At 38.2% G+C, this 278,941-nt stretch overlaps 2 protein-coding genes and 1 pseudogene across 5 annotated transcripts; 2 read left to right on the forward strand and 1 right to left on the reverse strand.

The window, feature by feature from the left end:
• Nucleotides 1-30,490: 30,490 nt before the first annotated feature.
• Nucleotides 30,491-31,190, forward strand: LOC122907507 (annotated as a pseudogene).
• Nucleotides 31,191-42,089: 10,899 nt separating this feature from the next.
• REV3L (REV3 like, DNA directed polymerase zeta catalytic subunit) lies at nt 42,090-224,697 on the forward strand. Of its 4 annotated transcripts, none has more exons than XM_044244365.1 (32): nt 42,090-42,257; nt 94,522-94,711; nt 99,884-99,958; nt 106,582-106,742; nt 112,752-112,848; nt 117,172-117,266; nt 117,835-117,939; nt 119,052-119,136; nt 119,223-119,374; nt 129,721-129,840; nt 133,110-133,347; nt 138,134-138,276; nt 139,351-143,509; nt 147,473-148,389; nt 154,946-155,025; nt 156,351-156,476; nt 160,778-160,970; nt 162,472-162,583; nt 168,084-168,199; nt 171,158-171,276; nt 178,690-178,808; nt 188,430-188,571; nt 190,264-190,508; nt 191,460-191,568; nt 193,416-193,622; nt 201,550-201,659; nt 208,625-208,739; nt 212,979-213,116; nt 214,441-214,631; nt 215,876-216,122; nt 217,746-217,955; nt 223,541-224,697. In XM_044244365.1, exons 1-32 carry the CDS (start codon nt 42,119-42,121, stop codon nt 223,679-223,681), a joined length of 9,396 nt encoding a protein of 3,131 aa, XP_044100300.1. In that variant the 5' UTR covers nt 42,090-42,118; the 3' UTR covers nt 223,682-224,697. The 4 variants fall into 4 exon arrangements, with proteins under 4 accessions (XP_044100300.1, XP_044100304.1, XP_044100309.1 ...); XM_044244369.1 differs by having other exon boundaries at nt 119,226-119,374; XM_044244372.1 differs by lacking the exon at nt 42,090-42,257 and adding an exon at nt 51,471-51,595.
• A 28,971-nt stretch (nt 224,698-253,668) lies between these two features.
• On the reverse strand, nt 253,669-264,522 carry MFSD4B (major facilitator superfamily domain containing 4B). Its single transcript, XM_044251657.1, has 5 exons — nt 264,214-264,522; nt 263,746-263,967; nt 261,309-261,477; nt 259,860-259,976; nt 253,669-258,578 (listed from the first exon to the last, which is right to left on the reverse strand). Exons 1-5 carry the CDS (start codon nt 264,520-264,522, stop codon nt 257,362-257,364), a joined length of 2,034 nt encoding a protein of 677 aa, XP_044107592.1. The 3' UTR covers nt 253,669-257,361.
• Between the last annotated feature and the right edge of the window lie 14,419 nt (nt 264,523-278,941).

The raw sequence follows: 278,941 nt of genomic DNA on the forward strand, positions 1-278,941 counted from the left end.
AACCCAACACCTCAGGATCTCAAAATGTGACTGTATCTGGAGATAGGACCTTTAAAGTTAAAAAGTTAGAATGGGGTCATTAATCCAAAATGACTAGAGTCCTCACAAGAAGTGGAGATTAGGACACATACAACAGAGAGAGAGAGGGATGACCAGGTGAGGACACAGAAAGAAGGCAGCCGTCTGCAAGCCAAGGAGAGAGGCCTCAGGAGAAACCCAACCAGCTGACACCCTTGGTTTTGGACTTCCAGTCTCCAGAACTGTGGGAAAATAATCTTCTGTTGTTGAAGCCACTCAGGCTGTGGTAATTTGTTATGGTAGACCTAACAAAGTAATACATGCTTCAAAAGTAAATGTATTTTTTTTTTTTAAAGATTTTATTTATTTATTTGACAGAGCGAGATCACAAGCAGGCAGAGAGGCAGGCAGAGAGAGAGGAGGAAGCAGGCTCCCTGCCGAGCAGAGAGCCCGATGTGGGACTCGATCCCAGGACCCTGAGATCATGACCTGAGCCGAAGGCAGTGGCTTAACCCACTGAGCCACCCAGGCGCCCAAAAGTAAATGTATTTTAAAAAATTAAATATGGTGAGAAACTAATGATCTGTTATTACAATTGAAACTGGTAGGATATGTCTAGTCCTGGTTCTGCCACTTTCTGGCCACGTACCTGTAGGCTAGCAACCTAGAGACATGTGTAAGGACTACGTGAGCTCCACGACTTCATGGGCACATAAGAGTAAACGAGAGAACATGTAGCCCAATGCCGGGCACATATGAAATGCTAAGCTAATAAAATTCTATCTATCTATTTAAATTCTCTTAATAGGGGCGCCTGGGTGGCTCAGTGGGTTAAAGCCTCTGCCTTCGCTTCAGGTCATGATCCCAGGGTCTTGGGATCGAGCCCCACATCGGGCTCTCTGCGCAGCGGGAGCCTGCTTCCTCCTCTCTCTCTGCCTGCCTCTCTGCCTACTTGTGATCTCTGTCTGTCAAATAAATAAAATCTTAAATTCTCTTAATAGTGGGGGTAGCAGAACAGGGGAGACATTTTCTCAGGATCTGGCATTTTCTGCTTTGGGTGTGTGTGTGTTTAAATCCGGATAAGAAAGCTGAGAGGCCCTTAGAAATTAGTGATTTCTCCAAGGTTATAAAGAGTGTGGTGGAGACAGCATTCATAGGAAGGTATATCTGACTCTAAGACCCATTCTCTCCCCACTCTATCAATTATCTTTCCCATTAATTTTCTAAACCTTTAGGTTCTAGTATGCTGTCCGCAGTACTCACCTAATACATGCTTCCCAGAATTTATATTTATATATATTTCTATTATAATTATAACATTAATTATTATATATAATATATATAGTTAAAATTATAAATATATACATATATATATTTTATTTGTGAGGGGTCATGAGGCCAGAGCAATAGGAAATTAAATATCATTCTCAAAGGATCTTCTCATATATAAAAGAAAAACAAAAAAGAAAAAAATAAATAAAACCCAACCTCCAGGTAGAAGTAATTCTAGCTTTGGTAACTCTGCTGTAATGGAGACTGCCGGGGTATAATGGCCTCATAAGAACATGGCATAAATGATTATATTCTCACGTTGCAGTGTCCTGATTTGAACCAACAGACTATGATTTCTAAAGGATTATAACTTGTGCTGCTATTGGATCAACCCCAATGTCTACTTTTAGCCCTGAACTTGCTCCAGCAGTACTTAGTCCTCGTTAAATAAGCAAAGTGTGTTCTTAGTCGCTAAATGATAGCTCTTCATTTCATTTTGTAACTTGTCCATACTGCCAGTCAGGAATCACACACCAGCTACCTATGGAGACATTTTTAAATGTCCCAACAAGGTGTTTTTCTAACTAGTTTCTTTAACAAAGAAATAAACCAATAAAACAATAAGGTAGTAATTTCATGAATCATTTAGTTTTTACTAAATTACCTCCCAGAAAATGTTTCATTCCATCATGTGAGCAGGTGTTCACTGATTTAGTTGTATGTGAGCATGTATTTACTTTGCTTTTGTTAAAAAATAGACTGGTTCTTAAAGAAGGTGTTACATAAGCAGGGGGAGTGGGAGAGGAAGAAGCAGGCTTCCGGCAGAGCAGAGAGCCCGATGTGGGGCTTGATCCCAGCACCCTGGGATCATGACCTGAGCTGAACGCAGATGCTTAACGACTGAGCCACCCAGGTGCCCTATACTTCAAATTAAAAAAAAAAAAAAAGAAAAAACCTTATTAGGGGTGAAAAAGACCCTTCATTTTCAAAGAGGTTGGCAACCATTGCCCTAGCCTCCCTTTGATTTCTTCCTCTGCCTCTTCAGGAATGGAGCAACAACAACAACAAAAAAAGAGAGTAGCTAGACGTGATGGCAAAGCACTGCCTGACAGCACTTTTATCAAGCAGGAGATGTGCGACGGAGCAGCTGGAACACGATTCCTTTTTTGTTCTATTTGAACTCAAAGGCTGAGTCACGATCCCTCAAAAAGAATAGAACCACTATCTGGACATTGACTGCATTTCACTTGAATTTCTGTGACTCGGGATCCCTCAAAAAGACTGAAAGTGCAGCGAGGGCTTCTAGATAAAGCAGGCTGTTAAATTACATAATTTCGTAAACTAAGACAATAACAAATTAAAAAAGAAAATCAGCAGGATTTCCAGTCAAGGTGGCACAGTAAATTCGTGCTTCGATTCATCCTGTATGCGCTAATGCACAATAATGACGGAGGCAATAGAAAAAGAGAAAAACCAAAAGGTCATTGCTGGGCTCAAAAAAAACAAAAAAAAAAAACAAAACAAAAAAACACCACCAAGATAAACATCTTTGTGGACCAGAAATGCAAAGCACTGAGCTGGGCGAATGCTGCAGCCTATCAGGCTCTGAGTGTTAAAGCAGCTGGTGGCAAATGGAAATTCAGCTCTGGTTTAATACTGGGGCTAAAATGCTCCATTCAAGATGGAGACAAAACCCAGCAATGTTACTGAAAGCTGGGAGGAGGATCTGGAGCAGACCAACCATCCTGGTTTTCCCAGGACTCTCCCTGTTCTAGCCCAGAACATCCCAAATCCCAGGAAATCCCTTGGTTCTGGGCACACGGTGGTGACTGGTCACCTGACTTTCCCTAGCCCCATGAAAGAAGTGGAATAAAATTAGTGCCAATACACTGCCCAGACTTGTGGATTTATGGGAAGCAGTGGACCCGGGAACAGGAAAGCAAAGCTCAAAAGACAAACAACACTACAGCAAATGAACTGAGATACCAGCTGGTTTACATACTAGATTAGCCATATTCCTAATATGGATCAGGAACATTAATGGCCTGGAAAGTCATTTCACGATCTTGTTCTAGACTGCGGTGTGCCGTGGGGATAAGGACAGGTGGAAATACTCATCAAGCTGGAGACGGGATAGGAAAGGATGACAGAAATAGCTCCTACTCAAAGTGATTGTGCAAATCAAAATTCCAAAACATGTATGGTTCATGCTAAAAAAGACAGTTGGGCAATGAGGGAGTAAGTGGCACGGGACCAATGTTCCTGCTATAAAAAAATTATAAAAATAGATAAAATATATAAAACCACCATTTGCAGAAATTGAGCAACAAGCACTAAGAGGCTGTGATTCCTAGGAGAAACAAAACAAACGAGTTCCCCCAATGCCCCAGTTTTCTGTCTGGAGGCTCTCTGTGGATTGACACACAGAGAGGCAAAATTCAAGCATAGCACAATGGTTTTGCTGTGTTTAAGAGCAAATGGCTTGGGTCATGAAATGGGGGTCATGGGGTAGGGCCCTGCCTCAGTCTCCCTGCCCTGCTGGGAGTGTGCATGAGATTCTCTCTATCTCCCTCTCCCCTCCCCTCCCCTGCATGGGTGTGCTCTCTCTCGCTCTCTTGCGAGACAAATCTTTAAAAAAACAAATCTTAAAAAAAAAAGTGAGTGGAACTCAGGAAGGTAACCACAATTTGAGTAACAGGGTATCCGAGAAGGGGAAGATGTGCAGAGACAGAGTTCCAGAAATCTGTAGAAGGGTCATCTTGAGTGTTTGTTTGAATATTAAGATGCATAAGCATGAGGGAGGACCCCATAAAGCCAGGCAAAACAACTACTAGGAGAAGAACCACTCTCAGGGAAAGAATTACTGGGGATCTGAGACGTAGACAAGACTTTCACAAATGGAAGCTTTGAGCTCTAACCAGGGAGGAGTCCTCTTAAACATGGGGGATGCTAGGAGACAATCTTCTAGGATGTGTCTCCATGTCTTGTGACAACTTTTGTCCTTTTTGTCCTTTTGTCCTTTTTGACTATCTTTCCAAGGATGTTTGTATAGTCAATAGCCTTTAGAAGGTATGTACAGTGTTGCTTTCCAGGAGAAAGGGCAAATTTGTTTCCTGACCATGATAATTAAAAATGCCTCCTTCTGGGGCAAAGTTGGGGGCGGATTTGATAGCAGCTATCTTATAAAATGAGAGGTTTTCTAGGTTCAAGATTTCTCAGCTATGATTCAGACTCACTGCGCGTAACACCTACTTGGATCCACTCTGCATTTGCCTCCATGAGGTCTGGGGGACAAGAGAAACCCATGAGAACATGGAGTTCATGCTACCTGCTGTAAGTCATCAAGTACTTTGTCCTCTGACCTTGGAATCTTGTGTCTTCTGTTAGCATGTACGCAACCATTACAGGTTTGCAAAGTAGGGAAAAGTCTCAGACACTGAGTAGCCGCTGACCTGACAGCAGGCGTTTAATAGAGACATCAGAAAGGTCATCCAGCCCACAAGCTAAATCCAACCCATAGCCCGGTTCTGTGTAGCTTTTGAGCAAAGAATAGGGTTTTTTTGTTTTGGGTTGTTTTTCTTCTTTCTTCTTCTTCTTCTTTGTGTGTGTGTGTGTGTGTGTGTGTGTGTGTGTGTGTGTTTTTGTTTTACATTTTTAAAGGTACATTAAAAACAAAAACGAAAGCAAAAACAAAAAACCCCAAGAATTTGCAAGAGAGTGTATATAGCCTGTAGAGCCTAAAATACCTACTATTTGGCCCTTTAAAGAGAAAAGTCATCCACCTCTACTCTAGAACCATCTTAACAAAACTTTAAAACATGACTTGAAAGGATCAAGCTGATGTGCAAGTAGATTTACTGCCTGCTGAAACAACATACTTTGGAAAAGAAGACCAAAAAATCTAGAAATTCAATAGCATGGTAAACACGGTGTCCAGCACCAATAAAAAAATTATTAGACAGGCAAAGAAGCAAGGAAATGTAACTCATAACCAGGATAAAATGAGTCAATAGAAACAGACTCAGAGTTGACAGAGATGGTAGAATTAATAGAAAAGGGCTTTAAAACAGTTCTTATAAATATGGTTAAGGATGTAATGGAAAGCATGAAATAATTTAGAGACAAATAAGGTATCTCAATAGAGACAGCAAAAGAATTTTTTTAAAAAGTACTATATATAACTTCTAGAGCTGAAAATTCAGTATCTAAAATCAAAATTTTAAATTTCATTGGATGGGCTTAACAGCAGCAGATGATACACTACAGAAGATCAGTGAACCTGAAAAATGGGAATTTTACAACCTGAAGCACCGGGGGGTCCGAGTCTCGGTGAGGAACCATACCAAGCAGTATGAGTCGGAAGAAGAGCAAAAGAGTATATGGCGGAAAAAAATATACGAGGAAATAAAGGTTGAAATGTTCCAAAATGAGGTGAGAACTTTAATCTCCTAGATCCAAGAAATTTCACTTCTCTGGAAATGCGAGAAAAAGAAAGGTTAATGATTAGAACAGGTGGTAATCCCAGTTTCTGAGTTCTGAGGGCAGCGGGTTGAGATTCCGAGATGTCAGGCTTGAAGCATCTTCCAGTGGAGCCCGGGCCAACAGTGGTGACCTGATAGACGGTCCTGTTTACAGTTTGCTTTGCAGGTGATCTGTCTGAGTGGCCCACACAGCAATAAGCACAAAGATGGTACATGCATCAGCTGTTGTGATTTCTCTTATGTTTATAAATTTGTCCCACATTAATTCGCATGGCTTTGGGGGAAAGGGCAGTTTTAGTTCGCAATGATTCCAAGCAGAAGGGCTGGGGGGGGGGGGAAATGAGAATGTAACTTTGAAGAGGGGTAGCCAAGTATTGGAGGAAATGAGGAGAATTCAGGATCCAATAGAGAACAAAACCTCAAACACAATGAACAGAACTAGAATAGAACCTAATATTCACGAATATGTATTTTTCCACTGAAACATGATTTTTCTCTCTATAACCACCTCCATTTCTATCAAAGAAAATCATAGTAAGGCCAATTTGTTTGCAAATTAAGTCTGGTTTCAACAAACTTGGCCTGATTATTTACATAAGTGCGACAAAAACAGTGATTGACCAATCAGGTCCTAAGTCTGCTTTGCTGGAACTTTTTATAAGGAATCTCAAATTGAACTTTCAAAAGTCTCTCAAGGGTAGGAAGCCAAACTAAAGATTCATTACCAAATTATTGCTGCAATGCCTATTGATTAGGGTGAATTCCTCTCTTTTTGATGGCCCCCCCCAAGTATCTTGAGGTTCCTGCACCTACTAGGGGCCCCTTCTGGGGCGCCTGGGTGGCTCAGTGGATTAAGCAGCTTCCTTCAGCTCAGGTCATGATCTCAGGATCCTGGGATCAAGTCCCACATCGGGCTCTCTGCTCAGCAGGGAGCCTGCTTCCCTCTCTCTCTCCCTGCCTGCCTCTCTGTTTACTTGGGATCTCTCTCTGTCAAATAAATAAATAAAATCTTTTTAAAAACAATTTAAAAAAATTATTTCATTTAGAATTTGAATTTTATAAGATTTGTCAAAATATCAAAAAAGCTTGGATACAATAGTTATTATCCATTTCAAGAGACAAAAAAGATTTCAAAAACAAATATAGAGGGGCGCCTGGGTGGCTCAGTGGATTAAGCCACTGCCTTCAGCTCAGGTCATGATCTCAGGGTCCTGGGATCGAGTCCCGCGTCGGGCTCTCTGCTCGGCGGGGAGCCTGCTTCCCTCGCTCTCTGCCTGCCTCTCTGTCTACTTGTGATCTCTCTCTGTCAAATAAATAAATAAAAGCTTAAAAAAAAAAAGACAAATATAGAAGGTTACATTGTACTGGGCAAAACTTAGCTCTTTTAACAGAGAAGACTTGGTTTGCATCATCAAAGACCTGAGGAAGACAGACTGAAGCACAGTAGGTAGGACACAAAATCTTTGCTTTCCAAGCTGATGAATTAAAAGGTAAAGAAAAGCCTTTGTTCAGATTTTTTGTTAATAGCAGACTAATCTAAGAAAACTGTCTTTTTGGCAGATGAAATAAAAATTAGGTTTACATGAGCACATTATTGGTATTAAAGCTTAATTTTAAAAATCCTCATAATAGGAATTCAATTTTTAGCCAACTTGACTACACTAGATTCCTTCTCTCTCTCTCCCTCCCCAACCCCTCCCTCTAACCTTCTAGGTCTATAGTTTGTCTTTCATTTTCTTCTTTCCCATTCTGAAATAACCAGCTTTATTTTATTTTAAAGATTTTATTTATTTATGTGACAGACAGAGATCACAAACACGCGGAGAGGCAGGCAGAGAGAGAGGAGGAAGCAGGCTCCCTGCCGAGTAGAGAGCCTGACTCGGGTCTTGATCCCAAGACCCTGGGATCATGACCTGAGCTGAAGGCAGAGGCTTTAACCCACTGAGCCACCCAGGCGCCCCACCAGCTTTATTTAGAACAAAATCACTTTCATTTCCCCCAGCAAAAATGCATCTCCATATCTCATGCCTTTTCAAACCAAAACAAGGAAAACAAAACAAAACACTACACATACTATTTTTCTCACATACGGAATTGTTTTTTGTATAATTTCTAGTAGTTTTGATTACATATATTAGAATTCTTTTTTTTTTTTAAAGATTTTATTTATTTATTTGACAGAGAGAAATCACAAGTAGACGGAGAGGCAGGCAGAGAGAGAGAGAGGGAAGCAGGCTCCCTGCTGAGCTGAGAGCCCGATGTGGGACTCGATCCCAGGACCCTGAGATCATGACCTGAGCCGAAGGCAGCGGCTTAACCCACTGAGCCACCCAGGCGCCCCTAGAATTCTTTTTTTTTAAGATTTTATTTATTTATATGACAGACAGAAATCACAAGTAGGCAGAGAGGCAGGCAGAGAGAGGGGGAAGCAGGCTCCTGAGTCACCCAGGCACCCCATATATTAGAATTCTTAACCTTTAGGAAACTTAATTTCTAGTGAAAGCTAAGAGGTAGAAATTGTGAACTGTTACACCATCATTGTTTAGATTGGAAATGACTACATTTCCTGATTTCTAGAAACCTACATTTCCTCATAGTATTTTTTTTAATGTGGCACAACACATGTTTAGTAAGAGGCCCAAATATCTATATTTCCTCTGCAATAAGAGGTCAAACGTAGGTAAACTTAGATTTGTTTAGTAATTAATGTTCCAGTATTTTTATTTTATTTGGAAATGATGAAGACATTCAATGAATTTCCATCATTTAATTTAACTTAGCAAAATTCTAAGGATGGAAGTGACCAAAGGTCTGGGAAACTATTTTTGGTGGGGGGTTGGGAGGGACAGACAATTTTTAAGGAGACGTAACATAATGATTGCTGCAAAGCTCACTTATCCTACTTATATCTATCGAAGTTATTTGCTCCCAATAATTCGGTTTAGAATGCCCCTGAAAACTTCATTAGACTCTAGACAAAGTCAGTCATCACACCAAGCTACTTTTCTTGCTGACAAATGTTGTAATAGAGATAACATGAAGTTATTTGACTAGTAAACCCAGGTAGGATAAAAGCTGTTATCTGCACATTTAATGCTGACAACCCTGAAGACATACCTACTTCAATTAAAGCAAACTGAAAGCAGTTTTTATTTACCCAAGATTATGCCAGATAGCATGAATTTGAAAAATATTTGGGTTAGTTTCCATATTTCTGAGCTTTAAAAGTAGTTTGCAAGTGCTCATTTTTAAGCCAATTCAATAGGGTTCTTCTACTAATTTTGGCAATTCCATCCAGAGTTAGAAGGCAAAAGAAAATCACATGCATAACTTATATCCGCAGACATTTGTAAACATGCTGATACAGACAGAGACCCTGTCAGTTTCCATTTCAAAATTTTAGCCATGGATCAGGTACAATAAAAAATTCACTAGTTTACAAATAACAGTTGAATCCAAACTGCTTCTAACAGAGGAACAAGTTAAGGTTACCTGCTCCATGGCTAAAGTTTTTTACTATTTGTGGAGAAGACCTTTAAGATTTGTATTTTATCCTTGACAGTCTTCGGGAGGCTGTGAACTAGAGTTTGGATAGTAATTTCTATTTTAAAAGGCCTCTTACAGGGGCACCTGGGTGGCTCAGTGGGTTAAAGCCTCTGCCTTCAGCTCAGGTCATGATCTCAGGGTCCTGGGATGGAGCCCCGCATCTGGGCTCTCTGCTCGGCGGGGAGCCTGCTTCCTCATCTCTCTGCCTCTCTGCCTACCTGTGATCTCTGTCTGTCAAGTAAATTAAAAAAAAAAAAAGGCCTCTTACATCTGTCCCCCTTTTTTCCTTTGGTCTCAGGCACAGTTTTAGTTACCTCCAGGAGTGTTGACATTACAAAGACTTGATAAGACTTACATCCTCAAGGAACAGAGAAAGAATGTAAGTTTTCTCCTAGGAGTTCCAGTGCCTTTTGGATGGCTTCAGCCCTCCCCACTAAATGTAGTAACACCACCCTGTAATTATGGGGGTGCCTTGTAAAAACAATTCTCAGGGTCAAGAGGAGCCTCTTCAGGTTAGAAATGAAGAAGGGGTCATTTGGGTTACTAGGGTCATGGAAATGATGAACCCATTGGACCATGATAATTTTGTGAAGCAGGAGATCAGCTTCCTCCAGGAGCCTTAGTGATCACTGATGGAAAGATGGGTACAGCGCCAGGCAGCATATATTTAGGTGAGGAGGAGGGCTCAGGTATGAGTATCAGTGGCTGTAGGGGCCTTTGTCTTCCCACTTCCTTCTTCCTCCTCAGGAGAGGCCTCGATAACCCCATCAGTTCATCCCATGGTGGCAGGGACACCTCGAGAGGCATGTTGGTATTGGAAAGCCATTTGGCAGAAAGCCAAAGGGGCTCAGAATCTGTGGTATCTCAGAAGGAAAGAGCATGCAGCCCAGATGGATCTCTGAGAAAGTTATGGATTTTAGGGTCTTTCAATACTGGCCCTAGTTAATGAATTTTGGCCACTGTGAGGAATTTAGAGCCTGTTCCAAACAAACAAGAAAACCCAAAATAGCCAATTAGCTCTTTTCTCTCCTTCCTACTGTATAAAATCTTTAAGAAAGATTTGAATCTCATTAAGGTTTTTTTTGTTTTGTTTTTGTTTTTAAATCTCAGTTTCTACTTGTTTTTCTCCTGTTACCTTAATCTCATGGGCTGTTGCCAGAAAATTTGGGATGACGTTACTGTCAGCCCTCTTTATAGGTGGCTGCTTTCTTTTCCAGGGTGTCCCAAGAGACCTCTCCAGGATCAGAGTCTGCCTTTAAGAGTGTGATATGCGCAGGGTGGTCGGGACAAGCCTGTAGGCCTCTGGAGCATGAACCAGAATCTTGGCACGTTGGTGCCTGACATTGAATAATAGCCAAGAAGCACCCATGAGGCCGTGCATTTATCAAGGAGCTGGTGTGCCTCCTCAAGGTTCTTTGGAGGTGCTGGCCCCAGATGTTTAGGACATTTATATTTGTTCATTAATTTTTTAACAACACCACACCAAACAATTGAACCCACAATATCTCACTGGGTCAGGGGACAAAGAGCAGCAGTATGAATGAAGTGGTGACACGGAGATTGTGGGCCCCTGTTGTATTTTCCCTCTTGCTTTGACGCTGGCTTCCAGTTGCGAGGCTATTTCACTTTTCTGGGTTAGGACATGTAGTCTGGGCACAAGCCACCAACTCAGTGGTGACAGGCAGATGTCTCCCATGCTCATTATGGGAATCTTTTTCTGTGCCTTTAGCCCAGAGCCCTCCTTGGGCGGTGACAATAGCCTTGCGATCTCATCCAACCTCCTCAACTCTCCTTAGTGTGGAGGAACCTTTTGCATGTTAATAGTCAATTCCAGTCTTTGTACGAGTGGTCTTGTCATCTTGTTAGACCATACGGCCTTCATCACACTGCTCTGGGGAGAAGGGGAGAGGATTGCAGCAGGCCTGACCTTTTGCATTGGATACTGTGGGCAGCAGGTGAAAGCATTAAGCAGCACAACAGACCCCCCGGTTAGCGTGCTTCTTTCTCAGACGGTGTTACTCCCCTGAGTGTGGCGGTTGGTAAGCAAGGTAAAGGCGTTTCCCTGGGTTGATTGCGAGGGCAATCATGCAATCTTACCAACCATGCCAGTGGGTCGGTCTTAGCCCGTCAACCACTAGTGTGGCTGGAGTGGTACCTGTGGTTCTGATCATCACGAGATGCCCTTCAGCAGTAATTATCAGGAAACTTGGAAAGTAAATAAATAAATAATGGTTTATTACTTAGAGGACAAACTACACAGCATCCTGGGGGCCACACAGCAAGGTCATGGGTAGAAAGAGAAAGCGAGCACAGTGCATGCGGGGACCTGGGGTTCTGCTTTTATTGGGAGTGAAGGTGGGAGTCTAAGATTTCACCTCACGCTTTCTTGGTGAGTTTAAGATGTAAAAGATGGAATTTAAAGCCTGGGAAGAGGGAAAACAACAACAACAACAACCAACAAGTGGCCCAAATGATCAGTTATCAAGATCCAACCAAGATCTCTAAAGCAAGGGAAGGTCAATGGGGGGAGTTGGCCTGGCTCTGTAGCTAGTGGCTGGCAATGTGTGTTGGAAATAGCCATCTTTGAAGTGGTTGCCTCTTTGAAGTGGATGCTATCAAATTTTAAATCAGGCATTTGCATGATAAAAAACAACAACCCCTCCCCAAAACAATGGTCAGGGCTTACATTACACCCACATTATTTTCCAGTTATACTTTCATAAAGCCGGATTGATTCTTCTGACAGATATTTATTGAGCATTTACTATGTGCAGGGAATATACCCATAATACGGGAAGGAGGGAAAAAGGGGGAGAAAATCCCAGCACTCATGGATCCACTCGGGGATCTTCCCTAGCTAGGGAGTTAGGAGCAAACAGACTATACACAACAATTAAATGAAAACATAGTATCTCACCACATGAAGAGAAGCGAAGAAGAGAGCAGGGTTGGTAGGGGAGTTACCATTTTCAAGAGTGGGCAGGAAAGACCTTATTAAGAAGGTGATGTTGGAGGAAAGATCAAAAGAAAGAAAGGGAACAATCTATGTGAGCATCTGGTGCAGGTGGTAGCATCAGTGTGGCTGGTGCAGGAAGAGCCCAAGGGAAGGAGCAGGGGGAGTGCAACTGACAAAGGGAGGAGGAGGGCGGGGAGGACCAAAAAGGGCCTTACACACCTTTGCAGGGACTCCAGCTTTTATACTCAATGAGATGTGAAGCCTCCGGAGGGAGGGTTTTGAGCAAGGGAGTGACACGATCTCCTTGGATTTCCGCAGAAGCATGCTGGCTGTTGAAATGAGTACAGTAGGAACCGGAGCAGAGGCTAAAAGAAGGTGGCCAGTTAGGAGGCTCCTACAGGAATCCAGGAGAGCTGATGACTGTTTCCACCAAGGTGGTAGTGGTTTAGACAAAAGGGAATGATCTAGTAGAGAGGGTGGGAATGATGACAAGGGGGAGAGGACAGAGTGGTTGATTCACTATCACTGACAGGCGTTGGGGGTGGGGGGTGGGGAGGATAGAAGGCAGGTGGCAATATGGGCCCGGATGCCGGTAGGCGACCGTGGGGTCCGTGGAAGTTCTTTTCCGGTTACTCCTATTTCGCAGGGAAGGAGGAAGCAAGGGCTGATCAGGATGCTGGGGCAGGAGGTATTGGTGGCTTGATAAGGAAAAGGTATAAAACAGTGGATTAGGAGAGGAAAGCACATGAAGTTTAAGATTTGCCGTTGTTGCTCTTTTCAACCCAACAGACATTTGAAACAGTTCTCTAAACACCTTGCTCCTAACTCTATGGACATGAAGAAAGCATCATTTTGAAGCCAAGTAATTATCAATGGCTATCCATCTTTATTATGCCTACTCTCTGGAGAGAGAGGGAAAGTTCTGCCCTCTAGTCAGAGGGGATGTGCCGCAGAAATGCAGAGCTCAGTGTGATCGGAATGCTGGCTGATTTGTAGCCTTCTTGTACTTCTGCAGAAACTAGATTGCGTTTGTTTGAATTCCTTATTACAAGACTCCTTTCAAAAGAGAATCAGCACATTATGAACGTAAATGCACTCATCATTATCTTTCCCATTTCCCCTAAAATTGCAACTGAAGTAAACCCTTTAAGGAGAAATTAATGTCATAGAGGGGGAAATGCTTGTTTAAAGGGTTGGATGATTAGGAATTTTTTCATGAAAAGGCCATGAAACTCTCTAATGACGATATCGGGCTTGGATGTCGAAAGCTTAGAAAGAAATGAGTGGCCGTTTTTTCACAGCCTGCAAATAGCATCTAATAATTCATCTCAAATAAATAAGGGTGTAAGTTGTGTCATAAATATGCTAAGCATCAAAATTATAAATCTAGAAAACCTAGGATGAGGTGACAAGAAGACTAATTATCATTTTGCATTTTTTCTATCGATGCAACTCAGGGAAAGAGAAAAGCAATCTTGGTGTTTTATGAGACATGAGCAGTGTGTTGATTCTCCTAAAACATCTTATTTTCCTAAAACTCTGCATTTGAAGGGGGAAAATCCTACTTAAGTTACATTATTGGATGACACTAACATGCACATATTTTTCTAGAATCTAAACCTTTTGTAACTGTCTCCTCACCCCAGTCCCTCCATTAGGGGATCTTCCAAGACATATCTTGGAAGTTTACCACAACATGGGGACCCAAAGGACACGTATCTTTATAACAGACATATTTTTAACAGGGAAATAATGAGTTTTCCTTTTGTGTGTGGAGGGGATGGCAGGTTATTATTTTAAAAAATTAGGCCACTTCCTATAAATAAGTACTGCTCGTGTTGGGGAATGAAATGTTTAAATAATCATTGGGAATAGGGGCACCTGGGTGGCTCAGTCAGTTAAGTCCCTGACTCCTGGTTTCAGCGAAGGTCAGGATATCAGGATCATAAGACTGAGTCCCCAGTTCAGCCCCATGTTGAGTCTGTGTGGGACCCACAATGAGTCCCATGCTCAGCAGGGAGTCTGTTTGAGTTGCTCTCCCTCCGCCCCTCCCCACACCCCCCTTAAATAAATAAATAAATCTTTAAAAAAAATCATTAAGAATATTAAAAGCCAACTGAAGAGTCAATATATTTTACTTTTTGGTATGAATGAAGCGAAATCAATGAAACAAACTCACTGCTTGCTAGCAAACACTTAAGGTCCTAGAACTGCTGCTCCAATTGCTCTTAAAGACAGAGGAAAGCAGTTATAATTCTTACGCAGAACTATTTATTCTGCTTAGCTCAAGTTTTAGTTTTGAATGGCTTTAGGCAGTTTTTCACTCTTGGGCAAGGCCCATCCGGCCATTCTCAGGTAGGTTTGACTTTTTCCAGATGGGCAATTTAAAAAATACTGGTTGAAAATGAATAATACAAATGTTCAGATTAGATCCAACCGGTGATCACATGGGCCACTGGCCTCTGCATGTAACGAGGCACAGGTTAAGAATGCATACCAAAGCAATCTGGATTCCTTTAATACTATATTATACATGGTTGAAACATTATGGCAGGAGGGCAGGAGAGAGGCCCAGATTTTAACTAAAAAAAAAAAAAACTGTAAAGGGTTATTTATATTTTCAGCTGTTACTTCCTCTGGAAGTAACAAGAATTTTCACAATTCACTGCAAAACTATATTATTTATCCTAAATTTGTCTTTTCATTCCCTCACAAAAAGGAAATGTAACTCCAATAAGAACAAATTCCAGTCACAATGTCTCTGGTGTAAGATATGATTGATAAATAAGTTTAAAAAATAACCACTAACATGAGCTTTTTGCTTTATTCATCGCTTTGAATCGCCTCAGCACTTCTTGCCCCTCATTTGCGCACGTAATTGATGGTGGTGCTGCCACACTCCAAATTTCATTCTGCTGCTATCTACCATGTTCTAAGTTTCAAGAGTTTCTCAGGCCCAAACGTCTTGGCTTTCTGTCCAATTTTAGTACGTGCGTTGCCGAAGCGAGCACTGAACGTCTTGGGTTTCTGATAATAGTGTCTTTGTGTGAAAGAGGAGAGGGGACAGCATGCCTTGCATTGATTATTTAAGTGACAGCTAACCCTAAAGCCTTATGTGCGCCATTAATACCAAATGCAAGCTATAAAACCTGGGGAAACAGAAAGCCGGCCTAATAAGCCCTCAGGTGTGGAGCTCATCTGATTCTTCCTCAGGAAGATGGAGTCTGTGTTGGCCTCTGCCAACTCCTCCTGGGGTCCCCTGAGAGACCACGGCTATCATTCTTAGCTTCTTCAAGGGAGGCTCTCCATGGCAGTCACTAACCTATCGTGTAAGTACCTCTTCAGCATTTACAAATACGAAGTATCGAATCCATCTTTGTCAGATTGATAAATAATTCTGTAAGACAAGGGGTTTCCACTTGATGTCCTCAAAGTTTCCTACCTGGTCTAAAATTTTGTGATTTTTATTTGTCTCAACCTTTACCTATAGATTTTCGGAACTCCTATGAATGTTTATGTGAATATACAAAAATTGCCAGTTTGGTCATTAATGGGGTGTTAATCCTTTCCCTGCATTACGTTGGTGATTTAGACCTAGTGTGAAGTAAAATCCTATTAATAGTTTTTTCTAGATCAGTGCTATCCAATAAAAATATAATATAAGCCAAAAATGCAAACCATAAATATGATTTAAAATATTCTAGTAGCCACATTAAAATGGTAAAAAGAAACACATGAAATTGATTTTAATGATATAGTTTATTTAACACCATACGTCCAAAAAATAATTTCAACATATACTTAATACAAAATAATTGTTAAGATGTTTTACATTCTTCGTGTGTGTGTGTGTTAAGTCTTCAAAACCAGTGGGTACTTTACGTTGGTACATCTCAATTCTGACTGGCCACATTTCAAATACTTAAGGGCTGCATGTGGCTAATTAGTGGATGCTTTCTTGACATGGAGTAGTTTTAGAGCCCTGATACTCAAAGTCCTCTGTGGACCAGGAGCTCTGGGATCATGTGGGAGCTTGTTAGAAATACAGATTCTTGGAATGAGAATCTGCATCTCAATGAGCACGGCAGAGGATTTGTATGGACTTTAAGAAGGACTATTCTGGAGGGTGTATCCAAATTCTTCTCTTCAGTGAAACCTAGTTTTGAATATTCTTATAGCTTAACACATTTCTACTTTGTGTACATTTTTTTAATGAGTCTACATGCTTTCAGGTCTCCCCATTTTAAAAAATGTAACTTATTTTTTTCTAGGTGTAAAAGCACAACTTGTTTATACTGAAAAATTAGAAGCTAGAAATAAGAACAAAGAAAACAGAAAACACTCATCATCCCATCAATTGGAGATAACTACTATTAACTTTTGGGTGTTCAGCTTTCCAGTATCTAAAATGTTGCCTATTTCTTAATAACATAAACATAATACATAAATAAATTCTTTAAAAAAATCATACAGTGGGCGCCTGGGTGGCTCAGTGGGTTAAGCCGCTGCCTTCGGCTCAGGTCATGATCTCAGGGTTCTGGGATCGAGGCCCGCATCAGGCTCTCTGCTCAGCAGGGAGCCTGCTTCCTCCTCTCTCTCTCTGCCTGCCTCTCTGCCTACTTGTGATCTCTCTCTGTCAAATAAATAAATAAAATCTTAAAAAAAAAATCATACAGTAATGTATAAAATAATGGAAATTCAGTTCCTGCCTGATCCACTCATCAGGTGAAGAACATTTGGGTTATTTCCAGCTTTAGGCAATTATGAATAGAGTTGCTCTAAACATTGACTTCCAGGTTTTTGGGTAAGCACACAGGAGTGGGAATGCTATTAGAAAACATCTTTTTTTTTTTTTTTAATGCTGCATTGTATTCAGGACTTGAATATATATGAAGAGGTATGTATTCACTCAATCAACAAATATTAAATATTTATATTGTATTAGGCAATAAGAATCAGTGAAGGTAGTAGTTGGACCCAATCTTCATAGACTTTTTTTTTAGTCTAATCCCTATTAATAGACATTGAAGTTATTTCCGACCTTCCTATCATAAACAATATGTTTTAAAATTTCAGTTCAGTCATTATTGATCATCTGCTATTTGCCCAAAATTTTCCTAGGCATTTTCAAGGAAAATAATGAGCAACTAGGCAGTAGTCTTGGTCAGGAGAGTCCCCTAACTCTAACCACTGAGCTTTAGCACTGGTTAAAGTGGGCGTGGGGGAGGGGAGGGGAGCCTCTAGCCCCAGGCGGGTGTTGCAGGTTAATTCTAGGTTAATGTAGAGCACCTGGGGTTACCCTTCATTTTCCAAGGCCAGTGGTTTTCAAGCTTTGGTGTACACCAGGATCACCTGGACAGTTTGTGAAAACACAGAGTCCTGGATCCCACTTCTGATTCAGTAAGTCTGGGATGGGGCTCAACGATTTGCATCTTTAACAAGTTCCCAGGTGAGGCTAACCCTGCTGGCCAGAGGAACATACCTTGAGAACAGCCGTCTGCTATTTCTGGGAAGTTTCTGATTCTGATATCTTAAGTTTGGACTTTCCTTCGTCAGCAGTTAGGAACTCAGGGCTCTAGAAGTAGCCATCCTCGAAGTTACTGGAGAAGTTATTGATGCTGAAGAAACTTCCTTGCGCCTCGAGGCTCCATGGTGGGATCGCCAGACAACTCCTGTTCCTTGCGGTTTATTTCCAGTCCTCTTGAGCTACTACCTTCATGCAGGCTCTTCCCTGAGTTGCACTTGTGTACATGGGAATTTGGCCTCTGGCACCCTGCACCACTGGTAGACAGGGAGGGGCTTCACACTTGAAGAGTTCTTCTGGAACAGTGTCTTAATATCAAGCCCAGAATTTCCTCATCTGCGTTAGAGAGGACTGGGTTTCTAACTGCAGGGGCCTTGGGAAAGCTGCAGGCCTTTCTCCTGAGACTCAGAAGGGCTGGGAGGGGACAGGCTTACCCTGGACTTGTATGTGTGTACGGGGGTGGGGAGGGCACAGTTAGTGGATCTTGAGAAAATGCACTAACTCTGAGAGTTGCAAGGGTCCAGGTCCCATAGGCAGAGGAGCCAGAGTTCTTAGAGGTCCTGGTGAGTGTAAGGCTAAGTGCAGAGAAGTCTTGGTTTTCTCTCCTTAGCTAGTTTAGTGGGCAGGTTTAAATAAGGAATCTGCAGTTCATTCTCCTCCTAGCAGGGTTGAAGGTGGTTTCACCGTTCACTAGCTCCATCAGTAAGGTTCCTAGGGAATTTCCTCATCTGTAAAATGAGGACAATAACCCCATTCTTGGGGTTACTGTGGGGATTAATACAGTAACATGTAAAGCACCTCATTACTACAGTACTTAACACACAGGCGGCCCCTCTTTATCTGACGGGAGCAGGGGTCAGGAGTGAAACTATGGTATATGCCACCGGGGGACCTTTGGTGGACTCATCACAAAGCATGCCCAGTTCTTTTTGTACTTTGGAGTCTTGGCATGACTCCCTCTGGAAAATGAGGCCAGCTCGCTTTGGGGACCTGCCGTTAAGCATTCACGAGCATACCCACGGACCCCAATGTAGCTGGCAGGGTAACCGTCATGCCGCACTAGCATTGAAAGACTCCATAGGATCTAGGGTGACTATTAACAGATGGGACTTTTAGACCTAGAAGAAATCATTCATTTTACTACCTTGGGAGGTTAAGTGACTACCTCAGGCTCAAAGAGCATTATAATTGTTTGGAGTTCCTAAGTCTGAGCTGGCCTTGTTATCAGCCGTTTCAGGCTTTCTGGACCTTGACCCTGTTGCTCTACCCATAAAGCACTTGCCCTAGTTCCCTTTTTATTTCAGATTGCATACAAGATGAAAAGGAGAAGTTGATGAGCACAGTTCTGTGGCTCTAATTCTTCATTGGAGAAGGGTTTTAGGAGAATAAGAATTTAAGGTCAATTTGGAACAGTCCGAGTATAGGTTATCAGAACCCATCTTTCTGCTTTGTCATTCCCAGATACTCTTAGAGCTTAATACTACTTATAGGCTCACTATAAACATTACTGCAATGTCTAATTTTAGCTTATTGGCCACTTAATACTTATGTTTATATTCTAATTTTCTGTTTTAGTAGTCAGGAATGTTTTCTTGTTGTCTCAGGCATATCTCAGCAGTGAAAATCATTTTCCCCTATGTCAGAAACTTAAGAAAGCCAGAAGCCTACTTTTAAAAGTCTGTAAAATGTAAGCTTTAGACATGACACAGAGTATTTGTTATAAAGGAAGTTTCTTTTTCATTTTTTTTTAAGCAAGATTATTTATTTATGTATTTTTTAGAGCATATGTGCTGGGGTGGTGGGGGCACAGGAGGAGAGAGAGAATCCCAGGCAAACTCCCCACTGAGGGCAGAGCCCAATACGGGGCTTGGTCTTCACAACCCTGAGATCATGACCCAAGCTAGAATCAAGAGTTGGACGTTAACCAACTGAGCCACCCAGGCAACCCTCTTTTTTTTTTTTTAATAGGCCTTAAAAAAAAAAAACCTACAGAAACAAACTCCACTAGCTAAAGAAAAGGTAAATAATTTCAGAATGGTGTGTACAGTGTGCATGCCCCTCCCCACACCCTCCTACTCTCTTCTCAGAGTTCCCACTGGTTTTGCTGAGACAATCAAAAACCCATCACGGAAATAAATCTCCATCACAGGAGCTTGACTCCCCATTTTCCTATCCCCTATACTTAGTAGAAGGCAAGATGGGTGGCAGTTCCATAGTATTCCAATTGCAAAGGAAGCATTTTCTCATTGAAATGATGTTAAAAGAGATGCATGGGTTTCCCTTAATGTGAATTAGATAAATTTCTGATATTTGGCCTGAAAAGCAAATAGCCATTTTAAGATTATTTCTATGAGAATCATATTTGTAGGTCCACAAATTGGCTAACCATCAACAAACATTTGAAATACAATCTGTCATAGGTTGGGAAATGGTTGGGTATTTTTAAAAATTTGATTTATACAAATTCTTACAAGTGTGCATTAAGCCACAACCATTCCCGGAGTTCCTGAACATCTGTTGTATTAATAAGTGCAGTACCTATACTAATATATCACAAATAACTTGGGGGCTCATCATACTATTTGTTCTATTTTTGCATATGTTCAAGATTTTTATTATAAGAAAGATTTTTTAAAAAACCCCTTTAGATGTAAATTTCAAAATTCCCAAAGGATTAACCTAGGGGACAACTGGGAAGCAATATAAAAACCCCTAATAAGAAGTGAAAACTTGAATTTTAAAAAAAAATTATTTTTTTAAAAGAGTTCAATTTATAATTGCAACCATTATATAAATAGCAAAACAGCTATCAAAATGTTGGGAACATTTCAAATAATGGACCTATTTTAAAGCCTCCAAAATTTCACATCACTGTTGTTTAAAAATTAGGAATATCTTTTAAATGCTTATGTAGGATATTTAAAAAAATCCATTGTGATTAATATAAAAAAGATCTTCAGCATCTTTTTAAATCACACTTCTTTTGAAAATGTAGCTTAATACAAATCTATTAGACTTCCTAAGATATAATTGTATTAAATTCAGAGTTAAAACATTCACTCTTTAGATATCTATAGTCAACTAATAAATTTTGTTAATATCCTTACATATCTTTTATAAACAAAATATTTTAAAGACCTACAATGGTGTGGTATAAAAGAGCAATAATTATAGTAGACAAAATAATAAATGAAATATGATATGCCTTCTGCTATATACCTGTGAGTTTTACAGAATAATCATTACAACAGATGTCCTTAGAGAACAAAAGAGAATGAGAGCGTAGACAGGTTGAGGAAGGCACGGAAGATATTTTCTGTTCTCTTCTACTGTGTGGTCTCTCGCTGCACTATTCTTTAAACAAAAAAAGGTCTCTGCAAGGGCAGGTCGTGTTTCAAATGTCCCCTTACCCTTCTGACTAGAGAATAATGTGTTTGTGTAGGATATGATTACACCAGACAAGGCTGTGAACACATGTGACTTACTCAATGATCCTATTCTGCTTCCTTTTAAAGATAAAGAATGCATTTAAGTCGACAGTGTATGAGACTCTAGTAATTCCTTAGAAGGCTCCATTTGAACACAGAATGTTACCTTATTTTCAAATATTAAGAGCATGGCCATTTCCTGGGCTTTTGCTTTCTTTCCAGAAACTATGAATTAATATTTTCAAAGAGAAAAATAGGACACATGTAATTACTTCAAGATAGTTTTAATTTTTCTTTGTATAAGCAAAACATCCCCGTAAAACATTTACTTTGCAAAAATGTTTATATACAAATAACTATGTAAGGCAGAAAAAAACAACTAAGAACAACACGACAGCTCCTAACAGTAGGCCAGGTCAGGGTGCAGATCTCCTGAAAACAAGCTGCTCACATTCCCAGAACCACAGTCCTCTGGGAGGAATCTTGTCCTGTTTAACTTGTTGGGTGGCGGAGCCCAGAGGAATTAACTCAAACTATGAAAATCCCAAAGCATGGTCACCTATGGGGAAATGAGGAGACAGATACGACTTGAGCATGGTAATTATTTTCTGGTAGTAATAGTAAAGAAAACAACCTCACATGGTAAAGGTTTTGTGGGCTTGATCTTCAACAGGTAGCTGATCGTACATGTATTTACCGGATATAGCATTTGCTGGCTACGGTGGAAAACACGTATGTGTGCTTGTCATTTGTCTTTAAGATAGTACTCTCCAGAGCAATCCCGTTTATTGATTAGAGATGCATGTAAGTGGCATTTAAAATAATAAAACAGAGCTAAAATTTGAGGGTTTACTGTGTATCAGACATACTGTTCTAAGTACTTCATGTTGTTTCTTTCACCTAATCCCCCCAATAGTCCTATCAGGTAAGAACTATTATTATTCCTACTTAACAAAGAGCTGAGGCATAGGGAGGTTAAAGGTCCCACGAGTAGCACACAGAACCAGGCACCTAGTGTGCAGAGCTCTTGCTTTTAATTTAGCTCCAGTGTTGTAATGTGAAATTGGATTGTAAACCCCATCGTCACACAGAACTCTTCTGAGATTGCAGATTCCATTTCGTTGTGAACTTCTACCTCTTCACAGCACTCTGACGCACTGTTCACCTTCTGCCTCCCAATTCACCTTCTGGATTCACCTGCCTCCCTATACAACCTGGACCCCCAGGGATTTCAATTAGACCCCAGACTCCTGCCCTGACCTCTCCTCTTGAAGAGGTGTTCCCCTGCACCAGCAATCTCTGTTACTGCTTCTGGGCAGGGAAACTCACAGCTGATTTAATCCAAGAAAAAGTCAAGTTTCCTGTTGCTAAGTGGCCTTCACTGCTGCACAGTAATCCTTTCTTTGACTTCGAAGCATCCATAGCAGCTGTTTCCAACTTCTTCCAGGAATAAATCCCCAAGCGCACCCACCTATCCCTCTGTAGATTATTTTATTATGGATTTACTTGAAATTCATCCAAAGTAGGGCTGCCAGACAAAATACAGGGTACCTGGTTAAATTTGAATTTCAAATAAACAAAGGATCATATTTTAGTATAAGTACGTCCCTCCCAAAAAAGTATGTCCCAAATATTGCATTATAGAAATATCTAAATGCCATTTAAAATAATAAAAAACCCCAGCAAACTATGTGCTGAGATCCTAACAAATATTGTTTAGACCATACTTAATACTAAAAATGTATTCATTGTTTACCTGAAGTTCAAATTTTACTGGGCATCTTGCATTTGAATTTGCTAAATCTAATCCAATCAAATTCCCTTACTTTCCATTCCCAGAAGCATCCTTCCTTTTTTCAAAGGTTAACTCTCTGAGCTATGGTACTGGCCTTTCTCCTTGGTTCACTTTCTTCTTCATTCTATATATTCCTTCCCCTCTACTTCCAAGCATGCTCAGGTTATCCCTCCTACAGTATGAATGATCCCAGTTCTATACCCCTCCATGAGCCCACCCATGCCCTTTGCCATGTCACTGTGTGATTTCTCTACAAAGGTAAATTCTATTTCTCCACCCCTTGTATCTGAACTTAGCCACATAACTTGATCTGGTCACCAGAATGAAGCAGAATGTCAGTGTGTCAGTTTGGAGTCAAGGATGCATGGGGCCTTGTGTGTTTCTGCCTGTCCTCTTAAAATTCTCCCATCTCCATGAGAAGGGTGTGCCGAGGTAAGCCAGACAGGAGGAGGATGACGTGTGGAGTAGAGTCCAGCATGGAGTGAAGTTCCCCGGTAGGCTTGTAGATGCACAAGCAGTCTCCACTGACATCAGCCAACCCTCAGACATGAACTGGAATAATAAGTGCAGTCTTTTTTTTTTTTTTTTTTAGACATTTTATTTATTTGAGAGAAAGAGAGAGAGCACAAGCGGGGGGAGCAGCAGAGGGAGAGGGAGAAGCAGACTCCCCGCTGAGCAGGGAGCCCGACGTGGGGCTCGATCCCAGGAGCCCAGGATAGTGACCTGAGCCCCAGGCAGATGTTTAACTGACTGAGCACCCAGGCACCTGGACAATTACTGCAGTCTTGAGCCACTGAGTTTTCAAATGTTTGTTATGCAGCAAAAGCTAATTGAAATACCTACCTTGAAAAAACTCTTGACTTTATTATCCTTACTTTCTTGTACCCCCGAATTGCTGTGAAAAATATCCTTTATTTTTTGCCTGTGTTCTCTTACCACTTGTTCTTGTTATCTGTATCACTTCTCTTAACTGATGCCAAAAATGGGCCCTAATGGGCACTCCTACAGCTGTAACTCTGTCCTTACCAACCTTGGCCTCTGCATAGCACTTGATTCTATAGATCACCTAATAGCTGTTAAATTTCCCCCTCCCCGATTGTACTGCACTGGTCTCAATTTATTTGATTGTTTCATCTATTTCAGGCGCTCATCTTCTCTCTTCTACTCTTGGGAGTTTATTCATTCCCCCAATAGCAATTATCATATATTTGATTCACACATCTTTATCTCCACCCCAAATCTCCTTTCTGAGCTCTAGTTGAGTTGGTTCTCAAACTACCATGTGCATTAGAATCACCCAGAGGGCATTCAAATGTTCAGATTGTTAGGGTCCCACTGCTTGAGTTTCAGATTCAGTAAGTCTGGAGTGAAGCCAGAGAATTTACATTATTAACAAGTTCTCAGGTGATGCTGATGTGTAACTTTGAGAACCACTATTGTAGTTTCATATTTCCTACTACCTAATGGTCTCCCCTGGTTATCAAACATTGTACAGGTGATTCAAACATTGCATAGTAGCAGTTAGGGTGGGTTTTGTTGTTGTTGTTGTTGTTTGTTTGTTTATTTTGTTTTTAACTGTAAGCCCCTTTAACTGTAAGCTAGACTTTTTAAAACATAACTTTTGGGCTAGCTAAAGCAAAATCAAGAATTTATTAGGGGGCTCACAGATTCAGAGTGAAGACTGGTGTGATCCATGCTCCAAATAAGGAAACCAGAAAACAGACTACTTGACAATAGGAGTATTACCTCTATATCTGAAAAAGTAAACAGTATTTCTTGTGTTCTTGAGTCCCTCTGTTCAAGATTCAATTCCAAGGACATCTGGGTGGCTCTGTCGGTTGAACGTCCCACTCCTGATTTTGGCTGGGGTCACGATTTCACGGTCCTGGCATCAAGCCGGGTGTCTAGCTCCACACTCAGCAAGGAGTCTGCTTGAGGACTCTCTTGCCTTCTCCTTCTGTCCCTCCCCTCTTCCTCCCCAACCAAAAAAAAAAAAAAAAAAAAAAAAATTAATTCCAAATGAGAGTCCCCTACCCATCCTTTAGTTGAACCAGGGCAGGGATGGAGGAAAGGATTACTGCGGAAGTAACCACCACTAATTGCTCTTCTTTCATTCTGTCTTTGTTTAGGCCCTCACAATCAAGTGGGTGGATTACTACAACAATCTCTTGGGTTTTCTTGCCCCTAATCTAACCTCTAATTCATTCTCCACATCGCCTTCAGTTATCTCTTTAAAACACATGTCATTTTTTTCTTTGCGTTGTCTGGTAGTGTTCCTGTCTTATCTTGTTTTAAGTAATAAATTGCTTTTCTTCACGTGCAAGTGGATAGGATACTTTTTCCTTAACAGACTCATAAAATGTAAAGTAGTTTTAGAAGGTAGGAAATACATCTCGTTGTTAAATGAGAACCTATTGCTTAGTAACCAGGCAAAGGTCGGAAGTGGTTGCAAAATAGAGACCCCTCTAGGAGCCTTTAAGAGATCAATGTCTCACTAGATTGAAAAGCCCCACCTGACAAGGACCTAGCCCTCACTGCATCACCAGCAGCTCTGTCATAGCAGGAGCTTAATGAATTTTTTTTTTTTTAGATTTTATTTATTTATTTGACATAGATCACAAGTAGGCAGAGCAGTGGTAGGGGGGAGGGCAGGGAGCAGACTCCCCGCTGAGCGGATAGCCTGATGCAGGGCTCAATCCCAGGATCCTGAGATCTTGACCTGAGCCGAGGGTGGAGGCTTAACCCACTGAGCTACCCGGGTGCCGCAGGAGCTTAATGAAATTAATAAAGTCTTCATCTCTAGGCCCTCCCTACTTTAGATTACTGTTAAAGTCTCCTAATTGATTTCCTGGTCTGCAGTCTTTGCCTACCTTTAAAAAACAAAACAAAAAAAAAAACTTGATGCAAAACAAAAAAAAATCTTCACTACCAACCACTTCCCGCATACCACTGTTAAATCAAGCCAGTTATCGTTTCCTGCTAAAAACCTTCTGACTCCTCAGTATATGTTTGCCAATTCTAAATTCTCTGTACTCAAAGCCTTCCATACTCTGGTTCCAACCAGGTACTTTAGGCTTTCTTCCATTTCTACTTATACTGTCAACCAATCTAGATAAGACTTTTTAAAACATAACTTACTTTTTCTGTTCCTATTGCTTTGGTTCTACTTTTTGGAATGCCTTTCTCCCATGGTGTTTATCCTACTCTACCTTCAAGTCTGTTAACTTAACCTGTCAGTATTCTCAGTCTTTTTAAGTCCATGACCCACCACCTCAAGTTCTTTTTATAATGTTCCCTTGAACCCTGTATCCCTAACTCCCTGGTTAGAAATCTATTTGAAGCTTTTGAGTGCCGGATTCGCTCAGTCAGTTAAGGGTCTGACTCTTGATCTCAGCTCAGTCTTGAGCTCAGGGTTGTGAATTCAAGCCTTCATTGGGTTCCATGCTGGGCATGAATACTACTGAAAGAAGAAAAGAAATCTATTTGAAGTTTTTGCTAATTGATGTCTTGAATTTAATAATACTTCGTAAAAGTTGAACACATACTATCTTAAATTATCACTATATACTTGTTTATTTGTCCTACCAGATTTTAAGAGCCTTCTATCACTTAATCTTCTATATTCCTCCAGAAACTACTCTGGTGGCTTACACATAGTACTGATGAATGAAATCTGTTAAACAGATGAATAAATGGATGCTTATAATATGAGGCTAGTATTTGGGACTGGTCTCCTTGAGGCAGCAGCCAGTGGGTGTGCTAGGAATTCCAACTGCTAGAATCAAAGGGTATAAATCTTGGTAGCTTGGAAGTACAAGGTGAGTTTAAACCAAAGATGATCAGATTGAGCACAGAGGCCACTGCCAGGAGGCCAAAAATAAGCATCAAATAAAAAGATCCAAAGGCCAAACCTGAGATAAAGTGTAGAAGAAAGGGTTTGGAATCAGGCAAAGACACAGTAGAATAAACAGTAGCTTAATAATAGGTTGATAGGGATCTGGAATGATGCACTTGTTTTAGGGGCTTGTGCATAGCATTTACAGGATCAAAACAAACAGTTTATTAGTAAAACAGAGTTGCCTAAGAGTCAGAAGTTGGTGGGCAGCCATTTATCATTTCTAGTAAAGAAATAGATGGAAATAAATTTATAATAGCAAATACAGTGAAATATAAACAGGATTGCTTTGAGAGGTAGGTTTCATTTCAGCTCCATTTTCTTCTGCTCTGCCATCTTAATTTGTTTCACATGTTTGCAGAAGTTCACATCCAAGTTTTAATGAATTTTTTTGATTCCTCCATATTATGGATAAAGAAAAATATATTTTAAGAGAGATAATATCATAGCATTCGACCCCAAACACAAAAACTCAGAATTAGATTTTTCTCTATTTTTTAGACTTTCAAACTACCAATCAATAAAGCTACAATAAGAAAACTGTACCTAATAACCACTGATTTTTTTTTCTACATTAACCATTTATAGACTGGAAAATTCTAAGAATATTTTACAAAGGTTTTGTTTGTTTATTTGCTTTTTTTTTAAATAACTTAAAACAGGGCACCTGGGTGGCTTAGGTGGTTAAGCATCCAACTCTTTTTTTTTTTTAAAGATTTTATTTATTTATTTGAAAGAGAGAGAGATCACAAGTAGGCAGAGAGGCAAGAAGAGAGAGAAGAGGAAGCAGGCTCCCCGCTGAGCAGAGAGCCCGACGCAGGACTCGATCCCAGGACCCTGAGATCATGACCTGAGCCGAAGGCAGCGGCTTAACCCACTGAGCCACCCAGGTGCCCAAGCATCCAACTCTTGATTTCAACTCAGATCATAATCTCAGGGTCGTGAGATTGACCCATGTCAGACCCCAAATGCAGAGTTTGCTTGTACCTCTTCCTCTGCTCCTCCCCTAGCTTGCATATGTGCACACTATACGCATGATCTCTCACTCATTCTTCTCAAATGAATAAATAATATCTTTTTAAAAAATAAAAAACTTAAGATGTAAAACAAAAAAAAAATCCTATTTATATGAAATGCATATTTTATTATTGAGAGCTCTACAAAGCTTAATTCCTACAGCTACTTTTCCTTATAAAGCATTTGTTTGCTTTCAGTCTGTGAGGTTGGGTTGAGCAGCTCTCTGCCACACACTGTGTTTCCTTGTACTAATTAGCAGCATTGTGGCAAAGACTAATGTCCACATGAAAAGCACAGCAAAACTCACTTTAAATCCTATTGTAAATGTGCAGTAGTCCTTTGCATGAATTGTACAATAAATTTTTGCTATTTTGAATTATGTGATGAATAAAGTACACTTTTTAAGCCTATGTTATTCTTCCTGATGTTACTGAAAGGAGGATAAATTCCCATATTAGTTCCTTGGAAACTTAATATACTTGGCAGGCAACATAGAATAGGAAGATCACTTATCAAGGAGCGAGGTGACGTTGATCCTACCTATTCTATGGGGTCTTACTCAAGTCATTCATTCTTTCTAAGTTTTACTATCCTTATCATCAAATATGAAGACTTGAATTATTTCAGTGGTTCTTGTAAGGAAGACTGCATCGGGATTGCCTGTGGACATTTTATTTTGACTTGGTAGATGTGAGAAGGGAGGCCTGGGTAACTGCAGCTTTACAACACTTCATAAGTGATTCTGATGCATAGTACTGGTTAAAAACCAATAGCCTAAATAATTTCTTGAGCCTTTTGCAATTCTAAAAGTCTACTTTTTATACCCAATCAATGGAATTTTAATAGCTCCTAGCTTTCATCATTGTAATGATGAAAAGTCTCTTCTAATGAATAAATGTATTTTAGGAAATAAGGAAGCTGCCTCTAAATTACGAATAGCTTACAGTTACTGAGCGCTCACCAGTTCTAAGGTATTAACTCATTTAATATATGTAGTTCAATCTTCACAACAATAGTGAGGTAGATACTAATATTGTCATCTATATAACACAGAGCGGGGAAACAGAGGCATAGAGAGTAATTTTCCCTAAGCTACAGAGCAGATAAGTAGGGAAACTGGGCGTAGAGCCTCGACTCTTCACCAGTATGCTACTGCCATCCACTATAAGGGAACTACACCTACAAAGAGCACCTGCACCGCTCCCCTCCCAAGTAGCACTGCTTTCTCTGTTACTTAGGAAAAAAGAAGGGTCTGTTTTTATTTATTTTTTATTTTTTTAAAGATTTATTTATTTATTTGACAGAGAGAGAGAGAGATCACAAGTAGGCAGAGAGGCAGGCAGAGAGAGAGGGGAAAGCAGGCTCCCCACTGAGCAGAAAGCCCAGTGCTGGACTCGATCCCAGGACCCTGAGATCTTGACCTGAGCCGAAGGCAGAGGCTTAACCCACTGAGCCACCCAGGCGCCCCAGAAGGGTTTGTTTTTAGAAAAAATAGTGGAATCTGAAATGATGGAAGGGGGAATCTGGGAAAAGCAAGAATGAAATGACTCAAGGGAGCTAAGCCCAAGTCCCCAGACCCTGAGTTGCAACAACTAGAGACTACTTAGACTCACAAAAGCCTTGCTGAAAAGATAATCATCCCTATGAGTGATTTGCTTTCAGTTCTTACTTCATTCCATAATGTTTGAGACATGTTTTTTTTGACTGATCAAATATTAATTTTTTAAAAATTAGAAATTTACCTTATTGGGTGAACTAGCCCCCAAACTATAAAGTTAAAACAGGAAATAAGCACAAAAGCTATGTTTGAGACTCAGAGAGAGGGTAACGACATTTGAAATAATTCAGTCTATTACTAATTTGGCATATACAAAGGAGAACTTATAACAAGTTACCTTGGCATATGGAGTAGAGTCTAGTGCATTACAAGGATAACCGTCCCTTCTCAACAGCACGGACAGAGTGACCTTACTGCTCTGTGGTTCTGAAAGTACAATGTGAAATGCCAACCTGCACAGGAGTGCTATTTTTTTTCTAACTGGGTGCACTCAGCAATCCGGGCGCGGGCACCCAGCTGGAGCTAGTGTTTTGCCAGGTTAGTGGCAGCAGGGCAAGCAGGGCAAAGGTGAGTGGTAAAGTAATTTTAAAAAGAATGCAGCAAAAGATCAGAGGAAATGAAGGCAGGAGAAGGCTGAGAGGGAGAAAAAAGAGAAGTCTGGATTGGAGGTCCCACGTCAGAGAAACAAGAGGACGACGACACACTGACGTGGAGAGAGAAGAGCCCTGGAGACATCAGGGACCTGAGAACGATGTCCTGGGAGGAAGTGAGGGACAGAGCTGGGATGCGTGTCATGGCCAGAGACTGTGAAGTCTGCAGTTAGAGGTGAAACAGATCAGGTCTATGACAAGATCCAGGGTGCGGCAACAGAATCGATCCCCTGAAGATAACTGGAGTTGAGATGTCAATGAACCTTGAGGACGGTATTCTGTCTACTTTGGTGACAGATTCTCTCAGGATGAGGGTAGCAGTTAAGGAAAACAGGAAGACTGTAAGCCACATGTCAGTCTTTAATAATTTAAGTCTTAAAAGACTTTGGATATGCTTACTATAAGGGACTGGATATTCTAGAAAGATGCTACCCACCATTATCTATGAGTTTTCAGTCTAAAACAGTTCATACTAAGGCAGAAGCAAGCAGCAGCTTAAGAAAAATGAGTAACTTTTCCCTTCATTCTTACGACTAATTTTCTTTTCCACTTTTTTTGACTTTTCACCTTTTCAACTTAGGGCTAGGTTAGTATTTTCCTGAAGTTGAATAGAGAATGAAATTATTGCTAATTCAGGCAAGAAAAATCTCAGCTTCCCACTCCCATAAGTTGGTAAAAATAAATGTTTAAAAAATAAATTACAATTCAGTTGTCCCAGTTCTGATTTGAAAACATCTGGTGAGACCCTGGGTACAGATTCCCACTACTTTTTTTTAAGTGTAAAAAAATACACATACAAAGGTTTCTTATAATCTTGAAAGTACAGGGTAGCATGCTATTTATGGACAGGCTGACCTTTACACAAAGAACCTCCACCTTCAACAAGCTGAAATTACTGTTACTGATGCCTTCAGAATATCATTGCCACGGAAAGCAGCATGTTTTGTCCAAGTCATACAGAAGTAGCTAGATAGACACCATTTGGTCACCAAATGGTGCAACATAGAGGGCAAGGGAAAATTATTTCTACAGTACCAACCATATGTCTGATACTGTGCAAGAAAGAAAAGGAAATGTCAAATCTGACTCCTAATGTCAAGAAGCTTATAATTTATTGGTCAATTACATAATACTTAACTCCAGAGCCATGTCTTACATTTAAAAAAAAACGACTCACAGCATCTAACATAAGACTTTATAGTTATGAGAAGTTAATAACAAATTAAAACAATACAAAATGTTAAAGTAATAAAACACACATAGGTGACTGAGAGAAGAGATAACAGTTGAACTAGTGTCATTGTAATCAATGAAAAAATCTTGTTCCTATTCTGTTTTGAGCAGGTACTGACACAGGAAGGTCCCTATTCCTACTTATTGAAATCTTTAGGAAGCAAAAAAGAAAAAACCAGGTCAGCCTTTCCTACAGGTAAAGATTGGAAGGACAGGTTTATCCTGCGCTGGGGCATCAGGAGTGGCCAAGCCCTTACCTGTATCTTTTCCCAGATGGCCAAGGTAACTAGCCTTGAGCAATAGTTCTTTTAAGTATGCAACCAACCTGTTATTGAAACACTTTTCCTCTTGATTATTTGATCTTATATTATTATCCTTTCATTCACTTATCAAAAAATTACTGAGCATCTACTAGATACCAACAATCTGTTCCTCTCTCTTTTACTTCTTATTTCTTTACTACTCTTCATTCTCTGCCCTATCACTCCCAGGCACCCTTACTCAGACCCAGCACTACTCTTCTCTCTCTCTCTCTACACACACATACACACACACACACAGAGGTTATATATATATATATATATATATATATATATATATATATATATAAAATCTTATTCTTCAAAAAAGTATATCAGTTTATGAGGTTCATGTAGCCTTTAGGCTAATATCTCCCAACCAGTATATCCTACACATAGAGATGGAAGAGGGGGTTAGAGGGTCTGTAAGGTCTTAAACTTCTGTCACTGCTATGCCTCATTGATCATCCCTTCTCACTCTTTCCTGCTGGCACCTCTTCCTCTAGGGAGTATTAGGTTTTGAAAATTTGTCTTTCCTGAATTTGTCTTTTTTACTCTATATTCTTAAAATTTCAGCTCCCTCTCTCTATCAGTCTCAAGCTTAAGTTGGATTTCTTTCTATTCTTGCTCCTTCTATACTTTAGGTGTTCATGGAGTCTGTCACTCTAACTTTAGATAACTCCTCTTCTTCCTTAAAGTTCTATTCCTTAAGAAGTCTTTGTTCTTTTCCCTAAACTAGGTTAGACAGCTCTGCCATGTGACTTCATTGCACCCTGTCCTTTCTTTTGAAAAAGAAAAGTAGTCATCATCTCATGATCTGTTCAACAGCTGTCTTGTCCAACAGACCAGGGATAAACAATAGCCCATGGGTCACACCTAGCCCCGCTGCATCTCCTATCGGAACCTAAACACACTCTCTTATTTATGATTATTGATGACTGCTTTCGCATTTCAATGGCAAAGTTGAGTCGTTGTGAGAGGCCATATAGTGTGAAACCGCAAATATTTATTATCTGTCCCCCTAGTTTGCCAAATGCTGCATTAGACTATAAGCACAATGAAAACTGAAATCATGCCTGTTGTTCTCATTTCTATATTCCCAGCACCTAGAGTAATGCCAGGCACATAAGTATTTCTGGACTAACTGTATTTCAGTCTCGAGCTTTAACCTATCTTGTCAGGGATACAAAAGAGATCACGTTAATTGGCCTGTGTTTATAACATTATAATCACTGCTTATCCAGACAATGATTGTACTGTTCTAGTCCAAGGGGGGGGGAACAGAAATTAACCAAATAATTAACAAATGAATAGATTATTACAACCAGAGTTAAGTGATATGGAGAAAAGGAACACTGTGCAATTAGAATATATAACGGAAAACAATAACCACATATGAAGTTTGGGAAGACTTCCTGGAGGAAGTGATTTTAGACCTGAAATCTAGAGTGAACTAACTGGGCAAAAACAGGTGGAGAGAAGGAACAGGACATGTCACAGGAATTGATATTCTTGTCCAATAATAAATTATAAAGTAAGTTCCTTGAAAAGTTAAGGGTAGGATCCAAAATGGAGCAAATACTCAGTGGGATACTTATAATAATGTAAAATTTGAAACACTCTGTTGTTGGCCTACTGTGGGAAAGTGGTCAACTGTCGTTATGCCCATAGCACAGTATATTCTGCATCCATTAAAGTAATGGATATGAAGAATTTTAATTTGTATGGAAAATGCTTCCCTATAATGTAAAGTAAAAAAAGTGGAACATTGTTTCCACTAAGAAATATATTCACAGAAAAATGTTCTAGAAGAAAAATGGACTAAAATGTTAATTATAACTGCCTCTGGGTGGGATTGAGTATCCTATATTTTCTTTATGGTTTTCTGTATTTCCTATGCTTTGCATTTAAAACCTTTAAGGTTGGAAAAATACATTTTATTGAGGAAATAAATGTAAGTGTTGATCTGTATCTACACCTTTGAGGGTAGTCTTTCCTCAACTCTGGAATGAGGATATAAAATGAGGATCAAACCGCAGGAGAGTTCAATGTTGGTAACAAAAATTATCAGTGGAAGTTCTCCTAGAATGTGATTTAACCTGTAGTTATAAAAGGGCAGTGGGGACATTGGAACCAGAGAAAACTAACCGATGTGCTGCTCTATACAGACACCTTGCCTCTGAGACTCTGTACCTTATTTAAATAGAGAACTTAATCTAACCTTACTCCACGTGCATCTGGTCTCTTCCTGGCTAGCCATAATACATCAGAAATGCTTTGGTTTCAATTCTGGGTATGTCATTTAAATGAGGGTCTTGGAGACCTCATGCATGAGCTCTAATATTACTCTCTTCTGCAAGCTGCTTTTATTTTTTGTTCCTCAAACATCATCTTTAATTTATAGGTCTATTGGTCTCTCTCTTAAAACAATCACTGCTAATTTATGGAAGTGGGTGAATTGAGAGTTGTTTTTAAAAAGTTTTGCTTCTTCCTGTAACTGCAATAAGAAGATAAGAACAGAAATTCTTCCCACAATGATTAATTTGACTTCCCTTTAGTTAAAAAAAAAAAAATAAAACCCCACTATTTTGGTTAAAATATACTTTATTAACCATTCAGGCAATACACATTTGTGTGTTTATCTTACACTCAGGCAGGCACTATGAATCCATTGGGGGAAACCTGCATGAAGCCTTTGGAGAGTCTGTAGTTGATAGCAATTGCCTCCAGAGTTTGCCATTCAGGGCTTCCAAATCCCTTGGGGTGGTGGTTGGTGGGGGGGTTGAGTTTCTTTTCCAACATGGTTTCACAGGCAATGCAGTACATGACGGGCTGAGTAAAAATTTCCTTTTGACTAGATCAGGGTTTTTCAGCTTGGCACTATTGACATTTTGGGTCAGATAATTCTCTCCGTTACGGGGGCTGTCCTATGCATTGTAAGATATGTAGCAGCATCCTTGGTCTCTTACCTACTTCATACAGGCAGCAGTCCTTCAGATGTGATAACCAAAAATGTCTCCAGACATTTTACCAAATGTCCCCCGTGGGTAGAAGGAATAAATAATTTACCTTGACTTTCACTAAATTTACTAGAAAACAAACAAAAACAAACAAATAATTGAATAAGAAAATACAAATTATACCAGATCACTATGCCCTCCTGACTCATGGGATATTCTCTAGATTAGTAATGAATGGAAAGACACTGACTAGACAATCCACTTCCAACAACAGAAATGACTAGCAAATGACCCTACTCAGAAGATTCTCTACAGTAAAGGAGTAAAAGTAATAGATCTGGAGTTAGAAGGCTTGGGTTCTCGCTAAATAGCTTCATTTCTTTGGGCCTCGGTTTCCTATAAAATGGAAGTGTAGCAGGAAAGCAGTAGAGAGAGTTGTAAAGAGATCTTCTAATTTTTAAATTCAATATATGCTGAAGATCTAGTCTAGCCACTATACATGGGGCTAGTATAGAAAAGATAAAAAGACAGGGTCCTTTCTTTCAAGGAGATTATATTCCAGTATAATGGCAGACTAATAAACAAGTACAATAATCTAACAGAAGCATGAACCAAAAAAAGTGGAAGCCTAGAAAGAACACCTAAATTTGTTTGGGGAAATCAGGGAGACCTTTACAAGGGAAGTGGCAATTTAACTAAAACTTGGAAGATGAATAAAAATTTTGATAGAGACAAGAAGAGGGAAGATATTCCAGTTAGAAAGGCAAAGGCAGAGAAATATGATGCTTTAAAAAATGTATATTTAAGGAACTATAAGTACTCTAGTGGTGCTAAAGGATATACAAAAAAGGTGAAATGACTCTTATAATGTAGCTGACAATTTAAAATTTAAAATATGTGATAGGCCACCCTTGCTTTAGTGTAGTAAGTTTAGAGGGGAATGAGCCAAGAGTGACTACTTTTGAGCCAATCAAGTGACAACTGCTATAGTCCACCTATAGGTAGTGAAAGCCTACAGAAGGTCAATTATGTGCGCAGGAGTGGGGAATATTCAGAAAATATTGAATATTCAAGACTTCCCAAGTCTTGAAGTCAGAATGTTGGAGGGATTCTAGAATAAGACAGAGCACTTTTTGTATGTGCAATAGTTCATTTGATCCCTATAATAAGCCTAATAGTGACAGAAAACAGTCCAATATGCTAAAAATTGATTTGCCACAGAATCAGGCAGTTAAATTTACCAAATACTTGTTTTACAGAAAATTCACTTTAATTTTATTTAACAAACACATTCTTTGGTAAAATTACTTCTTTAGTGAATTGGCTTTGGAAAAATGACTTACAACATAAGGTAATGCACAACTGTCCTCATTTTGTTGTGGAGGAAACAGGTTCAGCATTAGCAAAGGCAAGGCCAGGTCTAGAGAGCCGGAGCTTTTAATCTCTACACAGCCAATAATAGTATAGGGGTAAAGAAAACAAATGATTTAGAACATCTTGTTTCAGCTCTAATTTGTTATGATGTTAATATACTTAAATCAAGAACCAAAACTTAAAAAAAAAAATTAGAGACACAATGAAACTAAAAAATCTATTATTAACATATATTATTAACATATAATTATTAGCCCCAGGGGTACAGGTCTGTGAATCGCCAGGTTTACCACTTCATAGCACATACCTTCCCCAGTGTCCATAACCCCACCACCCTCTCCCTACTCCCCTCCCCCTGGCAATCCTCAGTTTATTTTGTGATATTAAGAGTCTCTTATGGTTTGTCTTCAAAATCTATTCGAGTACCACAGCTTTTTATGGCAACTTCCTTAATTTTTCTTGAGAGCTTTTTAAATTTTTCTCCCTTCAGCCAATTGATGAAGATAATGACAGTGGGACAGTTCTCTTTACTTTTCTGTAGTTCTCTACTCTTTTTCTTAACTACCAGAAATTGCCATCTATCTGGAGTCAGCTGCTATTTATATCCATGTGACACATAAAACCCACTGATCACTTTTAAACTTTCATCCCAAATATTTGTTTCATCACCAGTGCAGATAGTATTATTTTCCTGACAAGGGGGAAAAAGTCACCATAATTCTGTTCTCTCAGGTATGAGAGTTCTGAAATCTTTTAAACTGAACTCTGTATTTTTTTCCCTGCTTGAGAATCACTAGCAAAAACTGCACATGACCTTTCTTGGATCTGTAATGACCACGGTTCCCAGCCGCAGACAGTGGAGTGCACTCCAGGAGTTCAGTGGAGAGTAGTAACTCCTCTTGGGGGGCATTTTTGTCAAGACTAGCATGTAGTGCCCAGGGGCCAGGGATGTTAAATATGCAGTACAATGAAGAATTGTTTCACCTAACATATCAGGAGAAGCCCCTTGAGAAACACTGAGCTCAAGGTCAACACCAGGGGCATGCAAACTGTGCAGTTCTACAGGGTACAGCGCTTGGTTTAGAGTTCTGCAGTCACCATTTTGAAAACCTTCATACATTTATGTTTGAACATCTGTTTTATAAATGAAGTCCAGGGTACAGTGGATCATACATTCAAGCAGATCATACATTCTTTCTTGCACCCCTGTTTGCCTATAGTCTTCATGGTATGTCATAAACACAGGATTCTGATGGACTTATGAGGTGTAGGAATTCAGGGAGTCACAATGATGACAAGGCAAGTGTATTACATCTATGGCTGACTTAGTGGACAGTTCCTAAATGCTATGCTCTCCATTCGAACCAGAGCTTGCTTCAGATGCAAAAAGAAGTCAATGGCATCCTAAAAAATACAAGTGACAGAAGAACCCCAACATACCTTTCTTACTAGTGTGTGTTACTTACCCATATTACCATTTATACTAAAAATGATGACAGAGAAGGAAGGGGGAAGGTAAGGTAATCCATGGTTCTCTTTCCTTTTGGCCCTTCCATACTCAAATCGGTAGGTAGAATGTGTGCATATCAAGAAGGGAAATAAAAACAGTCGAGTTGGTTCTGTGCAGCATTTACACTGTTCTGATAAGCACAGAATGCATAAGCATGTATAAACTAGGAAATATGAATTGTGTAATTTTGGTGATTCTATGTATGAGTTAAATGCTTTTATATTTGCATTTATAAATGGCATTACACAAAATAAAGATGAATGGTAAAATTCATTCTAATAATTTAAAATTCTAATTTTTCTTTACTTAGAATGACATTAAAAAGCAAATAAAAAAATCATTACAAGTCAAGGAAGAGATGACAGAAGAAAGAAAAAGCTTTATATCTTAGTAAGGATAATGGCAATTTTTTCTTGCTTTTTGAACAAGGGGCTCTACATTTTTCATTTTGCTCTGGGCTGAGCAAATTCGTACCTGGCCGTGACTGAGCTAGTTTAAGCAGAAACGGATGAAAGGACAGCGTTTAGCTTACAGTTCTCTGACAGAAGCAGGCTTGGATAATACTTAGCTAGAAACAACATCCAGGAAAAATCAAACCAGGAAGAACACTCATCCCACAACACAGGGTTATTCTACGGAAAACTCATCCCAACACCGCCAGCCAGGCAGCACCTATCACCCTAAAAATGGATGTGAGAACTCTTCCCCAGCTACTCAGAAGAACCAAGTATCTCCACCATGGTGTTTGTCAGAAAATCCCACCTCCCTGAGTGTAGTTGGGGCATCACGTTGCTCACCTTCATCTAAGACTTGAATGGGTGCATCTGATGTTGGAAATTAGGTCAAAGGTACTGATATGCTGAAGCCGGCTGTTGATTGTTAGCATCTTTTCCAACTAATTCCACATTTGGTGACGTCATTTTGGTAGCTTGGGAGTAGTCATGCCATGAAGATTGGCCAATGCTACGAATCAGTTTTTCCCTCCCCCAGCCCTTAGTAAACATTGACCAGCACACTGTCATCGAGCTGCAAGCAGCACTCCAGTTGCAAGGGAGTCTAGAAATTGTAGTTTTTAATTTTCTAGCTTCTAAAGTGCAGGAAAGCAAGCTAGAAGGGGATTGGATGAGTGTTGGGTAAGCCATCCTATAACCTGATTATGCAGCCATTGCCTTCTGTTCTAGATTATAAATTTATATATATAAAATTTATATATAGCTATATATATGTTTATATATAAACATTTATAAATTTTAAAATTGCTAATAGGCAAATACTAATAGACATTCAACAGTAGTACAGTAGTACAGAAGTTTGGAGAGGTTTTTACTAAAACCATGACATGATGAGTATAGGTCACTGGACTTAAAGAGATAAAATGTCAATTGAGATAACTAAAATACATTTTTATGATGCTAGACTATATACTCTGTAAGAGTAGGGCCCATGTCTGTTTTGTCTCACTATATCTCAAATCAACCAGGAAACAGAAGCCATTCAACGGTAACAACAACAAATACCTAAGGATATAGAGTATTCAATTTTGGCATTTCTATTATTCTGTGTAGATAAGAAAACCGCAAATGATTTTACTGACTCCTTTTAGAGGGGCTAAACCTCTGGATGTCAACAGTTTATGATGACACATTTACATATTTTATCTCATTTGATCCTGTACCATTCTGAGAAGTTAAAACAGAAATTACTATCCATTTCATAGATGAGGAAACAAACTCCAAAAAGTAAAGTGATCTTTCCAAATTCATTTAGCTAGTAAATGACAGTTTAAAATTTTCATTTCCTGACTCAAAATTACAGAACTCTTTCTTACTTATACATTTGATAGTGATTAATTAGGGAAGTATTGTCAGATTTTCAATTCGAGCATCAGCTTAAACTCAATTACATGCAGTGGACAAAATATCCTAATTTTATGCTGCAAATGTTTTTCTTCAAGAGTGAACATTCTTTCCTCGAGCGTTTTGGAAAGATTTGAATTGTGGTTGCAACTGTCTTTTCTTAGTCAATGATGTTGATTCAAGAGGGAGGGGGAAGGAAACCCTTTTCGAGAAATAGCTAATCCATGAAATTTGATGGTTTTATCTTTTTCTAGTTAGGAATAGTATAATTTAAATATTATGGGTGTATTTGGATTATAATATAGTACAGGGACACTCAATTTTATATTACTTTAGAATCATGAATGGTGGGTGAGGTTGCTAATACAGATTTCCAGGCCTCATCCCTAAAAATGTGACTAAGAGCCAAAATATTAAAATTCAAAACTCCAGTGCCATACAATAAGAATCACTGGAGTCATGCATCTGATATTCAGCTTGTACAAAAAATTTTACGAGAAAATGCATTTTAGCACAGTAATGCTATTTTAAAATCACTTCCATAGCCTTCTAAAACAAATCAATTTAAGAGATTCGCCTCTTAAAAATATTATGTAATTTCCTGTATATTACAAATCTCGCTACCTATGTTTATTAGAAGCACGCTCTGAGGTTGAAAACTGCAGGCTAATTTACTGTGGTAATCAGCCTCAAATCCCTTGGAGCATAAATTCTTATTAGCATTATATGTTATGGAATTTATAGACAGCTTCTTACCAGCGATCTGTCCCTTTGAGCCTTCTGATTTTCCTATTTGAAGAACCACAACGGTTCCAAACGGATCACACCACTTAAAATACGTGGCAACGTACCAAACATTAAAATACACCTGTATCATAAATAAGTGTGAATGATCTCTATTAGGGTAGGTTGGAAATTACCGTCAGAAGTTCTTTATTCAGTGTCATATTTCGAACTGGAAACCATGGTTTCTGCTTCCTACTGCTTAAAATCTTTTTGTTGGGAAGCAACCCTTCTGGTTTTGTTAAGTGAAACTCTCGTTCCACGAGGAGGAAACAGAGGTCCGAAGAAACCAAATTATTCGGCCAAGGTCACACCCTATATTAGTGACCAAAGTCAGACAAAAAACCGCCTTGGTTCCAATACGATGGCCAACCCAGCTGCTCTGTTAATACCACCCCCCTTTTTACAACTGCACCCCTATCTACCCTCCCCACTTTTTGGCTAAAGTTTTTTTTTAACAGTCTTTCCCCACCTCCTTTTGCTTATATGCCTTTGGGTAAAACCTCACACAAACAGTTAATGAGTAACACTGGGTATCCACATCTAACGCGGTGACTTTCACGGACCTTTTTTTTTTTTTTGGCGGAACATTTCTCTGAAAGGCTCTTAATCCTGGATTCTGCCGGGGGAGGGAGAAAGGGAGGGAGGTCACCCAGGGAGGACAAGTCCTAACGTGTACACGCGCGCGGTCGGGACGCAGCCTGCAGAGCCAAAGAGGAAACCAAGGAAGGATCTATTAGGGCGGGAGAAAAACATCGTGCTGGGAAATCCCTGAGCACGGATCCGCCAAGCCCTAGCAACGCTAAGCAGAGCCGAGCGCGAATAAATCCCTTTTGGTGGCCAAGCGCAGACACTGCAGCACCGCGTAGTGGGAGGGGCTCGGCGGCTCGAGCCTCACGATCGGAAGGGAGCGCCCGGGCCGCCCTTTTATAGGCCGGAGCCCGCGCTCGCGCGCCCCCGCCCCTCGCACCGCCCCCGGGCCACGCGCGGAGCCGCGGCGATACCTGAGAAGGACCGGCTGCGTCCGCGCCCCGCCCCGCCCGTTCCGCCGCCCGCCCGCCCTCCCGCGAGGCCGCGGCGGCACGAGATCTGCGCCTCGCCTCCCTCCCGCCGCGGGCGGGTTTTCTTACCTTGTAAAAAGCCGTCTCCGCGACTGCCCCCGCCTCCACCGCAGGATGTGAAATGGCGGTCGGCTAGGCGAGCGCAAGCACCGCAGCTCCGGCCAATCCGGCCTAGCCGCCAAAACGGCCCCGAACACTGGCGGCCCCACTCCCCCAAGCCGCTGGGAGCCTATCCATGACATCGGCGCTCCGCCGCCCCCCCGCCCCACTGCCCCCACCTAGGTGGCCGTGCCCACGGGCCGAGTCATCGATTCTCCGCGCCAGGCGCGGACCCCGCTTTCCACGAGCCTCCTCCCTTGCTGCGAGCCTGGGGGAAGGGGAGAAAACACCTTCTCGGCCCCCACCCGGGTGTCCCGCTCGGGTGCCCGCCCCGCTCCCTCCCTTTCCCGCCGCGTCCCCTCCCCCAACTACTCGCCGCCCTCCGCCACACACACAACCCCCTTCTCCCCTCCCCCAGTGGTTGCGTCCGTGACATCATCATCATGGCAACAAGAACTGCAGCCTGGGACCGAGGAGCCCGTGTGATTCCCGGCGGCGGCGGCAGTGGCGGCAGCACCAGCACCGACGAAAGCGCCAGGGCTTCTCTCCTGTTGCCCCTCGCCGGGTGCTCCTGAGGAGGCGGCGGCAGCAGTGCCAACACCGCCCCGCCCGCCGCCGCCGCTCACGGTTTCAGTGTGTGCGAGGGGAGGGGGCCGAGCCGAAGCAGGGAGGGGGCGCCGCCGCCGCCGCCGCCGCCGCTGCTGTGGGGCCGTCGCTGCGGAAGAAGCCGCCGCCGCCGCCGCTGCTGCTGCTGCTGCTGCCAGATCGCTCGTGAAGAGGAGGCGGTGGCGGCGGCGGCGAACATGTTTTCAGTGAGGATAGTGACTGCCGACTACTACATGGCCAGCCCGCTGCAGGGCCTGGATATCTGCCAATCCCCCCTCACCCAGGCCCCTGTCAAGAAGGTGCCCGTGGTGCGAGTCTTCGGAGCGACCCCGGCAGGTAAGCGGGCGCGGGGCGCGGGCGGGAGCCGGCGGGAGCCGGCGGGGCGCCGGGGCTGCCCTCCCGGCCGCGCACACGCGCGCACGCCGCCGGCCTTCGGTGTATCGCTGCCGCCGCTTTCCTCCCCTCCGCCCTCGTCGCCTTTTCCCGGGTGCGTGACAAGAGGCGCAAAAATGTGGGTCCGCGCGAGCGTCGCGCCCCCTCCTCCCCGGACAGGGAGGCGGCGGGCGCCGAGTGTTTACAGTGCGTGCGGCGGTCGGGGGCCGGATCGGGACTCCCGGTCTCGGGCCGGGGGGGAAGCGAGCGCCCGCGAACCGCGCTCTGACCCAGGACGATGGGCCAGGTGGCCGCGCCATGTCCCCCCTGAACCGGTTCACAGAGCCCCTCTCTGAGCTCTGACGCTGGTGGGACTGCGGACACCCCCCTCTCCCCCCCCCTACCCCCACCCCCCCCGCGTCTCCCAAATGTCCTTTCTGGAAATGGCTTTAAGAGGAAGGAGTAAGTGTCAGCTCTCTGTGTTCAGTCTCTCCTCCTCGCGCCAGCGCTCTCCTCTGCCCCTTCCGGAGATGCCGCGGGCTGAAGAGTGGCGCCTGGGGCCAAATAAGCTTTCTCATTGAATGACCATGTGGTTCCGCTGTGAGTGCGGGTCGTGACTCCTTGGAGTCTGAGCCTCAGTGTCGGGGGACGGGGCAGCATCCTCAGGTGCACTGGCTGTGAGGGGAACGTGGATCCATGGAAGTAGGAAATGTGCGTTTGTTGCCCACGTAAAACCTCTCACTCAGTAGCGTGAATTTCTTAAGAGGCGCAGCTAAACTCAGCAACGCAAACATTTAGAAATGCCCCTATGCTGAGTTGTGGTACTGCATTTTACGTTCACGTATCTTTAAAATAAAAACTGTTTTGATGAACGAGTGGGGTGGGGAGACAGCAGTGACAAGCTGCCTTCTCAAAAGTTCCTAGGGATTTGTGATAATATGAATAGGTAGTGGCCACATTTACAAGGTTTTGAATTGTGGTTTTCTACATGTCTTGAACTGCCTACGTGAAATAATGGAGCTGCCTCGTAGAAGGGGATGCTCTTACTTCTAGTTGTGTGTTGCCCTATGGGATTTTAGATAGCCATTTCCCACTTGATGCTCCTTGCCCTAATCACTCTTCATCTTACGACTACTGTTTCTGTTCACTACCAAGATAATAACCCTTTCTCAGACACAAGCACTCATTTTCAGGCAGTTATCTTTTAATGTAAATTCCCTTTGTTAAAAATTTCTGTGTTGTTAGTGAGATTTGATACAGTATTCCTTTTTAAAATAATGAGAACGATTTTGATGGCAGGGACCTGGTGAAATGGGAAATTTGAGTGCTATTAATTTTATGAAAGTATAACACCTGAAACTTTAGAGGCTGGAAAATAGAGGCAATAAAGTTCTGAAGGATAGATTTTCTGCCCTTTTAAATATATTGGTGCTGTCTTTTGTTTCTAATTGGAATTTCAGTGTTATATATACAGTTTGTGCTCACTTCAAGTACAGAGGAAGAATAAGAGTGACGTTGATATAGCTCTGTTCAGACAGATTTCCGAATTATAAAGGGACATGCTAATAGGATATTCTGTGGTATTTCTAGGTATTAAAGTTTGCATGGTTTGGATTACTTCTCTAACACATAGTCCCCCCTCCCCCCGCCAAGTCACTGAGTTTGTATCCCTGGATGATTTCCAGGCTGTGTTATAGAAAAGTTTTGTTTGTGGAATAGGTGAATTTCACTGTGAACTAGCAGTAATTCTATAAAGTGAGAAAATATTTTTAAAATGATAAAGATGATGAGGTACTTTTGTGTTTTTCAGTATAAAAAAAACAGACACGGGGACTATTCTCTGATAAATATTCATTTTTTCCCTTCTCTTACATTAGATTACAAGCCCCCTCCTTTAAAAAAAACTTCAAAAAGTATATTTTGAAATGTAGAATGTAAATGAATATGGATGACTTTTTTTGTACATACATTGAAGGATCGAAGCTTGATACAAAGAAACTGAAACTTAAGATTGTTAAGTATCAGATTGAGTTTACTCTAAGTATAGTTCTCAGTGTCACACATAAAAATTTCCTGTTTCTTCAACATGTGAAAAAATTTGCAGTCCCTGGCATACATTTAGAGTTTATAGCCTTCAGCAATCAAGCCAGCATTTTTAACGTGTTAGAAACTCCCAGTAAATTTAGTATTAATTAAATGTAAACAAAAACTGTATAATTATCTGCTCCTGGATTCTCTCCCCAAAGACAACAAGTCCACTTCACCCATTAAAATAAAACTTGAAAATAATTAAAAAGTCAATCTGACTTGGTAAAAATCTGAATGATAGAATTTTTAATGAAGACAGTTCTATTGTTTGGAAGTACAAACTATGTTTATATACTTACTAATTAGTAAAACAAATTAATGAAAAATAATAACATGATAAAACTATGTTACATAAAGTACCATAAATGTAAGCCTTTCATATTATTAGTTGATTTTGGAAGTCCTCAATTCTTGATTTGGAGAAAAGCTGTTTTTAAACTGAGTTTGTTTTGTAAATGAGTCCTGAAAAATAGCAGAAAAAATTATCTCCCAAATAAACAGGGCACTTCATATTTGTATTATAAATTCTGAACTGATTGGTTTCTTATGTTTTTACTAGTTCAGTTTTTCTATTCATAAAAAATATTTTTCTGCTTTAGAAAACAGTCCGGTTGACTTCTGATTGTCCTGTGTTTTGAGGGCATAGCCTGAATAATTTAAGAAATAAACTGTCTTAGGTTTAAAAGCTCTCATATCTTGAGTTGGTGAAATTGGAAAAGGTTTTAAGAAAGTGACATATTCAAATTTGAATGGTAAATCCTGACTGATTTAATCTGTTGTTGACAGGATATTGATTCCTGAGAGAATCACTTAAATTTTCTTCATGTGAGTGATGGAATTATTTAAAAAAAAAAAAACAACAAAAAACAGAAAAACCTCTTCTGCTTTTCTAAACGCATTTAAAAATGTCTTGAACATTATTTTGATATAACAATGTATTAGCAATGTAACAACGTTTCCGTAACTTGTTTTAATGGAAAGAAGCAGGGCTATAAATAATAAGCAAGTTATGTTTTTCACTTAGATTTGAATACAGGTGTGACTGCTCTGGGAATTCACTTCAAATAAAATCCTAAGGCTTCGTCGTGAAGACCTGACTCCAGTGGGTCTGAGAGGCTGTCAGGTTTCCACATCCCAACTTTTGCTTAGTTGCTTGATGTAACTCACTTCATGTTGAGTTTAGAAAGCGCTCGGTTTTCTCAGCACCGGGTTATACAGAATCATCCTTTCAAAAAGCTTTCCTGCTGAGATGCAGAGTAGGAGTAAATAGAAGAAGAGTGAGAGTGAGATGTTCACACAGCAAGTAATTAAACAAAGTAGGCCAAACAGACTATAGAGGGAGCTGCTTGTCTTTAAGATCACTGTAAGGAACTCTGCCACTCCCCCCTCTAGTCTTCCCTCAGGTAGTAAAAATTTTAGTAGATTGTTCTAGTTGCTAACTGTTAAACATGAAATCAAGTTTTTCAACATGAGAAATTGATCATTCTGAAATGCTGTATAAATTTATGTAGTTGCTTAATAACATCACCTTTTTGGTAAATTGGATTTTTAACTAAGTTTGAGACTAATACAGTTTTGAAAACCATAGCATTTACGAACAATTCAAATTATAACTAATTTCAACTGATTTCTCTAATAAAACTCTTATTTGTTCATAGTCTTTTTTTTTGTTAAGTCATTTAAAAATATTTTAGGATCACATAATATTTATTTATGTAATTACTAAAAAGGTTTTTCAGGAGCATTACTGAGATTTAGTGATTTACTACAAACAAAATTAATGACTTTTTTAGTAGGCATTTGTAGCCCTGAGTGGCATATTTTGTTAGCTTTCTGTATTATATTTGATTTAAAATCACAATTAGTGGATCAGAGGATGAAGCGCAGGACCCTCTTAAATCTAGATGCAGTAGAATCTGGTAATAGTGATTGGGTTCATTCAGTGAACACTTAATGAGAACCTACTATGTATATTGAGCTATTTTTGGTGTCGTTATGAACAACTTTTACTCTCTAGACTCTCACAATATAGCAGAGATGACTCTAAAACGTAAGTCATAGTTTGATTGGAGTATGACAGAAATGTGTGTAAGAAAGCAAGGACTCCAAGGAGGATATGTCAGTGATCAACTAGCAGGCAAAAAGGGGAGTCAGGGAAGGCTTCATGAAGGAAGTATGGATTAAGTCATTTTTAAGGAATTTCAAAATTCTGATAGAGGAACAGATACAAGGTAATTCACAAAGAGAAAACTGCTCTTGGCAGGGCAGCTTGGCAATACATATCATAATCCTTGAAATGTTTTTTGACCCAATAATTCTAGTTTTAGGGATTTTAATCTATGAGTGTAAATCTTTTGGCAAATCTGATTATCTTTTGAATCCATCTACTTCTTTTCATTATCCATCACCACCCTAGTCTAAACTACTAGCATTTTTTGATGCATTTACAGTAGCCTCCTAATCTTGGCCTACCCCAATCCACTCTGTTCCCTTCTAATCTGTTTTCTACACTGTAATCAGAGGGATCTTTTCAAAATGCAAACCTGATTATATCACCCTACTACTTGATATGCTTCAGTAGCTTTCCATTGCATTTAGATAAGGACAAAGCTACATGTCTTATGTGGTGGCGTCTACAAGTCTTACAGGGTCTTTCATATAGTCTGGCCCCTACCTTTCTATCCAGTCATGGCTTGAGCCATGTTCTTCTTGCCTTGCTCTTTGTGTTCCAGCCATATTGGCCTTATTTCAGTCCCTGTTCTTGCCATGCTCCCTTCCACAATAAGGCCTTTATACCTGCTGTTCCCTCTGCCTAGAATGTTTTTCTTTTTCCGTCACCTAAACTCTGATTTATCTTTCCTCAGGGAAGCCTTCCCTATCATAGACTCTCAAAACTCCATAAACTCTCCTTCATAACACTTGCTGTAATTGTAATTTTATATATGTTGGAGATTAATGTCTGTTTTTCCCAATAACCTCCATAAATGCTGGTAATGTGTTCATTTTTGCTCACCATTATACAGTCAGTACTTAACCACAGTGCTTGAAAATCAAGCATTTTTGCAAGAATTAATCAGTAGATGATAGTCATCAACAGGGCACAACCTCAGATATTCAACAGTTGGGAAATGGTTACATAAACTGGACATATTCATGTGGTAGAATTTATGTCATTAACATTTTAGAAGGATAAATAATATAGGAGTGCTCAGTATGTTATGTGAAAAAATGAGTTTGCACAATAGTCATTTATTAAAATACAGAAAAAGTACATAAATATGTAAAGGTTGATTATCTATGAGAGGTGTGTTTTTAATTTTTTAGATTTTCTTACAGAGAGAATGTACTGATTTTGTAATTTGAGAGAAAACTGTGTACAAAATTAATGAAAAACTGGCTTTCTAGGTATATTTTAGAAATACAACAAAAGAGACTTAAAGTTCATACTGGGCTCCAAAATAAGTATCTGCCCAAATGCATGACTATGTGATGATAGCATTGAACTTGATTATGTAAAATCAATTTAGTAACTGCAGAATGATTCTTACATTAAAGCAAGCCAGTAATTTCTGGCATTTTAAAAAATTACTATTATACCCATTCATATGTAACAGATTTTAATTTTAAAATGTTTTGAAAAGTAGTTCCATTTTGGCATATAGCAATAATGAAACAGAGTGGAGGCCAGAAATTGACTTAAATATAAATAAAATTTACCTTGTGAAAATGGATGCTACCCTTACCTATTAGTATGGAAAAAATTATTTAATACTGGAAAAATAAAAGTTGGCTTCCAGATGAATCAGAAGATTTAAATGTATAAACAAAACAACATAAGAATTATTTTTAATATAATCTAGGAATGACAAAGCCTTTTCAAAGTATAAAACAGAACTGGAACCTGGTTGGTTATCTTTACAACATAAAAAATAAATTCTGTATAGAGAAAAAAATCAAAGTTAAAAGAAACAGACTAGTAAAACTTACTTGTACTCTCTTCACAAAGGCTAATGTCCTCTTAATATACAAAGAGCTCCTAGAAAATGATCTAGTAGACAAAATGAGTGAAGAGAATTCATATGAAAAGGTGTGTAATTTTATTTATAAAGGACATGTAAATTAAAGCTACAACATACTGTTTATCATCTATCAAATTAGGAACAATTGATTACATAGTATAACGGGGAGAATGACAGGAAGGGGAAATGGGCATTCTCATATTGCTGGTGGGAATATAAAATGTTCCATTTTCTATGGAAAGCAATTTGGAAATCATTTACAAAATTAAAGATATACATATGTTTTGATCTAGCAATTTCATTCAAGGATTTTATCCTCAAATATTTTATATATGTGTTAAATGAACATGTAAGAATATTTGTGGCAGCATTGTTTGTCATTGCAAAAAATTGGAAACAACCTAAACATAAATCAGTTAGGGAAGTGGTTAAGTAAATAATGGTGTATCTATTCAATAGAATACTAGGCAGCCCTTAAAGTAAAGAAGCAACATGTGTACTACAGTGATGCCCTGTCTAAGATATATTAAGAGAAAAAAAAGCAACATGTAAGACTCCATGTATGGTATGCTGCCATTTGTGTGGTTTAAAAAGTTATATATATAAAATATATATGTACATGTGTGTATGTCTGTAAATATCAAAGGATATGTGAGAGTTTGGTAACAGTGGTTGCCTCCATTGAAGGGAACTGGTGGCCTAGAGGACAAAGGTGAGAGACTGAATTTTTTTTTTTTTAGTATAATGTTTTGTTATTTTGGAATTTTTTTTTTTTTTTTTTTTTTTTTTTACCATGTACATGTGATACCTATTCAGAGTTAGTGGTGTGTGTTTGTTTGTTTTTTAAGTTGTGTTTGAAGGAATTGGTAAAGAGGAGCAAAAACCAAAGGCTGTAATAGTTGTGAGCAGTTATCAAATGATTACTGCAATACTGTTTAATTTTAGATTTTGCTAGAGGTCTTCTAATTCAGAGTTTCGTAGTGGTACATGGTTCACTGGAGGGAGGCTCTCGCGGAGTGGCGTCTAAAGGAAGGCTGTGGGGTTCTTTTAAGCAAGTAACATCATGAGCAGTAACCTGAAGTTACTGCTCCTTTGGATATTTTTAGTGCATTAAAGGAGGTGCTTTATTACTTGGAATCTACTTCAGCTCGCCACAGAGTATGCAGCTACCTCTTGTGGAGAAGGGATCATGGAGCTACCGTTGGAGTTTATATTCTGGGTGCCTGAGGAGCATGTTACACAGCGCAAGGTGTAGCCCAATGACAATGAAAGCACAGGGTAGCAGGGATGTTGGTTGCCCTGGGGAGCCCAGCTCTAGGCCTGAATTTCTGTATTCACTGTATTGGATCTCCTAGTCACATGCATCTGATGTGTTATTTAGCTTCCTGCAAGGTGGCTACCTAATAGTGCATGTATGTTCTGCAAAAATAAGCATCACTGTTATTTTAAAATATTATTCCTGATGTGAAAAAGGTTGATTTTGAAATTCATTCATATTATTACAAACCTCATTTAAATTTTAATTTTCTTCTATAATTATATAAAGAAAATATGATGAATTTTTTTCACCAAGCACCATGTTGATGCTTCCAAATGACCTTCTTGTGCTGAACAAATACTATTTACAATGTGAAAAAGGTTGGGAAACACTGTTCTGGTCAAATCATTTTCATTTTATATAAAGAGAACTGAAATCTAGATAGGTGAGCTCAGGGATTGGTCCATTGTCCTATAAGTTGATTATGTGGGGTAGGGGTGAAAACTAATGATCTTGACTCTTAACTCTCACTACTTCACACTGTCCCCCCAGACATGAGGGAAAATTGGAAGAAGGCATTGATAATAGAAAGGTGAATATACTGACCCTTGGAAGAATTGTTAGAAGACCTGCATGTACACAGTTTAGAAATCCTTAAGGCCTACTGTGTGTAATAGTGCTTAGAATCTTCCTGTAGAATAGGTTGTAGTGGGATTTGTTTTATGATGAGGTTTAAGGAGGTCAGGGTTAAACAGATTTCAAAGGATGTTATCAGTAGCCCTAGACATTTCAAAGAAATACTCAGCAACTTACTGAGATATGGGATATGGTATGTTGTATGTTACTTTGGTACCTGGCTGCCATTTTAATACCGCGGTGATACTAAATAAGAGAGGAAGGAGTGGGAGTTAAGGTACAGTGAACTTTGGGTAAAATGTGTATAACTTACAGTTTCCAGGAAAGATATAGATAGGGCAGGAGTAGGTGTTTTAGGCAATTAAAACAATTCCACTGTTTAAACATAAAGTAGGTACATTTTTGAGACTAAAATTATAAGTTAAAATAAAATCTTCTTAATATTAGGTCTAGTTAACCTTTTGGTGTGTTGGTGGTTTTTTTTTTTGTTGTTTTTTGTTCTTGTTTTTTTTTTTGTCATTTAAGTTTTTCAGATGACCTTCTGTGTTTCTTCCAGTTCTCTAGCTTTTTAAATATTTCATTTTTTTTTTCAGTGAAAAATATTTTGTTGCTTAATTAGTATTGGCAAACTGGACTGTTTTCTGCAGCAGAAATTGAATGTATGCCTAGCAAAGTAAATTCTGAGAAAAAAGGGTAGTAATTGTCATTGTAAATGTTAGGGTTTTTTTTTTTTGGTCCAATTCTATTTTCTTTTTAGACAATAGTTGTGGGAAAAACTAAGAATTTGAGGCCAATTTCCTTGGAGAGTTATTTAATTTTCTTTGGGCTGAGAGAGCATTTACTATATAAACGATTCAAATAATACAAGAAAGCGTGTTACCTCAAAAGTGCTTGTGTAATAAATAACAATATAACAAGAATTTTCTATTTTTCTTCCATTTATTACAATTACCAAGGAAGTATAACCATAATTTAAAAAATATCTTATTTTGCGTATATATTTACACTTCAAAGTAATTTATATATTAAATTAGTTTTTGTTTGAGATGGTGAAATGAAAGGTTTTGTAAGTAAGAATACATGTTGATATGTGAAAAAATGTGAAGTTAAAACATGTTGGCATACTCCTAGTTTCTCAGAACAAGAAAATGACTAATCTAAATTTCATTTCAGAATAAAAACCAAGACAAGCCACATAAAAGCAACCTAAAAATTAAACTGTCATCATATTATTTGTTTTAAAACTATGGAATAATATATCTGAGGAAGATTTCTCTCAAAATTGTTTTTCTCAATTTCAAGTAAGTAATTTATTTTGGTTAATATATTGGGGATGAGGGGGGTTGGGGGTAAGCCTTGGCATTGAAGTTGAAAAATCCTACTCATCCTTAAAGTAACAACTCAAATATTAACCTCTTTAAAGCCTTTTGTGACTCCTTTGCCCATTCCCAAAAGGTTATCTCTTTGGATTCCCATAGTCTTAGCCCCCTTTTGTATTGCTGATAAAGGACTTAACGCAGGTAGTGTTGTATTTGTTTGTAGGGATAGTCACATGGCACCCTAGTGTGCCTCCCTTGCCCACCCCCCCCAGCCCTTCTGCTGAGGGACCTTGGTCAAGCTATTTTACGTCTATGAGCCCTAATTTCCTCCTCTGTAAAATGAGTTCTAATAATTTTCACCTCATTGAATTATTGTGATTAAACAGTAATAAGCAAATGTGTGGCATGATAACAATATAAGTGTTACTTTCTTTACTCTTCTAACCCAGAATCTGCCACATTATTTCATGTATACTAAGCACTCTTTAATTGAATTGAAATGAAAAGTGGAATTCTTGTAGCATTTATTAATTTAGGGCAAACTAAAATTACCTGCACTTGTGGTGTAAAGCTTTTTGTAGTTGGTCACTACCTCTTATATCTTCAGGCTAGGTAATTACCTTTTAAAATACTTTTTAAAGAATTGACTTTTTAATAAATACCCATTAGGCCTGATTTTTCTTTTTTAACTATTGATGTATTTAGAGAAAGAAAAGTGTCCAGGCCTGATCTTGCCTTGAAAAAGGCCAATGTCAAGCCATCGATTCAAGGAGTAACTATAATTTTCCAATGCTGCAGATTAGGTTAAGTTTATTTCTTCTGAAAGAGCCTTATTTTCCAAAGCCTTCAGTAGTGTCTTCTTTATTATAAAGATGGTGTAGAAAGTATTGAAAGTATGTGTGCCACAGATCACAAATTCGATAATTGGATTTATTGCTCTCTTGTTTTTGCCATTTGTGAATTCATAAAACACAAAAACTGAAGCCTTTGGTTTTTAAACCTATTTAGGATTGTGGAATGTGGACCAAGTGAATTCATTATTGCCTGGAGTTTTGATTTCTTCACCATATTTTCCCTATGTGTTTTCCCAGGTTTGGTTTGTTTTTTTTTTTTTTTTTTTTTAAATAACATTGTTTTTTAAATTTTTTCATGAAGTCATTAGAAAGATTTTCAAATTAATTTTGATAAATCACTGGTTGATGATGCTTAATGATTTTAAAATAGAAGCCAGGTTAGTCAAGACATTACTTTTGAGTCATTTTACTAACAGAGATTATAGGCCATTTATTGACCCTGTACTTATGTGTCCACTTCTAGAGTGAGTGTTTTAATCTTTATAACAACTCTATAAAATGGGTAGTACTATCCCCATTTTACAGTTGAGGAAATGAGGCTTGGAGAGGTTAATTTACTTTTGCCTAAAGTTATTCGGCATATATTTACCTCTTAGCATGTGAGGATTAAAATGAGGGAATGTGTATTAGCCTAAACCGAAGAAGCAGAGAAGCAAAATCTGAGATTTTGGAATTTGATAATCATTATTGAGACATGACTGTGACCATGAATTTATTCTTATTCACTTTTTTTGTGTGTATGATAATATACCCTGCTACTCTGTACTGAGCCTTTTTTTCCTGAGCAATATTAAGTCTCCTCTCAAATTCATGTTCCCATTTGGACTAGATTGTTTCGTTTTATGTATATGTGCTTATAAGATGATAATGGGACTTGACTATAATATCAGTCTGATACAAAATATCTTTCTTTATAAGTTTAGTTTGATTAAACAAGTAGTGTATGAATATATTCTCATTGTGAAATTTAACAAACAAATGAAACATAAATTTTCCTTAATCACCACCAATTCTATTTCCCTATCCACTTGTATTGGTTTTTGCATAACCTCCCCAAAACATAGTAGTATAAAATAAGCTATTTGTTAACATATGATTCTGGGATAGGCTCAGTTAAGGAGTTTTGCCCCTGCTAGTGGCTGGGCTTCTTATGGGGCGTAGTCAGCTAAGAGGTCAGCTAGAAGGTGGTTGGTCTAGGATTGCTTCATTCATATGTCTGGATATTGGTGTGAACTGTTGGCTAGGGTCTCAGCCTACTGGAGCTAGGGTCTCCAGTAGGCTAGCCTTCAGTTGGAGGCAGTACTAGTCCATATATTTTACTTGTTCCATGGGCCAAAGCAAAACATGGTCAAGCTCAGAGCAGTGTGGAAAGGGTTTCCTAAGAGTGTGTGACTCATTAGGGGACCATTATTGCAATAATCTATACCACTATTGCTGTCTGACTCATTTTTCAGGAAACATTTGTCAGTGTGTCGGTGGTATACTCTTGAAAAAGTATAGTGTTTAAAAATGTATTCAGCAATTCAGATAAATTCCTCATTCTTGTTTTATTTCATTCTCATCATTGCTCAGCATCATCCTGGTCCCATTTAATCAACAAATATCTACTGAGCCCCCACTAAGTGCACAGTAAGGTATTAGGTGGGCAGAAGATCACTGGAGCAAGATCACTGTGTTCATCATCCAAGTTTCTTAAACTTCCCTACCTATCTCCTCTATTATATGAACAGAATTCTATAAAAGCAGGCAATTTCAAGTTTTCTGAAAATGACCAACAGCCCACACAAGACAGAATATATCTTGTATACTCTATTTTTTAAATGTCTTACAAGAATATCTTCAATAGAAGAAAAAGTGTAACACCGAGGTTGTTTTGTTTTGATCTGTACTCCCACCAGCAATATGAGACTTTTTCCATCTCTTCACCAAGTTTATGTTCTCAAGTGTTTTGATCTTTGTGAATCTAATAGATAAAAACATGGATCTCAGTGGTTTTAATTTGCAGTTCTTTTATTACAAGTGAGACTGAGTATCTTTCCATATGATTGAGAGCCATTTGTATTTCCTTTTCAATGTACTACATGTTTATCTTCTGTCCACTTTTCTTTTTTGGGTCTTGGTCTTTGGTTTATTGGTTCCAAAGAGCTCTTCATATAATAGGAAAACTGGTCTCTGAATTGACTTTCAAGTATTTTTCCCAGTTTGTTTATTCATGGGTAAATACATTTTAATTTTTTCATTTTATAAAGAACTTTTATATCTTAAATGAGGCTTTAGATCACATTTAGTTGAAGTTACCTTTAAATATTAGTCACAGGAGTAGAAGAAAATGATCCTGACTTTATCACTTCTTATTTAGAGAACTTACCTTTAAAATGCCGTAACTTAAAATGAACAGTTTCAGAAGGATCCTGTTTTTTATTCACTTTTTTTCCCTCAGTTTAGTTCTGTCCTGAGACCACCCGTTTTGGGGCTATTTTTAGATGATTAGACTGTGTAGCATAGGTGGAAAAAATTCTGTGTTACTTAGAATAACTTGTTAATAATGTTGCTTTGAGTCTTGTTCAGCTTGTCCGTGTGTGTACACACGTGTGCACTTATAATGTGTACAACACATACATATATAGTAGTAGTGGTTCAAGCTGGGCTCTAACTCATAACCTATTTAGCAAGCCTTTACCTAATCAGTCAGATAGCTGTATTAGGGTGGCTAGATTGGGCTAGACTTTACCCAATGGGCCAAATAGAGGAAAGACAATGGACTCCGGTCTTTTTTGAGAAGACAGTAAACCTGCCCACAATCCAAACAATATCCTACATTTTAATAAATAAGGAGCTAGAAGAGGGTAGCAGAGGCATTTGTGACCTCATCTGCAGCATCTGACATTGTGAAATACTAAAAGTTTTCCCCCTTGACTTCTGCATAAAAGGGGATTAGAAAATCATGAGGCTTTGGAGATGAGTGTGTTTTGAGTCATTTAAGGTAGTTTTCAAAAGTTTTTAAAGTTGGCAAACCCTTCACAAATAATTTTACCCAGCAGCATTCAAAAACAAAAAAGAATCCTTTTGTGATTTATAGTGGACAGTGGTGGGCAATGGTAGAAAACCAGTTTTTGCCATGCCTTAAATTTTAATTTTTCAGAGTTGTTGAAATGTTCTTTAGGATCTGTTATATCATTGTTATCTTTATAAATGTCTCATTGACAATTAAGAAGTTTTCTGGGTGGTAACTATAATTCAATTATAGTCAGCATTTCATAATGTATAAAATTGTCCAGTCACTGTTGTATACCTGAAACTAGTATAATACCGTATGTCAGTTATACTTTAATTAATGCTTTCCATTTATTTGATACAAAATTGTGTGGACATACTATTTCCTTGACTGAAAGAAATGTTAACATTTCTGAGGTTGTAATACATCTTACAATATGTGCATTTAATATAGTAGTTTTCCCTTTTGAGAAGTTGATATTAAACTGATGGGATATCTTCTAAGATAAGAGTTCCTAAAAAAAATATAGCATTTCATAATTTGTTTTCATCCTCTGTACATGTATTTCTTTATGTAATATGTCATGGAATTGAAATTGCTTCCTACTTCATTTTGTTCTTCATTTTTGCCTTGCATCTTTAATGGTTTTAACTTTGTATATTTTGATGTTGTTATTTGGCACTTAAAACTTCATAACTAATAGATCTTTTGTGGCAGTGCTTTTCAGACTATTTGTAGTAAAGAATCAGTTTTTTCCTGATACTTCTTTAAAATACATTGGAAATGAGTTAGAAAAATTAAAAAGAGTGAAAAACCAAGAAGCAAAAACAAGCTTCCTTTTTTTTTTTTTAAGATTTTATTTATTTATTTGACAGAGATCACAAGTAGGCAGAGAAGCAGGCAGAGAGAGAGGAAGGGAAGCAGGCTCCCTGCTGAGCAGAGAACCCAACTCCCGGCTCTGATCCCAGAACCCTGGGATCTTGACCTGAGCAGAAGGCAGAGGCTTTAACCCACTGAGCCACCCAGGCACCCCCCTTTTTTTTTATTATTAAACAGGTACACAGTTTCCCTGTCATATTGCTGTAACAGTTTCTAAGTGCTTGCTTTCAAGTTTTATACTTGTCTTGTTCCAGACCTATAACAGCTAGTTAATGGACCATGTTTGAGTAGTTCTGTAAACATCCTTTTTTCGATTTAAAGAGACCCTTTAATTCCTTTCTTCTTGAATCCTTTTTCTTGACCCATATCAAAATTGTTATTCCTATGTCCATGATACTATCATTGCCTGTCATTATTTTTAATCTTTTTTATGTCATTTCATTTTTTCAATCCCATCTAAGGATCTTTCTGATTGGCTTTTAAACAATAAAAATTTGTTATAATTGATTTTTTCTTCTGTAATTTTATATTTTAATAATTTTGTTCTTTCCTTTGCTCTTTGCAATATTAGACTGTTTTGTGTGTTTTTTAAATAGGTGCAGAAATCATTTTAGAAGCTTATATATAGAAATATAGTTGTAATTACAAAATTTAAGAACAATTCAAAAATATTTTCTTTAATGTAATAAAAGGAATTTAGCTTATTTTGTTTTACGCTCTCAGCTTCTCAAGTTAATCTTTAAAACTAACCTATAAATGTTGCATAAACTGTGTATCTCCTCTTTCAAAAAATTTTAAGCTTCTGTATTAAATTTCAACAGAATAATTTGGACTCTACATACTAATTTGGTATAGAGTACAACGACTAATCTGTTTATACCATACCTTTTATACCCGTGCTTGAGTTCCAATTTTAATTTCCCTCTTTTGGTTGCCACAGATATGTTTTTAGGAATATTTTTCAGGAGATATTCATGTGGATTACTTTTTCTGAACCCTTGAATATCTGAAAATGGCTCTTGTTGCATGCATGTGTTAATGACAGCACGACTCAATGTGGTATTCAGTGTCCCAGACTTTTCCTTTATAATTCTCTAGCCATTATTCTGGTCTCTTTTACTTTTGACTGGGACAAGAAAGACCTTTTGATGTAGAAGTGCTGGTGCTTTTCATTTTGGGAATAGTTCTTCTGTTATACCTTTGAATATTGCTTACATTCCATTTAAGTGTTTTTTTTTTTCTTTTATTAAATAACTGTTATTGGTGGACTGGTTCATATTTCTTTCTTTCTTTTTTTTTTTTTTTAAAGATTTTATTTATTTATTTGACAGAGAGAGATCACAAGCAGGCAGAAAGGCAGGCAGAGAGAGAGGAGGAAGCAGGCTCCCTGCTGAGCAGAGAGCCGGATGCGGGCCTCGATCCCAGGATCCTGAGATCATGACCTGAGCCGAAGGCAGGGGCTTAACCCACTGAGCCACCCAGGCGCCCTCATATTTCTTTTTTATACTGGTCTTTTTCCTTATTTTTAACTTTGTCTTTTTGCATTCTTGGTGAACATTTTTATTTTCATCATCTACTTTACTGATAGGTTTTTTTGCGATATTGATTCTTTCTCGTCTCCAGTGTGGAATTTAATTTTGTTGTTTATTCCTTTCTTTTTTCTTATCGGTTAGAGTTCCATAGGTTTATATCTTACTCTGCATATGTCTTTTGTGTCTTTAGTCCTTCCTGGTCTTTTTAATTAATCATCTTTCCTTATAAAATATGTTTTACAAGAACTTAATTTTCTTGTCTTTTACTGAGACACACAGCAGATACTTTCTATATTTCTTCTGTTTCCTAATGTAAATTATTACAGATTCTTTTCATTGACAATTTAAGGATGTTTTATCCATGCTGCTGAATATTTATATAGGTCCCATGCTATCCATCAATGAACAAGAGGCTATTTATCCATTCCTGGTGTTTGCCAGGAGGCAGAGTATGGAAAGTCCACTTAGTTGTCTTTGTTTTCTTCTAACTGATAGAATTGCTCTTCCAGATACATAGAATTAATAATTGTGCACAACCCACTGAGATCAAAGCATTCATCCCATGTACCTCTTCTGGGTTGAGGTTTCGTTTTTCCCTGCACATCTTACTGCACATCCTCTCTGTTACGTGGAAGAGAACTTACTCCTAGATAACATGAAATAGGTTTTTTTTTTTTCCATTTATTTTTGTTTGTTGTTTTTTGTTTTTAGAAAGTACACGTGCAGGCAAGGGGGAGGGGCAGAGGGAGAGAGAGAATCTTAAGCAGGCTGATTATCTCATGAGCCTGAGATCATGACCTGAGCTGAAATCAAGAGTCAGACATTTAACTGACTGAGCCAACCACATACCCCTCCCCCGCTTTTTTTTAAACCAGAGCATTAATTACTTGAAATTCTCCAAGTTATAAAGGCCCTTAGGACTTTTGGTGATTTCAGCAGGGATGGAAGCTAATGTAACATCCAGAATGGAGAGAGGTGTGCTCCATCAGTTAATGTTTTTAGGTGTGAAACATTCATTCCCTGGGTGTGATAATTCTTGAGCAAGTCTGTTTTGAAGCTTGTCTATGGGACTGGAGATAGTGGTTGCTATTTGGTATTCCTAAGTTAGGGTAGTTATGGCACCAATCCCCATGATTTCATCCTCTGGTGCTTTATTGCTACGTGGGGAGAACCAAAGAATATTCCTTGAATTGCTGTGAAGACTCCTGATGAAGAGAAACTAGTTCACATTGCTTTCCTCCAATGTTGTTTCATATTTTATATTTTATTAAGTATAACCAAGTGATCTTTTTGAGTCATGTGAGTCTCAATGTCCAGTTGGACCTAATGTATTTGTATTTCATGATTTTATTATTTTGGCTTTTAATATTTGCTGAGTGAATCTGTATTTATTGCTTGTTCTTTATAAGCATTTCAAATTTTAAATACGTAATGCAGATACTCTCTATAATATAGATTAATATACATAAAGAATATAACAAATATCTGTTTTAATATCTACAGTAAGACATAGAATGTTATAGATATCTTTGAAATATTTGCCTCCTTCTTTCCTGTCTAATAATTTTGGTTTTTAATTTTGGTTAATCATTTCCTTGCTTTTCTTCATAGTTTCACCTCAGATGTATATATCCCTAAACAATAGATTGCGTAGTTTTGTCTTTTTGGAGCTATTTATGTGTGCTTGTTCTTTTGTGATCCCCCCCCCATGTTTTGGACATCATCCATGTTGAATTGTATAGATATAGTTCATTCACTTTCACTGTTGTATAATATTGGCATTATAGGACTATACCATAATTTAATTTTTCCATTCTTCTGTCTTTAGACATTTGAGTTGTTTCCTTTTTTTATCCCCAATTACAAACAATGCTGTTAAGAAAACTGTTGTGCATGTCTTGTCGTGCATATGTGTAAGAATTTATGTGTTTATACTAGGGTAGTAGAATTGCTGAGCTTGAGTGTGCACATGTCTCCTTTACTAGGTAATGCCAATTGTTTTCTAAAGTGGTTCTACCAAACTGTATTCCCACCAGCAGTGTGTGAGAGACTGATGTTCTGCATCATCACCAACATTTAGAATTGTCAGACTTAAGTTCCAAATTAATTCTTATAGATATAAATGATAGCTTATTGTGATTTTGTATGTTTTCTTTCACTAGTAAAGTTGAATTTTTCCATATGCTTATTATCTGCTTGTTTCAGCAAATATTGAGAGAGCTGTGTTGAAGTCTCCAACTTGTGGATTTGTCTTTTTTTCTTTTAGTTATGTTTGTTGTTGCTTCATGTATTTTGAAGCGTTGTTAGGACCTTATAAATTTAGGATTATTATGTCTTCTTGGTTAGGTGGTCTCTTTATCCCAGGCAGTATTCCTTGTTATGAAATCTTCTTGTCTGTTGTTAATATAGCCATTCTAACTTTTTTCGATTAGTGTTTACAGGATATGTCAAGAATTTGAAGGGCCTGGAATTTTACCTTCTTGAAAGCTAACAAGTTAAGTTACCACAAATTTCATAGATACTGGCAGTAGACAAGAGATTCCTGGATCTCCATTTTATTGACTATTAATTAGGAGGAACTGCAGATGGGAGATGGTTGTGGGTAAAGCACTGAGAAGTCTGTTCAAAAAATGCTACCACAGTAGAGACCCATGGGAAGTTGTCTCCCAACATATCTTTTTTCATCCTTTTACTTTCAACATATTTATACTTTTGTATGGGTTTCTTGTAGAAAACATATACCATATAGTTGGACTTATTCATTTAGTCTAATAATCTTTTCATTGGTGTGTTAAGATTGTTTATATTTAATGTAATTAGTAATATGGTTAGACTAAAAATCTACCACTGTGCTTGCTGTTTTCTGTTATTGTCCGTTCTTTGCTTTGTTTTTCCTCTTTTGGATTACTTGGATATTTTTTTATTTTCTTTCTCTCCACTATTTGCTTATTTATTTATACCTTTTGAAATTAATTTAGTGGCAGCCCTAGGGTTTGAAATATACATTTGTAGCTAACCAAAGTCTCCATCATATAATAGTACATAATCTCATATGTACAATAAGGATTCCTGATTCTTCCTGCTTATCTTTTGTGCTTCTGTTAATACATTTTACTTTCATAAAAGTTGTTGCTACTATTTTTGCTTTTTATCTTTTAAGAGCAATTACAAATAAGGATGCCTGGGTGGCTCAGTTGGTTAAGTATCTGCCTTTGGCCCAGGTCATGATCCCGGCTCCTAGGATTGAGTCCCACAGCAGGCTCCAGAAGCAGGGAGCCTACTTCTCCCTCTGCCTGCTGCTCCCCTTGCTTGTGTGTTCTCTCTCTCACTGAAAAATAAATAAATAAAATATTTTCTTAAAAAAAAAAAAGAGCAGTTACAGATAAGAAATAAATGAAGTTTTGTATTTACTTTCATTTATGTCACTTCTAGTGTTGTTGATTTCCTTGTGTGGATCCAGGTTTCTGTCTGTTACTATATTCCATCTGTGTGAAGAACTTCTTTAACATTTATTTTATTGTAGGGCAAAAATGGTGGTAATGAATTATCTCAGTTTTTGTTTTTCTGAAAGAAATTTTATCTTTCATTTTTACAAAGTATTTTTGCCTAGGGGTCTCCTGGGTGGTTCTGTCAATTGAGCATCTGCCTTTAGCTCAGGTCATAATCCCAGGGTCCTAAGATCAAGTCTCATGTTGGGCTCCTTGCTCCCTTTGCAGGGAGCCTGCTTCTCCCTCTTCCTGCTGCTCCCCTGCTTGTGTGCTCAATCTCTCTCTCTCTCTCTGACAGATAAATAAATAAAATCTTCAAAAATTATTTTTGCTGAGTATAGGATTGTGGATTGCCATTTTTTTTTCCCACTTTACCACTCTGTTGTCTCACTCATGTAGTTTTGCTATAATTCTTACCTTTGATTCTTTTTTTCTCTTTGTCTTTGGATATGATTTGCCTTTGCTTTTTTTCCCCTGAAGATTATTAATTTGAGAGAGAGAGAGAATGAGCAGGTAGAGGGAGCGGGAGACCCAGACTCCGCGCTGAGTAGAGTACGTGACATGGGGCTCAGCCCCAGGACAGTGGGATCACAACCTGAGCTTAAGGCAGACATTTAACTGACTGAACCACCTAGGTGCCCCAATTTGCCTTTATTTTTGAACATGATGTGTCTATTTGCTTTTGCTTGGTATTCTCTAAACTGCTTGGTTCTGTGGTTTGGTATCTTTTATTTAATGAAAACTCTCAGGCATTATCTCTTCAGCTATTATCTCTTCATGTATTTCTTTTGAACTGTTCTCTCTTCTCTGTGTGATTTCAGTTAAATGAATATTAGACCGTAAGATACTGTCTCATAGCTCTTAATATGATTCATTATGGGTTGGTTTTTTTTTTAGGATTTTATTTGTTCATTTGACAGAGAGAGAGAGATCACAAGTAGGCAGAGGCAGGCAGAGATGGGGGGGAAGCAGGCTCCCCCTGAGCAGAGAGCCTGATGCGGTCCCAGGACTGGGACCACGACCTGAGCTGAAGGCAGAGGCCCCAACCCACTGAGCCACCCAGGTACCCCTCATTATGGGTTTTGTCTTATTTTCACCTACACTTTTTTTTCTGATGTGAGATTTATCTTCTAGAAAGATTACCTTGATGATAATAGCTATTGCTGTTCCTGAAGTATTAATATTTCAGAAGGTGAAGCTATAGTATAAAGGCATTTTTTTTTTTTTTGGCATGTCCTGAGATCGTTCAGATTATTAGTAAAATAAAGGTAAATAATAAATTGTGTCCCAACTAAAGAACAGCCTGATTAGATTTAAGGACCATGAGATATGGCCCAGGATTATGGCTATTGTTGTGGAGATAGAATTTAATGTAATAATTAGATCCTAAAGTACGTTTTAATTTTATATGTTTTATATGTATTATTTTTCTACCTATGTTAATCACTTGAAATTCACTGGATTTTCATTCTGAATTATGCCTCAGTTATTATAATAGTACAAATTTAATTTGGAATAAAAAATACTACAAATTACCAAGTAGCTAGACCCAGATATGCTTATTTTACTCACCTAGGACTATGTAGAATTAAATAGACATGAGAAGGACAAGTAAGAAATTAATATTAGTATTTTTTTTTTGTGGTCTGTTAATTGAGAAAGTGTTTTTGGAAGTGAAGATGGGATGCCTTTTATTTTGTTTGTTTTGTTTTTTAAAGATTTTAGTTCTTTATTTGTCAGGGAGAGAGAGAGCACAAGCAGAGGGAGTGGTAGGCAGAGGGAGAAGCAAGTTCCCCACAGAGCAAGGAACCTGATGCAGGACTCAATCCCAGGACTCTGGGATTATGACCTGACCCTAAGGCAGATACTTAACAACTGAGCCACCCAGGCATTCCAATGGGATGCCTTTTAAAAGAGCGCTTTTTTTATGCATGGAAGCTTCAAGATCACTAAAAATTAATAAACCAACTAATATAAATAAAACTTGGAAATTTCTAAGTGTGGGAAAGTTTTTTGAGTATGTATACTTTGAATTATCAAAAGTGATAAATGAGATCTCTCTAGTTTTGAAAAAATTACATGGTAGATGAATACAAAGGAATGTTATCTCAAAAGGAAGATATGCTTCTAATTTTTTCATTTACATCACTTGAGGTATGTCAGATTTACTAAAGAATCTTTGGATATGTGTGATTCAAGAATCTAACGTTTAATTATGAAATCTGAAGTTTAATGGGCATTAGTATAAAAAAAAGATGTTGGGGGAACTGGTTCACTATAAGCATTTTTTATGCGAGCTCAGCTTTACCTAATAAGATTCCTTGTCATGATACATTGTACTTTTTCATAGAAAGGAAAAATGTTTTTTGTTTGACCCATGTTTCAGTAGCTGGCAGATTTTGAAATGGGGACATCTCCAAGTTGATATTGGACACTAGCCACATAAAGGGACAAGGAGCCAAATGCATGAAACATTTGCTTTTTTGGCAGAAAGCCCCGGTATATGCAGATTCATTTAAAAAGTGACGTAAACCTGATCATGGGCAGTTTCTTGTTTAGTGCGTTAAATGCCCACCCCAGCCCCAGCATATAACTTGAGAACAGAAGGTCAAGCTTTTGTTGACAACTATGACATTTTCTGGCTCTACTTCTGCAATTACAGAATCAGAATAGGGAATTGTTTTTCTTCTGATAAGAAGGAAGACTCTGAATTACTTAGATGCAGCTGGAACCCTGATCCTACACTTATACACAGACATAAAAGTGCAGATGTGTTGTGTTCTTTTATCCTGGTATGTTTCTCTAATTATTCTTGGATACATTGTAGGGCTCTGATAAATATTTATTGAAAAAGAGGAATTATTTCTATACATATAGTCTTAAACAGATAACAGAACTTTACATGTAGATTGTGGACTTTCAGATCCATTCTCTGTCCATTTCCATTATTACAACTTTAATTGAGGTCTCATTATTTTTGTCTGGACCATCCTAGGCTCTCAGCTTGTCTCTGAATTCACCTCTTTTCAAATTCAGCCCTTACAGTGTCAATAGAGTGATTGTTCTAAAACCCAGATTTTATCCAAATGATGACATATTGACAGTGGTACAGGAGAAACTGTGAAAAATTGTTAATAACCTCAGTGTTAAAAAAATGAAGGATAGGGACGCCTGAGTGCCTCAGTCTGTTAACTGTCTGCCTTCAGCTCAGGTCATGATCCCAGGGTTCTGGGATGCAGTCCCACATCGGGCTTCTTACTCAGTGGGAAGCCTGCTTCTCCCTCTCCCTGCTTCTCCTCCTGCTTGTGTTCTCACTCTCTGACAAATAAATAAAATCTTAAAAAAAAATATAAAGAAGGATAATTACATTTATATTGTTAGGTCCGTGGTCAAAGGAATGAGACTGATACAAAGCGAAGGTCAAGCAAAGCTTTATTTCGTGCCAAGCATCGAGAATCAAACAGACCGTTCGGGGCGCCTTTTACAGAGAGGGCGACCACCCCCAGCCTTACAGACTAAGTTTTATAGAGCAAAGGCCATGTGGTTGAGCCTCGCCACACACAGGTGGCCACTGAGATTGTAACACACAGAGAAAGCTGCACAGTCATGCTAGGTCACACACGGGTGGCCAATTGAGTTACAGTTCACTCCATAGTAGCTATTTGAACTAGCCTATCACCTTGGTCAGAATTGGCGCCCAAAAGGCGCCCAAAAGGTGGGACCCACACTCCTCGGTAACTAGGGAGACAGTATGCGCTCTGCACTGATTGGATGTCTCCATCTGGCCCGACTCATCCCCGCATTCTGGCTCGGTTGTCTCCATCTGACCTGACCCGCCCTTGTATTTGGGCTCTGTTTTCAGGGACTGGTTGACCACATTCTACTGGTTTCCCGGACTTGCTTTTAAGTAAGTTCCCCTGGGTGGGGGGCGTGCAGGGTCAGTTTAAGTTTTACTGCATAAACAACAAAATCACTGTTTAACCCAATGGAATCGCTCTGGCTAAATAGGCCCTTACAATATGATATATATAGTCTGCCATATAGTCATCAAAAATCTGACTAAGAGATAATATAAAGGGGAAGTGTTCACTTGCATGGCTAAGTGAAGAAAATATGCTTCAAAATAGTACAGTATGATCCTTCTGTTTAAGAGTGTATATAATATAAACATTAGAGAAATAATAAAACAAAATGTGAAGGTCGTAGATTTAAGTAATTCTTTCTTGTGCTTTTTTATATCTTATAAAAGCATGTATTACTTTGTAACTAGGGGGAAAATTAATAAACCAAAACATATAATCTATTCATATAATTCTTCTCTTTGAAGCCATCATGAACTATATGATGTGTAGTTCACATCATGAAGTAGAGATGTTTCCCAAAAGTAATCCATGGATATGTCTGTTTTAGAATCACCTGGGGCACTTATTAAAAATAAGGATTCCTGAGATCCATCCCAGACATATGAAATTAAGACCTCTGGGGTTGTCTAGGAATGTGTACTTCTAGCAAGTGCCATCAATGATTCTTACATACTCTAAAGTTTTGAAACTGGCCTCCAGTATAGAGTAAAACTCTGGATGACTTTTCCATAATCTGATACCTGAATGCCTTCCCAGCCTCATCTTATTCTTCCCCAGGCACTTTGCTTTTTAGTCTGAACTGCTTGCTCTTCCTCGGATGCATATCTTATGTCTCTGCATTTACTTTTAGTTTAAGGAAAGTGGGGACTCTGACTGTCCTAGGTGTGGCATGCTGGGGATAGTGTTGCCCCTCCTTAAATGTTTGATGAATGAATGTATGCCATTCCTCTGGATGAAATGACATGTCCATTCAGTGAATTCTTCCTGTTTTAAAATGTCCTGAGACATTACCTCCATTGTGAAGTGCTCTTAACTTTCCTTATAGTTAATTAATCCTTTGTGCCATCATTGTACTTTGTACCTCTGTTAGAGCTGTTATCACACTGACATGCAAGTTGTTGTTATTGACTTGTCTGACTTCCCTACTAGAGTATAAATTTCATGAGGGCAGATTTGTATGTTGCCATTCTTTGTGTCCTCAGTGCGTGGTGCCTATATATGCAATAAAAAGTGGTAGAAAAAAAGCTGATGATGGAAGGACAAATAGTATATGATTCCACTTAGATGAGATGTGTAATATAGTCAAATTCATAGAGAAAGAAAGTAAATTAGTGGTTACCAGGGGCTTGGGAGGGTATAAATAGGGATTTATTGTTAAATGGGTGCAGAGTTTCAGTTTGGGATGATGAAAATGTTCTAGAGATGGATGTGATAATGGTTATACAATAGTGTGAGCTCATTAGTACCACTGACTTGTGCACTCAAAAAATTAAAATGGTAAGTTTTATGTATATTGTGACACACATAAACAAACCACCTCAGACCCTGGCTATTCATTCAGCTTTGTTCTCTACAGTTCCTAACATTGTTTTGTTTCATTGTTTGTGTTTTCTTTTGATTTTAAAGATGTTTGAAAATAAGTCAAATGTATAGAGAAAGCCCATAGGAAGTTCTGTAACAAGTCAACAAAATTTATAAAGAGGAAAACCTAGCATATTGCTTTTTTAAAAATCGCATATTTTTTTAAAAAGTCATGATATTATAAATTGTAATTAAAATTGAAGTGGTTTCACCTACTACGGGCCAGTAGATAGTGGTGAAACAGAAGCACTATGGCTTCATGGAACTTCAAACTTGGTATGGTCAAAGGATCTTTCTTTTCTTTGTTTGAATTATCTTCTTAACTTAAGTCCAGGGTGATTGGCAAGGAATACATTGAGTACCTTGGCAGTATCCTAAGTGGGTTTTGTAGATGAGCTCCTTTGAGCTGCTTACGTCTCCATGAAGTAATGATGATTCTGTGTTTTTATAAAGAAATCATATATGCTATTTAATACTATTCACTCGGAGCTATTGTAAACATAGTTCACATATGTGTGTGTATACATGTATACATTCCTTCTAGAACAGTGCCTCTTTCTGATTTAGTTTGTAAAATAATTTTTTTAAGAGGGGGGAACAGAGGGAGAGGGAGAAAGAGAATCTTAAGCAGCCTCCACACCCAACACCGAGCCCAGTGTGAGGTTTGATCTCACAACCCTGAAATCAGGACCTGAGCTGAAACCAAGAGTCAGTTGCTTAACTGAATGTGCCACCTAGGTGCCCCTAAAGAATTTTAATTTTTATGTAATATCTGCATCCACTGTGGGGCTTGACCTCACAATCCCAAGATCAAGAGTCACATACTCAACCAGCTGAGCCAATTAGGCACTCCACAAAGTAATTTCTTTGGGAGAAATTTAAATGGAGATTTAGGGACTTTGCACACAGAGTTTTTGGTAGAGAAGGTCTGGGATGCTTCTGGTTTAGGTAGTTCTTAGAACATAATGAAAGAAATACTATTACAATGAAACCTATTTTGGACTGGTCAAGGTCTCTTTTAGAAGCAAATTGTTTTCTTGGGGCGCCTCGGTGGCTCAGTTGGTTAAGCTGCTGCCTTCAGCTCAGGTCATGATCCCAGGGTCCTGGGATCAAGCCCTGTTTTGGGCTCATCCTCAGTGGGGAGTCTGCTTCTCCCTCTTACCAGCCCCCCAACTTGTGATCTCTCCCTCCCTCCCTCTCTCTCTCAAATAAAATCTTTAAAAAATAAATATTGTCATTTTTGGAATCTCATAAAAATGACACATTTCTTCTTATGACTGCATCATTTCTATCAACTCCCTGTTCTTTCTTGTCAATGATTTCTGCATCTGTACTTTCCTACCTAGTGCCATTTTCTGTCAGACATTAAGAAATCCTGGTGAGTGACAGGTAAGATGAAGATATGTCTGTTGTTCTTTTTCCTTAATCAGTTTTATTGAGGTATAACTTACATACAACAAAATTTACCAGTTTTAAGTATACAGATGGATGAATTTTGGCAAATGTATCCATCCTGTAACCACTATCACCACAATTATGATAATATAGAACACTTCTATTACTCGTAAAAGGTTTCCTTGTGTTCCTTTCAATCAAAGCTTCCTCCCCACCTCCAGCAACTACTGATCTGTTTTATCACTGTAATTACTATATAATTACAATATATAATATAATTACTACAGTTTTACCTTTTACAGAATTTCATGTTAATGGAATATACAATATGTAGTTATTTGTGCCTTCATCCATATTCTTGCATGGATGAGTAGTGTGTTCCTTTATGTTGCTAAGTCATATTCCATTATATGGTTATACTGTTCACTGGAATCTGGACATTTGGATAGTTTCCAGTTTGGACTGTTATGAATAAAGCTGCTCTGAACAGTCATGTGCAAGTCTTTATGTGAATATATATTTTCATTTCTCTTACAGATACTTAGAGATAGGATTGCTGGGTCATATAGTTAGTTTACTTTATAAGAAACTACCAAACTCCTTTCCAAAAGAGCTATACCGTTTTGCATTACCTCCAGCAGTGTATGGGAAGTCCAATTTCTCCATATTCTCAACATTTCGTTCTGGCTTAGTCTTTTTAAAATTGTATCCTTTCTAGTGGGAATGTAATGATACCTCATTGTTTTAATTTTCGTTTCTAAGGACTACGGTTACTGGACATCTTTTCATGTGCTTATTTGCCATTCACATATCTACTCTAGTGAAGTTTTTCTATTTAATAATCTTTTACCCACACACACAAAAAAGATTTCAGTTGTTTTCCTTCTGTCTAGCACCCCCCTGGCCTCCCTGCCTCAGATTCCATTCCTTGGCCCTGTTCTCTTTTTCTCTGTGTTCTTTGGAAATCTGGCTTCTTATGCTTAAACTTTCTAAACTCTCAGCTCAGGCCCAGGCATTTCCTTACTGTTTATGTAGAACTATGAATCTCTCTTATCTTATATGGGAATTCTTTGTGGTTCCATCCTTTCTACAGTTCTCCTTATATCCCATGTGGGATAAATATAAGTTTCAATGGCTCTCTCTTGTGAGCTGACTAGAGTAGTTTATAGTTAATCCCTTATTCTCCTCTTAAGCGCTCTTAAGATTTACAGAACGAATAGTATGCTGTCCCCCTTTTTAAACTTCATCGTTCTACCCAGAAGATGCTATCTTAGCTTTCTTGGGTGTGTAAGCTTCTACAGGACACAGATTGGTTGGTTGTCTTTCCCAGCCAAAACAACATAAGCAACAGATTGAGCAGAGGCAGATATGAGAACCCAGCTTTCTCTTAGTAAGCCAGACGTCAGAGAGATTTACAAAAATGTAAAACAGTTTCTATCTTTGTACCAGTTTTTTTCTTTGGAAAAACGAAATGTTACTCATGTTAACATGTAATAGGTTTACTATTTTTAATGAATGAAAATGTTAGTACTTTATTTCTCAGTTTTAATTTCTAATATGGTAAATATTGATCAACATTACACAGATAAGCAAAATTCTTTGGGGTCCTCCATAACTTTTAAGAGGGAAAAATCGTCCTGAGACCAAAAGTTTTGAGAACTGCAATAGCCAGTGTTTATTAAGCACTTATTACAGGCCAAAGTACTTCACATGTTTTAACTAACTTAATTCTCAAAACAGCCCTGTTACATAGGTGCTGCTATTATCTCTACTAATGAGGAAAGTAAGCCAGAGAGATATTGAATAATCTCTCCAAGTTCAAATAGTAAATAGAGAAGCTGGGACTCAGCTAGTCTGGTCCTTTTCAAAATTTCAACCTCTTAACATTCTTCTTTTCAGTACAAAGTTAGTCATGAATTCCTATGATTTCTTCCTTTAAAATATTCTCAATTCTCTTTTTCCTTACCGTCACATCCTAATCCTGGTCCTCCTCCTTTCTTAGAGGTAATAGCTTCTAGCTATGTTATTTGTCAGCCCTTGTCAGATTTATAGCCAAATGTACAGTTTTTCTCATTTCTTTCCCCTCTCCATAATCTGTATAGCTTGCCCTTTGTACTACTTGAAGTCCATACTGTCCTTTCCTCTTTTTTTTTAAATATAATTTTATATAGCACTTATCCTCCACCTTGAAGACTCAAATTACATATGTATGAGTCTGCTTAAAGTTGTTGCATGGGTTACTAAATGTTTTGATCTCCCCCCCCCCCCCCAGGATTATTTTGTGCCTCATTTTGGGTAGTTTCTGTTGCTGCTCTCAAATTCTTAATCCTTCATTCTGGCATTTTTTTTTTTTTAAGACTTTTTTTTTTTTTTTTAAGATTGTATTTATTTATTTGACAGACAGAGATCACAAGTAGGCAGAGAGGCAGGCAGAGAGAGAGGAGGAAGCAGGCTCCCTGCTGAGCAGAGAGACAGATGCGGTGTTCGATCCCAGGACCCTGAGATCATGACCTAAGCCGAAGGCAGAGGCTTTAACCCACTGAGCCACCCAGGCGCTCCCATTCTGGCATTAAAAAAAAAAAAAAGAAAAGATTTTATTTATTTATTTGAGAGAGAGAAAGTGAGCAAGCAGAGAGAGAGAGAGAAGGAGCATGGGGTGGGGCAGAGGGAGAGGGAGAAGCAGACTCCCTGCTGAGCAGGGAGGGAGCCCTATATGGGCCTTGATCCTGGGACTCCAGAATCAAGAACTGAGCCACCCCAAGCCACCCAGGCACCCAAGGCATTTCTAATGTACTTTTAATCCCATCTATTGTATTTTTCATCTCAAACATTTATTTCTCATCTCTAGTAAGATGAAAATTTTTATTCACCTTTTTTTTATATTGTCCACATCTCTGCTTAACATCTCCAAGCATTCCTCCACTTTTTTCAACATACAGATTATAAGAATTATCTTGATATTTTTGCTGACTCCAGTATTTATCAGTTGTTGGCTTGTTTCTGTTGCTGCTTTTTCTTCTCATTATGGGCTATATTTTTCTATTTCTTTTCATGTCTGATAATTTTTTTTATCAGATGCCAGACGTGAATTTAACCTTGCGTTTAGGATATTTTGTATTTCTAGAAATATTCTATTTTATTCTGGGACACTTACTTGGAAATTGTTTTGACACTTACTTGAAAATTGTTTGACACTTTCAGTGCTATTCTTATGCCTGTCCAGGCGGAAACAGAATGAACTTTATCCAGGGCGCATTTTGCTCCATTACTGAGGCAATAACCTTATGATTATTCTGCCTGGTGTCCTGTGAAGTGTGAGATTTTTTTTCCATTCTGGATGAAACAAATTCTTCCTGCCATGTCTGACCCCTGCAATTGGTCCCTCTGCTCCTTTTAGTTCTCCTGCTTCAGGTAGATTACTGACAAGTTTCTGCTGATGTTACTCAGTAGAGTCTTCAGGGGCCCTCTGCAGATCTACTCGACTATCTTTCTACAACTGTCTCCTTGGTGGTACTCTACTGGACATATTCTAGCAAGCTTGGACTCCTGCTTCCTCAACTCAAGAAGATAGCTGAGCTCTACCTGACTTCTTCCCCTCTCTGCTCCCTGGAAGCGCTCTCTAAGCAGGGAGCTATTAGAAGAGGGCTCATTTTGTTTCCTTCTGTCAGGGATTACTCTCCTATACTAGCCAATGTCTAATGTCTGTTTCTTTCTTTCTTTCTTTCTTTCTTTCTTTTTTTCTGTTTTTGTTGTTGTTTCAGGCAGGAGGGTAAATCTGTTCCCTCTTAATCCATGTAGACTGGAATCCCTGTCTATTCATTTTTTTAAAATTCAGCTCAAATATTAACTCCTCTCCAAATGTCTCATAATCCATTTTCTAGGCAGGAATCATTTAACTGCAAAGAACAGAAGCCCTTTCACAGAAGCTCTAATAAAAAGGAGATTTATTATTATAATACAGAGAAATCTCTCAGATCTTCACCGCATGGTACAGACAGTTCTGTCTTCTCTTCCATTCTCTCTCTGCACACCAGTCTTCTCCTCAGGCTTCTTTCCACCTGCCTTTCACTCTCACTTGCCATGGTATTAACTCTAGCTTAACTCAACATGACCTTTCAGCTCTGGTCCTTATACTATGTAATTAGATTATCTATTTATGTAAATGGCCAAGGAGCCAGAAAATTAGTATTAATCTTGGGTAAACAGAGTTCAGTAGTGACATGACCGTGATTAATATTACAATTACAGTTTTTTAAATGAAAAGAAATTTTGAAGTATTTTTGTGAGAAATACCAACTTACAAATTCTAACTAGGAAGTTAATGTCAAATAACATTCAGTAAACACAATGTAACAAGATAGCTCAGACATTTTGCTTATGTTTTTGATTAAATAATAGGATTCATCTACAGACATTTTCGGATCATATATTATGTACCAGACACTGTCCAAGACGAGGGATACAAAGGCACTTATACTTTTATAAAGCCCAGAGAACCAAATCCAGCCCCACCACCTGTTTTTCTAAATAAAGTTTTATTGGATCACAGCTCCTTCCATTCATTTCTGTATTATCAACAAGAGACTCTGTGGCCCACAAAACCTAAAAATTTGCTATTTGTCCTGTTAGGGAAAAAGTTGGCCAACCTGTGGTATTAGGTGATTGTAAATATTTTCTAATAAAAAAAGTTTGATTTCTTTTTGCAGTGTCAAGACCTTCTTTATCAGGTCTTAGACTTTACTAGAATGAATATTTAGAAAGAAGTTAAATTATTTTCCCAAAGTGCTAACATTACACATTAGAAGTTCTTGGTTTCTCCTCCCCTTCCCCCCCCCCTTTTTTTTTAAAAGATTTTATTTATTTGACAGAGGTCACAAGTAGGCAGAGAGGCAAGCAGAGAGAGGAGGAAGCAGGCTCCCTGCCGGGCAGAGAGCCCGATGGGGACTCGATCTTAGAACCCCGAGATCATGACCTGAGCTGAAGGCAGAGGCTTAACTCACTGAGCCACCCAGGTGCCCCCTCCCTTCCCTTTTTAAAAGAAGCTCTTGTTTTCATTCATGAGGACCATAGGATTGTTTTGTCTCAATTAATTTCTGGTTGGATTTGAAATATCTCACATCTGGGTTTACTGGTAATTCAGAACACCTGTGGTACGGTATTTGGCAAAAGGTTAAAGGCCAAGTTGCAACCATCCACATAACAATCTTTTGCCAAGCCATAGTGTTTTCTGTAATTTTAGCAATAAAACCAGATATTTTTCCTCTCTCTTGTATTAAAAGAAAAAGTAATATGCTTTGAGATGGTTGGTGTAGTTGAAAATTAACTTGTTTTCAAATATGAAAAACAGAAACTTAGGGAATACTATCTAAGTCTAAATGTGCTTGTGAGGTTAGTAATCAATATGTAGTTGCTTTGTGTTCATGGTTGTCATTAGTTAAGATAAAGAAGTCTTATACAGATTTGCATGAAGTTATTCACCCTTCATGTCTCTGCTACTATAGAATAGATCTGTTACTCATTTTTAGTATCTGCTTCTTTAAAATGCTATAGCCATTGATCTCAATATCTAAGACTGGATTCTCCTGCTCCACAGTTGGAAATTCCCACTGAAGAGAATCTAAGAGTCCCTTTGATTTGGGGAGTTTTTAAACTAGGTTAACCACTCATCCCAGTTTGCTTGGGATGTTCTGAATTTATACTAGTGTAATTATTAATAGTGTCCCCCCCCACACTTTATTCTGAAAAATCCCAGTTTAGATGATAAATTAAGTGGGCAACCTGTTTATAATCATGTTGACCATTGAGCAGCTGGATATCTTTTAACATTTAGCATTTGGTGCCCCAACCTTATCCCCAGTTAAAGATGGGGCAAGAGACTATATTTAATTCATTTAAAAATCACATTACCAGGGTGCTTGGGTGGTTCGGTTGGTTAATCGAGTAAGCCTCTGCCTTAGGCTTGGGTTATGATCCTGGGATCCTGGGATCTAGCCCCTGAGTTGGGCTCCCTGCTAAGTGAGGAGTCTGTTTCTCCCTCTCCTTCTGTCCCTCCCCACCACTCATGTTCTCTTTTTCTCTCTCTCAAATAAATAAAATCTTTTTAAAAATAAATAAAATCACATTACCTATGCAAAACCATTTATTTACTAGGTGTTCAGTAAAAATGTATGTTTGATTGTTGGCTTATTTTCCTTATTACTTTGGAACAACTAGGCCAGAAAATATTTTTAAAAGATACTTTCTCTGTAAGCTTTGTAAGGGTACTTTTAGTAATCCAGTTTCTAAATTTATTTACTACCTTTAATTGTCTTTATTTTATCTGCATTCCTGTTAACATTTTTTTTTCTTCAGATAGAAGTATATTCTCATTGACACTTTAACTGGAACCAAAAGTTTCTATTTTTCCTTCATTTCCAAGGCATTTTGCCGTGTTCCAAGGGCTTCTTATGTTCTTTTCCCATTGCCATCTTATTATCGTCAGTTAATACTTGAAGATGATGAATTGATCAGTTGCCTGACTACCTACATTAGTTCTCTGGATTAATCATTGCTTTCCACAGATCTTTATTTTGGCCACTATATTTTTAGAGAAGAAGTAGGATGAAAAGTATTGAGGAGTTCAGGAAAGTATATCTTAAACATTAACCTACTTTGTACAGTTTTTCTAATGGTGCACAAGAAGAGTGAGCAGGTGACATCACATCCCTGTCATTTCTTTTTCTTTCAAATAAGTCGAATTTCATTAGACTTGTGGTCTAGCTCTTCAGGCATGAAATCTTGGCTATATCAAAAATTTTTATTTTGTTTGGATGAAAAAAGAAGTTCACAGGAATTTTTGGAACCTAAAACCAAAAGGTGAAACCAGGTACTAAATAGCTTTCTTTGCCATAGCTGTTAATCAAACCATCATTTGTCCTTGGTGTAGTGACTGGGAATGGGGAAGTTTTGTTATAGAATTGTATTCAGTGCTCTGATCCATCTTAAACCTTTCATTTTCTTCACTCCAAATCATAATTAGCATTTTATTTCACATAAATGAAATCATTCATTTACATTTCATTTTTACATTTCATTTCATGAAGGGCCTTCATTCACATAAATTATGAGCTAAGGATTGTGACTTGTAAATGAAATACGATAAGTCAGTTGGTCTCATCTACCTTATTTTTGTTATAGACTAAGTTCTCAGATCATCATAGGTATGATAGATTGATTAAGTCTGAAGTTAATCTGTTTTTCACCTTAGAAAAATTAGGATAATAACTTCTAACTTGTAGGAGCATTTCAAATTAATACAGTATCTACAGATGCTCAGTACTTCAAGGTACGCTTTATATTTCACCATGTTCTTGTGAGATGGATGTTGTTTTAGAATACATGAGAATTCTAGAAACCTATTAGAGGGGAACCTCACATTGGGACCTACATTTAATAAAAGAGATCCATAGATTTGTTTATACTTTTGAAGAAGAGAACTCAAATTCTCTGTTACTTCCTCCACTACTTCATCTTCAGGAAGTTCATCCAGATTGGGCCAAGACACAGGGTATGCATGTTTGGGCAGTAGGGGAGGTGGTGGGACAACCCATTCTAATGGCAGTCTCACTCTCGGTGTTCTACTTTTTAGCCCTTCAGTCTATGGCAGTGACTTCAGGTCACCTTGAATGGTGCTACCATAAACTTTCACCGTGAAATGAAATTCATGAAATGAAATGTAGTAGCATTTCATAGTACAGGAAAATTACAGAAAAGTACAGAATTACTAAATTGTGGTTTGAGGAGGAGTTTAAAGATTATGGGTTGAAGAAAAACTTGTTTTTTATGTTATGTTTTAAAGAGAGAGAGATTGATACATTTTCTAAGTAGGGAATTAGAATTGGATGATTTGACAGACCTGAGGAGAAACTCAAAAGGGTAAAAATTGCCCAGAAAGGCTAGAATAAGGAGAGTACTCTCCTTGGTAGTTTATAAGTTTAATAAACTAAGGAAATTAATGAATAATGTATAAATTACTTTCATTGAAAACTGGTTATAATGTTTAATTATGTAGATGTTTAAGAGATATTTAAGAAATGCCAGGTAAATTTGAAATCAGCATTGGCAGAAGTAAGGATTAGGAGGGAATATGAATTTACAGATTATGGAAGAAATGTCAATGTTAACTATAGATACTCTTAAAGATTTAAAAATATTTTCATTTGATTTAATAACATTTTAATTTTAGATATTTTTCATTTCCTACTAAGAACTCATTGGAAAGTATCATAGTGGTGATTTTGAAAAATACTATTACACCTGTGATATGATTATATGTAGGTAGTTCTTATACATCTCTAAATTTATATGGTTAAAATATATCCTTGGAGTTTTTGTTATTTTTATTATTTATTTGTTTATTTTTAAAGATTTATTTTAGAGAGTTCTTATGAATGAGTGGAAGGGGAGAGGAAAAGGGTGAGGGAGAGAATCTCAGATTCCCTGGGCTCCATCTCACAATCCTGATACCATGACCTAGCTGAAATCAAAAGTCAGGGGCTTAACCAGCTGAAACACCCAGGTGCCCCAGTTGTTATTTTTAAAATTTGGTGCTTTGGTAAAGTGAAAATAACACCAAACTAAGAATCAAGAGTTTATAATACTTCTGGCTCAGAGGCCCTTGGAATTTTTCTCATCCAGTTAACTCTATGACTTTAGGCACTCTGAATCTCTTATCTCATATATAAAGTGGGCAAACAAACTGATTATCCATACAAGGAGTTACTATGGGACAACAAAAGGAATGAACTACTGATACATGTGACATCCTGGATGAACATTAAAATCGCAGTGCTGGGCAAAAGAATTCGGGCACAAAAAAGTATGCCATTTTTATGAAGTGCTAGACAAAACTATTGTAAAAAATCGGAACAGTGACTGCTTTACAGGAGGTGGGGAATGACTGGAAAGCAGCACAAGGGAATTTTGGAGGTGATGAAAATGGAAAATGTTCCAAAACCCAATAAAGATATATTTGTCAAAATTAATAAAGTATAGTTAGTATTTGTGCATTTTGTTATCTGAAAAATTTACCACTCCTCTCTGTGCCCACCCTATTCCCCCCACCCCGGAAAAGAACAGTAAACAAATACTGGGTGTCATTCTTGTACAGGGGCCATGCTGATCTTTGTATCACTCCAGTTTTAGGATATGTGCTTTTCTCAATGGTAGTGGGTAGGAGTTCTGAAAGTAAGTACTTAGTTTTTTAGGATTTTGCAAACAAATAAATACATTAAGGAAAATGGGAGCCAGGTTTCTCACTGTTGGCCAAAGAGAAAGAAGCATGGACATAGGGACAGTTAGAATGTCTCTAGGGTGTTGGGTTGGAATTGGGGGTTTGAGAATAATTTTCATTACATACAGAGAAGGAGGGATGGATAGATAGAGAAATATGTGGTGTGTGTATATGTTTATAAATATATAAATTTCCTAGTATGTGCTTAGAGGCTCTAGGAGTAATGATACCTCCATAGCAATGAGCATACTTTGCATCCAATTCTTGATTTCTAAACAGTATTCTTCACTAAAAGTAATTAAGAGTCCCTTGAGAAAACTCAGAAATGAACCTAGAACATCTCGTTGTTCCAGAAAATTAAAAAAAAAAAGTGTTTAAGGAATGATGGGAATACATAAAAAAGACATTGAATTCTGGTTTCCACTCAGACATGAAAGAAGTTGGAAGTCACCACTCTTGAGGTCCTTCTATCAGGAACAAAGTTGAACAAACTAAAAAGCAACAGTTCTTCTTAGATCCGTCAGAGAACTAAGATCACAGAGTAAACCGGTGCCTCCAAAACTGGAGAGACAGGCGAATACAAAGGATCACAGCTTGGTGGGAGCATAAACTAATGAAGCCAAGAACTGGTAGGAAAACTTATCTGTAACTGATTACCTGCCAGAAGCTGAGTGTGGATTAGCTTGATAGTTAAAAACTTTTGTGGATCTAGTTTTAGGAGGGCTCCCACGCTCTTGTGAGTTTTTCTTCCACAGGCTCCACTGGGTTTCAGTTAAGATTGGGAGGCAGGAGGATTTCCTATGTTTTAGTAAGAGGGGAATGGTAACCATTTTGAAATCAGCTCATAGCATTCTGTCCTCTCCCTCCCTAAAAGGAAAACTACCAGAGCCTAACCAATTTGGGGACACCCAACTTCCTCTCTAGCCTTGCTGTGTCATCTGTGGATTGGGAAAAAAAAAAAAAAAAAAAGTCCAGGAGCACTTTCAAAAGCCATAGCCAGGAATACAGATCCACTGAAAGACTCAGACCTCATTGTTGGATTATGGAGTACTTCCCCTCCTCCCACATTTTACCGCTACATCAGCAGGACTCCTGTGTAATAATAAAGGATTAAAGATGAAAGAACTACAAGGTTTGCACTTTGTTAAAGGAGTTTCTAGGGAGACCCAAGGACAACAAGGGTGTTGGAGGAAATTTTAGTTTTTGATATCCAAAGCTACAGTAAAGATAGTTTAACTTCTAGTCAGATATGGCAGAGATTTTGGAACTGTCAGATGGGAAATCAGTATGCTAAAGGCTCTAATGGAAAAAGTGTAAGAACAGATAGGTAATGTAAGCAGAGATTGAAATTCTAAGAATCAAAAGAAAATAATAGAAATCAAAAACACTGTAACAAGTAAAGAATGCCTTTGATAGGCACATCAGGGGAAGAGAGGAGGGAGCAAAAGAAATATTTAAAGTAATAATGGCTAAGAATTTTCCAAAATTAATGACAGACTCCAGACCACCAACCCAGGAAGCGCAGAGGACACTGAATATGACAAACACCAAATCTACACCTGGACCTATCATTTCCAAACTGCAGGAAACCAGAAACAAAGAGAAAATCTTGAAGGGAGCTAAGGAGAAAAAAACACCTTACTTATACAGAAAGAAGGCTAGGAATTACATTGGACTTCCCTTCACAAACCATATAAGCATAGAGAGTAGAAAGAAATGTTTAGTGTTGAAAGAAAAAAAATCACTAACCTAGAATTCTGTATACATTGGACTTATCTTTCAAAAGTATAAGAACTATTAACTTGCCTTGCAAGAAATGTTAAAATAAGTTCTTCAGAAAAAAAGGAGAGTTAGTGAAGGAATAAATGAAGGTAAAATAAAACCTTTTATCTTTTTCTAAATTTTATTTTTTAAATTTTTAAAAAATATTCATTTGAGAAAGAGAACATGAGCAGGGGAGAGAGACAGGGTAGAAAGCAGACTCTCCGCTGAGCAGGGAGCCCAATGCGGGGCTTGATCCCAGGACTCTGGGATCATGACCTGAGCTGATAGCAGACACTTTGCCATCTGTGCCATCCAGGTGCCCCCCCCACCCCCCCCTTTTTAAAAGATTTTATTTATTTGACAGAGAGTAAGAGAGGGAATATGAGCAGGGGGAGTGGAAGAGGGAGAAATGGGCTTCCCACTGAGCAGGGAGTCTGATGCAGGGCTTGATCCCAGGACCCTGGGATCATGACCTGAAGACTGAGCCACCTCCCAGGTGCCCCCAAAACCTTTTATTTTCTGTCTTTAATGGATATAACAGATAATTTCAAAATAATAGGAACAATGTATTGAGTGATTCTAGCTTATAGAGAAGTGAAATTTATTTATTTATTTTTTAAAGATAAGTGAAATTTGATAGCCATGTCACAAAGGGTAGGAGAGAGGAATTTGGAATACTGTTTTAAGGTATTACCCATGAAGTGCAGTATAATGTTATTTGACAGTGGATATAGATTAAATGTATATAGCAAACTCAAAAGCAACAACTAAAAAAAATTCAGTTTTCTCTTTTAATACTTTAAAGATGGTGTTCCATTGACTTCTGGTTTGCATTATTTTTGATAGGTTTGGCAGTATGTTTTTGTCAAATATTTTGGAGTTCTGATTTTCATGATTTATACCTGCTTTATTCAGGCTCCCATATACCCAACTTGATGCTTAGTAGAACTAAATGGCCATAGCAGTCTGATACTATTGAGTAACTGAATGTAAGAATTTTCATAAGAAAATTTCCATTTAATTCATATACAAAAGTTATACAGCATTTTTGGAGGGGATGGTTTGAGGGGTAGGAGGAGGGTATGCCGCTTCTACTTTTGACAGAGCAAATATTAAGTGCTTGTGGTAGGTCAGTTTTAGTTTATTGTCTTAATGTTTTATTGTCTGAAGAAACTTTCTTACATTGACAGTTCTTAATGGTTACCTGTTTTTAGTAATGATCACTATAAGTGGAGCATCTCTCTGTAATTTGACAATATATCTTAATGTGATTAAATGCCTAAAATAATATACTTAGTGCATCATTGAGTGGAAATAGAGATATATAAAGTGGTTTTAGGGACTAATGGTTATATTTCTCTCAATTTAGTCAGAATTTATGTGATGCAAATCAAATAATTCATTTTAATGAATGCATTAACACTAATGGTATATTCAAAATTAGGTCTTCTCATTAGAGACCTCCAAAATAAAACAATGAGTATGTATGGGTTAAAAAATTATGTAAGAGGTTTATTCAGATACAGTTTACAATTTGCCTATCCATCCAAGTTGTTATCAGTACTTCATTCCTTTTAATGGCTGAATTAATATCCCATTGTATGGATATTCCACATTATATTTATTTATCAGTTGATGGACCTTTATTACCACCTTTTGGCTATTATGACAAATGCTACTGTGAGCATTCATGTACAAGTTTTTGTGTGGGTGTAAATTTTCATTTATCTTGGGCATATAACTAGGAATGGAATTGCTGATCATATAACTCCATGTTTAATCTTTTGAGGAACTACCAACCTATTTTCCAAAGCAGCTATACCATTTAACATTCCTACTTACCAGCAGTATATGAGGTTTCCAGTTTATCCACAACACTTGTTACTGTCTCACTTTTTCATTATAGCAGATTAGTGAGTGTGAAGTATATTTCATTGTGGTTTTAATTTGCATTGGTGGCTACTAATGTTGAGCATCTTTTACATGTACTTGCCATTTTTAGATCTTTTTGGACAAATGTCTGTTCAGATCCTTTGCCCATTTTAAAATTGGGTTATTTGTCTTTTTATTACTGAGTTATAAGCGTTCCTCTAGACACAAATCCATTATCAAACATTTCTAAATAGTTTCTCTTATTCTGTGTTATCTTTTTACTTTCTTGTAGATAGTTTATTTTAAACTATCATAAAGAACGGTTGCATTGAACGGTTTACTAGATTTGCATTAATTTAATTTCCGGTATTGTTTTATTTTATTTATGTGTCTTTGAAAGAATAGTAACTTTATCTTGATTAGCTATTAATACTGTTTTACATCATTACATAGGATGTGACTCTTCAGATACTAATCAGATTATTAATTTTACTTTTAAGACCTTCGATTACTTACCTTTGAATTGAAATGCCACATAGATTAGGATTAAGATGACCATTCTGACTATAAGGCATCTGAAACTAAAACAACATTTAGGGTTTGGTTTTGTTTTTTTAAGTAGGCTCCACACCCAGTATTGGGGCTTGAACTTACGAACCTGAGACTGAGCCAGTCAGGTGCCCCAAAACAGTATTTGTTTTATAAGCCAGAATTTTATTTTTAGCAAAGGTTAATAACTAGTTATTTTTATGACATTTAGTCTGAGAGGTATACATTTTCTTGGAGATTCTGGCTTGAAAACACTGTTAGCAGTTTAATTTTTTAAGGCTAGCCTTTTTAGAAAAATGCGATGGTATACCGTACTGTGCAAGCCTTTAAATAGTACCCAAACTGATGTTCCCAGTCACTCTGAAAGTCCAATTAATTACTGTTTTCCTTTCTGTAGTAATAACTGCAAACTAAATTACACATGAATTTTGGACATGTCATTTCATCACATTCTTGACATATTAATCATAAAAATATTTGTTAATGTTATATTTTGCTGTTTATTAGTTTAATTAATTAGTCTAATATAGAAAGTTGATCCTTAATTTAGTGCTTTCTTGTTCCCTTGCAAATAGGGAAGATAGGAGGGAATTATAAATATCTTTGTTAGCTTTTGAGTAGAAATTATAAGGAGGAAAAAATAAAGGCAGTCAAATTTTCTACGAGACTCAGTTGAAAGACCTCTTAAGGAGTTAACCAATATGAAAAAGATGTCCTGTTGGTTCTCCAACAATAAATTCTCAGTAATCTGACATCAGCTATAGATGTTCTGTAATTCAACTCAATTATGACACTACCTGAAATTAATCAGACCCCCACAGGGTCTGATCCCTGATCAGTTCCACAAGATCACCCCCACTTCAGACACCAGCCCCAAAAGGATACCCAGGCTGCCTGTACTTCTGCCTAGCCAATTGCAAATTGAGGGATTCTCTCAACCCTCCCTACCCTCAGTTCAATAAATTGCTAGAACAACTTACAGAACTCAGAAAAACGCTATATTTATATAGTTTATTATAAAGAATACAAGTAAACAGCCAGGTGAAAACATACATAGGGCAAGGTTCAGAAGGGTCCTGAGCTCAGATATTTCTGTGGAGTCAGGATGTACCACCAACCAGGAAGGTTTCCCAAACCTCATTGTTCCAGAGTTTCTGTTGAAGTTTCATTACAAAGTCAGGATTGATTAAATCATTGGCCATTGGTGATTGAACTAAACTTTTAAGTCTTCTCGCCTCTCTGGAGGTGAGGTGGCAGGTTGGGAGTGGGGTTGTGGAATGAGACATAAAGACCAAGTGCATATATTATGTTGCATATGCTTAGCCAGTGTGGATCAAACACCCCCTGTATTCTAGGTATTGAGGATAGGAAGAATAAGAAGACATGCATGTGTTCATGGAACTCACACTGTAGGTGTGGAGACAGAAACAGTGAGGTTGCATAAGTGGGAATTAGGTTCTGAGGCAAAGGTATGAGGTTAAAACCTTTTTTTAGAATTAGGCAGAATTTCCCTTGACACTCTCTTAAACTGCATGAATTCTATCACACTATCTTAATAAGTCCAGCAGCTGAATTTTCCTTATTTACAGACACAGACACTAATCACTTTCCCTCAGCTGAGCTCTAGTTGAAATAGTTGGCCCATAAGCAGGGACATGTTTAATGAAAATCTATGAACTGTATCATTTAAACAGAATCACACTTAGTTGGCACTTTCAGTAGGAGGTGCTTCCACTTTAGAAATACAAAGGTACTGAAACTAAGGAATAACATTTTTATACCCTATCTCATGATACTAGGTCGTAAATTTATTGACTGGGCATACTGACACAATTTAATTACATTCTCATTGTCATTCTCTTGATCTGCCTCTCTACCTGAGTCTCTTTCCATCCCCCTTGATTCCTTCCTACCAGTAAATGCACATATGATGTGATTCCACTGTACGTAAACAGTGTAAATTCACAAATATAATAGATTTATATAAGTGCTCTGAAGACATAAATGAGGAAACAAGTTGTGCACTTAACTTATGTAGGTAAAGGAAGGTGTATATAGTTGAACTAAACAAGGGAGCTTGTCTTTAAAGAATGAGAATAGGAGTTATGGTATTTTCCATCTAAATACTAATCATATTTTTTTATTGTCTTCAAACAATTCTTCACATCAGCCGTTTTCCTCTTTCTTCAGTGATGATTCTTCTGGTAATAGAGTATATTAATTCAAGGAAATAAAGTGAGCATGTTTGACATGACTGAGGCAAAGGATTCTAGTCCTCCTAATCTTTCTTTGGTTTATGATGCTTCTGTAAGTTCTCATTTTCATAGTACCCCAAATTGTACTTGCAAATGTGAAATGGGAAAATTGATACTCCCCATTTAGTTGAGGGCTATAGGGCAAGATACTGTATGTCTTCGGCTACCTACCAGTTCTGGGTAGTTTTATATCTGCCATTTTGTTACTGTTTTCTCTGTGTCTTACGCTCTTGTTGTTTTATTCCTTTACTGTAGTCTTCTTTTATGCCAGATAGGTATTTTCTGGTATACTGTTTTAATTCCATTTTTCCTCCTCCCTCCCTCCCTTCTCTCTCTACCTCTCTCTTTCTCTTTTAGTTTTCTTCATGGTTACTCTGGGTATTACATTTAACATGTTAATTTAAGACAGTTTGGATTAATCCCGGTTTAATTTTCATACAGGCATACTTCATTATGCTTTACTTTGCTGTGCTTTGCAGGTACTCTTTTTTTACAAGTTAAAGGTGTGTGGCAAGCCTGCATCAGGCAATTCTGTCAGCACGACTTTTCCAACAGCACTTGATAACATAGTGTCTGTGTTACATTTTGGTAACTTGCTGTGTTTTGAACTTTCATTATTATATTTGCTATGGTTACCTGTGATCAATGATTATGACTTGCTGAAATCTCAGATGATGGTTAGCATTTTTTAGGAAGAAAATGTTTTTTAATGTGTGTATATCATTTTTTTAAACAATGTTATTGCACAACTAGTAGACAATTATAGTGTGAACATAACTTTTTTTTTTTTTAAGATTTTATTTATTTATTTGACAGAGAGAGATCACAGTAGGCAGAGAGGCAGGCAGAGAGAGGGGAAGGGAAGCAGGCCCCCTGCTGAGCAGAGAGCCCGACGTGGGACTCGATCCCAGGACCCTGAGATCATGACCTGAGCCGAAGGCAGCGGCTTAACCCACTGAGCCACCCAGGCGCCCCTGAACATAACTTTTATATGTACCAGGAAACCAAAAAAGTTCATTTGACTCACTTTATTGCAATATTTGTTTTATTGCAGTGGTCTGGAACTGAACCCACAATATCGGTATGCCTGTAGTACATAAAAACTTTGCTCCATTATAACATTATTTATATAAATTACATCATTACACGTTATAAGCCTATCAACACAATTATATAATTATTACTTTATGCAACTGTCTTAAATGACATAGGAGAAGGAATTACAAAATACATGTTTATTATCTTTTGTATTTACCTATGTAGTTGTCTTTATTGATACTCTTTATTGCTTAGTGTGGATTTAAGCTACTCTCTATTGTCCTTTCATTTTAGCCTGGAATGAGAGTCCCGTTAGTATTTCTTGTAGCTCAGCCCTGCTAGTGACAAATTCTCTCAATTTTCATTTAGCTGAGAGCATCTTAATTTCTTCTTCCTTCCTGCCTTACCCAAAGGGAGAGGAAAGGAAAGAGAATCTCAAACAGACCCCTCAGTGCAGAGCCCAGTGCAGGGCTCCATCTCACAACCCTGAGATCACAACCTAAGCTGAAGCCAAGAGTGAACTGTTTTACCCACTGAGCCAGCAGGTACCCCTCTTCTTTGAAGTATTTTTAATAGCTGGTTTAAAGTCTTTGTCTAATAAATTGAATGTCTGGGCTTCTTCAGAGACAGTTTTATTGACTCCTTTTTTCCATGCTTCTCTTTTTCTTTATCTTACCATTTTTATGGAAAACTAGACATTTAAAATAATTTGACAGGACAATCCTATTCTTCCCTATCCCCAAGATTTATTATTGTTTTGTTTTTAGTTATGTTGTTTGTTTCTTTAGTGACTTGCATGGATTAGTCCTGTACAATCTCTATTCTTTGAAGTCTCTGCTCAGGTAGCTTATTGGTCATTTAATGATTGACCAGGGATTTCTTTAAATGCATTGAGCTAATAGGTCTCTTTCCACCTTTTGTTCAGGGCCTCTGTGTATTTGCGTTTTGGTGCAGAGCCTCAAGGTCAACCATAGTGAATGATTAGGGCCTTCTCATCACTTCCTGAGAATGCACGCAGCTCCATACATGTGCATAACCTTCTAAATTTCAAGAACTATGTCAGAGCCTTTCAAGTTCTTATGGACATTTAAGTCCTCAGCTTTTCCTTTTAAGGTTTTTGTTCAGCCTCTTATTAGCGACAACTGGTAAAACTCCCTCAAGCAACTGTGATGTTAAACAGTTGCTGCTGATTGTTTTCCATAAAGATGCTACAGATAGTACTATACACAGAGAGTGAGCTCAGAGTCTGATCAGATACAGTACTGAGAATGGAGCTTTTCACTTTTGACCAGGCAGGTCAAATAGTGACAGTTTTCTGGTGATCAGGCTTTTTGGGAAACTGCAAATCTGTTTTGGTCCCTCCAGTGCCTGCTTGGCTATCTGTTTTCACAGCTGCTTTGGAGTTGGGGCCGGGGTTGCTGGGGGTGAGGAGATTGGATTAGGGCAACTTAGAATACCACAAAGCTTGCTGTTCTTGCTAAGATTCAACTGGTTTTCTTGAATAAACATGTGTTGGATTGTCACAGGCCTTTTAATTTCTTTACCAAAGGCTGAAAAAGGTGACAGAATTTCCTAGTGTTCTTTTTGCTATTACTGAGGAGCAGGCTTTTAAAGGTTCTACCTCTGCCATTCTGAAATGTTTCTTGCCATTTCTGTATACATTTATGCACATCCTTCTCCCAGTTTCTGATCCAGCCTTTCATTGCTTGTGTTTCTCTTACACATTTCTCATGGACCCTTGGAGCTTTGTTTCCATGGCTAACATACTTATATTTTCAAGTATTTGCTGTTACTACTCTTTCTTGGCTGGCAGCCCTTTCAGGGAGTCATTCTTTCATATCCCACACAAATCAAAATCCTTTATTCCCCCCCTAAATACTACTATTCCTCAAGTTTCTGACCTATGCCCCTTCTTTTGTCTGTGTATTCTCTTGAGCATTTTTACCCATCTGTTATTCAGACTCCCAAATCTGTCTTCTTCTCTACCCAGATCTTGCTCTTAAGCTCAACATCTGTGTACCTCTCTCTCTTAAGCTCAACATCTGTGCTTAATATAAATCTCCATTTGGAAATTCTATAAACATCTGAAATTCCACAAGTTCAAAATAGAAATCAGCCTATTCTTCTTTCTCAGTTTTCTCTGAATGACATTTACATCTATCCAGTTGCCTAAACCAAAAATTTGCATCATCCTTGATTCTTTCTCTTTTACCGTACTCCCAAGTTCTAGTCAGTTACCTCTAAATTTTTTGTGCCCTCAGTCCTTCTTGATGCTTTCTTCATCTCTGCTGACTCTCTCTTCTGAATTACTCTAGCAGCCTCCTAAACTTAATTTCCTATTAAAACTCAGTCCCAGGGAGGTGCCTGGGTGGCTCAGTGGGTTAAGGCCTCTGCCTTCGGCTCAGGTCGTAATCACAGGGTTCTGGGATCGAGCCCCGCGTTGGGCTCTCTGCTCAGCAGTGAGCCTGCTTCCCCCCTCTCTCTTTCTGTCTGCCTCTGCCTACTTGTGATCTCTGTCAAATAAAAAAACAAAAACAAAAACAAAAAAACTCTGTCCCTAGCTTCTCTCACAATGTGCCCACAAGGGAACTTTATAAAATGCAAATCTACACAGATCACAGAATATACACACACTCTCACACTTATATATGCATACTTGGCCTTTTCTCCATTGCACTCTTTGCTCCTTTCTAACTACATTTTTCCTGTTCCCAGACCATGCGTATTCTCATTTGCTTTCAGATTTTTTTGTATATACCACAACATTCTGTCTTTGCTCTTCCGTTGCTTCCTCTGGAAAGCCTATCAGTAGTTTTATAAATCTGAGTCTTTTGGATATAGAATTGCTGTACTGTAATTGCCTATTTACCCATCTTTATCTCTGTGTAGAACACAAATAGTTCATGAATTCGGAGACTGTGATTATGAGCAGCCTATGGTCTAATACCTAATGGTGGACTTTGACAAAGTATTTGAAGACTAAAGAATTTATGTCTACATTTATGAATGAAAAAAACCAATCATGTTTAACACTGGAAATACAAAAATAAATTAGACAAATGCATAAATAGGCCTTTGAGACATCTGGTTCTTGGGGAATATAGTTCTGTTAGTAATGTGGGATTGTAACTTTAAACCAATGATTTTTTTTTTTTTTTTTAAGATTCTATTTATTTATTTATTTATTTGGGGCAAGGAGCAGAGGGAGAGGAACAAGCAGACTTCATGCTGAGCATGGAGCCCGATGCAAGGCTCAGTCCCATGATCTGAGCCAATATCAAGAGTCCAGCTGCTCAACCAACTGAGCCACCCCAGTGCCCCAAAGCCAGTGATTCTAATAAAACCATGTATACTTCAGTCGAAGAAATAAAATAGCATGAATAAATGTGAAGCCCCAAAGCATTATTTACAATGGAGAATATGAAGAGAAACTATTTAACAGTTATATACATATGCCCTTTGTAAAGTTAATTATCATACTTAGTTTTTTGTTGTTCTTGGTGGTCTTTTTTTCTTTAAAGTTTTTATTTATTCATGAGAAAGAGAAGGAGAAGCAGGCTCCCCACAGGGAAGGGAACCTGATGGATCCAGAACCCTGGGATCACAACCTGAGCCAAAGACCGATGCTTAACCAACTGAGCCACCCAGGCACCTAGTGGTGGTTTTTTGTTTGTTTGTTTTAATTTCTGGGTCATTTGAAAGCAGATGACTTCTTCCTACCTTTTTCTTAAAGAAATTGGAAATTCGAAATTTCCAAAATATATATAAGCAAAAAAAAATAATCAAATTATTATCTTGTTTACTATGGTAAAGATATGTTTATAATTGAAATAAACCCTGAAATAAATATATCATAAACATCTCTTCACACCAGGAAATATACTTCAACACCATCTGTTGCTGAGGTTGGCGGACTTTCTATAAAGGGCATATAGGGGGCACCTGGGTGGCTCAGTGGGTTAAAGCCTCTGCCTTCAGCTCAGGCCAGGATCCCAGGGTCCTGGGATCAAGCCCCGAATTGGGGGGCGGGAGGTTTCTGCTCAGCGGGGAGCCTGCTTCCCTCTTTCTCTCTGTCCCTGCTGGCCTCTGCCTACTTGTGATCTCTGTCTGTCAAATAAATAAAATCTTTAAAAATAAAAATAAAGGGCCATATAGTATATATTTTAGGCTCTGGGGGCTAGAAGGTCTCTGTTGTAACTACTCAACTTGGCCGGTAGCAAAGCAGCAATAGACCATTCCAGATGTGTGTTACGATAACTTTGTATTTATAAAAACAAACAGTACGTGGAATTGGTATGAGAGCCATAGACATGATACAAATTTATCATAATTTAATTTATCTCCTATTTTTGGAAATTTGTAATGTCTTCATTTTATTTTTTTTTGACTGTTGGTAATACTGTCTTAACATCCTAATATCTAAATCTTCATGTACATTCTTGTTTTTTTCTTAGAGGATAATAGATAATAGAACACTTAGTGTTGCTTGGTTCATTTTGTGGGAATGTGAGAATGGGGAAAGAAAGAATAAAACTTTAAAGAGAAGCAAAGAAAGACTTTGCTTAGAGGGACACAGATTGAGGTAATGACAATGATATAAAACTTTAAAAATAACAAAAATTCCATAAATACACATTTTCCTTTTCATATACCAAGCTTTTCTATTTAATAGCTCTGTAGAGTTTTTAAAAAAATCTTATGTGTATTGAGTTTGAGATTTGGGAGATGGGTTGCAAGTTACAAAATAAGCATTTCTTATTCACTCTCCTAGTATCCTCTTAGGCCAGCATGGTTTGTTTGTTTGTTTGTTTGTTTTAAGATTATTTATTTATTTATTTGACAGAGAGAAAGAGAGAGAGATCACAAGTAGGCAGAGAGGCAGACAGAGAGAGGGGAAGGGAAGCAGGCCCCCTGCTGAGCAGAGAGCCCGATGTGGGACTCGATTCCAGGACCCTGAGATCGTGACCTGAGCCGAAGGCAGTGGCTTAACCCACTGAGCCACCCAGGTGCCCGGCCAGCATGATTTTGATTGTGGTGACCAGTCAGCTTATTTTAAAAAGAAAAAAAAGATGTTAAGCTTTTCTGTTCTAGGTGATGAAGTCTCATCAGTTAGAGCGGGGATTGGCAAACTACTATCCATGGACCAAATCCTTCTCACTACCTGTTTTCATAAATGGATTCTTATTGGAATAGCACATCCATGCCTGTTCACTTATGTATTTCTGTGGCTGTTTTCAGACTACAGTAGCAGAGTTAAGTAGTTGTATCAGACACGGTATAGTCCATAACATCTAAAATATTTACTATCTGCTACTTTACAGAAAAAAAATTTGCAGACCTCAGAATTAGAGGAATGGTACTTGTTAGTCTTTCTGCTTATCAAAAGTGTATGTACAAAAAAATACAGGTAATGTTTCTGTGGGTAAACTAATAAGAATTTAGATGCACAATTTAACAGACCAAATATAGGCACTTAAAATGAAGGAGAAAATGTGGGGAAATGACATAAGAAATGTTGGAATACAGAGGTCTTAATGTGTACTGTATATCTAAATTCCTAAAAGATGAGATTCACAGTACCCGAGTACTGGCTGTTACAGAGGCATCCACCTTAGTTATAGAAGCCCTCCTTACGCAGAATTGCAAAGTAGCCACCTTCACACAGTTTTGCCATGGTGTCTTTAAAAACCAGCAGTTATGCTATGACAGGTTTCTGTGGAGCTTTCCTGGAACAACTTTATTGCAGTTTCTGAATTAGACAACATCAGTCAAATTGGAAAACCCAAATTCTAAAAATTTTTGAAACCTTTGTGTGTAGACTTATTCTCCCAACAACAGTCTTTATCCTAAGTTTGCTGCCTTAATTCAGTTTGACATGACAATAAGAGGGGATATTCAGAAATTAGAAAGATAAAGAATGCCAGTTGCTTGCTTGCTTTGGATCCACATGTACTTAGACATAGCTTATTATTCTAAACCTTCGAAGAATCTTAGATCATTTAGCAGGGTTTCAAAATAGCATAGCTTTCACTAATTTTATATAAACGTTCTTTAAAAGAACCCTGTGTGTGGAGCTCTCTGGAGCATAGTGAAAAAGCTTCTGGATTGAAGTCACGAGTTGTTCAACTACGCAACTAACTAGATGTTTCAAAAGCCCGAATGTGCAGTACAAGCTACCTAGCTCTGGACTTACATTACGAGAGAGAAACCATTAATTAAATGCTTAAGTCACTGGTTTTAGGTTTCTCACAGCTGAGTCTAATCCTGACTGATGGAGGTGGAGCAGAATAGTTTATCTTCAAGGTACTTTATGTATGTGTGGCCCCACGCTTGTGTGGTGTAGAGCTGATGGACGGAAGTCTATAGAAGTGGTCTGTATCTTGTCAAGATAAAGCAGTGCTGTTATGGAACTGCAAATTTTACAATAATAAAGGACCTGTTGCCAAAAAGAAATGGAATCTCACATTGATTTTTACACATTTCTTACTCCTAGTTTAACTTTTTGAGTTTCCTATTCTATCTTGTTTCTCATCTTTTCTTTTCTTTGATATTCATTCTATATTAGAACCATTAAGTGCAATGCCAAGAATTCTTGTGCTGTTTTCAGGAGGTTGTTCTTGAGGAAAGGTGTTAAGGCACTGAGCCATCCCTAGCTGCTGGAGAACCAGAGGGAGGTACATCTGTGTTGATGTAATGACTGCAGCTTTGCATGGGACTTTGGGTTAGTCAGGGTAAGAAAGTGCAGTAAGCTGGGGACTCTTCCCAACACCTATGTGCCCATATAACTCTGTAATCCTTAGATGTATCAAAGTCCCTCTGTTTTCATAGATTTTTTTTTTTCCCAAGATACTCAAGGCTTTTACATCATTCCTTTCTCCTTAAGCAGTTACTCTGTTTTACTGAGGGTTTGTTCATCCATTTAATAAGTATTTATTAAGCACATAAAATGTGCTTTGTGTTTGGTCCTGGGGATATTATGATCATTCAAACACAGCACCAGTTGCAAAGAATTTTCAAATGGGAGAGTCAGATAAGAAAACAGGCATTTACATTACAAAATAAGAACTGAAGAGTTAAGGATTAAGGAAGCCGACATTAGATAGAACCAGCATGGTTAAATGAAAAGAGCATTGATTTTAGATTTTATTGATCTGCTTTTAAATTTTGATTCGATTACCTAGTACGTATGTGATTTGGGGAAAGTTAAGCTTTGTGGTACTTGCGAGGTTTTTATATGTTTTAGAACTGAATATATTTGAAGTACCTAGTTCAGTGCCTGCTGAATAAATTATTTCTGCATTATTCCTAAGTCATATACCACAAATTATTGTAGCTTCAAAGCTGTGAAATAGAAAGATAATGTCTTTATGCCCCTACTTCACAGGAGATATGAAAAGTGGGTATTTAAAAAAAAAAATTCTGTGAAGTCTGAACACCCTCCCTATAAAGAAACGTGTAGAAATCAGGTTTTATAATTATTTCTTGTAAAATTTATCCAAATTTCCATTATTGAGATATACACACTGTAAAACTAGTATCTTAGTAACTTAGAAACTTATAAAATATACTATTACACTAATTCTTTTTTTTTTGTTTTTTTAAAGATTGATTTATTTGAGACAGAATGCATAGTGTTCAGGGGCAGAGAGTCTTAAGCAGACTCCACACTGAGCGTGGAGCCCGACACTGGGCTGGACCTCATGATCCTGAGATCATGACCTCAGCTGAAAGCAAGAGTCAGACACTCGAGCGACTGTGCCACCCAGGCACCACACTATTACACTACTTCTGTAATCACTGGTCTTAGATTTATTTGTCAACTTAAAAGAGGATACTTTTCTGTCTCCCCATCTTCCTTACCCCCATGGTTTAGCATTGCCACATGCTCTTAAACAAATTGTGGTTTATGTCCTGAATGGTAATGGGTGTAACATTTTTCATGAGATATTTAAAAAGCATTGTTAAAATTTAGCTTTTTTTTTTCTCTTCAGAGAATTAAGAAGTTGCAGTATTTAGTAGATATAATCAAGAATTCGCTTTTAAGTGGAAAGGTGTTTTTTTTTTTTTCCCATTCCTTTGAAATTAAGCAACATAACTGCTGCTAACAATAGAAACTGGTCAAACAGCAGCACAATTTATAGTTCTTCAGAAGTGTGAAGTTGGTAGTTGAAATCCAAATACTGCACTTGAGAGGAGGGTATAGATCTTGTCCCATTGTGTGACTGGTCTTTCTAATTTTGCTCTGCTGTATGTAATAACTGCTCCAGATTTATTTGTTAATTCTGTTATAGCTGTACCTTAAAAATAAGATAAACTGATGTTATTCACTATGGTGTTAAATACATCAACAGAACATAGACCTATTTTCTGTGCGTTTTATATAAATCATTCTAAATTATAAATAGAAAAAAAAAAAAAGCAAACAAATAGTTACCTTCCTGTCAAAAAAGGAAAAAACCCCAGTGAAGCAGAGTGGGATAGGGATTGGGAAGAAGGCTAAGGATTGTGTTGGCAGGGCAGTACAGTGATAATGACAGCATGAAAGAAATGGATATGTTCTTCCATCACTGCCATTCTCCCTGTTTGAAGTAGACAAATGGTATGTACCCAAGGGGACCTAGGGACAGTGCTCTGAGGACAGGAACCACTTCTCTACAGCCCTGCCAGATTCGTGAGAGTAATGGTACATCTGTTTTTTGTTGTTGCTGTTGTTACTTAACCTTGTCATGGATACATTACTGTTTCTGTGGCACTTCTTTTGTGGGTTCTTACTCATATTACTTTCTTTATCATAGCTAACCCTGATTGTTGGCAGGTCAGCACCGTTTACCCCTTTTGCACCTTGCCCGATAGGACGGCTTCCTGGGAAGTGTGCATGCTTGTTTTTTCACCTCTCATTGTGTTTCCCCCTCGTCCCACTCCACCAAATGTGCAGTTTAGATATCTAGAGGTCCGTTATGGACAAATGATCTGTAGAGGTTTTCTTTTGCTTTGTTTTTGTCATTTTTGGTTGTTGTTATTGTTTTTTTCCTAATAGCAAAATTTTATTATTACTCTTCCCCAAAATCCCTTCCACACCCTTATAGCAAAATTCCACCTACTGGAACTGCTTCTACCCTCTCCTTTCTCCCAGAGCAGTCACTGTCTCAGGGAATTCTCTTGTTTGAAAACCTTTATGCCAAGACAGGCATACACTGATTTATTTAAAAAACTTTCAGTGAGTTTCTGTAAGATTCATAACACTGTGCTAAGTGATATTATTATAGGGTGATTGAGTGAAGTATGTAAAACCAGTGAGATTTTGCGGGTAAAATACTCAAACATATTTTCACCAAAACTACTATTTCAGTCATACTATAATGCTTATGTTTATAAAATGCTTCTAAATGTTCTGTTGTAAAACGCAGCTAATATAGGTGGCTTTAAATTATGGGTTAATTTTTTTCAACTCTTATCCTAGATAAGCTGTATTGTCATTAGAACATTTAAATGATTTGCATTCTGAGCTTGTAATGTTAAAATTTTAAAATACATCTCTCAAGACTAAACTTTATAATGTGTTACGTTTTTAGGTCAGAAGACATGTCTTCATCTGCATGGCATCTTTCCTTACCTCTATGTGCCATACGATGGTTATGGACAGCAGCCAGAAAGCTATCTTTCTCAGATGGCATTCAGTATCGACAGAGCACTTAATGTGGCTTTAGGCAATCCATCTTCCACTGCTCAGCACGTGTTCAAAGTGTCATTAGTATCAGGAATGTAAGTATATGTTAACTTTTTAAATTTCTTTATTTGTATTTCTAGTACCATCCCAAGTAAAGAAAACCTGTCTGATTCAGAGAAACTGTTTATTTTTCTTTTACTTCTAATATAATGGAAGTAAGGCAAATTTTATGCTTTTTTTTTTTTTAAGATTTTATTTGTTTGTCAGAGAGCACACAAGCACACGGAGGCAGAGAGAGCACACAAGCACACGGAGGCAGAGTGGCAGGCAGAGCAGAGAGAGAAGCAGGCTCCCCACTGAGCAAAGAGCCTGATGCGGGACTCAGTCCCAGGACCCAGGATCATGACCTGAGCTGAAGGCAGTGGCTTAACCAACTGAGCCACCCAGGCATCCCTATGCTTTAATTTTTTAAAGTAAATTTTTATTGCAGTGAAAGATGGTTTAACCTTTTCCATTTCTCCACTTCCTAGAACTGTAGAATTTCATGTGCTTTATTTTAACTTATTTATTGAGCATCTTCCATTTGCTAGGCACTATTCTAGGTGCTTGGGATATACTGGTGAACAAAACAAAGATGTATTTATTACATGATAGTGCTATGGAGCAAAGATGTAGAGAAGTATATGATGGATCAGTAGTATAGGGTAGGAAAGTGGACTGGTGGCAATTTTATACAAGGTCATCAGGGAAGATGGCATTGACAAGGTGAATGACATTTGAGCAAAGACTTGAAGGTGAGGGAGTAGGAATTGCATGGAGGTGATCAGAATGGAGGAAAAAGAGAGTAGGACAAAATGAGGTTAGAGAGATATGAATGGATGGAGGTCATGTTGGCCAGTGGTTCTTAAAGTATGGTTTCCAGGATCACCAACATCAGCTTTACCTGATAATTACAATTATCAAGCCCCACATCGGGCTCTCTGCTCAGCGGGGAACCTGCTCAGCGGGGAACCTGCTTCTTCCTCTCTCTCTGCCTGCTTGTGATCTCTGTCAAATAAATAAATAAAATTTTTAAAAAATCCTTGAATGGCTTCATATTGTTATTGGAATGAATTTAAGCTTCTTTTTTTTTTTTTTAAGATTTTATTTATTTATTTGATAGAGAGAGAGATCACAAGTAGATGGAGAGGCAGGCAGAGAGAGAGAGAGAGAGAGATGGAAGCAGGCTCCATCGGGCAGAGAGCCTGATGCGGGACTCAATCCCAGGACCCTGAGATCATGACCTGAGCCGAAGGCAGCGGCTTAACCCACTGAGCCACCCAGGCGCCCTGAATTTAAGCTTCTAACCACAGCCTATGTGATCTGACCTCTGCCTACCTCTGTACTTAAGTTTACTATGCTCCATCTAGAAATTCTGTATGGGTCTTCTTTCAGTTCCTCTGATGTGCTAGCTCTTTCCCAGCTTCATACATGCAGTTTGCTTTCCTTGAGTGCTCTATCCTTCTCCAGTCCTTTAAATCCTTTACCTCTTCAAAGAAGTTTTCTCTGATTTCCTTACTTAAAAATAGGTTGTCATTATTGTTATTCTGTATCTCTGCCCATTCTTTGTTTCCTTCAGCACTTAATATAGTTGGCAATTATTTTAATTTTTGTTTACTTAATTTTTATGTATTTCTCCCACTAGCATGTAAGCTCTGCAAGAAAAAGGACCATGTTTGTCTTGTCCACCGTGATGTCCTTAGCACTTTGTATGGTGTTGGACACTTAGTAAATATGGCTCAGCAACTATTTGGTTGCATAAATGAATGAGGTGCAAGTTCACACCTATCCTATGATAGTATCAATTAGGTTAAAGATAATTATCAGCTTTATATTCTAATTTTTTAATGTTTAATAGTTTCTAAAGAATTTCCTATACATATTCTCATTTCAAAGTTGAGTTTCCAAACGGCCTAATAAAATGAATAGTTACCAGTCTTTTTTTTTAAAGTAAGCTCTTTCCCCAACAGGGCTTGAACTCACTATCCTGAGATCAAGAGTCACATGCTCTATCAACTAAGCCAGCCAGGTGTCCCACTTACCAGTCTTTCTATATTTTTAATGGGTATTTTCTTTTTTTTTTTTTTCCCCAATTTATTTATTTTCAGAAAAACAGTATTCATTATTTTTTCACCACACCCAGTGCTCCATGCAAGCCGTGCCCTCCATAATACCCACCACCTGGTACCTCTTAATGGGTATTTTCTTAAAGGCATTATCATGTTTTTAAGAATCCGAATACCTGAGGTGAAAGATGAGCCATGCTATGGCTGCCATTCTCTTTTTCCCCTTATTCTAACTTTTTTCCTAACCTAGATCCTTTTTTTATTACCATACATTTTAGCTTCTATGATTATTTTAGTCCTTCAGTTTTTCCTACTTCTTTAGACAAGGTTGTGCATAACTACCAAATTAAAATTTGTACAGGTTTGATTCCAGTCTTTTTGGATAATGCATTATCCTGAGGCTAGGTCAAGAGATAGGATTAGGACTTTAGGAATTCCTTGCTATTTAGCTGCCATGATTCTAGAAAATATACTAAACAGAGATTCCTAATCCATGTAAGTTAATTGAGATCTTTTGCTATTCATTTTCATTTTCCTTCTTACTGTTATTAAAAAACACTTAATTATCAGGTATTTTTTAAGCATAAAATACCTTTTCAAACTCTGTTCCATCCTGCCTTCTTCCATCCAAAGGATCTCCCTGTTGAGGAATTCTTTTAGCAAAACCAACTGAAGCCAACAGCGGGAGGTTAGGGTTGCCAGTTAGATTTTACAGAAGCAGAAAATTGAATTTATAGAATTTCCAGGCTATGTTTTGGGGCCATAGATGTGAAAACAGAATCCTAGATTTAGAAAGAATTTTAGAGGTTTGATAGTCTTAATTTATATTCAGTTTTTGAAATTTATGAAATTTTAATTACAAAACCCTAAAGATCGTTAACAAAACCAAAACAAAGCAAAGAAAACATGTACTATACTGCACATTTAGATTTTTCCCCTATTTATCTGGCTAAAAATAACTCGTGTCTCCAGGTAGAGAACTCTATTTATCTATATGAGAAATACCATAGCAGGAGGAATAAACAGTTGAAATTTTGCCAGTGAGAGAGAATGAAATCATTCATGTAATGTGTCTTTGTTTCATGGCAACAAAAATGGGGTAAATAGTGGCCAACTAGACGAAGTGGTTAAGTGTTTTTTAAAAAAAGTAGGGTGGGGGGGGGAAGAGTGAAGAAGGGTAAGGGATAAGGAGTGATGGTCAGAGAAGGCTTTAAGAGGAAGTGAGGAAGTTTCAGTAGAAACCTGAATGAAGACTGAAAACAAACCATGCCAGTGTTCAGAGCAAGCTTTCCAGGCAGAGAGAATGGCAAGTACTTGAGAGTGGAGTAAGTTAGAGGGGTTAAATGTTCAGGATGGCTAAAGGAGGAGTGATAGGACACAAGATTGGAGTGAGTGGCAAGGATGAGATAAAGAACCTTTTAAGACTTGGTAAATAGTTGGATTTTTTTTTTTTTTAATAGAAATTGCTTTACAACAATCATATAGGTGGCTGTGACCTAAAAGCTTAAACTAGCTAGGGGAAATAAAAGTTTATACTCTAGATAATGACTCTGCTGCCAGATTATTCCTGTATTTGATGTCCACTACACTGTCATGACAGAAATGGTATCCTAATGAGGATGAGCTCTATCTAGTGCCCATTATAAAGGGACAGTATTTTTTAAATGAAAGTGAATGGGTTTACCCACCTAAAGATTTAACCAACCACTTATTTACAGATAAACTCTAGGAAGATATGAAACTTTTTATTTTATATGCAAATTCATACTTGTTTATATATTATTTCTAATTACATCATCTTTGAAAGTGATAGTCTGGGGGCACCTGGCTGGCTCAGTCTGTAGAGCATGTAATTCTTGATCTCAGGGTTGTGAGTTCAAGCCTCATGTTGGACATGGAACATACTTAAGAAAAAAAAATGATTATGGTAGTCTGTATATCAGAGGTACTGGTGTAGTTTCAGATCCTTCTGAAATGATGCAACATGATATTCCAACTTATTTCATCTTGCACTGAAGACTTGTTTCTCTCCTGACCATGTGGGATTTTGCTTCTTCCTTTCCCATTCTAGCTAATGCCCTTGAGAAAAAGCCAGCCTCAACATAATTAGGGTCCTCAAGTAAGGCCATGGTCTTTTCAATCTCTTAAGTTCCTGTCTGCACAGTTTTCGTAGGCTTCATTTGAGTTGGATGTGTGTTATGCACACACACGTGTATGTGTGCGTATATAATATAGGTAAATTGTCTCTGGCTAGTGTACTTACAAAATCAATAATAAACAGAGACAAATAAGCAAAGTAACGTGAATGCTGTTGGTTTTTTTTTTTTTTTTTTAAGATTTTGTTTATTTATTTGACAGAAACAGAGAGAGGGAACACAAACAGGGGGAGTGGGAGAGGGAGAAACGGGCTTCCCACTGAGCAGGAAGCCCAATGTGGGGCTCGATCCCCAGACCCTGTTATCATGACCTGCGCTGAAGACAGACCCTTAACTGACTGAGCCACCCTGGTGCCTCATGAATGCTATTAATTAAAGGACTTTATTAGTGAAGAAATACAGCTTTTGACAGAAAAAATGGGAAATAGGTCAAGAAGGTACTTGAAAGGTCTCTGGTTTTTTTATACATGGTTAGAGTAAAGAGAAAAGAGCTTTTTTTTAAAAAAGATTTTATTTATTTATTTGACTGAGAGAGATCACAAGTAGGCAGAGAGGCAGGCAGAGAGAGAGGAGGAAGCAGGCTCCCTGCCTAGTAGAGAGCCCAATGCGGGGCTTGATACCAGGACCCTGAGATCATGACCTGAGTGAAGACAGAGGCTTTAACCCACTGAGCCACCCAGGTGCCCGAAAGAGCCATTTTTTAATAGAGATATTATTATTGAAATTAAGGTATGAATGGTTTACCACTCCTTTTTGTCCCTAGTTTTTGAAAGTCTTATTTTTATAAACTTCTTAAAAGAAGTAACCAGATTTCACTATTTTATATATTAACCTATTGTAGATTTAATTGGAAGGTTTTGAATGGTTTTGTTTGTTTTTTAGGGTTTTGGTTAATAATGTAAATAAGACTGAATTAGGTCACCTGAGTCTAATTTGGGAAACAAGCTGCATTACTTCATCTCTGAATGCACAAAATAATTTGAAATATCTTTTTCTTTTATTTCAGGCCATTTTATGGTTATCATGAGAAGGAAAGACACTTTATGAAGATCTATCTTTATAATCCTGCGATGGTGAAAAGGTACAAGATAAATAAAAATATGAATAACTATCACTTAAGTATTTCGGTAATAATAAGAAAAATCTAGAAGAAAGGATTATGTAGTTTGTAGCATTATTAAAGGAAGAGACCATATGTATATTTATGTGCAAAAAGAGAGCCATAACTTGGCCTCTAAGAAGGATATTTTAAGAGTGAAAGGACCTTGTTTTATGGCCCCTTGCCGCTTCTTTTCTGTCTTAGGTTTGGAGAGCTTGTAGAAGTAAATGAAGAGAGAGGATGGCTGCCTTGTAGGATCTTAGCAGCGGGAGCAAATGTTCAAAACCAGGAGAAATTTGCTCTTTAGTTTCAAAGCAAAAAGAAATATATGAGAGTGAGGCCAGAGTATAAGCTAAGAACTCAAAATCCTTTTGACTCTTTATTAATGTTAATGAAATTTTATATCCCAGGTTTTTTGTTTGTTTTGTTTTGTTTTTTTCTTTCCCTCCGTAAGTCTGTCTGTATCTTATTTTGTCAATGGTCCTGGAGTCTAAGTCATTAATGGCAGGAAGGGCACATGTAAAGATTTCAGTCATCCTCTGGGGCTCACAACAAGGGTTTTCATTCTGTGTGGTGATGAGTAGGGTAAAAGTGTCCTTAGAGAAATACTTACTGTTGTTTTTTCAGAAGACCTCTCTGCTATTAAGTACTAGGTTTCAAAAGGTGACCTTTTGGTAAGACACAAATTGAATGTTTCCCCAGAGTGGATTTAGGCACCAAGAGAGGCACAGCTATCAACTATGTGAGGTTTATTCTGAATTAGGCCAACTGAGTGCTTCACTGAATCACTGTCTTAATCCCAGTGGTTAGTTATTCCCTTCTCCAGGTAACCAGTGAAAACTAGTTTTCTCTATAATCTGCTCCCACCCTGATCCCAAACAGCTTCTGTTATGTAGGGTACCAAAACAATTTTTCAGAACAGGCACTTACAGACAATGATGTTTCTTATACCACTTCCCTTGGTCACACTTTCTTATATCCATGGAGTCCAAAAGAACAATCACTGTGAATTCCTACCCTATCTTGTACACACAGTGGTGAGAGAGTAAACTTCAATCATTTTTACCCTTTCTCAGCCCCAAGTGTGCTAGAGGGGAACCCATAAATAAAATTTGCATTATCTTTAAAAATAGCCTAGTTCTATGTGAAGTATACATCTAATCTGTTTTTCTTCCTTCTGACTATAACAGTTAAATACTTATTAAACTCTTTCCAGTAAATTTGCTTTAAATTATATAGTCAGGTTATCATAGTGCCTATTGAAATTCCCTGATTTATTGAGAGATTACCTGTATTCAAAATCTGGCTCTACTTCTTATCTCCTGGGACGATTTAGGCAAGTTATTTTCTCTGTCTGTGACTTATCTTCCTCATCTGTAAATAGGGTTGATGTTAGCACACTTCGTTCTGATAATCAAATGTGTTAATATCTATAAGTCGCTCCAGACAGTACCTGGCACATTATAGGTGCTGTGTTGGCTATAGTATATATGAAAAAGATTTTCATATTTTATATGAAATATAAAATTCCTTATTTTATATAAATTAAAATATTTATTTTTTATTTACCCTTGCTCTTAACTTTTCTCCCTATTTTTAAAAGATTTTATTTGACAGAGAGAGAGAGAGATCATAAGTAGGCAGAGAGGCGGGCAGAGAGAGAGGGGGAAGCAGGCTCCCTGCTGAGCAGAGAGCCCAATGTGGAGCTCAGTCCCAGGACCCTGAGATCATGACCTAAGCTGAAGGCAGAGGCTTAACCCACTGAGCCACCCAGGCGCCCCTATCCTTTTATTTTCCATACATATATATACACACACATATACGCACATGTCCTCTTTTTAAAATTTCCATATACGGGGCACCTGGGTGGCTCAGTGGGTTAAGTGTCTGTGCCTTGGGCTCAGATCACGATCCTGGGGTCCGGGATCAAACCCTGCATCAGGCTCTCTGCTCAGAGGGGTGTTTATTCTTCTGTCCCTTCCCCCAGCATGTACTCGCTTGCTCTCTCAAATAAATAAATAAAAATCGTAAAAAAAAATTTTCCACATACAGTTGGTGTCCTGCTAGAACGTAAGTCCACAGGCAAAGATTTTTTTCTGCTATGTTTGATGTATAATTCTCCAGTGTTCAGAATATGTGTCTGGCACTGAGTAGTCAATAACTTTCTATAGAATGAATCAATCCTATATATACCATTTGGAGACTGGTCTCTTGCTTTCTCTACTTGCTCATCTCCTATGAACTTTACTGCCATTTTTTTTTTTTAAACATATAATGTATTATTTGCCCCAGAGGTCTGTGAATCGTTAGGCTTACATACTTCACAGCACTCACCATAGAACATACCCTCCCTAATGTCCATAACCCAGCCACCCTCTCCATCCTCCCTCCCCCAACCCTCAGTTTGTTTTGTGAGGTTAAGATTTTCTTATGGTTTGTCTCCCTCCTGATCCCATCTTGTTTCATTTTTTTCATTCCCTACTCCCCAAACTCCCTACTCTGCCTCTGAAGTTCCTCATCTCAGGGAGATCATGTGATAATTGTCTTTCTCTGATTGACTTATTTCACTCAGCATAATACCCTCTAGTTCCATCCACATCATTGCAAATGGCAAGAGTTCATTTCTTTGGATGACTGCATAGTATTCCATTATATATATACATATATACACCACATCTTCTTTATCCATTCATCTGTTGATGGACATCTAGGTTCTTTCCGTAGTTTGCCTGTTGTGGACATTGCTGCTATAAACGTTTGGGCGCATGTGCCCCTTCAGATCACTGCATTTGCATCTTTAGGATAAATACCTAGTACCTACTCTTACCACACCCTGAAATTTGTCCTGCCTCTGAGATTTTAAATGCAGACATCTTGATTTCTGACTACAGTCTTCTTTTTTTAAAAAATTTTTGAGATCTAATTTACCACATTTTAAGGATATGCAGTTCAGTGATTTTTTTTTTTTGAAGTAAATTTGCTGAATTGTACACTTAACCACTATAATTCAGTTTTAGAACCTTTTCATGGCTCTAATAAGATCCTTTATATGTTGTTGGGGTTTTTTTGTTTATTTTTAAGATTTTCTTTATTTTACACAGAGAGAGACAGAGAGAGAATACAAGCAGGAGGAGTGGGAGGGGGAGAATCAGGCTTTCCACTGAGCTGGAAGCCCAATTCAGGGCTTGATCCCAGGACCCTGAGATCCTGACTTGAGCTGAAGGCAGACGCTTAATGACTGAGCCATCTAGGTGTCCCTGTTTTGTTTTGAGGCCTTAAACTCCCTGGACTCACGACTACTGCCCCATTCTGTATAACTTTCTCCTGCAATTAATTTCTTTCCTATCCAGCTCAGATTCTATTCTCTATCTTTTCAACTCCTTTGTCTGCCAGGTTAACCATCAGTTCTGGGTTAATCTGCTTATTTACCTTTTTTTCTCTGCTATAAACTCTGGCTTCTGATTATTTATTAGAATACAAAAAAATCACAACAGAATGGTGCCACTGTGAATTCATAGTCTTCAACTTCATCTGGGCCCTGCCTTGTCTTATTTCTGCTTTTCTCTAATTTTCTTCTTACCTTTCTCCACCCTTTTTTACTCCAATGTGAAGCCCCTCCCAAGGCTTTGCCTTCTACTTCATAGGGAAAATGGAACTCATCAGTCTAGAAAAGTAGTTGTTAAATTGTGCACTGGGGATTCCTTAGACCCTTTCGAGAGGATCTGTATTGTCAAAATCAGATCTCCATGTTGCTAAATCTAGTTAATACCATTTTGTCCTTAACTTCTGACCTTATGTCTGTGGTTATAGTGTTTTAAAATAACCCCACGTGTTTATTTCTTTGATATAAGCCTCCTCTGATTTTCCTTATACCTGTCTGATTATTCATATTTATGCCATTTTGTTGGTTCCTCTTTTAACATCTGCAGCTGTTCTTGCGGTTATGTCTTAGGCTTTCAGCTTTTCTCTCTGTAGTCTCACCTCACTGTACAGCCTTATCTACTCTTATGGTTTGGTTTAGTTTTTTTCTTTTTGTTAATCTTTATGCATTTGACTTTCAGGTATATATCAATAGCCTAGATTTTCCTCCAGAGCTCTGGATCAATGTATCATACCATCTTCTGGATAAATAGAATAGCTTTGCAGTTAAGAGTAACTTTTTTTTTTTCTCAAATAACTCAATTTTATTAAGATGCTTTACACACACACTTCCTACTGAAAACTGAAGGGCACAACAAAAAAAATTACAATGTCAGAAAGCCAGAAAATCTAGCATATGTACCCACCCTAATTTTGCTTACCAAACCACCCAGAGTTTTCTTGTATTCCTTCTGCACAAGTTACTTGGCTTCTAATTTTTGATATTAGATCTTAATGACTTCAGGTCTCTCAAACACACAGGCAACATTCAACACCTATTAGTGCTTCCTTAGGTCAAATCAAAAGGTGCAAGTATACTGAAGTCATCCAAATGCAAACTACAGGACTCCTCACAAATTACTGGCATCACGGTTAAAAAATAAAAAATAATTAAAAAAAGATATTAAAAAAAAACCTTTGTAATATCACAGATTATCAAAATATTAGTTTGCCCTAACATAGAGCAGCCTTCCAAGCTGCTGCAAAATGATCCTAAAATCACTAGCAGAAAGAAATCAGAGAAAACTTTAATTTTAGCTCTTCCGCTTTTAATTTGTATGATTTGGGACAACTTTTTAATCTAAGACTCAGTTTCTCTATTTATAAAATGGAGATAATAGTATCATAGGTTTGTAGTGAGGATTACCTGAGATTAAGCATTTGAAACACCTAACACAATGTTTAGTACATAGTCCTTAAATATGTTAGCTGCCTCTGCTGTGTAAATGAAGTTATTCTTGTCCTCATTCTCATTGTCATTCATTGTCAGTATTTTCATAGAAACCTACCTCAATACCCCACAATACCTAAACCCCAGGATGTCTAAAACTGAGTTTATCCTTAATCCCTCTCTGAAATTCTGCAAAGAAACCTGTTTTCTTCTAGTCCTTTCTATTTCGGACAAGCAGGCAGAGGCAGAGAGAGAAGCAGGCTTTCTGCCAAGCAAGGAGCCCGATGTGAGACTTGATCCCTGAACCCTGGGATCATGACCTGAGCCGAAGATAGTGGCTTAACCGACTGAGCCACCCAGGTGTCCCTAGTCCTTTCTATTTCAGTAACATGGCAGCACCAAGAAATCTAGACGTCCTCCTTAATTCTTATTCTGCCATATCCTCCGCATCTAATTAGTCACCAAGGCTTGACTATTCCTTATATATCTCCTGAATCAAACAGTGCCATAGTCTTTGTCAACGCTACCATCATCTTAGTTTTTCCAAAATAGTTTCTCACTTCCTAGCTCTAGTCCTATGTATTGTCTAGCTACCCTGGTCATTTGTCTTTCCTGCTCTTTACTTCAAAGGCAAATTCTACTATCTCTTGGAATGTTTTAATAGACTGCATGATCTGACTTTTCATTATCTCTCTAGCCCACACCCCTATAGACACACTCTCCACAGCCTGTCACTAAGCCTCACGCAATGATTTCAGTTCCCAAATAGGCCACGTTTTCTTGTGACCTTTCATATGTATAATTTTATTGTGTGAAATACTCTTCCCTTTCTCCAGAGAAGAAATATCTTTAATTCATCATTTAGTCTCCTGCTTAGAGATTTCTCTTCAAGAAGGCTTTGCAGAAACAACTTTTGTACCTTTATCTTATTAATCCCTTCTAGATGTTTCATATACTTCCCTTTCATAGCACTTACACTTTTTATAATCACCTATTGTTTGTGTTCTCAATCATGAAGGAAAAATAACTCAAGAGAAGACATATTAAAATAGCAGTATTTCAGAGTAGTGGATTTGAGTCATAAATCCTTTTTCAGAATGTTTGTAATAACCTTTAAAAATGTTTCTCTCGGGGCGCCTGGGTGGCTCAGTGGGTTAAGCCACTGCCTTCGGCTCAGGTCATGATCTCAGGATCCTGGGATCGAGTCCCGCATCAGGCTCTCTACTCAGCGGGGAGCCTGCTTCCCTTCTCTCTCTCTCTCTGCCTGCCTCTCTGCCTACTTGGATCTCTCTCTCTCTCTCTGTCAAATAAATAAATAAATAAATCTATCTTTTTAAAAAAAATTTTTTTTTTCTCTCAGTGTTTAAAAGGAGAAACTCTTTTTTTAAAAAGATTTTATTTTTAAGTAGTCTCTACACCCAGTTTGGGGCTCAAACTTAGAACCTGGAGATCAAGAGTCACATACTCCACTGACTGAGGCAGCTAGACACCCCAGGAAAAGTTCATATTTTAGAAACTTTTCACATCCTGTTTTTTTAATATAATTAGTATTAAGTTGGTTTTTGAGGTCAAAATATTCTTCATCCAAGTAGTTTTTTGTCATTTCTTTGAGTGTGCAGCTGACTTTAAAACTTGACCAAACTTTTAATTTCTAACAAAATACAAATTTTCAGTAAAATTAAAATAAAAAACTTATGTGCCAATGTAATGTGTTTCATTCTCTATAGTAGTATAATGTTTCATTTAGCATTTTAGGAACCATAATTTCATGATATAACTTTTTTTTCTAATTTAGGATATGTGAACTTTTGCAAAGTGGAGCCATAATGAATAAATTTTACCAGCCTCATGAAGCGCATATTCCCTACCTCCTACAGCTGTTCATTGACTACAATCTCTATGGAATGAATTTAATAAATCTGGCTGCTGTCAAGTTCCGAAAAGCAAGAAGGAAAAGTAAGGTTAATTTCCCAAGTTCAAATTAAAGCTTTGAAACAAGTGTTATGTAATTGATGATTCATAAAATGACATATATTTAGAAAATAACTGCTGAGTTGATAAAGAATAAAAAGGAATATGCAAAATGGTATTGGGTTCATCAGGAAAAGAATCTCAAAATAATTTTTTTGTAATAACTTTATTGAAATATAATTCACATACCATACAACTCACTCATTTAAAATGGACAATTCATTGTCTTTTAGTATAGTCACGGAGTTGTACAACCATCACCACAATCAAATTCAGAACATTTTCAGCACTTCTAAAAGAAAATCCGTAGTCTTTTTTTTTTTTTTAAAGATTTTATTTATTTATTTGAGAGAGATTACAAGTAGGCAGAGAGGCAGGCAGAGAGAGAGAGGAGGAAGCAGGCTCCCTGCTGAGCAGAGAGCCCGATGCGGGACTCGATCCCAGGACCCTGAGATCATGACCTGAGCCGAAGGCAGCGGCTTAACCCACTGAGCCACCCAGGCGCCCGAAAATCTGTAGTCTTTAGCAGTCACCTTTAACCCTTCCATTCTTCCCACCCCTTAGCAACCACTAATCTATTTTCTGTCTCTGTATGTTTGCCAGCCTGCACATTTCCCATAAATGGAATTGTATTTTTTTTCATTTAGCCTAATGTTTTCAAGGTTCATCCATGTTATAACATCTATTAGTGTTTCATTCTTTTTATGGCCAAATAACACTCTATTTTATGAACATATTACATTTTGTTCATGAGCTCATCAACTGATGGAAAATTTGGGTTTTCTTTTTGGCTTTTTGGCTATTATGAGCAAAGTTGCTTTGAACATAAGTACAGATATTTGTGTAGCCATATATTTTCACTTCTCTTGGGCGCATATCTAGGAATAGAATTTCCGGGTCAGATGGTCTAGCATCTTTTGTTTTTGTTCTCATCGAATTCCTTCTCTTCTGCTTGAAACAAAATGAACCCAACATTCTTTTTCTGCCAATGCTATTGTCCTGTTTTAATTTTTTCTTTTTATTCACTGCCATACTTCTTAAACCAGAGGCTAGCTTTTTTTATCTCATAGTTTACTGTCTATTCTTTTTGGTTTAACTTCTTACATTTCTTCTACAGTATCCAAACTATGCTCGAAAAAGTAACCAGGAAGGATTTTTTTCCCCCTGCTCAATAACAGACTAAGTGATTATAATTAACCTTCCTGTTAAAAACAATTTAAAGGCCAAGAAGATTTTTTGAAAATCTTAAATGCATCAAAGAGATACAAAACAGCAAAGAAATACTGGCCAAAAGAGGAAATAGACTGCTGAAAATCAACCTTTGCCCTGAGGGTTTTGCTCACCCTGGAAAATTTGGACTCTCCATTGAGACAGCCTTTCCAAATGAGAGAGGCAGAAACAAAACCCAGGGTCTCATTGGGTAAAATGTCCTTACAAACTAGAAAGTGGAACAGCTTTAAGATACTTCAACACAGTTTGAATTCCTTGGGAATAAAAGAGATTCCCAGATCTAGAACTTGATCTGAGGTAGTGATGGTCTGGTCATATACTCACCATTCAGTAGAGGCAAATTCTAAATTCTACTGTAGAATTTTATTACAGGTCTTAAATTATTCCTAAAAATAACATTTCAAATAGAATATGTTCACACAATTTAGAATATACCAGACACACAAGAAAACTCTCTATGAGCAAAACCTAGCAAACATTGATGTGTGCACACATGTGCACATACACATGCTCTAAAGACTTACAAGGAATTCAGGTACTGGAATTACAAATGCAATTTGGAAAACTATAATGCAGAATCCTTATCAAATATAATACTATTTGCAATGCTTTAATATATAATGTTATACATACTTATAGTTGTTTTTGTCATGTCTCTCCATGATGGTGATAATACCTTTACATGAAACAACTTAGATGCAGTAATACTATTTCTGAAAACAGATTTTGTTATATTGACAACTTAAATATTACATTTTTTAAATCCACAAAAATTGAAGCATTGACCAATATATGACTCACCTTTTAAGTAGACCAAAATAATTCATTTGTTCATAACTAATTCTACTAGATAGTAATCTCAGTTTTAGGTGCAATGTACAGTTTACTAAATGCCAGGTTTTCTGGCATCTCAAAATCTTAGAATTTTATAAAATTCTGTATAAACCAAGTTGTATAAATAGTCCATAGGATCCCAAGATAGAGATCATCTGATAAAGGATGAAGTAGTCTGTCTGCCCAGTATCTTTCTTTTTCTCCATAGAGAAAAAGAGTAGAAAGTGAAGGCAGGAAGAGAAAAGATATAAAAAGGCGGGAGAAGGGTAACTTCACTGCTTAACTTCCTTCCCTACAGGAATTGTTTCCCTAAATTTTTGTGAGGGCTTGGTTATTTCTTATCTGGGAGATCCTTCTTTTGGTGAGAGGGGCAATGTAGAGATTTTCAAGAGTAAAGCTTTAAGGAATCAAATTACCCAATTTCAAGACATTTATTATAAAGCTACAGTAATCAAGATAGCATGGTATTAGTAAAAGGATGGGATATACAGACCGATGGAACAAAAGAGAACCCAGAAACAGACCCCCACAAATAACATCTACTTATCTTTGGCAAAGGTACTGTCTTAATTCAGTGAAGAAAGGATAGTTTTTTCAATAAATGGTGCTGCAATCACTGGATGCCAGAAAATAAAAATAAAAGAACCCAGACACATACTTTACACCTTATGTAAAAATCAAAGTGTATCATAGACTTAAATGTGAAATTTAAAACTATCAGACTTACAGAGGAAAACAAAGGGAAAGTCTGCCTGACCGTGGATTGGCGATGAGGTTCAAGGTAGAATACAAAAAAATACCCATGAAAAGAAAACTGCTAAGTTGATTTTATCAAAATTAAAAATTTTAGCTCTGTGGAAAATACTATTAATGAAAAGGTAAGTCACACACTGAGAGAAGACATTTTCAAATTACCTATCAGATAAAGTACTTGCATCTAGAATATGTAAAGAACTCTCAACAGTAAGAAAGCAAACAATCCATTTAAAAATGGTCAAAAGAGGGGCACCTGGGTTGCTCAGTCGGTTGAGCATCTGACTCTTGCTTTCAGCTCACTTCATGCTCTCATGGATTATGGGCCCAAGCCCCACTCCCCCCCACTCAGCATGGAGTCTGCTTGAATCTCTCCCTCTGCCCCTCTCCCAATATGCACATTTGTGCTCAAGCTCTCTGAAATAAATAAATATTTAAAAAATAAAGTCCAAAGATCTGGATGGGTCCTAGCAAAGAAAAAGATATAACAATGGCAAACACATGAAAAGATGATTGTTAATATTATATATCATTAGGGAAATACAAATTACAATCACAAAGAGCTACTACTGCGTACCTTTTAGAATAACTAAAATCCAAAAACTAGCAATACATGCTGGCAGGGATGTGGAACAACAGTAACTCATTCATTGCGAGTGGGAATGCAAAATAGTGCAACCACTTTGGAATACAGTTTGGCAGTTTCTCATAATGTTACACATAGATTTACATGACCCAGTGATTGCTCTCCTCTGCATTTACCCAAGTGATTTAAAAGTTATGTCTGCCCAAGACCCTGTATGCAAATTTTTTGTTTGTTTGTTTGTTTGTTTTTTAAAGATTTTATTTATTTATTTGACACAGAGAGATCACAAGCAGGCAGAGAGGCAGGCAGAGAGAGAGAGGAGGAAGCAGGCTCCCTGCTGAGCAGAGAGCCCGATGCAGGCCTCCACCCCAGGACCCTGAGATCATGACCCGAGCCGAAGGCAGCGGCTTAACCCACTGAGCCACCCAGGCGCCCGTATGCAAATGTTTATAGCAGCTTCATAATTGCTAAAAGTCTAAAGTAACCAAAATGTCCACTCATTTGGGTAGTGGATAAAAAGAATACAGCAGGTTGGTTATCAGTATCAAATACAGATGATAGTTCAATTAGGATTGAAGAATGGTAAAGATTCTAGACTATGAACAGTAGATATTTATAGAAAAAGAAGGTAACTTTCACAGAAGTTTATTTCCAATAGGAAAACATGAGAAAAGTTTGAGTTTTCAAATACATGTAAGCCATTTATTTTAGTTACAGAAGTTAGATGAGAATTAGCATGTTAATTAGAAGGATTTTTTTTTTCAAGATACAGAAAATTTTCACAATTTGAAGGCAGGAACACATGAGATTTAGTTGGAAATTAAGAGCAGGGAAATTGTTGCAAGTATGATGAAATAAAATTTATATCTTAATTCCTTATACTAAAGTCCCTCAGGTTTTGGTGTGTTTTGTTTTGCTTGTTTTGTATAAAAGGTTATAGTGAAATCATGGAAAGAAGCGAATCACTTTTTTATATTTTACCATGTTTCTCAGACACATTAAACTGACAGTTTACTTCTTATGGTAAATTAATATGTATTACTTATATATGCATAACTTAACATTTTTGTTTTGGAAGACAAGTTAATGTATATAATGAAGTCTTTTGAAAATGGAGTAAATTCAAAAGTAGATAAGATTTAGAAATTTTAACAGTATATAGGCATATACAGTTTTTTTCTCAGGATTTCAGTTATATAATCAGGTGTCAGATGAATGGAAATGGTGCTAATTACTGTAATTGTTAAGGTGAAGTATATAAACAGAGTAAATATTTTGAGCACCACAGAGGTATTTTGTATTTTTTATCATCCACAATTGAAAAATTATATATGTATATAATTTTATGTGTGTGTGTGTATTTTTAAGTTAGGGAGTTTCCATGTTCTTTAGGGAAATACGCTAAAACAGTGCACAAAAAGTAGGTAAGATGGTTTTCTATAATGTTATCAATAACTTTGAATCAGTAAACTTGTATTGATTCTTTTTTCATATGAATTTGTTAGAAAATAGTATTTATGGTAAATTACAACTTACAAAGTAATTTCATATTAATGCCCTAGCCACCTAACAGCAAAGTCTTTAAAAACATCTAAAGGTATGTAAAATCACTTACATGTTTCGGCATGTGTTTTATTAAAATAACAAAGGTAATACCTGATCTTAGTTTTAATTGCACTATTTTGTGATCAGGCTAACCAAATAAGATCAAAGTACTGGGGCACGTTGGTGGTTCATTTGGTTGAGTGTCTGACTCTAATCTCAGCTTGGGTCTTGATCCCGGGGTGGTGAGTTCAAGCCCCATACTGGACTCCATGCTGGACACGGTGCCTCCTTAAAACAACAACAAACAAAAAGCATTAAATTTAGCTGGAAAAGATTACAAATTTAGCGTCTTTCTTAATGTTAGAATTTTGTCCATGCTACTCAATTAAGCTTTCTCTTAGAATTTAAATTCCTATAAGAGATCACAGAAAAGTTACTAAAATTTAGAGACTATTTCAGAGTGTGACCCCAGGACTCAGTGCCCGAAACCTAGACAACTAAGCAAACATGCTTAGTCCAGTCTTCCACCACTGGTCAAATTGTATTTGTATTTGCCCCCGGTTTCTACTCACTGCTGTTAACTGCCATCACTTCTGAAATGTGTTACATATTTTTTTGTTGGGGGCATAGTGTTGAAGTATGTTTTGAATCTTAACCTGGAATCTAATTTCCACTAGAATTTTAGTGACGATTCATACAGAATACCCTAGGAATTTAAAGTCTATAAAAATTCTTAATTCTTCATTATTTTCAAAATGAGATTTTAATCATACCTACCACAATAGCACACTTAAATGTGTCATACTTTTATTCCAGTATCTAGGTATTGTGTCTATTTTTCTCTCCTATACATATTACAAATACTTTTGTTCCCTCTTAGTTTGGAACCATTGTTCTCTGATGTACATATGCATTCCTGTGTGTGTATGCATTTTAAGGACACAATTTTAGAAACTAGTCATACAGGTTTTATATTATTTTACCTAAAGGGTAATTGTATGCAAATTAAAAGTAGAATTTATCCCCTTTTACCTTTCTATTTCCAGGTGATCCATTGCGTGCAACTGGATCTTGCAAGGATCAGCTACCAGGAAATTCTCTTACTGGTACTTTATTTCGGTGGGAAGAAGATGAAATACCAAGGTTAGTTAATGTTGTAAAGGGAATCTCTAAGTTTGTCAAAGAAGCAAATCTCAGCATTAGTATGTTACATGGAATCACAGATTTTAAAAACAGACCTTGGAAATATGAAAATAGACCTACTTATTACCTAATTAATAAAAGTAATCTGGGTATAAATTTTTATACTTTTCTCCAACATCCATCTTCATTATGCGTTGTAAATTGATACCCTATAACTTTTCAAATAAAATCACATAGTAAAATAATTTAAAATGTAAATAGCAGATACTTTTAGTAAAAATAACCCTCAAATTTCTAAATATTTTTATGGAAAAAAGTAGATTGACATACTCTGAATGAATAATGTAGTTTGTGATTTCTTTTGACCAGGTATATTATTTATTAGACTTTCTGGGAGAGGTAACATTTCCCAAATGTTTAGATTACAGATATGTAATTAGTACCTATCTAAATTATCAGTAATAGCTGTATACATAGAATTCAGAAAGGTATCCGTCTTATACCACAATGTTTGCCCAAGCTTTCTTGATCCTTCTATCAGTTGGGTATTGGCAGGATAATTATGGTCTTCCTCTTTTCACATATGTCATCTGATGCTTTTTTAAGTTGGTAATTTTCATGAACAGTGCAAGATAGAAAAAGTGTTTAAATGATTTTATGTTTATTTCATAATAAGAAAGTATGAATTTAGTAAGTGACTGAAGATAAATTATCATAAAAATATTTGTTTAAAGTTTATGTTATTTAAGATCCTAATATGTGCTTCACAGAATTTTTACATTTTAGAATTAGTTGGGTTTTTAATACCTACACTTAAGAAAGACTCTCACTAAATAATGATAAAAATACATTATTTTATGACAGAAGTAATTGTACCAGAATGAAACTTTGAGGTCTTCAGAGTGATATGCACAGTGATATCTTGATTGACTTGAACCAGTATTAAGACTTTTTGATAAATATGCACACAGACGTTCACATATGCATACATATGTATTTCTTGGTTCCTTCTCAGTACAGCAGAATTATTTTTTAATCATATTGAAATGGTATTGAGTTTAGACAGAATATTAATCACCACATGAAATCAGATTCTAATCAGTCCAGGGCGATGTGACCAAGAAGCTACTTGCTGCCTTCATTTTTTGTGCTTGTGATACAGTTCCTCGATCTCTCTGAAATTGGAGCACATCAATTTGATCCAAGGACTTGACCTATTCACTAGAGCCTTCAGTTCTGAAAGTTTTATATTTAATAACTTGTGTTTTGCTTGATCAAATAAGACTAGAGTTTATTAGTACTTGAAATCCATTTATAGGCAACCATCTTTCTAGTTAGCTCATAGTAAAGCTTTACTGGTTAGGAGTAAGTTTGGGGAAACCATATATAATAAAAAGTTTGCGATTTAGAATGTTTTTGGGGAGCCCATCTTATTCTTAGCAATTGACAAATTATGAGCAAAGGTATGAGTAGGCAAACTAATAAAATTAGAAGAGGTACTCAGAATTAGAATTTATAATAAATATAGGATAACTCTGTAGTTTTTCTCAGATTATCCTTTGGGGATGCTTATGTTGTAATAAACATGAGAATCCATTGTTTTGAAAGACCCTTCCCCCAGTTGTTAACTAATTAACTGCTCTTTTGCCTTTCTGTAACCGCTTGGCTTTTAGGGTGTGACACTGGTCTCCTGTTTGAACAAGATACCTTCTGCTAATAGCCGAGGCATAGTCACGTAGGCAGGGGGCCGCATAGTCACGTAGGCAGGATGCTTCTCTGCTGAGTAATAAGGTCCAACTCCCCCTCCTCACTCCCCCTTCCCACCTTTTGCCAATCCGCAAACACCAAGTATGCCTTTTTCAAATGTTCAAATTGTCAGCCAATCAGCCCTGCCCCATCCAAAACTTGTTTGTACCTGTCTATAAAAATCCTGCACCACCCCAGCCTGGGATGCTCAGCTAGCAGGAGCTGCTGACCAACCGCAGGCGCCCGCGCTACAATAAAGAACCTCTTGCTGATTGCATCCTGTGGCAGTGTTGAATTCTTGGGTAAGGGGATCCACGGGTCTTTCAGTTTCACCAAGTACAAATAACATAATGTCAAAAAAATTTTGCCATGGATTAGTACTCTTAAATTTTATTAGTCTCATTTCTCTCCTCAGTGCTATTATCACCTTCTTGCTGGTTTTTTTTTTTTTTTTTAAACAAAGAAATATTTTACATTCCCTCACAAACTTTATTACAAGGACTATGACAAATAGCAGCAAACTATTAAGGGACGAGAGTGCTGAGTTAGCAGTTCTGCTAACCCTACTCCTTAACTCATTGTAAATTACCACATTTCATGGACCTTCAGGGTCCTTTGCCCCAGAGTGTTGAATCCACAAAAGTCAAGTCTACCACAGTAATCTCAACCTTGGCTGCCCAATCGATTGATCTGAAGAGACTTTTAAAATGATAGATGTTTGAGCTCCACCCTCAGTGATTCTAATTAGTATGTCTGTTGTGTTAAGCTAGAAACAGAAATGTTCAGAGAGGCACGATTGTCTAGTTACCATCCCATTGCTTATCTGCTTTTCATGACCATAATGAATAGTTTACATGTTTTGCTGACTCGGATTTTTTACTTACGGTTTTTCTATCTACTGGAAACAATTTTTTAAAAAGATTTTATTCATTTATTTGACAAGAGAGATCACAAGTAGGCAGAGAGAGAGGGAGAAGTAGCTCCCTGCTGAGCAGAGAGCTCGATGTGGGACTCGATCCCTGGAGCCTGAGATCATGACCTGAGCCAAAGGCAGAGGCTTAACCCACTGAGCCACCCAGGTGCCTCTGGAAACATTTTTAGTGTGAAAATTACTTCCTTTCACTAGGAACACCGCCTATACTGAATGTCTAAAGTAGTTTTGTAATAAGGGCAAGAAATAGTTGTAAATTTTTACTATGAGATTGCTTTTTTTTGTTGTTATCGTTCCCATCTTTTATCATGAATATGTTGCTCCTGGGAAATCCATCCTTGAAATTTATAGTATAATTCTGGAAAAAATTGTGAAACTTTTTGGTAAAAGGAGAAAACTGTTGGCCAAACTATTTTATCTACTACTTCAATTCATGGTAAAACTGGTTTTATTAAATTATGAGAATAAAAAAAAAGAAAAGCTATATTGATAATTTTTTTTTCTGAAAGTGAAAGGGATATATTGTGATAGGCTAGCTAATATGTCCCTTCTCTGTCAGAAATGTAAAAAGATACAGGTATGTTTTATATCTACATATATATAAATATGTACATATAGGGATTTCCTTAGGGATCCTTAAGGATAGATAAGAGAAAATTAGGTTTTGCTAATATGTTTCTCTTAAAACATTAAAAAAAAATCTTTCAATTAAAAATGTTAATGAAATCTGCCATCACCCACTTTCTAATAAAAGTTCTTTTCATTTAGGGTCAGTATTTGTAGATCATCTAAATTTTGGAATGAGTAAACTGGTATTCATAATAGATGCTGTATGTTCATTCTGTCAAACAGGGTTAATTATATGGTATCTTCCTAATCCTGCTCTGATGAAAAAAAAAATGCTTTTGAGTAAACGAACATTAGTGGGAAACAACCCTCTGAAGTTGTCATAAGAATTAATGGCCTTGTGGTATCAGCACTTTTCTTAGCTATAATCCCACTGTTGAACTCATATAGTTTCTCAGTTCTGTAGTTATGGAGACTTTCAAAACGTTCCTTAGCTCAGCAGTGGTTGAAGGCAGGGAGAACAGTATCATTTGCCCCCTTTTCAGTAAGCTCTCTTCCCCTTATCTCTTGTTGCATATTCTGTCCTCATTGTTTTATAACCAGCTATGATTGCTGAGGAAGATGCCTCTGGGCAAGTGATTACAAATGTATATGGTTTCTGTATCCCTCTGTTGTCATCTAATCCCATTCTACCTGGCTATGACCCTCATGCTAAAACATTGTACATTCCTTACATATAAAATATAATGAACCAAAATATATGAAATATACTGAAAAAGAATCTCAATAGAGTTGTCAATACAACAGGTTTTGTATTTTTCTCTTCCTGTATTTTATTTCTTTTTATGTATACACACAGTATCATCATGAATAATTGTGACTTACTATAATATCACTAAACATGAAAAGTTACAGTTATGTGACACATGTTTTTTAAATCTGTTATTTATTTTTTAAGTAATCCCTGCCCAATATGGGACTTGAACTCACAGCCCCAAGATCAGGAGTTGCATGCTTTACTGACTGAGCCAGCCAGGCACCCCTGATTTATTATATTTTTGGGTATCTTCTTAATACAGCTCTTTAATACTGGAAGGTGTCGAACCACAGAGTACATGTGAACTAGAAGTGGATGCTGTAGCTGCTGATATCTTAAATCGGCTGGACATTGAAGGTATATACACAATTATTAATATGTGTTTTTATTTTTAAAATTTAATGACCAAAATAGAGTAGAAAAAATAGGGAAGAAAACAGTAGTAGAGAAGTAATATATTATAAAAGGGGGATGCAAAAATCTTAGGAAGATTTCTTCTGTACCTCTGATGAGACAGTCATTATTTTTTCACTGGTATGTCCATTCATGTTAAGTATATTTGCATAGACATGAGCCTAAAGTAAGATACTAAATACATCAGCCATCATAAAAGAATTTCATATATTCTGCCTTTCAATTTTTTAATTTTCAGGTTATATACCAGGGAGGGAACTCTTAGGTGTATTGACTGTCATCAAGTGCTTGAATCTTACTCATTTGCTGGGTTTTTGGGAGCCAGTAGGAAGAAAACTAAAACAAAAGAATAATGTAATAATGTAGATTGGGAATGTTTGGTCATTTTATTACACAAAGCAGGTAATTTTTTTTAAAGCAGTATTTGTTTTTTTAAACTTTGGATTTCTTTTTCTGAGCAAATATTTTTCACTTTGATCCTTTTCATATTGAAGTATTATTGTGATTATAGCTCAAATTGGTGGAAACCCTGGTCTGCAGGCCATATGGGAAGATGAAAAGCAACGGCGAAGAAACAGAAATGAAACTTCTCAAATTAGCCAACCTGAATCACAAGGTATAAACCCAATAGTACTCTGGTGATTTTTTTTTTTTTTTCTAAAATTTAAGCCATTGAGTTTTTACCTTGACGTTAAATTTTACTTATCAAGTTACCTTTAAATGTTCTAATTTTTTCCTTCTGTCATTGCTATGAACTGTAATTCTTTACCCTCAAAGTGACACTCATTATTTTCTCCCTCCACCCGTACTCCCAACCACCATAGAAACTGTCATCTTCATTGTCCGGTTTTGACCTTACCTTGTCTTCTTGTCCCACCTCTTTGCTTTTTTTTAATTTTCTAGTGTGTTCTGGGTTTTTGTAGAAGAGTCCCAACGTAGCCACTACATTTTGTTCATTAAACTATGAAAATGTAACCCTTGAAATACTGCCCTTAAACTATTTTCTTTGTATGTCCTTAAATTCCTGCTATGATCATCTTGTACAGCTCAGAAAAAAATACTCAATTAATGTATTTTATGTATTACTAAATTCTTTGTATTACTAAATTCTGTATTAGTATACATACTAAATTCTGTATTACTAAATTCTACATTTTATGTATTACTAAATTCTTCTACATTCAAAAAAGAATTTGAGGGCTTAAATGCCATGAATACAATAAAAATTTTAAGTAAAAATAAAAGAATTAGAGATACACATAAAAGAATAAAAAGACATAATTCAGGAGGTAAATATATTTGAAATATAGTAATAATTATACATTGAAGTCCAATTAAAACTTTTATTATGTCTTAGACACTAAAAATGCTATGATAAATTTGGAATGCCTTCTAAGGCATTCTAAGATAGAAATATTTTATAAAGGGGAAATTTCTAGGTTCAGAGTGTGTGGTACATTTATAGGTAGAGAGCAATGTTTTTGATTTAGATTTAAGTTATAATTATAGAACTTAATCTTGAACTGACTTTAAGTGCTTAATTTTATAGCTTCAGTATCAACCATTTCCCTTTTGTTTGACTTTATAATAGGACTACTTTTAGGTGGTATTATATGTGTCAAGAGAAAGATAGGAAATTGTAACTATTTTAAAAGCTACTCTAAGAGAAAGGAAAATATTTCATTCATTTGTTATCCACATGTTTTAATGCACTTTTAAAATTCAAAGATCGCAGGTTTGTGCCAGCAACAGAAAGTGAAAAAAATTTTCAGAAGAGACTTCAGGAAATTCTCAAACAGAATGATTTCTCTGTGTAAGTGGTTATTTATTATAGATCTCAGAACGAATTTTATTGCTTGGCTATCTAGTTTGTTTTATAAAGGATATGTTTTAATTAAGCAGAACATTATCAGGATCAGTGGACTACAGCGATGGATCTCAGGAGTTCTCTGCTGAGTTAACATTGCACTCTGAAGTTCTGTCTCCTGATATTATTCAGTGTACACCAGCCAATATGGTAGAAGTCCACAAAGATACAGAGTTGAGCAAAGGTGAGGTTTGTTTTGCAAGTATACAGAAAATACTACCATAGACTACAGTAGTATTTGGTTGAGGTAACTAAGTTTCTTCCATTCCTTTACGTTTTCTTCATTTCTAGAGGTAAACACTGTTCTAAAGTTGGTGTAAATTGTTACCATATATGATTGTGTATTTTCTTATGTATGTATGTCCATAATATATACTGCTATTTGGGGTTTTAAATTTTACACAAGTGATATTCTACTTGAAATAAATTAAGCAACTTGCTTTTTTCATTCAACACTTTAAAAATAATTTAATTGAGGAGGCACCTGGGTGACTCATCAGTTAAACATCTGACTTGTGATCTCAGCTCAGGTCTTGATCTTTGGGTTGAGTTCAAGCTCCATGTTGGGCTCCATGCTGGGTGTGGAGCCTTTAATTAATTAGTTAATTAATAATTTGAGGTATGATTTGTATAACATAAAACACACTTATTTTTAATGTACAATTCAGGGACACCTGGGTGGGCTCAGTAGGTTAAGCATCTGCCTTCCACTCAGGTCATGATTCCAGGGTCCTCGGATTGAGTCCCACATTGGGCTTCTTGCTTAGTGGGGAGCCTCCTTTTCCCTTTGCCTGCTCTGCCTGCCGCTCCCCCTGCTTGTGCCCTCTCCCTCTCTGACAAACAAATAAAAATAAAAAATCTTTTTTAAGTGTACAATTCAGCGATTTAGTAAACTTACAGAGTTGTGCAAAGATCCCCATAATTCAATTTTAGAACATTTCCTTCACCTCATAGGATTCCTTGTGTCCATTTGCAGGCACATCTTTCCCCACCTCCAGCCATAAGTAATCACTAATCCACTTTTCTGTCTTTCAAGATTTTGTCTTTTCTAGATATACCATATAAATGAAATTACACAATATATAATCTTCTGTGTCTTTCATTTAGCATATTTCAGGTTCATCCATATTATAGTATCAGTATTTAAATTTTTAAAATTTTATTACCAGATAGTATTGCATTTCTCGGCTATTACTATATTTTGTTAATTCATTAATCCGTTGATGGATATTTGAGTTGTTTCCACTTTTTGGGCTCTTAAGAATAATGCTGCTAGGGGCGCCTGGTGGCTCAGTGGGTTAAGCCGCTGCCTTCGGCTCAGGTCATGATCTCAGAGTCCTGGGATCAAGTCCCGCATCGGGCTCTCTGCTCAGCAGGGAGCCTGCTTCCCTCTCTCTCTCTACCTGCCTCTCCATCTACTTGTGATTTCTCTCTGTCAAATAAATACACAAAATCTTTAAAAAAAAAGGAATGCTGCTAGAGAGAGGAAGTAGGATGGCAGAGGAGTAGGAAACTGAAATATCATCAGGTACCAGGAGTTCAGATAGCTAGTTATCAAACCATTCTGAACACCTACAAATTCAATAGGAGATAGAAGAGAAGAGGAGCAGCAATTCTAGGAACAGAAAATCAACCACTTTCTGGAAGGTAGGACCTGTGGAGAAGTGAATCCAAAGCGATGGGAAGAGAGACCACGGGAGGAGGGGCTATTTCCCAGCAAGTGAGGGAGCAGCAGAGCACAGAATTGGAACTTCTAGAAGTCTGCTCCACTGAGGGATGTCATTCCAGAGGCTAAGTGAGGGGTGGAACCCTTGCAGGGACAGTGTAATCTCAAGACCTGCAGGGACACAGAAAGACCCAGGGGTGACTGAGTGTGGCAAAGCTCCCAGGTATTGGAGCAGGGAAGCTGGCTACAGAGATGGAGCTGAGCAGTGAGCTCTCAGCTTGGGGTTACCTTAAGCCGTCGTCCAAGTCACAGTCGAGCTACTGATGTTTGGCCAGGGACCGCACAAGTGGCAGATCTGGAGAGATCCCCTCCTTCCTCCTCCAGGAGGAGCAGCATGGAAGCACACGGCAGGAATCTGCTGCATTTGGAGACTCCAAATGGGTCCATGTGCCAGAGATAGAAATGGTGGGTCACAGCTTGGGTGAACATGGAGTGCAGCCAGAGACCAGGGAGACAGGAGGGATTGACAGCTTTTCTCTGAGGACGCATTAAGGAGTGGGGCCACGAGCTCTCCACTGCTACAGGCCGGAGATTTGGAGGGCACTATCTTCATTCCTGTCCTCCAAAGCTGTATGGAAAGCATTCAGGAAATAAAAGCTACCAAGAGCGAACCCGAGAAGATTACTTAGCCTGTCCCCCAGCAAGGGCGGTACAATTCCTCCTCAGGCAAAGACATTTGAGAATCATGACAGTAGGCCTCTCCCCCAGATGTTCAGCGGGAACATCCAGCGAAGACCAAGTTCACGAATCAATGAGAACTGCAGAATTCCAGAGCTAGGGGAAAGCAACACAAGAATTCATGGCTTTTCCCCCATGATCCTTTAGTCTTTCAAAGGTAACTTTTTAAAACTTTTTTCTTATTCTATTTTTTAACTTTTCCTCTTAACTATTTTAATGTTTTTAAAACTATTTTATCTTATCAATACCTTTTTTAAAAAATCTTTTAAAATTTTCATTGTTAGAGTCATATTCTGTCTGTTCATTGTATTTAACCTTATTTTTTATATACATATAGGGTTTTTTTCTTTAAAATTTTGGGATACAATTTCTTCTAATAGATCAAAATATACCCTAAGTCTAGCACTTGGCTCTGTTCTAGTCTCTAGCCCGATCACATTCTCTCTTCTTTTTTTTTTTTTTAAACTTCTTATCAATTCCTGTTTTAGAATCTTTTTAAATTTTCATCTTTATAGTAACATTCCATCCCTTCATCATGTTTACCCTTATTTTTGCATATATATGTGTAAGTTTCTCATGCTTTAAAATTTGGGGAGATAGTTTCTTCTAAGAGACCAGAACACTCAAAATCGAGTGGCTGGCTCTGTTCTGTTCACCAGTATAATATATATATATATTTTTTAACTTTTTATTGTTTATTTTTAATTAAAAAAATTTTTTTTTTAATTTTGCCTCCTTCCCCCTCCCCCCCCCCGCCCCCGGTTTTGGATCTCTTATGATTTGGTTAGTGTATATTTTTCTGGGATCTTTGCCACCCTTTTAGTATTTTGTTCTTGTTCTCTCATTTATCTATTCTTATCTGGACAAAATGAAAAGATGGAAAAATTCACCACACACACACACAAAAAAAACCCAAAAAGCAGTACCAGTGGCTAGGGACCTAATCAATATGGACATTAGCAATATGTCAGAACTAGAGCTCAGAATGACGATTATCAAGCTGTTAGCTGGGCTTGAAAAAAGCATGGAAGATACTAGAGAATCCCTTTCTGGAGAAATAAAACCCCTTACTGGAGAAATAAAAGAACTAAAATCTAACCATATTGAAATTTAAAAAGCTATTAATGAAGTCCAGTCAAAAATGGAGGCTCTCATTGCTAGAATAAATGAAGCAGAAGAGAGAATTAGTGATATAGAAGACCAAATGATGGAGAATAAAGAACCAGCAAAAAAGAGACAAACAACTACTGGTCCACAAAGGGAGAATTCAAGAGATAGGTGATATCATAAGATGAAACAACATTAGAATAATTGGAATCCCAGAAGAAGAAGAAAGAGAAAGAGAGGGGCAGAAGGTATATTGGACCATATTATAGCAGAGAATTTCCCCAATTTGGCAAAGGGAACAAGCATCAAAATCCAGGAGGCAGAGAATCCCCCCTCAAAATCAATAAAAATAGGTCCACACCCCATCATCTAATAATAAAACTTAACAACTCTTAGGGACAAAGAGAAAATCATGAAAGCAGCTCAGGGCAAGAAATCTGTAACTTACAATGGTATAAATATTAGATTGGCAGCAAACCTACCCACAAAGACCTGGCAGGCTAGAAAGGACTGGCATGATATACTCATAGCACTAAACGAGAAAAATATGTGGCCAAGAATATGGTATCTAGCTAGGCTGTCACTGAAAATAGAAGGAGAGATAAAAAGCTTCCAGGACAAACAAAACTTAAAAGAATTTGCAAACACCAAACCAGCCCTCCAGGAAATATTGAAAGAGCTCCTCTAAGCAAAGAGAGACCCTTAAAGTAGTAGACCAGAAAGGAACAGAGACAATATACAGTAACAGTCACCTTACAGACAATACAATGGCACTAAATTCATATCTTTCAATAGTTACCCTGAATGTAAATGGACTAAATGCCCCAATCAGAAAACACAGGGTATCAGAATGGATAAAAAAATAAGAACCATCAATATGCTGTCCACAAGAAACTCATTTTAGACCCAAAGACACCTCCAGATTTAAAATGAGGGGGTGGAAAACCGTTTACCATGCTAATAGATATGAAAAGAAAGCTGCAGTGGCAATCCTTAAATCAGATAAATTAGATTTCAAGCCAAAGACTATAATAAGAGATGAAGGACACTATATCATACTTAAAGGCTCTAACAAGATCATCTAATAGTTTTAAATATCTATGCCCTTAACACAGGAGCAGCCAGTTATATAAACCAATTAATAACAAAATCAAAAGAAACACATCAACAATAATACAATAATAGTGGGGGGTTTTAACACCCCTCTCACTGAAATGGACAGATCGTTCAAGCAAAAGATCAGCAAGGAAATAAAGGCTTTAAATGACACCCTGGATCAGATGGACATCACAGATATATTCAGAACATTCCATCCCAAAGCAACAGAGTATACATTCTTCTCTAGTGTACATGGAACATTCTGCAGAGTAGGTCACATCTTGGGTTACAAATTGAGTCTCAACTGGTAAAAAAAGGATCATTCCCTTCATATTTTTCAGACCACAGTGCTTTGAAACTAGAACTCAATCATAAGAGGAAAGTTGGAAAGAACTCAAATACATGGAGGCTAAAGAGTATACTACTTAATAATGAATGGGTCAACCAGGAAATTAAAGAAGAATTAAAAAATTCATAGAAACAAATGAAAATGAAAACACAACTGTTCAAAATCTTTGGGACACAGCAAAGGCGGTCCTGAGAGGAAAGTATATAGCAATAAAAGTCTTTCTCAAGAAATAAGAAAGATCTCAAGTACACAACCTAACCCTACACCTAAAGGAACTGGAGAAAGAGCAGCAAAAAAAGCCTAAACCCAGCAGAAGAGAAATAATAAAAGAGCAGAAATCAATAAAATGGAAACCAAAAGAACAGTAGAACAAATCAACAAAACTAGGAGCTGGTTCTTTGAAAGAATTAATAAGATTGATAAACCCCTGGCCAGACTTATCAAAAAGAAGAGAAAGGACCCAAATTAATAAAATCATGAATAAAAGAGGAGCAATCAGAACCAACACCAAAGAAATACAAACAATCATAACATATGAGCAACTGTACACCAGATTATTTGACAATATGGAAGAAATGGATGCATTCCTCGAGACATATAAAATACCAAAACTGAACTAGGAAGAAATAGAAAACCTGAACAGACCCATAACCAGTAAGGAGATTGAAGCAGTCATCAAAAATCTCCCAACAAATAAATAAATAAATAAATTTTTAAAGATTAAAAAATAATAATAAAAAAACAGGAGCCCAGGACCAGACGGCTTCCCAGGGGAATTCTACCAAACATTTAGAGAAGAGTTAATACCTATTCTCCTGAAACTATTCCAAGAAATAGCAGTGGAAGGGAAACTTCCAAACTCATTTTATAAGGCCAGCTTTACCGTGACGCCAAAACCAGACAAAGACCCCATCGAAAAGAACTACAGACCAATATCCTTATGAACACAGATGCAAAAATTCTCACCAAAATACTAGCCAATAGGATCCAACAGCACATTAAATGGATTATTCCCCACGACCAAGTGGGATTTATTCCTGGTCTGCAAGGTTTGTCCAACATCCACAAATTAATGTGATACGTTAACAAAAGAAAGAGCAAGAACCATATGACTCTCAATAGATGCAGAAAAAGTATTTGACAAAGTATAGCATCCTTTGTTGAATTCTTGAGGAGAACTTGTGTAGCAACCTCTTCGATTTCAGTCGCAGCAACTTCTTCCTAGAAACATCGCCAAAGGCAAGGGAAGCAAGGGCAAAAATGAACTATTGGGACTTCCTCAAGATCAAAAGCTTTTGCACAGCAAGGGAAACAGTCAACAAAACCAAAAGACAGCTGATAGAATGGGAGAAAATATTCACAAATGACATATCAATAAAGGGCTAGTATCTAAAATCTATAGAGAAATTATCAAACTCAACACCCAAAGAACAAATAATCCAATCAAGAAATGGGCAGAAGACACAGTCATTTCTGCAAAGAAGACATCCAAATGGCCAAGAGACATATGAAAAAGTGCTCAACATCACTTGACATCAGGGAAATACAAGTCAAAACCACAGTGAGATACCACCTCACACCAGTCAGAATGGCTGAAATTAACAAGTCAGGAAATGACAGATGTTGGTGAAGATGTGGAGAAAGGGGAGCCCTCCTGCACTGTTGGTGAGAATGCAAGCTGGTGCAGCCACTCTGGAAAACAGTATGGAAGTTCCTCAAAAAGTTGGAAATAGACTATGTGACTCAGCAATTGCACTACTAAGTATTTACCCTAAAGATACAAATGTAGTGATCTGAAGGGGTACGTGCACCTGAATGTTTATGCAGCAATGTCCACAATAGCCGAACTAGGGAAAGAACCTAGATGTCTATCAACAGTGAATGGATAAAGAAGATGTGGTATATATATACCATGGAATACTATGGAGCCATCAAAAGAAATGAAGTCTTAACATTTGCAACGACATGGATGGAACTAGAGGGTATTATGCTAAGTGAAATAAGTCAATCAGAGAAAGACAATTATCATATGATCTCTCTGATATGAGGAATTTGAGAGGGAGGGTGGGGGATTGTGGGTGAATAGGGAAGGAAAAAATAAGACAAGATGGGATCGGGAGGGAGACAAACCAGAAGAGACTGTTAATCTCCTGAAACAAACAGAGTTGCTGAGGGATCAGGAGATAGGTATAGGGTGACTGGGTTATGGACATTGGGGAGGTTATGTGCTATGGTGAGTCCTATGAATTTTGTAAGCCTGATGATTCACAGACATGTACCCCTGGAGCAAATAATACATTATATGTTAATTGAAAAAAAGAATAATGCTGCTATGAACACTTATATGTAAGTCTTTGTGTAGGCATGTATTTGCATTTTTCTTTAGAGATACAAGAATGGAATTGCTGGGTCATTTGATAAACTTACATTTAACTTTTTAATAAACTACAATACTGTTTTTCCAATGTGACTATACTGTTTGACATTTCCACCAGCAGTATGTGAAAGTTGCAGTGACCCTGCATCCCCAAGAACATTTGTTATTTGTTTTTTTTTTATATATAGCTATCCTAGTGTGTGTGTGAAATGGTATCTCATTATGGTTTTAATTATCATTTCCCTTGTTATTAATGATGCTGAGTATCTTATGTCAACAGTATAACTTTGAAATCTTTCCTTGTTCATACATGTTTCTAGTTCACTCATTTTATCTGCTGAAGTGTTCCTTTGTAAGACTAAACATGTTTATCTGCTTCTCTACAACCATTAGATGGTTTTCACTTTTGCATTGTTATTAATAGTGTTATTTTTGTCACCTTGAGGCAAGAGTTTCTTTGTAGAAAACATAAATGTATTTGCCAGGTCTTAGAGTATAAGTACTCTACCTAGATAGCATCTGTTCTAACAGGTTTCTGGAAGTAAGGTAGTTAGATTTTACACGATTGGTAAATAAAAGAATACTGAAAGTTTTCCTCCAAGTCACATTGTTTGATACTCAGCTTTTCTCAGAAGGGGAGCCAGAATAGCAGCAGTAGAATTACAACTTTCTGCTGGAAAAGCCTCCTTTAGACTGTTGCATTAGCAGCAGTGGCTCTTTTGACTATATTTAACTAAAATTCAAAATGGGTATCTACACCCAGGGCTTCCTCTCTCCCTAGGAGGTGTCCCAGTACTGTGCCATCTCTGCCTCCTGGCAGATTGCACCTGAGGTCTCCCAACTCCCCTCATTGGCATCCTACTGGCTCAGAGTTCTACTTGCACTTGCTTTGTCTTAGCGTCTGCCAGCTGCATTCTAATCAAAATGTATCCAGCATTTCCATACTATTATTTCCTGTGCATTTTAATATCCACTTTTGACAGCTTCCAGCCACACTGGCTGCTTGCCTGACTGATCAGAGTTATCTCCTCAGGTACCAATTATTGATTTTATTAGTGTTCTGGTTATAAAGTTGCATAAATTTTGCCCTAACCTTTTTTTTCCCTGTAAGCCCTGTTTTTTTTAGAGCTACATTTTTCATATTTTGAAGTATGTTAATAATAAAAATATCACATTATAGTAGTAATGCTATATTATAAAATTCCACTATAAAATGATCCTAAGTTTATAATCCCACAGTGTATCAGAGCTTATATTTCCCTGCATCCTCAATGGCATTTGATAGTATCATGCAAGAAATTTTTGCCATTTTGATTCTTTGAAATGGTATCTCCTTAGTTTAATTTGTATTTCCTACTTACTAATAAGTTTGAGCATTTGTGTGTCTTTATCTGAGAATTACTTATTAATGCTCTTGGTGCATTTCCTGTTGGGTCCTTCCCTATTGTGATGTAATGCAAGTTTTCATCCCTATGGCTTATGCGTGCTTACAATTTGGTTTTTCACACTTAGATTTTATACTTATCTGAAATTTTACATTTATGTTTAATAAGGTTCTAATTATATATGTTTTTTAAGAGGGGGCAGAGGGAGAGGGAGAGAGAATCAGGGCTCAGTATCATGACGAGTTCAAATTAATAGGTAGACACTTAACCAACTGAGCCACTCAAGCACCCCATATTTTTCTAAAGGTAAATAACTAGCTCTCACATATTATTGCAAATTTTTTTTTCCCACTGAATTCTTTCACCTCAGTCATGTTCCAGTCTCACAGACCTGAGGTCACCACTCAAGTGGAAACCAGGAGTTGGTTGTCCAACCAACCTAGCCACCCAGGTGCCCCTCAAAACTTGTGTTGTTGTTTTTTTTTAAGATTTTATTTATTTGAGAGAGAGAGTGCGTGAGTGGAGAAAGCGGAACTGTTTTCCATTTAGTTCTAACTGCCTTCCATTTTTTACTATAGTCTTTTTTCCCAGTGCTATTTGCTTGCTCTCTCCCTTTCACTAGATTATAATATGAGACTCATTTTATCTTTATTCTTAAAATTATTTAATCCAGTGGTTCAAGTTAGACTTATAAAAATCATACGTTAAAGGAAAAATTTTTAGATCTTGAAAGCTGAGAAATATAAAATTAATTTGTAATTTTTAAACCATAGAGAATAATTATATTACTCTTTTCCCTTTGTATATTTTAATTTAATCAGGATAATATAACTGTACAAACTAGGTAGGATCAAAGAAGCTAAAGAGATTGTAAATATTTAGTGATTCACAGATGGAGGGTTTTTAATTTTAAAAAAAATTTTAAAAGATTTATTCATTTGAGAGAAAGAGTGTGTATGTGTACACATGATCATGAATGGGGGGGCAAAGGGAGAGGGAGAGGAAGTCTTTTTTTTTTTTTTTTTAAATTTTACTTTAGTTTTTTTCAGTGTTCCAAAATTCATTGTTTATGCACCACACCCAGTGCTCCATGCAATACATGCCCTCCTTAATACCCACCACCAGGCTCACCCTCCCCCCGAAACCCTCAGTTTGTTTCTCAGACTCCACAGTCTCTCGTGGTTTGTCTCCCCCTCCGATGTACCCAGCTCACTTCTTCTCTATCTGAGGAAGAGGAAGTCTTTTTTTTTTTTAAGATTTTATTTTATTTTATTTTTTTGACAGAGAGAGACACAGCAAGAGAGGGAACAGAAGCAGGGGCATGTGGGAGAGGGAGAAGCAGGCTTCCCACTGAGCAGGGAGCCCGATGCGGGGCTCCATCCCAGGACTCTGGGATCATGACCTTAGCTGAAGGCAACCGTTTAACAACTGAGCCACCCAGGTGCCCTGAGGGAGAGGAAGTCTTCAGCAGACTCCTCGCTGAGCACAGAGCCCAGTGTAGGTCTCCATCTTACCACCCTGAGATGATAATCTGAGCAGAAACCAAGAGTCAGAGGCATAACCAACTGCATCACCCAGGCACCCCTGGTTTTGGTTTTATTTTTTTCCTTTATAATTACTCCATGTCACTGGTTAGATATTCCTCTGGCTCTTACTAAGTTTTATAATGTTTTTACTTAACACATATCACAGTAACACTTCAAAATTTTATAAATGGGTTTGCATCATTATGGTTTCTAATTTACATAAATTCTAAATAATAAGATTTAATCTGTTGCTTTAATGTTTTTGTATTCTTTGTCATCTTAAGGTCTCGCTACACACAAAGTGGAGGAAGCTCTTATTAATGAAGAAGCAATTTTGAACCTCATTGAAAATAGTCAGACTTTTCAGCCTTTGACCCAAAGACTGAGTGAGTCACCAGTTTTCTGTAAGTAACAATTCTACCATAAATTTCAGAATGTTAATCAATGGAAGTGTGTTATGTGAGGGGGTATTTTCCTTTGGTTTGAAGAGGTTAATGCTGCAAGTATAAAATGTAGCCATGAATTAAATGAAGTAGCTTTGTTTTTTGTTTTCTCCACAGCTTTAAAAAAAAAAAAATTGTGAAAGAAAATAATTCCTTTGCCTTTTTTTTTAACTTCACTTTGATTGGAGGAAAATCTTATTACTTTAGGGGAAAAATGCATTTTTTTTTAGTTAGACTTTTCCAAATTTGAATACATTAACATACCGTAATTCTTTTCTTGGTGAGTATCAGAAATTTCCCTGGACAGTTCTTATTAAGCCATTAATTTTTGTTTGGGTAGCATATGACTGTTATTTCTGCATCTCCCTAAATGCATTTTCATTAGCATCATAAGTCATTTGTCAGATTTCATTTCTTTAATATAGTCTAAATTACTGACATCTTTTACAGAAATTTATTTAAAATTTCATTGTAAAAAGTGAGAAGTCACTGAGTTTCATTCCTCTTGTTTTGCTTGATTTAGGGATTTTTTGTTTCTTTTTTTGTGAACTTTCTGATTTTTCATTCTTACTGTCTCATATGTGTTCCTAGCTTTCTACAGTGTCCTCTGTCAGTTATCTTCATTTTTACTTGAATGGAACACAAATTGACTAAGAACAATACCAAAATTATTGTACACAGTCATATATCAAGAACATTTGAGACAGAAGTAGAAAACTTTTTTCCTTTATAAATGAATGGTATATGCAGAAGGAAATAACCCAGAGGAAAAAATAAGCAGCTGAAAGAGAGGAAGATAGAGAAAATGAAGGAAATTGAAGAAGAGACTGAGAGAGACATATCCTTATTTCAATGTAATGAATGACATCAATGAAACAGGCAAATAGAATATCATCAGTAGATAAATTCCACCTTGCTAAGGTTGCAAAAATGCAGTCTTAATGCTAGTAAAAGATCTGAAAGTCAGATATCTGTAATTCATTCACTAATACTGCTCTTTTTTAAAGAATGAGACAGGAAAAATGAACTGCAGTACTAGGTTTAAGAAAAGATTTTTTGGGGCCCCTGGGTGGCTCAGTCCATTAAGCATCTGCCTTCAGCTCAGGTCATGATCCCAAGTTCCTGGAATGGAGCCCCACATCCCTGCTGAGCAGGGAGCCTGCTTCTCCCTCTCCCTTTCCCTCTGCCTGCCACTTTCCCATTTTGTACTCACTCTGTCAAGTGAATAAATAAAATCTTTTTAAAAAGAGAGATTTTTGCCAAAATGGCAACAAACCTCTATCTTCATGGTCTTTTAAAAAAAGATTTATTTATTATTTGTTATTGATTTAAGATTTATTTATTATCTGTGAGAGAGAGCATGCTTGGGAGGGAAGGAGCAGAAGGAAAGGAAGAGAGAGAATCTCAAGCAGATTCCCTGCTGAGTACAGAGCCTGATGTGGAGCTCAGTCTCATGACCCTGAAATCATGAGGTGAGTGAAAACCAAGTGTCAGATGTTTAACCGACTGAGCCACCTAGGCACATCCCCCTCCCCTTTTTTTAAATAAAACGTTTTATTGATGTATTTCACATACCAGAAAATTTACCTTCTAATTTATATGGTTCAGTGATTTTTTTAAAAAGACTTTTGATTATTTGAGAGAGAGTGAGTACAAATGAGAGGCAGACTCCCCACTGAACAGGGAACCTAACACGGGGCTCGATCCTAGGACCCTGAAACCATGACTTTAGCCAAAGGCAGATGCTTAACCAACTGAGCCACCCAGGCGCCCCAAGTTCAGTGATTTTTATCATGTTCACAGTTATGTAACCATTACCACTATCTGATTCCGGGACATTTTATCACCCTAAAAAGCAACTCCATGACCATTAGCAGTCACTCCTCATTCTTCTCTCCTCTTAGCTCTTGGCAACCACTAATCTATTCTCTTTTTTACTGCATTTACCTATTTGGGTCATTTCATATAAATGGAATCATATAACCTTTTGTTTGTGGCTTCTTTCACTTAGCATAATGTTTTCAGGGTTCATTCAAATTGTAGCATGTATCAGTATTTCATTCACTACTGAATAATATTCCCTCATATGGATATACCACATAGTTCATTTATCCATTCTTCACATGATGGATACATGAGTTGCCACCTTTTTGGCAATTACAAATGATACTGCTGTGATTATTTATGTATAGGTTTTTGTGTGGACATATATTTTTAGTTATCTTGGTTATATACCAGGAGTGGAATTGCCGTATCATATGGTAACTATTTTTAACATTTCAACAAACCATCAAACTTTTTTCCAAAGCTGCTGTACCATTTTACAGTCTGACCAGCAATGTAGAACTTCCTTCTTCGACTTCCTTGCCAATACTTACTACTTGTCTTGATTTGGCAAGCATAGTGCATATGAAGTGGCATCTCATTATAGTCTTGAAGAAGGAAAAAAAAACCTTGAAAGTTTTTTAAGTAATGTCATTGACTACTTTAAAGCTCTCTTGTGTTTTTCAACCACATGTTTCATTTAACTATCCTGTGCACTAAATAAAATTTAAGTGAGAATAAGGTATTCACATGTATGGTTTTTAAGGCACCTCTTCCTTAACATTAATTCACATATTTATTACGTATTTTGATTTTGTTTTAAACCCTGGTCACCCTATTTGGTTTAGTGTTCTTCAAGCTTAATTGTGCAGTAAGCTTGGACAGCTTGTTAAAATGCATCTTCCTGGGCCCTAACTCAGAAGTTCTGATTCAAGAGATAGAAGATGGGTTCTGGGGAATCTTCCTTTTATTTTTTATTTATTTATTTATTTTTAAAGATTTTATTTATTTATTTGTAAGAGAGAGAGGAGCGAGAATGAGCACAGGCAGACAGAGTGGCAGGCAGAGGCAGAGGGAGAAGCAGGCTCCCTGGCAAGCAAGGAGCCTGATGTGGGACTCGATCCCAGGACGCCAGGATCATGACCTGAGCCGAAGGCAGCTGCTTAACCAACTGAGCCACCCAGGCATCCCGGAATCTTCCTTTTAATGAGGATACAAAATCATTCTAGTGTGAAGAGTCCAAAGGTCATCACACTTTGATAAAACAGTTACATTGACACAGAAGTCTTTGTATCAGCTGTATTTTTTCAGTATGTTCCAGCATCTGTGATTTTAGTGAATGTAATTGAATTTAGTTCAGTTATTTAGAAAAGTTATTTGTTAGTGATACTTCACTTGTTTTATAGTGGACAGTAGTCCTGATGAGGCTCTGGTACATCTTCTTGCTGGTTTGGAAAATGATGGATATCAGGGGGGAAGAAATAGGATACCATCACCATGTCATTTCTTTGGAAACGCTAAAAATCCCCAAAATAGTGATGATGAAGAAAACGAACCACAGATTGAAAAAGAAGAAATGGAACTTAGTTTGGTGATGTCTCAGAGATGGGACAGCAATATTGAAGAACCTTGTGCCAAAAAGAGGTAACTTTTAGTTCTTTCAGTTACTTTAATAATTTCCTATTATCGTTATCACTGTTCTTGCATTAGAAAGTATTTTTACTATTGTTCATAATATAAATACTTTATAAACTAGTCTTCTTTTAAATCCCTTTAAAGTAGTGCTTTGTTTTTCATGAGGCATAAACTTCATATTCTAAGCAAAATAAAATTTTGCTACATTTAAAAAGATTAAACCTAGGTGTTTTTTTCCAGTTCTATTTAAAGATTAAACCTAGGTGGGTTTTTTTTTTTCAAGTTTTATTGAGATATAATTGACCTATATCAGTGTATGAGTTTCAGTTGTACAGCATAAATGTTTGACTTAACATATATTATGAAATGATTACCACAAATAAGTTTAGTTAACATTCTTCATAGCATATAGATATAATAAAAAAAAAAATGAGGGGGAAAAAGGCTGCTCCTTGTAATGAGAACTCTCAGGATTCATTCTAACAACTTTCCTCTTTAATCCTACAGGAGTGGTAACTATAGTCGCCAGGTTGTACATTACTTCCCTAGTAATTATCTTACAACTGTAAGTTTGTATCTTTTGACCACCTTCCTCCAGTTCCTTCTAACTCCATAAACTTAACTTTTAGAAATTATATATGTAGTATTAATATCTGTTGATAGGAAGTGGGGCAAAGTAGAAGTGCCTCTTTATCCCTGAACTTGAGGAAAAAGAATGCCCTCTGAGAGTTGTATGGATTACAGCAACAGTCACAGAGTCAGCTTGAAGACAAGAAATAGCCTTTAGGTCTGATTGGACTGAAGGAATTAAATATTAAAAATAAGTAAATAAGAGTCTCAGAAACAGACACTGGTATTCTTCATTTCTCAAATTAAATTAATAAGATGGCACTGTCCTTTTCCAAATTAAGTTTCTTGTGAAACTGATTGATTTGATTTATATATGTTCTGTATGTGGAAAAAGTTTGGGCCTCTGAGCCTGAAACACTGAATATGCCTCTCCTTCAAACATAGGTAGATAATACCAGAACTTCTGAACTCTTTGTTTGAAGTGTTCTCTTGTTATCTGTGTATATAACCTCCTTCTGTATTTTCGCAGTATGCTTCCTCAAAGAATTCCGTTTTCATTCTATGGGTGGAGAATCCAAACCTACAAAATATTTCATACTATCCTAGCTTCATGTACTCAGTTCCCTTTCCTGTGACAGTGATAAGTCATTCAAAGACTCAGAGCTTGACCTTTGAAGAACGAATGCTACCTGGTCCAGACAGAATCAGTATTTGATTTCCTGATAGATTTGACTCTTAACAATGTCATAAAATGTCTTTTGTCAGTATTTCCTAACTATTAAAAAAATAAAGTGAAGTGAAAGACATAAAATTTTTTGTAGATCTCTATAAATTGTTTTTTCAATTTTTTAATATAAACTTGATCAGTCTTTGCATGGAATAGCCTATTGGGAAATGCCTCAACCACATCAGCCTATAGATGGCTTTGTTCTTGTTTCTCTGTGATTTCTGTAATAAATTCCCCCCAACTTCTGGAAGTTTGCAATTTCAGTGTTGTATTTGACTTGCCCTCTTTTGCCATTCTGTCCTTCCACCCACTTCCCTCCCAAGGTTAATATCGTAGTTTGGGCCTTCATTATCATTTATCTGGAACACTATGATTCACTTTTTAATTGGTCTCCTCCTTGCCTCTAAGTCCTTCTTTATAATAGGGCTAATAATTACTATTATTAAGTAAACATGGGCAACTTCAAAGGGAAGAAAGGAAGCAAAGAATATCAGGAATCTTCATGAGTTCAAGTCATGCTCTACTGTCTTTATATCCTTTTAAAAATATGGATATTTAGGGGAATGTTATAATCATATTGGGTCTTGTAAGTCTTACATAGTATCCTTGTAGATAAGGAGAAAACATGGCAGTAGTGACCAATTAGGTGGGTTCACAAGAACTTACATGACTTTGCACTTAAAAACAACATAAATGCTTAAATGCCAACTATCATGCTAGACTGGATTGAGATTGTCAAAAATATTAGAGATTGGTAATTCACTGGGTGACAGAATATAGTCCAAAAATATCTCAGAACTGAATAGGTGATGCCTAATATAGAGTCATGTGTTTAGGTTTGGTCAGTCAGCTTTATAAATACAGACTAGGTAGACCATCTCTCTGGGCTTAATCATCTATTCTGGGTTTAATTTCTGTTGGAAAGCCATGATTTTACTTTATTAAGAGCACAATAAGTGTAGTGTTGTATGGTTGCCAAAATAATGAATTTAATTATTAGCTACCAGCTGTACCTAGGGTAGCATTTATTATTCTAACAGATTTTAGATTTTTATTAATAAAATAATTGCAGTATTTACTTGATGTATTTAAGTCTTGCTGTAATAAATTGGATCGCTTTTTTCATATTTTAGCAATGTGTTGACTATCTGATATTTCTATTTGATTGATATTGTGGCATTTCACTTTTTCTTATTTCCATTTGTTTTTCTCTTTCTTGATTGTTTTATTTTGGTATTATTTCTTTGATTTTACCTTTAGTGTCTCATTAGCATTTTTCTACAGTTTTTTAGTTTCTTAGATGTTTTTTAGCTATTTATATTTTTGAGCCTGTATTAAGTAGATACACATTCAAATATATAAAATTCTTAGAGTCACTATCTACTTGTTATCAGTAGTGTCAGCATGTTTAAAATCATAGGCATGGTTTGTCCCAAATTAATGGATGCCTATATGTTCATTAACTGGACCAATCCTGTGAAAACCATGCCCAAGTCAACCTTGGGAAAACAAACTGAAACATTTCATTAATGTACTTTAGAAAGAGATTGAAAAATAGAAGTATAGTGTCTAGAAAAGGAGTTCTTCAACTGTATTTGGACGTTATATTTTGCTCTGAGTACCATATTTTAAGAATCCTGGGAAAGGAGAGAAAGAAAAGGATCTGTGAACACTGTTACTTTTATTTATTTATTTTTATTTTTTCTAATTTTGTGTTCAGTTAATTAAACATACATTATTGGTTTCCAAGGTAGAGGTCAGTGATTCATTAGTCTTATATAATACCCAGTGCTCATTCCATCACATGCCCTCCTTAATGTGCATCACTCCGTTACCCTATCCCCCCATCCCACCTCCCCTCCAGCAACCCTCAGTTTCCAATGATTAAGAGTCTCTTATGGTTTGTCTCCCTCTCTGATTTCATTTTATTTTTTCCTCTCTTCCCCTATGATCCTCTATTTTCTTTTCTTCTTCCACGTATGAATGAGATCATATGGTAATTATCTTTCTCTGATTGACTTATTTCGCTTAGCATAATACCCTCTAGTTCCATCCATGTCCTGCAAATGGCCAGATTTCATCTTTTTGATGGCTTAATATTATTCCTTTTTCTTAGTATTCTTAGTAGTATTCTTTCTTATCCATTCATCTGTCAGTGGACATCTGGACTCTTCCCATAGTTTGGCTTTTGTGGGCATAGCTGCTGTAAACATTGGGGTGCATGTTCCCCTTTGGATCACTACACTTGTATCTTTGGGGTAAATCCCTAGGAGTGCAATTACTGGGTCAGAGGGTAGCACCATGTTCAGCTTTTTGAGGAATTTCTATACTGTTTTCCAGAGTGGCTGCACCAGCTTGCATTCCCAACATGTCCCTTTTAAAGAACAGTAGAAAGGATAGATAATGTTTGGTCTAATTAGAGAGGAATTACAGGATACATTATAAATGCCTTCAAATATTTTAAAGTTATCATATGGAAAATAGCAACAGTAGGCTACATATAACAACACAGGACAAAAGCAGAAATAATGAATGGAATTTGGAAAGTACTGTGTAACAGAGGGGAAAAAATCCTAACAATTAATAATGGAAAAGATTAGCTCGTGGACAGCAAGCAAGCCCCTTATACTGAGAATGTAAGAGTGGAGATTTTGTTATCTGTTAAAATAAGGTTTTTGCGTTCAGTAGAAAATTGGACTAGATGACCTCTAATAATTCTTTCAGCTCTTAAGACAGTGGTTTTAGGACGAATTTTGAGTTGGTAAAGGATTAATGGAGAAACTGTTATATCTATAATTAAGGGACACTTTTCAAATTTTTGAGACCAGAGAAAGAAAAGCTTAGGTATGGGTGGAAAAGGAAGTATCAAGCTAGGACTTAGTGAAAAAATTTAAATCAATAAGCGATGAACCCTGAAGAGATTATCTATCTGGACTTCACCGTCCATCTGAATTCTTTAGTAACCTGCTTTAGAGCCAGTGCTCAGATTGACTCAACACCTCTACTACTTCCTAGCCCCTCTGGCCCCTGTTTTCTCTTCCAGCCTGACTGGAGTACCCCCTTGCTTACTTTTGTGTTTGTTTTTTTCAGTTCACAGTGTAGAGATTGTATATTTGTGGAGACTTCTTAAAATATGCCAGGATGCTACCTTTTTAGAAGTTATTGGGTTCTCAGCCTAGCTATTATCCATATCTAATAATAGGATGAGAGGGAGAATATAAGGAAGAACATGATTAGATATGGTAGTCCAGGATATTGTGGAACTTTGGATACAGGAATGATGGTGTCTTCTAGCTCACATGAAAAGGATTTTAAGTTTATCTGCAATAACTTTTTATAGAACATAATACTAAAGCAAGATAAATCTGCTTTTCTTTTTGAGGTTCTAATTTTCAGATCTTTTCAATTTTACTATTACAACATCAGATTAAGCAAATATTTTTAATCTGACATGCTTTGTCTATGATCATACTCCTAATGAATCTTAATATTCTCTAGATCACTGTGTAGAAATACCCATAGAAGCTCAACTGAAGAGGATGATTCATCTTCAGAAGAAGAAATGGAATGGAGTAATAACAGTTTGCTTCTAGCCAATCTTTCTATACCTCAGTTAGATGGAACTGCAGATGAAAACAGTGGTAAGTTATCTAATACTAAGAGCATTTTATGATTTAGCAGCTGAGAATATATTTGCTTTTAAAACTGTAATCACACATACAAAATCGGCTAAGTGTGAAGCTTTGACAGTACTACTATGTTTTGTCCTTCTCCAAGATTTTTTCTCTTGCAAGAATGTGGATATATGGGGGCGCCTGGGTGGCTCAGTGGGTTAAGCCGCTGCCTTCGGCTCAGGTCATGATCTCAGGGTCCTGGGATCGAGTCCCACATGGGGCTCTCTGCTCAGCAGGGAGCCTGCTTCCTCCTCTCTCTCTCTGTCTGCCTCTCTGCCTACTTGTGATTTCTGTCTGTCAAATAAATAGATGAAATCTTTAAAAAAAAAAAAAAAAGAATGTGGATATATGATTATTTCTTATTTCTAACAGGATAATATTTGTAAATCACTGATTTAAAACTTCATAGACTTTAATCAGTTTATCATGTTAACATTTAAGTAGCATAAACTGTAAGAAATATATTCAGATGTTAACTAGTTGGAATTTAAATAAACACTAGAGAAAAAATACTCTCCGCTTATTTGAAGTGATAATACAAAGAAGCATACTGTTTTATGAAAAATTTTCAAGGTGACAGTATTTTTCCCTATTCACCACGAAGGCACTGAATATTAATATAAAATTTCTTTTTTTAATTTTAATTAATTAATTAATTTATTTATTTATTTTTGAGAGAGAAAGAAAGACAACATGCTCTGTGTAGAGCAGAGCTTGATCCCAGGACCCTTAGCTCATGACCTGAGCCAAAATCGAGAGTCAGCTGCTCAACCAACTGAGCCACCTGGGACCCCTAATGTAACTTATTTCTGACCAAAAGAAATATGTTTAAAATAATGAATAATAATCAAGTGTAACTGACTATTGATTATTAAGGCTGAGTTATTATCTTAATGAGAGGAATGACATTTTGTTAAGATAACCATTTTAAGCATGGAAACGTAATTTCATATAGCTTCTTTCATGGTGATAGTATGGAGAAATATTTTTTAAAAAATTAAAAGCATGAAGGTGAAATAAATTCTTTTTCCCCAATTTCAGACAATCCATTGAACAACGAAAATTCCAGGACCCACTCTTCTGTGATTGCAACAAGCAAGCTATCAGTAAAACCTTCCATTTTCCACAAAGATGCTGCTACATTAGAACCCCCATCTTCTGCTAAGATTACCTTTCAGTGTAAACACACAAGTGCCCTTTCTTCCCATGTTTTGAATAAGGAAGATTTAATTGAAGAACTTCCACAGCCAAACAACATAGAAAAATGTCTAGATCACTCAGTTGCTTCTTTTACAAATGAAAGTACTTACTCCATGAAATACCCTGGATCTTTGAGCAATTCTGTCCATTCAGAAAACTCTCATAAAGAAAGTAAGAAAGATATCCTCCCAGTATCTTCCTGTGAAAGTAGTATTTTTGATTATGAAGAGGATATTCCATCTGTTACAAGACAGGCACCAAGTAGAAAGTATACAAATATTAGAAAAATTGATAAGGATGCCCCTTTTATACACATGAACCGTCATAGTAGTGAAAGTACATTGGGCAAAAATTCTTTCAACTTTTCTGACCTAAGTCATTCAAAAAATAAGTTATCCTCTGAAGGAAATGAAAAAGGAAACAGCACAGCTCTGAATAATTTATTCCCTTCATCATTAACTGAAAATTGTGACTTGCTCTCATGCTCAGGAGAGAATAGAACTATGGTACATTCTCTTGATAGCATTGCTGATGAAAGTGGGCTAAATAAACTTAAAATTAGATACGAAGAGTTTCAAGAACATAAAACAGAAAAGCCAAGCCTCAGCCAGCAAGCGGCACATTATATGTTTTTTCCCAGTGTTGTTCTTTCTAACTGTCTCAGTAGACCACAGAAACTCTCTCCTGTCACATACAAACTACAACCCAGCAGTAAACAGTCCCGGTTAAAAATGAATAAAAAGAAGTTTATAGGTCATCAGGAGACTTCTACCAAAACTAGTGAGACTGTATCCCCAAAAGATAATTGTATACAAAATAATCCTTGTAATCCTGAGAAGGATAACGGATTGGCCAGTGATCTAATTAAAGTCACCCGTGGAGCTTTTGAAAATAAAACACCTGCAGACAGTTTTATAGACTGTCACTTTGGAGATGGAACCTTAGAAACTGAACAGTCCTTTGGATTGTATGGAAATAAATATACACTTAGAGCCAAACGCAAGGTGAATTATGAGACTGAAGATAGTGAGTCAAGTTTTGTAACACACAACTCAAAAATTAGCCTACCTCATCCCATGGAAATTGGTGAAAGTTTAGATGGAACTCTCAAAGCTCGAAAACGAAGGAAAATGTCTAAAAAGCTACCCCCTGTCATCATAAAGTATATTATTATTAATAGATTTAGAGGGAGAAAAAATATGCTTGTGAAGCTAGGAAAAATAGACTCTAAAGAAAAACAAGTTATATTGACAGAGGAAAAAATGGAACTATATAAAAAGCTTGCACCTTTGAAGGATTTTTGGCCAAAAGTTCCTGACTCCCCTGCAACCAAATATCCCATTTATCCACTAACACCAAAGAAAAGTCACAGAAGAAAATCAAAACATAAGTCTGCTAAGAAAAAAACTGGTAAGCAACAAAGGACAAATAGTGAAAATATTAAAAGAACTTTGTCTTTTAGGCGAAAACGGTCACATGCCATCCTGTCGCCTCCCTTGCCGTCTTACAATGCTGAAACCGAAGACTGTGACTTGAATTATAGTGATGTTATGTCTAAACTAGGTTTTCTTTCTGAGAGAAGCACAAGTCCCATAAATTCTTCTCCCCCTCGCTGCTGGTCTCCCACAGATCCAAGAGCTGAAGAAATGATGGCTGCTGCAGATAAAGAAACAGTGCTCTTTAAGGGTCCTAATGCATGTAATAGTAAGACTGTTAATTCTCGTATGGAAAAAAATAGTCGAGCAAGAGCGCAGGTTAAGAAATCAAAAACTAAGCTTGTTAATCCCTCTGTAGTTACTAAGAAAAGGAACAAACGGAATCAGACAAATAAAGTAGGAGATGATGGAAAAAAGAAACAGAGAGCAAAACAGAAACAAAAAACAAATGAGAAAGCTATGCCAAGAAAACATATAACAAATAAAGATGAAAAAATAAAATCTCAGTCTGGTGCTGAAGTTAAGTTTGTGCTGAAACATCAGAATGTGTCTGAAACCTCAAATACTTCTGGAAGCTCTCAGTTACTTTTTAAACAGAAAGATGTGTCACTAATGGGCTCTGCTATAGATCATCCCCTTTCTGCTCCCCTGCCCACTGGAATTCATGCACAACAAAATTTATCTGGCTGCTTTTCTTCTTTTTTAGAAAGCAAGAAGCCTGTAGATTTGCAAACATTTCCCAGCTCACGAGATGATTTGCATTCATCAGTTGTTTGTAGTTCTTTGGGACCTGGAATCTCAAAAATTAATGTTCAGAGGTCTCATAATCAAAATACTATGTTTACTCTGAAAGAATCAACCTTAATTCAAAAAAACATATTTGATCTTTCCAACCATTTGTCTCAGGTAGCCCAGAATACACAGATATCTTCGGGTATAATGTCTCCAAAGAAAGAAGAGAATGCAAATACACAAAAAAGTTATTTGTCATCTATCGGAAAGTTAAATGAATATCGTAATTCTTTAGAATCAAAGCCAGACCAGGCATATGCCCCTAATTTTTTGCATTGCAAAGACAGTCAGCAGCAGATTGTGTGCATGGCAGAACAGTCAAAGCACAGTGAAACTTGTTCTCCAGGAAATGCAGCTTCAGAGGAAAGCCAAATGCCTAATAATTGCTTTGTAACTTCCTTGAGAAGTCCAATCAAACAAATAGCATGGGAGCAAAAACAAAGGGGCTTTATTTTAGATATGTCAAATTTTAAACCTGAAAAGGTAAAACAGAGGTCGTTGTCAGAAGCAATTTCACAAACCAAAGCACTTTCTCAGTGTAAAAGTCGAAATGTGTCAACACCTTCAGCATTTGGTGAAGGCCAGTCTGGACTGGCAGTTCTAAAAGAATTGTTACAGAAAAGACAGCAGAAAGCACAAAATGCAAATATTATGCAAGACCCATTACCTAATAAACATCAACCAAACAAAAATATTTCTGGTTCCCTTGAGCAAAACAAAACAATTAAACGAACACGATCAGTAACGGCTTCAAGAAAACCTCGAACTCCCAGAACTACAAAACCTAAAGAAAAAGTTCCCAAACTTCTTAAAGTAGACTCTCTAAATTTACAAAACTCTGGCCAGTTGGATAACTCTCTATCAGATGACAGTCCCATCTTTTTTTCAGATCAAGGTTTTGAGAGCTGTTACTCACTTGAAGATAGCTTGTCTCCTGAACATAATTATAATTTTGATATTAATACAATAGGTCAAACTGGATTTTGTAGCTTTTATTCTGGAAGTCAGTTTGTCCCAGCTGATCAGAATTTGCCTCAGAAATTCTTAAGTGATGCAGTTCAGGATCTTTTCCCAGGACAAACCATAGAAAAAAATGAGTTTTTAAGTCATGATAATCAGAAGTGTGATGAAGACAAACATCATGCCTCAGACTCAACCTCGTGGATTAGATCTAGCACTCTAAGTCCTGAACTATTTGAGAAATCATCAGTTGATAACAATGAGAATCATCGCCACAACCAGTGGAAAAGTACCTTCCATCCTCTGACAACTCGCTCTAATTCAATAATGGATTCTTTCTGTGTCCAGCAGGCAGAGGACTGTCTAAATGAAAAATCCAGATTGAATAGGAGTTCAGTAAGCAAAGAAGTGTTTCTTAGCCTCTCACAGCCAGGCACTTCAGATTGGATCCAAGGTCATACCAGAAAAGAGATGCAACAGTCTCTTGACTCAGTCAATACCTCTTTTACTACAATACTATCCTCCCCTGATGGTGAACTTCTGGATGCAGCCTCTGAAGATTTAGAATTGTATGTTTCAAGAAACAATGATATATTGACACCAACTCCCGATAGTTCACCAAGGTCTACCAGCTCTCCCTCACAATCTAAAAATGGCAGTTTCACCCCTCGAACTGCTCACATTCTAAAACCACTTATGTCCCCACCAAGTAGGGAAGAAATTATGGCAACTTTGTTGGATCATGACCTTTCAGAAACTATTTACCAGGAACCATTTTGCAGTAATCCTTCTGATGTACCAGAAAAGCCCAGGTAATCAGAATTATTTTTTCTCCTTGAGTCACTCTGAGTACTTATAATGAATATAGCATTGGTACCTGAATGCTCGTGTTCTGGCTATAATATATTGTATTTATAAGTAAATCATTGTAAAAGTGGTTCATAATTAGGCCTTCTGAGAAAATTCACAAACTAGCTGGATGGTTGCACCTTGAGAACTTGAAGCTGTAAGTGTTGGTCTTCAATCTTACTGTTAACACTGTGTCAACATCAAGGATTAGAGATGCAGATGCTCCCCGTGACATGATGCCAGATTAAGAAGGATGTGATAATACTTAAGCACATTTATCGTTTTAAAAATGGTGTTTATTTCTAAAATTGTAAATTTTACTTTATGTTATATCTCTAAATGAAGATTATTTTAACTTGTTCATATTATGTCATTTTCTTTTCATGTTGCCAACATCTTCAATCATATTGTTACTCCTATTAGTTTGTCCAGTTATTAGGGATACAAGATGGACTTGACTTCTCCTTATCTCTCGTATTTTTTTTTTTTTAAAGATTTTATTTATTTATTTGACAGAGATCACAAGTAGGCAGAGAGGCAGGCAGAGAGAGAAGGAGGAGGAAGCAGGCTCCCTGCTGAGCAGAGAGCCCGATGCGGGACTCGATCCCAGGACCCCGAGATCATGACCTGAGCCGAAGGCAGCGGCTTAACCCACTGAGCCACCCAGGCGCCCCTTATCTCTCGTTTTTTAAAAGAAGGCTAATTGAACATAATAATAATTTTTAAAAAACCCATACAAATAGACTATTTGAAAAGGAAATAATCTCATAGTTCTCTGTGATAAATATGAGAAAATGTTAGCTAATCCTCTGAAAATTCTCCCTCATTAATGAACTTGAATTTCTTCAGGCTGTTGGAAACAAAATCATTGCAAAGGAATTGGTAATATGGGTCAGACTAGTACAAAGATTTGTGAATAGAGAGAATTTGAATCCATGTAAGAGGCTCTTACTCAAAATAGGAATAGCCAAACTAAAATCCATAGAAAATAAATATATTGTAGCCAGATGCTGTGCCAAAATGAATCCTAAAATATTAATATGGTGCCATGATAAAGAATAATTTTAAAATAAAACACCAGTAATATGTAACCCAGTAACATTAAAAAAAAAAATCTTTTCAGAGAGGCAGTAGACAGATGCATACACACACACACACATATACACAGCCAATAGCAAAACACAAAGAACACAAAGGCATCAGTATTGGTTTATTTATAAGCCAGTAGTTAAGTAGGTATTTTGTACCTCTTGCATCACCAAGGTAGAATATAACTGATAGGAACTAAGTTGGGAACATAACTTAACCCAGGCCATTTAAGTGATGATTTTTGTTCCTCCCCCCACCCCGACCCCCATGTCTTTTATCCCATTTACCTAACTAGTTGCAAGGAGAGGCAGTTCATTTCAGTCATCCAGTCAGAAGCAGAGGAGGCTGGCTAAGACTTCTGCAGCTGACTTTGCTTAGTCTAAAGGATAGAAGAGAGATGAAGAGTCACCTAAGGCAAGAAGCCATACCACGTGTGTACAGTAACCTTCAGCAGCACCGTGTTCTTGACCCCAGTAAAAAAGACACAGTGAATACCAGGATTTTACCCAGCAGATCAGCAATAATCCTGCAGGAGTCTTTTTAAGAAGGGTTTGAGAAAAAGTGATCAGAAGTACAGGTTAAAAGTTTCCTCCCCTAAAGATTAGAAGTGGAAGACAGGAAATTTCTTCCCCAGCCTTCCTAATACACAGTTCTACAGTTTTGTTTTGTTTTGCTTAGTACCTATGTGTGGTCTTTTAACAGAAATGGGACTCTTTCTTTTATTTCACTGCCAGAATATATGAACGTCTGTTCCTTAAGCATTAGTTTCCATTATTTGGGGGGGTTTTGGCTTTTATCAGTAGTGATTATGGTATATGTTTTTAACTGACCTATTTTTTTCCATCTCGAGCCTTGCATATCTAATTTTTAATTCTCAATTACCTTACCATGTGTTAGTCATTAACTCTGTTGCTGTTTGTTGTTGTCCAACTTTGAGACTTGTCATGCAGCTGAAATAAAAGGATGATAGTCATTATTTTTGAAAAACAATTTTTAATATAAAACTATTCACTATAGTAAATTTGGGAGGTATAAAAGAATAAAAGTCCCACAATTTCTCTACCTATTGACAACCACTCAGTATTTTAATGTGTTTTTTTTGTTGTTGTTGTTTGTTTTTTAAGATTTTTATTTATTTTTGTGAGAGAGAGAGTGAGAGAGAGCATGAGAGGGGAGGTCAGAGGGAGAAGCAGACTCCCCATGGAGCTGGGAGCCCGATGTGGGACTCGATCCCAGGACTCTGGGACCATGACCTGAGCCGAAGGCAATTGCTTAACCAACTGAGCCACCCAGGCGCCCTAATGTGGTTTTTTTATTTTAGTTTTTTTAAATGTATAGTTTTTATTTTGTTCTGTTTTATTAAATGTGATCTTACTATAGTCACAGTATTGCATACAGGTTTTTTTCACCCAATATTATAAACATTTTCCAAATAACAAGTTTCTGGAAACATCATTTTAATGACTACATGATAATCCTATCATATGTGTATTTTATTGAACAGAAAGTTTGTTCCCTGTTCTGCCACTATAGATAATTATGTGATTATTGTTTTCTTCATGAAGCACATCTTGTATTTTGGGGTTTTTCCATATAGTCTTAGAAGTAGGAGTACTAAAAAATGGAAGACTCTTGATGTATATTATGACATGAGTTGCAGCAATAACCACACTGTTGACATATTCAAGAGAGCTGAATTTACCATACCTTACCAGTTTTTGTTATTTTTTACTTCATTATGATCTCTGTATCATTAATATTAGAGTTGGCTATGTCACATAACACATGTACTCATTTTCTTCAGTAGCGATAATCTTTTCTTCTGATTCTTCATATAGCAGGGAGGTGGTTACAGAGTTAACTATTAAGGGCCAAAGTCTTTCCAAGTAAAGGGGAAAAGCACCTGTGGTAATCCTTCAGCTCCAAATCAGAAAACATGAATCCAGTTCATTGAGTTTTATGTAGAGAATGACCAGGATATTTGGGAAATCATGCCCTAGAAAAAGTAACTGGAAGAACTAAGAACTTACCTTCATATCCAGGAAAGAGGTATCATAAGGAAGAAAAAGTAGATTTTCTTGTTGCAAAAGACAGAGATAGTACCAGTGGATATATGTTAGAGAAAGAAGTTTAACTTGATATTTCCAACTATTGAAAAATAAATGAGGCTACCTTTTAATAGTGATTCCCCACATACACATACATTATCAGCATTTATGCTATGTATTCTGTGGCCTCTGCCAACTTAAAGTTCTTAGTGTTAAGCCTTGTCATGTAAAGGGGAGTAAGAATAGGGTAATTTATCTCAATTGTGTGTGATTTTTTTAATGTTTGAAAGGACGTGGGGGAGTACAAAGATATGTTTGAACTGACTGGTTTTGCTAAACTACTGTAGCTACTAGAGAATGTGTAGAGAGGCTGTAGATAAGATCCAAGGAGACGATCTCTAATGATAAAATTATTCCATTCTTTTTATTCATATGTGGTGACGATGGAGAGTTATTTGAGTAGAGGAAAGGAATATGATCAGTTTGTGCCATCTCCTTGGAGAAAAGGAGGCATCAAGGGGCACTTAAAAAAAATACCTTCTTTCCTGGTATTGATGATTCCTTTCAAAGGAAATTAATTTAGTAGCATACACCTGAGAAGAAAAGCATGTTAAGACTAGAAAGAGTGTACCTGCATTAAATATGTAGTGAGAGGGCACAGAAAGGGAAGAAATGGGCATTTCTAAGAATTCAAAAGAAACTTCAAAAAAATCTTTAGGATAGGGAGCTAAATATTTTGGTAATCGCTCTTTGAGACAAAACAGGTGTTCTAAAATATGTTGTTTATAGGGAGATCGGTGGACGGCTTCTCATGGTAGAAACTCGACTTCCAAATGATCTGGCTGAGTTTGAGGGAGACTTTTCCTTGGAAGGACTTCGTCTGTGGAAAACGGCTTTCTCAGCAATGACTCAGAATCCAAGACCAGGGTCACCCCTTCGCAATGGCCAGGCAGTGGTCAGTAAAGGGTCAAGTAATAGCTATAAAATGGTTGAAGATAAAAAAATTGTGATTATGCCTTGCAAATGTGCCCCAAGTCGACAACTGGTTCAAGCATGGCTTCACGCCAAAGAAGAATATGAACGTTCCAAGAAACTGTCTAAAACTGAGCCAACTGGAGTTGTAAAATCTGCTGAGAACTTCAGCTCTTCAGTTAACCCAGATGACAAACCTGTAGTGCCTCCAAAAATGAGTACAGCTCCACATATACTCCCCACCACAGCACATACCAAGGAAGATGTTGATAATGCCCAGATTACTTTGCAAGCACCAACTACGGGTTGTAGTCGAACTATAAGTGAAAACCAGGCACTGCCACCAGTTGCTTCCACAAATGATGCTGAGAAAGTTGAAGATGATGATGATGACGACTACTATATTAGTTATAGCTCCCCTGATTCTCCAGTAATTCCGCCTTGGCAACAGGCAACATCCCCAGATTCTAAAACTTTAAATGGAGATGAGAGACCCACATCACCAGTAGAGGAACTGCATTCCCTGAATATCGAGAGTATCTTAAAACCAGTAAAAGATGGTATACAGAAAAGCCCCTGCAGTGAGCCTCTGGAGCCTCTAGTGATATCTCCAATTAATGTTAGGGCAAGGACTGGAATATGTGACCCACTCTGCCTTCACAGTACACCAATTGTACAGAGAAAACTTCTGGAAAGGCTTCCTGAAGCAAGTAGCCTGAGCCCTTTATCAACAGGTGAGTTTACAAATAACAAGGACGTCAAAGTTCTTTTTCAAAGATGTAGAAATGAAAACATTAGACTATGTAATGAAATTCAGAATTTTTTAATGTAATTTTTAAAATATGTTTTTTAAATTTAATTAACATAGTGTATTATTAGTTTCAGAGGTAGAGTTCAGTGACTCATCAGTCTTGCATAATACCCAGTGCTCATTATATCATGTGCCCTCCTTAATGTCCATCACTCCATTACTCCATGCTACCACCCCTCTCCCATCCAGCAATCCTCAGTTTGTTTCCCATGATTAAAGAGTCTCTTATGGCTTCTCTCCCTCTCTGATTTCATCTTGTTTTATTTTTCCCTCCTTTCCCCTATGATCCTCTGTTTTGCTTCTTAAATTCTGCATCATGAGTGAGATCATATGGTAATTGTCTTTCTGATTGACTTATTTCACTTAGCATAATACCCTTTAGTTCCATTCCTGTCATTGCAAATGGCAAGGTTTCTTTTTTTTTGATGGCTGCATAGTATTCCTGTGTGTGTGTGTGTGTGTGTGTGTATCATATCTTTATCCATTTATCTGTCAGTGGACATCTGGACTCCTTCTGTAGTGTGGCTATTGTGGGCGTGGCTGCTATAAACATTGGGGTGCAGGTGCTCCTTCAGAATCCCTAGGAGTGCAATTTCTGGGTCATAGGGTAGCTCTATGTTCAGCTTTTTGAGGAACCTCCATACTGTTTTCCAGAATGGCTGCACCAGCTTGCATTCCCACCAAGAGCGCAAAAGGATTCTCCTTTCTCTGCATCCTCGTCAGCATCTGTCATTTCCTGACTGGTTAATTTTAGCCATTCTGATTGGTGTGAGGTGGGATCTCATTGTGGTTTTGATTTGTATTTCCCTGGTGCCAAGTGACATTGAGCATTATTTTATGTGTCTGTTGACCATTTGTATGTGGTCTTTGGAGAAATGTGTGTATCTTCTGCCCATTCCTTGATTGGAACATTTGTTCTTTGGGTGTTAAGTTTGGGAAGTTGTTTATAGATTTCGGATACTAGTCCTTTATCTGATAAGACATTTGCAAATACCTTCTTCCATTCTGTCAGTTATCTTTTGGTTTTGTTGACTGTTTCCTTTGCTGTGCAAAAATTTTTTATCTTGATGAAGTAGTGGTAGTTCATTTTTGCCTTTGTTTCCCTTTCCTTTGGAGACATGTCTAGCAAGAAGTTGCTGTGGCCAAGGTCACAGAGGTTGCTGCCTGTGTTGTCCTTTAGGATTTTGATGGATTCTTGTCTCACATTTAGGTCTTTCATCCATTTTGAATCTATTTGGGTGTGTGGTGTAAGGAAATGGTCCAGTTTCATTCTTCCGCATGTGGCTGTCCAATTTTCCCAACACCATTTGTTGAAGAGATTGTCTTTTTTCCATTAGAAAAACTCCTTACTGTTTTTTTCCATTGGAAAAACTCTTTACTGTTTTGTGGAAGATTAGTTGACCACAGAGTTGAGGTTTCATTTCAGGGTTTGTATTCTGTTCCATTGATCCATGAGTCTGTTTTTATGCCAGTACCATACTGTCTTGATGATTACAGCTTTGTAATAGAGCTTGAAGTCAGGAATTTTGATGCTCCCAGCATTTTTTCTTTCTCAACATCATTCTGGGTATTTGGGGTCTTTTCTGGTTCCATACAAATTTTAGGATTATTTGTCCCATTTCTGTGGGGGGGAGAAAAAAAGCTGATGGTATTTTGATAGGGGTTTCATTGAATGTATGGATTGCTTTAGATAGCACAGGGACATTTCAACAATATTTGTTTTTCCAGTCCATGAGCATGGAACATTTTTCCATTTCTTTGGATCCCTCCATTTCTTTCATGAGTGTTTTTTTTTTAATTTTTTATAAACATATAAATATTTTTATCCCCAGGGGTACAGGTCTGTGAATCGCCAGGTTTACACACTTCACAGCACTCCCCATAGTACATACCCACCCCAATGTCCAAAACCCCACTCCCCTTCTCCCAACCCCCTCCCCCCAGCAACCCTCAGTTTGTTTTGTGAGATTAAGAGTCACTTATGGTTTGTCTCCCTCCCAATCCCATCTTGTTTCATTTATTCTTCTCCTACCCCCTTAATCTCCCCATGTTGCATCTCCACTTCCTCATATCAGGGAGATCATATGATAGTTGTCTTTCTCCGATTGACTTGTTTCACTAAGCATGATACCCTCTCGTTCCATCCACGTCATTGCAAATGGCAAGATTTCATTTCTTTTGATGGCTGCATAGTATTCCATTGTGTATATATACCACGTCGTCTTTATCCATTCATCTGTTGATGGACATCTAGGTTCTTTCCATAGTTTGGCTATTGTAGACATTGCTGCTATAAACATTCGGGTGCGTGTGCCCCTTCGGATCACTACGTTTGTATCTTTAGGGTAAATACCCAGTAGTGCAATTGCTAGGTCATAAGGTAGTTCTATTTTCAACTTTTTGAGGAACCTCCATGCTGTTTTCCAGAGTGGTTGCACCAGCTTGCATTCCCACCAACAGTGTAGGAGGGGTCCCCTTTCTCCACATCCTTGCCAGCATCTGTCATTTCCTGATTTCATGAGTGTTTCTATAGTTTTCTGAATACAGATCCTTTGCCTCTTTGGTTCGATTTATTTCTACATGTCTTACGGTTTGGGGTGCAATTGCAAATGGGATTGACTCCTCGGTTTCTCTCTCTCCTGTCTTGTTAGTGTATAGAAATGCAGCTGCTTTCTGTGCATTGCTGAATTCTGTATGAATTCTAGCAATTTTGGGGTGGAGTCTTTTGGGTTTTACACAGAGAGTGTCATATCATCTGCAAAGAGTAAGAGTTTGATTTCTTCTTTACAGATTCAGATGCCTTTAGTTCTTTTTGTTTGCTGATTGCTGAGGCTAGGGCTCTACTACTGTGTTGAACAGTCGTGATGGTGGACATCCTTGTCATGTTCCTGACCTTGGGGGAAAGCTCTCAGTTTTTCCCCCATCGAGAATGATAATTTGCTCTGGACTTTTCATATATGGCTTTTATGATATTGAGATATTTTATCCCTACACTGTGAAAAGTTTTAATCAAGAAAGGATGCTATACTACAGATGCTTTTTCTGCATCTACTGAGAGTATCATATGGTTCTTGTTCTTTCTTTTATTAATGTAGTGTATTACATTGATTTACGAATGTTAAACCACCCTTGCAGCCCAGGGGTAAGTCCCAGTTGGTTGTGGTGAATAATCCTTTTAATGTACTGTTGGATCCTATTGGCTAGTATCTTGGTGAGAATTTTTGCATCCATGTTAATCAGGAATATTGGTCTGTAGTTCTTTTTGGTGGGGTCTTTGTCTAGTTTGGGGATCAAGGTAATGCTGGCCTCATAGAGTTTGGAAGTTTTCCTTCCATTTCTATTTTTTTAAATAGCTTCAGAAGAATAGGTATGAATTCTTCAAATGTTTGTTAGGATTCCCCTGGGAAACCATCTGGTCCTGGACCCTTGTTTGCTGGGAGATTCTTGATTACTGCTTCAATTTCTTTGCTGGTTATGGGTCTGTTCAGGTTTTCTGTTTCTACTTCTGTTTTGGTAGTTCATATGTATCTAGGAATGCATCTATTTCTTCCAGATTGCCTAATTTATTGACATGTAGTTGCTCATAATATGTTCTTATAATTGTTTGTATTTATTTGGTGTTAGTTGTGATCTCTCTTCTTTCACTCATGATTTTATTAATTTGGATCCTTTCTCTTCTTTTTGATAAGTCTGGCCAGGGGTTTATCAATCTTAACTAATTCTTTCAGAGAACCAGCTCCTAGTTTCATTGATTTGTTCTACTGTTCTTTTGGTTTTTATTTCGTTGATTTCTGCTCTGATCTTTATAAATTCTCTTCTCCTGCTGGATTTAGGCTTTACTTGCTGTTCTTTCTCCAGCTCCTTTGTGTAGGGTTAGGTTATATACTTGCGGCCTTTCTTGTTTCTTGAGAAAGGCTTGTATTGCTATATATTTTCCTCTTGGGACCACCTTTGCTGCATCCCAAAGGTTTTAAACAGTTGTTTTCATTTTTATTTGTTTCTATGAATTTTTAAAAATTCTTTAATTACCTGGTTGACCCATTCTTTAAAGAACTAAAATTCTTTAATTTCCTGGTTGACCCATTCACCTCCATGTATTTGTGTTCTTTCCAAATTTCCTCTTATGATTGGGTTCAAGTTTCAAAGCACTGAAGTCTGAAAATATATAGGGAATGATCCCCATCTTTTGGTACCAGTTTAGACCTGAAAATCAGAGCTTTTTAAATGAAATTTTAACTCCACTAATGAGAAGTTATTATTACTATTTTATCATGTCCTATAAAGTCATCAGTTATCACATGGAAACTTTATCTTTCTGCCATGAAATCTATTTATAGATGCTTCCATCCTATGTTCTTTTGCTTGCTGGGTGAAATACAGGAGCCCTCTCAGAAACCTTCCTTTTTCTCAACTTGATTTTTCCCACTGGCTTTAACATAAACCCAACTCTCTCCCTCCCTTTAAGATATAAAGAAAACCAAAACCTGCCTTGACCTTATACCTGCAGCTTCTACTTTTTTTCCTGTTCTTCAAAGCCAGATTTCTTAAAAGATTTCTATAATTTGACAACTCCCATTTCCTTATCTCCTACTCATTTCTTAGCCCACTCAACATTCAATTCTGCCCCCATCATTCCACTAATATGGCTCTTGTAAAGATTTTCAAAAAGTTTCATGTAGCTAAAGCCAGTTTATGTTTTCTTGGTGTTCCTGTCATGTGCCCTCTTTAAACAGCCATTGTTCTATCGACCATACCTTTCTTCTTGGAGTTTTCAGTCCCCTTGGCTTTTCTCCTACTCCTATGTGTCTGCCTACTTGCTTTCCTTTGAAGCTTTACTCAGTATTTTCTCCCTAAATAGTGAGCTCCTACCCACAGGATTACTACAGATAACTTACAGATTTAAATTTCAAGTTCAGAACTCTCTTAATCTCCAATCTAGCTGTCTATTTGGCATTTCTGTTTGAATGCTCAAAAGCATCACAAGGTCAGTATTTTTCTTCTGCTGCTGCTTATGCTTCTGCTTATGCTTCTGCTTCTGCTGTTGCTGCGGCTGCTGCTGCTGCTGCTGCTGCTCCTGCTCCTGCTTCTACCTTTGCTGCTGCTTCTGCTGCTGTTTCTACTGCTGCTGCTGCTGCTGCTTCTGCTTCTCCTTCTACTTCTGCTTCTCCTTCTCCTTCTTCTTCTTTTTCTTTTTCTTTTCAAGATGAGGGAGAGTGGAAAGGAGGAAAGAGATCCTAAACAGACTCCACACCCAGCACAGAACCCAATGCGGGGCTTGATCCCTTAACCCTGAGACCAAAACCTGAGCCAAAATCAAGGCAGACACTCAACTGACTGAACCAGTCTGACACCCCATAGTGTCAATGTTTTTAAAACTCAATTTATGATCTCACAGTATACATTTGCCACCGGTCATCCGGTGTACTCATACACACAAACATACATGCCCACACATAAAAGCCCTTGTGGGTTTGTTTTTTTATTTTTTTTTCCCTTACTTAAATGAATACTACAGCCATCTCTCTGTCACTGATTTACACAACTCAGAAACACGGGATTTATTTGTAACACCCACCTGATTCCCTTATCCCCCATCTTCTCTAGTCTGTTACCAGCCAAGTCCTGTCACTTTTTTGTTTCCCAAATTACCCAAATCTTTCCATTGTTTTCTCTACCTCTACCACCACAACCTTAGGCCAAGCTGTCATCATCTCACCTGGATGTCTGTCCTAGCCTTCTTTCTACCCACAGTAATTTCCACTTCTTTAGTTTGGTAATCAGGAAAAATTCTTACTCAGTTCCTAGTTAATTACTACTCTTTCTCCTGATTTTAGCACAAAAAAGCCTTCCTAATCTCCCTAATAAAAATCCCAGCTATATTCCCCTTTGTCATACTTACCCCAGTATAATTTTATTTTACTGAATGTATTTGATGAGTATTATTCACCCTGTGAGGGAAGAGACTCTATTTTTTCCTCATCATAAATAATTGATGAATGTATAAATGAATTAAATGATTGCCTAGGATATGACTGAGGTATAAAACTCAATAATTAAGATAAAAATGTTTTTATTTAAAAATACAGAATTTTAAAGTTAGTTTAGTGGAGATCAGAAGTTTTTGTTGTTGTTGTTTTTTGTTTTTTTAAATTTATTTAACAGAGAGAGAGAGATCACTAGTAGATAGGTAGAGAGGGGGGTAGGGGATGCCAGCTCCCCCCTGAGCAGAGAGCTGATGTGGGGCTCTATCCCAGGACCCTGAGATCATAAAGGCAGATGCCTAACCCACTGAGCCACCCAGGCGCCCCGGGGATCAGAAGTTTGAATTAGTTTTATTTTTAAATTATGAAGTCTTTGGAGGGAATTAATAGGACAATAGAACAATACTCACAAATGGTCCTCAGGAGTTTGGAATAACAAAAATTAAAGGTAATTTTGATGTACAGTTTTGATGTTAAATATGACATTTCTTTCTACAGAACCAAAAACCCAGAAATTGAGTCATAAGAAAGGAAGTAATACTGATACTCTTGGAAGAGTACTCTTAACACCAGCGAAGGTAACTATGCTAAACATACTTACTGTTCAGTGGAAGATCCATTCTTAGATTTCAGTTAGATAATTGATAACTTTGTATCTCAATTTTTAAAAATTTTATTATATTTTTGCATCATTTTATTTACATATCTTTGAGACAACAAGAAATTGCCTAATTTTTTTTAGTTCTTTTTTTGCTGTTGGGATCTAAAAGATTCTTATATGTAAATACAAATATTACAGAGAAAGTGAATATGATAGCCAAAATGTGGATTATGAGGATACAAATACATTAACTGATTACTGGCAAAATCAGAACAATCCAATGACAGCAGAGCTCAAGTAAGTGATTTTTGATCCCACCAAAAATATATCCTTTTTCTTGGTTTATTACTTTTTTCTCAACTATAATATTGATTTTTTTTCAGTTCATTTTACTGAGTAGTAAAGGAAAGCAACATTATTTACTCCTGAAACTAAAAAATCTTAAATATCTTTATTCAAATACTAAAAATATAGTAATACTTAGAAATATATGATTATGTTTAAAAAGGTATACATTAGACATGTATCCTTAAATATAGATGACAGATCACTTCCATATTGGTTATATCTCATTAATACTAAGCACATAAAATACGTTTCAGCATTTCTATTTTAGAACTAAATACTTTTTAAAAGCTTTCATTTTTAAATCAATATTGTTGAATTACAAGCTATTTATATTAAAGAATAAGTACAAATGTGTTGTGAGCATAAATCAACATTGGGGGGAATGGTTAACAGATCTGGAAATTAGAAAAAAATATTTTTAAAAAATAGATTCTATTTTTTCCAAACCCTTCAAGATGAATTATGTTTTCATTCATCTTTCACACACATGTTGTATTAGAGTAAAATAATTTTCAAATCTTATAGACCCACATTTTCAAATCTTATAGAAACTTTAGTCAGCCTGGTTGCACATACATTGCCTGCTTGTTTGCTATACTTCCAAGAAAGGTCAAGATAAATGTCCATGTGGTGTAAATGTCAGCTCTCCAACAAGACTTATTTTCATTATTTGGGGTTTATAAACTAAAGATCGACATTTGGTTTGCTTACAGATTATATCAGATATTTCTACGTATACCCAGTTCTGATACCTTGAATTACTAGCATGAAAAGAATGTTAATAAAATATTTAACTAGTTTCTTCTTGGGTCTGAAGAGGTGGTACTAGTTTATCATGTATTACTAAACACATAAAGCAGATTATCGAAGTAGGAATAAGTGATCAAAAAAAAGAAAATGATTGCTTATTTATCTTTTTCTGGCTATGTGTTGTTGTTGTTTTTTTTTTAATAGAATCAATTTGCAGCAGTAAATACCCCAAAGAAAGAAACTTCTCAGATTGATGGACCATCTTTAAACAATACTTACGGTTTCAAAGTCAGCGTGCAAAACTTACAGGAGGCAAAAGCTTTACATGAGGTAAAATTGCAACAGTGACACATACACTATTTAACCTCTCATGTTTTATTCTATGGACAAGTATGGACATCTCTTATGGAGGGTGGAATACATTGAATTCTGTGCCTGTTAATCTTCATTTTGTTATTAATTTATATATTCATATAAAATAGAGAAACCTTTTTGGGTTTTGTTTTTTGTTTTTTGAGAAACTTGAAGTAGCCATCAGTTATTGAGACTGTTTTGTGATTTCACAATTTTCACAAATCTTATAGCTGAAATTTGGTTTATAGAAGCTAAAATTAGAAAAGCCTTTATAACTATTCTTTATGTTATTCTGGGATTGTTATATTAAGATGTTATATCCTAAATGAGATATTTACTTGTATTTTCTACTTGTTTGGCTCAGTGAATCAGTGCTTGCTAATTCATTGTTACGATTCTATTGTTACCTTCACAGCACTGACCATATGCCAAAGGGTAGGCAGCCATCTTATAACTATGTACATCAATCATAGGACATACTAAAAAATAAAATTTATCTGTATTAAAACACAACTCAGAGCCTATCTCTGGCAGGCATTAAGGTGGAAATTAGAGTATATTTTCATTGTTTACATAACTGTGCTGGCCACCACTAGCAATGTGGCTATTGAGAATTTAAAATTTGCCTTATCCATTTAGGATAATTAGATGGATAGATGGATAATTAGATAATTAAATTTCATTTAATTATACATAATTTAGATTTAAAACTTGATAATTGACTCCTTTGTTAGAAAATGGTTAAATACGTTTGGAACAACTTAGGTATTTAAAACTGCTTTTTCAGTTGTAAATTTTACAATAATACAGACCAAGTATTTCCGTATAAAAATTTAACATCAGCATTGAAATGTGCTGTAAATGTAAATGCACACAGATTTTAAAGACTTAATAGGAACAAAGAATGTAAAATATCACATAATATCACATTAGTAATGTTTTATATTGATTACATGTTGATATTATAGATGTATTAAATGAAACTATTTTTAAATTAGCCTATTTTTACTTTTTTTAATGTACTACTAGAAAATTTAAAATTACATGTGACTTTCATGATATTTCTATTGAACAGTTGTTTTATGTCTTTGCTCTTAGAGCACAAAATTTGATTTTTTATTTTTGTATATTTGTTCTCAAGTCAATTCTGTCTTAAACTGTTCAAAGGATAGATGAGCATTGTCTAAGAAAAATTCAAATATTGTCCTCATTTTCACCTAAATTGGAGCTAAGATTTGTACTTTTTTAGAAATTGGAACATAGTCTGATTCCCTAATTACTTGAACATTGCTTTTTTCAACAGCATTTAGTTCCTGCTTTATACCTACTTGGCCCTGTACCATATCCCTCGAAGCCTAGGTAAATTAAGTAATAAACTCAGGAATACATATCTTAATGAAGTACAGACCCAAAATTAGGGAAGAAAATGTGTGATAAAAAATATTTATTAAAGCAAATTTTATAGACCTTAGAAAAGACTCATTACATATGATTATCCTTCAATTATTTGAAGGATTATTCTCCTTGTGCTCTTAACATTATTTCTCCATAACGCCACTGCAGAATCATGAACCCTCTTGAAATTAAAATCACTTAGAAGTTATGGTAGGTTACTAACAGCTTCTTCCCTAAGCGGACTTTCATCTCAACATGTATTGCCACCTGGTGGTCACATTGAGAATGAGGAAAAAAAATCTACGGTATCTATGCCATTCCTTTTTCTAGGGAATTGTGCCGATAGCTTTTTTTCCTTTGTGTTCTGTTATGCTTTCTTCTGCGTATACATTCTCTTCTGCATATACATTCCCTCTGTTCTGCATATACATTCTCCATACAGAAGAGAAGGGTTATAATCCTCATCTTCCTTTGTCACCCACCTCTTTCTTAGTCACACTCAGTAAATCCCTCCATCTCTTGATTTCATGTTTGCTTAAAAAAATGTCCCTAAGATCAGTAGTGCATTGTAGTATATCAAGGAATAGAATGGCAAAATTTGAATGTGCAGTTTGGCCTATTAAATAAGAAAACCTCCACAAATCTTTTGATGTGAAATTGTCTTCAGTCTTCTTCGTAGTCTGCTTTTTCATCCCTTTCTAAATAAACTGTTTTTGTTGTTGGTTTGGTTTGGTTTGGTTTGAGTTTAGGGAGAGGTTTCCCAGTTTAGATTTTTTAACTTATAAAATTAATATGTGATTATTGTCTAAAAAAAATCAAGCCTGAAGAGCATACATTTAAAAGTAGAAGTTCTAAACTGAGGGTTGCTGGGGGGGAGGGGATTGGGAGAAGGGGGTGGGGTTACAGACACTGGGGAGGGTATGTGCTTTGGTGAGTGCTGTGAAGTGTGTAAACCTGGCGATTCATAGACCTGTACCCCTGGGGATAAAAATATGTTTATAAAAAATAAAAAATTATTTAAAAAAAAAATAATAAAAAAGTAGAAGTTCTTTCCCTTTGCTCCCCATTTTACTTAGTTTGATGTTTTTAATATCTAGAAACACAGTATATATTCAAAGAAAATAGTAGATTTGTAGATATTTGTTTTATTCTTGTGCTTTATATATGTATAATTAATGTTCTTTACATTTTAAAAAGTATTTAATTACAAACTTACTAATGCATGCAGGACAAACAGATTTACAGTGAAAATTAAGCTTACCTCCCACATCAGACTCTAAACAGTGTCCTTCCCCAAAGACAATATAAGCAGTTCTTTATTTTTATGTCTCTGCAGAAATTTTCTGTGCATGTGTTTTAACATTTTTACATACATAAACACATGCTACACTCACTGGTTCCACTTTTCAGTGTATTTTCTATATTAGAACATTTAGATCTGGTTCATTCTTTTGAAAATTATAAAAGTTACAGAGTATTTATTATATGTAGTCTTTATGGGTTGTCACATAATTTATGTAACCAGTCGCCAACAGATAAACATTTATGTTTTTAGTCTTTTATGAACTATAAAAGAGTGGAAATATAATTTTTAATGAACATCCTCATACATAAATATTGACTACATGTGAGTATATCTGCAGGATATATTTCTGCAATAGAATTGCTAGATCAAAGGAGATGTCCATTTTTAATTTTGATAGATATTTCTAAATTGTCCTCCAAAGAGGTCTACCAAATTCTGCGTCCATCACTAGGGAGAGCCTTGCATTTACATTTCTTCATGCAAAATAAATACCAAACACAGTCCTTCATTAAATTTGTATGATTTTAATAGTTACCAATACTGAAAGAGTAGTCTCCTCTTTTCCATTGCCACATATATGTACATTATTGGTACAGTGATGGCTGTAATTCCATGGCTGTAATCATGAATCCAACCTATGTTTTATTTTTTTACCTAAAGTTTCTACTTATTTTGTCTTGGTTTTTAAGAAGAGAACTAAGGATTACAGTTCAGAGTTTTTATAAGCATAGGAATATAAGTACAAAAAACAAAATACTACTTTTTTGCCTATATGTTAAAGAGAAAATATACATGGTCAAAAATCTATTGTGTAGTTGATGGCATATAATTCTTAAAATATTTTTTCAGGAAAAATTATAATTAAAAACTTACCAGGGTGCCTGGGTGGCTCAGTGGGTTAAAGCCTCTGCCTTCGGCTGGGCTCATGATCCCAGGGTCCTGGGATGGAGCCCCGCATTGGGCGCTCTGCTCGGCAGGGAGCCAGCTTCCTCCTCTCTCCCTCTCTCTCTCTCTCTCTCTCTAACTGCCTTTCTGCCTACTTGTGATCTCTATCTGTCAAATAAATAAAATCTTTAAAAACAAAACAAAACAAAAAACTTACCTAGAACATACAGAAGTAAATTGTGGTAGTAGAGAATTAATAGGAATTTCAAAACAAAATACATCTTTCTTTTTAGTCTAAACTAGAGGTAAAACCATAGTTAACTGGGTAGAAAATACAAAGTAACAGATTTTGACTCAAAATACAAACACTTGGGCTAGTCATTCTCTTTCTCAATATTTGAGAAACTTGAGAGGTACTGCATGTATTTTAGAGAAATCATTTTAAGTATATTTGTCACTGAGAAATTATATCACAACCAGTTTTTCTAAAATAAAAACATGAATTGATTCAATCTAATCTTGGAAGTAAAAATCTTTAGTCCTAATCTGTGGAGTATTAGATTGTGATTGTGTCCTTTATGGCCATTTTTTCCCATAATTTTACACATATTTCTTTTGAGTCTTAGTGAACATTTCTTTCAACATGTCTCAAAAAGTTGTCTAAAACCATCATTTTTATTTCCTTTTGTAGATACAGAATCTTACCCTAATCAGTGTGGAGTTACATGCTCGAACTAGACGAGACTTAGAACCAGATCCTGAATTTGATCCAATCTGTGCTCTGTTTTACTGCATCTCCTCTGACACTCCACTACCAGATACAGACAAAACAGAACTCACAGGTGTTATAGTGATTGATAAAGACAAGACAGTCTCCAGCCAAGGTATTGTTCATTTTTATTAATTTTATACCTACCCACCCTAGGATGAACCTTTTAATGGGACAGTTTCTGTGCTAGAGATCTAAACCAAAGCAAGTATCAGGAACTCCTTTTTAAAATGTGTACTAAAAGTAGGAGTAGGAAGTATTCTGTATAGCTTTTTCCTGGATTCATTAGTCTTATTTGATTTATTGTCCAGAGTCAGAAGCACTTAATAGAGAGCTATTAATAAAATTTTCAATTAACATATCTAATTTGTTCTGAATACTCTTTTATAAAATAATAATTGCTAATACTGAATTAAAATGACTGTCTTTAGGTTGGGTGGACAAACTTACGTATGCGTTCCTAGTATTTTGCTGCTAAGTTTTTTTTTTTTTCTTTTAAGAAGTTACTAGGGTAAGTTAATGGATTATAAGAGACTTTAAAGATACATTCCAATTTTGTTTATATCTCTTCCTAAATATACATATTTTTGGTTTAGACATTCTTCATAGAGTATACCACATAAAGGCATTTTATACACTATCAAGTGTTCTGCAGTTTTGAATAGTAATATGTGAATTCAGTCCACTGAGGAGGAAGTCTTAGCACAGAACAAAACCATATAGGAATTTGCAGTCTAATCACTGGTGTGCTTGAGCTGACTTTTACCAATTCACAAGCCAGTTGTTAAATTTTTATGAAGTTTTTGAACTAGTTGATGTCATATTGGTAGTGAAATCAGCCATGGTGGGGAGTCTTACATTATGGAAATAGGCAAGCACTGCAAATCAGGGCTTTTTTTTTTTTTTTCATTGAGAGGTAGTTATAAACTTTTTTAAAAAATGAAATGTTTTCTGAGTTCTAAACCAATGTTTCTAGAAAGCTTTGGCATGCAATGTCTTCATAAATACAGGACGATATGGGACATACTCTTTTATAACACATAGTTCCTTAAAACTCAACATACCATTTATTAAAATACTCTCTACTAAGCAAAGCTCTTTCCATAGGAAGAGTAAAGACAGAAGCAAAGTAATAAAATTTCTTTTGGGGGAGATGTTATTACTTGAGGCATTTGGTAAATATAGACTTTTCAAGAAAATAACTGAAAAAATGAAATTTGACTTTTCAGTTGCATATTAAACTAGAAAATCTTGAAGAAAGTTTTCAAGAGGGGCGCCTGGGTGGCTCAGTGGGTTGAGCCTCTGCCTTCAGCTCGGGTCATGATCCCAGGGTCCTGGGATCGAGCCCCACGTTAGGGCTCTTTGCTCGGCAGGGAGCCTGCTTCCTCCTCTCTCTCTGCCTGCCTCTCTGCCTACTTGTGATCTCTCTTCCTCTGTCAAATAAATAAATAAAATCTTTAAAAAAAATAAAAGTTTTCAAGAAATTGAGTTAATGAAGTATTTACTTTGGGGAACACTCTTAATTTGAAGTATTTCAGTAGCATAATTTCACTCAAAAATAAGACATTATGTTACTTACACAGTTACATGTAATCAACATTTTGCTTGTTTCTTAGATATCAGATACCAGACCCCATTACTGATTAGATCTGGAATTACAGGACTAGAAGTTACCTATGCACCTGATGAGAAGGCACTTTTTCAAGAAATTGCAGATATAATAAAGAGGTATTGTTTTGTATTTTCTGATTTTTCTGGGTTTTGTTCAGAGTCCTTTCTTGCTATTGAATAACATGGGCGAAGGTAGGAAAAAGGAAGAGAATCCCTTCCTGGGGCCCTTAAAAGTTATCTTTGGAAAAATTTTGCCCTCACCTCCCACCACCATCACCATTTCCAGCAGGTTAGGGATGGCAAAAAGGATATTCTGTTCTCAAGATTAAAGGGTCTGTGAAAGAGATACTTTCTAGTGAATAATACTAAATCCAGTTGGATTTTAGCATAATTTTTCTATGGTGGTGAAATAATGGGTACTAAATTTAAATTGTATTATTCACTAAATAAGCTTCTACCTCGGGAGCCAGCCATCCTTTCAGCACCTTTTTTTTTTTTTCTTAAATGTTTTCTGATTTCTAAACCAAGTTTCCGAAAAGCTTTGGCATGCAATCTGTTCATAAATATAGGACTATGCGGTACATACTCATTTGTAATACGTGCTTCCTTAAAAATCTCTTTTGATCATTTGGTAGTTGGCCTGGATGGTTGATAGTAAAATCTTGTCAAAATTTATGAAAAGGATTTTTTTAAAACAAAAGTATTTTAATTTAAAAATAAACTAATTAAATCTTTCACATTTTCTTAAGACTATAACTTTTGATAGCTATGGGCCCTCTTATTAAATGCTTCACTTTTCTAGGAGCTTAATGCTTCTGCCCATTACTAGGCTTAGATTTTTAAATACCTAAAGTAGGCTAGAAAATACTCCTTGGATCTTAACGTATAGATAAAAATCTGTCTGTGAGCATGTCATTACACTCGACCCTTTCTGTTCTGCTTTCTGTAGTTTGCTTTCTATAGTTGAACTTTTTCTGTTAAAACTGAGACAATATTTTGCAAGAAAGATAAACATAATATTCTACAGACTGAATGACTGATTGAATCCCGCCCAGATGGGTTAACATAAACCACTTTTAAATTTAGAAGACCAGAAAATGTTTTCAGCAAAATAAGTTAAATATCAGGGCATCAAAAATAATATACTGGTACCCGTCACTCTAAGGAGGTAAAAAGAGGTAAGTATTTTTACTATTTATACCACTGATGATTGGATGGATTCCCATCCATTTGAGTCTTGTCATGCCTACTTTTTATCTTCTCACAGAGGTTGTCATCCACATGTCAGATGCTTCAGTGCTCACATTTTTATATCTGCAAGCAACTTAGCAACAAGTAAATGCAGAGTTTCAGTCAGTACTGCTTTGTGTGCCAGCACACGTCCAGTAATATCCCTGAGCTTTGTAAGCTTGTGTTTTCCTCGTATATTCCCAGCAGGCTTATCTGCCAGCATTGAGAATTTTGTCCATCATTTACAAGTGTAGTGACTTCATGTCCATAACATGAATTATATTAGTCACTAGGAAGAATGCAGTAAACAAAACCAATTTCTGGTTCGTACTCTAAAAGATCATATGATTATAATAAAGAAAAGAAGAATGCTTAAATATCAACATTTCAATTCTGTAATGTCCTTTATATGTTATTCTAAACAACTCCCGAAAAGATTATTTCATTCTTTCAGCCCATTTGTTGAGTACCTAATCAACACAGGCTTTGTTAAAAGGGTAAACTTTGGAATCAGCTAGCTCTGTAATTTTTTTTTTTTTAAGAAAATGGCTTTTATTATATGCTTCTACATTTATATTTTAAACATGTGTATCTTAATGAAAGATGTTACTTGAAGGACAGGTTTTAATTTTTATTCCAGTTAATTAACATACAGTGTTATATTAGTTTCAGGTGTACCATATAGTGATTCTACACTTCGGTACAACACCTGGTACTCATCAGAGCAAGTGCATCCCTTAATCCACATCATCTGTTTCACCCATCCCCCTCACCCACCTCCTCTCTGGTAACCATCAGTGTGTTCTCTATAGCTAAGAGGCTGTTTCGTGGTTTGTCTGTCTCTCTCCCCTCCCCCCCACTGACCTTTTGCTTGTTTGTTTTGTTTCTTAAAGTCAACATATGAGTGAAGTCATATGGTATTTGTCTTTCTCTGACTGATTTATTTCACTTAGCATTATACCCTAGCTCCATCCATGTTGCCTCTGTATTTTTGTCTTGAGCAAGTACTTATCTCTCTAAGCTTTAGCTTCCTCATTTATAAAATAGGTGGTAAGTATAAGTTAAATGACGGACACCTCGGTGGCTCATTCAGTTAAGTAGCCGAGTCTTGATTTCAGCTCAGATCATGATCTCAGGGTTGTGAGACTGACCCTGCGTTGGACTCTGTACTGGGCCTGGAGCCTGCTTAAGATCTCTAGCTCCCTCTTGTCCGTCTCCTCCCCACACCACCCTCCCCCCGCCAAAAAGAAGAAAGTTAAATGAGATAATGTATGTAAAACTTTTAACCTGGTCAATACATAAATGTTTGCTGTGAGTGTAAGGTATAGTGCTAGGTTCCAAATAAAAATTGAATAAAATACAGGTACATACTTTCAGAGTTTTATTGTCTGTCTTTATTCATTCTTAATATTTACATCCTCAGATGGAAAACATAAAAAGTAGTAGGAAGTGATATTTAAAAAGTTAAACCAGGGCGCCTGGGTGGCTCAGTTGGTTGGATGACTGCCTTCGGCTCAGGTCATGATCCTGGAATCCCGGGATCGAGTCCCACATCAGGCTCCCAGCTCCATGGGAAATCTGCTTCTCCCTCTGACCTTCTCCTCGCTCATGTTCTCTCTCACTGTCTCTCTCTCTCAAATAAATAAATAAAATCTTAAAAAAAATAAATAAAAATAAAAAATAAAAAGTTAAACCAAATGCATTGTTTTGTCATTTCTCTTTCTATATTTCCTTGAGCTATTAATAATTTTACATTTTTCCCAGCCTCCCTAACTTAAATATAAGCTTTGATTTCTTCCTTTTTCTCTTCCCTCCATCCATATATTACATTTTATCCATATAACCTCAGAATTATGTTTCAAAATCATTCCTTTCCCCCATCCCCACCGATTGCCATTGCCCTAGTTAGAACCCCCCCATCTCTCTTGTGTCCAGATATTAATGGGTTATTTAAAGTTTTAGTTGAGAAGCAGCTTTTTTTTTTCTGCCTAAGCAAATAAGTTGTTTTCGTATTTCTGCTGCTGCTTGCGTTTTTTCGAGTTGTTTTTTCCTTCATCACCAGTCCCATCCACCCAACCTTGTTCTTTCCATAACTTTCAGAAACCAAATAAAGTAATAAAATTCACCAAAATTGAAGAACAAGTTACAAAGATTTTGTTATTGTGACCAAATGTTTTCACAGAAGAAATGAAATCCTTGAGATTTTGAACTTGAGGCATGGTTTTATAACTTTAAGAGTCTCTTAAGACAAAATGGCTTGTAGGTCAAAAAAATAATACATAATAGATCTGAAAAATATTAAAACAATACCCAGTTCTTCTAAGGGAATAAAATCTATTTACTCAATTAAAAGAAGCACAGAATAACTTTTTTTTTTCAATCTCTGAGCAGTAGCGATTAATAAAAGGCAACTTTTTAAAAAGAAATATATTTTCGGGATGCCTGGGTGGCTCAGTTGATTAAGTGTCATGACCCAGGGTCCTGGGGTTGAGTCCTGCATCAGGCTCCCCTCTGGAGCCTGCTTCTCCCTCTGTCTGCCGCTCTCCCTGCTTGTGTGTGCGCGCTCTCTCTCTCTCTCTCTCTCTGACAAATAAAATCTTTTTAAAAATAAATAAAAATATTTTTTAAAACATCAAAAAGTAAGTGTATTTAACCAACTCTATTAGTCAGGTGCCACAACACAGCAGAGTAGCTTATTGGAATAATAATTCTTGCAGTGATAAGATGTTTTATGAATCAGAGAAATTCAGATAAAGAAGTCAGAACTGTCTTTATAGGATTTATCAAAGAAGGGCTCTGTAACCATCTGGCATCCTCTTCACGTACCTGTGCTTAGAAATAAAAATCAACTGTGGTGCGCTGTAATTCCTATTCTGAGTTATTCTTGGTACTAAAGCAGTTGACTGCATCCGTTCTTTCTTAAGTGCATGGGAATCCTTCAAATCTCCCATCCCTGATAATCCCTAGAGCCACTTGATAGAATATTTCTACCCCAGTTTCTCAAATTTAGACAATACATAGTTTTAGGGGTGATGCACTTGTCACTCAGATAACTGCCCTGAAAAGAGTTTTACCTTAATGAAAGAATTGATGAAATTGCTATCAACAAAGATATGTTAACATATTAGATGTTATGTTAGAAGACAAATGAGCAGGAAGAGTGTTGGGAGACCTCTCTTTTCTTGTGTGCCCTAGGATCTTTCTGGACTTTTTGTTTAGGTATTAGTCTACCCTTTTAGCCTCTGAGACTTAAGTATTTGCCTCATTGTTGCATAATCCCTTGATTTCTTTTCCTTCCCCACGCTCATGCCTAACCCCTGCTCTTCTAAAATTACCAGCCATGTGCCCGACTAGCTTATTCGGTAAAGCATGAGTGTCTTAAAATTACCAGCCATGTGGCACTTTCTACCAAGAAAACACCTTTTTATAGGTTTTTGAAAAGATCCATTTGGCTGTTCTATTAAATTAATCAGTAGGTGGTCCTTAAATTAAGTGACTTTCTCAGAAATTTCAACCCAATTTGTAATTTGGAGCATTATTGTAGTTTCTAAGTTTTTGTTCTCAAATTGTGACTATGATAATTTGCTCTCTATCTTACACAACTTTCTCACTGAGGTAAATCTTCAAGTTTATTTTCCCTTCTGCTATCACCAAACGTTCTTCTATGGTGGTCACCTGAATGTACTAAAGGAGCCACAAAGAGGCTGTGAATGCACGTTGTTGGTTCAGTCTTAACCATTGCAACTGTGTGGCTGTAGTGAGTGCATTTTTCTCCTAGTTTCTAATGCTTAGCTTCCCCACATTAATCTCACCCCTATTAATATTTCAGTGTTCCATTAACTGAGTCACCTTCTCTTAAGTTTAGAGGACAAACTTGTCATTACTGAGGCCTTACTTCACATGAGGACCAAATCATTGCTAAAATTAAGTGGGAAAAGGAAGACATTTTCATTTTCTTTCTCAACATTAAAACCCTTTAGAGACAGAATAGGTTAGTAGTGGCAATAAAATGATCTGTGGGGTGATATTTTTCAGAATGGTATCCATGCATGCCTTCATATCTCACCCTGCCCCCATGATAGTCTCAGTCATATGCTCACTCTTAAAACTTAAGTGGTAATGCCTCTCTCCCGCCTGTTTTTTTTTTTTCTTCCTCGCACCCTAGTTTCTATCCACGTCTTTCCTAGGTCATATCAAATAAATAGTAAAAACTATGATTACTTTACAAAAGTGCTTCAAATCAGGAACCCTAAGCACCCTATTCCTTACTGTATAGAAATTATTTAGGTACCATGTCTCCATCCGAGAAGACATAATGGGAAGAACCCATTCTTTTGAGTAAAGGTTCAAATGTGTGGTCCTTGAATAATTTTTTCATTCCTTTTAGGTACGATCCTGATATTCTGCTAGGATATGAGATTCAGATGCATTCCTGGGGTTACCTCTTACAAAGGGCTGCTGCCTTAAGTGTTGACTTATGTCAGATGATCTCTCGGGTGCCAGGTATGAAGCACTGTGAATATTTTATGGTTCAACAACAGAGCAAATTACAAAGTAAATAAAGACAAGATGTTTAAACAGTACTATTCTAATTTTTAATACTAAATTGTGTAAGTTCTAGATATAGTGTAACTCCATTATGGACAAATCCAAAAATCAAGAAAAGTAAAAGAAAAAAATACTCCCATCTCACTGCTATATAGGCTATTAATGTATTTGGGTTTTTTTTTCCCCCCCTTCAGTCATTTTGCATGTGTATATCTCGGTCTCTTTTTATATAACTTTAATCATACGTATATCCCATTTTTGTTATGCTTCCTTCACAAGAAGGTAGCATCTTATAAGTATTTTTCTATATTATGAGATAGTCTTCCTCATAATCATTATGAAACACATTTCTTTGGTTGATGTACCAGAATTTTATTTTGTCTGGTTCTAAGTTTTATCCTTTTGGTTATAAGGAAGGAGAAGATGATATAGGGACACCAGCTATTGATTTTTATTTAGTAAGGTATCAGGCTGAAAACTTGCATGAATTTTGAAGACTTGTTTTCCATAATCTGATTCTGTTTGAAGGAGGGGAGCAATAATAACAACTTTATAAAGCACTTCTCAGAATTTTGTTTTTCTTAGTAACTACAACATTTTTAATAACTTGGTTTTAAAGTCACAAGTCTGACTAGGACAAAAGAGTATATGCTTTGGGTTTATTGGTGAAAACTAATCAAGAGAACTCCTAGGAGAGGTTATGACTTCAGTACAATGTCTTAAGTGTAGTAACTTTAAAGGGAAAGGCTGAAACTAGAAGATTTAAGAACAGTAAATATTTTGATCTTCACAAAAAGCTTGGAATAAAAAGGCAAAGATAATTTTAGTTTTTTATTGCACAAGTTTTTCTTAGCTCCTGTGTCCCTTGAGTGCTATAATTCAATTTTTTCAACATTTCATTTGGGATAGGTTTCTGAATATTCAGGAGCAGCAACATGAGTATTCAGGTCTGTTCGTTAATTATTTTAATTAGCTGTAATAGGTAAGGTATATGACTTCAGATCAGAAAAGTGAATAAGGGGCACCTGGATGGCTCAGTTGGCTGAGTGGTGGACTCTTGATTTCAGCTCATGTTATGAACTCGGGGTCCTAAAACCAAGCCCCATGTCAGGCTCCTTGCTCAACAGGGAGTCTGCTTGAGGATTCTCTCTTTCCCTCTCTGTCTGCCTCTGTCTCCACTCTCATGTGTGCTCTTCTAAAATAAGTTTTTTGTGTTGTTGTTTTTTTTTAAGAGAAGTGAATGAAGCTCTTGACCATTTATTTATTTATTTATCCTTACGTAGGTTGCACACCAACATGGGGTTTGAACACAACAACCCTGAGATCAAGAGTTACATGCTGTACCAGCTGAGCCAGCCCTGGCCTTTTTAGAACACTGTCAAACCCATTTTTATGAGGCAACATGGTACAATAGAGAGGGAACAGTTAGGGGGCAGTATAAAGAGTATAGAGTCTGCACAAAGATAGCCAGGGTTCAAATTCTGGCTCTCCTGCTCCCTAACTTTGTGATGTCAAACATGTTACTTAACCTGTTTATACTTCACTTTGTTCATCTGCAAAATGCGGGTGATAGTAAAACTTCTCTCATATAGCAATTGTGAAGTGCTAAGAACAGTGCCTAAGAATATAGTAAACATTATGTAAATGTTAAATGAAATAAACTTTTAAACATCATTTTTTGAAATAAAGAAAAGGGGGACACCTGGGTGGCTCAGTCAGTTAAGCATCTGTCTTCGGCTCAGGTCATGATCCCAGAGTCCTGGACCCCACATCCAGCTCTCTGCTCAGTGGATAGCCTGCTTCTCCTTCTCCCTCTGCCTGCTGCTCCACGTGTTTGTGCCCGCTCTCGCTCGCTCTCTTTCTGTCAAATAAATAAAATCTTTAAAAAAAATAAAGAGGGATGAGTGTATGTACATGGTCTCTGGAATCAGGTAACCCTGGTTTACTGTACTGGTTCTGTTACTATGTGACCTGAGCCAAGATAATACCATTTCTGAATAGAATTTACTACGATGCAAAATGGAAATTATGCTAGCATGATGAAGTGGCTAGGTTAAAATAGAATAATAAAGTTCTTAGGACATAATAGACATTCCACATATGGTAAATATATATATTATTCCAGATCCTCTAATTAATAACATTTGTATATACCCAGTGTTATATAAGAGAAACATACTTTAATTTCTATTCTAGTTAAAATCATCACCCAAGAAACTAGACTCAAAACTCTATTTTTCATCTAGTTGTCCATACAAAGTTAGAATTTTCATTCTGAATAAGAACATCATTAATTGATGTCAAATTTTCAGAGAGTTGTTCAGGTTAAAATTGCTACCATGTTGGGGTACCTAGGGGCTCAGTGGGTTAAAGCCTCTGCCTTCGGCTCAGGTCATGATCTCAGGGTCCTGGGATCGAGCCCCGTATTGGGCTCTCTGCTCAGCAGGGAGCCTGTTTCCTCCTCTCTCTCCCTCTGCCTACTTGTGATCTTTGTCTGTCAAATAAATAAAATCTTAAAAAAAAATGCTACCATGTTTTCCAGGAAATGACCAGTGTAAGAATAAACATATTCATCCTAACACCAAAGAAATGCTGTAGTGTTAGGTGTCATAAGAATAGCACCAGAAATTCCCAAATTTCAAGTGAAAGTGTTTTTTTTTAATATGTGTTTGTACACATTTTTATTATTTAAGAAATAAAATTTTCAGAGACATTCCAAAATTCTTTCATAACTTAGAGGAAAGAAAATTGTTTTAATCAAAATATGATTATTCTTTAAGTCTAATACAAAATAGATGATCACATTTCATCTTTAATTTTTCTCTTTAATTTTTATTCTCATTTTATTTGGCATAATTTGCTTGGAAATTTGGTTTCTGTGAGTCCTGATGCGATCTATATTCATTTCTGTAGATGACAAAATTGAGAACAGATTTGCACCTGAAAGAGATGACTATGGATCAGATACAATGAGTGAAATAAATATTGTTGGCCGAATTACACTAAATCTTTGGAGAATCATGAGAAATGAGGTAACGTACTTCATCTAAAATCTTATTGGAAATAAGAGATTAGGATGGTATAACTATCTTAGTTATTATAGAGTATTAGTATAACCTACTTATGTAATTTGATGCTTCTTTGTGTGTTATTTTTGTTATACTTAAGTAGAGTTACAAAACTAAATATTACATTCTAAAATGCAAAGCTACAGGACTATTTAATGTTATTGATGTGTTTTGATTTTTTCATTTTTGTCTATATAGCAGTAGCTAGAAAAGTCTACAGCTGTCTTAAAGTTTTATGTTATATTTGTCGAATGTTGTATAATTTCATTTTTGCACTTAATGCTAGATGAATTCAGCTTGGTCTTTCTGATTTATTAAGTAAGAAAAATTTAGTCTACACTTAGGAAGGAATTAAGGTTATTTAAAAAACTGGGTCAGACTAAGAAGGTAAATTGGAAAGACAGTACTTAGAAACAGTTAATAGCAGCTTCCAGTCAAGGCTTTGGGGGGTCCAGATAAGGATCTTTGGTACTATAAATTTCAACAAATGATCTTATTTGCAATCACTCAGAGAAATAATTCTTTAAACAAAAATGTGAGATCATAAGATCTTAGACCATATTTGCATCCTTGAAGTTGCCTGATTTCTTTTATTAAAATGTAAAAAGATACCTCCTGTAAATTGGTCTATTCTCAGATTTTGGACTTTGGATAATATCAGATAAGATGTTTATATTTAAAAGAAAGCTGTATTCTTCAGTTGCTTCCCTATTTGAAACTACTTTCTCACTATGTACTTTCTATTATACACTCATTATTCACTATGATCTTTCTTGCTCTTCTAGATTTATATAAAACATTTGACTTTCTAAGCATGCCCTCTGCAGTTCTTTTGGACACCAGCACACAGTAATTCTTTCACATAAGGAATTAGGTTTCTTTATATAAAATTCAGATGTCCTGGGGCGCCTGGGTGGCTCAGTGGGTTAAAGCCTCTGCCTTCAGCTCAGGTCATGATCCCAGGGTTCTGGGATCAAGCCCCGCATCCGGCTCTCTGCTCGGCGGGGAGCCTGTTTCCTCCTCTTTCTCTCTCTCTGCCTGCATCTCTGCCTACTTGTGATCTGTCTGTCCAAAAAAAAAAAAAATTCAGATGTCCTTATTTTTATTTCCTCTCTATTCCCCTTCACTGTCCTGCTTTACTTAAAATTACTGCTGTTCCCTCTGGACTTTGAATCCTCAGTAACAAACACAGTGCCTCGTTAATAGTACTCATGACATACTTGTTGACTGCTTAAATGAAAGAATAAATGACTCTTTGCCCAGAAGATAGTGTTTAGAGGTCTGGATATCACCTTAATCCAGGCCTTTCAAGAATTTGCCAAGTACCAAATACTTATTTATTGCTATCTCTGCTCCACAAATTTGAGCCTGGGGTTAGATCAGTTAAGGGTATAGCTGTGGGGGGAGTCTGGGTGACTCAGTTGTCAAGCATCTGCTTTTGGCTCAGGTCATGATCCCAGATGCTGGGATTGAGCCCCCGCATTGGGCTCTCTGCTCAGTGGGGAGTCTGTCTGCTCCTCCCTCTCCCTCTGCCCTTACCACTGCTTTTGCTCTCCCTTGCTCACTCTCTGTCTTTCTCATAATAAATAAAAATCTTGGGGGGGGGAGTATAGCCAGTTCCTCTGTTTTCACAGGTAGAGAGGCAGATTATATGGTTGCAGATGTTGGTAGGTAGGTGGATATGTCGATGAGAGTTTGTCAAGTTCTCTTCTGACTTTTTCAGTTTTCTCAGTAAAAAAAGGAGTCAGAGTTCTCAACTGAGAATAAGCGTAGTAGAGGAACTTTTTGTTATCTAGGAGAATTCAGGAGTGGTTAATTAAGAAAATACAGTATAAAAGCTAGGTAGCATGGACGGCCCACTTGAGATTTGCATCAGAAAATTAAAGTGATAATCTGCCAGCTCTGTTCAAATTCACAAATGTAAGTTACAGATGGTTAGATTCAACTACAACTCGCAAAGGGTTATAGCTTTGTGAAAAAATAATTAATTGATTAGTTAGTTAATCACAGAGCAGGAGAGAGGCACAGAAAGAAATGGTATGTGCAAGGTTGTGATTGCAGTTGTGCAATTTGAGCTAGATAAGGAGCAGAGGGAGGCTGGGGTACTAGAGGGAATGAACTACAAGGATGGGAGATGGTGGTCAGAGAATAGGATGCCTGAGATTATGGAGGGGGTAATTATTGGTGGTGGTAGAACTTGGAGTAGGATCATGGGAGTGGGTGGCTGAGGTGGACGGAGGCAGTGACATGTAAATTGGCCTTAGACCTAGCTCTGGTGGCAGCATGGAAGAGGACAAATTTAAAGATAGGAAATCCATGAGAAAATTATTGGCGTAACTCAAGTGAAAGTTGGCAGTCGTATAAGGATTCAAAAAACAATTTAGAGGATAAATGATGTACAATAGGATGAAGAGGAAAAGGTGTCAAGAATAATTATCAGGGTTCTGGCCTCGATGATTTAAGATCCCAGTTAGGTGGGGAAAAAAGGACATGAGGTATCAGTCAGGTAACCAGGTGAAGATAGCAAAGTCCCAAATATGTAAATGGGAAATGTAAATAGGAATGTTAACAGGGGAATGCCTGGTGGCTCAGTTGTTAAGCTGCTGCCATCTGCTCAGGTCCTGCAGGATCAAGCCCAGAGTCCATCTACCTGCTTAGCAGGAAATTGGCTTCTCCCTCTGTCCCTCCCCCTGCTTGTGCTTCCTCTCACTTTCTCTCAAATAAATAAAATCTTTAAAAAAAAAAAAAATGTAAAAAGGAAAGTCCCAAATATGAGGTAAAGGTCTAGATTAGAGATAGAAGTCACATGAGAGTTGATGAACTCACCAAGAAGAGAATGGAGAGAGTGATCAGGATTGAGCCAAAAGACATTTTTGTGAATGAAAACATTTTGAGGTATAGACAGAAAATCAGATCCTAAGAAGCAGTCTAAAAGAACCAGAAGAGAACACTCCAAGCAGAGCCACTAGAAAAGTCAGATGTTTTCCACACAAGCATGTACGCCTCCCATTATCTCAGTCTGGCAACATCAGAATCTGTTTCTGATGTTCCCTATTACAATTTTAGTTTGTCAATAAGCATGTCAGATGCTTTTAAATAAGACAGCGTGATGGACAATGAAGATTATATGGAAGTAGAATAACGTACCCGTTATTTGTATACTCCCATTTGTATGTTGTTTATCAGTTATAAGGCACTTTTACAGACTTGGTCACCTTTAAATTTTGATACAAACTTGCAACATAAATAAGACAACAGAAATAGTGAGGTACTATTCCAAGTAAAGAAAACTGACACTCACAGAGATTAGTGACATGTTGAAAGCCTCATTAGCTAGTAAGGGGTTAAGACTCAGACCCCATTGTAGGCATGCTGTCTGTCTTCAGAGAGCTTAGTGTATATTTCATTTTAAATATAAATATGTATAAAATAAATATATATACTAAGCTCTCTGAAGACAGGCTTCCAGGGTCCCAGGGTCTTTTTTTAAAAGATTTTATTTCCTTATTTGACAGAGAGCATAACCAGGGGGAGTGGCAGGGAGAGGAAGAAGCAGGTCCCCACTGAGTAGGGACCCCAGTTCGGGGCTCTATCCCAGGACCCTGGAATCATGACCTGAGCTGAAGGCAGTTGTTTAACTAACTGAACCACCCAGGCTCCCTATCCTAGAAATTTTTTGTATCTTCATATGGGTTTTATATATACATAAAAATTCATGAGTTCTTTGCCTAAAATTGTCCATTTCTTTATATGAAGTATGGGTCAATCAAAAAAAGTTTTTAACTGAAGACTCAGGTAATGAGGAACAACTGAGGGAATAAGGTGATAGAGGATATAGGGCACAGGTACTTACGATCTCTTTCCATTTTTCTTTTATCTTTTTTTTCTCTGTTCCCCTGCACTAATTCTGACTGCCTCTCCTAGTTCTGAGTAAGTTTATTTCTGAAGTGATTAACTATTGTGTTTTGCACCTTGACTACAGCTGTGAATGGAAGTGTAACTATATCTCTATCAGACCATTCCTTTATCAATAAATAAATGTACAAGCATTGTAACACTTTCTTTATATCAATTCTGACTTTGATCTATGTAGTACATTTATATAATATTTAGCTTATTTAGATTTCCCCTGGAAACAAGTAACTCCTACTACTTATTTCTGGATCCATACTTCAACTTCTAGAGTAAATAACTCTCTAAAGATTGGAACATTCTGGGGGCGCCTGGGTGGCTCAGTGGGTTAAGCCGCTGCCTTCGGCTCAGGTCATGATCTCAGGGTCCTGGGATCGAGTCCCGCATCGGGCTCTCTGCTCAGCGGGGAACCTGCTTCCTCTTCTCTCTCTGCCTGCCTCTCTGCCTACTTGTAATCTCTCTGTGTCAAATAAATAAATAAAATCTTTAAAAAAAAAAAAAAAGATTGGAACATTCTGAAGATAGATCTTAATTTTAGAGTTCATGTTTTGCTCCTTTAGTTTTACTTAAAGCTAGGATTGTGGCTAAGTGTATTAATGCTCCTGTAACACCAAGAAGACTCAGAATAGAGTGACTCAAATAGGTATTGTAAGATTATAATTCTTGTTTAGTTTTAATTCAATTTGTGATATTGTTCTGTTTAAAATAAAATCAACCCAGAACATAGATATGCCATCTGTCTCAGATATTGGGAACCAATTTCTTAAGATTTTAAGTTTAATTTGAGTTATAAAATCTGCTAATTAATCCTTATAGGTCAACTTACGTGGCAAGCTTCAAAATTTTTCCTAATGAGAGAGCTAGAGGACAAGAAGGTGACCTTTTCTGTAGCAATTTTTTTTGATTGCTTATGTTAATGAAGACGTATCCAACAAAAGTTTAGATTTGGTCTAAAGTGATATACTCTGTGTTAGGTAATCTTGTAACTACCAGAGATCAGATGCTTGGCTTCATTTTCTGTAACACTAAATGAGAATTAAAACAACAATAAAAATAACAACCAAATGAAAATATTCATTAGCAGGTAGAAGAGTCACTCAAATATAGGGATTTAATAATAAAATGAGTCATTTTTGAGAGAAGTACTCCAGGCCAGTAATGATTATTGGAAAAAATGGTGACTTACTTCCAAGATAATGGGTTAATACCTGCTTTGTACTGGTGATTCTAGAATAGGCTTGTCCCAAAGTTTAAAACTCTTGTGTATGCATGTGTGTGTGCTTGCAAGTATACTAATTGCAGTGCTGTCGTTCTGGAGGTTGATAGAAATTGTAGATAGAGTAAGACCAATTTGGATCATACACAGATTAGTCTTTAAAATTCAGTCCCTGTTTTATACCTGCTGGATTGCAGAAGTGGAAAAGAAAATATTTTAAAATTATAATATACAAATGTGAAGTGCTTTTGAATTGTTCCTCCCAAGTTGTCCTACAAATGAGGACTGCAGATTCCTCATTCCATTTTCCATTGAAAATGCCTGCCATTGTCTAGATTGTTTGTGTCCCATAGGTATTTCTGAGATAGTATTTAGGTAAATAAAGTATCTTTTATGAATTTGGACCCCCTTTTTTTCTTTTGAAGATTTTTATTTATTTGACAGAGAGAGCTATCACAAGTAGGCAGAGAGGCAGGCGCAGAGAGAGGGGGCAAGCAGGCTCTTCGCCGAGCAGAGAGCCCGATGTGGGACTCGATCCCAGGACCCTGAGATCATGACCTGAGCCAAAGGCAGAGGCTTAATCCACTGAACCACCCAGGTGCCCCTGGACCCATTTTAGTATTCTTTTCCCATTAACATACTTTTTCTTATATATTTTTTAAAAGATTTATTTATTTGGGAGAGCATGTCCAGGTGGGGAGGGGCAGTAGGAGAGAACCTTTAAGCAGACACCTTGCTGAGCATGGAGCCTGTGGCAGAGCTCAGGCTCACAACCCATGAGATCACGACCTGAGCTGAAACCAAGAGTCCGACACTTAACAGACTGTGCCAGCCAGGTGCCCCTTTTTCCTACATATTCTGAGGATGAAGAAACATTTCTCCCATTTCCTTTTAATCTTTTGCTTTGGGAATGAAATTAAGTATCTGTAATGTCCACGTATTGGGTCTTAACACCAATGTAATTCTTGGAAGCAGGATGAATGCCTGACCTTAACTAGATCACTCATTGTTGAATCTGTGGAATTCTGTTAATTAGCATGTCTTCATGGACCAAAAAGTGAGTATAGAAAGAACAGAAAATTAACTTGCTTTTTTTTGTTTTGTTTTGGTTTTGGTTTTTTGATTTGGGGAGGTTTTTGGCATGGCAATCAAGATTTTTTGAACTACTAATGCTAAGTTCTACAAAATTGCACCACTTTAGTTTAAGGCTTTTAATCTACATTTGGCCACATCAAAGTAGTTGTAACATTAGATTGTTCAATTTAAATACTGCGGCTCCCTATTGGATAAACCCACAATCTTCACACCCAGTTAATGCATACAAAGCAACAAGATACTGCTAAGTAAAGCAGCAGTAGTTACTGCAGGTTAGGCCTTCTGACCAATTACACGATTAAAATTACTTCCCACATTAACGTCCACAGTACTCGTCCACCATTTAACATCTCAACCAAAACATTACAAGTGAAACAGTCACTAATAGGCAAAAAATACTAAACCTGTATATGGTATTTAATACACTTATGCGTGAGCAAGCAAGGGATTCACAGTCCCTTTCACAGTGAGAATACAGCTGTGGAAGCCTGAAAATTATTTGCAAAAGTTGTTAAATTGTTAAAATGTTTGAAAATATATGCTTCTTGTTGTAGACCCCCACTGTACACACAACTATAAACATTGTTCTCTATGTAAACAAAAAAGGAAAGATGTAATAAAAGATTTGAAAAGTCTGGACATTTCCTTCCCTACAGATATTAAAGGCAATGTCTTCAAGACATGATACTGAAAAGACTGTCATATTGTAAGAATGCTTCTGTCCGGGGTGCCTGGCTGGCTTAGTCAGAAGAGTATGCAACTCTTGATCCCAGGGTCAAGTTCAAGCCCCACACACTGGATGTAAAAATTACTTAAAAAATAAATAAACTTTTAAAAAGTTTTTTTTAAATGCTTCTGTCAGTATTTGTATTGGCATAGAGTATAAAAAAAGTGATAAAAACTGAGATCTCCTAAGTATGTCATGACCAAGTTGAACTCATCTGGTCTGATTGTTTCCAATTAAATATCAGCTTATTTTGAGTATTTCCACCCAGAAGACTATATATATGTCATTTTTACAGGTAGCTTTCATATCTACCGTGAAAAGTTTGAAGTAATATTACAGATCTTTTAGAACAAAATTTGCACATAAATACAAACATTATTATAATGAAGTCTTGGTTTTGTTGGGTTTTTTTGTGTTTTTTTTTTAGGTGGCTCTAACTAACTATACCTTTGAAAATGTGAGCTTTCATGTTCTTCATCAGCGTTTTCCCCTCTTTACCTTTCGAGTGTTATCCGATTGGTTTGATAACAAGACAGATCTGTACAGGTAATGTTTTATAACTCTGAAGAGGATAATATCCCTGTTAAAATGAGTATTATTAGAGTATAACTTACATACAATAAAATGCACACATTTAAATTGTATTATGCCATGACTTTACAAAATGTATACACCCTGTAACCGCCACCCCAGGCTAGATAGTCAACCTACCGTCCCTGAAGCATCCAGGTAAGTACTAATTGAATTTCTATTACTACAGATCAGTTTTGCCAGTTCTAGAACTTCATATAAATAGAATTATTTACAATCTACCTATTTTTCTCTGGGTTCCTTCAAGAAGGCATAATAATTTTTGAGATTCAGCCATGTTGTTGCATAAGCCAGTAACTTGTTCATTTTTATTACTAAGTGATATCCAGTTGTATGAATATACCACAATATATTTATCTGATCACCTGTTGATGGACAATTGGGTTGTTTCTCATTTGAGGCTGTTATGAATAAAACTGCATGCAAGCCTGTATGTGAATACACATTTTCATTTCTCTAGAAGTGGAATTGCAGGGTCACATGGTTAGTATGTTTAATATTTTAAGAAACTGCTTGATTGTTTCCTTTGGCAGTTCTGCTGCTAGTTGGCTGGCAATAAATTCTCTCAGCCTTTATTTATCTGAAAATGTCTTTATCACACCTTATATTTGAAGGGTATTTTCAGTGTCTAATTCTGGGGTTGAGATTTTTTTTTTCTTCCACCTTTTTAAAGATTTCACTCCCTTTACTTCTGGCCTCCATTTCTAATGAGAAATCAATAGTCATTCTCCTCGTTTTTCCAGTGTATGCAGTACATTTTTTTCAAAGTCAGACTTCATGAATAGCTGACTGCTACTGTTCCTGTATGTAAGATTTATAGTGGAGGCAGGGGCATTACTCAGCTCTCCTGATCCAGAGTCAGTCTTTAGAGGTTCCTGTTCTCCTGGGGCTTGGAGATGAGGCTTTCTCAACAGTCCTGGACTTCCCACAGAGCAGTGGACCTTTGCTTTGTACAATTCCTTTCTCATCAGCGCAGTTTCCTTGCTTGGAATCTATGATGGAAAAGTTCCCTGCCTCTTTCCCAGTGGTAGACAGCTGTTGCTTGTTACTTAGTACAAGACCCACAGTTGGAACAGGGGAGCTTGCCTGCCCTTCCTTCAGGTGCAGTTTTTGCAACTACCCCTTTCCCAGCAGCAGACATATTTTGCATCTTTTCTTTCCCCAGAGATAGTGGATCTCTGCTTAAATCCTGAGGATTAGAGTTTCCTGCCAGGCCCACAGCAGCTCAAGGCTTTGCTTCACAGGAGAGAAAAGTCAGAGGAAGATGCAGGATTTCATTCCTTTGTGCCCTGCCCAGCCCTGAGTCTTGGAGGGGGGCCCATGGAAAAACACTCCTCTGGTATCTGGGGTTCCCAGCAATTATAAACTGTCATGTTGGCCCATCCCTGACCCTTAAGAATTTATTAGCATTTTAACGGTTTCACTCTTAAGTGCTTTTATGGTGCTGCCTGTGCTGCCAGTGTTCTGCCAAAGATGAAGTAAGTTATGTGTCCTGTCTGTCTTTAGATGTATTTGTCACCCTGTAAATTTTAATTCACCTGGTTCTCTTGTAACCTCAACTTTCTAATGGCCTCAAGAAAACATGATTTCGTAGATTATTGAGCTCTTTATAATTGTTAGACTGGAGTGATGTCCTTCTGCAGCTTTCTTTATCTGAAACAGAATTCTGTGATTTTTTTTTTCCTGGTTGCTTTCAAGGTTTTTCTCTTTACCTTTACTTCTCAGTAATTTCACTATGATATTCATAAATGTGGATTTTTAAGAATTTATATAACTTTCTTGGTGTTTGCTATGCTTCCTGGATCTTTAAATTGATGTTTTTCATCAAATTTCGGAAATTTTTGGCTATTTAAATATTTTTTTCGGCCCCCCACTTACTCTTTTCTTTCTAAGACTCCAAATTACATGTGTATTAAACTATTTGACAGTGTCCCACAGATCTTTGAGGCTCTGTGCATTTTTCTTCAGTGTTTTCTCTAACCACCTATCTTTAGCTTCACTAACTTCCTTCTGTCATCACCGATCTGCTGTTAAGGCCAGCCAATACGTTTTATATTTCAGTTTTTATATTTTTAGTTCCCAAATTCTCATTTGGTTCTTTCTTTTTATAGTTTCCATATTTTGTTACCCTGTCTATTTGCGCATTAAGACTATATTTCTTTTAATCTTTTAAATATTTTTTTCCTTAGATTCCTGAACATATCTATAGTAGTTACTAAATTCAACATCTGGCTATCTCGGTATTAGTTTCTGTTTAACTGCTTTTTTTCTTAACTGGGTCATATTTTTTTAAAACATTTTTAAAATTTGGGGCGCCTTGGTGGCTCAGTGGGTTAAAGCCTCTGCTTTGGCTCAGGTCATGATCCCAGGGTCCTGGGATCGAGCCCCGCATCGGGCTCTCTGCTCCACAAGGAGCCTGCTTCCTCCTCTCTCTCTCTCTCTCTGCCTGCCTCTCTGCCTACTTGTGATCTCTGTCTGTCAAATAAATAAAATCTTTAAAAAAAAAAAAACATTTTTAAAATTTAATTTCTATAATTAACATAATTTATTGTTGGTTTCAGAGGTACAGGCCTATGGTTCATCAGTCTTATGGGTTATATTTTTTGTTTATTTCTTTGCATGATTATATAATGGCTGTTGTTGATATTTTCTTGTACACAATCTGGATTTTTGTTATCTTCCTGTGAAGCGTGTTTATTTATTTATTTTTTTAAAAAGATTTTATTTATTTATTTTACAGAGAGAGAGATCACAAGTAGGCAGACAGAGAGAGAGGTGGAGAAACAGGCTCCCCACTGAGCAGAGAGCCCGAATGCGGGACTCGATCCCAGGACCCTGGGATCATGACCTGAGCCGAAGGCAGAGGCCCAAACCACTGAGCCACCCAGGCACCCGAAGTGTGTTTATTTTTGTTCAAGTTGTAATTCAGTTATTGGCCAATCACCTTGAACTTCCGTAAACCTGGTTTTTATGCTTTGTTAAGGTGATTCTCTGGTAAGCCAAAGTGTTTTCTACGCCCCTCAAACTTGGCAGGATTCAGTCTCCAAACCGTTTCATTTGCATATTGCTAGTGCTTGGTTTTAGGTTTGTCTGGAGTAGGACTTTATCTAGGGCAAAGGCCTCCTAAGGCATGGTTTTTCTGGACTCCCAGGTGGATGCCCACCTTATTAATAAAGGGATAATGAGGTCTCTCCTCTCTAGTATTGCTGGGCCTCCAACCTGAGCACGGCCTGAATAGTTTTGTTCCAAACCCAAGCTCACAGCGGCTGCTTTGTAGTAAGCATCACTTGGTTTCATCTTCCTCATTTTCAGCACAGCCCTGGGCCAGCTACTCACAAGAAACCCCCATCTGTATTTCTGACTGCTAACCTTTGCCACTTGCACAGACACTCGGTCCCTCAGTTTCTAGCTATGAACTGCCTGAACTCTGATCTTCGCCTCCTCAGCTTAGCAAGACAGACTACTTAAATTCTAGCATAATTAGAATTATCTCCACATGGGCTGGGGTTCACTAGCACAGTCTTCCATTGCCTGTCGTTCTTTGCCCGGTTTATCAAAGCAGGAAAGCTAGTCCAGTGCCATTTATTCCATCATTGTCAGAAGTGAAAGTTCCCACCTCCACTTTTCTTTAAGTTGAAGGTAAAACAGGAGTAATAAGCTTAGAAAATAGCTATATATTAAAAAAAAGTCCTGAAATTAATATGTCCAGAGTTTGAAATGAATGAAGTTCTGCTTATTGAATTGTAAGGCCACATGATGGTGAGGATGGAAATGTAGCCTCAAAAACAATTTGAAATATTTGGGCAAACTGCTTTCTGAGCATGTCATCTCTGATCTCTTCTGAAGAATCTAAAGGAAGTGAAGTGTGAAGTCACAGAAAGCACTAAGCTTATGATCAAAGGCTTACAGAAATAGAAGTTTAGAAGTTATCAATAAATAAAATGAAGCTTTTATTTTTATTTTTTAAAGCTTTTATTTTTTAAAGATTTCTTTATTAGAGGGGCACCTGGGTGGCGCAGTGGGTTGAGTCACTGCCTTCAGCTCAGATCGTGATCTCAGGGTCCTGGGATCAGGCCCCACATTGGGCTCCTTGCTCAGTGGGGAGCCTGCTTCTCTCTCTGCCTCTGGCTGCCTCTCTGCCTGCTTGTGATCTCTGTCTCTTTCTCTGTCAAATAAAAAAATAAATAAAATCTTTTAAAAAAAAAGATTAATTTATTAGAGTGTGTGCGTGCACAAGCGGGGTCATGAACAGAGGGTGAGAGAGAATCTCAAGCTGACTCCCCATTGAGCGTGGAGCCCAATGCAGAGCTTGATCTCACGACCGGAGATCATGACCTGAGCCGAAACCAAGAATCAGATGCTCAATCCGCTGAACCACGCAGACATCCCAGACTCAAACTTTTAATAATAGTATTAAACTTAACATTGAAAGCTACATTTGGTGGTTTATTTATGAGCCCTAAAATGCATTAAATGCATATTTTGCTACCTCTAATTAGGCATTATCTAGGATAAGTAATTGCTTTCGCGAGGTGAAATAGAGAGCTGGACCTAACATACTACATAAAGGACTTGAACTAGTCATTAGACCATTTATGTTAGATGGCTTGTTTTACGTGGAGAGATTTTCTTTGGAGACACTTTGGAAGATCACACAATTTTATTTTTAAATTTAAGTGAATTATTTGCATTTGCTAAAAAAATAATAATTTGCACTTTCTTTCTACAGTGTTTTAAGTAAATAGACACATTTTTTATAAATTGCCTCGGAAATTAAAGGAATTTGCTAGTCAAGAATTTCTTGTATTAAATCTGTTTGTAAAGTATGAGGGAGCCCTGATTATTATCATTTTGTTTTTGTAAATTCACATTTGGTCTCCTGAAAGCCCTTGATTTATATAAATGAGTTAAGTTCTCAGAGTTATGTTGTTAGAATGTATTTTTCCATACCATGTTTAGATTCTTCAGCCGGCTTATAAAACCTTCCTAATCCCTAATATTCATGATCTAGGGAACTCATAGTAGTGTTCTTATTTTATCTGCTTTCCAAGCAATAGTTTGGAATACTATGCCAGTTTCTGAGGTAGGAGCTATATGTTGGTAGCAGAAGGTTATGTTGCTCAAGAAGATAATATTCAGAATTTTTTTCTTCATTTCCTGGATGTAGAACCAATCCAAAGAAAAAAGTTCAGAGTAACTGAGTTTTTATTTAGACTTCTTAATTCTTTTTGTCACTTTCTTCTTAGATGCCCTATCCCAGAAAATACCCTGTGCCCTCAAGATGCTCTAAGTTCATCCATTCAGCACCTACCCAGGCCTATCATGAGTAGCTTATACTTTATATTTCCCTCCCTCTTCCCCAAATAAAAACTTGTGCTTGGGTGCCTGGGTGGCCCAATCAGTTAAGCGTCTGCCTTTGGCTTAGGTCATGATCTGAGGGTCCTGGGATGGAGTCCCACATTAGGCTCTCCGCTTCTCCCTCAACTCACCCTTCTCCCACCCCCACACCCCCCCCCGCTGCTTGTGACCGCTCCCTCTTTCACTCTCTCGCTCTCAAATAAATAAAATATTTAACAAATAGGTAAAAATAAAAACTTGTATTTGCTTATTATACTTGAGTTTCCCAAAGTATTAGGAGAATGGCATAATTCTTTTTTATTAAGAGTATTTATTTATTTATTTGACAGACAGAGATCACAAGTAGGCAGAGAGGCAGACAGAGAGAGAGGAGGAAGCAGGCTCCCCGCTGAGCAGAGAGCCCGATCCAGGGCTCGATCTCAGGACCCTGAGATCATGACCTAAGCGCCCCAAGAGAATGGCATAATTCTTTAACAACAAAATTACCTAACAAAGTTCTACTTCGTCACATTATTTTTTTAAAGATCACAATGTCACATGCAGCCAAATGTTTATAGCAGCAATGTCACAATAGCCAAACTATGGAAAGAGCCTAGATGTCCATCGTCAGATAAATGGATAAAGAAGTTATGGTATATATATATACACAATGGAATATTATGCAGCCATTGAAAAAAATGAAATCTTGCCATTTGCAATGACATGGATGGAACTAGAGGGTACTATGCTAAGCGAAATAAGTCAAACAGAGAAAGACAATTATCATATGACCTCAATGATGTGAAGAATTGGAGAAATGAGACAGAGGATCATAGGGGAAGGGAGGGAAAAATGAAGCAAGATGAAACCAGAGAGGGAGACAAACCATAAGAGACTCTTAATCTCAGGAAACAAACTGAGGGTTGCTGGAGGGGAGGAGGGTGGGAGACATTGGGGAGAGTATTTACTATGGGGAGCGCTGTGAATTGTGTAAGACTGATGAATCACAGAACTGTACCCCTGAAACAAATAATACATTGTATATGTTAATAAAAAAAATAAAGACCACAATGTAATTCCATTCTCTTTTTATACCATTGTGGCGACCCAAATAGGACTAGAAAGTAGGATTGAAGGTGATCTTATTTTCTTCTTTTAAAGATGTATTTATTTATTTTAGAGAGAGAGAGCAAGCAGGAAGGAGGAGTAGAAGGGCAGTGAGAGAGAGAGAGTTCCAAGCAGACTCTGAGCTAAGCATGGAGCCCAACACAGGGCTTGATCTCATGGCCCTGAGATCGCAACCTGAGCTGAAACAAAGAATAGGTCATTTAACCGATGATCCACCCAGGTGCCCTGTGAAGGTGATCTTATTTTAAAAGATTGCTCTTTTAATTTAAAAAGTCCACTTTTTAAATACTTTCAAAATGTCAGGAAAGATAAGGAGTGACGTCAGGAAGATGGTGGAGTGGGAAGCCCTAGATCCTCTTTCCCCTATAAACACACTGATTCAGCAACAATTCACAGACAAACTCCCTTTGTGAGAAATCCAGAAACTAATTGAAAGACTCCTGTGCCCTGGATGAATGCTGAACCAGAATCACCAAAGCTGGAGGGAGATTTAAGACACCCTCTTACCAGAGTCCCTGCCTCTGGCTCCGAGCCATATGGTCACAATTGGTCCCCAGCTCTCTGCTCCTACAGAAGAAGAAGGGTTGGTTCCCATATCGGCACCCCAACTTTTCCAAAGGGGCTCTGACAAGTTCACCAGTCTAGCTGCAGAGCCAAATGGAGATGGTGGTATGGGCTGATAGATGCCATAGATCCTCCTCCCCTGCTTAGCACAAAGTGAGTGGATGACAAATACCACCTCTCAGCTTACCCCTGGAGAGAGAAAGAGATCCGTGCATCCAGTACCCTAACTCCTGCACAGCTACACAGAGAACTGCCGTCTGTCTTTCCAGTCTTGGAGCTCTGACAGGTTCAACATAGTTTGGCTGCCTAGAGGAGAAAAAAGACAGTGGTTTGGACTATCAGACACCATAACGCCACCTTCTGCTCGACAGAGAGTAGGTAAACAAACCACAACTGCCCGCTTCTACCTGGAAAGTGAATGAGTTGGTAAAGGCCCCCAGAATCTCTGGCTGGAATGAGTGGTGGAGACCACCTATATGAGGCTAGTCCATGACTGGGAGAAGTGCCTGCTTTGTCTAATGTGGGACACCAGCATGGAGAGTTGAGGAAAATGAGGAACCAGGCAAAGATACTCCATACAAAGGAAGATAAATATCCAGAAACTGACCATAATGAAGCACTTACATGATTATTACATATTAATATACATATTATACAGTATTATTACCTTGACAGTCTAAAAAATACATTAAAATGTGATAGAATTTTTTACCTGTCAAACTAGTAGTCACTTAAATATTATAATCCCCAATGTTGGCAAAGATGCAAAGAAAACAAGCACTTTATCATCATTAGCTTGAATGTAATTTATTAAAGCCTTTTGGAAAGCAGTATGTACTACATATTAAAAACTAAACCATAACAGACCTTTTGACCAAATCTAGGAATATATCTTTTTTTAATATATATTTTATTTGGAAATATTTCAGCATCAGTTCATAGACCTAGCTATGAAGATGTTAATCACAGCATTTCTTATAGTAATAAAAGATACTCAATAACAGAGCCATTGAATTATGTTATAATTGTAATGGTATATTCAATAGATATAAAAATATATAAGTATGGGGAAATAGTCACAATATATTGTTAGAAATGCAACTTACAGAACATTTCTTTTTGTCTATTTAAAAATTGAATATAAAATTTTTTTTAAAGATTTTATTTATTTATTTGACAGAGAGAGATCACAAGTAGGCAGAGAGGCAGGCAGAGGGAGAGAGAGGAGGAAGCAGGCTCCCTGCTGAGCAGAGAGCCCGATGCGGGACTCGATCCCAGGACCCCGAGATCATGACCTGAGCTGAAGGCAGCGGCTTAACCCACTGAGCCACCCAGGCGCCCGAATATAAAATTTTTAAGACAGGTTTTTGTTATATACTGAGGAGGGGAATCAGTGAATTCTATGGTAACTCTATGTTTAACAGTTTGAGGAACTGCCAGACTGTTTGCCAGTGCAACCGCACTATTTTACATTCCCACCAGCAGTATATAAGGGTTCTAGTTTCTCCATACCCTCTCTAATACTTGTTATTATCAGTCTTTTTTATTATAGGGTGAATTTTTTCCTCCTTTTCATGTTCATTTTCCAGTATTTCTGTATTAGCCATGTATCATGACTTTTAAGACTTTTTTTATTGAACAGTTATATGACTGTATTGTTCTAAAAGCCATGTATTAAAGGTTGCAAAATATTTGAACCTTACTTTCATTAAATGAATGAAGTTTATTCTTTTTAATATACCTTTAGATCATTTTTACCTTTTAATACTCAGTCAAAACTTTTGTTCCTAGGGAGCCTGCTTCCTCCTCTCTGCCTACTTCTCTTCCTACTTGTGATCTCCATCTGTCAAATAAATAAATAAAATCTTAAAAAAAAAAAAACTTTTGTTCCTGGCTTTGGTGGAAGGTTTTTTGTTGTTGTTTGATTTTTTGTTGTTGTTGTTTGATTTTTAACAACAAAGGCAGGGTAAAGAGACTAATTTATGTAAAGATTTAAATCACAAAGAACAGAATATTTGTGTGTTCACAGAAAATACTGATTTGACATACATTTACCCCAGGTATAATCTCATTATTTTCCTAAATCATCACCAAATTACTGTGTTTCTTCCCATGAACAGTTAGTAGGCATGCTTTTAGGCTGGTATTGGTAGTGATAACCCAAAGCCTCCACATTGTTTAAAAACCTATAGAGACAGTGCATTATAATTGTATTATTTAAAAACCTATAGAAACAGCAGTAGCACCTAAGAAAGTGTTAATTTCTTATAATAAAAATAGAGTTACAACAAGCAAAATACTGAGAATAATTATCCTTACAAGTACTACTTTAAAGTTGGTGTATTTTCACTGGGTTTTATGCCTTTGAAATATATGAAATTTTCTAATGTTTAACTCCTTTACATATTTTGCTAATGGCTCACATCATGACTCCCTAGTTAAATCCTCGTTTTTAATGTGTAGGTTTTGGCAAATTAAAAGAGTACTAGTTTCAAGCGTCCACATTTTTCCTTAATGTTCATAGCATGGATTCTCTTTTATTAACAGATGGAAAATGGTTGATCACTACATTAGCCGTGTCCGTGGAAATCTCCAGATGTTAGAACAGCTGGACCTGATTGGGAAAACCAGTGAAATGGCTAGACTCTTTGGCATTCAGTTTTTACATGTACTGACAAGGGGTTCACAGGTAGGAAATCAATTTTCTTACACACTTGAGAGTTCTTTGTGAGTGACATACTTTTGCGATATTTGCGGTAATGTGATATTTTGAACTCTCTATGTGGTACTAATATATAGCTGATTAATCAAATCTTATCATTTTATTTTCTGGAAAAGCTCTAATTTCACTTAACAGCTCCATTTTTTATTTTCTCTCCATGCCAACTTTCTGACCACTGCTAAGTTTTTCATGCTGTTAAAAAACTAAATGACTGTGTCCCTGGGATGATATTTTGATCTGAGTATTATCAGTGTGATTAGGGAAACCTTCAAAACCCCTTAAAACTAGGGAAGAAGCAGCAAAGAAAGTCTGCCTGTCTTTTGTTTTACATTCCTAATTTCATCATGTTCTAATTCCCAAATAAAAGTTGAATGTAAAAAGGAAGAGGATTTGGGAATCAATATAAGTAACTATCACTTTTTTAAAAAGTTAAAAATAGGATCTTAGAATTAATTTAATTCATAAGTTTTTAATTAATTATATGAGAGATTTTGTCAAATGCATCACCCAAAAAGATTTCATGCATTCATTCAATAAATATTATATTTGAGTACCTTTAGTGTGTTAAATAAACACTATGATAGGCATCAGGGATACTACATCCATTCACTCAGGTTCCTTACCTCATAGAGTCTTTTATTTTTAATTATTTTAATTAGTGTAAGTCTGTAACATTTCTCCATTCTACCAATTCACTAAATATAGCAAAAATAGAGTTCTAATTACTTTGACATGTTTATTAAAAAGCAAAGTATGTTTATTTATTTAATTATATTGCTTTTAAGCTATTTGTACCCCCCACAAATTTTTAAAATGATTTGAGCTGGCTTTATAATAAGGGGCAAAGATACTTGAAAACAACATGAGAACATTTCTGTGAACCCATGCTGGCTCTTGTGAGTGCTTTCCTTTTCTAATACTCCAAGCCATCTACTTAATAGTGGTTATTATAAACAATCAGTAATTGTTTGGTGTAATTTTGTTAGGGACTGGTATGAAGTTGACTGCCTTTCAATTCTGAAATCCTTGTGTTTCCTTCTTGGAAAATTGGAATAATTGGATTGGATTGGATTTATCCATCTCAAGTCTCCTGACTTTAATTCTCTAATTTTCTCAAATAAAGTTCTCAGAGATCATTGGCCAACTTTTCAGTGCAACTGTTAAACTATACAGTCTTTGCCACACTATGTTTATTATACATAGATGTTTTTAAATATAAAATGAAATCTAATTTTGTCCCCGTCTTTCCAAAATTTGATTTGTTGTATAAGTTATTTGATGTATTTTACAGCTTTTATAAAAGTTATAGAAATATAGGAAAAGGATTTATGAATGTCTTTTATAGGCATCTGAAAGCTGACTAAATAACCCATAGTCTACAACTGTATTGTTAAAACGTATCCTTGGTGCACCTGGCTGGCTCAGTCCATGAAGCATCCAACTCTTGATCTCAGTTCAGGTCTTGATCTCAGGGTCCTAAGTTGAAGCCTCATGTTGGGCTCCATGCTGGGTATGGAGCATACTTTAAAAACCTATAAGAATGCAGCTTTATTCAGAAGAGGAGAACATCCCCTAAATGATTATCATATATTCAGAGACCAATATATTTCTATTTAAACTGTTTCTTCTTTTCTTCCTACTTCCCCTCTTTTCCTGCAGTACCGTGTGGAATCAATGATGTTGCGTATTGCTAAACCAATGAACTATATTCCTCTGACACCTAGTGTACAGCAGAGATCCCAAATGAGAGCTCCACAGTGTGTTCCCTTGATTATGGAGCCTGAATCTCGCTTCTACAGCAACTCTGTTCTCGTTTTGGATTTCCAGTCACTATATCCTTCGATTGTGATTGCATACAACTACTGTTTTTCCACCTGCCTTGGCCATGTGGAGAACTTGGGAAAGTAAGGGTTTTTGGTTTGTTGTTGGGTTTTTTTTTCATATTTGTAATTATGTTGTTGTGCTTTGTACTTCTTACTAAAATTAGACTTTGAGTGTCTCTTTGCACTTGATACTGTCCTTTTGAGCAAGAGCAAGTTGAATGGGCTATAGCACAGCTAATTCATTCTTTGTAGTTACCCTACTAATTGACTGGATAACTGTATGACTAATTCAGCATCATGAATGGATGACTCGTGAATAGATCAGTCTTACAACTTATTTGTTTCATTCTCCATGTACATCCATTTCAGTGGAATAGTTTGAGGATTATGATCTCCTATCTCCAGCTGTCATCTCCTCTTAACCTCTTAAAAATAGTCAGTGATATTTTTAAGTTAAATTGTTAAGTGTTGGGTTTTATTTACTCATGTCAACCAAATTTTATAAACTAAATGAGAATAACATTTTTAATGTTCAAAGGAGTATATATTATTCTCATAAGAAATAGTCTTCCTTTATAATGATTTTTATGTATTTAAAACCAAGTTATAGTGTTAGCCTAGAGCATACTCATTCCTTCATAGAAAGTATTCATGGAAATAATATTAGTAATCCTGTCTTTTTATTAAGAACAGAAATTTGGAAAAGTTATTTACAGTATTTATATTTAAGGCTTAAATTTTTCTTTAAGGAACTGTGTAAAGCGGTCACATGTTGAGTTGAAAGCTGGTATTCAGTATAGATATTGCCCATAAGTTTTAGGATAATGCCATTTAAGAAGTGTTTCTTTTAATAAATTGTGAATATTTAAAGAACTGCTATTTGGTAATATACCAATTATGAAGTAAATTAATTCATGTTTAGAATTCACTTGAAAATGAATTTCTACTGGAGTTCTTAGATTCCTGAAATTGTCTAGTATCACTGTTCTATGATTTGAGAAAGTATTTGCTTAATGTTTTCTTTCTTAATAGGTATGATGAGTTCAAATTTGGCTGTACCTCTCTAAGAGTACCTCCAGATTTACTTTACCAAATTAGGCATGATATCACAGTGTCCCCCAATGGAATAGCTTTTGTCAAGGTAATACTCTCTTGTAAGTGAAAGGTATCAACTGTGGCTTAATATTTGGAGAGCTGATGATTTAGATTATATCCTGTTGGCATGTAAAACAAAGGAAAAAAAACAAATTTGCTTGAGTATATTATGTTAAAAAGTAAAGATACATGAATCTGCTAAGAAATTACTTTTTAAAAACCAGTTACCTTGTTTTGCATGAATTTAGATTTAAAGTCTTTTAACTGTTAGATTTTAATTTTTAATGAAATACTGAAAGAAATAAATGTGTATATATATGTTCTGACCTCTCTTAGAATCTGAGATTTAAATAGCTGTTTGACAATGACCACGATGTTAACTTATAAAGATTCAGATCGCTTTAATGTGTAAACTCTACTAATTGTTCTTCTACGTTATTTTAAATTAAGGCTACCTTAGAAATGATACTCTAATGTATTTATTGATTGCATTTTTAAGATATCCAAACTAAAAATAGGGTCTCTTTTTTTCTCTCCCTTCTCTCCCCTTAAAAGAGACCAAAGAGAGCCTCATAAATGAATAAATTAAAGACAAATAGGAGAGAGATATAGGAGAAGATTATATTGCCTCTCTTATGCCAACTTCATTCCTTTCTTTTTTTTTCCTATTTCCTTACCAGTGAGTCTGACTGTAATCGTGGTACAGTAGGGCAGTTGATGGTAGCATGGACCCCACAAGCCCTCAGATTCATTCTGATGTACTTAGAAAAGTAGCATCATTTTCTACCAGTAAGAGGATGCTGTGTTCAAAGAGTACCCTAAAATTAGATATTTAGATAGGGAAATTCTCACCAGAGACTTCATGACCTGTTCCTTTTTGGAAAATATTATCTCTTTTAACATAATGACATATATTACATTTTAACATAAACATTATGACTGCTTCATAAGGTACACAGAATGAATTAGAGGTTAGAATATGTTTTCATTGTCACATATGTAGTGGCTTGTTATATTATCTCCCTTTTACAGTATTTTTAAAATTTGCATCTACATTTTGACCCAAAATGTAAAGCTTAATAAAACTAAGATTTTTTAATATTCAGAAGTGTGATTATCCTTATACCTAAGATTTTAATTGTTCAGTCCAACATGCATTACCTTGCACGTGTCTGTGAATCATCTTCAAAGTTAATACTGTTTTGTGGTTTTCATTCCTACTGGAGTTCTCATAAATTCTCCCTAGTCTTGATTAATACAAATGATTTTTTTTTTTTTTTTTGGCATCAACAAATTTTATCACCTCACTATTCATCCCCTCTTCCAGATTGCTAATAAATATAGGCCGGAGGGGATGGCTTAGTGGTCTAAGCATCACATTTGAAATACCTAGAGTCCCTGGAACTGCAGGTTTGAATGTCAGCAGAGTCAACCCAGCTCATCATTCTTCCAAGGTAGATAAATGGAGTTCCATGCAGATTACTGTGTGGGGTCATTAGGATGAGATCTTTAAAAACTGAGGTTTGATATGAATGATACAAATCCCATGTGTCTTTCTGAAAGAGTGGGGGTTTGGATCAGTTCCCTCTGAACTTGTTGTATGGTCTCTTATGCGCTAGTTGACATCCTCCTTCCTGGAGGTCTCTGAACTCACATGGTAGTGCTACATTAGATTTATAAACATTACAGGAACCATTTAGGAGAAAAGTCCTCTTCAAAAGAAAGAAAATGTGATGATTTTGTATTGATGGCCGCTGGCCCTGTGGCCGCTCAGTTGTTAGTATGTTTCAATTCATGACAGTTGGCCATTGTTAAACTTTGTGCTTCCTTCTTAATTATTTAAATCTATAACTTTTAAGGGATTTTTAAACATTCTTTTTTTCTTTATAATAGCCTTCAGTAAGAAAAGGTGTGCTACCAAGAATGCTCGAAGAAATTTTAAAGACTAGACTCATGGTGAAGCAATCAATGAAGGCTTACAAGCAGGACAGAGCCCTTTCCCGAATGCTGGATGCACGTCAGCTAGGACTTAAGCTTATAGCAAATGTCACATTCGGCTATACAGCTGCAAATTTTTCTGGAAGAATGCCATGCATTGAGGTAAGTGATAACAGATCTGTAGTTTTTTCAAGAGATTAAAGCAGCATTAAGTGAATATCTGATCATTGAAGTATTTTGTTTTGTTTAGACTAAAGAGTTTCATTTCCGTGATTTAAGATTGGTTTTGTTCAAACTGGAGCTTTATACATACAAAATCGTATGGGTTTTAGGGTTTTCCTCTATGAGAACTCTTCCTCATACACAGTTTCTCCGTATCTAGAGGAGCACACTGTAGCAAACTATTAGCATGAGATTTAGGCCGCGTTTATAGCAGCATTTACAACAACCTCCATATTAAATAAGTCCTTTTAATGTATTGACAGATCTGATGCTAGGTTGGCCTCTCCAAATGTCAGAATAACCAACATTCTGTGTTTACTAATGTACCAGTAGATATGAAGCAAAACCTTTGTTTTGCAGAGGTAGTTGCAACTGAAAGATACTTTTCACAGAATAAGACTAATTTTTTGCTATTTGCTAAAGGTGTTAATTTAACATAAATACAATATAGTGTGACAAGAGTAATGCAGTAACATACTAGTGATTAAGAGCAGAGTAGATTTATTTTATTGGTGATCTTTTTATGCCAAACAAAGGTCCAGCATGTCAGAAGCTCAAAATTACCAGTTTCTCCCCACAATAAGTAAAAAGCTAAACATACTGAAAAATCAACTCTTCTTAGATGTGTCAGAGAAGTGAGGTCACAGGGCAAACCACTACCCCCAAAACTAAAGAGTCCAGTAGGTAAATACAAAGAATCACAACTCACAAGAGCAGAAACCCAGGCGCACACACCTCTGCAGGAACCAGTGCTGAGGAGGGGGAAAGTGGGTAAGTCTGACAGATTAAGACTCCAGGGGACCCAGTCATCAGGACCCCTACAGTTTTGTGACTTTGACCTCTGCGAGCTCAACCACGTTCTCAGAGGTTTTCTCTCACAGAAGAAAAATTCCCCTGTGCTTCTGGCAAAGGAAGGGGGAACCATTTCGAAATACATCAGCGTGTTCTGTTCTTGACAAGGTCCACCTTCAGGGACACTATTTAACTGGAGCCTAACTGACCTGAGAGAAGGGAAATACCCAGTTCCAAGTGCACTGGCCTTCCATGCGGAGAAAAGGAAATATACCAGCCCACTCTCCATCCTATCCCACCAAAGATGGGGGAAAAAACAGAAGCACATGTGAAGCCTATAGTCTAGAGGAACAGTTTCACTGAAAGAGTAAGACCTACTCCTAGAACTATAGAATACTTCGTCCCCCACAGATGACCACCATATTATTAACGATCTATTTATGGCAGTCCTTTTTACCTGATATATCCATCTATCAAAAAAGTAAATAAATAAATAAAGACATACCAAAAGCCAAAAAACACAGTTTGAAGAGACAGAGCAAACATCGGAACCAAACTTAGATGTGGCAGGGGTGTGAGAATTATCAGACTGCAAATTTAAAACAACTATTAGGATGCTAAGAGCTCTAATGGATCAAGTACACGCGTGAAAGGACAAATGAGCAATGTAAGCAGAGACATGAAGACACTAAGAAAGAACCAAAAAGAAATACTAGATATCAAAAACACTTTAATAGAAATGAAGAATGCCTTGTTAGTAAACTAGATGTAGGGAGAAGGAATCTGGATTGGAAGAAATCTCCATCCAAACTGACAAAACTAGGGGCTCCTGGTGGCTCAGTGGGTTAAAGCCTCTGCCTTAGGTTTGGGTCATGATCCCAGAGTCCTGGGATCAAGCCCTGCATCGGGCTCACTGCTTGGCGGGGAACCTGCTTCCTCCTCTCTTTGCCTGCCTCTCTGCCTACTTGTGATCTCTGTCTGTCAAATAAATAAATAAAATCTTTAAAAAAAAAAGAAAACTGACAAAGCTAAAAAGTAAAGAGAAAAAAAGATGAAAAAAAAAAAAGAATATCCTAAAACTGGAGCAACTACAAAAGGTGTAACATTCATGTAATAGGGAGTCCAGAAGGAGAAGAAAGAAAGGAACAGAAAAAAATGTTTGAAACAGTAATGACTGAAAATTTCCCAAAACTGATGTCAGACCCCAAACCACAGATCCAGGAAGTTCAAAGAACACCAAACAGAATAAATGCTCAAAAAACTAAACCTAGAGATATCCATTTCATACTATAGAAAATCAGTAGTAAAATTAAAATCCTAAAAGAAGACAGAGGGGGAAAAAATACCTTGCCTATATGGAAGCAAAGGTAAGATTTACATCCACCTTCTCCTCTTAAATCATGTAAGCAAGAAGAAAATGGAATGAAATACTTGATATTGAGAGAAAAATACTCCAACATTAAAATCTGTACCCTGAAAAATTATTGCCCAAAAGCAAAGGAAAAATGACAAAATTTGAGGGAATTTCTCAGACAAACAAAAATTGAGGGAATTTGTTGGCAATTGACCTACCTGCCTTGTAAGAAATGTTACAAGAAATTCTTTAGAGGGAAGAAAAATGATAGAGGTCAGAAACTCAGATCTACATAAAAAAAACAAAACAACCTCAGAGAAGGAATAAAGGAAGGTAAAATAAACACTTTAATTTTTCTTATTCTTAATCTAACAGATTATAATTTGTTCAAAATAATAGCAACAATGTATTTGATTATGTATGTTTGTATGTATGCTTATGTATAAGTGAAATGAATGACAAATGACAAAAGGGTTTGGAGGAATTGGATTATTTCATCATTATAAAGCACTGCACTACGTGATGTGGTATAGAAGTATTTGAAAGTGGTATATTGAAAGTAAATGTAGGGCGTCTGGGAGGCTCAGTGGGTTAAGGCCTCTGCCTTCAGCTCAGGTCATGATCCCAGCGACCTGGGATGGAGCCCCATATTGGGCTCTCTGCTCAGGAGGGAGCCTGCTTCCTCCTCTCTCACTGCCTGTTTCTCTGCTTACTTGTGATCTCTCTGTCCAATAAATAAATAAAATCTTTAAAAAAAAAAAGTAAATGTATATTTCAAAATCTAAGGCAACAACCACTTTTATAAAAAGTAAGATAATAACTGGTATGTAAAAAAGAGAAAATGGAATCATTTCAAAGAGTCAAAATCACAAAAGGCAGAAAAAGAGAGGAAAACGAAAATAAGGAACAAAAAACAAGGTCAACATACAGGAAAAAATAAAATCAGTAAGGATGTAGTTGAACTCAGCAGCATCGTCAACTGAATATAGTGGGTATTTATAGAATACTTCATCCAGCAACACGCAAATATGCATTCTTCTTAAGCTCACATGGAACATGCACCAAGACATACCACATTGTGGGTCATAAAACACACCTTAACAATTTTAGAAGATATAAATCATATAGTGTCTGCTCTCAAAGCACAATGCAATTAAACTAGAAATTGATAATAGAGAGCTGGAAAAATCCCCACATTCTTAAGATTAAATAACACATGGGTCAAAGAAAAAAATATCTTGAAAGAAATTTTTAAATATTTTGAACTAAAGGACAGCACAACTTACCACAATTTGTGGGAATCTGCAAAAGCAGCAAATAGAGGGAAATTTTATAGTATTGAATCCATTATTAGAAAAGAAGAGACACATCCAAAACTAATCATCTAAGCTTTCACCTTAGAAAACTAGAATGGAAAAAAATTGTATCAATTCTCTACAATCTTTCAGATATTACAAGCAAAGGGAATACTTTATCATTCATACTGTGAGGCCAGCATGATCCTAACACCAAAACCAGACAAAGACATTACAAGAAAACTACACACCAATATCTCTCATGTACATAGATGCAAAAATTTTCAATAGATATTAGCAACCCAAATCCAACAATTTACAAAAATGATTATACATCACAACCAAGTGGAATTTATCCAGGTATGCAAGCTGGTGTAACATTCAAAAATCATCTAATAAGATCCATCACATCACATACAGGGTAAATAAAAGCCGCATGATCATAACAATAGATGTAGAGAAATCATTTGACAAAATCCAATATCCATTCATCATAAAGATCCTCAGTAAACTAGGAAGAGGGGAACTTTCTCAGCTTTCTAAAGTATATCTACCCCAAAAAAGCCCACAGCTAATATACTTAGCTATGAAAACCTTGAATCTTTCCCACTAAGATTAGGAACAAGGTAAGGATAACCCCCCCTCTCACCACTACTTTTCAACATCATAAAAGAACTGGAAGTTAATGCAGTAAGACAAAGAAAAGCACATAAAAAGCATACAGATTGGGAAGGAAAAACTAAAAGTAAAACTGTCTTTGTTACATATGGCATAATCCTCTCTGCAGAAAATCCAAAAGAATTAACAAAAAATCCTCCTAAGCCTAATAAGCAGTTATAGCAGGGTTGCCGAATATAGGGTTAATACAACAAAACTCAGTCATTTCCTGTGTACCAGCTATGAACAAATGAAGTTTGAAATTAAAATGTAACACCATTTATATTAAGCACCCCCCCAAAATGAAATACTTTGTATAAATCTAACAAAGTATGTATAAGATCTCTATGAGGAAAATGACACAACTGGTCAAAGAAATATAAGAGCTAAAAAAAAGGAAAGATACGCCTTGTTGATAGATAAGAAGTCTCAGTATTGTCAAGATGTCAATTCATGTATAGATTGAATGCAGTCCTAGTCAAAATCCCAGCAAGTTATTTTGTGGATATTGACAAACTGATCTCAAAGTTTACATGATGAGGTAGAAGACCTAGAATAGACTACACAGTTTTGAATAATGAACTCAGAGGACTGACAGTACCTGACTTCAAGACTTAACTAAACTACATTAATGAAGGTAGTGTTGTACTGGCCAAGGAATAGTAGTGGAACAGAATAGAGATTACAAAAATAGACCCACATAAATATAGACATCTGATCTTTAACAGAGGAGCAAAGGTGATATAATGTATTGACAAGAGAAGATAGTCTTTTCAATAAATGGTGCTGGGATGACTGTATATCCACAATCAAGAAAGTCAATCTAGACAAAAATCTTACACGCTTCACAAAATTAACTCAAATTGGATCACAGAACTAAATATAAAACACAAAACTATAAAACTTTTAGAAGATGGGGTGTCTGGGTGGCTCAGTGGGTTAAGCCTCTGCCTGCAGCTCAAGTCATGATCTCAGGGTCCTGGGGTAGAGCCCTGCGTCGGGCTCTCTGCTCAGCAGGGAGTCTGCTTCCCCTTCTCTCTCTGCCTGCCTCTCTGCCTACTTCTGATCTCTGGCAAATAAATAAATAAAATCTTTAAAAAAAAAAATACTTCTAGAAGATAAACATAGGAAAAATTCTACATGACCTTGGATTTGGTAATGGCTTTTTAGATGCAACTCCAAAGGCACAGTCTATGAAATAAAGAATTGATAAGCTGTATTTCATTAAAGTAATTTTCCACTCTGCAAAAAACAGTCACGTGTGTAAAGATAAACCACAGACTTGGAGAATGCAGGGGTTGGGGGCACTGACCCCCCCCCAGAGTTGAAAATCCGTAAATAACTTTTGTCTCCCCCAAACTTAACTACAAATAGTCTACTGTTGACCAGTAGCCTTACTGATAACATAAACAATTAATACATGTTTTGTATGTTATATGTATTATATGCTGTATTCTTTAAGTTAGAGAAAGGAAAATAGTAAAAGCATAGGAGAAAATACATTTACAGTACTATACTGTATTTACTGAAAAAAAATCCACATATAAGGGAACCCTTACAGTTCAAGCCTGTGTTGTTCAGGAGTCAACTGTGTATATACCACATTTTCTTTATCCATTCATCTGTCCGTGGACACTTAGGTTGCTTCCATGTCTTGGCTGTTGTAAATAATGCTGTAATGAACATAGGGGTGTATGTATCTTCTACAGTTAGTGTTTTCATTTCCTTCAGCTATATACCCAGTAGTGAAATTGTTGAATCACGTGGTATTTCTGTTTTTAGTTTTTTGAGGAACCTCCATATTGTTCTCCATAGTGGCTGCATCAATTTGTAGTCCCACTTGTGGTGCACAAGGATTCCCTTTTTTCCACATCCTTGCCAGCACTCCTTTTCAGGGAATTTTTACTTTATTTTTCTCATGACTCTCCATAATCCCAACCATTGCCTAAACTGTAAAGCCAGTCATTTTCCTTTTTTAAAATCTAATCTCAGCCCCGTAATGGAGTAATGTTCAAACTAGGAACCATGGCACAAAGTAGCAGAATCACTTTTAATTTAATAATCACTCCCTCCTTCTTTCCACCACCCCTGCCTCTCATTCCTGCCACTGAGTCCTTCCCACTACAGGGTCTTGGGGGGCAGGTGTGTTGCTTAAATGGGTCAGAGTAGGCAGCGGGAGGTAGACATTTAGGATCAGTATGTGTATGTCTCAAAAGCATATTTGACTCTGACACTAGATCGCTCACCCTTCCAGCTATTTGCCTTCACATATTTTAAAGTGTATCTTGTTTTGAAAGTGACAACAGATGACATTGAACATTTTATTCAAACTTGAATTTCAACTAGATAACATGATTTTTTAAATGTCTCAGGATATAGTTCACATTCTCAGGGTTTTCTGTTGCACTAAAGGTCTCAACAGAATTCATGATTCTTATAACCAGATTAAGTATCTGCTACCAGTTTTTTAAATTTATTCCTTTGTTCATTTAATATTTCCTTTTTAAAGCAGCTATAAACAGCGTTTTATGAGCACAGTCTTTTAAACACATACCCAGTCCTACATTTAGTTCAGGTGATTTGAATTTTACAGTAAAAGGAGGATGATTATAACTTATGTTTGCTTCTTTACACAAAAGTGCATGATTCTTTAAAATTTTAAAAGGAATGCTCCATTTATGCCAAAGGGTAATTTCCCCCAATTCTTAGTTTTTGTGAGTTTAATAAATGAAGAAGCAGTCCCATGCTGGTCTCCTTAATTTACTTAACTGTAAAATATAGTCATATTTGTCAAGACCTACCATCCTTTTGTTTTTGATGGTTTATGCCATGATCTTTGTTTAAACTCACTAATGACCGATGAAGGTACACTTTTTAGGGGCACCAGGCTGGTTTAGTTGGTGGAGCATACAACTCTTAATATCAAGGTAATGAGTTAAAGCACCATGCTGGATGGAGAGATTACTTTAAAAAAAAAAAAAAAGGAGCACCTGGGTGGCTCAGTTGGTTAAGTGTCTGCCTTCAGAGCTCAGGGCATGATCCCAGAGTCCCAGCATCAAGCCCATTGTTAGGCTCCTTGCTCAGCAGGGAGTCTGCTTCTCCCTCTGCAGCTCCCCTGCTTGTGCATGTGTACTCTCTCTGTCAAGTAAGTAAAAATCTGAAAAAATTTTAAAGAAAGTACCCTTACTAGACATATATCTGCCTACTTAATTTAAATTGAACACTTGTAATATATTTTCCATTATATAATTATACATTTTTCTTTGTGTTCTTTATTTTCTAAAAATTACATATAACCAATCACTGAGATTAAAGTTCAGTGTTAACTTTAATGATACTGAAAGAAATTATCATAACACTACAACAGAAAAATTTTGGAAGATACACATATACACATTCACGCACATACACAGAATAAGTCCCTGGCTAATTGGTTATAAAGACATTTTAAAAATTCCTTAAGTAAGGCTAATTCTTCCAGGAATTATGAATCTACGTACCATGTATAAAGTGCAGTCCTTTGTACTTAAAACTAACACTCTCACAGGTGAGTCTGTGTATTGATTGGTTCCTTTCTTTAAATTCTTCACTTTATTTTCTTCTTGAGTCCTTATAAAAAGAATGATGACACTGAAGACTTTTGTTTTCTTTTTTGTTCTTTTCTCCTTATTTCAGTTTTAGAAATATTTGGTAATGAAAAGTATTGTTAGTCTATTGATTTATACTAAGCTATGTTAAGAAATAACTTCCAATGTGTTTGTACCCACAGGTTGGTGATAGTATTGTTCACAAAGCGAGAGAGACCTTGGAACGAGCTATTAAACTGGTGAATGATACCAAGAAATGGGGCGCTAGGGTTGTATATGGAGATACTGACAGGTAATGAACTCTCTGCTTTATAGTTGTCCTTTTACATCTCTTCAGATACTCGTTTCAGTGTTTGAAGTAGCGTAAGGGTAATCCTTGCTAAAAACAGAGTTCTACTTAAGTCGTTCCCAATCCTTATGATCTTGTGGTCAGGATTAGCTCAAGTCCTGACTTACCAGATATGATCTTAAGAGACGGAAAATTTAAGTGTCCTGCGCCAGACTTGTAGAGATTCCCGTGGCATCCCTGCAGGTAGCCAGGTAGATAGTGATCTGCAAAAATACCTAATACACAGGAGTCTAGTCTATAAAGAAACCACTTTTAAAAATGTAAATGATTCCTCATATAGGTGCAGCTCTGTGAATTTAAATGTATGTCTTAATTTTGAAAGATACTACCAAAACTGTGAGTGTAACTTTACACTAGGTCCCAAAATCTTTTTGATCTTCTACAAAAAATGCCTATAGGCACATAAAGTTTTCCATTTGATTCCAGAAGGCTCACAGTCTTCCTGAAGCCCATCATCCGTGGACTGACAAAGGACAGGACTCCCTCTGAGTCCTGAATTAATAACTTCAGCCTAGTTGCTTGCTTTGGTATTTATTAGGGTCCAGGTATTTATGTACCATCTTATTTGTATGACTTATTAAAATTCTTCTAGAATATCAGTATTGTGCAAATTTCATAGAGTCTGATATTCTTTTCATATGGAAGGCTTAGTGTCACAGTGGGATCATGCGAAGAGCACCTGCCTGGGGAGCTCTGATCACTAGCAGAGCAGTAGGAGATAACGCTTCTAATCATTACACACAGCTTCTAGGTAATCTTTAAACAGCATTTAATCTTCTCTATTCTTTAATGCACATGTAGTCAGCATAATCATATTAATGCTGAATGAGACCTTACCTCATACAGCAGCTGTTTCATTACTCACAGGTGGGGATACTTTCAAGTTATCCAGGCCCTGATTATCCATAGTCTTACTCCTCCCCATCAAAAGCCACTCTGAAGTTTGAGTATTTCACTGCTTTGTAAAACCACCTCTGCTGAGTAGTCCGGCAAAATAGAGTTACTGGAACATCATTTCGCACCCTGTTAGCAGAGCTCCTTGCAAAATATTTAGGGAAGAGGACAAAGTTAAACCTTTAAATTGTTGAGTTTAATTCAGGATCATACATGTCCATGGTTGATACCAACACAGAGAATCAGAAGTTGGCATGATTCTGGTTGTCATAATTTTGTTTAGCCTTTAAGTTCTTTAAAAATTCAAACGCCTGGGTGGCTCAGTGGGTTAAGCCGCTGCCTTCGGCTCAGGTCATGGTCTCAGGGTCCTGGGATCGAGTCCCGCATCCGGCTCTCTGCTCAGCAGGGAGCCTGCTTCCCTCTCTCTCCCTCTGCCCGCCTCTCTGTCTACTTGTGATTTCTCTCTGTCAAATAAATAAATAAAATCTTAAAAAAAAAAAAATTCAAACCAAAAAACACAGATTCACAGAATGTCAGCTGGAAGACCATTTCGGCGCTGTTTAGGTCAGCAGTTTTCACATGTCAGGAGGAACCATTAGAGGCACATTCACAGGTACTGCCTAAAAGCACATTGTCCGCAACTGATAAATTATTGAACACTACATCTGAAACTTTTTTTTTTTAATTTTTTTAATAAATAAATAATGATAATAAAAGCACATTCCCCATGTCTAAAATCCCCAGCTCATCAGCAGTGGAGCCATAAAGAAGTACTCCGTGTTTTTTGATTCCCAGCTGGTGCTTTCTCATTAAGTCAGAATTCACAGGTGTTTTATGATTCCAATCAAATAAATTTATTCATCATTTCATTGAAATATACTGTATGACGGCAAGTCACTCCAGGACATGCACTATCTCAGTGGTAATAGTATCACCCTAACAATGCAAATTGGAAGCAAAACTTAAATAGTACTAGATAGTCCAATGGGTTTAGGCCCCACAGAGTTCAACCCCGCCCAACAGTACTTTATTCCTTACTAATTATTTTTTTTACTAGATTTACTTTTAACTTGTTTCTTTGAGAAGACAGTAATGATAAATGACTGAGAAACACTGCTTTAGGGATAATAGATAATACTTGGTGAAGTGAAGAAGTTCTTAACTGAGAATGAGGAGATCTGGATTCCCTTTCTAGCTGTACTCCTAGCTGATTGTGTGGTCATTAACAAATCACTTAGCTCCTCTGAAGTTCAGTTGTCTTAGAATGAAGGACATCTGATAGATGGTGGTGAATGACCATTGCCTCCCTCCAATTTTGAGACTTCTGTTTTTATATGGGGTCTAGCTAAGGGAGATCAGTTACCAAAGCATCAGAAGTACTGTTAGAAGGGTGTTTCTCTTTCTAAAGCAGTTATGCATTGTTGTCCATTTAGAAAGTATAATAAACACACTGCATTTTTTCAGTTAGATTTTTTTTATTAAAATATAATTGGCATACAGTATTAGCTTCAGGTGATCAATACAGTGATCTGGCAATTATATACATTATAAAATGTGCACCCTGATAAGTGTAGCTACCAACTGTCACCATACAAAGTTACAATATTATTGACTTTTTGACACCTTACAATATTATTGATTAGTGGTTCAAATAGTTATTTTATAGAATAATGGTTCTCAGTCATATTTACTGCATTCTCATGGGATGTGACCTGCTCCCCTCAGTTAATAAGAGTTGTCTAGAATCTCTTGGATCAACTATACTCAAATTTTAAAAATAAATTTTTTTTACTTATTATTTTTTTTTTAAAGATTTTCTTTATTTGAGAGAGAGAGAGAGCTTGAGAGGGGAGGAGGTCAGAGGGAGAAGCAGACTCCCCATGGAGCTGGGAGCCTGATGCAGGACTTGATCCCAGGACTCCCAAACTGTAGGCAGTTGCTTAACCAACTGAGCCACCCAGGTGCCCAAAAATAAAATTTTTTTTAAAAGAATCTCTTGGGAAATTCATCTGATTATAGTTGAGAAAGACCTCCTAAGTTATTCTAATATCCCCACTCACTTTCTACCATGTGAAAATCACTGCTTTATCTGTGTACTTGAACCTCTGAACCCAAAGATAAATGTTCCATAACTAGATTAAAAGCATAAGTGACAGACAAAGAAATCCATCTTAAAATTGTCTCTTCATATGTAGGCTGTTCACCTCCATTCTGTTAAATGACCTTCCATTGATCTTGGCCAGCTGTCTTGAAGCTTAGCTCCAAATAAAACTGGCCAAAACAACATAGACGGACTCAAACTCACTAACTACTGGGTAAAATCTCATATACCCTATAATAAAGTACTTTTAAGATAACAAATTCATCAAGGTATACTAAGTGCACAATTGTTTAAAAAAAAAATGCACTGGGGCGCCTGGGTGGCTCAGTGGGTTGGGTCGCTGCCTTCCGCTCAGGTCATGATCTCGGGGTCCTGGGATCGAGTCCCACATTGAGCTCTCTGCTCAGCAGGGAGCCTGCTTCCCTCTCTCTCTGCCTGCCTCTCCATCTACTTGTGATTTCTGTCAAATAAATAAATAAAATCTTTAAAAAAAAAAAAAGAAAAAATGCACAGTGTGTAGTTCAGTAAATACATGTATAGATCTATGAAACCAATTACCACCTCGGTTAGGATACAGAACATTTCTGCCAATGTAGGAAGTTCTTCTGTAGCCCTTCACAATCAGTCCCTCACTTTCATTCCCTACCACCAGGCAGCCACTTACGGGATTCTATTACCACAATTTTAGTTTTTCCTGTCCTAGCGTTTTATAGAAATGTGTATATATGTACTTTAATTTCAAAGCGTCTTCATCATCATTGCACCTGACCATTTTAAGCATAGTGATCTTTTAAAAAACAAGTTTGGCAGTTATATCTCAAGTTAAACATACCTTTACATTTGACTCAACAGTTCTACTTCTGGATATTTACCTAAAGCAAATTTAAATTTAGGTCCACACAAAGACCTGAAGCAGATGTTTATTGCAGCTTTATTTATAACAGTCTAAAACCACAAACAATCCACATTTCCACCAAAGGGTGAATGGATCAACAAATGTAGCATATCCATACAATGGACTATCACTCAGCAATAAAAAGGAACTAGTTACTGTTACTTCAGTAACACAGCTGAATCTCAAGAACAAGCTGAAAGAAGCCAGACATAAGAGAGTACATACTGTATAGTTCCATTGATATAAAATTCTTGAAAGAAAAAAAAATCTGCAGTAATTAATAGCAGGTTTTGTGTTGCCTAGGGCCAGGAGTGAAAAATTATTACAAAGCAGCACATGGGAATTTGGGGGGGTGATGAAAATGTGCTTTGTTTTTCTAAAGTATCATAGATTTAGTGGCTTAAACAACAGAAATTTGTTTTCTCACAGTTCTGGAAACTAAAAGTTCAAGATCAAGTGTCAGCAGATATGGTTTCTCTTGAAGCCTCTCTCTTTGACTTACAGCCTCTCTTCTTTCTGTGTCCTCACATGACCTTTCCTTTGTTCACATGTGTCCCTGGTGTTCCTTTGTATATTCGAATATTCTTTTCTTATAAGGACACCAGTAACATTAGGCTCATCTCACCACCTAACCTAGGGCCTCTTTTTAACTTAATCACCTCTCTAAAGTTCCTGTCTCCCAAGTATACTTACATTCTGAGGTCCTGGGGTTAGGGCTTCAACATATGAATTTTAGGGGGACACAGTTCAGCCCATAAGAAGGCTATGTATTTGTCAACATTCATAGAACTGTACACTTAAGATGTATTCAATTTGTTATATTCAAATTATATCTCAGTAAAGTTGCTTTTGAAAATAGTCTTTCAAGAGGAAGTTTTAAAATCTGTTTTAAAAATAAAGTTGTATTGGTGTAATCAGCATCAGATGGGCCTAACAACAAAAAAAATATTGTAGAAAGCTTCAAGTGGTTTGGAGTATAGCCTTTAAAATTAATTTAGATTGAGACCATTTTTATTTTAAAGACCTTAAGTGATACTGAATAAATAAATTCATTTTCTTAAACTTTTCATATCAGATTCTAAGTATTATCTCCAGTATTGGCACAGAAAGCTTTTCCAAAGAAACCATCCAAATGAGATTTGCGGTCTAATATAAAAAACATTTAAGAAATAAGAGATTGGTTTAAGTGGCCCCAAGACTAGGAGCATGATCTTAAAGATCCTGTTTCAAGATAGTGTTCATTTCTGCTATTTAATATCTTTCCATTAAAATTATAAGCAAAGGGGCGTCTGGGTGGCTCAGTCAGTTAAGTGTCCAGCTTTTTATTTCAGCTCAGGTCATGATGTGTGGGGGTCACGGGATTGAACCCTGCATTGGACTCCGTGCTTCAGTACGGAGTCTGCTTGAGGTTCTCTCTTCCCCTCTGTCCCTCCCCCTGCACTCACTCACTCTGTCTCTCTCTCAAAGTAAATAAATGATAAAATTTGCCAAAAAATTATACATGAAGATCAACTTTATAACTCTTATTTAAATATGTTTATTAGCTATTTTGTTGATCACAGATTGTGCTATTATTCTGCATTATGCTGGAGAAAAATACCCATACTTTTGGGGGTTTTGTTACATTTTTTTGAGTATTTTTTGTATTGCAGTTTTTTATTTATATTGGAAATTCTTCCTTCTTGACCTTCATAAACTGCTCTTGGAATTGTACATTAGAAATATCTTTCTAAAATTCAGATTGGACAGTGTCTTTTTTTTTTTTTAATTGTGTTTATTTATTTGACAGAGAGACACACAGTGAGCGAGGAAACACAAGCAGGGGGAGTGGGAGAGGGAGCAGCAGGCTTCTCGCCGAGCAGGGAGCCTAATGTGGGGCTCAGTCCCGGAACCCTGGGATCATGACCTGAGTCGAAGGCAGACGCTTAACCCACTGAGCCACCCAGGCACCGTGACAGTATCTTTCAAAAAACATTTTTAGTGTATACCATTTACCCAGAAATTTCACTGATAGAAATTTGTTCTCTCTGTGTCTCTCTCTGTCAAATAAACAATAAATCTTTTTTAAAAAATAATAATTAGGGGCGCCTGGGTGGCTCAGTGGGTTAAGGCCTCTGCCTTCGGCTCGGGTCATGATCCCAGGGTCCTGGGATCTAGCCCCACATCGGGCTCTCTGCTCCGCGGGGAGCCTGCTTCCTCCCCTCTCTCTCTCTGCCTCCCTCTCTGCCTACTTGTGATTTCTCTCTGTCAAATAAATAAAATCTTTAAAAATAATAATAATAATAATTAAAAGAACTAAACAATGTGGAAAAATGTTAAGATGTACAACTAAATGAAAGGAGAAAGTTACCCAGCAATAATGATCTGTGATCCCAGATGAGAAGAGATTTACAGATACACGCAGAAAGGTTTGTAGGGCCTTTTCTTCTGAATGGTATGATTAGGTGGCTGTTTTCTTCTTTGTCCTTTATGCTTTTTAACATTTCTTCTGTGAACTTATATTACAAAATATTTGTGTGTCGTTTTTAAGTTGTCTTCTAAGAGAACATAGACTCCCATCTCTTAATGGGAAGAATGTCAGAATCACACTGTTAAGACCATGTAGGATGGCAGATGTTATTTCTTTGGACAGTAGAGTCTGCCATAAGGAAGTTTACTCCCATATCACAAGTAAATTTTCCATTTCTTTATAATCACATTTTCTCTTATTTTAGGACTGATGTAATTGTGTGTCATATAAAGCCATTATTATGTAGGAATAACCCAAGACCTTCTTGGCAGCTCTGACAGCTAAGCTGGTCCCTGTGTAGCCAAACTAGAAATACTAAATGTCTTAAAGATCTGTAATAAGATATACAGGGAAAGTATGGCAAACAAGAAAGTTTAGATAGGAAGCAACTTAATAAGGAAGAGGGTGTGGGGGGAGGGTTTCTTTGGTATTAGAGTATTAGCCAGGAAAGTTACTCTTGATGAAACTTTTTTTATTACAATGACTTCCTCGTTTTTTAATCCTCTTAGTATGTTTGTGCTACTGAAAGGAGCCACTAAGGAGCAGTCTTTTAAGATTGGTCAGGAAATTGCTGAAGCTGTAACTGCTACCAATCCTAAACCGGTGAAATTGAAGTTTGAAAAGGTAAGAGAATATATTAGTACTAGTAATCATATATAAAATTCACATACCTTCTAGAGATTTTAGACTTGCAGAATACATTTTCAGAATCAGTAGTAGTATAGGGTCTACAAAGTGTAGACCCTATAGTAGTAGTAGTAGTAGGGTCTACAAAGTGTTAAATTTAAAATACTTTCCCCTGGTTTTGTGTAATTTTCTCAAAAAAATTTTAGTAATGTCTTTATGTAAAGAAATTAAAAGATTTTTCCAGTTAACTATTGCTTTGTAATAGACCACCTCCAAACTTAATGATGTAAAACAGTCACCCTTTTTATTAATAATGCTTACAGATTTTATGGGTCAGGAATTCAGAAAGGGTGCAGCAGAGATGGCATGTCTCTGCTCCACAATGCTTAATTAGGTCCTTAGCTGGGAAAATTTAAAAGCTGAAGGTAATCCACCCAACAGCTAATGGCTGAAGTTCGCTTGCTCACTCTAGTGTCTGGGGGTTGATGCTGGCTGCTGTTTGCAACATCATCTGGGGCTGTCAGCTGGAACACCTGCACTTGGTCTTTCCCTGAGACTATGTGTTCTTCCTCACGGCATGATGGGACTAAGTTCCAGGAGGAATATTCCAAAGAAAAACAAATAAAAGCTGTTTTGCTTTTTTTGACCTTGTCTCAAAGTCACACAGCATCATAGCCTGTCTGGATTTAAGAGAGAACATAGACTCCCATCTATTTTTTTTTTTGAATTTTTTTTTCCAATTTATTTATTTTCAGAAAAACAGTATTCATCATTTTTTCACCACACCCAGTGCTCCATGCAAGCCGTGCCCTCTACAATACCCACCACCTGGTACCCCAACCTCCCACCCCCCCGCCACGTCAAACGCCTCAGATTGTTTTTCAGAGTCCATAGTCTCTCATGGTTCACCTCCCCATCTCTTAATGGGAACAATGTCAGAGTCACGCTGTTAAGACCATGTAGGATGGCAGATACTATTTCTTTGGACAGTAGAGTCTGCCATAAGGACCTTAGACTATTTTCATTTTACTTTAGATATCAAATATTTATTTATTCATTTATTTATTTATTTATTTATAAAGGATACTAAGCTAGGAGAGGTGTGGCATGCAAAGAAGCATAAGACCACAGTCCCACTCTCTAAGAGCCTAATACCTAAAAGGAAAAATTAGAAATCTTTTATTTTAAACTTACAGAAAGTCTCATGAGAGCAGTCTCCTTAAACACGTAAGAGCACAGATAGAAGGAGATATTCTGTCCTCCTGGGCTGGATGGGGAGAACCCCGTGTAGGAGGTAATATTGCACTGTGTCTCAGAAAAATGGTTAGATTTTCAATAGGCAGCATGGGACTGCAGTCATTCTGCATAGAAAAAAATGGTATGCAGGAGAATATGGAGTTAGAAAAACACAATATGGGAATAGAGAGTACAGGGAGAGAACTCTGGAAAATAGAGTTGAGACCAGATTGCTGAGTGTCTTGAATGCCAAGCTAAAGTGTTTAAACTGACTCAGACAAGTTTATTAAACAAGAATAAGACATAATCAGAGGTGTTTGGGGAAGATTGTCCTCACGATGGTATACAAGGTGGATTGGGAGAGCGGAACCTCAAGATAGGGTGCAACCTGCATAGCCTGAACTAGGGAAAATAAAGGACAATTCCAGAGATAATGAGAAAGAAGGAATGATAGGAGTCAGAAGTGGTTGATTTAAGAGAACAGGCGTGAAATGGGTGAAAGTACCTACTTCACAGCAAGAATTGTGCGAGAAGAGATTCAAAGATTAGGATATGGTATTGCCCTGAAGAGTGAGCATTCTAATTGGCACACAGACAGGGAGAACAGCTAGAAAACAGTGAGAATGAGTGCTGTCCCAGAAGTACACATATGGTGTGGACACTCACTCAGCCCATCTGGCATGACACCAGACATGAAAATTGACCTGAAATACATCACAGACCTAACATAAAAACAAAAAAGGCAAACCTTCTTAAAGAAACTAAACACTAGTTAAGGATTATGATGTGTATGTTCATGATGAATATTGGTCTGTAGTTTTTTCTTGTATTGAATTTGGGCCCCCAAAAAAAGGCTAGTTTCGTAAAACGAGTTAGAAATATTCCCATGTATATAAGATTAGTATGGTTATTTTTTCTTAAATGGTTGATGGAATTCACCAGTGAATCTCTCTGATCCTGATATTTTATTGGAGAGAGAGGGAGGGAAGCCATAGATTTTTAATTACAAATTAAACATCTTTAATATATATATTGAAATATTCAGGTTTTCTTATGTCAGTTTTGAAAACTTGCAGTTGTCAAGAAATTTTTCCATTTCTCCTAGGTCGTCATATTTATTGGCATGAATTATTTGTACTTCCTATTATTTTGATTTCTGTAAGACCTTTAGTGACATCCCTCCTTGCTATTGATAATTTGGTTTTTTTTTTTCCTTTTTTTCTCATTTATTTATTTATTTATTTTGCCTTGCTCATCTAGCTAGAGGTTTTTCCATTTACTGAACTTTTTGAAGAACATTTCCTTAATTTCCAGTCTTTATTATTTCCTTCTTTATACTTACTTTGGGGTTAGTTTGCTTTTCATTTCCTGTCTTCTTAATTTAGAAGTTTGAATCATTTATATTAAATATTTTTAATGTAAGTATTTTAAGATATATATTTCCCTCTAAATATTAGTTTAACTTCAAATTTTGGTATCTTGTATTTTCATTATTATTCATTTGTTTCAATGATATATCTACTGTCATTTAGAATTATGTTAAGTACTGAATATTTAAGGATATTCCAGAAATCTTTTTGTTATTTCCAGTTTAATTCCATTGTAGTCAAAGAATGCACTGTGTATGATTTTAATGCTTTTAAGTTTATTGAAATGTGTTCTTTGGTCCAGCATATGGTTGGTCTTAATGAATATTCCCATGTGACCTTAAAAGCTATCTGTATTCTGCTTATGGGAATGTCCTATAAGTGTCACTTAGCTTAAGCTAATAGTGGTATTGTTGAAGCCTTCTATATTCCTAATGATTTTCTGTCAATTTCTAAGAGAGAGGTGCTGAAGTTTCAAAGTATAATCATGGTTTTGCCTATTCCTTTTTGTTCTGCCAGTTTTTATTTCATACACTTTGAAGTTTTCTTACTAGGTACATACACATTCAGGATTATGTATCTTCCTGACAAATTGATACTTTTATCTTTGATAATATTTTTTATCTTGAAGCCTACTTTTTCTGATATTAATATACCTACTCTAGCTTTGATTTGATTAGTGTTAGCATGCGTATCCTTTTCCACTTTTTATTTGTAACCTTTCTATGTCCTTACATTTGAAGTGTACTTTTAGTAGTTTATTGCTGTATCTCACTTTTTGGTTAGATCCAACCTGATTACTTCTGCCTTTTAGTTGGGTTGTTTAGACCATTTACATTTAATGCAATTATTGATAAAGCTTGGGGACAGAGGAAAGGACCAATTTGGTAGCATTAAAAGGAAGTGGAGGGCCCATGACCGTTAACCTAAGAATTTAACCAGTAGATTAATCCATGCAAGGTTGTTCACTGGAACACAATTTGAAATAACAAAAGTTTGGAAACATCCATATCGACCCACAGTAGTAACTAACTAGTTACATAAATTGTGATACCTTCCCATAATGGACTACTATGTATCTATAAAATAAAATGAGCTTTCTGTACTAGGATGGAATGCTCTCCAAGATACATTATCAAATGAAATAAGCAAAGTACAGAATGATATATATGGTAAGCTACCATTATGTGTATAAGTATCTCTGGAAAGGTACATAGGAAATCAAACAGAGGATGCCTCGAAGGCAGGGAAAGTAGAGGCAGGAGGACCAGGGCTTTTCATTGTATATTCTCTTATAACTTCTAATTTTGTACTTATAACTTTTAAATATGCAGGTGTTAAAGTAATTTTTAATTGTTTAAATAGATATGATTGAGAGAGCTGTGTCAGCTACAGTAGGGGCAAAAATTTGATAGTGCACACAAAGGAGCTGAGTGGTAAGGAAGTAAAGACAGCTCATTTTGTATGCTTTCCCCTCTGAATGTTGTATCATGAATTTAACTGGTGCTAAACCATATTTAGATTCTGTGTGTGTGTAATTAATATTTAGTTAAAGATAGAAAAAGACATAAAAATAAAATATTTGTGGTAGGGGAAAATTGTTATTGAGAGGCATTTTGTGAATCCATTACAGGTATATTTGCCCTGTGTCTTACAAACAAAAAAGAGGTATGTGGGTTACATGTATGAAACACTGGAACAAAAGGATCCGGTATTTGACGCAAAAGGAATAGAAACGGTCAGAAGAGACTCCTGCCCTGCTGTTTCTAAGGTAAGTTTTACCTACCTTGTTTTCATCTTTAAGAAGAAAGTCACTAAAGAATCTGGTGAAAATCCTTAAGCACACGTCACCGCAGCCCTCCTAGCCTCTGTGACTGTGTATAACTATTAGTGGAGGAACTATATGATTTTTGAAAATTTCATTTCTAATGAAAACAACTTAATTTGATTTTAGTCCTTAGTTTCTGACTTCTTCCCACAACATATCTTTTATCACAACTGCTAAAAAAAACAGCACATGAACTTGATAAGAATTTCCTGCCTATCACCTAGAGATGATAATGTTACCAAGACAACACTGAAAACCTAAGGAGCAGGATAAAGAAACTAGCAACAGAATAATTTTATAAGTAATTCATTGTAGATCAACTGAAATTTTATTTACTTGAATGATTAAATACAAGTTAGGTTTCTGAACAGTGGTACCATAAATTACCTAAATTTCTCAACCACAGTAATTTTAACCAATAGTATTTTATACGTTTTCTTTACTGACTCACTTTACTCACTTCTTTACCCAGACTCCTTCTATAACGAGCCAAAAATAAGTGGTATAAATGGAACAATACTCTACACACTGATTTTTATAAGAGCATAAAAAGGACAATACATAATTGTCAATGTCAGTTTATTATGCTGTATATATAATGTTCTATAATTTGAGATGTTTAATACTAGTTTCTGAAGAGATCTCATCTAGTGCATTCTTTCTCTAAGGGTAGAATCATACTTAAGCCAAATTAGCAACTGAGTAAATATGTATTGGTTCCAGTATTCATAATAAGATACAGAACTTTAACCTAGAACTAATTTAAATTCAGTCTGCTACATAAATCCACTGCATGTCAGAAGTACTTCCAGCATAGAGAATTCCTTCACAATCAATATATATTTCTTGACACTATGAAAAAGCAAAAGACTGATTCTGATTTCGCTGCTTGGTGATATGACACTTAAACTTCTGTCGGTCCACCTGAGTCTGTAACAGGCAAATAAAAAACAATACATGAAATTATGTCTGGCTTCTTGTGCTTAAGTATTTCATGTTACTCATTACATAGCAAAATGTTTTAGTTGCAATGTTATTTTGATATGATTTTCCTCCAACTACGTGATACTCTTTTTAGAAATAGCAAGCTATATAAGATCTCCAAAATATTTTCCAATTTTTAATAATTTTTATTATCCAGTTACTGTAAATAGCAGATTGTTTAGGTAGATAGCAGATTACTCGTAGTTACATAGTTAAAAATATAACAATGATGAAATATACTAGGGGATATTTTTATAAGCATACCCTTTTTTTTTTTTTTAAGATACTTGAGCGTTCTCTAAAGCTGCTATTTGAAACAAGAGATATAAGTTTAATTAAACAGTATGTTCAGCGACAATGTATGAAGCTTCTGGAAGGAACAGCCAGCATCCAAGATTTTATCTTTGCCAAGGAATACAGAGGAAGTTTCTCCTATAAACCTGGAGCTTGTGTGCCAGCGCTTGAACTTACAAGGTAATGATGCACACCACGGTAGAACTCTCAGTACCTAGCAAGCGTAGTCCTGGGATTCTGAATGGTTTGGAATAGATGAAAAGACAGCTAGTCCACAGGAATACAGTTTCTTCACCTGCCCAGACAAAGCCTCTCTAAAGGTAAATAGATGCTCTCCCATACTGTGTAAACTCTGAAGAGGAAGAAGGAAGTCCTTTTTTGGGCTTCCCTTAAGAAACTACATTCAGTGAAATCATAATCTGGTACAGAGCTTGAATTGTTTTTCCACATCAGAATCACTAGGTGGTCCTTAATATGAGTCTACCAGAGCACTTAAATGGTATCATTCTAAAATCTGATCATCTAACCAGCTAAATTTCCTATTCTCTTACACTGTTAGATTTATGATAGTTCTTATTCTTCAGAGATAGAAAACATTTTAAGCTAGTTGGTATCTGGCAACTCATGTTGTTTTTCAGGTAGCAATGATTTACAATGTAAGTTGTTGTTTTAAAAAAAAACTTCAAAAATATCTTTTATTTAAATTAATAAAATTTAAAATTAAAAAGATTTAAATAAAATAAAAAGTTAAATAAGAAATAAGATTTAAATCTATTTTATTTAAATCTTTTTTAATTTTTTTTTAAAGATTTCATTTATTTATTTGAGGAAGGGAGAGCACGAGCAGTGGGGTGAGGAAGGGCACAGGGAGAGGAGGAGGGAGAAGCAGGTTTCCCACTGAGCTGGGAGCCCAAAGTGGGGCTTGATCCCAGGAACCTGAGGTCATGACCTGATCTGAAAGCAGATGCTTAACTGACTGAGCCCCACCTGAGTGCCCCTACAGTAAGTTTTAAACTTACATTATATCTGCTTGTGCTCATTAAGTCAAGTGTATATAGCTCTCAAAAGAATTGTAACTCTGGGCACCTGGGTGGCTCAGATGGCTGGGTATCTGCTTTCAGCTCAGCTCGTGATCGCCAAGTCCTGGAATTGAGCCCCATGTCGGGCTCTTGACTCAGCTGGGAGTCAGCTTCTCCCTGTGCCTCTCCCCCTGCTCGTGCACATGCTCGCATGCTCGTCTCTCTCTTTCTCTCTCTCCCCCGCCATGAATAAATTTTAAAATCTGTTAAAAAAAAGTTGTAACTCTAACATAAAGGTACCCCTTGTGTTCTCATGGTTTCATAATTGTTTAATTATCACTTAATTTTCTGGTAAAATGCCTTCCATAACAGTTTTTCAGTGAATATCTATCTGGATTTAAATAGGAAGATGCTTACTTACGATCGGCGCTCTGAGCCTCGAGTTGGAGAGCGAGTGCCCTACGTGATCATCTGCGGGGCCCCCGGAGTGCCACTTATCCAGCTGGTGAGGCGCCCGGTGGAGGTGCTGCAAGACCCGGCTCTGAGGCTGAATGCCACTTACTATATCACCAAGCAAATCCTGCCGCCTCTGGCAAGAATCTTCTCACTCATTGGTATTGATGTCTTCAGCTGGTATCATGAGTTACCAAGGGTAAGCCTACCAAATAGTACAGCTATGCTATGCCTGTGGAGAGAACTCACTTGCAGTATCCAGTAGAACTAAAGAGTTTATTTAAGTGCTATGAGAGGCAACACGGATGCTCTATTATCTTAAACCGGCAAAGGCTCCACTGTCTTCTGGTTTCCTAAAAGAAATTAAGTTTCCTACAAACACCTTCCCAGCTGCTGTCACATTGGCCAAATTATAGAAGAGTAAAATAAATTCTGCAGCTATTTTGGATGAATTTTCATAATAAACCAGCTAATAAAAAGTAAATGAAGGAGAGCAAAAATTCCTTCCGAATGGGTGCTTAAGACATGTATGTCGCATGTCGCATCTCGACATAGTGCTTGAGGAAATCAGACTAACAAAATGACGTTAAAAGAGCATTATACTAAAGTAAAACCTGGAACTTGGAATATTGGCCAAGGGAATTTTGCTTGAACTCCTAGTTAACTCCCTGGCAGCCTGGAGGAGCAGTCTGGGATTTGATAATCGTCAGGGAAACACGAGTCTTGGAGAGGACTTTTATCTCCTGTTCAGAATTGGATCTGCTCAGTCATCTGCTGTTGTCTCAGACTACGAAAGACTCTTGCTGTCTAGGCAAACTAGTGAAAGTTGATCCTCAAATTACTTTTAATGTCTCAACAAGCATATATGGCCTCAGGGAAAGAATGAGCTTGGAAACGAAAGCGGGAGGTACACTGGCCGCCGTCTGTCTTCTGGGTCCTAGCTCTGCCCCAGAAGGCTCTGGCAGCTCTCTGTTTCATCAGCAAGAACGCTAAAGCAATGGCATTTTTAAGAGTTTGGCCTAATAATAACTCCGATGCATAGTGATTGAAAGATACCAAGAGGAGACCGAGGGTATAATGACAACACGAAAATGTTATTTCAGTACCAGAAGACCAATCTCTGAAACTAGTATTACCTTCCAATGAAGAATGCTTAGGTGACATATATCTAATTTCATTTGGAATCTTCCAGGCTTACTCTTGCTTGAATTTTGTATCCTACTGCCTAACAAGGTATTTTTAACCTCCTAACTTGCCTTGTTTCCCTGGGCCACTGGTGTGGCCTGAAACAGTATCCACTCTCAACCTGGATTTCTTCCACTGTCCTATCTAATCTCCAGTGTCCTGTATGATCTCACACTGTATATCTCAGCCACAAAACTGAGGGACAGAGACCCATTTTCTTCCCCTAAATAAGTACATATATACACAGATGATACTAAATTTAAGTTCTGTGAAAGGAAGGATTTTGTTCATTTCTGTATCCCCATGATGTAGGACAGTACCTGACGTATAGTAGCTACTCGTTATTTGTTAGGTCAGTGAAGTAGTGCCTTCGTAAACCTATAATTAGCATAACAGTAGCAGCTCTGCTATGAAGCTGGATCAGACTTTTTTTAAAGTTTTATTATTTTAATTCCAGTATGGTTAACATACAGTGTTTCTTTAGTTTCAGGTGTACAGTGTAGTGACTAAGCAGTTCTGTCCGTTACTCGGTGCTCCCCGTGATGTACAGAAGTGTCCTCTGTAGTCCGCGTCACCCATTTCCCTCCCCTCTCAGCCCACCTCCCTGAAACTCATTTCTGAATTGATGTTTTTATAGATCCAGAAAGCCACCAGCTCATCTCGAAGTGAACCTGAAGGGCGAAAAGGCACTATTTCACAATATTTTACTACTTTACATTGTCCTGTGTGTGACGACCTGACTCAGCATGGCATCTGCAGTAGGTGTCGGAGCCAGCCTCAGCATGTCGCCATCATCCTCAACCAAGAAATTCGAGAGCTGGAACGTAAACAGGAGCAGCTTGTAAAGGTATGACCTTGTTAGATAAACCCAGAATCCCAGGCAATCAGATTATTTAGGGAAATGTCCTCAATACTTGAAATAGAGTTTGAGATATGAAACTGGTTGAAAAGCAAACTAAAGATTCTAAGTTAATAAACTTTAAAATATCAAAAATACCGTAATTGAACTAAATTATTTAAAGATGGATTGTTTTGGATATTAACCCTTTATCAGATATGTCATTTGCAGATACCTTCTTCCATTCCATAGGTTGCCTTTTAGTTTTGTTGATTATTTCATAACTTTTTGTTTTTATAGAATAGTGTACTGTGTTTATTAAAACCTAGAACTACAATGTTCTTCCACCCAATTTTTTTTATAATTAGTATTTTTTTAAAGGAAGTACCAATTTCTCTACCATAGCTACATACCATTCTCATAAAAATCCAGTTGTCCAACAGAATTGCTAGTAAACTTGGAAGGCTCACAGTTCTAATAGTCCAGATAGAAAATAGTTAACATGACTGTGTCTTTTTTTTTTTTTTTAAGATTTTTGACAGAGAGATCACAAGTAGCCAGAGAGGCAGGCAGAGAGAGGAGGAAGCAGGCTCCCTGGTGAGCAGAGCGTGCGATGTGGGGCTCAATCCCAGGACCCTGGCATCATGATCTGAGCCGAAGGCAGAGGCTTTAACCCACTGAGCCACCCAGGCGCCCCAACATAACTGGGTCTTAATCTGTGCAAGAGAACTCTTACAAATGAGTCAACTGTCACAGAGGGGTTAAGTAATTTGCCCTGTGTTACATTGCTAATAAGCAGTTGGCTGGGATACAGGCATAAAATGCAGAGATGATTTTTCAAATATGGGAATTTTAGCAGAAATAAACAACAGAAATCTCTTGAAAGAAATTGGAAATTGAAATCTGAAGAAAAATTATCTAGCACGTTTTTTAAAAACAAAGTAGTATATTTTTTAAAAGAATGATTATATCTTACAGCATCACATTTCATGTTACACTTTTAGCTTTCAGGCTAGAGAAAACAATTTTGGAGTGGAGTTTGTTTTGTCTCATTTTAGAAGAGCAATATATAAAGTAATTGAAATGTTTGAAAGCCAGCCAAATAATTGAGAGTTAGTGTGACTTAGTGGGAAATGAATTGTGCTGATAATAATGACATCAGGATTCTAGTCTGGACTTCCTAATATCGGCTTTGTCCTTTGGCCTGTTTTATCGGCCTGTTTTGTCGGCCCCATCTAGCTCTGATGCTGTAAATTCTCTTCTACAATCAGCCTCACAGTCCTAAAGTATCCAAACCGCTACGCTCTGTACCCTATCCTCAAGGTAAAGTGTTGAATCAAGACAGAGTATCCGTCCACAATCAGTAAAACTTTGCTGCCACCAAGGTGACCAGGGAGAGAACACTTTTAAGAATTTGAACATTTTCTGAAGATAATCAAGGGTTGATAAAGCGCAGACTGTTTGCTCTGCACCATTCTAACCACTACAGTTAGGATCGGCAGGAAATTCTTGAGTTTTCTAGCGCACGGCCAATCATCTAGAAGCCACTAAGCAGATGTCATTAAGGATGGTAGAATCGGGAAGGGATGGATATTTTGATGCGCTGCAGAAGCCTAGCTTGCCGAAATAAGTTGATTTTTCCCTCTCCCCTTCCACCCCCTTAAGTTGTTCTAAATAGCCTCACTTTTCTCCTTCCCTTCTGTGACCATCCATTCTCGCCCCCCTGAACTCCTGCAACAGCCACCTGCCCTCGTCTCCATTCCGGTTTTGAGAGCGAGCCAACGCCTGTGCGAGCAGGGAGCGGGGCAAGGGCAGAGGGCGAAGGAGAGCAGAGCCCGCCGGGCCCAGAGCCCGCCGCTGGGCTCACTCTCACGACCCTGAGATCATGACTGAGCGAAGTCAGGAGCTGGAGGCTTCCTCGACGGAGTCACCCAGCCGCCCATCTGCATTCTAAAGGCTAGCTAGAATTATATTTTAAAAGTACCAGTCTGGTGCTCTTTCTCTCTGATCATTCGAACTCCGAGGTGGGCTTTGTAAGTCCGCCTCCGTCCTGGCGCCTCCTGCCACCTCTGCCCGCATCACCCAGCCGCTCGCTGTTGCGCCCCCCTCCACGCATCCCATGCTGAACTTCAGGTCCACGAACGCACTTTAATTTCTTCCGTGTTCTGGCCTTTTAAAATCCTATTCCTTCTGTCTGGAGTGCTTTCCTCTACCTCCATGAATCATCATCTACAAGGAATCCGCTTAAACCCCTAGACCCGGTGAAGCCTTCCCCGCAGGGGCTCCCGCCGTCAGCTCTTCTGCCCGGCTGTGCCTGTGTGTGTGTCGGTCTCCCCCGCCGGCAAGCTCGGGAGCCCAGCGAGGGTAGAGGCCCTCCGCTCTCGTACTGCTGCATCAGCTGTGCCTGAGCAGAGTCCTGCCCAGGGCGGCAGTAAGAATTGGAACATAGAAACAGCTCCTTGCTGATGCACAGGGGAAGCAGCGGTATGTCACAGGGGCGATTACCAGCCCCTTTGCAGCCCCTTCTGTGCTGGTGTTAGGGTTCTAGTCCGTGCAACCACTGAAGTCGCTGGGGGCTCCCAGCTTCTATTTTATAGGTTGCTGCCCTGGTGATAGCAACCAACCCCCATAGCAGATTCTCTTGTTGGCTTCTATTACAAGGCACAAATGTGAGCAGGACCTCCGGAGTCCCACTGAAGTTGAAGGCTGCGTAGCTCTCTTCTCTGGACCTGCCTAGCTTCTGCCCTCAGTGCCCTACGCCACACTAGTTGGTGCCATTGATTTAACTAGATCCCTTGGTCTTATTTCATATAGAACTACATAAAAGAAGGGATGTTGTTTTATAAATAAGGATGACTCATGATCTTTCAAAAGACATTTTAAACTTGAAAGCTTTTTTTAAGAATTAAAATGTGTTAACTGTATACTAACTAATCTGTAGAAATTTTCATAAAGCAGAAATTATAGGAGATAAAATAAGAAATAGAAATATAGTAATAGATTTTCACATGCTTCTCAGCCCAAGAAGAATCAAGTGATCAAAAAGTAGTTACAGAAGATATAAACAACATAAGGTAGACCTTGTGATTATTTATCAAACTCTGAAAGCCAGTATTCTAGGATACACCTTTTTTCAAGTGTTACAGAATGTTAAAAAATTGACCCTATCTTAGTCTGCAAAGAAAGCTTTTAATAAGGAGCACCTTTGTGGCTCAGTCAGTTAAGCATCTGCCTTCAGCGCAGGTCATGATCCCAGGGTCCTGATAGCGGGTTCCCTGCTCAGCCGGGAGTCTGCTGCTCCTCTCTTCCCGTCTCTCTCTCAAATAAATAAAATCTTAAAAAAAAAGAGAGAGAGAGAGAGCCTTAATAAACTAACAAAAGTTGGAAGTACTACAGACATTTTATCAATGCAGTGCTATAATGCTAGTAATTCATTTTAAACTCAGAAAACAAAATGATCATTACACTTGGAAAATTTAACTCTCTTAAACACACACATAAGATTCTAGACAGCCATAGCAGATCTCAGAGAAAAATTCATCGCCTTAAACACTTTTAATAATAAACATGAAAGAGTGAAAATGAATGAAATAAGCATCTGATTGGCTTTCTTATGTCTTCAGAATTTTTCAAAGGCTAACAGAAAGAAAGACTACAGCAGACTTTCCTTTTTTTTTTAAATGTCTGCCTCATGAGCTAAAAAGTAAGTATCCAGGTTGTAGTGTTTCAAGTTTTAAAACATAAGCTGAATTAAGCTATAGCGTTCCAGGGTTTAAATCACCAGTAATGGATCTTGAAACTAAAAATTGAGTTAAGATTTAAAACGGCAAGTAATTCCATCCTGGCTTGTTTATGAGGCACAGAGGGTGCATAAATATGGATCTGTGTGCCCAGCTGCCGACACTCAGTTGTAGCACAGAAGCTCTATATTTGGGAAGAGATGGGAGCCTCCTGGCAGAGACTCCTAGGGAAAGGCGTCCTAGTAGAAGAGCATCCTTAGTCCTCGGAGAGAACACTCGGTCAGTGCACAGTTTCTCAGGAGTTCGCTCGGACGGTGTCCGAGTACTGGACACAGTAAGTGCTGTGCTCAGAAGAATGTGCCCTTTGGGTGACTGGAAGGTCCTGGGGCAAAGAACAAAAATGTTGAGACATCTCAAAAAGAGAAGCTCTTTGAGATACAGATCAGAGAACTACTAAAGCAGTTTGATTTCTCTCTGAGATCATCTGGAGTAGAGGCAGCTGTTTGCATCCGTTCTGTAAACACACTGTTGGATACACTATTCAAATAAAAACCCAGCCTGTACTTGCTTGACCCTTGGGTCCACATTTAATATCCTTTTTAATTTTTTGATGTTTTTCATGTTCTGTAATCTTTTTAACCTATGTGTGACCTGAGACTTCGGTTAATATCTGATCATTAAGACATTATCATGCTGCTCCACCGCTAAAAATAGCATTAATTATTTTTCTTTAGACCAAATCTTATTGAACATCCAGATCACCTGGGGGCCTTAAAAAGTATACACATCCTTAGGCTTTTTTGCCTGAGGATTCTGATTCATTGGTCTGGGATGGGCCTTGGGTGTTAGTATACTTTTAAGCTCGTGTATAGCAAGATATGAGAACTACTGATCCGGACTACTACTTTCTAATTTGTATCTTGTGATTTTTTTTCCATACTGACATTTTTCTCTTCTGGAATCAGAAAATGGATCGCTTATTATTGGCATCTAAAAAGATAAATCTAAGTAATTTGAAAAAAAAAATAGTGTTTATAGCTCATTTAAAAGATAGTTTTTCGGGGTGCCTGGGTGGCTCATTTGGTTAAGCGACTGCCTTCGACTCGGGTCATGATCCTGGAGTCCCGGGATCGAGAACCCGCATCGGGCTCCCTGCTTGGCATGGAGTCTGCTTCTCCCGCTGACCTCTCTCCTCTCATGCTCTCTCTCTCTCATTCTCTCTGTCTCTCAAATAAACAAATAAAATCTTAAAAAAAAAAAATTTTTTTTTAAAGATAGTCTTTCATGGTAATTGGGTAGCTTATTTGTAGATCTTAATATACCATTGACCCTTGAACAACATAGGGGTGGGGTAACTACCCCCTCAGTCAAAAATCCACATAGGAATTTTGACTGTCCAAAAACTTAAATTACTAATCGTCTACTGTTGATGGAAAGCCTTACTGGTAACACTTAACACTTACTTTGTATGTTACATGGATTATATACTGTATCTTTAAAGTAAGCTAGAGAAAACGATCGTCAAGTTAGAGAAAAACTTATTTTTTCTCTAGCTTCCTTTAAGAAATTTGTAACATTTATAATAGTGTACTGTGAATTTATTGAAAAAAAAAATCCATATACAAGTGGACCTGTGCATGTCAAATCCATGTTGTTCAAGGGTAACCTGTAATATCCGTCAGGGTAGCTGGGCTTCAGAGATGATAATTAATGAAACTTTCTGTAGTGTGTTGCATCTCATCCCTCTGCCAGTAACCTGCGGTGGGCCAGAGAGGAGGGGTTGTGCGAGTTTGCGGTTAACACACACACACAGGGACTTTGCTACTGTTTTACGTATCCCGCTTGTGCTTTCAGATCTGCAAGAACTGCACAGGGTGCTTTGACCGGCATATCCCGTGTGTTTCTCTGAACTGCCCAGTACTTTTCAAACTCTCCCGAGTAAATAGAGAATTATCCAAGGCACCATATCTCCGGCAATTACTAGACCAGTTTTAAACTGTCAAAATCACAGAATTCCAGGTGCTATTTTTTTTTTCAGTGTTTACCACTAAACTGTTGTGCATGGTGCTTTCTCAACTTTTCATCGAGTCAAGTATGTTCACTGTCTATTATCTGAAGACTATGAAGGCTTTTATGCTAACTGAATTAAAAATTGTACTTGTTGATCTCTGAATAGCTCACTTCTTACAATGTACAAATCCTTCTTCATCCTTTTATAACGTATGTGTTCAGTTTGCTCCAGTATGTGTAACATCTTGTAAATCCATGTGAGTAGATGATACTTACTTCCCTGTGGAAGGAGCACTGAAAACCTCTTTAAAAAAAAAACAAAACAAAACAAAAAACAAAAAAACAAAAAAAATCATTCGTGTGTTTTCCTTGAACTGTCTGTATCAAGACGTGTTACTTAGAGATACTCATTCACTTTATAATTTTGACTGCGAAATATTTTGTAAATACACTTTTTTACTTTTCAAACAACTGAGTAAAATAATGTGCAATGAATTTTATACAAATGATTTTCAAGTTGTTAGGTATATTTCCTCTAGGTTTTGCTTGACTCAGAGTAGAGTTGTTATTTTGATCAAACTGTGCAAACAATAGTACCATGTGTAGCATTTTGAAATGTTATTTTCTAAAACCGCTGTCTTGCTTTAGCTATTCCTGGGGCATTGTGAGGAACTGTGCAAAGACATTTTTGTTACAAACCTGTGGGCCTGTTGCAATACTTTAAAAATAAAAAATTTTATTCCATTTTTGCTTGTTTTGTATAGACATTTCTATTGCTTCTAAATATGCTTAAAATATTTTCTTTCCTTACGTACTGTACAGTTAATCTTATTTGCCATCATCTTGAACACAAAATGTGTATTTAGAATATTTGTATAACTGTATAAAATGAAAAAGGAATTATGTGGTCAGTGCATTGTTTTCTAAACTGGAAATCATTTTGTTTTTAAAAGTTAATAATGGAAACCATATTAAAGTTGAATAAAATATGAAATATGGCAGTGTGATTTTATCTTGATATCAGTGGTATTATCGTCATGTTTTATATGCCTCTGTTGGTTACATCTGACCCTACTCCTTTCTAAATTTTAATGCAGTCAGTTTAGTTCATTGTTATATCACAACTGATGCTGCAAATTCCGTCACCCAAAACTTGATTTTAAAAAATGTGGGGCACCTGGGTGGCTCAGTGGGTTAAGCCTCTGCCTTTGGCTCAGGTCATGATCCCAGGGTCCTAGGATCGAGCCTCGCATCGGGCTCTCTGCTCAGCAGGGAGCCTGCTTCCCTTCCTCTCTCTCTGCCTGCCTCTCTGTCTACTTGTGATCTCTGTCTGTCAAATAAATAAAATCTTTTAAATAAATAAAATAAAAAATAAAAAATGTGACAGCAAAAGTTAGTCCAGAAAAAATTCAGCTCTCATCCTTTTATAGTTAGAAGAATCTACTTACTAGAGTTCCTGTGTACACTTTCACTTAGCTATAATTAATCATGAAGCCAAGACTTTCCAGAGGGAAAGCAATAATTATTCTTTTTTTAATTAAATGCCAGTTTTTTCAGTAGAAAACAATTCTTATTTTAACACAGGAAACTCATTTGGGTATATATCAAAAATGGGTCTTCCATTGCCAAATCAGAACTTCCAAATACAGGGGGAGGGAGGATTCATTTCTAAAAATGAGACGGTAGATACGGAATCACAGAACCACAAATCCTGTTTCTGCACATATTTCCCCAAAGTTCTGCAGAGACAAGCCCCACTTTGAGGAATTTTGTTTGGGAGGCTGGGGCTGGCCCTCAAAATTGGGATTCTGTTACCCTGTTGCCTGCAGTCGTTGGTCTGTCCTTTCTAAGTTCGTTGCTAACAGGATTCCCACTTCCATCAGCTTCCCCCTTGTAACCAGATACGGTGTTCTCAGCAGAGGAACTGTTCTCAAGTTCTTAAAATTGAACACAGCCAGACTAACAAATGATTAGCAAACCACAAGTGCCCAAAACTGCTCTGTCTTGCGCTCTTCCCATATCTCTGTTTCCCTTTCCCGGAGGAAGTACGTCCCTTGGAACGAGGTCTTCCTCGGGGTCTGCAGCCTCGCTGCCCTTTACCGAGATTCAGTCACCTGTGTTGAGGCTGGGACTGACTTGACCAAAATAGTATTTTGCAAGAAGCTTACAGCATGCTTTCATAATTATTTTCCCTGCCTTTCCAAAACTACTCATTAGCTATTAATAATTTTGTCTTTCACCCAAACCACAAAAAGAAAAACTATTTCTGAGTAATGCTGGAGAGGTAATGTCATTAAACATCCCCTTAAGTCTGTTAAAAACGTCATTTTCTCTCATTCTGTCCACTTCCCACCAGTGCCTTTCTCTAGACGTAAAGTGCGAACAAAAGCTACTTACAAGCGTCTCTCTGTCCCACCCCAGAGAAATCCCATTCAACAGTGGGAAACAGGCAAATGCTGAGCTTAAATTCAATTTTGTATGAACTTCAATTTTCTGTGTCTGTGAAGACGGCCAGGACATTGGGAAAAACATAGAATGTGAACACGGACGGTTACAGAATTTTTAGACGGAGTAGTCCTGCCAGGGCCGGAGCAGGCCGCCCAGAGAGTCTGTGGACCCTCGCCGGGAGTCTCAGGAGGAGACCAGTCCCTGCCATCAAGCGTGCTGCCCCGATGACCTAAAATTCTCTAGCAGAGCTAGAGTTTATGCCAGTACATTCTTACAGGTATGTAATCGTGATCTTTCCATCTACTCTCTTCTTTTGCGTCACAACAACCACAGGAATAGTCTTTTAGGGTCTATCAAATAAGCTTGTAAGTTCATTTCTCAATTTCAGAATATATTTCTTAAGATACTCACATATTTGATTTTATAAAGTAAAAAACCTGGCTACAAATGACATGAGGGCTCTGCCATGACCAGAGGGGGAAAGAGAAGGCAGCAGGCCTGGCACAAGAAGCTATTTTTGGGCTCCGTACGTCCCAGTCTCAGCCAGACCTGGAGGATAGTCTGCCTGGTGCACCCCAGGACACCGTGTCTCTTTCCCCTGATAGGATGAGACCTGGCCAGGAGCCATTTGGGGCTTCATAGAAGTGAATGAAATCTAATGCCACTAGTGCCCCAGAGTTCTGCTTAATAAATAGCTTTATACGGAAATTAGTCGGGGATTGTCTCTAGTATTTGAGGTCTGAGGACGAAATCCTAAGACGGCACTGAATCAACCATCTCCATCTGTCCTGTTACCTTGTCCATTCCCATAGCTGTTTGGTCACCTTGGCCAATCTCCAGAAGTGGCTTACAGAGCAAATGTGTTATAGACGAATTCTCAGATTTCTAAAAGCAGGTTTCTGTGTCTACTGGGGAAGGACAGAATATCACCAGGAAGATAGAAGAGATATTTTTAAATCAAAATACCATCTTACTGCCTGAGTCTTTACCTGAACTTGCCACTGATGCCATCGCAGGTGCCTTCTGGGGGAAGGATTGGGAGAGTCCAGGGCAATAGTGGGCTAGGAGTAAGGAGACCCATACCCTGGTCCTCATAATTGCTACCGCAAATGCAAAACTTTGGAAAAGCCACTACTTTGGTCACAGAGATGAAGAAGTTTCAAAACCAATCATTCTTTGAAGGCAGGATAATAGCACCTGCCCTGATGACTTGGTAGAGGCTTTATGAATGGGACTATGGATGGGTACTCCAAGTTCCACAAATGTAAAGTAGTAGTTATTCAATAAATATTTACTGAGCACCTAAGAGGCGCTGCACATTTTACTCATCTAGAGATACCAACGTAATCCACTGTCCTCAGGTATGTCACAACCTATCAGGAGAGACAGATAAGTAATGACATTGGTTTCAAGATTATGAAATAAAGATGTTTTTGCCTCTTCCTCTTCTATTGGGTGAACCCAAAAATAAGAGAAAGCCAGCATTAGCGAACTCCAGAAAAGCTTAGGAACAGAAGACCCCACGTGGGAACCAATTATTTAAAGGAAGCAGTTAGACCTTATGGACCAAACCAGACTCCACATACTCAGGTGACCGCCCCCTCACACACACACACAAATAGAGTTTAGTCTTACTCTACAGCAAATGAGAAACAGAGAGGCACTGAACATGGAAACGTTGGGCACCGATGGGGGCAGGACTAGGTATACCATGAAGAACGGGGATTAACTGCATCTTCAACGATAGAGTGAGACCCTCTGCCTCACACCATGCCAAGGTGCAAAATCCCAAAAGCCAAGTCTACATTCCCATATCACTGTGTGCAGCTTTGGCTCATAATAAATACAGGCTTGTTTTAAGATTTATTTATTTGTCAGCGAGAGAGCACAAACAGGATGAGCGGCAGGCAGAGCAGGCAGAGGGAGAAGTAGGCTCCCTGCAGAGCAAGGAGCCTGATGTGGGACTCGGTCCCAGTATCCTGGGATCGTGACCCAAATCAAAGGCAAATGCTTAACTGACAGAGTCACCCAGTCATCCCAATAATTACAGATAATTGTGTGTGCCATTTGATATCAGTATCTCCATTCAATTCTACATATCATATAAATTCTATATATATCAAGTCAGAGATCATGTCTGATGTGCTCCCTAACATAATCCACCCCCAGCGTAACACCGTCAGATTACTGATAAATAACAGTGAATTGAAGGGTTTAAAATGCCCTCCTGGGGGTGGGGGCTGGGTGGCTCTGTCGCTCTCGACCCGCAAGAACGACATGTAGCCTGGTCTCTTGTTAATGTTGCATTTTTTTATTCTCATACCACACTTACTTATATGTAGTAGGGCACCCTATCAGAAGACAGATATTCTCAAGACATCCAATCACAGACCTGCTGCTAGGCTTCCCCTAGTTAGTCTATCCAGGGTTTGCTTTTCCGCCCCCACATGGGCTGCTGCTGATATTGACTTGTTTACGTGGAGGTCTGTTTTGGCACCTGGCCAGGCACCATCTTGCAATGGTGGGAACTTCCTTGGCCACAGGCGGTCCCCAACATCTCCCCCTTTTTTGTTTTATGGCAGGGATCGTGCCTGTCTTAGGTTGTCAGTAGCAGAAAACATCCTTACCCGTCATCAGACACAAGATATCGATGATCTCTGTCCTGTCTTAGGTTGGTATGTTTCTCTACTGATCTTACCCGTCTTTGACTACCAATCCAGCATGCTTAACTATATTTGGGGGGATGTTCCAGCTTTGATTGCCAGCAGAGCTTGTACTAGGGCTTGCTTTTGCTCCTGATGTTGTCGTCTCCACTGACATATTTTCTTAGTGAGAAATAGCATGCCAATGAGGAGAAGGACAAGCAGACCAATCGTTCCAGCCCATTGTTTAGTAAAGTTAGAAACATTGCCGAGTGCATTTAGTATGTCTGGAAATGATGCGGGCCGTACACAAGTACTATTAACCTTAGTGATCTCAGCAAGAAGGCTCTGTGTAAAATTTTGAAAGTCTTCAGACCAGGTGCCTTGTAAATATCAGGAGAGCAGTTGGGAGGAATTGCTAATCTGACTTAAGGCTAGAGAATTTTACAGGGGTAACACAGCGCAGAAAAAGGAACAATACAACCAACACTCAGTATTTCAGCTAAGCCTAGGGTTTGATTGGTGGCAAAGAACGGGGGGAAAATAAAGGAAGAATTAGTTAAGGGTAAAGGATAGGGCCAAGCTTTCAGAATAGCCCATAATTCACGTGTCACCGTCGGGGGAATTAGGAATATCAGAGTCCCCCATGACAGTAGGAGGATCACGGCTTCCTCTGTCCTCATCTTCGTTCTCAGGGGCTTTCTGGACCAATCTCTCTGGAATCCAAATCGGCACTTCTTTGTCCTGTGGGAAAACACAAACGGAGCCTCTGCTCCAGATTAATACAGGATCCGGGCCTTGAGGAATGGCTGAAGCAAGTACTTGTCCTTGAATAACGCTGTCATTAATATCCCTGCATACCTTGATGTATGTGCTTAAATCTTTAGCTTTCCATGGCCTAATGGCCTCTTTACACCATTTATTGGCTTGCTTATTGGCCAGTTGTTTAATTAAAGGCATGGCTGTGTCAACATCCCCCAATATTCTCCCAGCTGTTTGCATCAATCTTGCAACAAAATCAGCATATGCTTCATTTGGTCCTTGTATCACCTTAGATAGTTGACCCTGCAAGTCCCCACTGCCCTGGAGGGTCTTCCATGCTTTAGTAGTGGCAGCTGCAATCTGCATGTATACAGCAGGGTTGTATTGCAGTTGGTTATGTTTACCAGCGTATGGCCCCATGCCCATAAGCATATCCGGATTCCATTGTGGATTGCCTGCCGCGGCATTATGCCATGCAACATCCTGGGAATACTCTTGCCATGCTGCCTTCCAGACCAAATATTGCCCTCCAGAGAGGGCTGCCCTTGCTAAATTCCCCCAATCTTCAGGGATTAAATTCATGCCTGCTATGGACTCCACTAGAGAAATAGTAAATGCTGCCTGAGGGCCATACTGCATGACCGCTTCCTTTAATTGTTTAACTAATTTAAAGTCCAAGGGCTGGTGATATCATTGATGATTTTGGTCCTCTAGAACTGGGACCATTGAACTGCTATTGGCCCCCCTCCATGCGGTCTTCCAATCCTCATTGGCAGAGGAGATGACATGTAAATGTCATCTCCTCTGCCAGGGGATTGTAGGGAGGCGGAGCATTAGGGGTCACTGCTGAACAGGGAGGGCCTAGTTTTAATTTGAACTTCCGCTCTAGCTCCTCCCCGGACATTTCTTCTTCCCCTTCGCTAGAACTGCTCCTTTCCGAAGCATGAAATGAGCGTTCTTCTTTCACTTCCTTGAGTGCCTCAGCCCCTCCTGAATAGCTGAGTTACATCTCGGCTTATGTCCTCCCAGGCACCCTCTGACTAGCGTCCATATAACTAACGTTCCCGGCGGCAATGGTTTGTTCTTATCCCTCTTCTTAAAATCCTCGCCTAAATGGTCCCATTGGGGGATATTTAGAAAGCACTCGTCCAGAAACCAAGGCGCCACGGTCTCAACTGTATTCAAGAATATCCTAGCAGTTCTCATTTTTAACGGCGTGCCATTGGCCTTTAGAAGGTCCTTTAGGGCACCCTCCAACCTCGACTTTGACAGTTCAGATCCCATAATTAGAATCCCAACCTAATGGTTGTTCAGCGTATACTCGCCGCTAAATCCTGGCTCTAAGGCCGCCCCGCTTCTTATTGCGGACTTGTGAAATCCTGGCTCTAAGGCCGCCCCGCTTCTTATTGCGGACTTGTGAAATCCCGGCTCTATGGCCGCCCCACTTCTTATTGCGGACTTGTGAAATCCCAGCTCTATGGCCACCCCGCTTCTTATTGCGGACTTGCACTAGTTTCCCACCACCTTTGTCGTGGTTTTACCCCGCTTACCTGCGGACTTCTCCCTTGCAAGGTCTTTCTATTTTTCTTAATATCTCCCGGGTTTCGGCACCATTTGTCGCTCTCGACCCGCAAGAACGACACGTAGCCTGGTCTCTTGTTAATGTTGCTTTTTTTTTATTCTCATACCACACTTACTTATATGTAGTAGGGCACCCTATCAGAAGACAGATATTCTCAAGACATCCAATCACAGACCTGCTGCTAGGCTTCCCCTAGTTAGTCTATCCAGGGTTTGCTTTTCCGCCCCCACATGGGCTGCTGCTGATATTGACTTGTTTACGTGGAGGTCTGTTTTGGCACCTGGCCAGGCACCATCTTGCAATGGTGGGAACTTCCTTGGCCACAGGCAGTCCCCAACATGGCTCAGTGGGTTAAGCCTCTGCCTTTGGCTCAGGTCATGATCTCGGAGTCCTGGGATGGAGCCCTGCGTCAGGCTCTCTGTGCCGAGTGGATCCTGCTTCCCCTTTTCCCTCTGCCTGCTGCTCTGCCTACTTGTGATCTCTCTCTCTGTCAAATAAATCAAGTCTTTAAAAATAAAATAAAATAAAAATAAATAAAATGCCCACCTGGTGAAAAGCTGACAGCAATTCGCATAAGGTCAGAAACAAGACAGGGATGTCCCCTCTCACCAGTATTATTTAACATAGTATGGAAGTCCTAGCCTTAGCAATCAGACAATAAAAGGCATGTAAATTGGTAAGGAAGAAGTAAAACTTTCACTATCTGCAGATACATGATACTATATACAAAACCCTAAAGACTTCACCAAAAAACTACTAGAACTGATAAATGAATTCAGTAAGAGCTGCAGGATACAAAATCAATATGCAGCAACATACCACTGTATTTCTATACACTAATAATAAAGGAGCAGAAAGAGAAATTAGGAAAAAGTCCCATTTACAAATGAAGCAAAAATAATAAAATACCTAAGAATAAACTAAACAAAGGAGGTAAAAGACCTGTACTCTGAATACTATAAAACACTGATGGAAGAAATTGAAGATGATACAAACAAATAAAAAGATTCCATGCTCGTGGGTTGGAAGAACAAATACTGTTAAAATGCCCATGCTACCCAAAACAATCTACAAATTTAATGCAACCCTGTTAAAATACCAATAGCATTCTTTCACAGAACTAGAATAATCCTAAAATTTGTATGGAACCATAAAAGACCTCAAATAGCTAAAGCAATCTTCAAAAAGAACAAAGCTGGAGGTATTGTAATCCCAGATTATAAGACATACTACAAAGCTGTAGTAATCAAAACAGTATGGTACCAGCACAGGCACATAGCTCAGTAGAATAGAATAGAGAGCCCAGAAATAAACCCTCAATTTTCTGGTCAATTAACTTTCTACAAAGGAGACAAGAATATGCATTGGGAAAAATACAGTGTCTTCAACAGATGGTGTTGGGAAAACTGGACAGCAAAATGCAAAAGAATGAACTGGACTGTAATCTTAAACTGGACAGCAAAATGCAAAAGAATGAACTGGACTGCAATCTTATACCATACACAAAAATAAACACAAAATGGATTAAAGGACTAAATATGAGACCTGAAACCATAAAAATCCTAGAAGACAACACAGACAGTAATTTCTCCAATACTGGTTGTAGCAAAATCTTTCTAGATAGGTCTTATGAGGCAAGAGAAACAAAAGCAAAGATAAACTACTGGGGCTACATCAAAATAAAAACCTCTACCCAATAAAGGAAATAATCAAAAAAAACTAAGAGGCAACCTACACAATGAAAGAAGATATTTGCAAATGACACATCCCATCAAAGTTCAGTATCCAGGAGGGGGAGGAGCAAAATGGCAGAGGAGTAGGAGACCTAAATATCATGGGGTCCCAGGAGTTCAGCTAGATAGTTGTCAAACAATCCTGAACACCTATAAGCTCAACAGGAGATAGAAGAGCAGAAAAGCACCAATTCTAAGAACAGAAAACCGACCACTTTCTGAAAGGTAGGACTGGCAGAGAAGTGAATCCAAAGCGACAGGAAGATAGACTGTGGGGGGAGGGGCCGGCTCTTGGCAAGCGGTGGAGCAGCGGAGCACAAAATCCGAACATTTAGAAGTCTGCTCCACTGAGGGACATTGCTCCAGAGGCTAAACAGGGGGTGGAGCCCTCATAGGGACAGTGTGGTCTCAGGACCCATGGGGTCACAGAAAGACTAGGGTGCCTGAGTGCGGCAGAGCTGCCAGATATTGGAGTGGGGAAGCCGGCAGCAAAGATGGAGCCAAGGAGGGGGCTCTCAGTTCGGGGTTACCTTACACCATGATCCGAGTCACAGTCGGACCACTGCTTTCTGAGCAGGGACCCCACAAGGGGCAGATCTGGGGAGACCCCTCCTTCCTCCTCCAGGAAGAGCAGAGCAGGAGCGCACTTCAGGAGATCTGCTGGGCTTGGAGACTCCAAACAGAGCCGTGTACCAGAGATAGAAACAATTGGTCACAGGCTGGGTGAGCACGGAGTGCGGCTGGAGACCAGGGAGGGGGAGGGATTGACGGCTTTTCTCCAAGGGCACACTGAGGAGTGGGGCTCCCAGTTCTCGGTTCCTCTGGGCCAGAGATTGGGAGACCAACGTCCTCATTCCTGTCCTCCAAAGCTGTATGGAAAGTGTTCAGGTTACAAAAGCTACTGAGAGGGAAACCAAGCAGACCACTTAGCATGGCCCCCAGCCAGGGTGGTGCAATTCTGCCTCAGGCAAATACATTTGAGAATCATGGCAATAGGCCCCTCCCCCAGAAGATCAGCAGGAACATCCAGCCAAGACCAAGTTCACCAATCAGAACTGTGGAACTCCAGAGCTAGAGGAAAGCAATACATAGAATTTATGGCTTTTTACCCACAATTCTTTACTCTTTCAAAGTTAACTTTTTTAAATTTTATGTTCTTATTCTATTTTTTTAAATTTTCCTCTTTTCTATTTTAATGTTTTTTAACTATTTTATCTTATCAACACCTTTTTAAAAAATCTTTTAAAATCTTCAGTACTATAGTCATACTCTATCCCTTCATTGTATTTAACCTTATTTTTTGTATACACAGAGGTTTTTCTTAATTTAAAATTTTGGGATACAGTTTCTTCTAAAAAATCAAAATATACCCCAAATCTAGCACATGGCTTTGTTCAGATCTCCAGCCCAATCACATTCTTTCTCTTTTTTTTTTTCCAACCAATTTCTTATCAATTCCTTTTTTAGAATCTTTAATTTTCATCTTTACCATCATAGTCCATCCCTTCATCATGTTACCCTTATTTTTGTGTATATATATATATATGTTTTCCTTTCTTTAAAATTCTGGGAGGCAGTTTCTTCTAACAGGCCAAAATACACCCAAAATCAAGTGATCAAGTGTGTGGCTCTGTTATCTATTCAACAGTCGTGTGTGTGTGTGTGTGTGTGTGTGTGTTTTCTTTTTTCCTCCTTTAGTCTTCACCTGGTTTTGGGTCTCTTCTGATTTTGTTAATGTATATCTTTCTGGGGTCATTTCTATCCTTTTATATTTTGTCCTCTCATTCTTATCTATCTAAGAATCTTATCTAACATTCTCTAATATATAGGTAAGATATAGATAATATATATATATATGAATCTATTCTTATCTGGATAAAATGACAAGGTGGAAAAAGTCACCCCAAAAGAACCAGGGTTCCTGGGTGGCTTAGTCAGTTAAGCGACTGCCTTTGGCTCAGGTCATGAAACCTGGAGTCCTGGGATTGAGGCCCACATCAGGTTCCCTCCTCAGTAGGGATTCTGCTTCTCCCTCTGACCCTCTCACATTCTCTCAAAAATAAATAAATAATTTTTATTTATTTATTTTTTTTTTAAAGAACAAGAGGCAGTTCGGATGGCTAGGGACCTAATCAATATGAACATCAGCAATTCAGAATGACAATTATAAAGGTGATAGCTGAGCTTGAAAAAAGCATACAAGGTACTAAAGAATCCCTTTCTGAAGAAATTAAATCCCTTTCTGGAGAAATAAAAAAACTAAAATCTAACCAAGTTGAAATGAAAAAAGTTATTAATAAGGTGCAATAAAAAATGGAGTCTCTTTCTGCTAGGATAAATGAGGTAGAAGAGAGAATTAGTGATATAGAAGACCAAATGATGGAAAATAAACAAGCTAAGAAAAAGAGAGAGAAACAACTACTGGATGACAAGGGGAGAATTCAAGAGATAAATGATACCATAAGATGAAAGAACATTAGAATCATTGGGATCTCAGAAGAAGTGGGGGCAGAAAGTATATTGGACCAAATTATAGCAGGGAATTCCCCTAATTTGGCAAAGGGAACAAGCATCAAAATCTAGGGGGCACAGAGAATCCCCCTCAAAATCAATAAAAATAGGTCCACACCACATTATCTAATAATAAAACTTACAAGTCTCAGTGACAAAGAGAAAATCCTGAAAGCAGCTCAAGACAAGAGGTCTGTGGTGTACAACAGTAGAAATATTAGACTGGTGGCACACCTAGCCACAGAGACCTGAAAGGCCAGAAAAGACTGGTATGATATAGTCATAGCACTAACAAGAAAAATATGCAGCCAAGATTACTATATCCAGCTAGGCTGTTATTGAAAATAGAGAAATAAAAAGCTTTCAGGACAAACAAAACTTAAAAGAATTTGCAAACACTAAACCAGCCCTCCAGGGAATACTGAAAGGGTCCTCTAAGCAAAGAGAGAGCCTAAAAGTAACATAGACCAGAAAGGAACAGAGATAATATACAGTAACAGTCACAGGCAATACAATGGCACTAAATTCATATCTTTCAAAAGTTATTCTGAATGTAAATGGACTAAATGCCCCAATTAAAAGACACAGGGTATCAGATTGGATAAAAAAAAAAGACCTATCAATATGCTGTCTACAAGAAACTCATTTTAGACCCAAAGACACCTCCAGATTTAAAGTAAGGGGGTGGAAAACCGTTTACCATGTTCATGGACATCAAAAGAAAGCTGGGATGGCAATCCTTCTATCAGATAAATTAGATTTTAAGCCAAAGACTATAATAAGAAATGAGGAAGGACACTATATCATACTCAAAGAGCCTGTCCAACAAGAAGATCTAACAATTTTAAACATCTATGCCCCTAACATGGGAGCAGCCAATTATATAAACCAATTAATAACAAAATCAAAGAAACACATTGACAACAATACAATAATAGGAGGGGACTTTAACACCCCCCTCACTGAAATGGACAGATCATCTAAGCAAAAGATCAAGGAAATAAAGGCTTTAAATGACACACTGGACCAGATGGACATCACAGATATATTCAGAACATTCCATCCCAAAGCAACAGAATACACATTCTTCTCTAGTGCACATGGAACAGTCTCCAGAATAGATCACACCCTATGTCACAAATCAGGTCTCAACCAGTACCAAAAGACTGGGATCATTCTCTGCATATTTTCAGACCATGATGCTTTGAAACTAGAACTCAACTACAAGAGGAAAGTTAGAAAGAACTCAAATACATGGCTGCTAAAGAGCATCCTGCTAAAGAATGAATGGGTCAACCAGGAAATTAAAGGAGAAATTTAAAAATTCATAGAAACAAATGAAAATGAAAACATAACTGTTCAAAATCTTTGGGACACAGCAAAGGTGGTCCTAAGAGGAAAGTATATAGAAGTACAAGTCTTTCTCAGGAAACGAGAAAGGTCTCAATTACACAACCTAACCTTACACCTAAAGGAGCTAGAGAATGAGCAGCAAAGAAAGCCTAAACCTATCAGGAGAAGAGAAATCATACATTTCAGAGCAGAAATCAATGAAATAGATATCAAAAGAACAGTAGAACAAATCAATGAAACCAGGAGCTGGTTCTTTGAAAGAATTAAGAAGATTGATAAACCCTTGGCCAGACTTATCAAAAAAAGAAAGGACCCAAATTAATAAAATCAAAAATGAGAGAGGAGAGATCACAACCAACACCACAAAAATACAATTATAAGAACATATTATGAGGGGTGTCTGGGTGGCTCAGTTGTTGAGCATCTATCTGCCTTTGGCTCAGGCCATGATCCCAGGGTCCTGGGATCGAGCCCCATGTCAGGCTCCCTTCCCTGTGTGGAGTCTGCCTTTTCCTCTCCCACGTCCCCTGCTTGTGTTCCCTTCCTCGCTGTGTCTCTCTCTGTGTCAAAAAATAAAATCTTTAAAAAAAAACATATTATGAACAACTATACACCAGCAAATTTGACAACCCAGAAGAAATGGATGCATTCCTAGAGACATATAAACTACCAAAACTGAACCAGGAAGAAATAGAAAACCTGAACAAACCCATAAGGAGATATCATCAAATTCTCCCAACAAACAAAAGCCCAGGACCAGACAGCTTCCCCAGGGAATTCTACCAAACACTTAGAGAAGAAGTAATACCTATTCTCCTGAAACTGTTCCAAAAAATAGAAATGAAAAAAAAAAAAAAAACAACTTCTAAACTCATTTTATGAGGCCAGCATTACCTTGATCCCAAAACCAAACAAAGACCCCATCAACAAGGAGAATTACAGAACAATATCCTTGATGAACATGGATGCAAAAATTCTCACCAAAATACTAGCCAATAGGATCCAACAGTACATTAAAAGGATTATCCCCATGACAAAGTGGGGGATTCTCAATGGAGAATGTTTGAGAATATCATTCTCAAACTCTCAGTTTTTCCTAACACAGCAGGGATGTCCACTGTCACCACTTAGCAGTACTATGCAACATATATGCAACATAGTACTACAAGTCCTAGCCTCAGCAATCAGACAACAAAAAGAAATTAAAGGCATCAAATTGGCAAAGAAGAAGTCAAACTCTCACTCTTTGCAGATGATATGATACTTTATATGGAAAACCCAAAAAACTCCATTCCAAAACTGCTAGAATTCATACAGGAATTCAGTAAAGTGTCAGGATATAAAATCAAAGCCCAGAAATCAGTTGCATTTCTATACACCAACAGCAAGACAGAAGAAAGAGATATTAAGGAATCAATCCCCTTTACATTTGCACCCCAAACCTTAAGATACATAGGAATAAACCTAACCAAAGAGGCAAATAATCTTTACTCAGAAAACTATAAAGTACCCATGAAATAAATTGAAGAAGAAAAAGAAATGGAAAAACATTCCATAGTCATGGATTGGAAGAACAAATATTGTGAAAATGTCTATGCTACCTAAAGCAATCTACACATTTAATGCAATGCTTATCAAAATACCATCATTTTTTTCAAAGAAATGAAACAATTAATCCTAAAATTTATATGGAACCAGAAAAGACCCCAAATAGCCAGAGAAATGTTGAAAAAGAAAACAAAAGATGGCAGCATCACAATTCCAGACATCAAGCTCTATCACAAAGCTGTCATCATCAAGACAGTATGGTACTGGCACAAAAACAGACACATAGATCAATGGAACAGAATAGAGAGCCCAGAAATGGACCTTCAAATCTTGGTCAACTAATCTTCGACAAAGAAGAAAAGAATGTCCAATGGAAAAAAGACAATCTCTTCAACATATCATGTTGGGAAAATTGGACAACCACATGCAGAAGAATGAAACTGGACCATTTCCTTACACCACACACAAAAGTAGACTCAAAATGGATGAAAGACCTCAGCATGAGACAGGAATCCATCAAAATCCTTGAGAACACAGGCAGCAACCTCTTTGACCTCAGCCACAAAAACTTCTTCCTAGAAACATCATCACAGGCAAGGGAAGCAAGGGCAAAAATGAACTATTGGGACTTCCTCAAGATCAAAAGCTTTCACATAGCAAAGGAAACAGTTAACAAGACCAAAAGACTACGACAGAATGGGAGAAGATCTTTGCAAATGTAATATCAGATATAGGGCTACTATCCAAAATCTATAGAGAACTTATCAAACTCAACACCCAAAAGAACAAATAATCCAATCAAGAAAAGGACAGAAGATATGAACAGACATTTCTGCGGAGAAGATATCCAAATAGCCACCAGACACATGTTAAAGTGCTCAACATCACTTGGCATCAGTGAAATACAAATCAAAACCACAGTGAGATACCACCTCACACCAGTCAGAATGGCTAAAATTAACAAGTCAGGAAATGACAGATATTGGTGAAGATGTGGAGAAAGGGGAACCCCCCTACACTGTTGGTGGGAATGCAAGCTGGTGTGGCCACTCTGGAAAACAGTATGGAGATTCCTCAAAAAGTTGAAAATAGAGCTACCTTACGACCCAGCAATTGCACTACTGGGTATTTACCCTAAAGATACAAATGTAGTGATCCGAAAGGACATGAGCACCTCAATGTTTATAGCAGCAATGTCCACGATAGCCAAACGATGGAAGGAACCTAGATGTCCATCAACAGATGAATGGATAAAGAAGATGTGGTGTGTGTGTGTGTGTGTATATATATATGTGTATATATATACATATGTGGTGTGTGTATATATATGTATATATATATATGTGTATATATATACATATATATACACACACCACATATATACACACCACACAAGGAAATAATGGCTTTGAATGACACACTAGACCAGATGGATTTAACAGATATATTCAGAACACTCCATTTTAAAACAGCAGAATACACATTCTTTTCAAGTGCACACAGAACATTCTCCAGAATAGATCACATATTAGGCCACAAAACAAGCAAATTCAAGAAGACCATGCACCTTTTTTGACCACAACACTATGAAACTAGAGGTCAACCACAAGAAAAAAATCTGGAAAGACCGCAAATACATGAAGGTTAAATAACATCCTACTAAACAATAACTGGGCCAAACAGAAATAAAAGAAGAAATTAAAAAGTACATGGAAACAAACGAAAATGAAAACATAATAGTTTAAGTACTTTAAGATGCAGCAAAAGTAGTTCTGAGAGGGAGATTTATAGCAATACAGGCCTACCTCAAGAAACAAGAAAAATCTCAAATAAACAACCCAACCTTACACCTAAAGGAGCTAGGCAAAGAACAACAAGCAAAACCTAATACCAGCAAAGGGAGGGAGATAATAATACAGTAGAAATAAATGATACAGCACTTTAAAAAACCAATAGAAGAGATCAATGAAAGAAGAAGCTGGTTCTTTGGGGGAAAAAAATCAATTAAACTGATAAACCTCTAGACAGACTTATCAAGTTAAAAAAGGAAGGCTCCAAATAAATAAAATCACAAGTGAGAGAGGAGAAATAACAACAAACATCACAGAAATACAATTATAAGAGTATTAGGAAGAACTACATGCCAAGAAATTGGACAGCCTAGAAGAAGTAGATAAATTCTTAGAAATATATAACCTATCAAAACTGAAATAGGAAAAAATAGAAAATTTAAACAGGCCAATTACTGGCAAAGAAATTGAATCAGTAATCAAAAAACTCCCATCAAACTAAAGTCCAGTACCAGATGGCTTCACAGGCAAATTCTAACAAATATTTAAAGAGTTAAGGCCTACTCTTATCAAACTATTCTAAAAAAAAGATGAGGAAGGAAAACTTCCAAAAGCATTCTATAAGGCCAGCATTACTCTGATACCAAAACCAGCTAAAGACACTACAAAAAAAGACAACTCTAGGCCAATATCTCTGGTGAATATAGACTCAAAAATCCTCTATGAAGTATTAGCAAACCAAATCCAACAATACACTTAAAAAATAATTCACCACAATCAAGTAGGATTTATTCCTGGGTTGCAAGGGTGGTTCAATATTTGCAAATCAATCAATGATACATCACAATGAGAACCATTTGATCATTTCCATAGATCCAGAAAAGGCATTTGACAAAGGACAACATCCATTCTTGATTAAAAAAAAAAATCCTCAACAAAAGTAGGTTTAGATGAAACATACCTCAACATAATAAAGGCCATCTATGAAAAGCCCACAGCTAACCTAATCCATAATGGGGAACTGAAACTGAAATGGGGAAACTGAAAGCCCTTTCCCTAAGGTCAGGAATGAGACAGGGATGTCCACACTCATCACTTTTATTCAACAAAGTACTGGACGTTCCAGCCACAGCAATCAGACAACAAAATGAAATAAAAAGGCATCCAAATTGGTAAGGAAGAAAGCTCTTAAACTATTTGCAGATGACATGACAGTATATATAGAAAACCCAAAAGACTCCATCAAAAAATTACAAGAACTGATAAATGAATTCAGTAAAGTCACAGAATACAAAATCAGTATACAGAAATCCACTGCATTTCTATACACTAAAAATGAAGGACCAAAAATAGAAATCAAGAAAACAATCCCATTTGTAATTGGACCAAAAATTAGAAGATACCTAGGAATAAACCTAACCAAAGACATGAAAGACCTGTACCCTGAAAACTATAAAATAATGATGAAAGAAACAGAAGGTGACATAAAGATATAGAAAGACAGTCCATGATCATGGATTGGAAGAATACTGTTAAAAGGTCTATACTACCCAAAGCAATCTACACTATAGATTAATGCAATTAATAAAATCCCTATCAAAATACCAACAACACTTTTCATAGAACTAGAAGAAATAATCCTATGGAACCACAAAAGACCCTGAATAACCAAAGCTATCTTGAAAAGAAAATTCAGGGGACTGGGTGTTAAGGAGGGCACTTATTGCAATGATCCGTGGGTGTTATATGTAAGTGATGAATCACTAAATTCTACTCCTAAACTGAACATTACACTATATGTTAACTAAATAGAGTTTAAATAAAAACTTGAAACCTTAAAAAAAAAATAACAAAAAGCAAAGCTGGAGGTATTACAATCCCAGACTTCAAGTTATATTACAAAGCTGTAGTAATCAAAACAGTATGGTACTGGCACAAAAACAGACACAAGATTAATGGAACAGAAGGAAAACCCAGGGTGCCTGGGTGGCTCAGTTGGTTAAGCTTCTGCCTGCTTCTCCCTCTGCTCCTCCCCCTGCTTATGTTCTCTCTCAAATAAAATAAAATCTTTAAAAAAAGAAAAGGAAAAAGGAAAAGAATAGAAAGCTCAGAAATAAACCCACAACTATATGGTCAATTTTTGACAAAGCAGGAAAGAATATCCAATAGAAAAAAGACAGTATCCTCAACAATGGAGAAACTGGACAGCAACATGCAAAAGAAAGAAACTGGACCACTTTTTTACACCATATACATTAAAGACCTAATTGTAAAACCTGAAACCATAAAATTCCTAAAAAAAGAGAGAACAGGCAGTATTTTTTCTGACATCAGCAATAGCAATTTTATTCTAGATTGATCCTCTGAGGGAAAAGGAACAAAAGCAAAAATAAACTACTGGAACTACATCGAAAGAAAAACCTTCCGCACAGCAAAGGAAACAATCAACAAAACTAAGAGGCAACCTACACAATGGAAGAAGATATTTGTAAATGACACATCACATCAAGGGTTAGTATCCAAGTTTATAAAGAACTTATAAAACTCAATAACCAAAAACCAAACAAAGCAATTAAAAAATGCACAGAACTCATGAACAGACCTTTCTCCAAGGAAGACATCCTGATGGCCAACAGACACATGAAAAGATGCTCAACATCATTTATCAGCAGGGAAATACAAATCAAAATGACAATAAGGGGCAAACATCTCAGATTCCCTCCCTCTTTGGGAGCTTTGTACCATCACTCAATAAACTTTACTATTACTTAAAAAACTTCGATTTGCTGCCCACCTTAAAAAAAAAAAAATATATATATATATATATATATATATATATATATATAAAATGAGAGGGGGCACCTGGGTGGCTCAGCAGGTTAAAGCCTCTGCCTTCAGCTCAGGTCATGATCTCAGGGTCCTGGGATCAAGGCCCACACTGGGCTCTCTGCTCAGCAGGGAGCCTGCTTCCCCTTCTCTCTCTGCTCTGCCTTTCTGCCTACTTGTAATCTCTCTCTCTGTCAAATAAATAAATAAAATATTTTAAATAAATACATATATATATAATGAGATATCACCTCATAGCTGTCAGAATGGCTAAAATCAACAACACAGGAAACAACAGTTAATGGAGAGCATATGGAGAAAAAGGAACCCTCCCACACTGCTGGTGGGAATGTAAACTGGTGCAGCCACTGTTTTCCGCAGCCACTGTGGCTGCACCACCACATGGAGGTTTCTCAAAAAGTTAAAAATAGCAGGCCCACAACTGGATATATACCAAAAGAATATAAAAACACTAATTCAAAGGGATACATGCACTTCTATGTTTATAGAAGCATTATTTATAATAGCCAAGATATTGAAGCAACTCAAGTGCCCATCAACTGATGAATGGATAAAGAAGTGGCATATATACACAATGGAATATTACTCAGTCATCAAAAAGAATGAAATCTTGCCGTTTGCAACAACGTGGATGGAGCTATAGTATACTGCTAAATGCAGTCAGTCAGTCAGAGAAAGACAAATACCATATGATTTCACTCATAGGTGGAACTTAAACAAAATATATGAGCAAAAGGAAGGAAAAAGAGAGAGAGAAAGACAAACCAAAAACAGACTCTTCACTATAGAGAACAAAGGGTTCATTACAGAGGGGAGGTGGGTGGGAGGACGGGTGAAAAAGGTGATGGGGATTAAGGGGTGCACTTGGGATGAGCACGGGTAATTAAAATAAAAACGTCAAAAAATAAAATAATATGCAAACTTAAGTTATCGATTTTAAATAGGCTGTTACAAATATAAGGTGTTTTACATAAGCTTCATGGTAATCACAAGCCAAAACGTATTTTAGATATGCAAAAGATAAAGGGATCTGGGGTGCCTGGTGGTTCCATCACTTAGGCTTGTGACTCTTGGTTTCGGCTCAGCTCACGATCTTGGGCCCCATGTAGGGCTCTCCACTCAGTGTAGAGTCCGCTGAGATTCTCTGCCTCTCCCTCTTCCTCTGCTCCTCCCCCTCCTCTCTCTCAAATAAATAAAATCGTTTAAAAAAAGAAAGGAGTATGGTGATAGGCACTTTAATAGGGATGTTATATGGAACTGTTGAACACTACATTAAAAATTAATGATGTTGGCTAATTGAACACAATTTAAAAAAATAAAAAATTTTAAAAAGAAAGGAATCTAAGGCTACTACTACAGAAAATCATCAAATCACAAAGCAAGGAAAGAAACAAAGGAATTACAAAATAGAGAACAATTAACAAAACTGCAATAAGTACATACCTACCAATAACTACTTTTTTTTTTTAAGATTTTATTTATTGATTTGACAGACAGAGATCACAAGTAGGGAGAGAGGCAGGCAGAGAGAGAGGAGGAAGTAGGCTCCCCGCTGAGCCCCCCAATAACTACTTCAAATGTAAATGAACTAAAATATCCAATCAAAATACATAAAATCGGGGCAGGGGGATAGCACCTGGCTGGCTTGGTCACTACAGCATGCAAGTCTTGATCTCAGGGTTGTGAATTTAAGCCCCACACTGGGCATGGAGCATACTTAAATACACACACACACACACACACACACACACACAGTGGATGAATGGATTAAAAAATAAGACCCAATGATATGCTGCCTACAAGAGACTCCCTCAACTTTAAGGACACACACAAACTGAAAGTGAAATGGCTGAAAGAGATATTTTATGCAAATGGAAACCAAAATAAAGCTGGGTTAGCTATACTTGCATCAGACAAAATAGGCTTTAAGACAAAGTCTCTAGTAAAAAACAAAGACCGCTATATAATGATAAAGGGGTCAAACAAAGGATGTAACATTTGTAAATATTATGTACCCAACATACATGCACCTAAATATATAAAGCAAATATTAAAAGACCTAACATGAGAAATGGAGAGCAATAAAAAAATAGTAGGGGACTTCATTACCCACTTCCATCAATGGTTATATCATGCAGAGAGAAAATCCATAAGAAAACACTGGCCTTTAATGACTCGTGAAACCAAACATACAACATTTATAGAATATTCCACCTAAAATCAGCAGAATACACATTCTTCTTAAATGTACACGAACATTCCCCAGCATAGATATGAGGCCACAACACGTCTTCATAAATTTTAAAAGACTGACTTCTTGTCAAGTGTCTATTCTGACAACAATGGCATAAAACTAGAAATTGATTACAGGAAGGAAGTAGAAAATTCACAAATATGTTGAGATTATACAACATGCTACTGAACAAACAATGAGTCAGAGAAGAAATCAAAAGAGAAATTTTAAAATACTTTGAGACAAATGAAAATGGAAGTACAATATACCAAAACTAATGATGGAACCAAAGTTGTTTTAATAGGGAAGTTCATAGCAATAAATAACTACATTAAAAAACAACAAAGATCTCTACCAACCTAAATTTATACCTCAAGGAACTAGAAAATGTACAACAGCCAAGACATGGAAAATGTTCACTGACAATAAATGGATAAAGAAAATGTGATACACACACACATACACACAGGAATATTAGCCATAAAAATAAGTAAATCCTGCCATATGATACATCATTGGAACTTGAGGGCATTATGGTAAATGAAATAAGTCAGACAGGAAAAGGCCTATACTGTACAATAAACCGCTTATATGTGGAATCCAAAAAATGTTTTTAATTTAAAAAGTTTAAGAAACAAACCTGAACTCATAAATACAGACAACAGATTGATGGTTATCAGAGGTGATGGGTAGGGGAGGTGCAAAATGAGTGAAGGGGTATTAAAACATACACACGTCTAGTTAGAATGTCATGGGGATGTATAGTGTTGTTGACCATACTGTATTGTATATTTGAAAGTTGCTAAGACAGTAAATCTTAAAAAATAAATAAATAAATAAATCTTAAAAGTTCTCACTACATGAAAAAATTTTCTAACTATGTAGTGATGGATGTTACCTAAACCCATAGTGGTGATCATTTTACAATGCATACATATATCAAATCATTATGGTGTACACCTAAAACTAATACATTACATATCAATTATTTCTCAATAAAAATAAAGAATATATTAATTTATATTTATTTTATATATGTACATAAACATATAAACCCTTCTTTGTAGATCCACAGACATCTCTAGAAGATGCACAGAAATGACCATAAGAATGGTTGCTTTAATGGGGGTTGGAGTTAAGGGTGAAAAAGATCTACTTTTTAATTTACCTTTGTATGATCTGATTGTATTACTGCACACATATAATATCCATTAAAAACAATGATGTGCTCTTGCTGTTTCTCACTCTTCTGTTGCTAGTGCGCTCCATTTATCTTAGCTATTTTGTTGGGTCCAAGAAGTCTGTCCTCTGCACAGTACCGCACAGTACCCAAGCAGAGAGTTCCCCAGGCAAGCTGTGTGAACTCCCAGCCACTCATTTTCTTCTTCTTCCTGGGTTTTTTGTTTTAAAATTTATTTATGAGAGAGAGAGAGAGAGAGTGTGTGTGTGTGTGTGTGTGCACATGCGTGCGCAAGTGGGGGAAGGGACAAAGGGCAGAGGGAGAGGATGTCAAGAAGCCCTTCAGGGCAAGAAGCCTGATGCAGGGCTGAGATCCAGGGATCCTGAGATCAAGACCAAAGCCGAAATCAAGAACTGGATGCTTAAAAATAAGTCAATCTGAGAGAGACAATTATATGATCTCTCTGATAGGAGGAATTTGAGAGGCAGGGTGGGGGGTCTTGGGGGAAAGGGAAGGAAAAATGAAACGAGATGGGACTGGGAGGGAGACAAACCATAAGAGACTCTTAATCTCAGGAAACAAACTGAGGTTTGCTGGAGTGGAGGGGGTAGGGAGTGGGGTGGCGGGGTGATGGACATTGGGGAGGGATGTGCTATAGAGAGTGCTGTGAATTGTCTAAGACTGATGAATCACAGACCTGTATGCCTGAAACAATTAGTATATTTTATGTTAATTTAAAAAAAAAAAAAAAGAGTTGGCCACTTAACCAACGGAGCCAGCTGGGTGCCCCTCAGCGGCAGGTCTTCTTACTGATGTGTCGGGACAACTCAATGTTCTTGTGACCCATAACCTTATTAGCTTAATCAGGGTGTCCCTCCTGGCCTTCCCAACCACAGTTCTTAAAAGCTCTTATTATTTCCCTTTTGTTAATGGTCTCTTTTACTAAGTTAGTAAATAGTATTTTATGAATAAAATTTCCCACGTGTGGCCACTTTATTTTGTCCTTTGCTAGGGCTGCCAAAACAAAGTACCACAGACTGGGTGGCTTAAACAACAGAAATCTTCCCCAGGATTCTGGAAGCTAGAAGTCCGAGAGCAAGGCACTGGAGGGCTGGTTTCCTCTGTGGCCTCTCCCCTTGGCTTGCAGATGGCCGTCTTCTCCCTGTGTCTTCACTTGATCTTCCCTCTGTGCCTGTCTGTGTCCAAATTTCCTCCTCTTATAAGGATACCAGTCGGGTTGGATTAGGACCCACCTCAAGGACCTCATTTTAGCTTAACTGCCTCTTTAAAGACCCTCTCTCCAAATATTCAGGCTGGGCTACTGGAGGCTAGGACTTCAACATAGGGATGGGGGAAGGGGGAGCAACATGATTCAGCCTGAAAATGTATGTCTGATGTATGATGAAATATGCTAGGTGCTTTACAAACATTATTTCATTGAAGTCTCACTGCCTATCCCATGAAAGAAAATAGAGGCCAAGAGATTAAGGAGTGTGACCAAGGTAATCGGTGCCAGAGTCAAAACTCCAATTCGGGCTGATAAGACTCCGGGTCCCACACTTACCCATCACACCACACATGAGGTTTATCGTGGGTTCTATAGGGTCCATTCAAGTTTGCCAAAAGAGGGAGAATGAAATGATTGCCAGAGTGAGCAAAAAGAAAAATTCCGTTCCCGAAACCATTCTCTTTTCCAGTGGGTGGTAGGTAGCAGGAGCCCCGGCCAATCCTCACGTCTGCATCCTTGTAAACCAGAGTGCCTTTCCCTCGGCCTTCCTGCCCAGGGAACACCGAGGAGCAGCCGTCCTTCAGCCTGCTCTCAGGCCCAGGCAAATCCATGGAAGTTGAAGCAGGAGTGTAACCAGATACCCAGCCCCTGCTTCCTCAGGGAAAGCTTGGGGGGACCCCTGGATAGTACAGTCGGCAACACTTGAAATCCCATCACATCTGGCTCAGTGCCAATGCGTCTAGGGTTCTGTGTTTAGGAGGAGCCAGAAAAAGCCAAGCATGAGTCCGTGGCATGATGCGAGGGTACAAGAAGATCCCTGCCCAGGGCAGGGTGCACGGCTGTAAACTTTGATCACTGAAAGCAGAGATGGCAGCGTCAAGTAAGGACACCTACGGTGTCGTTACTAACTGCTCAGATAAGACAGGAGATAGGGTGCCATTTAGTTCCCTCCCACTTTAAAAATATCTTTCCCTGAGACTCCAGTGAAGGGCGAAGAGGGTGGAGAGGTTGCTGCACACGTGGGCCAGGCTCCGAGCTAGAAGCGTTTAACCAGATTCTCCCGAAAGGGCTGTGGTCACTAACAGCAAGTCTTCAGCTGCAGGGTCTGTATAGAAGGGAAGCAAGAAGAAACACCCCAGTTTCTCCTTAACACGCAATTTTGAAAACTTCTTTTCCATTCTGAAACAAAGACCTAACTGTAATCATCTACTTAGGGAATTATTATTCAAGTAAAATACTGATTAAAATTCCCAGCTAGCAAAAGCTTCTTTAGCAGACTCATAAATTTAGAAATTGGATCATAAACATAAGAGAAACCAAAGGGGCAGAAATGTTAGACATCAAAGATGTTAGATGTCATTTCTAAAATACCCACGTGCCATGAAAATAATACACCATTCACAATTTAGGAACCCAATATAACTACCACATACATATTAGAACACCCACAATCTAAAATCTAGAAATATTCTTGACTAATTTCTGGAGAGATTTCAGATCCATTTTTAGCACCCATGAAATGAAACACCAATTTGATCTTAAACCAACATCAATATTTATTTATATCAATATTTTATTCAAACAAGCTTTTACATTGTACAAAGCCATGTAAGATGTGAGGGGTCTTAAGTACAGATGTAATCAATCTCCGAGGCCATCCCCACCTCGTTAAGCACCCCCAGATCAAAACGGATTGAAAACCGTCTAGAAGGGCAACCTCCAACCGGCACAGGTTTAGTTTCATTTCAAGTAGGATTTCAAACAAAGTAAATTCTCCGACACTTGCTCAATGACTGAATAAAAACTGTAAGCAAACTTTGAGGTAGATGTCTGATAAACCTTTCATCTACTCAGTATACGGGTGATACTAAGTTGATTAAAATGGGCTAAAAGCCTAGGGTTTGAACCAATACTACAAAAGCATGGGCTCCTCTGGCCTCTTCCTATACCTGGTTTCTTTTGGGAAAACTGATTAAGACAATATTATCTAAGTCCGATAATGAAAGCACCCCCAAAAATTAAAAACAGAACATATGATCCAGCAATCACTCTTGTGGGGGATACCCAAAAACCAATGAAAGCCAAAATGCAAACAGATACGTGGACATCAATTTTCATAGCAGCGTTCGTCACAATTGCCAAAAGGTGGAAGCCACCTAAGTATCCACAGCAGGTAAATGGATAACAAAGCAGGCATTCCAAAGACTATTATTACTCAGCCCTACAAAGGAAACTGTGACACGTGCTACAACATGCGAAGTGAAATAAGCCAGGTATAGGACAAACACTGTGTAATACCATTTATATGAAGTACTTAGAGTAGTGCAGTTTGTAGAGGCAGAAAGGAGACTGATCATTGTCAGCGTTGGTAGGAGGGTGGAATGGGGAGTCACAGTGTTTAATGGGTGCCAGTTTTAGTTTCGTGGATGATGGCTGTGATGGTTGCACAAAATGGGAATGTGTTCAATGCTGCTGAATTTATACACTTAAAAATGGTTGAGATGGTAAATTTCATGTTATGTCTATTTAATCACAATTAAAAATAACTGTTTTATTTTTTAAGATTTTATTTATTTGTCAGAGAGAGGGAGGGAAGGAGGGGGGGAGTACACCAGCAGGGACAGAGGCAGAGGAAGAAGCAGGCTCCCCGCTGAGCAAGGAGCCAGATGCAGGACTCAATCTCAGGATCCCAAGATCATGGCCTCAGCAGAAGGCAGACGCTTAACAGACTAAGCCACCCGGGGAATCCCTAAAAATAACTTTTAAAAGCACCTTGTAACCTCACAAGTTGTTCAGTAGCTAAAAAGCCTGGGGCGCTTGGGTGGCTCAGACGGATGGGCCCCTACCTTCGGCTCAGGTCATGATCCCAGGGTCCTGGGATCGAGCCCCTCGTTGGGCTCCCTGCCCAGCAGGGAGTCTGCTTCTTCCTCTCTTTCCCCACTGTACCCCCTGCTTGTGCTCTCTCACTCTCTCTGTCAAATAAGTAAATAAATAAATAAGCCCACAGCCTTAAGTCACTCATGTCATCAAAGAACTTTAACACTTGTCCAGGCCATCCATTAACTGACACAACCAAACTCATCAAAAGCAAGTTGCCATAAAGCCAGAGACCAGACACGAAAGGTTTCTACAATTAAAAATATAAGCCAAAAGGTAGATAACAAATAAGAATTAACAGCCATAGTGCAAGAACCTAGGGGATCTTTCCTGCAAGGATTGAAAGAAATGAACAAGGCAGAAGTACAGGCCACAAGAACACATAATTAAGACAATCACCAAATAATACTGGAAAATATAGGAAAATTCTCTTTGCAAAAATGTAATGTTATAAAATTTTAACTCATTAAATATGAAACTATTTATAGCTAAATAAAAATCCAAGTGCAACCTTGCTCAGATGCCAACCGGCCAAAGTGCATAGAGGCAAAGAGCTTAAATCCTCCTCATAAACAATGTGACCAGCCTTGGTTTACTTCCTTGACACACTAGGAAAGACAAACCTTCTCTTCCAGATGACTAAGCACAACTTTCTACCATCAAGACCAAGTAAAACCAGCCCTTTCCTTAAGTGCCATGATAATTTATATCATGCCATCTGAGAAGCTATCTAGCTCAACCTTTCTGATCCCAGATACTTGAAAATTTCTAGTCTAACAGAAAATAGAGCCTTCCTGGAAACATGCTGGGTGATTGTTTGTTTGATTCCTGGTTTCTTCTGGTAGACCTATGCTATCCAATATGACAGTCACCAGCTAGTTGTAGATATTTAAATTAAAAGTTCATTTTCGGTGAGCCTGGGTGGCTCAGTAGATTAAGCCACTGCCTTCGGCTCAGGTCATGATCCCAGGGTCCTGGGATTGAGCCCCGCCTCTGGCTCTCTGCTCAGCAGGTAGCCTGCTTCCCTGTCACTCTCTCTGCCTGCCTCTCTGCCTACTTGTGATCTCTGTCAAATAAATAAATAAATAAATAAATAATATTTTATTTGATCCCAGGACTCTGGGATCATGACCCGAGCCGAAGGCAGGGGCCTCAACCTGCTGAGCCACCCAGGTGCCCCAAATAAAATCTTTTTTAAAAAATAGTTTATTTTCTGTGTATTAGCCATATTTCAAGAGTTCAGTTCATCACATGTGACCAGTGGCTACTGGGCAGTGCAGGTATAAAATGTTCCCATCATTGTGGGAAATTCTACTGGACAGTCCTGCTTTAGAGGGTAGGTTCCACGGAGGTAGGAAACTTCTGATCTTTTCACCAGTGTAACATAACACCTCTCACAGAGACTGCCCAGAAGGAGACATTCAACAGACATAATAAATAAATATTCAACAGCCAATGCAGTAAATGGAAAGGACTGAAGAAAACTCTGAACAGTGTCCTAGGGTTTGGGTGTAAGAGAGAGGAGGGGGCGCATGGGAACCGTAGACTCCTACAGATTTAGGGTCAGATTCAGAAGAGCTAAAACAAAACAAACTGAATTCCCAAAAGTAGCAAAGAATCTGACCCCTCAAAAAGTGAATCTTGCGGGACGCCTGGGTGGCGCAGTTGGTTGGACGACTGCCTTCGGCTCAGGGCGTGATCCTGGAGTCCCGGGATCGAGTCCCACATCAGGCTCCCAGCTCCATGGGGAGTCTGCTTCGCTCTCTGACCTTCTCCTCGCTCATGCTCTCTCTCACTGTCTCTCTCTCTCTCAAATAAATAAAATAAAAAATCTTTAAAAAAAAAATTAAAAAAAAAAAAAAAAAGTGAATCTTGCTACCCAAAATGTGCCTAGTCCATGGGCCAATAGCTCCCCCTTCGAAATGTAGACTCCCAGCCCCTATCCCAGGCACTACAGAATTAGAATCTATATTTTAACCAGAATTCAAACACACATTAATGTATGAGAAGCACTGGCCTAGTTCTCTACCCTCCAGATTGAGCAAGTAGCTCTCGCTCAGAGATTTAGAAAAAACAAAAACACTATGTTCAACTGCATGTAAATCTCTAATAGTTGTGATAAAAACTTCAATTAAAAAAAGGACCATTTCTGGGACGCCTGGGTGGCGCAGTTGGTTGGACGACTGCCTTCGGCTCAGGGCGTGATCCTGGAGTCCCGGGATCGAGTCCCACATCAGGCTCCCAGCTCCATGGGGAGTCTGCTTCTCCCTCTGACCTTTTCCTCGCTCATGCTCTCTCTCACTGTCTCTCTCTCTCAAATAAATTAAAAAAAAAAAAAAAAATCTTGATAAAAAAAAAAAAAAAGGACCATTTCTAACAAGCTTGGAACCATATCTTAAGCTTTTCTGTATCCCTTCTCTACCACCTCAACCCCCACTGTACCCCCACAGTATAGGAAAATATGAAATACACATAATATCTGTGAGTTCACGTATCCAAACACACACATTCACAGCACTATGAAGAAATCAAGTGGCACTTCACAGACACTGATACAAGGTGTTCCAGAAGAACGTTATGTACTTCCATTAAAAACTTTAAGCTCCATTTTAGTAATAACTTTAAAGTGGCAGGAGAGATACAGTGCTATGGTAAACCAAAAGTTCTGGTTATGAGCAAGCTATCCTGATTATTCAATGATTCTACCTGAAATGAAATCATTTCACATGTAACCCAGGGCTCTCACAGTTTCAGGAGGGTTACTCCACTGATCAATTAGGTTTCTTCTCTTTCTTTCTTTTTTTTTTTTTTTTTTAAGATTTTATTTATTTGGGGGCGCCTGGGTGGCTCAGTGGGTTAAGCCGCTGCCTTCGGCTCAGGTCATGGTCTCAGGGTCCTGGGATCGAGTCCCGCATCGGGCTCTCTGCTCAGCAGGGAGCCTGCTTCCCTCTCTCTCTCTGCCTGCCTCTCCGACTACTTGTGATTTCTCTCTGTCAAATAAATAAATAAAATCTTTAATAAAAAAAAAAAAAGCTTTAAAAAAAAAGATTTTATTTATTTGACACAGAGAGAGAGAGAGACAGTGAGAGAGGGAACACAAGCAGGGGGAGTGGAAGAGGGGGTAGCAGACTCCCCACTGAGCAGGGAGCCTGATGCTGGGATTGATCCCTTGACTCTGGGATCATGACCTGAGCCCAAGGCAGACACTTAACAACTGAGCCACCCAGGCGCCCCCTGCTTTTTTTTTTTTTTTTTAAATAAGTTACAGTTCTTCAAACTAATAAGCAGTCCACCAGCTGCAGTGGCAGCACACTCTGAACACAAAATTCAAGTTGTTTCTGAAACTTTATCCGATAGGAGGGAATTTTTTTTTTTACTCCTTTACCCAGGAAATTATGTTGATGAGAAATGTTAAGAACTTTTCTAGGTGTTTAGAATTATAAAATACCTATCCAGGGACGCCTGGCTAGCTCAGCTGATGGAGCATACTATTCTTAATCTTGAGGGTCAGGAGTTCGAGCCCCACATTGGGTAAAGAGCTTACTTCCAAAAATAGATAAATAAAAACTTTGCATAAATTACTTATACTTGTCCCTCATATTTTTATGTACTTCCCTAATCTTCCATCTGACTTTTTTTATACCTTCATTACTTTTATGACAAAAACAGATTTTTTAAAAGGATTTTTCTATGAAACATAAGAGTAAATGAAAGATGCTCTCCAAGTGTTCTTGGACTTTACTATGAAAATTTAACTAAACTGAAATTTACTTATTCCTCTCATAGGAAGCTGCATTTAAGCAAGTTAAAAGCACAGTGGGAAAGAACATAAAATGTCAAGAGGGAAAAAAGGCTTAATTCCGAGTTAGCCCAACAACTGCCCCACCATAGACAGAAACTCCTCCATCAGATCCACTGGCCTGGCCTTTGGGGAGCCTTCCACACCCACACTAGCTCACTCAGCTTGGTACCTATAATCACTTTCGATGACTGCTAAGGGCTTCTTGTCTCCAGCCCAAACTTTTTAGTTCTCTTGAACCTTGGTTTTGCGAGTATCAGAGTGCAGCAAACACACTCTAAGGTGACAACCCAATGAATTACATCTCTGTACTAGTCTCTTCCCTTGAGTTTGGGTAGAGCCCGTGACTTGCTGTTAGCCAAGAGCATATGGCAAAGGTGATGGGATGCCACTCCTGTGATTACATCGTGTTAAAGAAGACTCCAGCTTAGCGGACTCAGGTGAGAGATTCTCCTGCTGGCTTTAAGGAAATGGGCCGCCATGTTGTGAGAGATCTACCAGAGGGCTGCCTGCAAAGAACTATGGAAGGTTCTAGGAATTGGGACTGGAGGCAGCTCACAGCCAGTGAAAAAATGGGGACCTGAGCCTACCACAGCATGAATACTGTCAACCACATACATGGCCCTAGAAGGGAACCCTAAGCTCCAAAAAGACGCACAGCTCTATCCAACAGCTTGACTGCAGCCCCACGAGACCCTGAGCAGAGGACCCAGTGAAATCGTACCCAAATTTCTGACTCAAGAAACTGTGAGACAAAAAAGTCTCTGTTGTTCGGTCAGTTAGGCGACCAACTCTTGATCTCAGCTCAGGTCTCAATCTCACGGTTCTAAGCCCCACATTTGACTCCACACTAGGCATGGAGCCTAATAAACAAAAATAATGTTGTAAACTGCTAAATCTATTATTCAGCAATAGAAAACTTCAGTATTGGTTCTTGTATATCAGCAGACACTTATCTAAGGACTGATTTTTAGAATGAATGCTAATTCTTGGAATTGTACAAAGTCTTATCCTTCCAATATGGAAATACGTCAAACTTTAACACCTACAATCTCATATGGCCATTCACATTTTGGTTTGTGGCATGCTAGTGGATTTTCCAGTGTGGATTTCCAAATTTTCTGCCATGTTCTTCTTATCATCGTTCTCTCCCTGAGCTGCATCTTCTACCCCTTAAATGCAGACGCCACAGACAGAATCCCTGTTCTAACAAGCTTCCCAGCTGCCAAAGAGCATCTACTGCCTAAATTCCAACAACCTGAGAAAAAGCAGTAAACGGAATACAGGTGGTCTCCAAACTGTAGCTAAGAGAAAAGTACAATAGAAAACGAGCAAGAAGAATACGGTTTTTCCTGTTCATTTCTCAACCAGCCCTCTCCAAAATTGTTAGGTTATACACAAACCCACACTGTGGAAGGTACTGAAGGTGAATGGGCAGTGGTCGAAAACGATACTGTATTTCACTCAAGAAAAAACAAAGGCAAATTCACAGAAATCAGATAAACAAGAGAAAGCAAACATACGGCAAGCAGGTAGAAATGAAACACTATTCACCATAAAACATGGTAAAGACAAGTAAACACAAGCTGTCATCAGTGCTAGTCATTTCTCAAAGGAGAGCTCGCACCAGCTTTGCCACATTCATATGAAGTACCCTTTGTGATCCCCGACTCCTATGCCACCAAGCCCCTTTCTAATCATTATTTTCGTTTCCCAGGTACTTCAAACTCAGGAAGGAAGAACCCTGTGTGAGGGCGGGGGTTGGGGGGAGAGTAATAGAAATATTCCAAATATAGGTCCTTGTAAATGACACTAGCAGCCTAGTTGACAGTGCCTACATGTGATTACCAGCCAGACTCGATGAGGAGCAAATCCTGTAAGAGCAAGGCCCAGACTCAGACTTCGTTACTAAGGTAGACCCCACTACTAACACAGCAACTCTCGAATAGCTTTTAAAGTCAGAACATTGCCTCTCCAAATCCCACCTGAACATCAAGAAAATCAGCCTATAAAAATAACTTTCTTGAAAATATCTGTAAAAATAGTAAAAATCTCCATAATTGAATGAATTACTGTAAGATGCCAATTGTAACATGCAACATGATTTTGTATATGTATGTGGATAACTGTTGATTAAATTTTGTCACAAAACTGTTAAGTGACCACGGGCTTTAAGACCTATCCTGATTTCAGAGCTGTTACAAATGTGAAAAAAAGGTGCATCCTAGAGCTGATGGAACACAGTACTGAAAAATGTGTTTCGCGGGTATTAAACACAGAGTCTCTTAAATCGACATGTATTCATAACCAGCAGTATTCTCAAAACTATCACTTTGTTTCACTTCTCATTTGAAAAGAAGAGTGGATGGCACTTATGTTAATTTCTAACAGACACCTTGCACGAATTTTTTTTTTTTTAACCTTTTTTTCTTGTACAAACTTTGAAACTGATGGATTCCTGGTTTGAAAATCATCTCATTGTCACTAATAGAATTTTGTATCAGGAGACAGATAAACCAGGCCTACTTAAGTGAAGGGACTGAGCATAGGGCCCCGAAACTAGTAAGCAGCAGTCATGAAGCCAGGTCTCGAAGGTTCTGTCTGCGTTCTCCTCATAGAAATCAGAAATCAAACGAAGCATCACCATTCTCCCGTGCAACACTACAGGGAGGGCAAAGCAAGTAATAAAAAATCTCTGTCCGTTTTCAAATTTGCTCTTTTATGAAACGACAATCCTCTACTTCCCTGGTGGAATACTGATGACTGACCACTTGCTCTGCTCATCGATTCAACTACTAGATGGTTTCGTTCTATGAGAACAGCACCCAGCTTCTCAACTACAAACACCTTCTTTGTGTGCTCTGAGGGGTAGAGACCGTAGAACATTACATAATCAAGCACATGCCAAACACTAGCCTCACAATAAGATCCTGCCATACGAGACCATTTGTTCTTTATGGAAAATTCTGGAATTACAGAACCTTTCAAAACTTTGTAGCATTTGCTATACTCTGACCTAGAAATTTTGATTCCCCAAAGCATGCTGATAATCTGTTAATGCTCTGCTCTGCCTGGCTTCTTTAGAACTGGAGATTATTCAAGGAGGTCAGAATAATCCATATTCTCCAGGTGTTAGTCCCTTTTTGCCTGGTTTCTTGCAAGGTGATTCACAGGGGACTGCAACACCACTGCGCTGGTGTGGGACTGTCCGGAGACTTCAGCTAAGGGCTCCGTCAAAATACTTCTAGATGTCTCTATTACAGAATTTCTCATTGTATCATTCATTTCAATCACTTCAAAATCCATTTCATTCCATTTTTCTGCCTCCTCTTCTTCATTGTCTTCCTCATAGTCATTTAGCTCAGAACTGGACAGCAAAGCTTTCTGGTCCTCGCTTTTTCTGTGCCCTTTTCGCTGTGCATGGAGAGGTGAGGTGGCTAATTTATAGAGCACGGGAAATAAAACAGTGGTGGCTATCGATGCCCCCAAACAGGTGTACAAAACTATGGGCAAATCAGGGTACTGTCCTTGAAGAACTCCAATTATTGCAGGAATAGCCATTTCTCCCAGGGCGGCACCGACAACAAAAAACGCTGCAGATTTCCCGTGGATGGTGGTGTACTGCTCAATCCAAGAAACGCCACTGGGAAACGTGGTTGCCATCGAGGCCCCATACACTGAAGTTGCTATCCAGAGGCAAACCGGGCTCTTGTCGAAAAGCACCAGCAGTAAGGACGATGCCAGGCTGCCGATGTTGCTTAATACAATCATGGTTCCGGGTTGTAAACACGTAGCAAAAAAGATTGCGAGGCCCCTGCAGGCTGCAAAGGTCCCCCAAAAGATGGAGTTCAACCCAGCCGCTTCACTTTCTTTCATGCCAGCATGGGTGGTCGCAAATGAGAAAACGTAAGAGCCGTATGTGACCTCAGCTCCAACATAAAAAAAGAAGAACAGGAAAAGGAGACAGAGAAGGGCATTGTGGTATTTAGCTCTTCGAGACCTCTGAGCAGATACTTTTGCTTTTTCCTGCCTTGAGCTTTTCTTTAAAAACAGAGCCAAAAAAAAGATAGCAACTACAAAGACGTAAGTACCGATAACAGCGTACGCCCACAGCAGATTCCTATTGTCAGGTACTCCGAGGACAGATTCTGAGTCAGCTTCAGATGACTGGTTGAGGGCAGAATGGTTCGAGTCATCCTCTGTGCGGTTCTCAGCAGACACCGTTGTGCCCAGTGCCAACTTAGCCAGCAAGGGAGCCAAAAAGGCACCCAAGGCAAAACTGAAGTGTAAGGCCTGCATATGGGGGGCTCCTCTGTCCCCCCAAATAGCCAAGATTAGGACGTTACCACCTACCAATGAAAGATGAGAAAAGTTATTATCGTAACTTTCATTATCATTATTTCATTATCATTAATCATAGTAACTTAGCAAAAAACAGTTCATTACTCTAAGGACGAGGAGTCTGTTTTACATGGCACAAGGATTAAGGTATTCTCAGTCATCCAATGTGGCAACTCGGTCAATTTTATGATTAAAGGACTCTAACCTACCACCACGGGAGAACTCTGAGCTTTGGGAAAAAATCACATACAAATGTGATTCTACAAGCTAGTAAACCACTATATCCTAGAGCCACACACATTGGCCCAATGCGTTTTATAAGACTGTTCTCATACGAGGCTGGCAGGGGGTAGAGAGGGTGGGAAAGAGATGGATATTTATTTATTTATTTATAAGCATTTTAAATACGTATGTTATAATCAGATAATGGCCAAATTACCAAATAACCTCTTGAGGAAAATTATTTATGTAAATAGCAGATGCAAAACACACGTTCAGAAACCTGAACACTGTAGGATTCTGCTGGGCCCATTACAGGAAACAAAGGTGAAAGGCAAGAAGCATCGAGTGTGTTTTCTTTCTCTTTAACATGTTTGCTGATAAACATACAACTTACCCCATAATTTCACAACCAAACCAAGCCTCAAGTATAAAATATCCCCACTCTATCAGGTGACAATAAAGCATGGGAAGAGGAGAGCTGGTCTGAGGGGTGGACAAATACCAAGGATATCGATAGTAGGTTTTAAAAGATAAAAAGACACATGGAGAGGCTCTCCTGTAGAAAGGCAGAGCCTTTTTGTGAGGGGGGAAAAAAAGAGAGAGAGAGAAGGAAAAAAACACACAGCACAGGTTTCTCTTAGTTCAAAAGGCAGAGTGCTTTTTAAATTGGATAGCTGCTTCTATGATTCTTCAGCCAAATATGGTTCCAAAGTTAGTTTAACCTATTAAGCCATCAATTCCTCCTACACCACATTGATCAAGTTCTATCCCAAAATGAAAACCCACTCACCTGCACCATAATTACCCACATGGGGGACCCATTCCTGTTTGGATACTGCAAGCCAATAATCCCTCACTGAACAGAATTCTTTAAATTTACTCAAAACCAGGCACCCTACTTGGCAGGAAGCATAGTTGCCAGAGGGTGGTTCTGACTGGGTGACCCCATGAGCAATGCAGTAGGTCGGTGTCATTTTACAATGCAAATGACAATTTGATGTCATCTGCTCGACTTTTTCTTGTAGGAAGTCCCTACTCCCAGAGATGACCCCGCAGGGCTCACTGACCTGTATCCAGAATGCCAGCTGAGACACCAAAGATGGACATCATGACAATCAGTAACACTGCTGTCTTACAAAACGGAACAAGATAAAGACCAACTGTGGTAGTCAACATTGACACCCCTGAAAAGAAAGGTAAAAGTCAGCTATAAGAAACAATATTCACACACAGTCATGAATCAAGTCGACATCATAAAAACTCCCATAAATGCAAGGTAGGTCAAATTGCAATTGAGTAATAGTAAGTAGATGAGAGATTCAGCGTCTATAAACGGTTATTTCCTTTACAAGCTTTCATAATCTTTACGGACTATAAAATATAAGATAATCTAACACATTTCTAGCACTGCTGATAATCAAACCATATACTACAGGGCAAAGTTCTACAGCAAAACTGACAACTCAAATATATTTAGATATTTCCTATTTTAAAAAGAGACTTTTGGGGCACCTTGTTGGCTCAGTGGGTTAAAGCCTCTGTCTTCAGCTCAGGTCATGATCGCGGGGTCCTGGAATGGAGCCCCACATAGGGCTCTCTGCTCAGCGGGGAGCCTGCCTCCCTCTCTCTCTGCCTGCCTCTCTGCTTACTTGTGATTTCTGTCAAATAAATAAAATCTTTAAAAAAAAAAAAGACTTTTAATCAAAATAAATACATCAAAAAATAAATAAATAAAAGGAGACTTTTAGGTATGAGGTAAAAAATTAAAGAGAGAAAAATAAAATGCAGCTATGATACTTTGTAGTAGAAATGTATTAAGTAATTTAGCTTGGGAATAGGGAGGGAAATACAAGAGAGCAATATGTTCTCAACCCACTTTGGAAATCTGAGCAATTATTCATTTATTCATCAACAACAGTAAATTAATTCTTCTTACTTCCAAAGCAGTTTTATCACTTTAATCCAGATTTTCTTTAAACGTGTCTATCTCTTCAAAAAAGAGGAAGTTAAAAGCTTTGCCATCTATTTGAAGGGCGAGGTAGAGAAGTCTGGAGGAATCGTGAACATGGGGCAGCTACAAAAATCTAGCCTACGTCATTTGGCCCCCAGTACTTCCCCTCAGTTCAGGGTCTAGAATGGGCAGGTTCAAGGAATTCATTCTAGCCTACGTTCATTGGCCCCAGAAGATGTGCCCTAAACCCTGAGAAGCAGAGTTCTTTGGACAACTAGTACGTGATCCCAGGGCAGGGAGGGGGGAGGTGCCTAAATTACAGTGATGGTCAGGAAGGCTAAAGATAGTAACACATTCTAGGGCTAATCTAAATTTCCAGAGCAGCCCCATACAGACTCCGGGTAACTGCTGAGATGAAAACAGGCACCAAGGAAAACCCGATTTCCACTGAGGACACCAGAACACTACCCATTTGAGTTGTCAACCATAGCATGTTTCACATTTAAAAACAAACTGTAAATTCCTTGAAAGTAGCCATAAAAAGCTAAACTTGGTCTTTACTTACCCAAAAGTAGAAAATGATTCAAAATGTCAAGAAGAACTCCACCAATTACTGAGCCACTCAAAAATCCAAAGGCACGGCCCACGAAAATCAGAGAAAGACTGCTCATATTGCGGTTCACGTTTGTTGCCAAATCTTGAAATGTCGGTCCCAGTATTGCAACACTCATTCCCTGAAATTTAGAAAGACAGTCTTTTATTTATAATCATTAAGATAGTGTTTATCTGCGATGCCTGGGTGGCTCAGTGGGTTAAGCCGCTGCCTTCGGCTCAGGTCATGATCTCAGGGTCCTGGGATGGAGTCCTGCATCAGGCTCTCTGCTCAGCAGGGAGCCTGCTTCCTCCTCTCTCTCTGCCTACTTGTGATCTCTGTCTGTCAAACAAATAAATAAAACATCTTTTAAAAAAAAAAAGATAGTGTTTATCTGCGTGGTATTTTTTTTCACTACTAAAAAGGGAGGAGGAGGGGCGCCTGGGTGGCTGTCGGTAGAGAAGCCACCTCTTTCTGCTTTCAGCTCTGTCATGACCTCAGGGATGTGAGATCGAGCTCCACGCTGGGCTCGGAGCCTGCTTGAGATTCTTTCCGTCCCTTTCTCTCTCTCTGCCCCTCCCCCACCTCTAAAAAATTAAATTCAATTAAAAAATAAAAAGGGAGAAAGGGATTTCAGTGAAATGTAGGGAATCACTTTAAACCTCACAGTCAGGAAAAATTCAGGATGACAGTACTAGGACTCCTAGAACTATGGGACACTGTATTTGGTGTGTCAAATCCTACTGTTTTTCTAGTTTAACAACTCTCAAGTTTAAAAAAGTTCTTTAATTTTCTTTGGCGCTCTGCTGCGATTTTGTTTCCTTTTTGAACAATACCACAAAAGCCTCTTGTATTAACAGTGAAATGTAACATTAAAATTGTTTTTGAAATAGTTTTGTGCAGTTTGAAATATACTGTATGCACAAATAACACAGGAATTTGATGTTAAAAATTTAAATTATCAAACCAGCATAAAAATTTAAGTTATCAAAACAGCATTCCTGTTTTCTGATGCTGTCAAAACAGCAATATTTCTGGATGCACATGGTATCCTTCTTCTGACACACCAAAGTACACAGGAAATAGACAATTCAAATGTTTCTAAATCTGTATTGCTCTTCAAAGAAAACCCCAAGCCATCAGAGAATATTTGTTGGACACTTAAAAATATTTATTGGATATTTCTAATGGGTCTATGTGTCAAGAATAATTCATTCTAATTGGACTGCTCAAAATACAGGTTTGCATCCTGCCCAAGTCAGAGCAGTCCCAGACTAAGGGCAGAGCGAGCACTGGTACATGGAGGGAAGGCTGAGCTCCATCTGCAATCCAATTCCTTGCTGATTGCAAAGCACTTAAAACAGGACCTGGCACAGGAGAGGGCTCAAGAAGCATCTGCAATGATTTTTCTTTTTTTCAAATCAAAATACTCTAGGAATCCATTGTCACTCAAGTGAAAGATGCTAAGTGACTTTCTCAGAGGACTGAGAAGCGACTCTCCTCAGAGGGACTGACTCACCCTACCAAAACCCCAAGATCGCAAGTCTCTACAAGTGGTGAGAGGATCTCCAGAAATTAGGGACTCATGGAGCAGCCAAGGGGTTTGTCAAAAGGCTCTTCTAGTCTTGTAGTTTGCTCGAATCTAACACTGAAAGATGTAAAAGTTTGTTTTACATAGGATTGTGGGCAGAATAAGAAACACATTATTCCTGCCTCCACCACTTAAAACCCGCTGTGTGGGAGCCCCTGGGTGGCTCAGTGGGTTAAAGTCTGTGCCTTCCGCGGGGGTCATGATCTCAGGGTCCTGGGATCGAGCCCCGCAACGGGGCTCTCTGCTCAGCAGGGAGCCTCCTTCCTTTCCTCTCTCTCTGCCTGCCTCTCTGCCTACTTGTGATCTCTGTCTGTCAAATGAATAAATAAAATCTTAAAAGAAAAGAAAAACCAGCTGTGTGGTCCGGAAGTCATTTTCCCTCTCTGGGTCCATTTCCCCCTTCTGCAAAGATAAGGGGTTGGTTGAACTTGGTCAGGCAAGGAAGAGGAAATACCAGAAAAGCGGCTTTGTGTAATAATCTGGGGTCTGCGTGGGCTCATGGGGGGGGGGCAGGGCCTATAGACCTGGCAATACCCCCTTGCATCTACTCCCCACCCCACGCAGAAGTAGGAAGGTTTGCTGGAGCTGACAAATATACTAGGAAAATCAATTTCGCACTTGACAATAACCCTCCAACATTAGAACATTAGCAGTGTGCCCATTTTTCAGATTAAGAAACTAAGGTTGGGGCCAGACGAACGCGCCCAAGGTCACGCAGTTTGCAAGTGGCCGAGGTGAGACTCGAACTCAGAAGCCGGCGTTCTCTGCAGGACGCCTGCTCAGGCCCCGGCCTGGGAGGATTCCAGCCCCGGCTCTCACCAGCCCCAGGAAGGCAGCACACAGGATCACGGTGATGAACCAGCGCAGGACGCTTCCAGCCTGGCGGCCCCGCCTGGAACCCGCCACCGCCACCGCCTCTGCCTCCGCCTCATTCTCCGCCGCGGCCTGGGCCCCGAGGAGCCGCTGCCCGGCAGCCGGGGCCCCGGCCCCACGGAGTTCCACCTCCAACTCCAGTTCGGCGGCTGAGGAGAAGCGGTCTTGCTGCCGCCCAGCTTCTCAGCGGAGCCTCGGGAGCCGCGAGCCAAGCCCCGGCCCCGCCCCTCCAGGCCCGGCCGTGCCCTCGGCAGCCACTTCCCCAGGACCGGCCCCTCGTCGGGGCGGGGAAGTCGAACTTCGGGACCCGCCGGGTGCTGCAGGCCGGTGACGCCAGCGCTTCAGCCCGCGAGGTGCCGGAGGGGGTCACGTGGCGGAAATGTGGCCCCTCGCCAACCGCGGCCGCTCGCAAACCGGAAGTTTAGGCGGTTGCCTGGGAGACGGGACGTGGCGCCGGGGCCGTCGCATCACACACAGCTGAGCCCACAGAAGCCCAGGGAGCGGGCGCCGCGTGGCGGAGTGAGCCGGAGCTGCAGCCTGGGCCCCGCGGGAGCGTGAGTAAGACGAGGCCACGCGGTTGCGGGCGAAAAAGCGGGCCAAGACTGGCAAGGTCTGGCTTTGCACCCGCTCCCGGGTCTCCTCGCCGGGCAAAGGGAGCCCAGTGGTCTGTCCCTTGTGCAGCTTTCTAGAATTGCTGCCCTCTCTCCTTTGAGCTGCATCCATCTGTCACTCGGCCGCATTTGTTGACCTTCCTATGTGGGCGTTCATGGGTGTTCCTGAATCCTCCGAACGACACTCCAAAGTCCGGGTTATCGTCGTTTTACAGATCGCAGGATTAAGTCAGAGAGAATAAGTAGCAAGGTGCCCAGGGTCAGCCCCGAATCGGGGGCTGTACATAGTGTGACAGTAACTCAAGAGTCCGGACCCACAGCCGAGGTTTCAAGCACACTCTGGCTCCAGTCCCGGCAAGTGATACCATTGTCAGAAACTGGAGCAGGGTCCCCGAGTAAAGGTGTGCCGGTGGAGAAGGAAGGCCTCGACTTCTTTACCCAGTTCCAGCTTTTTGTTCCCTTTTGCTCTTTGACCAGATCAAGACCTCAAGACGTGTGAATTTTTTTTTACCGTCTTTCGGAAATGTGCTATTGCGCCCGATGACGTTTACCCTCACTGCAAACCTAAAGCTCTTCATCGTTTCCTCTCCAGCCCATCTCTCCAGCCCCATCCACTTGGTCCTGGAGCCTTTCCCAGTTTACCTCAGAAAGCACGGGCGCTGTGATTTAAGAGAACCTGTTTTCGATTTCAGGATCAGGGAAGGCCTCTTTGAGAAAAGTCTGATGTGGTTGAAACGAAAGGCATATGTACTGAAGGGAAGAGAAGGTTGTACGAGAGGCAGGTTGCAAAGGATTTTGTAGCGTCCTCCATGGAGTTGTCGTCTTGAGCGACACACCTCTGACTTGCTCACTGAGATTTAATATAAGCAAAAATACTCTGTAGGAAGTCAAGCTTCACAGTATTTCATCTTTATTGCCTAAAACCAAGCTCCTTTTTTTTTTTTCTAAATAAATTTGCCCCTCTTCTGTGATATTCCATGCAGATATCACCACCCACCTGGCTATATTTGTAAGGATCGTGAGATCCTGTCTTTATGCTTCTTTCTTTCTTTCTTTCCTTCTCCTGCCAACTTTACCTCCATAGATATTTCTGGAACCAGCTGTCTATGTTATTATCACAGACTACTTTTAGAACTTTATAACTTCTCACCAAAATTATTCCTCTAAGCTCCTAATTGGTTTTCTCCACTCTAGTCTTCTGGAACTTTCACCAAATTTGGGAAGTTTCTAGCCATTACTTTTTCACATAATTTTTCTCAACCTCTTTCACCTGTCTTTCTGGGACTCTAATGACTTGTATGTTAGACCTTCTGATGCTGTTGCACAGGTCCCTGATGCTCCTGTGTTCTTTTTTCCAGCATTTTATCCCATTCTGCTCTTTAGGTAATTTCTGTTAACTTATCTATCTTCAAGTTCAGGGCCGCTTTCTTTCATCATCTCTATTGTGCTATTACACCTAGCCAGTGAACTTGCTTCTTTCAGATAACTGATCAGCTCGAAATTTCTACTTGGGGGTCTCTTTCATGCTCTGTTTCTCTGCTGAAAATGTCTTTCTTTACATTTATCTCACCTGTGTTTATCTTTACCTCCTGCAACACGTAGAAGCTGTTTAGAGTCTTCGTCTGAATATTCCAACACCTGTGTTTTCTCAGAGTTGTTTTGGTGATTGTCTCTTCCCTCAGGATTTGTCCACAGTTTTCTGACACGTGTTCACCTTAAAAATAAAACAGCCAGTTATTTTAACAGCAAAAATGGATTCATTTGGGAAAGACAGAAAATTGCAGTCTGGGATTGCCAGCTATGGCAAAACCATCGGAAGTCTAGAGAACAAAGGAGAGAACTCCTCTTTTATGGAACAAAGGGGGGAAGTTGGGAGAATGGCTACAAACGTCTATTGGAGTGAAGTGGGAATTCAAAGTATAGCAGCTTTTCATGGCTGAGTTGTGACAGTCTCTCACTGACTGGGCTGCTGCCAGAGGAGGAGGAAAACCTCTCTTCCTTCCTGCTAGGAAAGTAACGTAGTATTTAGAAGCAGTACCCAGCTTGCTCCAGAGCAACGAAATGTCTCCTGCTGTTGGCGCTGCAGGTGACCACGAGCAGCAGGGCACGAGAGCGCCCCCTGCTGGCCTCCTGCCGTCATTTTAAGCAAAGTTTCCTACTAATTTTTACACAGGTCCTTTCCTCCCGCCTCTCGAACATAGTGACAGTTAACATGGTGCTGCCCCTGGATCCTGTGAAAAGCCTCCTCTGGAGAATGTATGTTTGTTTAAGCAAGCAAGCAAGCTCCCTGGTGGGGTTCACATTACAGGATTTGCATCGCCTTCTGTAGTTGTTGGTTTCAATCTCAGTTCAGTTTTCAAAGCCTCTGCTCTGTTGCTCTGGGTCTGTCCTGAGCATGTACCACTCAGAGGTTGGTCTGAGAGTTGAACCATGATTAACTGCTGGTTGTCAAAGGCTGTGCTGTGCTGTGCTGCTTTGGGCCTCCTGCAGACAAGTGCAAGTCAGCAGTGAACGTAAGACTGGCAGGGGTTCCTACACAAAATTGGGAAACTCCTTCGGTGACCCTGTCCTGCTCACTCCCTGCTCACTTTCCAACTCACAGAGGCCCCTCTTCTCAGTTCGCTGGACCTGCCCTCAGTATCCCTGGATGAAGAGACAGAGTTTCTGTCACAGAGTTAGCTACTCATGCAGCCAAACACTTCCCACATGAGGCCTCTCCTCAGGACAGAAATGACAAGAGGGGAAAAGGCCAGGAAACCCATCCCCTGACGGGTTCCTTTTCCAAGTTGTGCCTCCCTTTCACCATCTTGTACTTTTCAGAGTCCTCGGGCAGTCATTGTCTGTATTTTGTCGTGAGTTTTTAGTTGTGATTAGCGGGAAAGATGGACAGGAGTAACCTTATGATGCCAAAGCTATACCAGAACCATTCCCACCTTTAAGAATCCGCTTATGTGGGGCGCCTGGGTGGCTCAGTGGGTTAAGCCACTGCCTTCGGCTCAGGTCATGATCTCAGGGTCCTGGGATCGAGGCCCGCATCGGGCTCTCTGCTCAGCAGGGGGTCTGCTTCCTCCTCTCTCTCTCTGCCTGCCTCTCTGCCTACTTGTGATCTCTCTCTGTCAAATAAATAAATAAAATCTTTAAAAAAAAAAAGAATCCGCTTATGTGTACATACCCTCCCCAATGTCCATACCTAAAAGAATCCACTTAGCTGTTACCTCCTCTAGCCAGCCTTTTTCCTGACCCTCCTCTCCATAATACTAATAGTCCACCTACTGTTTCATACAGAATGTTCCTGTTTATGTGTCATCTTCCCTACCATACTCAGAGTATTGAAGGGAAGGCACCGTGTCTTGCTTATCCTTTAGCATAGTGCCTGGCGCAAAATGGGTCTTCAGGAAATGTTTGTTGACTGTAGTAGACTTTCTCTGGTCACCCTTACCAAAAATCTGAATTCCTGTGTGGTTATGCCACTGCTCAATTTTCTTACACATTCTAGCTTGTATTATAAATATTTTGGCACTTATCTTTTGTTTCCTGGTGGATTGTAACCCCAAAGTTTTATGTCTCTATCTCCCCTGTAGCATTGTATTACATACTTAATAAATATTATTAAACTGAATTGAGGTTCTATTCAGTTAATTAATTTTAGTTAAAGGCTTTAATTCATCCTGATTAAACTTGCAAAAAAAAAACCCAAAAAACCTCTACATGGAAGGATCTACTTTCTAATTCTCCCCACTTCGCTCCTGAAAGCAACAGGATATTTTGTCCAATTGCCTCCAGAGGTCACTCACCACCTTTAAAGAAAAAAGGTGTGATGAAAATAGGGTACTGTTTTGTTCAGCTTTCTCCTTAGGCTAATAGTGAGGATACATTTTTTGGGTGAGACGATTCATGAGAAATAAAATATTGAGGGGCCATTTTCTTTCAGTTGAAAATAAATATAGCTTTTTTTTTTTTTTTTAAGATTTTATTTGCGAGTTTGTGAATGAGGGATGAACTGAGGAAAAGGGAGAGAATCTCGAGCCGACTCTCCGCTGAGCTTGGAGCCTGACTCAGGAACACAGGGGCTGGATTCCACAACCCGGACATCACAACCTGAGCAGAAACCAAGAGTCCCAGCTCAACCACTGAGCCACGCAGGCGCCCCCTCAGTAAGATAACTTTGGTTTTACTATGTGCTTTGCAAAGTTCAAAATAGTACTGAACGTATCTGACAGGTGTGTCTGATGGAATTTTTTTTATCTCATTAAAAATTAAAACTTAGGGACACCTAGGTGGCTCATGTGGATAAGTATCTACCTTCACTTGGGTCATGATCTTGGGGTCCTGGGATTGAGTCCTGCATCAGGCTCCTTGCTTAGTGGGGCGTCTGCTTCTCCCTCTACTGCCACTCCCCGCTCTCTCAAACAGATAAAATCTTTTTTTGAAAAGTCAAATTAAATCTTACTGATTTTTAAATTTCCTTTTTTTGTTTGTTTTTAAAGGTTGAATGAATGCTTTTTTTTTTTTTTAAGATTTTATTTATTTATTTGACAGAGAGATCACAAGCAGGCAGACAGGCAAGCAGAGACAGAGGGGGAAAGCAGGCTCCCCGCCAAGCAGAGAGCCCGATATGGGGCTCGATCCCAGGACCCTGAGATCATGACCTGAGCTGAAGGCAGAAGCTTAACCCACTGAGCCACCCAGGTGCCCCAAATTTCCTTTTTTAAAAAACTAGAAACTTAGAATTTCCTTTAACTGGATTCATGGTAACATTCAAAACTATAGGACCCTTTGATCTGCCATCATAAGGCCGCCTATGCTGTTTTGATAAGATTAGATCTTTGGCTTACTGTACTGTTAGAAGCCAAAATCGACTTATCAAGAGAATAAAAATAAAGCAACCCAGAGTGAGAGATGGGCCACTGTAGACTCAAATAAAAATAGACTAACATTTCTTAAAGTACTAAGTGCTGCGGGAGCAATTAGAGTTGTCCATATTTTAAAAAAAAAAAAAAAAAAGGAAACTGCTTTTAAGGCCTTGAAGTGTTCTGTAAGAGATACATCCTTCCTCCGCTGGAGGCAGCCTCCGACCCAGGGCTGGATGCGGCTCTGCTCAGGAGCCAAGCTGTTCTGGGTTAATCCCTGCCATCTAATACTGCACTTGCTACCCTCTGCTTGGGAGAAGACCAACACCTCTGCAGAAATCCCCACAACGACAGGGACTGGTATGTTGCTAAACTAGGAACAAACACCAGTAGCAGGTTGTTTTTTGTTTTTTGTTTTTTTATTTCTATGCAAACTATATGAAAGCCCACCCGTTCATCGATTTACTCATTAAATAATTATTAAATACGCAGTCTGTGCCAGGCAGAGATCTAACAGTGAAAAAAGCAGACAAAAGTTCTTGCCCTCGTAGACAAGGAAGAAAATGAACAAATGCATTTGTAATATGTCAATAGTGATCAGTACCGTAGAGAAAAATAAAGCAGAACAAAGGGGGCAGCAAGTGAGGGAAATAAAATAGTGTTGGGGAAGGCGTCTGTGACTGACATTTGAACCGAGCCCTAACTGAAGTGAGGGAACCAGCCAGGCAGGAAGAGCACGCCAGGAAGAACAGATCTACAAGGATCCAGTAGCCAGAGTGAGCTTGGTGTGTTCTAGAAATAAAAAGGCGGGCATGGCTGGAGCAGCATGGGTGAAGGAAAGGTTGGTAGAAAATGAGAGAGCAAGCAGGGTTTCTGGTTGTGGGGCCTTAGGTTAAGGATTTTCCGATTGTGTTGGAGGAGTTCACTACAGACGAGCAGGAAGGAGCAGGGAGAGAGCTGTGTTTTAATAATTCTTAACAAAATTCTTGTAACCAAAGCTAGGATCTAAAAGAGTCATTAAAAAGTTCCATTGTAGACATCAAGGAAGAATTGAGAGCGGACCCCTAGGTCAGTGAAGAAGGAATTTAATAAAGTCGGAGGTAAACAAACTATTCAAATTATGTCAGATTGAAATATTAAGGCAGAAAAAGCTTGGGAATTTGCACCAAGAAATAAAGTGGATGGAGTAGCTGAAGGGCAGAAAGAAAATTTGCCTTGGAGTTTTAACTCTAATGTGGAGTTAAAAATAATGAATTGCCTACTTTTACTAAGTGGCAAAAAGTAAGTCTGGAAAGGCATTTGTGAAGAACTTTGAGAGCACTGAATCCTAACCACTAGAGCACCAGGGAGCGTCTGTGAAGAACTTTGAAAACCATACTGAAGACATAATCTTTTGATTTTAGGAAGCTATGTCGGGTTTGTGAGTAGTAACAGTATCATGATGAAAGAGGACTAAGAACATCAGCAGACAGAACTGGCCGGTTGAACTGGAGTAGAAGAATCTAGAGAAACAGAAATAACTTCGGTGGTTTTATTCCACAATTAGTGAAGTGATCACTGCCTTTGCACTAGAGTGGCTTGGTTGGAATAGAAGGTAGGTATGGAGGCAACAATTCCCATGAGCGTGTGTGTGTGTGTGTGTGTGTGAGTGTGTGTTTTCTTCTGTGCATGCGTGCTGGACGGTAGCTTCAGAATTTCTATAGTTGAAGGTATAAGATGACAATCTGGTCAGAAGTTGGGAGAGTTAGGGGACTCGTATTCAAGATAAACTATTTTTACTTCAATTGTAGCTTTATTTAGAGTGGCCAAGGGTAAGCAACTAAAGGAGATTTTAAGTGGGCTAAACTGCTCTCTGTCTCACCCCACACCACCCATTGGTTCTAATCTTGATACAGGGAAGGCCCAAATGATGCGAAAAATACGGCCCTAAGAACTGAAATTTAACTTTGAGGATTCTTCAGGGAGAGAAATCCTGTACAGTGGAAAATGCCCTCCTCACCCAGCTCTTGAGGCTGGGGGGTGGAGGGGTGGCACAGGGTCAACTCAGTTACCCACGAGCTTGACACGGAAATGCTTTGTATCTATTATTTCAGTGGGTGGACCTGTTGGGAGCCCGGGGAAGGGAGCTGAGATAGTCAAAATCCATGAGAATGAGTCAAACTGAGTCATTCAAAAGAGCCCAGTGAAGAACAGGAGCTGGGCTGAGAAGTCAAAGCACAGGGTTTGGGAGGCCACAAGAATGAGAAGGTGAGCCCCGGCTACAGGCCTCGCCTGCCAAAATAGCATCTTCCTGACGCCCAGCCTCTACCTGGTTTCTATAATGCCAGTTACCGCGAGTAGCTTATCATACGACTATGTTCCTGGACAATTAAGGAACATTAGTTGTAGACTTGAAAGCATTACTCAGTAACCGTTTATTGGAGCCCCTGGTTAGGTTTTCAACTCTTGCCTGGCTTCTTTGAAGAGGATTTCAGAAGGAAACAAATAATCAGCAGCTCTGGACAGTTATCCCCGCCCCGCAAAGTTATGTTGTTGCCTGGACCCCTCATGTGCTGGTGTTTGGAGGGAGGCTGTTTGGGAGGTAATTAGGTTTAGATGAGGTCGTGAGGGAAGGGCCCCATGGAAGGGATTAGTGTCCTTATAAGAAGAGAAAGAGAGGGGCGCCTGGGTGCCTCAGTGGGTTAAGCCTCTGCCTTCAGCTCAGGTCATGATCCCAGGGTCCTAGGATGGAGCCCCCCGAATCGGGCTCTCTGCTCAGCAGGGAGCCTGCTTCCTCCTCTCTCTCTGCCTGCCTCTCTGCCTACTTGTGATCTGTCAAATGAATAAATAAAATCTTAAAAAAAAAAAAGAAGAAGAAGAAGAAGAGGAAGAGAGACCAGAGCCAGTGAGCTCTCTTGTGAGGACACAGAGAAGGCAACTCTCTGAAAGCCAGAAGAACACCTTCCCAAGGAACTGAATTAGTACCTTGATCTTGGACCTGTGAAAAATAAATTCCTGCTGTTTCAGACACCCAGTCTGTGGTATTTAGTTATGGCAGCCCGAGCTGGCAAAAAATAAAATCTTTCATAATGTTTTGTGGTTTTAGTGCAGGTAACAACTCTTCATGGTAACACCATGATTGTTATAACTGAATATTTTCTTTTGTACTCAAATGTTTTAAATATAGGCCAATTATTAAACCTAAAAAAAGCCCTATTTGGTTAGCAGAACGTATTAAATCCTATTAATAATAAAGATAAAAATCAGTATATGGGTGCTGTCATTTAGAGATGGTGAAAGGAAGAAGAGAGTTTGAGAGAGAGAGAGAGAGAATAATGAATGAGACAGACGAGCTACTCACACTAGACCCCAAGGTCAGGTCTCCTCAAAGATCAACTTTCCAAGGTTATGAACTCAACTGTTAGTTCATCCAGAGCCGATCAGCTTCCAGAAAACTAACTGATATGACCAGACCCAAAGATGTGGATCTGTAGACCTGTATCTAGTGTTCCCAGTGTAAGGACTATTTTACTGTCCCTGCTCCCCTTCCCCCGGGGGACTTAAAAACAAGTCCTGGAAACCAGCTCCAGGTGTGGAGGCCAAGAAAAACAAGGCTGTACCCACCTTGAGTCTAGCCCTGACATAAGTACAGCCATCTTGGCAGAGCAAAAGCCGGCACCTTGCGCTGTAAGAGTGGGTTAGCATGAGAATGGTCATCCTGAAGGCCGGGAAGCCATTTTACTGAGCGTCCCTAACCAGCCCAAAACGCGCACGTAACTTGAGATAAGAGAAAGTAGCTAAAACCTAAGAAACAACTAAATCATATACCACCAGGGCGGTTAGGCGCTAGCACCACAGGGACCAGATGTTAAAGAAAACCAATAGTTAACTCGTAGATGTCACAATCCTGCAAGACAGGAGTCTCCCCTGGTTTACAAATGTCCTGGTGATTTACAACAAAAAGGCTATCTCTTCAATGGCCCAATTTCCAGAGACGAGTGGCTCAGTTCCTCAGGGCCTAAGGTAGCCCTCGCCACCATAAAACTGAGGGAGGCTGAGGCGGAAGGAAATGTAAATAAAGTTAAATTTCTTCTAAACCTAAATCTCACTTAACTGCCAGGATGGCGCCAGGGTGGCAAAAGGTTAAACAAAGTTAAACTGTCAAAGTGGGGCACAAGATATGTATGTAGCTATGAAGAAGTGCCTTGAAAATGCTATATAAACCCTTGGCTTTGAGTGCTCGGGGTCCTTGTTGAAACCCGCTGCACCGGGCGGATACTTGGACCCTAGCTAGCTGGAAATAAACCTCGCTGTGTGACTTGCATTATCGAGATTGTTCTCTAATTGAGGGGTGGTCAACTCCATACCCTAACACCAGGGCACCCCTTCCCAGGGAGTTGGTTAGTTGGGCCAATCTAGACATCAAATGATAGGTTAGTCAGAGGTCAGAAAACTAAAGCCCACAGGCCATATCCGGCCACAACCTGTTTTTGTAAACAAAGGTTTACTGGAATATAGCCACACATATTTATTTGCACATTATCTACGGTCTGGTTTTGCACTATAGGGACCGAACTGAGTAGCTGTGACAGGGACTTCATGACCAGAAAAGTCTAAAATATTTACCATCTGGCCCTTGACAGAAAAAGTTTCTTGACCACTGCATTTCAAATTTCTCTTTTATAGCAAAAAATTGAGGGCACCTGGGTGGCTCAGTGGGTTAAGCCGCTGCCTTCGGCTCAGGTCATGATCTCAGGGTCCTGGGATCGAGTCCCGCATCGGGGTCTCTGCTTGGCGGGGAGCCTGCTTCCTCCTCTCTCTCTCTCTGCTTGCCTCTCTGCCTGCTTGTGATCTCTCTCTATCAAATAAATAAATAAAATCTTTAAAAAAGAAAAAAAAATTGAGGAGAAGGACTTTATATATATCCTTGGAACTTTAGAAGCAGATAAATTGCCATTTTCAATGATCAGGCTTTTTTTTTTTTTAAGATTTTATTTATTTATTTGACAGACAGAGATCACAAGTAGGCAGAGAAGCAGGCAGAGAGAGAGAGGAGGAAGCAGGCTCCCTGTTGAGCAGAGAGCCCAATGAGGGGCTCGATCCCAGAACCCTGGGATCAGGACCTGAGCTGAAGGCAGAGGCTTTAATCCACTGCGCCACCCAGGCACCCTGATCAGGCTTATGTTTTGGCTGTAGTCGCAAAATCAGAATCCTAGAGGTGTTGGGGATATAGTGACAAATTCTCGTCCTCTTATGCTTTTTTTAAAAATACGCTTGACTTCTGCATTCCAAGTCTTCCTGTCAGTTTAGCCCTGATTGTAAGGATTTCAAGTTTCTATCTTTCCTTTCAGGGAGATGACCTAGATCTGTCTGAGATCTGCATTGTGCCCTAGTCTTAGCAGCAGCATCTTTATAAATCGTTACTGTGGCATGTTACTTCCACAGACGATTTGCCCAGATAGCTACTCCTATCCGCATCAGCTCCATTCTTACCAGTTTCGAAACGTGAATGTCCCCCTTCCATTTTAGGGGTGAGATTTTCTGACTTTGTCCACAGATTCTCTTAGAATGCGTTAGGTTTTTGGCCGTTAGATCAAGTACTATACTGGCATGTACTGGACATCTGAGCTTCTCAATATTTAATCATAAAAGGAAGTAAGTTCCCCGGTAGGTGCAGAGGTTCAGAAGAGCACACGGTTAAACCTCTCAGTACGGGGCGCAGGAGGGACATGGTCAGAGGTTGCCCGGGGCTTCATTTTGCTCTCTTGCCCTCGTCGCACATGAGGGTAAGGGGAGAGGCGTTGTCCCCTCTAGGGGTCTCTGCCACAGCTGTGCCTAATCCCTTGGCTATCGCCATGTCACAGCCCTTGCCTGGGCCCAGTAAGCACCTTCACTTGGTCCTCCCAGAAGCCTGGAGTCCTCGGCTGGCCGTCGCCCCCTAACTCGATTTGCACATCTACACCGGCCTCAGCTCACTTGCGCCGCAGAGGGTGGCTTCCGCTGCTCTCCTGCGCCCGACTTCACATACCCCCAGCCCCCACCCCTCCACCAGCTAAAGAGAAATAAATTACCTTGGGAGCAGGCTAGGGAAGGGTCAGGGAGGGGAGATTCAATTTTAAAGGGCAGGGGAGGCCTCACCGAGAAGACTTCTCAGCAAACATGACATGACGGAGCAATCAGGTGGAGAGCTGGGGGCCGAGCGGCCGGGGAAGGGGCGCGAGGGTGCGGGGCTAGGGGGCAGGTGGCTCTGGAGAGCAGGACACAGACGGGACAGGGGCCAGAACACGGGGGGCTTTGCCGATCACGGCACGACTTCAGCTTTTTCTTTTTCTTCTTTTTCTTTGTTCCTTCCTTCCTGCCTGCCAAGTCATTGTTTCTGTTTTTATTTATTTTTAACTTAATTTTTTTTTTTTTTTAATTCGAGTTAGTTAATGCTTAGTGTAGCATGGGCTTCTCGGCTTTCTCTGAGGTAGGTAGCCTCGGGAAGGTTCTGAGCAGAGGACTGGCTTCGCCTGCCACGTTGTGACTGGGTCATGCTAGCTGTTCTGTAGAGAAGAGACAGAGGGGGGAGCAAGGGAAGGGAACAAAGGACAATAGAGACCCTGATGGCGCCGGTCAGCGCGGTAGCAGGCGGCAGCAGTAAGACGTGCCAGCTCTGGACATATTTCGGAGGTAGAGCCCGTGGGACTTGCTGGCAGGCCAGCAGCGGGTGCGAGAGCAGGAGAGAGGGGGTGTTTGGTCCACACAACAAGAAAAATAAAGTTGCCATTCACTGGAACAAGGAGAGCTGCAAAAGCAGCAAATTTGTGGGGGGGGGGGGATCTTGGGAACTTGGTTTGGGATATGTTAAATTGGGAGATTCTTCGGTCATCCAGTTTAGAGGTGCTGGGTTGGCAGTTGGATCTAAGGGTCTGGAGTCAAAGGGTGAGGCATGTGCTCCACGGCTGATGTAGGTAGCAAGTCCGTTCAGGAGCTGGGGCAGCCACTGCGTGGGGGGGCATGGAGGTAGCTTAGAGAAGCTGGGAGGCACTCTCCGTGTTTAGAGCCGGGAGCCTGGCATGGAGTGGCTAGCAAGGAAGGGGGAAAACCAGGGAGGTGTGTTGCACGGGAAGCCTGATTCAGGAATCAGAAATTGATGCCCGCTGTACCACTCCTGATCATTCAAATAAAATGAGGACTGAAAAATGACGACCTGATTTAGCGACGTGGTGGTCAGTGGTAACCTTGGGAAGGGCAGTTTCAGCAGAGTGGTAGGGGCAAAATCCTCAGAGAGACGCTCAAAGAGAATAGGAGATAAAATTGAAGAGTGCGTAGAAATTTTTTCAAAGTCTTTTTCCTTTTGGCCTTTTCTAAATGGATGGAAAGAAATGAGACAGTAGCTGCAGGGAGCACATGGGTTTAAAAGAGGTCTTTTCCCCCACCAAGATGGGAGAAATAATAGCGTGTATTTATGCTGATGGGAATGATCCGGTTGAGAAAGCTGGAATTGTTTAATTTGTAGGGTGGGAGATGTAGGGGCAACTAGTGAGCTAAATATTGAGAGCTATTTGGATTTTTTTTTTGATCCCAGGAGTAAGGGTAGGGAACAGAGTTAAGAGAGAACAGATCTGGTATGCTGAGAGGGAGTGTGGATTGGGAGGGATGGGGCCAACAGGAAGAGGAGCTCAGAGTTGAAGGGCTGGCCAAGTGGAAGTGAGAAAAAAGGGAATAAAGTGATCGTAAGTCACGGTAAGAGAGGGATGATATTAAAGATTTCAAAGATGGGGCCATTTGCGGAGATGACAAGGTCCCATGTGTTGCTGTTGAGTGTGAGTGGAAATAAAGTTGCTCCCCATGAACACTGAACGTTGGACCAAAAGCCGTTTGCTGGAGTAACTGTCAGAAGTACAGGAGTGACCAGGGAGGCTCATAGATGCCGGAGACAAGGGTGGGTGGTTAAGCCGAGTGGTGTGACTGTGGGAGGCAAAGGGCCCAGCTATGGAGGAAACCACTATTTGGGGTACGGTTAGTGAGCTTCCTGTGCCTGAAAGAGTTCAGAACGAGAACTCATTTAGATTTGTTAGTTGGAGATTTGAGAACTTTCTATGTTAAGTCTGATACTGTCATTATTTGAGCGATGTCTCTAGAAAAATTAGGTTTCCTGTATACATTAGAATTCTTTTTCCTATAAAAATTATTTTCCCAGGAGAGTGAATTTTATCCCACTTAGGATCAGTAACAATTTCTCATATCCATTGTCTCCCGGTTTTCTTAAAAGCCCTCCAGTGGCCCCTATATTTTTGCACCTATGCCCAGGCATGTAAGTAATTATTGGAGTTGGGGCACCTAGGTGGCTCAGTCGGTTAAGCGTCTGCCTTCAGCTCGGGTTATGATCCCAGAGTCCTGGGATCGAACCCCATATGGGGTTCTCTGTTTGGCCGGGAGCCTGTTTCTCCCTCTGCCTCTGCACTGCCCCCCCCACCTCCACTCATCCTCTCTTTCAAATAAATAAAATCTTTTTAAAAATAAATGAATAATTATTGGGATAAATGATATAGCACAATTCCATATTCTTGAGTTGAATGTGTAAGATCTCTTTAGCAACATTCAGTGAAAATGATGATTTGCTCTGTGGTCAGGGCACATCCAGTAATAAACATCCTCTGACTGCGGAGTCCGTTTTTCTCGCAGTGGGTATCTACCCAAATTCCAGCCCGCTTCTTGATCATCCCCTGAAACTGTCAGGGAGTCAGAGGTCCCAAGTCACAGCTGAATGCAATAAATTTAATCAGTATAAGCAAAACAGTAATGTAAATCAATCTATAAAAAAAAGAGTTTCAGATAGAAATCGTTTTTGGACTCTCCCATGCTTGGGGATCCTTTCTCTCCCCGTCACCCGCCCAGCAGAGGTAACGATACCCAAGCACATTTGGAATACGTGTGTGCAGCTTAAAAGGCACACAGCTGACTTTTCTTTGATTCAACACAGACGGTTTCTTTCACTTCAGTAATTTCTCCTTCCTCATCTCCCCAGGGAATTCCATAACTATAATCACAAAGCCTTACAGAAATTTGCTAACATTTTTTAATTATATTTACTGAGAATACCACATTGTTCCACAGTAAAATGATTTTATTCTCCAAATGATTACAAAGCTCTTTCCATTAAAAAGGTTTTGGTTATCTATATGAAATTGCACATTATAAAAAACCAATTATAAATTACACTCTTTGAAAAGGAAAAAAAACATTTTTTAAAGGCAAGTACTAAAACGCTGCATACTGATCAAACCCAGCATAATTATTTCACATCGTGATCTCTATTTAAGCAACTATTGTACCAAAAATGGCATCCTGTGTAGGCAGGGAAGCAGAGCCACACCGCAGTGTACAGAGTGCACTTGGCATAATTTGATTTTGATGTCTAAGATATAGCATGTTTTTCTAACTTTGAAAATATGCACATAATTTGCAACTGCCTTTCAGATAAACATTCAAATAAGTTGACATGAAAAATGTCACATTATATGAAGAGATACTTAAAATATCCACGCTCTCTCTTAATACTGTAGGGTTCTGTTTGTTGTAGCTACCATTTCCAGGCTGAAAGAAACTGGTAGGAGAACAAACTGACAAAAACGCAAATTTATCAAGCATTAACAGCACAGTGCCTTTGGAATCTTACAGTTCTCAAACCACATAAATTAAGTCAATCCAGATGTT

This window comes from Neovison vison, chromosome 1 (assembly GCF_020171115.1).
Source record: "Neovison vison isolate M4711 chromosome 1, ASM_NN_V1, whole genome shotgun sequence".
Lineage (NCBI taxonomy): Eukaryota > Metazoa > Chordata > Mammalia > Carnivora > Mustelidae > Neogale > Neogale vison.

What these genes read in the sequence shown, in the direction of transcription:
- REV3L (XM_044244365.1), top strand. Translation starts at nt 42,119, where the DNA reads ATGTTTTCAGTGAGGATAGTGACTGCCGACTACTACATGGCCAGCCCG. An exon ending in CCTGAGCCCTTTATCAACAG is followed by an intron (nt 148,390 to 154,945) that starts GTGAGTTTACAA and finishes TTCTTTCTACAG; the next exon opens with AACCAAAAACCCAGAAATTG. An exon ending in TGAAATTGAAGTTTGAAAAG is followed by an intron (nt 208,740 to 212,978) that starts GTAAGAGAATAT and finishes AATCCATTACAG; the next exon opens with GTATATTTGCCCTGTGTCTT.
- MFSD4B (XM_044251657.1), bottom strand. Translation starts at nt 264,522, where the DNA reads ATGGATGCAGCTCAAAGGAGAGAGGGCAGCAATTCTAGAAAGCTGCAC. An exon ending in GGCAACCGCCTAAACTTCCG is followed by an intron (nt 263,968 to 264,213) that starts GTTTGCGAGCGG and finishes GCTGGGCGGCAG; the next exon opens with CAAGACCGCTTCTCCTCAGC. An exon ending in GTGCTGCCTTCCTGGGGCTG is followed by an intron (nt 261,478 to 263,745) that starts GTGAGAGCCGGG and finishes TCTAAATTTCAG; the next exon opens with GGAATGAGTGTTGCAATACT.